The sequence below is a fragment of the Dermacentor albipictus genome, chromosome 1 (assembly GCF_038994185.2).
Source record: "Dermacentor albipictus isolate Rhodes 1998 colony chromosome 1, USDA_Dalb.pri_finalv2, whole genome shotgun sequence".
In the NCBI taxonomy this organism is placed as follows: domain Eukaryota; kingdom Metazoa; phylum Arthropoda; class Arachnida; order Ixodida; family Ixodidae; genus Dermacentor; species Dermacentor albipictus.
Window position 1 is genome coordinate 55,241,296 of NC_091821.1, and position 288,358 is coordinate 55,529,653.

Consider the following 288,358-nt stretch of genomic DNA (forward strand, 5'->3'; position numbering starts at 1 on the left):
CATCGGTGGACGGGACACCCTTAATCTTGATGGTATTCGTTCGGGAATACTGTTTGAGATGCGCGACTATCTTTTCAAGCTCGTTATTGCGTGCTATCAGAGCTTTGTTCGCTGCAAGCAGCTCGCCCTTTTTCGTCATCAATTCATCGAAGACGCCGCTCAGGCTCTCGACACTCGCACTGAGGGTAATATGCTGGTTCAAGCCCTCGCCGGACAGTTGATCCTCGATTTTCGACGCTAGGTCACTTACCAAGGTCTCCATCTCTGCATTGAACAAGGATTCAAGCATATCAACTTTTTTCTCTATAGTTCCACGTTTGACGGCATCCTTCAGCACAAGATAGTAGAATTGGACAACAAGAAAGTATAACTGGGCAGCAGCTGCGGCTAGAATAAAACGTTACAAAGTCGTGTACAAAGATCGTATAACCGACCTGGGAACAGCTAGATTGCAGGAGAATTAGACGCTGTTCAGACCGCCGCAACTGCCACTGCCAAATGAAGACTGGTGCCTTGCAGGGGTTCCTATAGCTTGTCCAGGGAGCAGACCACGCAGACGCAGCCGGTCGTGACGAGCCCCACACTAGGTGGCGCTGCACAGTTGATATGGCCCCACGTGAAGATAGCCGCGGAAGCACGCAGAAATCAGCCTGGGAACAGATTGCAGGAGAATTAGACGTTGTTCAGACCGCCGCAACTGCCACTGCCAAATGAAGACTGGTGCCTTGCAGTGGCTCCTATAGCTTGTCCAGGGAGCAGACCACGCAGACGCAGCCGGTCGTGACGAGCCCCACACTAGGTGGCGCTGCACAGTTGATATGGCCCCACGTGAAGATAGCCGCGGAAGCACGCAGAAATCAGCCTGGGAACAGATTGCAGGAGAATTAGACGTTGTTCAGACCGCCGCAACTGCCACTGCCAAATGAAGACTGGTGCCTTGCAGTGGCTCCTATAGCTTGTCCAGGGAGCAGACCACGCAGACGCAGCCGGTCGTGACGAGCCCCACACTAGGTGGCGCTGCACAGTTGATATGGCCCCACGTGAAGATAGCCGCGGAAGCACGCAGAAATCAGCCTGGGAACAGATTGCAGGAGAATTAGACGCTGTTCATACCGCCGCAACTGCCACTGCCAAATGAAGACTGGTGCCTTGCAGTGGCTCCTATAGCTTGTCCAGGGAGCAGACCACGCAGACGCAGCCGGTCGTGACGAGCCCCACACTAGGTGGCGCTGCACGGTTGATATGGCCCCACGTGAAGATAGCCGCGGAAGCACGCAGAAATCAGCCTGGGAACAGATTGCAGGAGAATTAGACGCTGTTCAGACCGCCGCAACTGCCACTGCCAAATGAAGACTGGTGCCTTGCAGGGGTTCCTATAGCTTGTCCAGGGAGCAGACCACGCAGACGCAGCCGGTCGTGACGAGCCCCACACTAGGTGGCGCTGCACAGTTGATATGGCCCCACGTGAAGATAGCCGCGGAAGCACGCAGAAATCAGCCTGGGAACAGATTGCAGGAGAATTAGACGCTGTTCAGACCGCCGCAACTGCCACTGCCAAATGAAGACTGGTGCCTTGCAGGGGTTCCTATAGCTTGTCCAGGGAGCAGACCACGCAGACGCAGCCGGTCGTGACGAGCCCCACACTAGGTGGCGCTGCACAGTTGATATGGCCCCACGTGAAGATAGCCGCGGAAGCACGCAGAAATCAGCCTGGGAACAGATTGCAGGAGAATTAGACGCTGTTCAGACCGCCGCAACTGCCACTGCCAAATGAAGGCTGGTGCCTTGCAGGGGTTCCTATAGCTTGTCCAGGGAGCAGACCACGCAGACGCAGCCGGTCGTGACGAGCCCCACACTAGGTGGCGCTGCACAGTTGATATGGCCCCACGTGAAGTTAGCCGCGGAAGCACGCAGAAATCAGCCTGGGAACAGATTGCAGGAGAATTAGACGCTGTTCATACCGCCGCAACTGCCACTGCCAAATGAAGGCTGGTGCCTTGCAGGGGTTCCTATAACTTGTCCAGGGAGCAGACCACGCAGACGCAGCCGGTCGTGACGAGCCCCACACTAGGTGGCGCTGCACAGTTGATATGGCCCCACGTGAAGATAGCCGCGGAAGCACGCAGAAATCAGCCTGGGAACAGATTGCAGGAGAATTAGACGCTGTTCATACCGCCGCAACTGCCACTGCCAAATGAAGACTGGTGCCTTGCAGCGGCTCCTATAGCTTGTCCAGGGAGCAGACCACGCAGACGCAGCCGGTCGTGACGAGCCCCACACTAGGTGGCGCTGCACGGTTGATATGGCCCCACGTGAAGATAGCTGCGGAAGCACGCAGAAATCAGCCTGGGAACAGATTGCAGGAGAATTAGACGCTGTTCAGACCGCCGCAACTGCCACTGCCAAATGAAGACTGGTGCCTTGCAGGGGTTCCTATAGCTTGTCCAGGGAGCAGACCACGCAGACGCAGCCGGTCGTGACGAGCCCCACACTAGGTGGCGCTGCACAGTTGATATGGCCCCACGTGAAGATAGCCGCGGAAGCACGCAGAAATCAGCCTGGGAACAGATTGCAGGAGAATTAGACGCTGTTCAGACCGCCGCAACTGCCACTGCCAAATGAAGACTGGTGCCTTGCAGTGGCTCCTATAGCTTGTCCAGGGAGCAGACCACGCAGACGCAGCCGGTCGTGACGAGCCCCACACTAGGTGGCGCTGCACAGTTGATATGGCCCCACGTGAAGATAGCCGCGGAAGCACGCAGAAATCAGCCTGGGAACAGATTGCAGGAGAATTAGACGCTGTTCATACCGCCGCAACTGCCACTGCCAAATGAAGGCTGGTGCCTTGCAGGGGTTCCTATAGCTTGTCCAGGGAGCAGACCACGCAGACGCAGCCGGTCGTGACGAGCCCCACACTAGGTGGCGCTGCACAGTTGATATGGCCCCACGTGAAGATAGCCGCGGAAGCACGCAGAAATCAGCCTGGGAACAGATTGCAGGAGAATTAGACGCTGTTCAGACCGCCGCAACTGCCACTGCCAAATGAAGACTGGTGCCTTGCAGTGGCTCCTATAGCTTGTCCAGGGAGCAGACCACGCAGACGCAGCCGGTCGTGACGAGCCCCACACTAGGTGGCGCTGCACAGTTGATATGGCCCCACGTGAAGATAGCCGCGGAAGCACGCAGAAATCAGCCTGGGAACAGATTGCAGGAGAATTAGACGCTGTTCATACCGCCGCAACTGCCACTGCCAAATGAAGGCTGGTGCCTTGCAGGGGTTCCTATAGCTTGTCCAGGGAGCAGACCACGCAGACGCAGCCGGTCGTGACGAGCCCCACACTAGGTGGCGCTGCACAGTTGATATGGCCGCACGTGAAGATAGCCGCGGAAGCACGCAGAAATCAGCCTGGGAACAGATTGCAGGAGAATTAGACGCTGTTCAGACCGCCGCAACTGCCACTGCCAAATGAAGACTGGTGCCTTGCAGTGGCTCCTATAGCTTGTCCAGGGAGCAGACCACCCAGACGCAGCCGGTCGTGACGAGCCCCACACTAGGTGGCGCTGCACAGTTGATATGGCCCCACGTGAAGATAGCCGCGGAAGCACGCAGAAATCAGCCTGGGAACAGATTGCAGGAGAATTAGACGCTGTTCATACCGCCGCAACTGCCACTGCCAAATGAAGGCTGGTGCCTTGCAGGGGTTCCTATAGCTTGTCCAGGGAGTAGACCACGCAGACGCAGTCGGTCGTGACGAGCCCCACACTAGGTGGCGCTGCACAGTTGATATGGCCCCACGTGAAGATAGCCGCGGAAGCACGCAGAAATCAGCCTGGGAACAGATTGCAGGAGAATTAGACGCTGTTCAGACCGCCGCAACTGCCACTGCCAAATGAAGACTGGTGCCTTGCAGTGGCTCCTATAGCTTGTCCAGGGAGCAGACCACGCAGACGCAGCCGGTCGTGACGAGCCCCACACTAGGTGGCGCTGCACAGTTGATATGGCCCCACGTGAAGATAGCCGCGGAAGCACGCAGAAATCAGCCTGGGAACAGATTGCAGGAGAATTAGACGCTGTTCATACCGCCGCAACTGCCACTGCCAAATGAAGACTGGTGCCTTGCAGTGGCTCCTATAGCTTGTCCAGGGAGCAGACCACGCAGACGCAGCCGGTCGTGACGAGCCCCACACTAGGTGGCGCTGCACAGTTGATATGGCCCCACGTGAAGATAGCCGCGGAAGCACGCAGAAATCAGCCTGGGAACAGATTGCAGGAGAATTAGACGCTGTTCATACCGCCGCAACTGCCACTGCCAAATGAAGGCTGGTGCCTTGCAGGGGTTCCTATAGCTTGTCCAGGGAGCAGACCACGCAGACGCAGCCGGTCGTGACGAGCCCCACACTAGGTGGCGCTGCACAGTTGATATGGCCGCACGTGAAGATAGCCGCGGAAGCACGCAGAAATCAGCCTGGGAACAGATTGCAGGAGAATTAGACGCTGTTCATACCGCCGCAACTGCCACTGCCAAATGAAGGCTGGTGCCTTGCAGGGGTTCCTATAGCTTGTCCAGGGAGCAGACCACGCAGACGCAGCCGGTCGTGACGAGCCCCACACTAGGTGGCGCTGCACGGTTGATATGGCCCCACGTGAAGATAGCCGCGGAAGCACGCAGAAATCAGCCTGGGAACAGATTGCAGGAGAATTAGACGCTGTTCAGACCGCCGCAACTGCCACTGCCAAATGAAGGCTGGTGCCTTGCAGGGGTTCCTATAGCTTGTCCAGGGAGCAGACCACGCAGACGCAGCCGGTCGTGACGAGCCCCACACTAGGTGGCGCTGCACAGTTGATATGGCCCCACGTGAAGATAGCCGCGGAAGCACGCAGAAATCAGCCTGGGAACAGATTGCAGGAGAATTAGACGCTGTTCATACCGCCGCAACTGCCACTGCCAAATGAAGGCTGGTGCCTTGCAGGGGTTCCTATAGCTTGTCCAGGGAGCAGACCACGCAGACGCAGCCGGTCGTGACGAGCCCCACACTAGGTGGCGCTGCACAGTTGATATGGCCGCACGTGAAGATAGCCGCGGAAGCACGCAGAAATCAGCCTGGGAACAGATTGCAGGAGAATTAGACGCTGTTCATACCGCCGCAACTGCCACTGCCAAATGAAGGCTGGTGCCTTGCAGGGGTTCCTATAGCTTGTCCAGGGAGCAGACCACGCAGACGCAGCCGGTCGTGACGAGCCCCACACTAGGTGGCGCTGCACGGTTGATATGGCCCCACGTGAAGATAGCCGCGGAAGCACGCAGAAATCAGCCTGGGAACAGATTGCAGGAGAATTAGACGCTGTTCAGACCGCCGCAACTGCCACTGCCAAATGAAGGCTGGTGCCTTGCAGGGGTTCCTATAGCTTGTCCAGGGAACAGACCACGCAAACGCAGCCGGTCGTGACGAGCCCCACACTAGGTGGCGCTGCACAGTTGATATGGCCCCACGTGAAGATAGCCGCGGAAGCACGCAGAAATCAGCCTGGGAACAGATTGCAGGAGAATTAGACGCTGTTCATACCGCCGCAACTGCCACTGCCAAATGAAGGCTGGTGCCTTGCAGGGGTTCCTATAGCTTGTCCAGGGAGCAGACCACGCAGACGCAGCCGGTCGTGACGAGCCCCACACTAGGTGGCGCTGCACAGTTGATATGGCCCCACGTGAAGATAGCCGCGGAAGCACGCAGAAATCAGCCTGGGAACAGATTGCACGGGAATTAGACGCTGTTCATACCGCCGCAACTGCCACTGCCAAATGAAGGCTGGTGCCTTGCAGGGGTTCCTATAGCTTGTCCAGGGAGCAGACCACGCAGACGCAGCCGGTCGTGACGAGCCCCACACTAGGTGGCGCTGCACAGTTGATATGGCCCCACGTGAAGATAGCCGCGGAAGCACGCAGAAATCAGCCTGGGAACAGATTGCAGGAGAATTAGACGCTGTTCAGACCGCCGCAACTGCCACTGCCAAATGAAGACTGGTGCCTTGCAGTGGCTCCTATAGCTTGTCCAGGGAGCAGACCACGCAGACGCAGCCGGTCGTGACGAGCCCCACACTAGGTGGCGCTGCACAGTTGATATGGCCCCACGTGAAGATAGCCGCGGAAGCACGCAGAAATCAGCCTGGGAACAGATTGCAGGAGAATTAGACGCTGTTCATACCGCCGCAACTGCCACTGCCAAATGAAGGCTGGTGCCTTGCAGGGGTTCCTATAGCTTGTCCAGGGAGCAGACCACGCAGACGCAGCCGGTCGTGACGAGCCCCACACTAGGTGGCGCTGCACAGTTGATATGGCCCCACGTGAAGATAGCCGCGGAAGCACGCAGAAATCAGCCTGGGAACAGATTGCAGGAGAATTAGACGCTGTTCATACCGCCGCAACTGCCACTGCCAAATGAAGACTGGTGCCTTGCAGCGGCTCCTATAGCTTGTCCAGGGAGCAGACCACGCAGACGCAGCCGGTCGTGACGAGCCCCACACTAGGTGGCGCTGCACGGTTGATATGGCCCCACGTGAAGATAGCCGCGGAAGCACGCAGAAATCAGCCTGGGAACAGATTGCAGGAGAATTAGACGCTGTTCATACCGCCGCAACTGCCACTGCCAAATGAAGGCTGGTGCCTTGCAGGGGTTCCTATAGCTTGTCCAGGGAGCAGACCACGCAGACGCAGCCGGTCGTGACGAGCCCCACACTAGGTGGCGCTGCACAGTTGATATGGCCCCACGTGAAGATAGCCGCGGAAGCACGCAGAAATCAGCCTGGGAGCAGATTGCAGGAGAATTAGACGCTGTTCATACCGCCGCAACTGCCACTGCCAAATGAAGACTGGTGCCTTGCAGTGGCTCCTATAGCTTGTCCAGGGAGCAGACCACGCAGACGCAGCCGGTCGTGACGAGCCCCACACTAGGTGGCGCTGCACAGTTGATATGGCCCCACGTGAAGATAGCCGCGGAAGCACGCAGAAATCAGCCTGGGAACAGATTGCAGGAGAATTAGACGCTGTTCATACCGCCGCAACTGCCACTGCCAAATGAAGGCTGGTGCCTTGCAGGGGTTCCTATAGCTTGTCCAGGGAGTAGACCACGCAGACGCAGCCGGTCGTGACGAGCCCCACACTAGGTGGCGCTGCACAGTTGATATGGCCCCACGTGAAGATAGCCGCGGAAGCACGCAGAAATCAGCCTGGGAACAGATTGCAGGAGAATTAGACGCTGTTCAGACCGCCGCAACTGCCACTGCCAAATGAAGACTGGTGCCTTGCAGTGGCTCCTATAGCTTGTCCAGGGAGCAGACCACGCAGACGCAGCCGGTCGTGACGAGCCCCACACTAGGTGGCGCTGCACAGTTGATATGGCCCCACGTGAAGATAGCCGCGGAAGCACGCAGAAATCAGCCTGGGAACAGATTGCAGGAGAATTAGACGCTGTTCATACCGCCGCAACTGCCACTGCCAAATGAAGGCTGGTGCCTTGCAGGGGTTCCTATAGCTTGTCCAGGGAGCAGACCACGCAGACGCAGCCGGTCGTGACGAGCCCCACACTAGGTGGCGCTGCACAGTTGATATGGCCCCACGTGAAGATAGCCGCGGAAGCACGCAGAAATCAGCCTGGGAACAGATTGCAGGAGAATTAGACGCTGTTCATACCGCCGCAACTGCCACTGCCAAATGAAGGCTGGTGCCTTGCAGGGGTTCCTATAGCTTGTCCAGGGAGCAGACCACGCAGACGCAGCCGGTCGTGACGAGCCCCACACTAGGTGGCGCTGCACAGTTGATATGGCCCCACGTGAAGATAGCCGCGGAAGCACGCAGAAATCAGCCTGGGAACAGATTGCAGGAGAATTAGACGCTGTTCATACCGCCGCAACTGCCACTGCCAAATGAAGGCTGGTGCCTTGCAGGGGTTCCTATAGCTTGTCCAGGGAGCAGACCACGCAGACGCAGCCGGTCGTGACGAGCCCCACACTAGGTGGCGCTGCACAGTTGATATGGCCGCACGTGAAGATAGCCGCGGAAGCACGCAGAAATCAGCCTGGGAACAGATTGCAGGAGAATTAGACGCTGTTCATACCGCCGCAACTGCCACTGCCAAATGAAGGCTGGTGCCTTGCAGGGGTTCCTATAGCTTGTCCAGGGAGCAGACCACGCAGACGCAGCCGGTCGTGACGAGCCCCACACTAGGTGGCGCTGCACAGTTGATATGGCCCCACGTGAAGATAGCCGCGGAAGCACGCAGAAATCAGCCTGGGAACAGATTGCACGGGAATTAGACGCTGTTCATACCGCCGCAACTGCCACTGCCAAATGAAGGCTGGTGCCTTGCAGGGGTTCCTATAGCTTGTCCAGGGAGCAGACCACGCAGACGCAGCCGGTCGTGACGAGCCCCACACTAGGTGGCGCTGCACAGTTGATATGGCCCCACGTGAAGATAGCCGCGGAAGCACGCAGAAATCAGCCTGGGAACAGATTGCAGGAGAATTAGACGCTGTTCAGACCGCCGCAACTGCCACTGCCAAATGAAGACTGGTGCCTTGCAGTGGCTCCTATAGCTTGTCCAGGGAGCAGACCACGCAGACGCAGCCGGTCGTGACGAGCCCCACACTAGGTGGCGCTGCACAGTTGATATGGCCCCACGTGAAGATAGCCGCGGAAGCACGCAGAAATCAGCCTGGGAACAGATTGCAGGAGAATTAGACGCTGTTCATACCGCCGCAACTGCCACTGCCAAATGAAGGCTGGTGCCTTGCAGGGGTTCCTATAGCTTGTCCAGGGAGCAGACCACGCAGACGCAGCCGGTCGTGACGAGCCCCACACTAGGTGGCGCTGCACCGTTGATATGGCCGCACGTGAAGATAGCCGCGGAAGCACGCAGAAATCAGCCTGGGAACAGATTGCAGGAGAATTAGACGCTGTTCAGACCGCCGCAGCTGCCACTGCCAAATGAAGACTGGTGCCTTGCAGTGGCTCCTATAGCTTGTCCAGGGAGCAGACCACGCAGACGCAGCCGGTCGTGACGAGCCCCACACTAGGTGGCGCTGCACAGTTGATATGGCCCCACGTGAAGATAGCCGCGGAAGCACGCAGAAATCAGCCTGGGAACAGATTGCAGGAGAATTAGACGCTGTTCATACCGCCGCAACTGCCACTGCCAAATGAAGGCTGGTGCCTTGCAGGGGTTCCTATAGCTTGTCCAGGGAGCAGACCACGCAGACGCAGCCGGTCGTGACGAGCCCCACACTAGGTGGCGCTGCACAGTTGATATGGCCCCACGTGAAGATAGCCGCGGAAGCACGCAGAAATCAGCCTGGGAACAGATTGCACGGGAATTAGACGCTGTTCATACCGCCGCAACTGCCACTGCCAAATGAAGGCTGGTGCCTTGCAGGGGTTCCTATAGCTTGTCCAGGGAGCAGACCACGCAGACGCAGCCGGTCGTGACGAGCCCCACACTAGGTGGCGCTGCACAGTTGATATGGCCCCACGTGAAGATAGCCGCGGAAGCACGCAGAAATCAGCCTGGGAACAGATTGCAGGAGAATTAGACGCTGTTCAGACCGCCGCAACTGCCACTGCCAAATGAAGACTGGTGCCTTGCAGTGGCTCCTATAGCTTGTCCAGGGAGCAGACCACGCAGACGCAGCCGGTCGTGACGAGCCCCACACTAGGTGGCGCTGCACAGTTGATATGGCCCCACGTGAAGATAGCCGCGGAAGCACGCAGAAATCAGCCTGGGAACAGATTGCAGGAGAATTAGACGCTGTTCATACCGCCGCAACTGCCACTGCCAAATGAAGGCTGGTGCCTTGCAGGGGTTCCTATAGCTTGTCCAGGGAGCAGACCACGCAGACGCAGCCGGTCGTGACGAGCCCCACACTAGGTGGCGCTGCACAGTTGATATGGCCCCACGTGAAGATAGCCGCGGAAGCACGCAGAAATCAGCCTGGGAACAGATTGCAGGAGAATTAGACGCTGTTCATACCGCCGCAACTGCCACTGCCAAATGAAGACTGGTGCCTTGCAGCGGCTCCTATAGCTTGTCCAGGGAGCAGACCACGCAGACGCAGCCGGTCGTGACGAGCCCCACACTAGGTGGCGCTGCACGGTTGATATGGCCCCACGTGAAGATAGCCGCGGAAGCACGCAGAAATCAGCCTGGGAACAGATTGCAGGAGGAATTAGACGCTGTTCATACCGCCGCAACTGCCACTGCCAAATGAAGGCTGGTGCCTTGCAGGGGTTCCTATAGCTTGTCCAGGGAGCAGACCACGCAGACGCAGCCGGTCGTGACGAGCCCCACACTAGGTGGCGCTGCACAGTTGATATGGCCCCACGTGAAGATAGCCGCGGAAGCACGCAGAAATCAGCCTGGAGCAGATTGCAGGAGAATTAGACGCTGTTCATACCGCCGCAACTGCCACTGCCAAATGAAGACTGGTGCCTTGCAGTGGCTCCTATAGCTTGTCCAGGGAGCAGACCACGCAGACGCAGCCGGTCGTGACGAGCCCCACACTAGGTGGCGCTGCACAGTTGATATGGCCCCACGTGAAGATAGCCGCGGAAGCACGCAGAAATCAGCCTGGGAACAGATTGCAGGAGAATTAGACGCTGTTCATACCGCCGCAACTGCCACTGCCAAATGAAGGCTGGTGCCTTGCAGGGGTTCCTATAGCTTGTCCAGGGAGTAGACCACGCAGACGCAGCCGGTCGTGACGAGCCCCACACTAGGTGGCGCTGCACAGTTGATATGGCCCCACGTGAAGATAGCCGCGGAAGCACGCAGAAATCAGCCTGGGAACAGATTGCAGGAGAATTAGACGCTGTTCAGACCGCCGCAACTGCCACTGCCAAATAAAGACTGGTGCCTTGCAGTGGCTCCTATAGCTTGTCCAGGGAGCAGACCACGCAGACGCAGCCGGTCGTGACGAGCCCCACACTAGGTGGCGCTGCACAGTTGATATGGCCCCACGTGAAGATAGCCGCGGAAGCACGCAGAAATCAGCCTGGGAACAGATTGCAGGAGAATTAGACGCTGTTCATACCGCCGCAACTGCCACTGCCAAATGAAGGCTGGTGCCTTGCAGGGGTTCCTATAGCTTGTCCAGGGAGCAGACCACGCAGACGCAGCCGGTCGTGACGAGCCCCACACTAGGTGGCGCTGCACAGTTGATATGGCCCCACGTGAAGATAGCCGCGGAAGCACGCAGAAATCAGCCTGGGAACAGATTGCAGGAGAATTAGACGCTGTTCATACCGCCGCAACTGCCACTGCCAAATGAAGGCTGGTGCCTTGCAGGGGTTCCTATAGCTTGTCCAGGGAGCAGACCACGCAGACGCAGCCGGTCGTGACGAGCCCCACACTAGGTGGCGCTGCACAGTTGATATGGCCCCACGTGAAGATAGCCGCGGAAGCACGCAGAAATCAGCCTGGGAACAGATTGCAGGAGAATTAGACGCTGTTCAGACCGCCGCAGCTGCCACTGCCTGCCAAATGAAGACTGGTGCCTTGCAGTGGCTCCTATAGCTTGTCCAGGAGCAGACCACGCAGACGCAGCGGTCGTGACGAGCCCACACTAGGTGGCGCTGCACAGTTGATATGGCCCCACGTGAAGATAGCCGCGGAAGCACGCAGAAATCAGCCTGGAACAGATTGCAGGAGAATTAGACGCTGTTCATACCGCCGCAACTGCCACTGCCAAATGAAGGCTGGTGCCTTGCAGGGGTTCCTATAGCTTGTCCAGGGAGCAGACCACGCAGACGCAGCCGGTCGTGACGAGCCCCACACTAGGTGGCGCTGCACAGTTGATATGGCCCCACGTGAAGATAGCCGCGGAAGCACGCAGAAATCAGCCTGGGAACAGATTGCACGGGAATTAGACGCTGTTCATACCGCCGCAACTGCCACTGCCAAATGAAGGCTGGTGCCTTGCAGGGGTTCCTATAGCTTGTCCAGGGAGCAGACCACGCAGACGCAGCCGGTCGTGACGAGCCCCACACTAGGTGGCGCTGCACAGTTGATATGGCCCCACGTGAAGATAGCCGCGGAAGCACGCAGAAATCAGCCTGGGAACAGATTGCAGGAGAATTAGACGCTGTTCAGACCGCCGCAACTGCCACTGCCAAATGAAGACTGGTGCCTTGCAGTGGCTCCTATAGCTTGTCCAGGGAGCAGACCACGCAGACGCAGCCGGTCGTGACGAGCCCCACACTAGGTGGCGCTGCACAGTTGATATGGCCCCACGTGAAGATAGCCGCGGAAGCACGCAGAAATCAGCCTGGGAACAGATTGCAGGAGAATTAGACGCTGTTCATACCGCCGCAACTGCCACTGCCAAATGAAGGCTGGTGCCTTGCAGGGGTTCCTATAGCTTGTCCAGGGAGCAGACCACGCAGACGCAGCCGGTCGTGACGAGCCCCACACTAGGTGGCGCTGCACAGTTGATATGGCCCCACGTGAAGATAGCCGCGGAAGCACGCAGAAATCAGCCTGGGAACAGATTGCAGGAGAATTAGACGCTGTTCATACCGCCGCAACTGCCACTGCCAAATGAAGACTGGTGCCTTGCAGCGGCTCCTATAGCTTGTCCAGGGAGCAGACCACGCAGACGCAGCCGGTCGTGACGAGCCCCACACTAGGTGGCGCTGCACGGTTGATATGGCCCCACGTGAAGATAGCCGCGGAAGCACGCAGAAATCAGCCTGGGAACAGATTGCAGGAGAATTAGACGCTGTTCATACCGCCGCAACTGCCACTGCCAAATGAAGGCTGGTGCCTTGCAGGGGTTCCTATAGCTTGTCCAGGGAGCAGACCACGCAGACGCAGCCGGTCGTGACGAGCCCCACACTAGGTGGCGCTGCACAGTTGATATGGCCCCACGTGAAGATAGCCGCGGAAGCACGCAGAAATCAGCCTGGGAGCAGATTGCAGGAGAATTAGACGCTGTTCATACCGCCGCAACTGCCACTGCCAAATGAAGACTGGTGCCTTGCAGTGGCTCCTATAGCTTGTCCAGGGAGCAGACCACGCAGACGCAGCCGGTCGTGACGAGCCCCACACTAGGTGGCGCTGCACAGTTGATATGGCCCCACGTGAAGATAGCCGCGGAAGCACGCAGAAATCAGCCTGGGAACAGATTGCAGGAGAATTAGACGCTGTTCATACCGCCGCAACTGCCACTGCCAAATGAAGGCTGGTGCCTTGCAGGGGTTCCTATAGCTTGTCCAGGGAGTAGACCACGCAGACGCAGCCGGTCGTGACGAGCCCCACACTAGGTGGCGCTGCACAGTTGATATGGCCCCACGTGAAGATAGCCGCGGAAGCACGCAGAAATCAGCCTGGGAACAGATTGCAGGAGAATTAGACGCTGTTCAGACCGCCGCAACTGCCACTGCCAAATAAAGACTGGTGCCTTGCAGTGGCTCCTATAGCTTGTCCAGGGAGCAGACCACGCAGACGCAGCCGGTCGTGACGAGCCCCACACTAGGTGGCGCTGCACAGTTGATATGGCCCCACGTGAAGATAGCCGCGGAAGCACGCAGAAATCAGCCTGGGAACAGATTGCAGGAGAATTAGACGCTGTTCATACCGCCGCAACTGCCACTGCCAAATGAAGGCTGGTGCCTTGCAGGGGTTCCTATAGCTTGTCCAGGGAGCAGACCACGCAGACGCAGCCGGTCGTGACGAGCCCCACACTAGGTGGCGCTGCACAGTTGATATGGCCCCACGTGAAGATAGCCGCGGAAGCACGCAGAAATCAGCCTGGGAACAGATTGCAGGAGAATTAGACGCTGTTCATACCGCCGCAACTGCCACTGCCAAATGAAGGCTGGTGCCTTGCAGGGGTTCCTATAGCTTGTCCAGGGAGCAGACCACGCAGACGCAGCCGGTCGTGACGAGCCCCACACTAGGTGGCGCTGCACAGTTGATATGGCCCCACGTGAAGATAGCCGCGGAAGCACGCAGAAATCAGCCTGGGAACAGATTGCAGGAGAATTAGACGCTGTTCATACCGCCGCAACTGCCACTGCCAAATGAAGGCTGGTGCCTTGCAGGGGTTCCTATAGCTTGTCCAGGGAGCAGACCACGCAGACGCAGCCGGTCGTGACGAGCCCCACACTAGGTGGCGCTGCACAGTTGATATGGCCGCACGTGAAGATAGCCGCGGAAGCACGCAGAAATCAGCCTGGGAACAGATTGCAGGAGAATTAGACGCTGTTCATACCGCCGCAACTGCCACTGCCAAATGAAGGCTGGTGCCTTGCAGGGGTTCCTATAGCTTGTCCAGGGAGCAGACCACGCAGACGCAGCCGGTCGTGACGAGCCCCACACTAGGTGGCGCTGCACAGTTGATATGGCCCCACGTGAAGATAGCCGCGGAAGCACGCAGAAATCAGCCTGGGAACAGATTGCACGGGAATTAGACGCTGTTCATACCGCCGCAACTGCCACTGCCAAATGAAGGCTGGTGCCTTGCAGGGGTTCCTATAGCTTGTCCAGGGAGCAGACCACGCAGACGCAGCCGGTCGTGACGAGCCCCACACTAGGTGGCGCTGCACAGTTGATATGGCCCCACGTGAAGATAGCCGCGGAAGCACGCAGAAATCAGCCTGGGAACAGATTGCAGGAGAATTAGACGCTGTTCAGACCGCCGCAACTGCCACTGCCAAATGAAGACTGGTGCCTTGCAGTGGCTCCTATAGCTTGTCCAGGGAGCAGACCACGCAGACGCAGCCGGTCGTGACGAGCCCCACACTAGGTGGCGCTGCACAGTTGATATGGCCCCACGTGAAGATAGCCGCGGAAGCACGCAGAAATCAGCCTGGGAACAGATTGCAGGAGAATTAGACGCTGTTCATACCGCCGCAACTGCCACTGCCAAATGAAGGCTGGTGCCTTGCAGGGGTTCCTATAGCTTGTCCAGGGAGCAGACCACGCAGACGCAGCCGGTCGTGACGAGCCCCACACTAGGTGGCGCTGCACCGTTGATATGGCCGCACGTGAAGATAGCCGCGGAAGCACGCAGAAATCAGCCTGGGAACAGATTGCAGGAGAATTAGACGCTGTTCAGACCGCCGCAGCTGCCACTGCCAAATGAAGACTGGTGCCTTGCAGTGGCTCCTATAGCTTGTCCAGGGAGCAGACCACGCAGACGCAGCCGGTCGTGACGAGCCCCACACTAGGTGGCGCTGCACAGTTGATATGGCCCCACGTGAAGATAGCCGCGGAAGCACGCAGAAATCAGCCTGGGAACAGATTGCAGGAGAATTAGACGCTGTTCATACCGCCGCAACTGCCACTGCCAAATGAAGGCTGGTGCCTTGCAGGGGTTCCTATAGCTTGTCCAGGGAGCAGACCACGCAGACGCAGCCGGTCGTGACGAGCCCCACACTAGGTGGCGCTGCACAGTTGATATGGCCCCACGTGAAGATAGCCGCGGAAGCACGCAGAAATCAGCCTGGGAACAGATTGCACGGGAATTAGACGCTGTTCATACCGCCGCAACTGCCACTGCCAAATGAAGGCTGGTGCCTTGCAGGGGTTCCTATAGCTTGTCCAGGGAGCAGACCACGCAGACGCAGCCGGTCGTGACGAGCCCCACACTAGGTGGCGCTGCACAGTTGATATGGCCCCACGTGAAGATAGCCGCGGAAGCACGCAGAAATCAGCCTGGGAACAGATTGCAGGAGAATTAGACGCTGTTCAGACCGCCGCAACTGCCACTGCCAAATGAAGACTGGTGCCTTGCAGTGGCTCCTATAGCTTGTCCAGGGAGCAGACCACGCAGACGCAGCCGGTCGTGACGAGCCCCACACTAGGTGGCGCTGCACAGTTGATATGGCCCCACGTGAAGATAGCCGCGGAAGCACGCAGAAATCAGCCTGGGAACAGATTGCAGGAGAATTAGACGCTGTTCATACCGCCGCAACTGCCACTGCCAAATGAAGGCTGGTGCCTTGCAGGGGTTCCTATAGCTTGTCCAGGGAGCAGACCACGCAGACGCAGCCGGTCGTGACGAGCCCCACACTAGGTGGCGCTGCACCGTTGATATGGCCGCACGTGAAGATAGCCGCGGAAGCACGCAGAAATCAGCCTGGGAACAGATTGCAGGAGAATTAGACGCTGTTCAGACCGCCGCAGCTGCCACTGCCAAATGAAGACTGGTGCCTTGCAGTGGCTCCTATAGCTTGTCCAGGGAGCAGACCACGCAGACGCAGCCGGTCGTGACGAGCCCCACACTAGGTGGCGCTGCACAGTTGATATGGCCCCACGTGAAGATAGCCGCGGAAGCACGCAGAAATCAGCCTGGGAACAGATTGCAGGAGAATTAGACGCTGTTCATACCGCCGCAACTGCCACTGCCAAATGAAGGCTGGTGCCTTGCAGGGGTTCCTATAGCTTGTCCAGGGAGCAGACCACGCAGACGCAGCCGGTCGTGACGAGCCCCACACTAGGTGGCGCTGCACAGTTGATATGGCCCCACGTGAAGATAGCCGCGGGAGCACGCAGAAATCAGCCTGGGAACAGATTGCAGGAGAATTAGACGCTGTTCAGACCGCCGCAACTGCCACTGCCAAATGAAGACTGGTGCCTTGCAGTGGCTCCTATAGCTTGTCCAGGGAGCAGACCACGCAGACGCAGCCGGTCGTGACGAGCCCCACACTAGGTGGCGCTGCACAGTTGATATGGCCCCACGTGAAGATAGCCGCGGAAGCACGCAGAAATCAGCCTGGGAACAGATTGCAGGAGAATTAGACGCTGTTCATACCGCCGCAACTGCCACTGCCAAATGAAGGCTGGTGCCTTGCAGGGGTTCCTATAGCTTGTCCAGGGAGCAGACCACGCAGACGCAGCCGGTCGTGACGAGCCCCACACTAGGTGGCGCTGCACAGTTGATATGGCCCCACGTGAAGATAGCCGCGGAAGCACGCAGAAATCAGCCTGGGAACAGATTGCAGGAGAATTAGACGCTGTTCATACCGCCGCAACTGCCACTGCCAAATGAAGGCTGGTGCCTTGCAGGGGTTCCTATAGCTTGTCCAGGGAGCAGACCACGCAGACGCAGCCGGTCGTGACGAGCCCCACACTAGGTGGCGCTGCACAGTTGATATGGCCCCACGTGAAGATAGCCGCGGAAGCACGCAGAAATCAGCCTGGGAACAGATTGCAGGAGAATTAGACGCTGTTCATACCGCCGCAACTGCCACTGCCAAATGAAGACTGGTGCCTTGCAGGGGTTCCTATACACCAGAACACCGTGAATTCAAAGGGCGCCGCCAGATTGATGAGCGCCGGTCGCGCCATCTATCCCAAGCGCCGCGAAGTAGCAGGCCTGGGCTGCCACGCCGGGAGATGCGACCCGGCGCGAAAGCGAAACTTGGGCTTTTTAGCTGGGCGGAAGGCGTGTTTCACGTTTTTTCTAACCTGTCATTTTCGCTGTCTGGATTCAATCAAACTTCAAGACCTCGTGCAAGTCCACAATGGACACACTGAGTGCTGTGCAGACTGCAGAAGCGGATACATCGGGTAGGTACGCTATTACGTTTGTACAAACCGCGCGCTATATGCTAGAACACCTGTGAGCTTTTTGGCACGTAACCTGTGAAGGAATTTACAGCACTGTGTTGGTGCCATATATTATTAAAGCACGCAGAACACTGTCATCTGCACTTTCAGTTTGGTCTTGTTTTTAATGGTCTCTACTGTGTTGGCCGCGCTTGGCAACCAACTGGCGAGGTCGTTTGACTGCCTGGTTAGCAGACGCCTGCCCTTCACTACCTGCCCACTGAAAACAAAATAGATGTTATAGTAAGAAGGGCTGTAGTTCTTTCCCATGCCATCACTTTTGCGAAGATATTAAGTCCTCTCAAAATGAAACAGAAAATACACCAGGCCAATTGTATCGTGCAACCACTTAAGAGTACAACATTCAAAACAAAAGCCTACAGCACTCGAACAAGCAGCATATGATGCTAAACCTGCACTCATTGGAAAATGAGGTACTACAGTAGTTATAATGTTCAACTACATGTGCAGTCAAAGCCCGTATAACAGGGCGAGCATGACAGATGCAGGTGTTGTACAGTTGCACAAACCATGACAGGGCACGTAAAATTACCATCCCTACTTAAAGCTGCATCATCAGGACCCCTTTGGTACAAGACAACAACCGCACCTGCATTCCAAGAAATTAGCCCCACCAACTGCAGGTACCTGGTACCAGACCTGTTTCGCTTGTGCGAGGCCATCGGATTGTTGGCGCTCCCTTAGAAAAGAAAACAGTAAAAAAAAACTAGTGAGAACGATCAAAATTTTGTTACAAAATACAAGAATAATTAAGCACCTTATTTTCCTCGCCATATGAACGGAAATATTTTGCGCTTTGCGCCTCATAACAGCCCGCACGCAGTTTAGAGCTCAGGAGGCTCAAATGAATTCGTTACGAATGACACCTGCAACACCAGCTCGTAAAGGTAGGTGCGCTGCAAGAACACCTTCGGCGACGAGTAGTCGTCGTTTACGTTTTTGTGGACGCATGCTACGTGACGAGCAGACTTCGGTTTACTTTCATTAGCAATAACGCTCACCAGCAAGGCCTACAACTTGTCGTTCACGCTTAATGGTCATTCCGTGCACCAGCTGCAAGTATCGCTAACCGCAAACTCAACTGTTCCGCTTAACCGTCGGGAGCTCTGCCTGAATGAAAACACGAAAAGGCTTGCCTTTTTGTTATAGCCAAGGCGAAGCACCGGCGCGGGATTCTGCTCTGTAGGCTTGTTGCCCAGAAAGTGCTCGGAGCAAACCTGCGTATTACATTTGTAGGGCGCAAAGTTGAACGTGGCACCAAAATATACACAGATCGAATACTCACTCGTGCATTTTCACTGGGTTGGTAGTTCTTCCTATTCACTGCAGCTATCCACCGGTGGCGCAGCTTGGCATTCTTCGTTGCGGATGGAAATCGGCGCAGGCTGAAAACACCGCACCGGCACGATTCCCTACGTGTGTTGTGCTCTTCGCAAACAGCGCTAAGCAACCTGCTCCTTTTCCGCTGGTTGTTTTGGCATCCAAACACGACGCAATGATACCCAGATTACTTCTTCTACTTTGGATCCGTGTGAACGGGCACATTTCCGCACTTTGGAGCCGTAGAGCTGGCGCTTGCCATGTATACTGGTCGCCGGCGAACACACTTTGGCAGCCCAGTACAAAATAGCGCCGGTCGACCGGGCAACCCGGGTGCGAGAGTATGCGTTCGGTTAGTCTGGGTGCGAGACTAGCGTGTTCTGGTCTATAGCTTGTCCAGGGAGCAGACCACGCAGACGCAGCCGGTCGTGACGAGCCCCACACTAGGTGGCGCTGCACAGTTGATATGGCTAGAGTTACTGTATATGCTACCGTAGGTAGCAGAGTTGCGCGTAGGTCCGCCATCTTGCCCGAGAAGCAACCAAGTCTATGCGGCGAAGCCGCACTCCGTTTTTGCAGGCGACATGCGTAGCGTATCGTCGATCGACCGTGGGCGCTTTTGAATCGCTTGAGCACCGCTTTTCCGCCTAATCGCAAACAAAGCGCATCGAAACAGCTGACTGGATTAGATTGTAAAGAAAAAGACGCTGCCCTTTTTTAGCGCGCGGCATAAGATGCAGCGCGTAAATTAGGTTTTTTTTTTGGATTTGCATTCACCTGCGCACTTCCTCCGCCCTAATAACGTTTGGGCACTTGCGTATCTAGAATAGACTGAGTATTCTATATACGCCGATCAGATGCAGCATTCGTGAACCGTGACGGTAACGATTAGATCGCACCGAATAAACTTAGAGAATATGATGTTATTTTATAGATTCCGGAAATCCTACAAAAAGTTTCGTGCGAAAAAGCTACTTCACAAGGTAGTATAAGGTTAGAAATAACATAGCGTATTAAAAACTGGACAAACTTTAGTAATTGAGGTAAACAATCAGATACTTTAATAACTTTCCTTCGCTTGAATACTGCTTGGCACTCAGGTTTTGTTTCAACAGTGATAAATACGCTACTAAGAGCAGTGCAGTGCTCTTTTAGCATGTAAACAGTAACAAAAAGCACCGAGCCACAACTTCCTCTTTTTTTGGCAATAAAATCACAATGCGAACTTCAGAGAAAAAAAAACACTAATATATGCGCGTGCAAATATTTTGATATAGTGAGCTTTATCAAGTGGTGCTCTTTTACAAAGGGAACTGTACTAAATATCATGAGGCCCATACTTGCTTATGTGCCATAGCTCTCAACATGTAGCCAGTCTAAAATATTACTGGTGAGTCAATGACCAACCATTGATATTTCGACTCTGGTACCCCATTAGATCTTGTGTAGGAACATATCCATCTACCAGCAAGCAATGGATATCAGCTACACCTGCAAGTGTGATTTCATTATGTGCCTTTTCACTGCAGAGATTCCAAAAGTAGCCTTCTGTGGGAGTGTAGCGAAAGTTTTTCTCACAGGATTGACCTAGCTACATCATAGAGAATAATTCAAAACACAGTTAGGCCCTTGCCGTATGTTAAATGACGACATTCATTCCTCTTGCATCCTGCTTCACATAAGCTGTAGTAGATTAAATATCTTTACTTAGTAGTAACCTATTTCATATTCAGAAACAACCCAAGTTGTGCATAATCATGAAAATGTGAGCTGGCTTTTTTACGACACTTCTGTGAAAGCAGCGTGCTGCATCACATGCAGAAAACTGGTAATTCCAGCTAAATCTTCAGTATAACTCTACGTGCTTCCATTATTTAAAAAAAATCCAGACTTGCAGTAGCTTTTAATATCCCAGCTGCGAATTTTTTAGCACAGCCCAAAAAGCACGTAGCTGTTAGTCAAGCGATTTCATCTCATACACACTTGACGCAATAGGCAGTTGACTGAAAATTTGTTTGTTCAGGTGACTTCACCTGAACACCCTTCACTAGTTTTACAAAGGAAGAAAAACAATTACTGCAGTTAGGTGTCACGAGGCAGGTAAGGTGTCACGAGGCAGGCCGACGAAACAAACGTGATATGCGCTGCGCACGTTGCGTTGTTGCTACGCAGCTAGCACGCACATGGACAGCGAACGGCAAGATCGGCCGGATTGGATTTGAATTTGACTGGCGATAACTTGTGTCAATCCAGTTCGCTGCAGCGGCGGCGTCGGGAAATACAAAAATTGGCCCGAACATCTGCTTCTCCGCAATGCACGGTTGCTTGGCTACCACGTGATGACGTTCTGCCAATAGAGGCGCTAGCGGCGTGATAAAACAGACGCGCAACTCTGCTACCTGCGGTAGCACATACAGTAACTCTAGATATGGCCGCACGTGAAGACAGCCGCGGAAGCATGCAGAAATCAGCCTGGGAACAGATTGCAGGAGAATTAGATGCTGTTCAGACCACCGCAACTTCCAAAATTTAATTCAATTAAAATCAGTTCAGGTTTATTCAACATCTGCCAGATGTTTCGAGCACAGACAAAAAGCCTGAAAAGGCTTGACTGGGTCAGTGCACCATAGCATGGCATACAGTGGCATCAATTCCATGCAAAAAGTACAGGAGAAAATCAATTTGCAGGAAATGCAAAAAACTACAGAAAATACAAAAAATGCAAAAAGGCAAATATGTGCGTAAAGAAAATCCATGAATATACAAAAACATCGTGTGAAATTCACTGGATCAGAAACAAAAAAAAAGTTCAGGAAATACAAGTAGTGTTTCAACAAAAAATAGAACAATGCAGAGTTATACATATATGTTGCGTAGTTGATTAAAAGAGATCAATTCTATATCCGTGCCATTTTTGGCCAACTCATTTAGCGAGGTGGGTAATGTGTACTTTAACATTTGCTTACCGTAGGTCGTGCGGCACCTATCGTCTATCCATGTATCGGGATAGTGTGCGTTGTATGCAGGGGAATTTTTTTGCAACCTCGCCAGTTATTTCAGAAGGTAATTTTTCTTGTTTGTTTACAGTTTATGTTGTCGAAGTAGTCTGAAATTGTACAGAGATTGTACGTTTACAAGCTTACGCTTTTTATACATGTCCTGTGTGTTGCTAAGGTAAGGAGCTTTAAAAACAAAGAATATTGCACGCTTCTGAAGTGAAAGAAGTTTCTTCATATTTTCTTAAGTTATTGTTCCCCAAACTAGCGCACCATAGTTCAGAGTAGAAGAAAATAGAGCATTGTACAAAATATTGTTCATAGAACGTAAAGCAATGTCTACGCATGAGACCAATTACTTTGGACAGTTTTTTCGTTAGGTAATTGATGTGAGCATCCCAGGACAAATTATTGGAGAAAATCTCGCCAAGCGTTTTAAAGCTTTTTGCAACTTCTATTTGAAAATCGTTTAGCAGTAGTCGTGGGATTTCGTGGGAATTTGTTTCGTGGATGAAACAAAACTGTTTTGACTTTACTAATGTTTAGCTTTAATTCATTATTTGTAGCCCACAAGTGAATGCGATGAGGTGTTTCATTTGTGCGAAAAGATAGGCATGCGACATCCGAGTCGGAAAAAGATAGTCTAGTATCGTCAGCGTATAATATATACTTGGCAGTATGATCAATGTTAACAATATCGTTAATGTAAAGAACAAAGAGAAAAGGACCCAAAATGCTTCCCTGTGGAACACCTAAATTGACTGGTTTGACTAAAGAAGAGTGACCACTAATCATGACAAACTGCGACCGATTCTGTAGGTACGATGAAATGAGTAGCAGAGCTTTCCCTCGAATGCCGTAGTGCTCCAATTTTTTCTCAAGTATGTTGTGATTAATATGATCGAATGAAGTGCCAGAACCGACTCGTGTTGTTGTTTGGGAAGTTGCGTAACCATGCGTGGCTGCCAGTCCTGTACGTCCGCGTAGAGCGCAGGATGCTGTGGTTCTAGGCGTACTGCACCCACTGCGGAAGGTTAGAAAAACACCCACATTAGCACATCATAGTGGCTATGTCAGGCGGCTCGACCGATAACTGTACAAGCGTCATTAAAAACACACGGAATTATTCTCCACTTCCGGCCGCGTTTTGTCTACTTCCTTTTTAAATAAAAAGATCTTGATCCATAAATATTTTAACAAACAACGGTTAAATTTGCTTATTTTCGATTTTCCTTCCTGTTTGGCTGTTGCCTTGGCTCTTTCCCTTAGTTGATCGCTTAATTTCTCAACTCCTTGCGACTCTTGTTTGCAGTTGCCAATTTTGTGCACGGAAAGTGCTGAACAATTAGGGAAAGCCGACGCGGTAACGGGTGACAGTCATATTGGTTACAGGTTTAACGGTTATTGCAGGGTTTGATGGGGGACGCTGTTTCGCATTATTTTATTTTCCACCTTATCTAACCCATATTGCGGGTATATGGCTCCGAGGACCTGCCAGCGTCGCGGCGAGCCGTCACTCGAGAAAATATTGAAACAAAAAGAAAAGTTAAACGCAACTGGCGTTTTCTCCGACCGCAAATCGTTCCACGAGCATACAGACCAGCTGACTACGAACCGAATCCCTTTCCTTGTCCCTGGATCAGTCTAATCAAAGAAGGTTGAACTAACGAAGCAACAGCGATACGCGTGATCGTTGAATAGATGGTGACAACTGAACTCATCTCGAGTTGATCGCGCGGGCAACAAATCGATGAGAAAACTGGCCTTCACACTCCAGAAGATGCCTATAACTGCCGACATTCAAAAAGAGTGAAAAAAATTGACAACCATTCCACTCTGCGATGAAGGACTGGCAGCGAGAGCTGACGACAGTCAAAGCTCTCAAACGAAAAGCAAAGTGCTTCACCTTTGCCGCGGGTCGGCTCGAAGGTAGTGCAGTGCCGGGCCGACCCACGACAAAGGTAAAGCAGGCGGTAAAAGCACTCCCCATACGTGGGCCGATCCCTAAGGTAGTGCAATGCCGGGCAGACTCGCGGCGCTGAAGCAGGTGTTAAGCGCTCCCCATACGTTACAGGGCACGTTACAGGTTCCCGAGCCCACAGGAGTACGTGACATTGAGCTTGCACCCTTTCTGCACTATCACCAGGATCGGCCCACACGATGATTTTTTCTGTTGACGTGCGCCGAAAAAACTACGGAAGGTTAGTCATATATAGCTTTCACTGTAAAAGTCAGCAAAATGTTTATTTGTCGGCGCTTTAGGATCATGTGTGTGAGGAGTGGTGGCGTGGGCGTGGGTGGGGGGGATATGTCGCTTAATTTCGGTGGGGGGGCGGCCCCCCCCGGGGCCCCCCCTTGGGTACGTGCCTGTAGTGCAGGCACTTTCAAGAAGCGCAGTTCGTCTTTTGTGGCCTTGTGCATCGAATAATGCTTAGACCAAGTTCCCAGAATATTTTTCTTCGAGAGTGGTCTGCCGTCGAAGCGGCTCATAGTAGCTCACGGGGCAGAGCGCTGAGTGTGGAAATGGCAGAGAAGGTGCTCTATACTGTCTCGTCACCCACCGAAAATTGCACGCCGCGCTGCTGGCTATTCCCTGGAAAATTGTACATGTGACGCCCAGTCATTTGCAACACAGCAACATTGTTTTGCGATAGGAGAGTCCAGGTGAGAGAAGGTGGTTGTATGAAGACACGCTATTTTCTGCCGCAATTTATGAATGAATGAATGAATTCATTCATTTGTTCAGAAAAAGGAGGAGCAAACATAGGTGGAAGCACGTCTCAGCACACTGGGAAAGGAGCAGGAGACAAAAAGAGGAAAAGCGAGACAAAAAGCGGGAGCGAGACTTGGTGAAATCGGTTGAATTCCAGTGCAGACGTGTGATGTGGCGAGTAAATGAGTGGAGTCCCCGCGCAGCGTGCGTTCTTCGCAGTGGAATAGGCGCCCGCCGTTCTTGGTAATAAACGTTTCCTAAGTACCAATATTGGCAATTACTTATTCATCGGCCATACCTCGTCGCGTATTCCTTAGTGACATGCTCTGTGGATTCCAACTGCGCTGTCGCGACAACTTACGACCATACCGTCACTCTTGCAGTTATAGTGGTCATACTCGTGACTCTTGCGATTGCGGGAATACCATAAACATGGGGTTACTGCCCAAGTTAGAGAACAGACAGTTTAGAATAGAGTTTCTCGCCTTACCTAAGCTCAGCGCAAGCACCTTCGCAGCATGTTACGGTGCTCGTTCCTTCAAGACAGTTTAATGTACGTGGACATAAACATAGAAACGCGTTAGAAGACAGGGTATCGTCTTCGGCCTCGTGCCAAACATATCCAAGTTAACACCATCTCTTAGCAACCTTGCTTTCGTTTCCCTGCAAGGACGTTATATACCTATAGTCGGGTACAACTTTAGAAAAAAAGGGAGACCCCGCCCAGATGTCCGAAGCGGGAAAGCCGATTCCACAGAAGATACTACAGAAAAAAAAATCCAGAAAAGAGCAAATCCTAGAGATACACTCATTTTGAGGGCATGTTTGGCATGTAACTGTAGCTATTCATGTTCAGTGTCCGCAGCAGTCAGCATTTATGCATTGTGTGTAATGGATAAAATGCGTTACAACTACAGTACATGATACCTTTAGAACTATATGCGGCATAATATTGCCACATCTTGTGACAACATGAACATCTGTGTGCTTACTTGTCAGCACCGTCGTTTTCTGTGTAGCTGTTTTGTCTCCAATTAGTCTTTTTATGTGCAGCACACACAAGCAGCCTACTGAGCAATTATCTTTAGGCAAGCCCCTGCTGGCCTAACTTAGCTGTTTAGCTCCATAATTAGAGGGGCCATCTAATGCGTTATGTTTTTCATTCTTCTAGGTACTGTGAAATGCTGCATCATCACGCCCTTTCCAGACCGAACAGATGAAGAGGCTCTTAAAGACATGACAAACGCCTGCAACACTTGAGCCACTGTACATGAGGTGAAGGGGCCATCCCCACTAAATAATTTGCCAGGCTTTATCCCTATTTAGTCCTGCTGCCCATACTATATGCACAGTGTCTTGCTGGGTGTTGCGTGTCATATAACAGACCTATGTTTTACAGCAACCGGCACTGACTATACTGTGGCGAAGCATCCAAAATGGCAATCATAAATAAGAGAATTCTTTCTTTAAAGTTGCCTGAGTGTATTAACCGGAGGCCAAGAGCGCTGCTGGCTCAGAAGTATTGGAAAGCTTCTGAGTGGCAGTGTTGGCTCCTGTATTACAGCATGTCATGCCTAGCATATGTGCTTGAAGGCAGATATCTACACCATTGGAGCCTCTTGGTAGCAGGTGTCTTACTCCTACTGAAATACTCTGTTACAAGGGCAGATGTTGACCACAGCACTTGTCTGCTCACAGAATTTGTTGTGAATGTGCAAATTCTGTATGGTAAAACCTCAATGACTTACAATGTTCATCAACTTCTGCCCATACCAAAATCTGTACTTCTGTTCGGGCCTCTGTGAACACAATCATGTTTTCTTTTGGAGAATAGCACCGGCAAGCTGTTAAGGGTGATCACATCATCAAATGGTGTGAACATTCATATTGCCACACGACTACTCTTGCACAGTAGTCTAATTTGTTTCAAGTGTTCCTGAAGCAAGTGATGAAAGCATTGTTTCCTTGGAGAAACCGGAGATTATTGATCAGTCTTTTTCTTCGAAATAGTACTTCCAGGGTAGCGAGACTGCAGTAGAGTACAAAAGACTGAAGGTCTGGGGGGCTGCAATTGCCTCAGAAAAATATACTAGGCATAACAAAATTGATTGTACTGCAGTAGCGCTTCCAGATCGCACCTACATGAAAACAAAAAGAATAATTTTGTGTAAAGGGCTAGCTGGAGAGGAGGAATGTTTCCTCTTATCACATGTATATGTTACTAGCAGCACAGTGAGAAGTGCACATATAAAGAGGGCAAGGCAACAAGAGCAGGAGAGGCTGCGGAAGATTGATGTACAGGCTCATCCTTGCATATATTTCTCATTGGATGGGCAGGAATTTTTCGCGACTTTGTAAAGAGTTATGCATGGTCATAAAATGGAGGGACATGCATATTCTGCTGGAATGCTATGACGGAGTATTAGAGAGCTAATGTTTTTGACATGCTAAGCAGCTGTGAGGTTGATATCTGGTTATCTGTGACACGTCATGCTGAGAAAGATATTTTCTAGGGTTTGTCATAACTCTGTATCAATTGTTTTTTTTTTCAATTGAGCTTATCAGCTTAAAAGTTTACTGCATGGTGAATCATGTATGACGCACATAGAACAACTTCTTGCATAAAAAGAATGAAAATCCTACACATTCACCTTAAGTCTGTATCCTCTCTAGCAGTGAAATACTAAGTAGCTTTAGCATTGCAAATTATCTTTGACAATATATGGCATCAAGCTCATCATGTGTACCATGTGCAAAAAGTTAATAAACTGCTTACTTCCACAATTTATACCCTTTAAATGAGCCCACGAAAAAGTGTGAAAGTGCTTATTAGCCAACTGAGATGTTTTTGGTTGAAATGTAATTTGGTTCTGCGAGGCATAAATTGCTGTATCATATGTGATGCAGCATGAAGTTATTGCTTTGTTGTAAAGTGTAGAGCTTTGTTTTCACACAAAATAGCAAATTTTGTGACGAAAAATAATGTTTGGACAAGCTATAGTCTTTCTTAGCACCATTATTCAAGCAGAAGAGGTAGAAAAATAAAAAAAAATACCAGCAGTGTTTACAATGAACTGCAGAAAAATTGAAAAGTGGGCGAGTTGGAACCTATCCATTCTTGGGCAGTGCACATATAAAACGAGACACAAGAAAATTTGTTTGTTTTGAATTCTGTCTTTAAAGTTGTCCTTTTTCTTTCTCCAGTTTAGATTTGTTTATGCGTGCTGCCCAAGAATGGCCTTTACAATGACAATAGTGTGGAGCTTGCCACATTCCAAGAGCAGCAACATACTAGCAGACTTTTTTTTGCGTCAAATTCCCGAAGAACAATTTTAAACTAAGATCTATAAATGATCCTGCGTATAGGTCTTGAAGCCTTTGATAAGTCAATAAAGGATGTCAAGTTTGAATGAAACCTGGGACGCTATAACGTAAAACTATTCCAAACTTTTCTATTCCAATTCTGCAATCCGCGATTGGTCAAAAACTTTCTTGGACCACTCCCACTTCACCTGTCTGTCACGCGACGCCACGAAAACCGCGATAGCTCCCCATTTGAAATGACGTGTACTCACTGATTATGCATGATTTGACCAAACAAAAGAAAAATAGTTATTTCTGATTCGACGCCTTTTTCGCCATAAGCCCTCGGCTATTGGTCAAAAGTTTTCGAGCTGCACCCACTTCACCTGCCTCTCACGTGACGTCACAAAACAACAAAAATTTACCGCGTCGAAGTGACGTGTACGCGTTAAAGGTGCATTAATATGCCGAACAAAACTGAATTTTCTTCTGAATAGCCGCAGGCTGCCCCGTGCCGAAAGGAATAAAAGAAAGCTGCCGTCGATAGTTCAGGCACTGGCTACTCACACCTGCCGGAGAGCATGGGTTTATTTGCGTATAATAAAACTTTTTGCGTGGCCGTGTAACGTTTTCGAGCACCTTCGTCCCTTTTACGACCTCGTTCTGTCAACTCTTTTTTGCTGAGGATCAGTTTTAGCGCCATTCCTAAGCTTCCGTTGCATGCCACCGCGATTGTCTACGAGCCACCGCAAGCTAAGTAAAGGAAAGCGGACCGTTCGCAGACTCCGGCACCACCCTCTTCATCGGGTTATCGATTTTCAGTGCAGTGGCTTCGGCTCCATCGAATCCCTCTCCACTTGAGCGTGCTCCTCGCCACTTGTGAGCAAATTAAATATGACACACCGCTCAGTGCAGACAATGTTATTAGTTCTTCAAGCAAACGAAAGTGACCTCCTGTGAACGAGGAGAGTGTTTGATTGGTCGGTTCAGACAGGTGACCGCCCGATGCTTGCGTTGGTGGTTACGCTAATTTGACGCCAGGACATTGGAATAAAAAGATATTGGAATAGTTTTACGTGATAGGGCCCATGCACGAGATTGAGTTGTTAAAAAAGAAATGCACCGCATTTCTAAAAGCGATGCGTCAAGTTGTTTCCAATGGTATTGATATTTTTAGAGCTTTCTGCAATTTAAATGTTTTTTCATGGTTACAAAATGGGCCTGTAGCTGGATAGTGTATCATATATGTGAGAATTCCGGCTCGTAAATCTCCAAACAATCCTATTGTGGGGTGAGGTTGGTTTAGACACCTTGCCTAAACAAAGGTTATTTGAATTTTTACAAGCGAACTTAAATTCATGCTGTAAAGAGTGAGAAACAGCAAAAAATGCAGTCATGGCAAATTATTACTATTATACGTTATAAAATTATTCAATTCTATTCATACATTATATAAATAAAGGAGTGCATATAGAGATGCCACTGAAAAGAGTCCACAAGCATGTTTGTTTCTTGCCTTAGTGTTGCATGACATTGCCTTGCAGTTGGTTAACTTGCCACTTTGTTTCTTTTTTTTATTGTTACCAGATATGTTGCTGTGCATTTTGTCTTTCTGCCAACTTCTGCAGTTCCGTACCTTTTATATCCCACCTTGCTAAAGTCACCAACCGTTTCTGCCAAAAATGTAGTCATTAGTCTCTTCTGTGCAGTCATAATGTACTACAGTTCATTGTGTTGCTCTGTGGAAACTACATTATGTATGTGGCATACATGTTCTACACATTTTATACCACCCTGCACAAGCAGTGTACCAAATAGCAACTACCTTGCTATTTAAAACAACATCATTTTTCCTATATCACTACGAGCATGAGTTGTGTTTTCAGCAGTCACACTTTATGCATTTATGATTTTACTCACTAGGCTGAAATTGTACTGATCTGTGCTTCTATATTTTGATCATCCCATGGTAAGGCTAGCATTCAATGTGACGGAACATTTCCAGGTGCTGTATCAGTTATTGTAAATGGAAACAACTTCTCTCAATTGGCTTTCATATGCTACCCTTTAGTTTGGAAGGTTTCCTGCAGTCATGCCTGCCATTTTCAGCTTGGAATGTCTGGTCACATAGCTGGAGTAGGTTTTCTTTCCAGATGGAAAATGATTTCCGGCCAGTCATGGGAATCCCCAGTAAAGAAAGTGCTATTGCCACCCAGAAACACAATATGAAAATTTAGTTTTCGGTAGGAGTAAAATCAGTTTCTAGCTGCCCGTGGAAAGGTTCCAGCTGGGAATGCTATTTACAGCTGCAAAGCTGGCTGGAAAACTTATTTCCTGGCCAAATATGTTTTTGTTTCCAGCTGGAAGTGCAGCTTACCAGGTGAAAATGGAATTCTTGCTGGAAATGTGGCTGGAAAACTTGGTTTCCGGCCGGAAATCCCCTACCTATCTTCATCTGAGTTGGTTCATTGATTGATTTGCACAAGCTCTTCACGCATTTCTAACAAGATTTTATATATCGAATTCTGCCTATAATAAACTATGTCGCGATCATCGAGCTGTTTGATATATCGAGGTTCGACTGTAGTCGATGTTGACGATGTCCCTCTTGTGGAGAACTTGGCTGAGTCTGCTCAAGACCGTCCTGCCGTCCCTGTAGAAGCAGTCCACAGTGACCATCACCTCCTGGATAGTATGCCCCTCTCCGGCTTCCACCGTGGCGGAAGAGTCAAAGACTTGCATCACTGTGCCCTTCCTGCTGCCCGAGAGGACTGTAGGCTCCATGGGGGACCCAGCTGCAGTGGATTTTCCGTTCATGGTAGCTTTCAAAACATGTTTGCATTTTGGCGTACATGGAGCAGGAACTGTGAAACAATATTAACCATGAAGAAAAACAATCAGTTCTAAATTACATGTTTCTTTGCCTCTTTTTTTTCCACACTGCAGGTCCTTTCTTGCCAAGTAGACAACTTGGGTCACTCGATATGTGTCATGACGCACGGGGTGTAAAAGCCTTAAATGTGTTTACATATCTGTCATATTCCTCCAAGCATATAACCCTCATCAACACATACTTTGACACAAAGAGCTAACAGCTACATGCATTGAGGCTGTGCGTATGTCCTTCACTACCGCTACTTGGCAAACTCAAACAAGCTTTACGACATTTAGATTCAAACACTGGATTGCATCTGCTAATGTTCTTTGAAGCCAGACATGTATGTTCACCTTTTCTCTGTAACGCTCCTTTATGTGGTCCCACCAGTTCACCTCACCTCTGCTATGCTGGCATGCTGTGCTACTGAGGTTCACTGTTCTGCCGAACCACTGGCGTAGCAGGATGTAACATTTGTGACTACGTACTCCATATCGGCCTGCACTAGGTACCAGTCATGACTTGGTAATGACCAATGAGAGTTTAAACTTCAAACACGCTTTAAGCACCCTTCCTCCCCTCCCAAAAATAGTCGTAGCACCATCCACACATGGTTCTCACTGTTACAACACGAAATACGCGAAATGGTATGAAAATATAACAGGACAGGTAATATTGCTCCTATCAATATTGCTGATAAGAATATTGTCTCATCGTTTAGCATATATTACACCATAGCAAAGTACGAGCACAGTGGCAAGTAGTCATACATGGCTATCAGCCTCCCCCTGCAGGAAGCAAATGGAAAGGCAACATGTGTCTACCATGTATGGCCTATACCATAGCTTCCTAACACAATTTGAAGATGCAAATTTTTCTTCGTGGTTGCAGTAACCGTACATAAGACTTGGCATGAACGAGATTGGATAAAGAATAGGAGTAAGATTCCGAAACAAGGTTGAAGAAAGTCTGTTACTAACAATGACTTCTCTCGTGTTCCAAAGTGAACATACATGATTACAAATCGGCTACAGCTCTATGCAGTTGCAGTTATGCATAACACACGTCGTGATCAGGGTTTACCCATTTCCATTCCAATTTGTGCTGATAGCAACAAAATGAAATTCTACTTTCTTTTTCGTTAATTGTGAAATTGTGAAAGAATTAAAAGCCCCATCATAAAAGCCTAGCAGTAAAATCGATCGGTAATAATTACTCTTAAGCATTTGATTCTTTTTAGTGACAAAACAAACATTTTAAACATACACTGTTGTCCTACACCATGTTAACTTTCAGCAGTACTTGAAACTAGGCTAGTTGGTGAGGCTCCATGATTCTTACGCAAGCGTAAGAACAGCAACACAAACACGAAGAAACAAGATTGAACACTTATTTTTGTTCCTCCTTAATTTAAATTTTTTTTTGCATCAGTATGCACTACGAGATAAACTAAATTCGTGTTTTTTTCGTGTCCATGTCCTGGTTCTCACACCCTAGTGCAGGAATCATGCATGCTAGTTTTCAAATTTATTATCCATATTTTGTATGCTGTCAATGTCGCTTCCTAGCATCGCATTATCCAACATATCAAAATTCCAGTGTACGATCTTATTCCATTTTGGCGTACGGACTGCCTCCTCCCTTGCCTGTTTTACAGACCATCTGTATGTTGTAAAATAAACTATTGTGCCCAGAGGCCCCCGTGACACACACACACACACACACACACACACACACACACACACACACACACATATATATATATATATATATATATATATATATATATATATATATATGTATGTATAATCACGCAAAGCACGCCAAGACATGGCGTTCCCCGGACAAGAATGCTTTAACAAGGATGCACGTTCTGCAGCCACCTCGCATCAAATTGCGCTATCATACTTACGCTATTTTTAAAAATTATGTTAAAAAAACTACAATTTCGTTTACGAATTGATGCACTTATATAATGTGTGTCGATCACCTAGCTGGTACATGACTTGGAAGAAGGAACAGCGCTAAAAATGGGGCCATAAAAAAAAAGACAGTGCACTACCGTGTGCCTCCTCGTTTGACGGCCATACTCGTTTCAGCCAGTGAACATGACCGTTATTTTCCAGCTAGACCTTTTAGTGAGTGGTACGGTCACGGCTACGCACGGGAGAGGGCAGTCACTATTTTGCAAGTTTCCTATCACTCAATCGCGCTTTTGGCGTTCATGCTTTATTCTTTTAGACTACAAAATAAAGGAACCTAGCTTTGTACTAGAACTTCGATAGTCAAATAAGATGCAGGTTTCACTTACTTTTGGTGACCTGCTGTACGACTTGTTTGAAGAGATGTTTGGGATTAATTTGCAATGATGGTATTGTAGTCATCGCACGATGCATATTATTTGATTACACTCGGGAACTGGTGAGGCAGAACGTCCGAAGCAGGGTTGCTTCCTGTTTAGAAACCTTTGTGAAGATTACGGCATCCGTTGTTCGCAGTAAAATAAGGGCCAGTACGCCCAAGAGATTTGAAACTGTCGTGTCTACTGACACGTACCCGTCTAATCTGAAAATTGATGAAGCATTTAGTTAGGATGGGCTCACTGCAGCAAGCAGCATGCACGCGCAACGTCGTGGCAGCTGACCCTCAGCTAGGCGACTGGCCACGGCTGTCTGGTTTTGAGCGATCGGGTAGTGACGAGACGCTCTTCCTATGTCCACAATTATCCGCCAACTTCGTCCTTGACGCCTTTTATGAGCGTGCCTCCCTTCCTCGTATCCATCACTCCGCTCCCCTTCTTCAACTCTTCAAAATTCAGCGGTTTGTCAAATGGCGCGGCGGCCACTGACGTTATTAAATCTCTGTTTCTATGTGAACTTCCAAGGCCATTCTCCCACTTGCCGTCCCACCAGTTTGCTGTGGCGGTTTCATAGCTTCCCTGGCCCAGCACCCCAGTCCTTGATATATTTTGCCGTGCGCACATCAGCGTTCTTTTAAACAGAACCTTTTTTTTTTTAAATTTCTCCACATCGGGCGTGGTTCAGAGCCTGTATACATGGAAGGAGCATAGCAGAGAAGTAAGACGACGCTAGGAACTCGTTTTTACCTTTGCACTGGTCGAATGTGCACAATGCCTTCTGGAGCTCCCTGGGCGTCAATCGCCACTTTAGCCTCTTGACAGCTATAATCATCCGTGACCTCCCGTAAAACCACTACAGAAATTGCAGCGCTTATCTTTCTACTATACCCACGTCCAGGGGGAGGCTAGAGTGGGAGGCTAGAATGGTAGAGAGGAGGGGGATAGGAGGCAGAGAGTGGGTAGAACCGACGCATTCGCGAAACAAGTGAATATCATCCTTGCCACTCTTCGCTCGTAGTTCTCATACAAAGAGGGAAGGGAGGGGTGGGGATATGGAAGAGGTCACGTGAGAAGGCAAGGAAACGTTACTACTCGAGATACGATAGCGATTGGGGGGAAACTAGATAAACTTAAGTTCTAGTATTAAAGTGGAAAGTTGGGCGAGTTGGTATACATTCATAATGGGAACAGCGCGAACAAGACGACGAAGGAGTGAAAGGACACCGGAGGAGCGCTGGGTAGAGCCGACGCAGTCGTGACAGGACTCAGGACAACGCTCGTCCTGCGTTCTTTTACTCCGTCGTCGGCTTGTTCGCGCTGTTCCCATTTTGAATTAAGTTCTAGGTACGGTGACATGACAACCCCATCCACCCCCTTCGGACCGCCACTAGCCCTCGCATTGCTTTCACATTCCAGCTTTCCCTTTCGTCCATGTCATTCTTTCACAGCCCACCGCCTGAATCTTTCTGTTCCGTGGGAAAGAGGAGGGGTTCGTCAGAAACTTTCGGGGGGGTTTGACCCCTCAACTCCTCTCCCGCCGACTCCCAGGTTACGCCAATTACCTAGCTTATTCGGTCATTCCAGCGACGCAGGCTGGATGGATGGACGGATGTATGTATGGATGTTATGAGCGTCCCCTTTGGAACGGGGCGGTGTGTTGCGCCATTAAGCTCTTGCTATTATACTGCCTAATGTCCTACCTAGATTAAACAATAAAAAAGAAGAAAGAAACACTATGAACTACCACACCCAAATTTTCTGATCCCCTATTGCGAACTGTGCTTTTGTACGTCTCCGTTTTTTGTCGTTTCCCTACTTTTCTTCCACCAATCCTCCAATCGCCTCTTACTAATGCCTATTGCGTACATGTTTACTTTTCCACTGCTCTCGCTGAACCCAAGGGCTTCAAGGAGGCCAGTGGTGCCTAAATCGACCGCTGGGTAGACGTCTTCACATTCTAATAATTCAGGCATTCGGTCATTCCAGCGACGCAGGCGGCGCCACGCGGCCCTCCTCCGAAGCAATCACCCGGGGATAGAAATCTGGGACGCACTTCGGCGGGAATAGCAATCACAGTGGCTTCACTCGGTCTTTCTGCTCTGATTCTGAGCAAGCATCATCTTTCTTCACAGGAACTGACGCGTCACATACCAGGCAAGAGCCCGGCGCATCCCGTGACCTAGAAGACTGCCATTGGCTCCAAGAAAGAACCAGCTCCTTACGTCAGCTCAAGCTTCCACAAAAGGACGCTGACATCCTGCAGGCACCCGCACACACTCGGCAGCAGTGGCTTCACTCGGTCTTGCTGCTTTGATTCTGAGCAAGCATCATCTTTCTTCACAGGTTGGTTGTTTTTCAACTTGTACGGTCTAGTGCTACCACTGCTCCCGAGTGATCGTGTTTTTCGACGTGACAACTAAATCGTGTCGGACTGTCTTGTTTGCCACAAACCGCTTCACGACGATGAGCCATACTTATCATGCTGTGAATGTGATTTTAGTTATCATGCGGGCACTTGCTCGGGAGTAACATTAAGCACGTACCGAAAAAAATCCGAAACCGCCTTGAAATCTTGAAAGTGCATGCAAAGCATGCAAAACAGGCAGGACCAGAAGCAGTCCGAGCACAGCAAATGACGACGAAGGACCAGAATTGAACCTAAAAAACGAAATATCAGAAATAAATCGCAAGCTTGCTGTGCTGCTTGAAATGAAAGTCAAGATAGACGTTCTGGAAGAAATAAAAGAAACGGTGACGAGCGTTGAACAGGCAATACAGGAAATGGCTACAAAATATGATGAGGTCATCCTTGAGATGAAGCAGCAAAGTTCAGCCATTGCAGGCCTTCGAAAGCGTGTGGAAAAACTTGAGATCAAGGTAGAACAGCAAGAAATCGACAAACTTAGGAAAGACTTGAATGACATCGATCAGTACTGCAGACGCCTGAATTTGGAAGTGCATGGTCTGCCGCATCATGTCAATGAAAACTTGCTAGAAAAGTTGAACTGCTTAGCGGATGATCTCGAGCTTCCAAAACTTTCGAAACAGGACATTGAAGCCGTCCACTGCGTTCCGTTGAAAGTCAGGGCTGACTCAGTTGACGATGAAAATGAAACAATCGGTATAGAAAAATCAGAAAAAGTCCCATCTATCCTGGTTCGCTTCACTTATCGCGCGACCAGAGATGCTTGGCTCGGGAAAAAAACACAACTGAGAAAATCAAAAGCAAAAATTTACCTGAATGAAAATCTCACAGCACAGAACAAAAAGCTTTTCTGGCATATGAAGACGCGGGCGGCTGAAAAAGAGTACAAGTTCGCCTGGCACAAGAATGGAAAATTCTTCGTGCGTCGTGGTCCTCGTGATCGAGTCATTAGGGTTATCACAATGGATGACCTTGACAAAATAACATAATCTAGAAGTACAGCTTTTTATGCGCATTCTTCAAGATGGCAATCCCTTTTCTGGGAAGCATGTACTACGACAAGCTTTCCTTCAGACAGAGCGGAGAGTTACGTGATAGAAATCAGATGTCTTTGTTTCATTCGAACGCACAAAGTTTAAAAAGCAAACACGAATCTGTCTGCATGCTTCTACATGAATTACAGCATGAATTTGATATTTTAGCGTTCTCTGAGACTTGGTCCCGCGACGAGTACGATGCTGTACACTTCTCAGGCTATAAGTGTTCTTCACTGTCCCGAAAACATAAGAAAGGGGGTGGTGTCGCTATTATGCGAAGCATATTACGAGAGCTCAACCCAGCTCCTCAGGCGCGGCGGTGTCGCCTTCAATGACCTTTGACCCCATGCCATACCACGTGACACCGTGACGTCACGACAGAGGGGAAAGGGGGCTCCAACTCGCGCCGTCGCTCGCGGCGTCGTGGCGGTATATAAGCAGCTGCGCTTGTTTCTAGGTGGCTTTGGCTCAACTCTTGCAAGATGGGCTGGGTGGGAATCGAACCAGGGTCTCCGGAGTGTGAGACGGAGACGCTACCACTGAACCACGAGTACGATGCTTCAAAGCGGTACAAAAGCGCCTCTAGTGAATGCGGTGTTGCCTTAGAAACGAGCTGTTTCTAAGGTTCAGGCGTGCGTCGCTTGCTCAGGCGCACATTTCGTTGCCGCGACGAACGCTGCGTTGCTCGATGCTCACCGCGTCCAATGTGGGGCGCGTAGTCGCTGCGCCGTAGCCCATTGTCTTACACCCCTTGGCGGGTCGACGGGAACGCTGTCGCGTTCCACTCTTGAAGGCGAAGCAGAGTAACGCATGAGTTGTTTCTTCGTCCAGCCGAACCAAATATAGCCAAGCAACAGCAGTTCACCAGGCTAAACAGTGGTTCAACAACTAAAATAAAGGCTAGTATGCTTCGCATCCTGGGCTTAACCTTAGCTAAGCCACAGCCATTTTTTTATGTAGAACACGATCTATGCTTTGACGTAATTTCTGAGTTTTCTGTAATACACGAGCACTATGAATCGCTCATGATCAAGTGTGCGAACACTATATTTGTGGTTATTTACAGGCCTCCATCCGATGTTGTATCCATGTTATTAGATTTCATTGAATGTATGTTGGATTTTTGTACACAGCTTGGCACTCCCCTCATTGTAGCGGGTGATTTTAATATTAACCTGCTTTCAATGGACCGATCCAAACAAACGTTTGTGGATGTTTTCTTTTCGTTTGGCTACGAAAATGTTATTAATGTTCCAACCAGGGTGATGAACAATTCCGAAAGCCTACTTGACTTGTGTTTTACTACGCGATTAATTGGATTAGTGTCGAGTGTCCTCATCCCTGATGTAAGTGATCACATGCCATTTTCCTGTTTTTTACACGTGAGACGAAAGTGTACTGACAGCGCAAAAATGACACACGCTCACAGTACAGATTGATAACAAAGAACACGATTGCTGATTTTGAAGCGTCAGTCAGCAAAGTGGAATGGTCCGAAATATACGCATTGACGGATCCTGTCAAAGCATTCACTCGCTTTCTCGGCGTAATCAAAGACCTTTATCACAAAGCTTTCCCTCTAAGAGAAGCTAGAAGAAGCAAGAAATGCAGGAAACCGTGGGTTGACACCGCACTTCTAAAACGCATAAAGGAACGTGATAGACTATTCGCTACTTTTATAAAGACAAGGCAACCAGAGTACTTAATGAAATAAAAAAGGTCAGGAATAAATTGGGCCGTGATATAAAGCTGGCAAGGGAGAGGTACTATGAGAATAAGTTCACTCATATTCTTAATGATCCAAAAAAAGTTTGGAAAACATTGATCTGCTTCCGAACAGTGACCGTAATCTTGTTGTTGAAGTTATGGATAAAGGCGTATCTTTCACAGGGACTGCACTGGCCGATAAGTTTAATCAGCATTTCTTACAATGTGGCGCGTCTGATGCCTTTGATGCTGATAGTCCAAGTTACAGGTCTTATATTCCATGTAGTATGAGCAGATCGCTATTTCTTGCACCAACAGTTGAGGCTGAAATAAGTAGCTTATTTCTAAAGTTAAAGAAATCCACAGCATGTGGTGTGGATGACATAAAGGCAGAACCAATAAAAGCTGTGGCGCTGCATATTTGTAAAGTGATGTCACACCTATGCAATTTAATTTTGTGCACTGTCGCATTCCCCGATGAATTAAAGATTGCACGGGTATCGGTAGCTTTTAAAGGCGGAGACAGGAATGACGCGAACAACTACAGACCGATTTCAGTTCTCCCAATCTTTTCCAAAATAGTAGAGAAGGTCATTAACGAAAGAATTTTAAATTTCTGTACTCAAAATAATATTATAACAGAAAAGCAATACGGTTTCCGAAAACACCAATGTACTGAAATGGCGCTGCTAAAATCAAAGAAAAAATAATAAGTAACTTTGAGGACAAGCTGTACACAGTAAGAATATTTCTTGACTTTAAAAAGGCATTCGATTCCATTAAACACGATATCTTGTTAAGTGAGTACGGTTAAGTGAGTAGGGCATTAGGGGAACTGCTCTTAACCTAATTAAAAATTATTTAACCAACCGACTACAGTACACATACATTTGTCATTCCAAATCAGCAATGGGTGCAATCAAATACGGTGTTCCGCAGGGGTCCATCCTAGGGCCACTTCTTTTTTTATTATACATTAATGACATCAAAAACGTGCCTCTAACACCTGACATAATCATGGATGCTGATTACCCTAATATCTTCTTTACTGGTGGAAACTTGCTTACTCTCGAGCAAGAAGCAAATATTTGGCTCAGTAATCTTTCAGACTGGCTTAGAGCAAATAAATTGGAATTAAACACTAAAAAGACAAAATACATTATTTTTCGGCATCGTAACAAAGGTATTGATGATAGCCTAGTATTACAATTCCGTGATGAAGTCATTATACGTTGTACGTGCCAGAGGTTCCTTGGTGTTACGTTTGAAGAAAACTTAAACTGGTCCAGTCATGTCGGCAACATTAAAACCAGCATTGCAAGATCCATTGGTGTTATTAATAAATTAAAACGTCTATTACCTTCTAGATTAAAAAAACAATTATACTATAGCCTAGTGCATTCGCGCCTCCAATATTGTTTATCTGTCTGGTGTACCACGACGAAAACCAACATCAATAGTTTACTAACCTTACAGAAACGCATGATTCGGGTAGTTGAGAATGCGCCCTATAGAAGCCACTCCGCTCTGCTTTTCAAGAAGAATTGTATTTTAACATTAGAAAACCTTATTAACAAAAAAACAGCCATTGCAATATTTAAAGAGGTAAGACTCAATGAAAGCGCTTTTTTTAAAGCATGCTTCTCGAATGAACATAAATACATCACAAGGCAATTAACTTACAACAAGGGCAAGATCCGTACCAATTACGGCATGCAAAAGCAGACATTCATAGTTGCAGATTCTTTTAATCATCACCCTGGCTTACCCACTATAATAAATGAATCACCGTCCCTAAACACTTAATAAAAAGTGAACATGTATGTGCTGTCACTTCAGGTATGACGGTTCATTCTTTTGTACACAAATCAAATTCAGTATTTCTGTTACGTATTTCATGTACTTTTCATTTTTTGTGTATGTATCCACTTTGTGTACCATGCTTGCCCTGTGTGCTTGACTGTTTTGTGCACTGGGAATGGGTCGGGGAAGGGGACTGACACTTAGGCATTCGTGCCTTTTTGTCAGCCTCTTTGACAGAGATTCTTTGGATTTTATTTCTGTTAAAATAAACATTCATTCATTCATTCATTCATTCATTCATTCATTCATTCATTCATTCATTCATTCATTCATTCATTCACATGTGCAACGTGCCGCAATGCTCAAGCCGTGCCTTAGCGAGTGTTCACTGCTAAGGTATCTTCATAATGTGCTTCAAGACAGGCGTAACGACCTGAGGCACTGGAACCAGTTACGAAGCTCATACTACATTTGCATGACATTGAATCGCGCACAGAGGTGATCCTTGTCTACAGCGATCGAGCCGAGCTCTGCGCAAGGAAGAAACAAATTTTAAGGGAGGTACCGAGTTACGAAGAAACAACTTGAAACACAAGTGGAAAAACTTGAAACCCGCTCAGGCACAAGTACTTTGCCCTTAGTCAAACAGCTACGCTAAAGTTCAGTTCATTTGCGCCGCCGTACGCTGCTCGAGGCTCTAGACGAGCGTGATCACCCTTGTACGCTACGAGTTTCGTAAATTATTGTATTTTGCAGCCATGTATTTTTAATTTACATTTCCGAATGTACTGAAGTTTCTTTCTTAATGCACAGGTTAATTTGTTGAAAACAGGAGCGCTTGAAAATCAACTCACGTCTGTTACCAGTATGCGCTTGCGTTTACTAAGTGTGTACGAAAACACAAATATATGGCTTCATGCCCGTGAGCATTTTCAAGGCTAGTAACGACATACTGACCTTTACAGAGCCTGTACCTTCACATACTGCGGCGTTAACCGCAGTGCGGCGGGCCCTTGATTGCACTCGTCTATAGGCAGAGCGATTCGACGCTGACCTCGGAGTCTCTAATGGAATAGTAAGCTGTTGGGCTAGTTGGTTTGGCATGATTTTTGCAAAGGGCAGCGCAGAAGCTTTGTGGGAAAAGGAGACGTGGACAGGAAAGATGCTCACTTGCAACTAAGTATATTTTTAGAGACGAAACGATTTCACTCAACCTAAAAAGTATCGGGAAGAAACACGGCGTTTACCTCGTCTTCACAGCTCTTCTCAAGCTTTCTCGGTTGTGCGCCCTTGCAAAACGGCCATAAGAAGAACAAGAGCTGTGGAAAGAAATACACGAAACTGCTCGCCTCCTGCGCTACCGAAGTGGTATCTAAGAAACCATTCGACAGTGGGATAGTTTACACTGGGCAGACGGGGCGCTGCCCAGTGTGTGACAGGTGAAGGGAACATTCTTCATTTTTAAAGGCCTTGAGCAACTTCGCGCACTTTCCTGCGCACTGCAGGGATTGTTGCTGTAAACCCCTATTCGATGAAACCGAGATTATAAGCAGATATAAAGGCAGACTCGAAAGGGAAATCCTCGAGGCTGTTCAGATTCATGCTCATGTTAACTTTTGTATTGGTGCCCCGTCAGTGCACCTTATGGATAAGGAATTTACGTTCCTCACCCTTGGCTGAAGTTTCTACACCACCTCCTCTGCCACTCTCCTCCCGAAGTTTTTTTTTAATTACTTCTGTCAGGCCACTTGCACGTGCCGTTGTTCCTATAATCTACACTATAGCTGTCATTATTGATGTAGTGATGCATGCCCCGTTGTTAGGCGAATTTTATATATATAAAAAAATTTAAACAATTTTTACAATTCTCGATGACAGCACGTGCGAAATAACGTTCCTGGTGGTTTGTCTCTGAATATATACTTACCCCCGTATTCAGAAATGCAACTTAAGTTGAAGCCCATGCTAGACTTGATCTAAGTGACGCCTATGGTGAACGCGCCGAAGGAAACGTAGTGAGCGTCTTTGGGCACGTTAACGCCAAGCGTCATCTAAATCAAGTCAAACATAGGCTTCGACTTAAGTTGCATATCGGAATACGGGGGTAAGTCGCAAGTGAGCGTCTTTCCTGTCCACGTCTCCTTTTTCTGCAACGCTTCTGCGCTCCCCATTGCAAAAATCACCACGAATGGACTTGATGCCGCAGGATATGATGTGACCGGCGTTGCACGTAGCTTCGCCTTCATTTAGATACCTTTGCGTCTCTAAAGCGAGAGAGAAAGTATGGCTTGCAGCGAAACTAAAGGGCCTGGCGTGCTCTGCTGCTCGAGATGCACACGCTTGCGAGATCGCCTTATCACCGTCTCAGCAACCATTTTGACAGCCGTCGCGCTGCCTATAGTCGCTGGAATGACGTCGCATTTCCGGTGGCAGGACCTGAGGGTAGTGATGAGCCGGTTACTGAAACACACCATACAAAAATATTAGCAACTGCATGAGGACAGGCAAACAGGTACGCTTCTTTGCGTGGGCACCATATCCTCCTCAGACCAAAGCACAACTGAGCTGCTTAAATGCTTTACAAGTTCGCTTCTTATTACTTGACTGCTATGTTACCAACGTGAAAAACACATATTTTAGTTGCTTCACTCAAACAAGTTCACTCAATTTGTTTCACAAATTGTTTCACTCAAATAAGTTCTGTCTCTCAGATTCACAGCTGACCTCCAGATCAAACACACAGATTTCGGTCAAAGATGTTTAAATACAAGAAAAAAAGACTACAAAACGTTAGGCCTGTATTACAGCACCCACACCAGAGGAGCTGCCCCACAGGCGCCACATACAACACAGCTAAAGCTGTCTGATGCCTGCAGTTCATAGACACGTCACCTGTGTGTACATGGTGTGAAGGACAAAGGTACAACCTGTGGAGGCAAGTCTAGGCACTTTCATGCCAGATGCTAACGACAGAAACGAAATGCGTTTGTTCGCTATGCTGCGTTCACACTTAGCAGGCAACACTGGGGCTGCCATGCAAGTAGTGCTGCTATAGTAATTTCACTCAGTCTGTTTTGCTCGTTACATTCTCTTTTGTGACGCATTCTATGGAATAACCTACTTCACATCACAACTGCAAGATGTAGCCATAAGGTTATCAGTGCACCCTTGTGCTTCGAACCTCTCTCATACTATGTTTGGTTGCAAGCGTAAGCACAAACTGTGGGATGTGGCAACTGGTCGCAAAGACGTGCCACTCCGTATGTCTGGTGCTAAAGAGGTTCCGATCTTTGATGCCGCCCATGTCACATAGTGACATCATATTTTGCAACGTAAAAGTATGACGCCTAATGTTACATTGAATTAAGAGATACCGTACATTCTCTTTCGTATGTGATGCAGTATATTTTAGTCCCAAATAGAGCAGTTAAGTCATGTCATGTCTGCTCCAGGCGCGGGAATTATCTCTGTTCAAGATAAGAAGGATGGACTCATATAAAACTGAAAGGAACATTTATTCCACACTGTGTCGAGCGTCGCGCTTCCTGTGGCCCACAGAGTTTCTCACTATAACACCTAGAGGGTAATCTGGCGCCACCGTCAATGGGAGTTTCTTAAGGGGGCACCGTGCCGTCATGGGAATGACGGTATATGTGTCTGCGAGGCTCGTGTTGGCTGGTGTTGTAAGAGGCTTCGTCTAAAACGTGGATATGGCTACGCAAATAACGCGTTCTCAAAGTAAAATCTTCATAAAATGTTTCCATTCACGCATATTACATCTTTACTCACCCACGATGCATGACCAAGCGAAGAAAAGCAAGAACAGACGACCAACTGTTTCAAAGCGAGCGCGAACCTTGTCGTCTGTCCTCCAACTTTAGCGGCCCGCTGATACTTTTTACGTAACATGTAGTCGTACACACAATAACAACTTCTCATAGTTAAACAAAACATGTTTTCGCGTAATAATAAAGCTAAAACAGCTTTTCACGTGCTGTTCTAGTAGAAAATGAATCATTGTAACAGACGGAGCGGTGCTTGCCAAGCGCGTCTTCAAGGTGTCCTGTCTCTACGAGAACGATGCCAATCCGAATCCACAATATACCAGCATTCCCATGCATACACGGAGGAAGGTAAGGAGAGGCCCTACCCCCTCCGCGCGCTAGGAGAAAAGTGTGGCGGAAATGACGTAGTAGGTTCTCATTTTTTGCTTTTTTTATTTTATTTTTTGCTGTATGGTCACGCTTTTTGGGCCAAAATGGCGGCGTTGTTTGAGCGCTCACACGTGTTGCTCTGGTAGGTTTCGTGCCGTGGCAAAGGCGCTGTGTGGGCGGGTTTGCGTTTGTCACCGTGTCTTGTTGCGCTGTGTTACCTGCACCGTGCTCTGCCGGATGTTGCGCGAGCGCGAGCGCTCCGCGTGCGAAATCACGCGCAGCGCGGCGTGGTTTCGCGAAAGATGTAAACAAGAGAGGAGGGTGGCACAAAAGGCGGAGCATCGCCATGAGCAACGCCAACTTCCGGCTTCACTTTTGCTTCACAAAGAGTGACGTCAGGGCCTCCTTAGTTTCCTTCCTCCGTGCATGCATACCACAGCGCAGCAGCGCCAGATTTCCCTCTAGGTAATCTAGTGAGAAACTCTATGCTGTGGCCCTCTCCGTCTCAGCCCAGTTGTCACCCCAGGATTCTTCCGTAATGCGCGTAGAGGGCGCTGCTTGTAGGTTGGCTTTTCTTGGCGATGCTACATCCCCCCAGACTTTTATTCAGTCTGCACTTGGCGGGCGATGAAATCTGAAAAAACCTTCGGCTCGGTCTTGCGGGCCTGACGGTCTGGGTTTCGCCGGGCATTCCGTTGATATGGTTCGTTGTTTCCAAGTGAAGATGATCTAGACCCTGTGTTGTCACCCTGGGTTATATCTGTCGGAGTGATGCAGTCGTCCCAGTCTTCGAGTGCTGGAGTATGCTGCTGACCTACTTTGATACGTTTGAAGAACGAGGCATTTCTTAAAACCCTCCTGCCGTCTCGCTCGGCAGTCACGGCTGTCCCTTGAATTCTCGTCACCCTGTAGGGGACAGGCTTGTAGGCCGTCTCATGGGAGAAAGGCGAGTATCGCTTAAGGAGTACTGCATCTCCCATTTGAATTGTGTGCGGTACAGTGGCGTAGCTAGGTCGTCTGGCACCCGGGGCCCATAGGTCTTCTGTCACTCCTCCCCCCCCCCCGGGTGTAGCCGGCAGAGAGGGGTGTCTTCAGACGTGTATGACACCCCCCCCCCAGGTGTAGCCTGCAGAGAGGGGTGTCTTCAGACGTGTATGACACCCCCCCCCCCCACTGGCCCCTTGCACCCGGGGCCCACGGCCCCCCGGCCCCTCCTGTTGCTACGCCACTGGTGCGGTACAACGTGTTTTCTGTCATCAGCGTAGTCCTTCATTTGTTGCTTCTTCTTTAGGTCTGTTTCTGCCAGCTTTGCAAGCATGCGCTTCTCAGGAACTGCAGGAAGGTTTGTTTTGATCTTTCGTCCAAACAGCAGTTCAGCAGGCGTGAAACCTGTTGTTGAGTGAGGTGTCGCCCTGTAGTTTAGAAGGAATTCGTTTAGCTCCGCTTACCAGTCTCTCTGCTCAGCACCAGCACTCTTCACCAGCTTTTTAACATTTCTCATGAATCTTTCGACCCCTCCATTGGCTTGAGGCCACAGAGGAGTGACGCGATGATGGTGAATTCCACAAGATTTTGATCGGTGGAAGTCCAGCCGCTTGATACCACTCCTGAAGCCTGGAAAGTCGCCACTTGAACTAGCGTCCTACCGACCCATTGCACTATCCAGCTGTGTTGGGAAGGTCATGGAAAGAATTATTCTCACCCGCCTAGAATGGTATCTTGAGCGCCACAACGTATACCCCGATGCCATGGCTGGTTTTAGAAGAGGCCGTTCCTCTATTGACAACGTCATCGACCTAGTCATGTCTGTACAACATGAAAAACACCACAAGCGTATATCGGTTGCACTATTCCTCGACGTGAAAAGCGCTTATGATAATGTAATGCATGAAGCCATCCTTGATGCTCTGGAAAATAATGGAATTGGTGGACGCATGTTTCGGTGGATTCGGAGCTATCTATTCAAAAGATCCTTCTTTGTGCACAGTGCAGATGGCCGAACTTCTGACCATTACACTTACCATGGCATCCCTCAGGGTGGAGTTCTTAGCCCCACTTTGTTCAACCTTGCAATCCTTGGCCTTGCCGACGTTCTACCACATACAGTAAACATTTCCATATATGCTGACGACATATGCATATGGGCCTCGGCAGTTACACGTCTCCAGGTGCGTGCACGGCTCCAAAAAGCGGTGACCCTAACATCATCGTACCTGCGTGCGCAAGGCCTCAGCATTTCGACCAAGAAGTGCGCCTTAGTCGCCTTTACCCACAAGCCCATGACCTGGTACCCCATTTCTATTGACCACCAACCAATTTCCTACGCAAAAACTCACCGATTCCTAGGCGTTATTATAGACAAAGACCTTTCATGAAGCCCCCACATCACATACTTGAAGAAGAGGCTTACTTCTATCTCCCATATACTAAGATTTCTTGCCGGTAAAACGTGGGGCACATCCGTGGCATCTATGCTTCAACTATACAGGACGCTCTTCCTAGGATACTTGCGATACAGCACACCAGTGCTGTCCAATGCTAACAAAACTAACATCCATGTCCTACAGAGCATTCAAGGCCAAGCCCTCCGAACATGTCTGGGGCTACCTCGAAATGCTTCAACCGTGGCAACAATTGCCACCTCGAGAGACCACCCAATAAGGACCTATATAGATATTGACGCACTCCGGGTGCATGTTCGCCATATATCCAGAGTCCCTGACCACCATCTCGCTCGCTTGCCTGAGCAAAGATCCAAGGCAGCGTTCTCCAGATCAATTGCGGCTAACCGGCACTCTTTGCCTTTGAGGCACTCACCCGCAACAAGAACGCCATCCCCTATGTGGTGCTTGAAGAAGCCTCCTGTGAACCTTGCTGTTCCAGGAATAGTGAAGAAAGCTAGCCTGACCACCGCGGCTCTCAAGCAGATCACATTGGAACTTCTGCATTGTTCATACGCTAACCGAATTCATGTTTACACGGATGGTTCCGTCTCGGAAAATTCTACGGGCGCCGTTGTTCTACCATCTCAATCGGTCGCATCAAGTTTAAGACTTCACACGTAACGACATCTACAGGTTCTGAACTGGCCGCTCTTCGCGCTGCTGTCGAATACATTGAAAAAGAACCGCCCAACAAATGGGCAATATTTTGTGACTCGAAAGCAGCCATCCAGAGCTTGCGAAGTTTACGACATGGCAATTATGAACAGCTGGTGTCACAAATCAACGAAACCTGCCATTGCGCTTCTGAAAGAGGACATGATATCATATTTCAGTGGCTGCCGGGACATTGTGGCATCATTGGTAATCACCTTGCCGATGACGCTGCCCGACGTGCCCAGGCTGGCTCTCCGACACTCCTTACACCTTTATCCAGAGTCGACGCTGCAAGAGAGCTTTGCAGTCTCGCTCGTACAATCACGTTAGGTTGCTGGCATACACCACAGAACTCTAAGTGTCGTTTACACAGCCTCGACCCATCACTCAAACTTACATTACCAGCGAACCTTCCACGATGTGACGCAACATTGCTGTGTCGGCTGTGGGTAGGAGTAGCATTCACCAACTCCTACAGCTATCGTATTGGAATGGCGGATTCACCAATGTGCGCTAAGTGCAAGTGTGAAGAGACCATCAGTCACCTTCTGTGCCACTGTTCTCGCTTCGATAATCCACGTGAGACTCTCCAGTGTGCCTTAAATAGACTGGATGACAGGCCATTTATGGAAGCGAAGATCTTGGGAGCCTGGCCTCACAGTTCATTGGCCCAGAAAGCAGTTCGAGCGTTTTTTCGCTACGTACCTGAGGGCAACAGACTTGAGTGCCCGACTATAGACATCCTACACCTAAGTTCTCTCTCTCTCTCCCTCTTTCACTCCCCATTCCCCTCCCCAAGTGTAGGGTAGCAAACTGGACTCAGTCTGGTTAACCTCCCTGCCTTTCCGTCTTCCCTTCTCTCTCTCTCTCTCTCTCTCCACAAGATTTCATGAACTCTGCAAACTCCTTCCCAAAGAAGGGAGGTACATTGGGCGCGTTAAGTTAAGGCGCTCGAGCGCGCTCGAGCCAGCAGAATGCGCTCTTTTAAGCTTAACGGCTAAAAAGCGACTTCCGGTGCGTGATTGCGGAGCGCGCTCTAGGCGCCCCATCTGCTGGAAACGGTGCGCGAGAGCGCGCACCTGCTACGGCTTCCGGAAAAATGACGTGTTTCCTACTCTTTCCACTGATGCAAGTCCGTTCTCCTTGCCCATTCGTGCCTCCGGCAGCCGGGCCTTTATTCTATGGCCGGGCGTCTGAAGCTGCTCTCAGGCGAGATCGGGAACGTGTTGGCGCGCTTTGAGCTTGGCGCGAATACTTGGCATACGTACGCCGCTGCTGCTGCCTCCGTCGTCACGCGTCAAGGTCTTCTAGCTCTTCATCGTCTAACAAGAACGTACGGTCGGCGGGGCCATTTTCGAAAAGCGCACGAAGTGCGATAGCGGATGCGGAAGCAACATAACATTTGCCAGACGGGCGCGTTCGTACACAGTCTCGACCCTCTTAGCACAATGTCATTTTCGGCAACTGTGAGCTCGTCCTTGATTTGAGCAAATGGTTTCAGCCTGCCACTTTTCTACGTGTCGTCATAAGTCTTTAGGCTGTTCGTTCGCAGAGCCTTGGTCAAAATATGCATCTGAGCATCATCTGCGTACGTCTTCTCGATTTCTTGCAAAGCCAGTGCTTTTGGAACAGCTGATTCCACGATGAACGAGACATACTCTTCTATCGCACTTGGTTCTTCAATGGGGAGCGCGGGAGTTATCTCTGTTCAAGATAAGAAGACTGGACTATGATAAAACTGAAAGGAACGTTTATTCCACTTTGTGTCGAGCGCCGCGCTTCCCGTGGCACCCTCCGTCTCAGCCCAGTTGCCGCACCACGATTCTTCCGTAATGCACGTATGGGGCGCTGCTTGTAGGTTGGCTTTTCTTAGCGATGCGATGCTACAAGTCACTTTAGCCTTCATAGCGTTCGCCTGCTACGTGTGAAATGTGCTCTGTTGTGCTTGGCATTCAGTTGTGGTTTGTGCAACTTGACTAGATTCACTTTGGACAACTCAAAATGGCGACAGAAATGCAGTTTCAATAAACCATGCATTAAACCGTTCCACAACTTACGCTAGTGCGCTGAAATTTCCTGGCGCTGCAAAGATGTCTTGCTGCGCCGTACTGGCCGTCAGCAGCAGGCCAAACTCTGAGGGACTTGTTTGGTGCACGGTTGAAGCCCTTTCTTGCTGCCACATGAGGCGGCAGCACGCCTCCTCCCCACGCCAATCGTCCCGACCATGTAGTGAATACGAATGATTTCGTTTTCTCGGAGGATATTCTTTAAATGACCTACGTGGGGGCACGTTGCTTCTGCAGAATGTGAAAACTGCACGTTCCTACATTTCACGTTCCTGCACGTTCCTCCGGCTCCTGAATTTCGCACAGTGTGCTGTTGTCTTTCATGGCCTTGAGTATTATCTTGCTCTGCAGGTAAACCATCACCGAATGGTCAACGTCAGTTGCGGAGCAGAACTTGGTAGACGTGTTGAAGGTGCCGAGGTCTCCCGCTTCTAGGTCATGAGTGCCGGTGGTCATTTAGCTCATGGGGAGAGCGAGGGGGTTGTGAAACGCGCTTTCGCTTTGCTCGACTGGTGAGTGCTCGGGTTGTTCAGTAGTCCACGTGAGCGTCGCCACCCACATGTCGCGTTCCACTTCGACGGCGTCTAGAAGCAAATCTAAATCTTCTAGGACAGCACTGTCCTTCAACAGCTCGCTGAATGACCTGATCTTCCTTCCGTTGCAGAACGCCACTGTGTCTGGCACTAGGACCATGACGCTGGGTTTAACAGCGGATACCAGACCAATAATCTTGGAGTTTGGGAAGAACGCGTCTTTGATGCCAGACAGCTTCCTCAGCGCAGAGAACTCCTTTAGGTCAAGCAGAAGCTCGGCGATATTGTTGTCGAATAGAAAGGCCTCGTTTCCGCTGTCGTTGGCATGGGCAAGTTCGGCACTTGACGATGGTGGCCCAGCACTTGGCATAGCTGGTAGGCTTTGGATTTGGCTGGGCATCAAAGTGAACCTTGTCCCCAATGCTAAACAGGTCATTCAGGCGCTTTTTCAGCCGAAGCAGTCAGATGTCAACGTTATCAATAGACAAGTAGGCACACTCTTTATTGTCTTCAGCAAATATCATAAATGTGCGGCTTGGATTGTGCCAGTAAGTCGATTTCTGATGCCGTCGCTATCTTGTTGGTACGCTGCCTGCATCGGTGCGGGGTTGCTCGTATGAGCCATTTTTCTTAGTAGTTCTATATGAGCGACCTGATACTTGGCTCTGGGGCCAGGCGGACTTTTTACTGCATATAATATGACTACGTCTCCTAGCTTGAGCCCCAATTTCGATAGGTCATGGTGCCAATTTTTTCGAGGAACCTCTTGTCAAAAAAAAAGGACACTAGCTCGAAGTGGGTGTACCAAATCAACAAAACCATAAAGCATTACCAATTTTGAGACGGTGCCCGTGACATCACGGAGCTCAATGGGTGCATCTGTCGTCTTGAGGTGTTTCTTGTCAGCCGGATTGTGGCTCTTTGCTGCACTGTGTTTGGTAGATGCCCGAGGTTGTGCGGACATGTAAACTCTGTTGTCCGAGCCTACAACTATCGTGCAGCAAAACGTCTTGCGACCAACCGTATCGTTTCAGTTATTGCACCGAACCGGCTCCAGACTGATGCTGGAAGCTGTGAAAGGATGCCTTGGAGCCATGGGGAGAGGCACACCTTTGTCGGCTCTCACGACTTTGAGGTGCTCCATGATAGTGCCCGGCAGTATCATCATCTTGCGTGGACAAAGCAGCTGGCAGTAGCAAAACGAGAACAATGTAAAAGCGGGAGCCAACGTTTCGACAAGTGGCCTTGTCTCGTTGAAAAGTTGGCTCCCGCTTTTACGTTGTTCTCGTCGTCTTGCTCTTCCATCTCATGCCTTCGCCGTTTCTTCCGCAGCTGGCAGTAGGTTTCAGGTGTGCACTGCAGCAGGAAGAACTTTTTACATTCATGTAACCAATGCCAACAATAAATGTTATGCATCCAGATGATCCAATAGGTAGTACATTCTTTAAATGTTTCATATCCTTCAACTGCGGTCATCAGTCAGAAGAATTTTGAGTGGTTGGTGAGCCTTAAAGGGGTACTGCAAGAACTTGTCTCGTATTTCTTTATATTTACTTATTTATTTATTATTTGCTTTATTAGTAGTTAGTGTCCACAATCGCAGTATATGAGGCAAATTTCTCGGATTCAAAAGGAATCAGAAATTATACGAAGTTTTAAGGCAATTAATATATATATATATATATATATATATATATATATATATATATATATATATATATATATTCGATAGAAGCCCTTCATAATAGATATAGCACAAAAAAATAAGTCAATAGCAGTATGTCGGCAATTAGTACAGTATACATGAACAGGCGAACATAAGCGAAGAAAAAAGATACATAAATGAAATATTCTGCACATACTCCGATCAATAATTCAAGACTATAGATGCAGTATTAGCAAATGAGGTCATACACGCCCCCCCCCCCCCCTATAGAAATGAAAAAGTGGTGAGCGCGTATACGTGCGTGCATCTTCAATGCGGCTTTAAATTTTTCTCAAATTGTTCTGCAGTGATGCTTTCTCGCAATAACACCGGTAATTCACTCCACTCTTTAATGGTTCTTGAGAAGAAGGAAAATGCGTAAGCGTTAATGTGCATCTGAGGTATTTGAAAAGAATTCTAATGGGTTTTCCGTAGCATTCTACCTTGTCGTGCTATCAAATACTGTTCACTATTGATGTTGAATGTGTTTTTAGTGAGAAGAAAAAAAAACTTTAACCTAGCTATGGGCCTGCATTCAGCGTGCGTAGACAAGTTCAGCAAACCGAGCATTTCAGAGACAGAATATGTGCGAGAGTAACGCGATAAAATAAACCTTGCTGCTCGACATTGAACTCTTTCCAGTCTCTCAATTAAGCCTGACTGATAAGAGTCCCAGATTATGCTGGCATATTCTATCGTGGGTCGAACGTACGTTAAATAAGCTGTTAGTATTGCTGACTGTGAGGCTAACTGTAATTTCTGTCGCAAGAACCAAAGCTTCTTTTCCGCAGTTTCCCTTATCTTTATAACATGGTTCAACCAGCCTAATTTCGCGGATATATGTATGCCGAAGTACTTCAGCACGTCAGCCGTGGAAAGCACCGAAGAATTCACTGTGTAATTACGTAATTAAAATCGAAAATATGATACATTTTATTCGTTATACGTAATACAACAGTTGTACAGTCATTTATTTTCCTTTTCCACTTGTCACACCATTTTTCTATAGCCCTAAGAGCGTCACTGAGTAATTGCTGATCTTCCCTGCTATTAATTTCTTTGTCGGCGAAAGTCATCGGCAAAAGTCGCACCGTATTACCTTCGATTCCACAGGAAATGTCATTAATATATACTAAAAATATTACAGGACCTAACACAGACCCCTTGCGACACCAGGAGTCTGTGTTCACTGTGTAACTAAAATCGAAAATATGATTTATTTTATTCGTTATGCACAATACAACAGATAACAGGGCGGCTAAAAGAGGAGCTAATAGAGGAGTGAAGGTATGTTTTGAGACAAGCAAGAGCAGAGGAACGGACCAAAAGCTCCCAGTGTCAAATGTGGAGAAGCGCAGAGTAAAAGCAGAAAGAATGACACATATTGCGCTGCTCATCCAGCTTTCCGGGACACGGTCACTGTGTGACTCGCAACCAGGCTAAATGAAAAATGGGCCAGCGCTTTGTGATCCCCTTCTTCCCTTACTTTCGTGACCATGTAAAGGAACCTTCGTATGCCAGGAAGTCAAGCTACATTTGGTGACAGCTAGGATGGATAGTTGGACAGGATGGATGATGACAATCTCGTGTCAAATAAACTTCATGGACTGATTGATCTTTTTCATGTCTCATTGTTCCTACACTCTAGCTTTTTTTATTTCTGCTGCACTTGGCGCATGTTTTCATTTCATTTATTTTCACCTTAACTGGCCCGGCCGTATTGCGTAAGGGAGGGCTCTATTCCTTGTGGCAATGTATGAACTGGTTGCATCAGAAAAGTACATGGTAAATAATGATTTCTTGCATGTTGAAGGAAATCTAGCACCATAGTTGTGCTACGTGGCCAACAATCATCGAATAAAGCAAAAAAAATAGCAATACTATTGAATTTAGAAAGGGAAACTATAGTGCTTCAAACAGCTTTTTCATTCATTTATTTTTGTCATTGCAAGTTTGAAAACCATTGAATGCAAAATGCAGACCCCAGTGCAGTGGCGTAGGTAGGTCGTCTGGCACCCGGGGCCCATAGGTCTCCTGTCACCCCCCCCCCCTTCCGGGTGTGGCCCGGAAAGAGGGGTGTCTACAGACGTATATGAAACCCCCCCCCCCACAACTGGTCCCTTGCACCCGGGGCCAAAAGCTGCCCGGCCCCCCTTGTTGCTACGCCACTGCCCCAGTGATCTACATAAGGAACTTTCGAGCGCGTTCGAATTTCTCGATAGCAATGGCTCGCGTTTGCGCAAAGGACCCAATGGAGACCGAGATATATTAAATACTGATTGCGCTCGATCGGGAGCATCAAGAAAATACAAGGAAAATACGCTAGTACTCCATATTTGTTTTCTCGCATCCGCACAAAGGTCGGCCAAATACGAGAAAGAAGCTTTCCACATCATGCTCAAAAGCGCGCACGCCATCTTTACGAACGCGTTCTAGTGCCGCGCTATCCAAGTAATATTGGGGTATTTTTTTTCCCCCAACGCGGTGACGGTTTAGCGCCAGCGGCAAGGCGTCTTGGAATGTCTTCCAAAACCGTTAGGCGCATTCATGCCACGTGCAAGAGCGACTTAAACGTTTCGCAGAAATTTTACGCCGTGACACCACGAAACCGCACATACGCCAGATTATATATATTTAAACGAGGGGACTGTGCGTCCAACCGATTGCTGCGACTGCAATTTTTCTCGCAAACGACGGAAATCGCACTTCCGGTGGGACGAAAATCGCATCAAAAGGCGATCACCTGGACCGTACTTCAGCGTGGCACCAGCGATCGATCACGGAAGGAACACAATCAAAACTGTCACTGCTTCTAGTTTGCGGTAATAGCAGAACTTCCTAGATGAATTTTTAACGCTGAGAGCTGCACCACTCCAAGTACGATAGTCGTACGTGTGAAATAAGATCAGCTTACCGAGAAATGACAGCTCATCGGCGGCGCACACAGCTCTGAAATACTGTTAGAACGCTAGGGCAATTACAGCACAGAATGCGTGGGCCCAGGGTTGGACCGGAGCGCGTGCGTCTGTGCGCGTATATGCATGTGCCAAAGCGACGATGCTGATTGGTTCTTTGCTGCTCGTACAGGTTGCGGTTTCAAAACCTAAGCCTTTTTGTTTTCCCAAGAGGCGTAAGTTTTCCAACTGGTGACGGTCTCCTCAGGCGGAGACTGCAGACAAATACGTAGACACTTACAGGTGCCTACACTCTTAAAAAAGTTTGTCCCACAGCGATAATTCACATCTGTTTTGCTTGCGTTTATTTGCTTTCTTGCAAATACTGCGCTCGCTACTTTCCTGCCAAAAATGCTATGTCACGATGCTAACGACGCGCTAAACTGCAACAAACACGAACAAAGTACAAATTGCAAAGGCACTGCGGAGAGCCATGTATCTGGAATGAACTTCAATTTGGATTCTTTCTGGCCATGGGATCCTAGGACGATGGGAGCTCTGGCGGCTTCCATGGCCCGCTGGCCAGCCCAGGGTTGGTCTTTGAGGGCAGTACTGAGCAAAGTAGTCTAGCTTCCAGCGCGTTCGGTTCGAAGCTGCATATCCGTCTGGTACCCCCCATAGTTCGCACTCCCATAACATGTGTTTCGGGGTTGCTTCAAAAAACTTACATTGCATGGTTTGAAGAATAAAGCTCTGGGTAATGATCTTGAACCTCTTTTGCAAGAAGCTCAAAATTATGTATTTGCTGCCCTAATCCTCTTGAACCTGTTCAGCAGTCACCAGTTCCTTTGAGCCGCAGTGGAATGAAAAACACTCCGTCCCCTTCAGCTGAAATTTGTCGTGCTCAACTTTGTTGTCTGCTTATCGTATAGTTATCGTATAGTTATAGTTATCTGCTTTTCGTATTATTTGACCTGTCAGACCCAATTTCATCCTTTTGAACGTTTGCATGAGCCCAATATATAAGCTATAGCATTTGCACAACATTCTGCATGGTTACCCATTTTCGAAGGTAAAAGAAGAGGCTGCTGTTCGTGACTTGACTGTGTCTGTCATGGGGAGCACGTGACAGGTGGCTACTATACATGCTATGGCTGTTTCAGCACATCAGTAAAATGTGCTGCTGCCACCTGCTCAAGGGATTCCAAGAAATTTAAACATTTAAATGTCAATTGACACAAATGCAACAACAATCCTTCTTCTCACCCAGTCTATCTGTGGCTACACTTGGGTAAAAGCTTAGTGCATGCACTCCCACATTAAAGCGCCCCAATGCACAGTCATGTCAGACACAATTAGGCTTCATTCCGTTGCCACAAGCTGCACACTTGTGCCTTGAGATAAGTGCTAAATGTTACCCTGCCACGAAACCATACCACTAGCAGGTTATTCCTGTGCATTACGGTGATCAGTGTATTTTCACCTCCATATGTACCACCTTAGTAAATGATAAACATACTTCTGATATAGATATTACTGTTAAGCACACCAAGCTTTGTCAATAATCCTGTATATGCAGTCCACCATTTTTTTTCCACCCGAATTTCATGGTCCCCTGTAACCATTCGGCCAAGAGATATAAACATAATCATGCGCAGTGTCACAAAGATGATTGCTAATGATATACAAACTTGTTTTTCCTTGCCCAGGCTAGTGAACAGTATTTCAGCTTTGTGAATATTGATTCTAAAACCTGCCCTTAAACTCTCCTGGTTGAAATTTCAATAATTTGTTGTAGATTATCTTTAGTGTTAGTGAACAGGACATCATTTGTAAGCTGCAGGTTTAAACTTATAGGGCTGATTGCTCCTTACCTATTCCTCCAAACCTACCATCATGAATACTCCTGCAAGCAGCCAGCTAGTGTAACAAATAAGAGAGAGATTCCCTTAAACCCTTATTAAACCCATGTTTTCTGTATTTCTTGGGAAGACTTCTGGTCGCTGTGGAATCTGCAGATATTACTTTAGATACTGAATGGTCATAGGCACGCTGGCATAACCCTATGCCTTCCTATAAAGAGGTTCTCTCTCACACCTAATTTACTCAAGCGTCCTTCTACTTCTTGACCCAATGCCTTGATGGCTGCAGTTTTCTCTAGCGAACCAAAATGATTTTTCACAATCTCAAGTCATACAGTGTATCTCGTTATATTCTTCGGAGTTCTGAAACGCCTTATTTCTTTATCTTTAACTATATCATATATAGATCCATTGCCTCCTTTACTATATATGCCTGCGACATGAGCAGAAGACCAGCTGCCAACACCTTTCCCTTTTCTCCTCTACACTATAGTCGCTCGCGAGTGCCACATGCAGCCGGAAAAACCACTGGGTATTGCCTCGCGTGGCTTCCGAAATCTACATTAGGCATTTGTGCACCAATATTGAAGGTCATTAACCATAATCATGGCTCAGCATACGTTTGCAGGCATTAAAAGCGACAGCTATTCTAGAGCCAGACAACCAGCCTTTAAAAAGCACACCCAAAGGATTGTGCCGACTGTGGTTTCGAGAAGACTAAAAACGTTTCAAGAAAGCACAAAAAAAAAAACCAGAAGCTATGCTTCTGTTTTTCTTCTTTAGTGCTTTCTTAATTTGTAAAACATTATATAAACTTAATTGTATGTGACTAATTCTTTTCCATTTTACTAGTTTTGACACTTCAGTCAGTTTAGTGTGATTACTGGCGTTCCAGATTTGTACTGTCATTTCTGAGGTCCTCTAGCTGTTGCTTGGAAGAAGTTGCCGGTTCCTTGACTTGGTGCTTTACCCCTTAACTTCAACAGCAGCCTCTGAAATATTTGTTTAATGGGCACTAGCCAGAATTTTCTTGTTTTCTTAGCTCCTACCGCGTTGGCCTGTTTTAATATTTTTCCCTTCTTTCTACAAATCGGGGACAACCGTATACCTACTCACGATCACTGCCCTTTACACAATGCCACACCTCTGCATCCTGCGCAACGTTGGGTTTACTAATAAAGATGCAGTATATTCGAGGTTGTTTTCTCATTGTGACCGTTTCTTCACGTGAATGCACTTCCTTCTTGAACGCATGTTCTGGCTTCAATCTAGTGCAAATCAATACACAGCCAAACTTATGCACTTTGTGAAAAGCTACCGTGCTTGACCTTGTTTTAACACCCCGCTCTGGATCTAGTTATACTGCTAAACTTGCTTCCATGTCTAAAAATGAGCTGGCATCATAAATTTTACTCTTACAAGAAGCACTTCTCGCTGAACCCCTCAGCAGAATTTAATTATTAGAGACTACAGAAAGGCAGCACTTGCCTCCGTCGATTGCGAACTCGACTTGCTTCTGTTAAAACTACATGCCAACTTTTTTCTTAGACTCTATGTAGGCTAGTTGGGCTCTCTTCAAAGACGAAGTTACTAATCTTATTAACAAATAGTACATACCAATTTGTCGCCCACACTGATTAACTTGGTTTAAAACAATGTTAAACCATCTTTTCCGTAAATAGAAGCATTTGTTCTCTAGAGTCAAGGCTGGCAACAACTTGATTGTTGGGTCAGCCTAGTGGCATGCTGCCTTTCTGCTTGGAAGTGCAACAAAGGAAGCAAGGCACGTCTTTCTTCATATATATAGCAAACACCCCTCCTACTCGTAACTGACCATAAAATACTTTGGAGTGTCCTTGGCGGTCACAAAGCAATGTCCATATCATGTTCTGAACTATGACAACAAGCACACCTTTCCCAGCTAATAATGTTGTACGCATTTAATGACCTATTTTCCAAGTTCCTTGTGCAGACTGCTTCTACATCAATATCCCATGGATCTCCATGGATCCTGTATTAATTGATCCCCTTGGCATGATGGATCTTATTAGGAACGTGAAGATATCTTCATCGTGAAGCGCTTAATTAATTAATTATGGTAAAATTGGAAATTTATTCAGCACTTTCCCAACTGAACTTATTTCTGAATCACCTGCTTCTGGCTGCATACCACCAGGTTGGAAGCTGGGAAAGGAAGGTGGTATGTGCTATTGTTTAAAACCAAAATCCACAGTCCCACACAATTACATGCCCATATCGCTGACCAACATCCCTTGAAAATTGTTTGAATATGTTTAATCTACTCACAATTGGCTAAATTTTTGGAAAGCAATGTTTTTTTTTCATATTTCATCAGCGTGGTTACTGCAATATATTCTCATGTGGCACACAACTTAAGTACCTATTGATTTAACTCGCAATCTCTTTTCTCTTGTTAACAATGGACTTTACACCGATAACACATTTCTAGAACTCTGTAAAGCATTTTATTTCGTTGTGCACCCACATCTTTGCTTGGAATTACAAAAATTATACATAAACACTAACATAGTATTGCCTCGACAGATAACATTTTGTCTAACACAAGCATGCTCATTACATTTGTATCTGGTGTCCCGCAATGGCCTGTAGTCGGTCCTCGACTATTTCATATCTATATACAAATTACTTGCCTCACGTCATCCCATCATCTATTAGACTGTTTGCTGATGACTATGTAACTTGCAGTGCGGTTTCTTCTAGTGCTGACAAAAAACAGCTTCTAAATGAACTTGTTACGGTAATGAGCCGGTACAACATACAGCAAATGAAACTGTGTACTAAAGAATGTAAATTAACAAATGTGGGTATCGAAAAATGCTAAGCAAACTAATGACTGTCCCTACTGTAATGAAAGCCGTCTTCTATAACAAGTTGAACCATATAAATGTTTTTCAGTCCACATAACTAGTAACCACTCCTGGCAGATGCATGTTAATAACACCGTCACTAATGCTTACTGTATGCTTAAACATTTAGGGCGAAATTTGTCAAGGGCATCTTCGTCTTAAATTACCCCTTTCCAGAACCTTTTTTTGTTTGTAGTTGGAAGGTACTTCTTTGGTACGACACTCCAGTCATGATTTTCTCATTACCTCTTGTAGCCTGTTGTCACAATTTGGTGACACACCCAGCCTGAGCTCATAATTCCAAATGTGATAGCATAAATTGAAGCCCGGCTGTTTTACAGACCACCATAATATGCGTGACCGTTCACTTCAATTAGGCTTGAATTTATTCAGTGCGACATGTGAGTATAAACTAACTGATTTGTGCTAGATACCCTTTTCACTTTCCTTGATAATCACTTTCATATATTTCTCTTTTTTGCTATAACTGAAGAATACCTTGACTGCCTTTGCACTAAATTTATCGCTTAAACAATTAGTTAAAAAGAATGCCTATTTTCTGATCCAGTATACACATCATCTTGTATACATAACCATGTACAAAGAAGATATTTTCCTTGGTCACTGCAATTTTTTCTCAAATATCTGATACCGGAAGCTAGCAGCAAATTGAACAGGCCTGCTCACCTCTGTCAACACAATCATGGACAACTATAGAATAATCTTTTAATCAGGCGATATGTACACAGGGCCATTCTCTGTGATGTTGCTCACTTTCCGAGTGTTGTCGAAATTGCATCAACCTTTTAGTAGAAAACTCGTACTGTTTTGTTAATACACTTTCTCTTAAAAGTACACGCCATATTGTTATCTTTATATTGTCTGTGCTTTGTGATACCATCGTTCAAATGTATTCACTATGGTTGTTATTGTATGTAGGCCTGCTTATTTTGTTATTTTTTATTTTATTTCATCAAAATTATAGTTTTTTGCTTTTGAATATCTAGTTTTCTAATATCTTGCCATTTCTTCCTGTAACGTCCTTGGGGACCTCGAGTTATTCAATCTATGCTTATGGAAGAAAGTATTCATAATTCATGATCTATACCTCCCAATTACATATTTCTACTGTTCCTTATGCCAGTGTCATAGTTCCTAACCTATACAGCCTATCTTTACCCTGATTTTGTATTATGGTCGTCCACTTCAATACACTGATGAGCTTTCTGCTTTATCATCAAGAATGGACATTGGCTTTATTGTGACCTTTATTGCAATTACTGCTACCTTTTTGTTAATGCTATAGAACTTATCCGTGTTATCTACTATGTCCTTGTGTAATAAAATCTGCCCTATAATCTCGTTTTGAGGGTAGGTGTAACAGAAGATGCACCCGTTGGTGAGCACTATCACATCCCAGGTAGTGCCTCACAATTCCTCAGGGACCTTGTTAAGCCAGCTGCACTCAATAGAATTTGTGTGTAGGATGTCTCCAGCTTCAGTTTCCAATGGCGCCCTGTCCAGAGCCACAGATTCTATCACCTGTTTAGGCACATAAGGTCAGACTGCCATCTTAGTTAGGTGCTCCACAACCACTGGGGACTGAGAGCCAATGTTTAACTGTAATTCATATGGAAAGCAAGGGTTAAATTCTTCTAAACAGCGCGTCTTTGTGGCTCAGTAGAATTTTCAGTACATTTTGTCATCAGCTCCATTCGGTGGAGTGATGAGTTCTCCGAGTTCAACATAAAGTAACTCCGAGTTAAACATAAAGGTCGGCGAGTTAACTTTGTACTACGATATACTCCGTGGGAGCTGTAACTTTGTACTACAATATACACGTGGGAGCTGCGGGCCGCTCCCACGTGGGGACGGGTAGGCCGAGCCTAACCGCCGCATCGTGGGCTCTCTGGATAGCCCAGGTTTGACGTGAAAGGTCTGAGCTCTGGATGGCTGAGCTCCATTCGTCTTCTGTGATGCGATTGGGTCCCTGTAACGAGGGGCATCGCCAGAGCATGTGTGCGAGATTGCTAACAGCCCCACAGTCGGGGCAAGTAGAGCTAAAAGCCTCTGGAGTGATCGTGTGGAAAAGGGCCAGGTAGCAGTTTTCTGACCACAATTGCGTGCAAATCTTTACTATAGAGTCTCAGTATTGAAAGAATCAATTTTTAATCCTTAGAAACAAACACGCTGCTGTATACGACTGCTAATGCATTGTATTAGAGCGTAGCATCCACAGCGTTGACTTCCGCTTCACTCTTCAACACAGTCCTCATGCCACCTAGTTTTGTTTACAATAAGCACAGAATAACGAATGAGCTCAAATCATCTGAAAAGATGCCGGAAAAAAACTGACAGTCACTTCAGTATACGCCTAAGAGGGAGAAGGCGAAAGCCTGCTTGCTCAGGAGACATCATTAAGTTACTCAACAGTCTCATTTGAATGCAATGTCACGTCTTATTTATTTTCTGTCACCAAAGATCGTGGGTTGAGTGCCTTAACTGACGCTACCTTAATTAGCTGTCCCTTGACTAACCTTGCCATAATTAACACTAGAGGTTGTGGGTTGGACTTCCACCAAAAATCGTGGGTTCAAGTGCCTTAAAAAACATATAATAGTCAACATATGTTAATTAACTTCATCTTAAATCTAAAGGTCATGGGCTCGACTTCAACACAAGCTCAAGAGTTGAAGTCTCACTTAAAGTCGTGGGTTCGAGTGCCTGAATTACTCTATCTTAATTAATTCTGCCTATCTTTTTTTTTTAATGAGCGGCGGCATCGGATCCAACTGTGGAAGACAACAACGAATGTGAAAGCAGTGACACAAATGCGAGGGACAGCATGGAAACACTGGCATCATGAGCGGCATGGGAGCCAGCTGCGCGAGCCGTGCCATGAGTGCGTGTCTCTGCGAGGCAAGCTCACATGATTTTCTGTACTGCTCGCTGCGTTTTCCAAACCATCGGGGGAATGAACCACCTTAAGGCTCTTGCCTAAAACTAAAACACCACTAAACAAGTCCGGCTCGTCGTTTTATTTTTTTAAGCAGGTACACAGCTCACATCTGATTGCCAATGCATTGGGTGGCACTAAATCCTTAGACTCCACGTGCACTTAATTTCTACCATTCAATGTTCTTTAAAATATAGAAAGAGTAATGGTTTACTATATAAAAACTCGTGGGAAACCCTTACACATTTGCATTAGGCCAAAGGACCAAAAGAAACTCGTCTGGTAGCGGCCTCTGATCAACGTTTGCGATGGAAGAGACCAGTTTCTGTTGTTCTTGCGCATACACGGGACAAATGCAAAGTATCAGATGAAGTGTTTCCGGCACCTGGCAGCATTCACAATTCGGGTTAATGTCACAGCAACCTATGAGGTGTCTATAACGCCTGGTGAATGCAACACCAAGGCGAATCCGATGAACCATGCTTGTCTGACCTTATTTTTGAGCTTGTGAAGTATAAAAAAAGAAATTGATTTATGTGTACCCTAAAGAACCTGTGGTGGTCTAAACTTCCGGAGTCCTCCAATACGGCGTTCCTCATAATCAGAAACTGGTTTTGGCACGAAAAACCCCATAATTTTGTTTATCATTCAAAAATTAATTTCTGCGTACTCGTCGGTGTTGTTGATCTGGTTAGTTTAGTGCTCCAACGTAAAGTTGCGTATTATGCAACGAAGCAGCGCATTTCTGTCTGTTCATGAGAATGCAACGCATACTTGAGAAGCAATATGTAACCTTTTCAAGGTCGATGTTTTTCAGCACGTGACCGCCCAGGGCAGATTTTTTTTATTGCAGATTTAAATTGATCAGCCGGACCTGTTTCGAAAAAAAATTTACCGTGATTTTACTGCTGTGACCGTAAAGTAAGAAAAAAATATTTTGTGTTGGTATTTATGTAGTTTATTCATGAACAACAACTCACACGACTAGTGAGTATTGCTCGGTAATATTAGAATTACTTTTTTCTCGGTCACTTCACAACAGCACATTGCCTTTCGATTGGAAAACGGCTAAGATCATTCCAATTCATAAATCTGGCGATATGCATAACCTTTCTAATTATAGGCCCATTAGTTTGACTTCAGTGCGCTGCAAGATAATGGAGCACCTAATTTATTCTCAGGTACAATCACCTTGAAAGTTAAAACTTTACATCTAGCCAACATGGTTTTTGTAACACATTCTCCTGTAATACCCATCTTCTTTGCGTTACTAACGACTTGCATTCCAACTTGGACACAGGATTTCTTACGGACTGTATTTTTCTTGATTTCGCTAAAGCTTTTGACAAAGTACACCACACATTACTGCTGTCTAAACTCAGCGCACTAAACATTGATACTAATGTAATTAATTGGATAAAAGCATTTCTAACGAACCGCATGCAATTTTTAAGCGCTAATGAAGTTGATTCTACTCTAACACGCGTGAAATCTGGCGTTCCACAACAGTCTGTGCTTGGGCTACTTTTGTTTCTGATCTACGTTAACGATCTACCTGATAACATTTAGTGTAAAATTTGTCTTTTTGCAGATGACTGCGTAATATATCATAAAATATTAATGACACTAATATTTCATCTCTTCAGGACGATTTTAATCACACTGCATAACTGTACTATAACATGGCTCATGCAGCTTAACGTCAAGAAATGTAAATCAATGCAGATATCCCGTACTAATGAAGCTTGTCCTGCCTATTTACTTGACAACATCCCTTTAGAGAGCGTAAGAAATTACCAATATTATTAAATTACCAAATTATTATTCTTCGTATAAGTAATCCTGTTAAATTTAGAAATGCTTTAGTTAACCACATGTAAATCATGAAACTTGCTTTCAATATATCATGTGACTTAATTGTTATTGTACAAGTACTATTTTTCCAAATTAACTATGTATGTATTGACGTATCATTCCCAACTTGTATATTGATGTGTATCATGAGATTTCTATGGTGAACTACCACTATTATTTGTTGCGTAAATTAGTGAGCTAGCATAACTTTTTATTGTTATGCGAGGAGTGCGAGGAGCTGGCCGCTGTTTGTTGGCCTTGGATGACCATTTTGTCCCTTGCTCTACGCTAACCATCTATCACCTTGTAAATAAACTCACCCCATCCATTACAATATGTAGGACGACAGAGGGTGCAATGGAGGCATATGGTTTGACGGACCCATCATTATACACGTGCACCATCAGGGTAAGTTCCTTGAGGCCAATGGAAGGAATCGATGACTTTACAATTCTAGGGATCTGCAATGTAAAGAAAGGTTTATGCAGGACCCGCGGAGGTATTCTCGGTGTGCAGGCGGGAGAGAATCTTGACGGTAGAATAATGTGATGGCATGATATAGTTCCCATGCTAAAGCTAACATTCAATGTGATGGGACATTTCCAAGCTGCTGTATCAGTTCTTGTTCATGGAAAATACTTCCTTCTTTCAATTGACTTTCATATGTTCCCCATTTAGCTCAGAAGGCCTTCACTTCACTTCACTTTATTTCCTTAAAGACCCCACAAGGGGGTGTTACACAAGGGGTGGGTTGTACAGAGATGTTACTAATGCCACAGGTTGTTAACAAGACAGGTACATGGATACACTTTGAATAAATCGTGATGGACAGGTGATTGAAACAATGTCGTGGGGAAAGCCATTCCATTCTGTAGCTGCACGGCAAAAAAATGATGCAGAAAAAGTTGTGGTGCCAGAACGGGGTTGGGTGACTTGAAGTGGATGGCTCGTCTGGGGGGAAGTGCGCGTGGCTGGAGCGATGTAAGGTGGATGGCCGAAAGAACTGTGATAAAACTTGTGGTAAAGTGATAGTGTGGCGATCCTGCGGCGAGACCAAAGAGTGGGCAGACCAGATACATTTTTAAGGGATGACACGCTGATATCGTATGGATAAGAAGAATTAATGAAGCGAGCAGCACGATTTTGCACTCCTTGGATAGCGTTGATCAAATAAATTTGGTGAGAGCTCCAGATTGGTGATGCACACTCAAGTTTCGGCCGGATTAGCGATTGGTAAGCCAAAAGTCTGACGTGGTAGGGTGAGTGACGCTGATGACGTTTTAGAAATCCTAGTGATCGGTTAGCCGATGAAATGATATTCGTGACATGGGTGTGCCAGGAAAGATCAGGGGTTAGTGTTACACCAAGGTATGTATAGGATTCACTTGTTTCAACTGGTATGTTAGCGATTTCATAAGGAAATCGGAGCGGGTTTTCGCGGCAGTGGAAGGAAACTAATTTACATTTGTTAAGATTAAGGGTCATTAGCCAGCGTTTACACCAGTCGAACGCATTATTAAGATCATTCTGTAGGGCTATTCGGTCAGATGTGTTAGTTAACTTGCAGTCGTCAGCGAACATGTGGATGTTACATAATAAATTGTTAGGCAAGTCGTTGATATATATTAGAAATAAAAGCGGGCCAAGGACAGATCCCTGCGGCACGCCGGACATTACCAGGAGCGAGTTAGACTTGACATTGTTAAGGGAAGCAAACTGAGAGTGGTTAGTCAGAAATTGGGCAATCCAGTTTAGAATGTCCAGTGGCAGATTTAGTTGGGAGAGCTTCATTAGTAGACGCTTGTGTGGTACTTAGTCGAAAGCCTTGGCGAAGTCAAGAAAAATAGCATCTGTTTGTAGGTTAGTGTCAGGGTTAGCATGCAAGTCGTGAAGAAAAAAGGCTAGTTGAGATTCGCATGAGAGGCCTTCTCGAAATCCATGCTGAGAGGGATTAAAAAAGCCGTTAGAATCAAGGAACTGCATGATCTGCGAGTATCTGATATGCTTCACGAGTTTGCAGCACACTCTGGTTACAGATATGGGGCGGTAATTTAGCGCACAGTCTCTGTTGCCTGCTTTGTGAACTGGAATGACCTTCTTACACTTCCAGTCGTAACGGAGAATTCCCGAGGAGAATGACTGGAAAAACAGCAATAGTAAAAATGTGCCTAGTGTTTTTTAAGAGCCTGGAATTTATTTCGTTCATACCAGTAGAAGATGACAACTTTATTTTTTCAATTAAGGACAGGATACCTGAGAAACTAATGCTTATTGGTGGCATTTCAGGTAAACCAACAGAAAACAGCCTGTTTCACTACGGTTAGGTTCATTCGTAAAGACAGCCGAAAAGGTTATATCAAATACATTAAATATGCCAGCCATTCCTGGCAATTTCACCTTGGAATGTCTGGTCACATAGCTGCAGCAGGTTCTGTTTCCAGCTGGAAAATTATTTCCGGCCAGTTATGGGGAGCCCCAGTAAAGAAAGTGCGATTACCACCCAGAAACATCATTTGAAAATCTTGTTTCGGGCAGGAGTAAGGTCAATTTCCAGCTGGAAAATCTGATGTCTAACTGTCCATGGAAAGCTTCCGACTGGAAATGCTATTTGCAGCCGAAAATCCCCTACTTCTATTCAAGTAAGTTAGCTCATTGATTGATTTGTAAAATTTCTTTACGCATTTTTGACATGATATTATATATCGGATTCTGCCTATAATAAACTATTTCGCGATCATCGAGCTGTTTCATGTATCGAGGTTCGACTGTAGTCGATGTTGACGATGTCCCTCTTCTGAAAAACTCGGCTGAGTCTGCTCAAGACTGTCCTGCCGTCCCTGTAGAAGCAGTCCACAGTGACCGTCACTTCCCGGATATTCTGCCCCTCTCTGGCTTCCACCGTGGCGGAAGAGACAAAGACTTGCATCACTGTGTCCTTCCTGCCCGAGAAGAGATAGACTGTAGGCTCCAGGGTGGGCCCAGCTGCCGTGGATTTCCCATTCATGGTAGCCTGCAAAACATGTGTTTGCATTTTGGGCTACATGGAGCAGGAACTGCAAAACAATATTTACCATGAAGAAAAACAATCAGTTTTAAATGACAGCTTTCTTTGCCTCTTTCTTCCACGCTGCCGATGCTTGCTTGCCAAGTAGAGAACATGGGTCACTAGATATATGCTATGGGGTATGCAGCCTATTCTTTGCCAATCCCCAAATATGGACATGCGCTACTGAGACGCAAGGGGCGCAGAAGCCTTAAATGTATTTACATATCAACCATATTCCTTCGTGCATAATATCCTCACCGACACCCACTTTGACATAAAGAGCTATCAGCTATAGGCATTAAGGCTGTGCGCGTATTCTTCGCTACAGCTACTTCGCCAACTCCAACAACCTTTGCAACATTTACATTCAAACATTGGATTAGATATGCAAATATTCTATGAAGCCGGACATGTATGTTCACCTTTTCTCTGTAACGCTCCTTTATGTGGTCCCACCAGTCCGCCTAGCCTCTGCAATGCTGGCATGCTGTGCTACCGAGGTCCACTGTTCTGCCGAACCATTGACATAGCAGGATGAGACACGGCACCACTAACATTCTTATATTTCTGTTTCTGTGTGAACTTCAAGGCCATCCTCCTACTTGCCATCCCCATCAGTTTTTTGTGGCGGTTTCATAGCTTCCCTGGCAGCCCCCCGGCCTTGATATACATTGCCGTGTGCAAATCAGAGTTCTTTTAATGTGAAGCTTTCTTTTTTTAAAGTTTCCCCTCATGGCGCGTGGTTCAGAGCTTGCGTACATGGAAGGAGCATGGCAGAGAGGTAAGAAGATGCTAGAAACTCGTTTGGACCCTTGCTCTGGTCGAACGTGCACAATGGCTTCTGGAGCTCACTGGGCTTCAATCGCCACATTAGCCTCTCCACAGCTGTAATTATCCGTGACTGCCCATAAAACCACTGCAGAAATTGCTGTGCTTACCTTTCTACTTCACCCACATCCAGAGGGAAGCTAGAGAGAATGGTAGAGAGGAGGGGGAAAGAAGGCAGAGAATGGGTAGAACCGATGCAGTCGCGAAACGAGTGAACATCGGCCTTGCCACTCTTCGCTCGTAGTTCTCATACAAAGAGGAAGGGAGGGGATATGGAAAAGGTGACGTGAGAAGGCAAGGAAACGTTGCTACTTGAGACACGATAGCGGTTGGGAGGAAACTAGATAAACTTAAGTTCTAGGTAGGGTGACATGACAACCCCCTCCAGACCGCCACTAGCCCTCCCCATGCTTTCAAATTCAGGCTTTCCTTTTTGTCCATGTCCTTCTTTCTGTTCTGTGGGAAAGGAGCGGGGTTCGTCGGAAATATTCGGGGCGGGGGGGGGGGGGGGTTGACTCCCTAAACCGTTTCCTGCCCACTCCCAGGTTACGCCAACTACCTGTCCTATGTCACTTACATTGCCGGTGGCAGGACCTGAGGGTAGTGATGGGCCAGTCACTAAAATACAACATAAAAAAATATTAGCAACTGCATGAGGAAAGGCAAATAGGTACGCTTCTTTGCGTGGACACCATATCCTCCTCAGACCAAAAGGCACCTGAGCTGTTTAACTGCTTTACAAGTTCAGTTCTTATTACCGACTGCTATGTTACCAACGTGAAAAACCCCTATTTAAGTTTGACTACCCCAGTTAGATGCTGATGGCAGAATCTCCATGAACACGGAGAAAGTAACTGTCAATTCATGTTGTCGGATAAAGCAGCTTTTCTCTCTTAAAGGGACACTGAAGTGAAAAATGATTTCTTCTGCATCAGTAAACTACCGTTCTACAACACCAAAAACACCACTCTTACAACGATAAGACCTTTGGTAAGCCAGAAAAAGCTCAAGAACGAAATACAGGTGGTGCCGCCTACTAAGGTTCCCGCATCTGGGGGCTGTGACGTCTTGGATATTGATGGCAACTTCTAGGGCCTACTAATTATATATAGCGGAGCAGATTGACTACGTTGTGTTCTAAAGGAACCCAATATTAAATATGGTAAGTTTCGGGAACCTTTATTCAGCCAACGCGGCCGAAATGTGAAAACATACTATGGAATCCCTGACGTCACATTGAAGTGCCGGCGCTGGGGTTACGGCACGAAATTCAAGTACTGATACTTGGACCTTCATTTCCTCATCTAATAATGAAACTATTTTTTTTAAATGACTGCCTCCAGGGTTCTCACGCAATGCTTCATTAGTCTAAACTGATTTATTGTTTCGCTTTAGTGCCCTTTAAAGAATGATGAACACTTAACATCATGGCTTTGTCTCTTGGCAACTCGCGGTACTCAAAACATTCTGCAAGGGTGCTTTTTGTCATCTGCACCTACGCAATGGTCTAGATCAAGTTAATGCCAATCTTTAGGAAAGCTGACAGCAGAAACTAGCTTAAACCACTTCCATATAGTTCCTCAAGCACCAGACATTATATCCTGGAAGAATATTCTACATAGTCCCTTCCAAGAATTTTGAGAAGTATTAGAGACAATGTGCATTTGAAACTACAAGGGCTCTCACGAGGATATCCAAAATCGCGTCATTAGTATTATTCACAATCAATCCTACACTGTCTGTATGTTACTATTCTATAACCTTGCAACTTTATAACAAATTTACTAAGGATTCTGATACTGAAAAGAATGTGGCCCAGTCACTGAACTCCGGAGGTTACCACTCTTTAGGCCTTGTCATATCTTGTCCTAATCAAAAAAACGCCAACTACCTTGCTTAGCTTTTTTTTTAAATGTTGTGTGGCTTTACTTGTTAGCACCTGCTAACAAGCGGTAGCATGCTTGAAAGGATAGTGAGCACAGAGTGTGACAAGAGGAATTGCAAGTACGATGGATGAGGATTATTGCTTGAGGACAAGATAAGTACCAGAGGATAGTGAACGGAATGATTTGTATTGATTCAGTTATTAAAGCGTAATATACGAAGATGAAGAGGAGACATGAAGAAACTGGACTGTGTACTGAATATCAAGGGATATTTCTTTATTGGAACAAGCATTTTATATTGATGCATGTGTGTTTTGTAGGATGGTGGCGTGATGGCGTGTCATTATGGTGAGCATGTGTGAGAAGAAGCTTGGTATCTCAATAAAATGCTTGTTCCAATACAGTATCAGTCGATAGCCAGCGTATAGTCCCTGTATCATCACATCTCTTCATCTTCATATTTTGCACTGCAATAATTATAAAGCACCAGAGAGCATACATTTTTTTCATGCGCTGCTACAATATGTCACATGTCAAAATATATGCCAAGTTCACCATCTTCCTTGTCTGCCAGTTCCCTTTCCAAGCTAATTTGCCAAGGGCTATTTGGAGCAACTAGGTCCTGGAGGGGGACTGCTACTTCTAGATTTCTGGACGTCGTCAAGGTTGCAGTTTGGATCACTGCTTGGCCCTTCTTGTCCATTGCTGCGAGACTGTGGTTCACCATGCACAGCCATGCCGCGAATAAAAAAATATGCGTTGCAGCTAACTGTTTTTGGTTGTGTACAGTCAGCTATATGTAAAGATGCAACTTTATTCATTCCATTAACCCTTTTAGGGTCGATTTTTTTCGCCATATGGGACCGCCCAGGGTCGATTTTTTTTATTGCACATTTAAATTCTTCAGAGGGACCTATTTCGAAAAAAATTTACCGTAATTTTTCTAGGGTGACCGTAAAGTGAGAAAAAATGTTTTCCATTGGCATAAAAGTATTGTTTATTCATGAAAAACAACAAAAAATAGCAGATAAAGTTATAAGAAGTAAAAAAAAAATTGGCGCATTGTTATATACAAAGTCCACACGAGAAAAATACGCAAGAAGAATGCGCACACGAAAATTTTTCGCAAGTCTCAAATGTTCCTCTTGCACTACTATTTATTCAGCGTGTGGTAGTCCTTGAAGCATGGCTCCACACAGAGCGGTTTGTTGCACACAGCGCACATGTACCTTGTGTCCTTGCGATATTTTTGCTGCCGAGTGGTGTAGGCGCATACGTGGCACCTCCTATGGGTACTGCTTCCCTGAGCAGCCGTGGGAGGAAAGCTCTGAATAAAGGGCCAAAAAAGGAAACGCATGCACGGCGGCATCCTTCGTATGCGGACCCCTGTGAGTAACAAACGAGCGAGTAACAGGCGGTCAGCCTTTGAGTGATAAGAACGAGATAGCCATCAGTTTTGCGAGAGAAAGAAGCCGAAGCCGCATGCGGAACAAAACCGAAACTAACCGCCGCGCGCCTGCGAAGGCGCCAATGTGCGAGTGGTAGCAGACGCTCCGGAGCAAAAAAAGAACTATACAACGAAAACCGAAAGAGAGAGACGCGAGAAAAAAATTCCATGTATTCCCACATAGTGGCAGCACATGCCAGGCAAGAAAAAGTTAGGAAATTAGCGCGCGTTTTAAACGTACAGACGGCGCCGTAAATATACGGCATCGACCATTTTCGGACCTGTTCGCGGCGCCGTATATTTACGGCGTCGACCCTCAAAGGGTTAAATTCATTCTATGCCTGTGCGTATGCTGTGCTGATCAATTGGACACTTTAATGCAAAATGGGAAAGGGGATCTGCAAGAAGGTGACAGCACACAAAAAAAGCCCCTATCCATGTTTCCAAAATCAGAGTTATGATATTTCGAGGTCGATTCCGTTTCCGAGAAAGAAGCTGAATTGTTATTGCAACATAATGACTATCATTTTCAAACTGGAATGAAGATATTTCACTCTTCCCGATTGTTTCACTCAAATAAGTTCCGTCTCTCAGATTCACAGCTGACCTCCAGATTAAACACACAGATTTCGGTCAAAGATGTTTACGTATATGAGAAAAAACAACAAAACATTAGGCCTGTATTACAGCACCCAAACCAGAGGAGCTGACCCACACGCCACATAACACAGCTAAAGCTGTCTGATGACTGCAGTTCATACAGACACCTCACTTGTGTGTACATGGTGTGAAGGACAAAGGTACAACCTGTGGAGGCAAGTCTAGGCATTTTCATGTCAGATGCTAACGACAGAAACGAAATGTGTTTGTTCGCTATGCTGCTTTCACACTTAGCAGGCAACAATGTGGCTGCCATGCAAGTAACGCTGCTATAGTAATTTCACTCAGTGTGTTTTGTTAGTTACATTTTCATTTGTGACGCCTTCTATGGAATAACCTACTTCACATAACAACTGCAAGATGTGGCCATAAGGTTATCAGTGCACCCTTGTGCTTCGAACATGTCTCATACTTTGTTTGGTTGCAAGCGTAAGCACAAACTGTGGGATGTGGCCACTGGTTGCAGAAACGCGCCACTTCGTATGTCCGGTGCTAAAGACTTTCCGATCTTTGATGCCTCCCATGTCACATAGTGACATCATATTTTGCAACATAAAAGTATGACGCCTAATGTTACATTCAATTAAGAGATACTGTACATTCTCTTTCGTATGTGATGCACTATTTATTAGTCCCAAACCGTGCGGTAAAGTTATTCTAGCCTTCCTAACGTTCACCTGCTACGTGTGAAATGTGCTGCGTTGTGCTTGGCATTCAGTCGTGGTTCGTGCAACTTGACTAGATTCACACTGGACAACTCAAAATGGCGACAGAAATGCAGTTTCATTAAACCACTAAACCGTTCCACAACTTACGCTAGTTCGCTGAGTTTGCCAGGCGCTGCAGGGATGTCTTGCTGTGCCGTACTGGCCTTCAGCAGCAGGCCAAACTCCGAGAGACTTGTTTGGTGCACGTTTGACGCCCTTTCTTGCTGCCACATGAGGCGGTAGCACACCTCCTCCCGCCGCACACCGTACGGAACATGTACTCATTACGAATCATATCGTTTTCTTGGAGGATATTCGTTGAATGACCTACGTGGGGCACATTCTTTCTGCAGAATGTGAACAACTGCACGTTCCTGCGTCCCTCCGGCTCCTGCATTTCGTACAGAGTGCTGTTGTCGTTCACGGCCTTGAGTATTATCTTGCTCTGCAGGTAAACCACGACTGAATGGTCAACGTCAGCTGCGGAGCAGAACTTGTTAGATAAGTTGAAGATGCCGAGGTCTCCCGCTTCGAGGTCACGAGTGCCAGTGGTCATTTAGCTCATGGGGAGAGCGAGGGCATTGTGAAATGCACTTTCGCTCTGCTCGACTGGTGAGTGCTCGGGTTGTTCAGTAATCCACATGAGCGTCGCCACCCACATGTCGTGTTCCACTTCGACGGCGACTACAAACAAATCTAAATCTTCTAGGACAGCACTCTCCTTCAACAGCTTGCTGAATGACCTTATCTTTCTTCCGTTGCAGTATGCCACTGTGTCTGGCACTAGGACCAGGACGCTGGGGGTTTAACAGCGGATACCAGACCCATAATCTTGGAGTTAGGGAAGAACTCCTTTGGGTCTAGCAGAAACGCGGCGATATCTTTAGGTGCCCCAAGACGGTGCTCGGCACAGCGTCATCATCTTGCGTGAACATAGCAGCTGGCCGAAGCAAAACGAGAACAATGTAAAAGCTGGAGCCAACGTTTCGACAAGTGGACTGTCCACATGTATCGTTGAAACATTGCCTCCCGCTTTTACCGCAGCTGGCAGGAGGTTCCAGGTGTGCACTGCAGCAGGAAGAATTTTTAACAATCATTCAACCAATGCCAACAATAAAGGTTATGCATCCAGATCCAATAGGTAGTACATTCTTTAAAAGTTTCATATCCTGTAGCTGTAGCTATGACGGTCAGAAGAATTTATTGAGTGGTTGGTGAGCCTTAAAGGGGCATTGCAAAAACTTGTCTCGCATTTCTTTTTATTTACTTATTTATTCATTATTTACCTTATTAGTAGTTAGTGTCCACAATCGTAGTATATGAGGCCCAAATTTCTCAGATTCACCAGGAATCATATTATACAGTTTTAATGCAATTAATTTAAAGTGCAAGCCAAACAGAACACTGCTTCCCAGCGTAGAGTGTGGTTACAAGGGCACCTTGCCATAGAAAATTGAGGGGGTATGGTCAGGTGATCTCACGGGTTCACAGGTGGGTGTGGAGACCAAAGCAGCAATTGATCATCTCATTAAAAGCTTCATGTGATAACAGAGGGGCTAAAAGAGGAGCTAATAGAGGAGTGAAGGTCGCGGTATGTATTGAGAAAAGCAACAGCAGAGGACCGGACCAAGCTCCCAGTGTCAAATGTGGAGAAGCGCAGAGTAAAAGCAGAAACAATGACACATACGCTGCTCATCCAGCTTTCGGGGACACGATCACTGTGTGACTCGCAACAATTGTATACCAGGCTAACTGAAAAATGGGTCAGCAGTTTGTGACCCCCTTTCTCCCTTATTTTCGTGGCGATGTAAAGGAACCCACGTATGCCAGGAAGTCAAGCTACATTTTGTGACACCTAGGATGGATGGACACGATGGATGATGAAAGTTTCGTGTCAAATAAACTAGATAGACTGATTGATTGATCTTCTTCATGTCTCATTGTTCCTACACTCTAGTTTTCTTTTTTTTTGTGCTGCATTTGGCGCATGTTTTCATTTTCATTTATTTTCACCTTAAAGGCCCTGCCGCATTACGTAAGGGAGGCCTTTAATCCTTGCGGCAATGTATGAACTGGTTGCATCAGAACAGTACATGGTAAATAAAGATTTTCTGGCATGTCGAAAGAAATCTAGCACCATACTGTTGCAAGATGCCAGCAATAATTGAATAAAGTAATAAAATAGCAATGCTAATAAATTTAGAAAGGGAAACTTTAGTGCTTCAAACAGCTTTTTCATTCCTTTTTTTTGTTGTTGTTGTTGCAAGTTCGAAAACAATTGAAAGCAAAATGCAGACTGTAGTAGTCCCAATTTATTGTATTGATAGAGGAGGACCATAGGAGAAATGGAAATGCCGCAGACTGCCACTTCCTCACTTTTCTGTGGACGCCTCAAGCGTCTAGGGACCGGGAAAAAAAAACAGAAAAGAAAAAGGGAAACCCTGCAACTAGAAGAAATATAGAGGAAAGCAAGCTAAGATAGTAGCAATATTGTAAAAAAGAAAGGGAGGGGAGAAATAACTACTGAGACGGTACAAAAAGTAATCAAGTCATAAGAAATGAAAATGCCAGAAAAGTATGACTTATTGCCTGGTGGAAATGAAGAAGGCAGAAAAAAGTTATACATATGGTACTTTTCGCTGTGGCAACAGCACCTGTGGCAATAGCATAATTCCAGTCACTGAGCTGGATTACTAGAGGTGTACATTACTTGCACGAAACATTCAGATGCATAAGTGACCAGTTAAAAACCATTTTTAATTGAAGTTTTCAACTAATTATATTACGGTAAATTGCAATGGACGAATCGTAGCCAGCTCGCAAGGCATATCCGCTAGATAGTTATTCTGAGGATGGCACTGGTTTATGTGCCATCACACTTGCAGTAAAAAGGCACTGTTGTCACACTTACCTTTCAAAGAAAATGCCATTTATGCACTGAAGCACAAAAATAAATGGGGCGCCCATATGTTTCATTCCAGGTGAATATACACTTTTCAAACTCTAGCTGCAATTCGTAAATTGAAATATGGGTGTCTTGAAGTAATTAGATAAAAACCTAATTAGTGAGATTTTCTTTACTGATTATAGATTTTGATTACTCGTGCAAGTAATTTCTCTGAGCAGTCCAGCTCAAGGACTAGAAATTATGTCATCTACCACAGTTGAATAGTAAAAATTTTCTAGAGCATAAAAAAGCACGTACCCGGAAGTCTGTATCGGGAAGTCAATGTACAGCATAAAACGTTTACAAGCAATCTATCTGCATAAATTACTCTATTTGTTCCAGCACACTTTACTCAGAAAAATGCATCCATTTAACCCACAGCCATATTACACATATAGGGGAGTCGCGGAGAGGAGACATATGAAATGATCATGCAGGGAAAAACTCGATGGCAAATTAGATGAGATGACACTCATAACCTTCTGCTAAAATTTGGGGTACGTCTCAAGAAAGAGTACCAAAGGCCGATTGCAGGGAGTTATAAGGTTTCACACAGGGAAACTATATCTACATAACTTCACAAACAAATACATTTGAACGAGGCACTTGCTATGATCCTAAAAGAATCCATTGGGTATTAGGTAAGATAATTTAATAGAAGAAATTTAAGTTCCAATTAGAGTTACCCTACGATATAATGCATGCATACATGCGTGTTTTTTTTTTTCTTTTTCTTTCCAATTCGAAAGCAGAAATGACCCACATACTGAAGAACCCCTTCGTCTGTCATGTGGGCAAGCGGAGGGCACTTAAGCTTCGCTTTAAGGGTGGAATGCGATAGCATTCAGAGATCCTTAACTGCTTGTCACACTTCCCTGCAACCACAGCTTTCTTGTGGATGCATCGAGGTGAGTGCCAGCTGGATGTTGTTGCAAGGAACCAAGCAGGCCGCACCATGCTATGAATGGTAGAAACACTGGAATAGGGGTTCGTGGTTGAGTTACCGTGCAACATAAATATATTTTCTGGTATATTCAAATTACAATCCAACGCTATCATGTCTCCACGTAGTTGTGTTTAGGTCGTACTTTACGATTTTTCTGACGCATCTTACTTTGGGGAATGATTTTTTGCGAAACAACGTCCGACGCCGACACCGGAATTTTTGCAACAAGGGGCGATGTTGTGTTCAAACAGTACCTAAATTCCCATTGGCCAAGACACCACATCACGAAGGAACGCTCAGCAGCGTTCAATTGGACATTAATGCTTTCGCATTCACATCTCTGTCATAAGTGCTTAGGTCTCCTCGATTAATTCTTTTAAGGTATGTTGCGAATTACACGTACCCCAGTGATCGACATAAGGCACTTTCGAGCGCGTTCGATAGCAATGGCTCGCGTTTGCGCAAAGGACCCAAAGGAGCCCGAGATATATTGAATACTGATTGTGCTCGATCGCGAGCATCAATACAGGGAAAATAAGCTGAGACTCCATATTTGTTTTCTCGCATGCGCACACAGGTCGGGCAAATACGAGAAAGAAGTTCTCCAGATCGTGCCAACATCGTGCTCAAAAGCGCGCACGCCATCTTTACGAACGCGTTCCAAGTGCCGCGCTATCCAAGAAATATTGGGGTATTTTTTTTTCCCCCGACGCGGTGACGATTTAGCGCCAGCGGCAAGGCGTCTTAGAATGTCTTCCAAAACCGTTAGGGGCATTCATGCCACGTGCAAGAGCGACTTAAACGTTTCGCAGAAATTTTACGCCGCGACACCACGAAACCGCACATACGCCAGATTATATATATTTGAACGGGGGGACTGTGCGTCCAACCGATTGCTGCGACTGCGATTTTCGTCGCAAATGACGGAAATCGCACTTCCGGTGCGACAAAAATCGCATCAAAAGGCGATCACCTGTACCGTACTTCAGCGTGGCACCAGCGATCGATCACGGAAGGAACACAATCAAAACTGTCACTGCTTTTAGTTTTTCGGTAATAGCAGAACTTCCTAGATGAATTTTTAACGCTGAGAGCTGCACCACTCCAAGTACGAGAGTCGTACTTGTGAAATAAAAGATCAGCTTACCGAGAAATGACAGCTCATCGACGGCGCACACAGCTCTGAAATACTGTTAGAACGCTAGGGCGATTACAGCACAGAACGCGTGGGGCCAAGGTTGGAACGGAGCGCGTGCGTCTGTGCGCGTGCATGTGCCAAAGCGACGATGCTGATTGGTTCTTTGCTGCTCGTACAGGTTGCGGTTTCAAAACCTAAGCCTTTTTGTTTTCCCAAGAGGCGTAAGTTTTCCAAGAGGTGACGGACTCCTCAGGCGGAGACTATAACAGACAAATACGTAGACACTTACACGTGCCTACACTCTTAAAAAAATTACCGACGATTACGTTACTTCCTAATGCGAAATTTGAGCGCAGCAAATAAGCTGTTTCACCTTTTCGATAGATTGAGGCAAAGAAATCGAGCAACACATGTATGCGCTATCACAGAATTTTTTTTTTTATTTTTCACACGTATTCCTTTAACAAAGACTCCACTAACAGTTCTTGACAGTCATGAAGGAAGCTTTGTGGTCGGAGAAATAGACTGATATATGTTCGACTCGGTACACCAATGCTTGATTCTCAAAGACGAGATCTATACAAGTGCCTCGCGAGGTTGTCACAGCCGTGGGACGAGTTACGAGCGAGAGGAACGGGATGTTCTCCCGCATAAGTGTTAGGAAATTGCTGTTTGTCTTTATGTCAACATTAAAGTCCCCCACTACTAACATCGGTGTGGATCGATGGACGGTTAATGCGAGTTGCAGGAAGTGCACGACGTCTTTCGTGAGTGCGGTAGCGGACTCACGAAAGCGGTATCAGTCGGTCGCTGCTAGCGCTGGGGGGATGAAAGGGGGGCGGAGCTGGTTACGAGGCCGACGATAACGCCGACGACGACGCGAAACCCAGGAACGGACGCCAAAGAGCCATTTGTGTAGCCAGCCCTCCTCCACAGTCTCTCCTCCTCCCTTCCATCATCCTCCCTCGCCCGGAGAGCCGACAGCACGCATGCGCGGCGGCGGAGCAGATTCGTCGGCGAGCTGGTTACGAGGCCGACGACAACGCCGACGACGACGCCGACGACGACGCGAAACCCAGGAACGAACGCCAAAGAGCGTTTCTCACTACATTACCTAGAGGGAAATCTGGCGCTGCTGCGCTGTGGTATGCATGGGAATGCCGGTATATTGTGACTTCGGATTGGCATCGTTCTCGTAGAGACAGGACACCTTGAAGACGCGCTTGGCAAGTACCGTTCCGTTTGTCACACTGATTAATTTTCTACTAAAGCAGCACGTAAAAAGCTGTTTTAGCTTTATTATTACGCGAAAACATGTTTTGTTTAACTATGAGAACTTGTTATTGTGTGTACGACTACATGTTACGTAAAAAGTATCAGCGGGCCGCTAAAGTTGGAGGACAGACGACAAAGTTCGCGCTCGCTTTGAAACAGTTGGTCGTCTGTTCTTGCTTTTCTTCGCTTGGTCATGCGTTGTGGGTGAGTAAAGATGTAATATGAGTGAATGGAAACATTTTATGAAGATTTTACTTTGAAAACGCGTTATTTGCGTAGCCATATCCACGTTTTAGACGAAGCCCCTTACAACACCAGCCAATACAAGCCTTGCAGCCACATATACCGTCATTCCCATGACGGCACGGTGCCCCCTTAAGAAACTCCCATAGACGGTGGCGCCAGATTACCCTCTAGGTGTTATAGTGAGAAACTCTATGGATCCATTTGTGTAGCCAGCCCTCCTCCACAGTCTCTCCTCCTCCCTTCCATCATCCTCCCTCGCCCGGAGAGCCGACAGCGCGCATGCGCGGCGGCGGAGCAGATTCGTCGGCGAGCTGGTTACGAGGCCGACGACAACGCCGACGACGACGCCGACGACGACGCGAAACCCAGGAACGGACGCCAAAGAGCCATTTGTGTAGCCAGCCCTCCTCCACAGTCTCTCCTCCTCCCTTCCATCATCCTCCCTCGCCCGGAGAGCCGACAGCGCGCATGCGCGGCGGCGGAGCATCAGATTCGTCGGCGAGCTGGTTACGAGGCCGACAACGCCGACGACGACGACGACGCGAAACCCAGGAACGGACGCCAAAGAGCTGCGCTCTAAAACGTTTGTCCCACAGCGATAATTCACATCTGTTCTGCTTGCGTTTATTTGCTTTCTTGCAAATACTGCGCTCGCTACTTTCCTGCCGAAAATGCTATGTCACGACGATAACGACGCGTTAAACTGCAACAAACACGAACAAAGTACAAATTGCAAAGGCACTGCGGAGAGCCATGTATCTGGAAAGAGCTTCAACTTGGATTCTCTCTGGCCATGGGATTCTAGGACAATGGGAGCTCTGGCAGCTTCCATGGCCCGCTGGCCGGCCCAGGGTTGGTCTTTGAGGGTAGTACTGAGCAACGTAGTCTAGCTTCCAGCGCGTTCGGTTCGAGGCTGCATATCCGTCTGGTACCCCCCCCCCCCCCCATAGTTCGCACTCCCATATAACATGTGTTTCGGGATAGCTTATCAAAAAAAACTTACATATTGTATGGTTTGACGAATAAAGCTCTGGGTAATGATCTTGAACCTCTTTTGCAAGAAGCCCAAGATCATGTATTTGCTGCCCTAATCCTCTTGAACCTGTTCAGCAGTCACCAGTTCCTTTGAGCCGCAGTGGAATGAAAAACACTCCGTCCCCTTCAGCTGAAATCTGTCGTGCTCAACTTTGTTAACCTTTTTCCAATGGTAATCAATCTGTTATTCTAGCAGAGTGTCAGTTATCTGCTTTTCGTATTATTTGACCTGTCAGACACAATTTCATCCTTTTGAACGTTTGCATGAGCCCGATATATAAGCTATAGCATTTGCACAACATTCTGCACGGTTACCCATTTTCGAAGGTAAAAGAAGAGGCTGCTGTTCGTGACTTGACTGTGTCTGTCATGGGGAGCACGTGACAGGTGGCTACTATACATGCTATGGCTGTTTCAGCACATCAGTAAAATGTGCTGCTGCCACCTGCTCAAGGGATTCTAAGAAATTTAAACATTTAAATGACAATTGACATAAATGCAACAACAATCCTTCTTCTCACCCAGTCTATCTGTGGCTACACTTGGGTAAAAGCTTAGTGCATGCACTCCCACATTAAAACGCCCCAATGCACAGTCATGTCGGACACAATTCGGCTTCAGTCCTTTGGCACAAGCTGCACACTTGTGCCTTGGGATAAGTGCTAAATGTTACCCTGCCACGAAACCATACCACTAGCAGCTTATTACTGTGCATTAAGGTGATCAGTGTATTTTCACCTCCATATGTACCACCTTAGTAAATGATAAACATACTGCTGATATAGATATTACTGTTAAGCACGCCAAGCTTTGTCAATAATCCTTTATATGCAGTCCACCCACTTTTTTTTTTCCATCCGAATTTCATGGTCCCCTGTAACCATTCGGCCAAGAGATATAAACATACTCATGCGCAGTGTCAAAAAGATTATTGTTAATGATAGACAAACTTGTTTTTCCTTGCCCAGACTAGTGAACAGTATTTCAGCCTTGCAAATATTGATTCTAAAACCTGCCCTTAAACTTTCCTGGTTGAAATTTCAATAATTTGTTGTAGATTATCTCCAGTGTTAGTAAACAGGACATCATTTGTAAGCTGCAGGTTTAAACTTATAGGGCTGATTTCTCCTTCCAAAACTACCATCATGAATACTCCTGCAACCATCCAGTGACAGTAACAAATAAGAGAGAGATTCCCTTACACCCTTATTAAATCCATGTTTTCTGTTTTTCTTGGGAAGACTTCTGGTGGCTGTGGAATGTGCAGATATTACTTTAGATACTGAATGGTCATAGGCACGCTGGCATAAACCTATGCCTTCCAATAAAGAGGTTCTCTCTCTCACCTAATTTACTCAAGCATCCTTCTACTTCTTGACCCACTGCCTTGATGGCTGCAGTTTTCTCTAGCGAACCAAAATGCTTTTTCACAATCTCAAGTCATACAGTGTTTTTCGTTATATTCTTCGGAGTTCTGAAATGCCTTATTTCTTTATCTTTAACTATATCATATATATATTCATTGCCTCCTTTACTATATATGCCTGCCGCATGAGAAGAAAACCAGCTGCCAAACCCTTTCCCTTTTCTCCTCTTCACTAGTGTCACTCGCGAACGCCACGTGCGGCTGGCAAAACCACTGGGCATTGGCTCGCGTGGCTTCCGAAATCGACATCACGCATTTGCGCAGTAATCTTGAAGGTCATTAACCATAATCATGGCTCAGAATACGTTCGCAGGCATTACAGCTAGTGACAGCTATTCAAGAGCCAGACAACCAGCCTTTAAAAAGCGCACCCAAAGGATTGTGCCGACTGTGGTTTTGTGAAGCAATAAAAAGGTTTCGAGAAAGCACTAGAAAAAAAAAACAGAAGCTATGCTTCTGTTTTTTTTTAGCGCTTTCTCAATTTGTAAAATATTATAAACCTAATTGTATGTGACTAATTCTTTTCCATTTTACTAGTTCCGACACTTCAGTCAGTTTATTGTGATTACTGGTATTCGAGATTCGTACTGTCATTTCTGAGGTCCTCTAGCTGTTCCTTGGGAGAACTTGCCCGTTCCTTGACTTGGTGCCTTACCCCTTAACTTCAACAGCAGCCTGAGAATTTATTTTCTTTAAGCCTCATATTTGCTTCACAGGCACTGGCCAGAATTTTCTTGTTTCTTTAGCTCCTACCATGTTGGCCTGTTTTCATATTTTTCCCTTTTTTCTACGAATCGGGGACAACCGTATACCTATTTACGATCACTGCCCTTTACACAATGCCCCACCTCTGCATCCTGCGCAATGTTGGGTTTAGTAATAAAGATGCAGTATATTCCAGGTTGTTTTCTCATTCTGGCCGTTTCTTCATGTGGATGCACTTCCTTCTTGAACGCATGTTCTGGCTTCAATCTAGTGCAAATCAATACACAGCCAAACTGATGCACTTTGTAAAAAGCTACCGTGCTTGACCTTGTTTTGACCCCCTGCTCTGGATCTAGTTATACTGCTAAACTTGCTTCCACGTCTAAAAATGAGCTAGCATCATAAATTTTACTCTTACAGGAAGCACTTCTCGCTGAACCCCTCAGCAGAAATTAATTATTAGGGACTATAGAAAGGCAGCATTTGCCTCTATCGATTGCGAACTCCAACTACATTCGAACTACATTCCATAGAACTACATTCCATCTTTTTACATACACTCTACGTTGGCTGGTTGGGCTCTCTTCAAGGACGAAGTTACTAATATAATTAACAAATAGTATATCCCAATTTCTTGCCCACACTGATTAACTTGGTTTAAAACAATGTTAAACCATCTTTTCAGTAAACAAGCATTTGTTCTTTAGAGTCAAGGCTGGCAACAACTTCAACGTTGACGAGGGTTGCAATGTGGGCTTGTTCGTAATGCATCTTCAAGGGGAGTATGGTAGCACGACATCCAGCCTTGGGTTGTCAAGCTGTGTGTGTTGCTTTGTGTCTTCTCTTGTCCCATCTTTGAATCGCGCTACCATACTCCCTTTCAATGTTGAGTCAGCCTAGTGACATGCTCCCTTTCTGCTTGGAAGTGCAACAAAGGCAGCAAAGCACGTCTTTCTTCATATATATATAGCAAACACCCCTCCTACTCGTAACTGACCATAAAATACTTTGGAGTGTCCTTGGCGGTGACAAAGCAATATCCATATCATGTACTAAACTATGACAACAAGGACACCTTTCCCAGCTAATAATGTTGTGGGCATTTAATAACGTATTTTCCAAGTCCATTGCGCAGACTGCTTCTACATCAATATTTCGTGGATCTCTATGGATCCTGTAATAATTATCCCCTTGGCATGATGGATCTTATTAGGAACGTGAAGCCATCTTCATCGTGAAGCGCTTAACTATGGTAAAATTCGAAATGTATTCAGCACTTTCCCAACTGAACTTCTTTCTCAATCACCTGCTTCTGGCTGCATACCAGTAGATTGGAAGCTGGGCAAGGTGGTATATGCCATTGTTTAAGTCCAAAATCCACAGTCCCACACAATTACATGCCCATATCACTGACCAACATCCCTTGAAAATTGTTTGAATATGTTTAATCTACTCACAATTGGCTAAATTTTTGTTTTTTCATGCTTCATCAGCGTGGTTACTGCAACATATTCTCATGTGGCACACAACTTAAGTACCTATTTCTTTAACTTGCAATCTCTTTTCTCTTGTTAACAATGGACCTTACACCCCACATTTCTCAAACTCCGTAAGGCATTTTATTTCATTGTGGACCCACATCTTTGCTTGGAATAATAAAAATTATACATAAACACCAACATATAGCAATGCCCTGACAGATAACATTTTGTCTAACACAAGACACTATGCATCAACCAATAACTCATTCTCTGCTCATTACATTTGTATCTGATGTCCCCCAATGGCCTGTACTCGGTCCTCGACTATTTCATATTTATATACAAATTACTTGCCTCACGTCATCACATCATCTATTAGACTGTTTGCTGATGACTGTGTAACGTGCAGTGCGGTTTCTCCTAGTGCTGACAAAAAACAGCTTCTAAAAAAATTTGCTACGGTAATGAGCCGGTAAAACATACAGCAAATGAAACTGTGTACTAAAGAATGTAAATTAACAAATGTGGGTATCGAGAAATGCTAGGCAAACTAATGTCTGTCATTACTGTAATGAAATCTGTTTTCAATAACAACTTGAAACATATAAATGTTTTTCAGTCCACATAACTAGTAACCCCTTCTGGGAGATGCATGTTGATAACATTGTCACTAATGCCAAGTGTATGCTTAAAGATTTATGGCGACATTTGTCAAAGGCATCTTAGTCTTAAATTACGCCGATACAGACCCCTTGTTTGTTTATAGTTGGAATGTACCTGTTTGGTAGGGGACCCCTGCCATGATTTTCTCATTACCTCTTCTACCCAGTTGTCACAATTTCACGACATACCCAGCCTGAGCTCATAAATCCAAATGTGATAGCATAAATTAAAGTCACCATTTCTGCAAAACCGACTGTTTTACAGACCACCATAAGATGCGAGACCATTCAGTTTAATTAAGCCTTATTATTCAATTAAAATTTGTTCAGTGTAAGACATGTCACTATAAAAGAACTGTTTTGTGGTATATACCCGTTTCGGTTTTTTTGGTGATCACTTCCAAATATTTCCCTTTTTTGCTATAGCTGAAAGATATCTTGACTGTCTTTGCACTAAATTTATTATTCAAACAATTAGATAAAAAGATTACCTAATTTCTGATCCAGTATACACATCGTCTTCCCTAGATAACCATGCCCAAAGTAGACATTTTTCTTGGTCACTCCAATTTGTTCTCAAATATAATATCCTGAAAGCTAGCAGCAAATACAACAGCCCTGCCAGTCTCTGTCACTGGAATCATGGACAAATAATTTTTTAAGCAGGCGGTATGTACACAGGGCCATTCTCTGCAATACGTTGCTCACTTTTTGACTGTTGTCGACTTTGGATCAACTCTTATAGGTTATATAGGTATACACTTTCACTTAAAAGTTCAGGTCATTTTGTTATGTTTATATTTTCTGTGCCTTGTTATACCATTGCTGAAATGTATTCACAATGGTTGTTAATGTATGTTGGCCTGATTATTTTATGTTATTTTGTATTTCATTCCATCAAAATGATTGTTTTTTGCTTTTGTATATTTAGTCTTCTAATATCTTGCCATTTCTTTCTGAAAATTCCTTAGGGACCTTGAGGTATTCAATCTCCATTTATGGAAGTACGTATTCATAATTCATGATCTATACCTCCTGACAACTCTACATAATTCTACTGTTCCTTGTGTCAGTGTCAAAGTTCCTAACCTATACAGCCTATCTTTACCCTGATTTTGTATTATGGTCGTCCACTTCAATAGAGTGATGAGCTTTCTGCTTTATCATCAAGAATGGACATTGGCTTTATTGTGACCTTTATTGCAATTACTGCTACCTTTTTGTTAATACTATAGAAGTTATCTTTGTTATCTACTATGTCCTTGTGTATTAAAATCTGCCCTATAATCTCTTTTTGAGAGGAGGTGTAACAGAAGATGCACCCACTAGTCAGCACTATATCACACCTCAGGCAATGCCTCACAATTCCTCAGGGACTTTGGTAAGCTAGCTGCATTCAATAGAATTTGTGTGTAGGATGTCTCCAGCTTCAGTTTCCAATGGCAACCTGTTGAGAGCCGCAGATTCTATAACTTGTTTAGGCACATCAGATCTGACTGCCCTCTTAGTTAGGCGCTCCGCAACTACTGGGGACTAGAGCGAATGTTCGTGATTCACATGGAAAACAATGGTTAAATTCTTTTAACAGTGTTTTTGGGGCTCAGTAGACATTCCTATACTCTTTCTCATTCACTCCATGCAGTGGAATGGATGACAAATCCTTAGAAACAACCACACTGTTGTATACACCTGCTAATGCATTGTATTAGACCATTTTTATTATGTTTTTTTTTTTTTGCAACATGTCGCGAGAAGCCTCACGTCCATGCTTGCACGAGCGAATGCTGTTGGCACACAGCGAAGCATGGATGGAATGCGCGGAGTGATAAGTTTTCTTGAGCGAACTTCTTTTGTAGCTTCCACAAATGTTATTCTACACGAATAATTGATTTTTGTCATCTCAAAAGCTATTTTTTCACCGTTCCAGGTTACAACATTTCTGCTCTTGCTCTATGCATTTTTTTTCCACAGCGTTGACTGCTATATGTATATGGAACGGAGTATAGTCCTTCAACGATGCTTATATTCAGTCAGCGTTGTACGGAGGATGATCAGAGGCAGACAACAGAGGAAGGAAATAGGGGTTCTTACATGCCAGAGAAATGATCTGATTATGACGCACGCTGCAGTGGAGGCTCCCGATTAGCACCACCTGTGGTTCTTTAATGTGCACCTAAATCTAAACGCACGGGTGTTTTTGCATTTTGCACCCATCGAAATGCGGCCCCTGTGGCCGGGATTTGATTCAGTGCCCTCGGGCTTAGCAGCGCAACACCGAAGCCACTAAGCAACCACGGCGGGAAGACTGGTTGATCAATTGTCTCTGGTTGGCTGATGCAAACTATAAGTTTCACTGCACTGCACAGAGTTGCGGAGGTGGAGTATAATGTGACTGCACACGGGCCAGTATAAGCACTGGGCACTTCACCAGTCGGCGTCACCGTTGGGGTGAGTTCAGCAGTGCCACTGGTTTCGTCTGCGTTACTGGGAGCAATGCTGTCAGTCACCAAGCACCCACTCCACATAGTTTCTTGCGACTCTTTGCACAAATGTGCTCCATTAATTCATGAAAAATATTAGGAGTGCGCAAACATTCGGAACTTTCAAATAACAAATTGAATACTGTCCAATACAGTTCAAATGTGGCATCAGATTTTACAAGTAGATCTTTTCTATGAATATCAACTAACATATTCCCTTAAATGTGAGATGGTTAAAGTAATACTTGCACCAGAATCCCACTTTAGCCTGAATCGATACAACGAACACTGGGGAGTTCTGCACTCGTCTACAAATTGCTGCCTTCAAGCACTAGCTCTCCTACTGCCTTCCCTCAGTACTCACTAAACTAACTTACAATTAAGCCTAAGGCATATATCTAAAAACACATTACTACAAATGTTATTCTGCATGAATACTTGTTTTTTTGTCACCTGAAAAGGTATTTTTTCATTGTTCCAAATTGCAACAATTCTGCTCTTGCTCTATGCATTTTTTTTTTCAAGAGCTACTATTAGCACATCCTACAAAATATTAAACAGATGAAAGAACACAAAATGCGAATGAATGCCTTAAAATATGTGTGACAGAGAGTAAAAGGTGATGTTACCAATAGCAACAACAGCACTGCAGCAGTATACATTGGCCTACTAAAGTTTATAGGGCATGGAATTTGCACAAAAAATTGAACTGCCGCAATGCCTGTCCACATAGCCTGCCACATAATTTGTGGCAGCTTTTGTGCCCTAGAGAGTGATCCATTAAACTAGAGTTGCAATGCCTTAACAGAGCAGAAATTCACATTTGTTGTGTGAAACTTGGGTCCTGTAAATTTTTGTAGTCAATTGTACCTGCGTCCAGGGCCACTGTCAATTGGAGAAGTCATATTTTCAAGGTAGTGCTGCAAACTCAGATATTATAGCCGCTTGCTCAGTTGTGTTCCCAGGCCAATTTCCTGTTTGAAATTACCAGTATGCAAATGTGCAGTTGACACTGCCGGCAGCATTCACACTTGCACATTGAAAACAATTCCAGTGGGGCTGACTACTGAAGGTCAAATAATGGCATGCCATATGCTTTAATAGTGAACCATAGGGTTTCACACCTATGAAACAAAGAGAAATCAGGCAATAGTGTGTGCATGGTTCCAGAATGAGAACGATGGTACAACATTCCAGTGTACTATAACGATGGGAAGCACATTTATTTGTCCGAAGCTGTTAAACAAGCTGCCCATTCCATTATTCAAGTTTCAACCTGTTAAGGATTGTAAGAAACTAGCAAGAAAGAAATACACTTTTTCGCATGCAAACAATTCTGTTGATCATATAAAGCAAGGCCAAGAAAAAGATTTGTCAGAAAAGAGAAGTTCGTTAGCACAATTAAAAATTGCGTTACAGTGTAACGAAGGTGGCCTTCCCTGCACAAGGTCAATTTCACGGCACGTTTTGGATTTTCTTCGTTACATGTCTTAACACAATGCACAGTACTGCAAAATCACTCTTGCTTGAAGAAGCTGGATTCTCCAAGTCACCATGCTTTTTCTTGTCAACATATGACTTGAAGCATTCCTCGATACATGGAGGACCTCAGCTTGAAGTAGAGAGCTGGCAACACAACAAGAAAACGAAAAGTAGTCTATGTTTACAGCTTCACTTTTCAACAGGGTCCTTCTGCCATCTGCATTCTTCTTTAAAATAAGCACAGAGTAACAAGTGAGCTCAAATCATCTCAAAGGCTGCACAAAGAAATTGAGTCACTTTAGCATACGCCAAGGAGGGTGAAGGCGAAAGCCTGCTCGCTCAAGTGACATTCATTAAATTACTTGACATTCTCTTTCGAATGCAATGTTACTTCTTATTATTTGTTGTCTCTCAGCAAAGGCCATGGATTTGAGTGCCTTAATTGACACTACCTTAAGGTGCCTTAAATGTAAAACCCCATAATTTTTTTAGCATTCAAAAATTAATTTCTGGGTACTCGTCGGTGTTGTTGATCTGGCTGGCTTAGTGCTCCAATGTAGAGTTGCGTATTACGGAACAAAGCAGCGCATTTCTGTCTGTCCACGAGAATGCAACGCGTTCTTGAGAATCATTATTTAACCCTTTGAGTGTCGATTTTTTTTTCAGAGCATGCGACCGGCCAGGGCAGATTTCTTTTACTGCAGATTTAAATTTATCAGCGGGACCTGTTCCGAAAAAAATTTGCCGTAATTTTTTTCCCGTGACCGTAAAGTAAGAAACAAATCTTTTGTGTTGGTATATATGTAGTTTATTCATGAACAACAAAAAAAGAAAATAAACTTATAAGAATGAAAAATTTGATGCATGAAGTCTCAAATGCTCCTGCTAATATGGGCCCTGTCTGAGGATGCAGCCAATGGTTTGAAGAGCTGGCTTAGACTAGCAGAACATCGTCCATGCATTAGGAGGCCCATAGAGAAAAATTGAAGTTCCACCTGGACTGCAGCAAGTTCTCTGGTAACTGATGTTCACCTATGGTCTAGCTGAAAATGCCGAGCAATGATCATATTGTCACGCCGCACGGCAAAGCCAAAGGAAGAGAAAGTAGAGAGGCGCGCGAGGAGCTGGCCGCTGCCTGTTGGACTTTGACGACCATTTTGTCCCTTGCTCTACACTAACCATCTATGACCTTGTAAATAAACTCATGCCATCCGTTACAATATGTAGGATAATGGAGGGTGCAATGGAGCATATGCTTTGACAGACCCATCATAAGTTCCTTGACACCAATGGAAGGAACAGATTACTTTATAATTCTAGGGATCTGCAATGTAAAGAAAGGTTTATGCAGGACCTGCGGAGGTGTTCTCAGTGTGCAGGCAGGAGAGAATCTTGACGGTAGAATAATCTGATGGCGCGATATAGTTCCTGTGCTAAAGCTACCATTCAATGTGATGGGACATTTCCAAGCTGCTGTATCAGTTCTTGTAAATGGAAACAACTTCTCTCAATTGACTTTCATATGTTCCCCATTTAGCTCAGAAGGCCTCCATCCATACCTGGAATTTTCACTTTGGAATGTCTGGTCACATAACTGCAGTAGACTCTGTTTCCAGCTGGAAAACTATTTCTGGCCAGTCATGGGGAGCCCCAGTAGAGAATGTGCTATTACCACCCAGAAACACCATATGAAAGTAAAGTTTCAGGCAGGAGTAAAGTCAGTTTCCAGCTGGAAAATGTGATTTCTAACTGTCCATGGAAAGTTACCGACTGGAAATGCTATTTCCAGCCGAAAATCCACTACCTCTATTCATGTAAGATGGTTCATTGATTGATTTGTACAAGTTCTTTACACATGTTTGACATGATTTTATATATCCAATTCTGCCTATAATAAACTATTTCGCGATCATCGAGATGTTTCATATATCGGGGTTCGACTGTAGTCGATGTTGACGATGTCCCTTTTGTGGAGAACTTGGTTGAGCTTGCTCAAGACCGTCCTGCTGTCCCTGTAGAAGCAGTCCACAGTGACCGTCACCTCCTGGATAGTCTGCCCCTCTCTGGCTTCCATAGTGGCTGAAGAGTGAAAGACTTGCATCACTGTGTCCTTCCTGCCCGAGAGGAGATAGACTGTAGGCTCCAGGGTGGGCCCAGCTGCCGTGGATTTCCCGTTCATGGCAGCCTGCAAAACATGTGTTTGCATTTTGGGCTACATGGAGCAGGAACTGTAAAACAATATTAACCATGAAGAAAAACAATCAGTTTTATATGACAGCTTTCTTTGCTCCTTTCTTCCACACTGCAGATGCTTTCTTGCAAAGTAAAAAACTTGGGTCATATGCCATGGGGTATGTTTCACCATTCTTTGCAAATCCCCCAGAATGGACATGCACCACTGAGATGCAAGGCGGGCAGAAGCCTTAAATGTATTAACATATCTATCATATTCCTCCGTGCATAAAACTCTAATCAACACAAACTTTGACACATAGAGCCATCAGCTACAGGCATTGAGGCTGTGTGTGTGTCCTTCCCTATAGCTACTATGCACACTCAAACAAGCTTTGCGACATTTAGATTCAAACATTCTATTCGATCTGCAAATATTCTTTGAAGCCAGACATGTATGTTCACCTTTTCTGTGTAATGCTCCTTTATGTGGTCCCAACAGTCCACCTTGTTTTTGCTATGCTGGCATGCTGTGCTACCGAAGTTCACTGTTCTGTAAAACCACTGGTAAAGCAGGACGTGTCGCGGCAGCCACTGACATTCCTACATTTCACTTTCCGTGTGAACATCAAGGCCATCCTCCTACTAGCCATCCCATTAGTTTATTGTGGCGGTTTCATAGCTTCCCTGGCAGCGCCCCCCCCCCCCCGGCCTTGATATATATATTGCCGTGCGCAAATCAGAGTTCTTTTAATGTGAACCTTTGTTTTTTAATGTTTCCTCTCATGGTCCGTGGGTCAGAGCGTGTGTACATGGAAGGAGCGTGGCAGAGAGGTAAGAAGATGCTAGAAACTTGTTTGGACCTCTGCACCGGTCGAACGTGCACAATGGCTTCTGGAGCTCACTGTGCTTCAATCGCCACATTAGCCTCTCCACAGTTGTAATTATCCGTGACTGCCCATAAAACCACTGCAGAAATTGCTGTGCTTACCTTTCTACTACACCCACATCCAGAGTGAAGCTAGAGAGAATGGTAGAGAGGATGGGGAAAGAAGGCAGAGAATGGGCAGAACCGATGCAGTCGCGAAACAAGTGAACATCAGCCTTGCCACTCTTCGCTCGTAGTTCTCATACAAAGAGGAAGGGAGGGGGAGGGGGTATGGAAAAGGTGACGTGAGAAGGCAAGGAAATGTTGCTACTCGAGACATGATAGCTGTTGAGAGGAAACTTAAGTTCTAGGTACGGTGACACGACAACCCCCTCCAGACCGCCACTAGCCCTCCCCTTGTTTTCACATTCAGGCTTTCCTTTTTGTCCATGTCCTTCTTTTGGAGTCTACCTCCTGAATCTTTCTGTTCCGTGGGAAAGGAGCGGGGTTCATCGGAAGTATTCGGGGCACGGGGGGGGGTGTTGACTTTCTAAACCCTTTCCTGCCCACTCCCAGGTTACGCCAATTACCTCTCCTATATCACTTACATTGCAGATGGCAGGACCTGAGGGTGGCGATGGGCGAGTTACTGAAATACAACACAAAAAAATATTAGCAACTGCATGAGGACAGGCTAAGAGGTACGCTTCTTTGCGTGGACACCATATCTTCCTCAGACCAAAAGGCACCTGAGCTGTTTAACTGCTTTACAAGTTCAGTTCTTATTACCGACTGATATGTTACCAACGTGAAAAAACTATATTTAAGTTTGACTACCCCAGTTAGATGCTGATGGCAGAATCTCCATTGAACACGGAGAAAGTAACTGTCAATTCATGTTAATTCTTGTTATATAAAGCAGCTATTCTCTCTTAAAGAATGATGAACACTTAACATCATGGCTTCTTCTCTTGTCAACTCGCGGTATTCAAAACATTCTGCAAGGGTGCTTTTTGTCATCTGTGCCTATGCAATGGTCTAGATCAATTTAGTGCCAATCTTTTGGAAAGCTGACAGCAGAAATAAGCTTAAATCACTTCCATATAGTTCCACAAGCACCAGACATTATATCCTGGAAGAACATTCTACATAATCCCTTCCACCAATTTTGAGAAGTATTAGAGACAATGTGCATTTCAAGTTATGAGGGCTCTCACGAGGATATCCAAAATCGTGTCATTCGTATTATTCACAATCAATCCTAAACTGTCTGTATGTTACTATACTATAACCTTGTATCTTTATAACGAATTTGTCAAGCATTCTGATTCTGAAAAGAATGTGGAACAGTGGCTGCACTCTAGAAGTTAGCACTCTTTCGAGCTTATGTAGTCCCACACCAATAAACGCCATCTACCTTGCTAGACTTTTTGTATAATGTTGTGTGCCTTTTACTTTCAGGTCACCAACGTAAAGCCTACTCACAAGTGGTAGCATGCTTGAAAGGATAGTGAGCACAGTGCTTGATAAGAGGAAATGCATGTAAGATGGATGAGGATTATTGCTTGGGGACAAGATAAGTACCAGAGGATAGTGAATCGAATGATTTGTATTGATTCTTAGTTATTAAAGCGTAATATACGAAGATGAAGAGGAGACATGAAGAAACAGGACTGTGTACTGAATATCATGGACATTTCTTTATTGGAACAAGCATTTTATATTGATGCAGGTGTGTTTTGTAGGATGGTGGTGTGATGGCGTGTCATTATGGTCAGCATGTGTGAGAAGAAGCTGGTATCTCAATAAAATGCTTGTTCCAACACAGCATCAGTCGACAGCCAGCGTATAGTCCCCGTATCATCACATCTTCTCTTCGTCTTCATATTTTGCACTACAACAATTATAAAGCCCCAGAGAGCATGTAGTTTTTTTATGCGCTGATACAATATGTCACATCTCAAAATATATGCCAAGTTCACCATCTTCCTTGTCAGCCAGTTCCCCTTCCAAGCTAATTTGCCAAGGGCTATTTGGAGCAACTAGGTCCTGGAGGCAGACTGTTACTTCCCGATTTCTGGACCTCGTAAAGGTTGCAGTTTGGAACGCTCCTTGGCCCTTCTTGTCCATTGCCTCGAGACTGGTTCACAGTGCGCAGCCATGCCCAGAATAAAAAAATATGCGTTGCAACTAGCTGTTTTTTGTTGTGTGCAGTGAGCTATATGTAAAGATGCAACTTTATTTATTCCATATAATTCATTCTTTGCCTGTGGGCATGCTGTGCTGATCAATTGGACACTTTAATACAAAAAAGGGAAAGGCAGTCTGCAAAAAGGTTACAGCACACAAGAAAAGCCCCTATCCGTGTCTCAAAATCAGAGTTAAGATATCTCGAGGTCGATTTGGTTTCCGAAAGAGAAGCTGAATTGTCATCGCAACTTAATGACTCTCATTTTCAAACTGGGATGGAGATACTTCACTCTTCCCGATTGTTTAACTCAAATAAGTTCCGTCTCTCAGATTCACAGCTGACCTCCTCATTAAACACACAGATTTCGGTCAAAGATGTTTACGTATATGAGAAAAGACGACAAAACATTAGGCCTGTATTACAGCCCCCTCACCAGAAGAGCTGCCCCACAGGCCACATACAACACAGCTAAAGCTGTATGATGACTCCATTTCATACAGACACGTCACCTGTGTGTACATGGTGTGAAGGACAAAGGTACCACCTGTGGAGGCAAGTCTAGGCATTTTCATGTCAGATGCTAACGACAGAAACGAAATGTGTTTGTTCGCTATGCTGCATTCACACTTAGCTGGCAACACTGTGGCTGCCATGCAAGTAGTGCTGCTATAGTAATTTCACTCAGTCTGTTTTGCTCGTTACATTTTCATTTGTGACGCCTTCCATGGAATAACCTACTTCACATCACAACTGCAAGATGTGGCCACAAGGTTACCAGTGCACCTTTGTGCTTCCAGCACGCCTCATACTATGTTTGGTTGCAAGCGTAAGCACAAACTGTGGGATGTGGCCACTGCTTGCACAAATGTGCCACTTCGTATGTCCGGTGCTAAAGAAATTCCCATCTTTGATGCCTCCCATGTCGCATAGTGACATCATATTTTGCAACATAAAAGTATGAGGTCTAATGTTACATTGAATTAAGAGATACTGTACATTCTCTTTCGTATGTGAAGCACTATTTCTGAGTCCCAAATACAGCAGTAAAGTCACTATAGCCTTCCTAGCGTTCACCTGCTAAGTGTGAAATGTGCTGTGTTGTGCTTGGCATTCAGTTGTGGTTCGTGCAACTTGACTAGATTCACACTGGACAACTCAAAATGGCGACAGAAATGCAGTTTGAATAAACCACTAAACCGTTCCAGAACTTACGCTAATTCGCTGAGTTTGCCTGGCGCTGCAGGGATGTCTTGCTGCGCTGTACTGGCCTTCAGCAGCAGGCCAAACTCTGAGAGACTTGTTTGGTGCACGTTTGACGTCCTTTCTTCCTGCCACATGAGGGGGTAGCACACCTCCTCCCGCCGCCGACCATACCGAACATGTAGTCAATACTAATATATAGTTTTCTCGGAGGATATTCTTTGAGTGACCTACATGGGGCATGATGAGCAAAACGTGAACAAGGTGAATGCAGGAGCCAACGTTTCGACAAGTGGGCTTGTCTTTTTCAAGGCAACGTACGCTTTACTCGCCACGTTGTTCCTCGCACGTTGTTTCTGCAGAATCGCAAATGCAGGCTCCTGCATTTCTTACAGTGTGCTGTTGTTGTTCACGGCCTTGAGTATTATCTTGCTCTGCAGGCAAACCATGACCGAATGGTCAACGTCAGCTGCAGAGCAGAACTTGTTAGACATGTTGAAGATGCCAAGGTCTCCCACTTCTAGGTCACGAGTGCCCGTGGTCATTTAGCTCATGGGGATATCGAGGGCGTTGTGAAACGCGCTTTCGCTCTGCTCGACTGGTGGGTGCTTGGGTTGTTCAGTAGTCCACTTGAGCGTTGCTACCCACATGTCGTGTTCCACTTGGACGGCATCTACAAACAAATCTAAATCTTCTAGGACAGCACTGTCCTTCAACAGCTCGCTGAATGACTTGATCTTCCTTCCATTGCAGTATGCCACTGTGTCTGGCACTAGGACTGAGACGTTGGGTTCAACAGTGGATACCAGACCCAAACCTGTGGGTCAAGCAGAAGCACGGCGATATTGTTGTTGAATAGAAAAGCCTCGTCTCCGCTGTCATTGGCATGGGCAAGTTCAGCACTTTGCACTTTGTTCACATTGGTGACCCACCACTTGGCGTAGCTGGTCGGCTTTGGATATCGCTGGGCATCAAAGTGAACCTTGTCGCCAAAGCTAAACAGGTCATTCAGGCTCTTTTTCGGCTCAAGCAGGCAGATCTCAACGTTGCCAATAGAAAAGTAGGCACACTCTTTAATGTCTTCACCAAATATTAGATATGTACGGCTTGGATTGCGACAAGTAGATTTCCGATGCTGTCGCTACCTTGTTGGTACTATGCCTGCTTCGGTGCAGGGTTGCTCGTATGAGCCATTTTTCTTAGTAGTTCTACATGAGTGACCCGATACTTGGCTCTGTGGCCTGGTGGACTTTTTACGAAATCTAAGACTACATCGCCTAGCTTGAGCCCCAATTTTGATAGGTCATGGTGCCAATGTTTTCAAAGAACCTCTTGTCAAAAAAAAATAAAGACACTAGCTCAAAGTGGGTGTACCAATTCAACAAAACCATAAAGCATTCACAATTTCGAGATGGTGCCCGTGACATCGCAGAGCTCAATGGGTGCGTCAGTCGTCTTGAGGTGTTTCTTGTCAGCCGGATTGTGGCTCTTTGCTGCACTGTTTTTGGTAGATGCCCGAGGTAGTGTGTACGTGTAAACTCTGTTGTCCGAGCCTACAATTATGGTGCAGGAAAAAGTCTTGCGAGGTGCTTCTTGCCATCCGGATTGCAGCTCTTTGCTGCACTGTTTTTGGTAGATGCCCGAGGTTGTGTGGACGTGTAAACTCTGTTGTCCGAGCCTACAATTATCGTGCAGCAAAAAGTCTTGCGACCAACCGTATAGTTTCAGTTATTGCACCAAACCGGCTCCGGACTGATGCTGGAAGCTGTGAAAGGATGCCTTGGAGCCCTGGGAAGAGGCACACCTTTGTTGGCTCTCACGATGTTGGTCGGCTCTCATGATGTTGAGCAAGATAGTGCTCAGCACAGCGCCATGATCTTGTGTGGACACAGCAGCTGGCAGAAGCAAACCGAGAACAATGTAAAAGCTGGAGCCAACGTTTCGACGAGTGGACTTGTCCACATGTATCGTTGAAACATTGGCTCCCGCTTTTACCTTGTTCTCGCCGTCTTGCTCTTCCATCTCTTGCCTTCGCCGTTTCTTCCGCCGCTGGCAGGAGGTTCCAGGTGTGCACTGCAGCAGGAAGAATTTTTACAATCATGCAACCAATGCCAACTATAAAGGTTATGCATCCAGATGATCCAATAGGAAGTACATTCTTTAAAAGTTTCATATCCTTTGGCTATAGTTATGACAGTCAGAAAAATTTATTGAGCAGTTGGTGAGCCTTAAAGGGGCACTGCAAGAACTTGTCTGGCATTTCTTTTATTTATTTATTTATTATTTACTTTATCAGTAGTTAGTGTCCACAATCGCAGTATATGAGGCCCAAATTTCTCGGATTCACAAGGAATCATAAATCATACGAAGATTTATGGCAATTAAACTGCAAGCAAAACTGAACACTGCTTCTCGGCGTAGACTGTGGTTAAAAGGGTTCCTTCCCATACAAAATTGAGGGAGTATGGTCAGGTGATCTCACTGGTTCACAGGTGGGTGTGGAGACCAAAGCAGCAATTGATCATCTCATCAAAAGCTTCATATGATAACAGGGGCTGAAAGAGGAGCTAATAGAGGAGTTAACGTCGCAGTATGTTTTGAGACGAGAAACAGCAGAAGACCGGACCAAGCTCCCAGTGTCAAATGCGGAGAAGCGCAGAGTTTTTTAAAAGCAGAAAGAATGACACATATGTGCTGCTCATCCAGCTTTGGGACACGGTCACTGTTTGGCTCGCAACAATTGTATACCAGGCTAAGTCAAAGATGGGTCAGCAATTTGTGACCCCCTTCCTCCCTCATTTTCGTGACCATGTAAAGGAACGCTCGTATGCCAGGAAGTCAAGCTACATTTCGTGACGGCTAGGATGGATAGTTGGACAGGATGGATGATGACAATCTCGTTTCAAATAAACTTGATGGACTGATGTATTAATCTTTTTCATGTCTCATTGTTCCTACGCTCTAGTTTTTTTGGTTTTTTTTTTCTGCTGCACTTGGCGCATGTTTGCATTTCATTTATTTTCACTTTAAAGGCCCGGCCGCATTACGTAAAGGAGGGCTTTAATACTTGCGTCAATGTATGAACTGGTTGCATCAGAAAAGTACATGGTAAATAATGATTTTGGCGCATGTTAAAGGAAATCTAGCACCATACTGTTGCTAGATGCCTGCAATAATCGAATAAAGTAATAAAATAGCAATGCTATTAAATTTAGAAAAGGAAACTATAAGGCTTGAAACAACTTTTTCATTCTTTTTTTTGTCTTTGCAAGTTTGAAAACAATTGAAAGCAAAATGCAGACCCCAGTGCAGTGGCGTAGCTAGGTCGTCTGGCACCCGGGGCCCATAGGTCTTCTGTTACCCCGCCCCCCCCTCCCGGGTGTAGCCCGGAAAGAGGGGTGTCTACAGACGTATGTACATGAACCTCCCCCCCCCTCCCTCCACAAGTGGTCCCTTGCACCCGGGGCCAAAAGCTGCCCGGCCCCCCTTGTTGCCACGCCACTGCCCCAGTGATCTACATAAGGCACTTTCGAGCGCGTTCGAATTGCTCGATAGCAATGGCTCGCGTTTGCGCAAAGGACCCAATGGAGACCGAGATATATTAAATACTGATTGCGCTCTTTCGGGAGCATCAAGAAAATACAAGGAAAATACGCTGAGACTCCATATTTGTTTTCTCGCATCCGCACATAGGTCGGCCAAATACGAGAAAGAAGCTTTCCACATCGTGCTCAAAAGCGCACGCCATCTTTAGAACGCGTTATATATAGTGCCGCGCTATCCAAGTAATAATGGGGTATTTTTTTTTCCCCCGACGCGGTGACGATTTAGCGCCAGCGGCAAGGCGTCTTAGAATGTCTTCCAAAACCGTTAGGGGCATTCATGCCACGTGCAAGAGCGACTTAAACGTTTCGCAGAAATTTTACGCCGCGACACCACGAAACCGCACATACGCCAGATTATATATATTTAAACAAGGGGACTGTGCGTCCAACCGATTGCTGCGACTGCGATTTTCGTCGCAAATGACGGAAATCGCACTTCCGGTGCGACGAAATTGGCTTCAAAAGGCGATCACCTGGACCGTACTTCAGCGTGGCACCAGCGATCGATCACGGAAGGAACACAATCAAAACTGTCACTGCTTTTAGTTTTGCGGTAATAGCAGAACTTCCTAGATGAATTTTTAACGCTGAGAGCTGCACCACTCCAAGTACGAGAGTCGATCGTACTTGTGAAATAAAAGATCAGCTTACCGAGAAATGACAGCTCATCGACGGCGCACACAGCCCTGAGAACGCTAGGGCGATTACAGCACAGAACGCGTGGGGCCAAGGTTGGAACGGAGCGCGTGCGTCTGTGCGCGTGCATGTGCCAATTAAAGCGACGATGCTGATTGGTTCTTTGCTGTTCGTACAGGTTGCGGTTTCAAAACCTAAGCCTTTTTGTTTTCCTAAGAGGCGTAAGTTTTCCAAAAGGTGACGGTCTCCTCAGGCGGAGACTACAGACAAATACGTAGACACTTACACGTGCCTACACTCTTAAAAAAGTTTGTCCCACAGCGATAATTCACATCTGTTCTGCTTGCGTTTATTTGCTTTCTTGCAAATACTGCACTCGCTACTTTCCTGCCGAAAATGCTATGTCACGACGATATATAACGACGCGCTAAACTGCAACAAACACGAACAAAGTACAAATTGCAAAGGCACTGCGGAGAGCCATGTATCTGCATGGAATGAACTTCAATTTGGATTCTTTCTGGCTATGGGATCCTATAGGACGATGGGAGCTCTGGCGGCTTCCATGGCCCGCTGGCCGGCCCAGGGTTGGTCTTTGAGGGCAGTACTGAGCAACGTAGTCTAGCTTCCAGCGCGTTCGGTTCGAAGCTGCATATCCGTCTGGTACCCCCCATAGTTCGCATTCCCATAACATGTGTTTCGGGGTTGCTTCAAAAAACTTACATTGCATGGTTTGAAGAATAAAGCTCTGGGTAATGATCTTGAACCTCTTTTGCAAGAAGCCCAAAATTATGTATTTGCTGCCCTAATCCTCTTGAACCTGTTCAGCAGTCACCAGTTCCTTTGAGCCACAGTGGAATGAAAAATACTCCGTCCCCTTCAGCTGAAATCAGTCGTGCTCAACCTTGTTATCCTTTCTCCATTTGTAATCAATCTGTTATTCTAGCAAACCGTCAGTTATCTGCTTTTCATATTATTTGACCTGTCAGACACAATTTCATCCTTTTGAACGTTTGCATGAGCCCGATGTATAAGCTATAGCATTTGCACAACATTCTGGTTACCCATTTTCAAAGGTAAAAGAAGAGGCTGCAGTTCATCGTGACTTGACGGTGCCTGTCACGGGGAGCACGTGAGAGGTGGCTACTATAGATGCTATGGCTGTTTCAGCACATCAGTAAAATGTGCTGCTGCCATGGCACCTGCTCAAGGGATTCCAAGAAATTTAAACATTTAAATGTCAATTGACACAAATGCAACAACAATCCTTCTTCTCACCCAGTCTATATGTGGCTATACACTTGGGTAAAAGCTTAGTGCATGCACTCCCACATTAAAGCGCCCCAATGCACAGTCATGTCAGACACAATTTGGCTTCAGTCCTTTGCCACAAGCTGCACACTTGTGCCTTGAGATAAGTGCTAAATGTTACCCTGCCCCGAAACCATACCACTAGCAGCTTATTCCTGTGCATTACGGTGATCAGTGTATTTTCACCTCCATATGTACCATCTTAGTAAATGATAAACATACTTCTGATATAGATATTACTGTTAAGCACGCCAAGCTTTGTCAATAATCCTGTATATGCAGTCCACCATTTTTTTTTCCATCCGAATTTCATGGTACGCTGTAACCATTCGGCCAAGAGATATAAACATACTCATGCGTAGTCTCACAAAGATGATTGCTAATGATAGACAAACTTGTTTTTCCTTGCCCAGGCTAGTGAACAGTATTTCAGCCTTGCGAATATTGATTCTAAAACCTGCCCTTAAACTTTCCTGGTTGAAATTTGAATAATTTGTTGTAGATTATCTCCAGTGTTAGTGAACAGGACATCATTTGTAAGCTGCAGGCTTAAACTTATAGGGCTGATTGCTGCTTACCTATTCCTCCAAACCTACCATCATGAATACTCCTGCAAGCATCCAGCTACAGTAACAAATAAGAGAGAGATTCCCTTACACCCTTATTAAACCCATGTTTTCTGTATTTCTTGGGAAGACTTCTGGTGGCTGTGGAATGTGCAGATATTACTTTAGATACCGAATGGTCATAGGCACGCTGGCATAACCCTATGCCTTCCAATAAAGAGGTTCTCTCTCACACCTAATTTACTCAAGCGGCCTTCTACTTCTTGACCCAATGCCTTGATGGCTGCAGTTTTCTCTAGCGAACCAAAATGATTTTTCACAATCTCAAGTCATACAGTGTATTTCGTTATATTCTTCGGAGTTCTGAAACGCCTTATTTCTTTATCTTTAACTATATCATATATAGATCCATTGCCTCCTTTACTATATATGCCTGCCACATGAGCAAAAGACCAGCTGCCAACACCTTTCCCTTTTCTCCTCTTCACTATAGTCGCTCGCGAGTGCCACATGCAGCCAGAAAAACCACTGGGTATTGCCTCGCGTGGCTTCCGAACTCTACATTAGGCATTTGTGCACCAATTTTGAAGGTCATTAACCATAATCATGGCTCAGCATACGTTTGCAGGCATTACAAGCGACAGCTATTCTAGAGCCAGACAACCAACCTTTAAAAAGCGCACCCAAAGGATTGTGCCGACTGTGGTTTCGAGAAGACTAAAAACGTTTCAAGAAAGCACAAAAAAAAAACCAGAAGCTATGCTTCTGTTTTTCTTCTTTAGTGCTTTCTTAATTTGTAAAACATTATATAAACTTAATTGTATGTGACTAATTCTTTTCCATTTTACTAGTTTTGACACTTCAGTCAGTTTAGTGTGATTACTGGTGTTCGAGATTCACGTACTGTCATTTCTGAGGTCCTCTAACTGTTGCTTGGAAGAAGTTGCCGGTTCCTTGACTTGGTGCCTTACCCCTTAACTTCAACAGCAGCCTCTGAAATATTTGTTTAATGGGCACTGGCCAGAATTTTCTTGTTTTCTTAGCTCCTACCACGTTGGCCTGTTTTAATATTTTTCCCTTCTTTCTACAAATCGGGGACAACCGTATACCTACTCACGATCACTGCCCTTTACACAATGCCACACCTCTGCATCCTGCGCAATGTTGGGTTTAGTAATAAATATGCAGTATATTCGAGGTTGTTTTCTCATTGTGGCCGTTTCTTCACGTGAATGCACTTCCTTCTTGAACGTATATTCTGGCTTCAATCTAGTGCAAATGAATACACAGCCAAACTTATGCACTTTGTGAAAAGCTACCGTGCTTGACCTTGTTTTGACATCCTGCTCTGGATCTAGTTATACTGCTAAACTTGCTTCCATGTCTAAAAATGAGCTAGCATCATAAATTTTACTCTTACAAGAAGCACTTCTCGCTGAAGCCCTCAGCAGAATTTAATTATTAGAGACTACACAAAGGCAGCATTTGCCTCCGTCGATTGCAACCTCGACTTGCTTCTGTTAAAACTACATGCCAACTTTTTTCTTACACTCTATGTAGGCTAGTTGGGCTCTCTTCAAAGACGAAGTTACTAATCTCATTAACAAATAGTACGTACCAATTTGTCGCCCACACTGATTAACTTGGTTTAAAAGAATGTTAAACCATCTTTTCCGATAATAGAAGCATTTGTTCTCTAGAGTCAAGGCTGGCAACAACTTGATTGTTGGGTCAGCCTAGTGGCATGCTGCCTTTCTGCTTGGAAGTGCTACAAAGGAAGCAAGGCACGTCTTTCTTCATATATATAGCAAACACCCCTCCTACTCGTAACTGACCATAAAATACTTTGGAGTGTCCTTGGCGGTCACAAAGCAATGTCCATATCATGTACTGAACTATGACAACAAGCACACCTTTCCAAGCTAATAATGTTGTACGCATTTAATGACCTATTTTCGAAGTTCCTTGTGCAGACTGCTTCTACATCAATATCCCATGGATCTCCATGGATCCTGTATTAATCGATCCCCTTGGCATGATGGATCTTATTAGGAACGTGAAGATATCTTCATCGTGAAGCCCTTAATTAATTAATTATGGTAAAATTGGAAATGTGTTCAGCACTTTTCCAACTGAACTTATTTCTGAATCACCTGCTTCTGGCTGCATACCACCAGGTTGGAAGCTGGGCAAGGTGATATGTGCTATTGTTTAAAACCAAAATCCACAGTCCCACACAATTACATGCCCATATCGCTGACCAGCATCCTTTGAAAATTGTTTGAATATGTTTAATCTACTCACAATTGGCTAAATTTTTGGAAAGCAATGTTTTTTTTTTCATGCTTCATCAGCGTGGTTACTGCAACATATTCTCATGTGGCACACAACTTAAGTACCTATTGCTTTAACTTGCAATCTCTTTTCTCTTGTTAACAATGGACTTTACACCGATTCCACATTTCTAGAACTCTGTAAAGCATTTTATTTCATTGTGCACCCACATCTTTGCTTGGAATTACAAAAATTATACATAAACACTAACATAGTATTGCCTCGACAGATAACATTTTGTCTAACACAAGCATGCTCATTACATTTGTATCTGGTGTCCCGCAATGGCCTGTAGTCGGGCCTCGACTATTTCATATCTATATACAAATTACTTGCCTCACATCATCCCATCATCTATTAGACTGTTTGCTGATGACTATGTAACTTGCAGTGCGGTTTCTTCTAGTGCTGACAAAAAACAGCTTCTAAATGAACTTGTTACGGTAATGAGCCGGTACAACATACAGCAAATGAAACTGTGTACTAAAGAATGTAAATTAACAAATGTGGGTTACGAGAAATGCTAATCAAACTAATGACTGTCCCTACTGTAATGAAAGCCGTCTTCTATAACAAGTTGAACCATATAAATGTTTTTCAGTCCACATAACTAGTAACCACTCCTGGCAGATGCATGTTAATAACACCGTCACTAATGCTTACTGTATGCTTAAACATTTAGGGCGAAATTTGTCAAGGGCATCTTCGTCTTAAATTACCCCTTTCCAGAACCTTTTTTTGTTTGTAGTTGGAAGGTACTTCATTGGTACGACACTCCAGTCATGATTTTCTCATTACCTCTTGTAGCCTGTTGTCACAATTTGGTGACACACCCAGCCTGAGCTCATAATTCCAAACGTGATAGCATAAATTGGACTCCGACTGTTTTACAGACCACCATAATATGCGCGACCGTTCACTTCAATTAGGCTTGAATTTATTCAGTGCGACATGCGAGTATAAACTGATTTGTGCTAGATACCCTTTTCACTTTTCTTGATAATCACTTTCACATATTTCTCTTTTTTGCTATAACTGAAGAATACCTTGACTGCCTTTGCACTAAATTTATCGCTTAAACAATTAGTTAAAAAGAATGCCTATTTTCTGATCCAGTATACACATCATCTTGTATACATAACCATGTACAAAGAAGATATTTTCCTTGGTCACTGCAATTTTTTCTCAAATATTTGATACCGGAATTGAACAGGCCTGCTCACCTCTGTCAACACAATCATGGACAACTATAGAATAATCTTTTAATCAGGCGATATGTACACAGGGCCATTCTCTGTGATGTTGCTCACTTTCCGAGTGTTGTCGAATTTGCATCAACCTTTTACTAGAAAACTCGTACTGTTTTGTTAATACACTTTCTCTTAAAAGTACACGCCATATTGTTATCTTTATATTGTCTGTGCCTTGTTATACCATCGTTCAAATGTATTCACTATGATTGTTAATGTATGTAGGCCTGCTTATTTTGTTATTTTTTATTTTATTTCATCAAAATTATAGTTTTTTGCTTTTGAATATTTAGATTTCTAATATCTTGCCATTTCTTCCTGTAACATCCTTAGGAACCTCGAGTTATTCAATCTACGCTTATGGAAGAAAGTATTCATAATTCATGATCTATACCTCCCAATTACATATTTCTACTGTTCCTTATGCCAGTGTCATAGTTCCAAACCTACACAGCCTATCTTTACCCTGATTTTGTATTATGGTCGTCCACTTCAATACACTGATGAGCTTTCTGCTTTATCATCAAGAATGGACATTGGCTTTATTGTGACCTTTATTGCAATTACTGCTACCTTTTTGTTAATGCTATAGAACTTATCCGTGTTATCTACTATGTCCTTGCGTAATAAAATCTGCCCTATAATCTCGTTTTGAGGGTAGGTGTAACAGAAGATGCACCCGTTGGTGAGCACTATCACATCCCAGGTAATGCCTCACAATTCCTCAGGGACCTTGTTAAGCCAGCTGCACTCAATAGAATTTGTGTGTAGGATGTCTCCAGCTTCAGTTTCCAATGGCAACCTGTCCAGAGCCACAGATTCTATCACCTGTTTAGGCACATAAGGTCAGACTGCCATCTTAGTTAGGTGCTTCACAACCACTGGGGACTGAGAGCCAATGTTTAACTGTGATTCATATGGAAAGCAAGGATTAAATTCTTTTAAACAGCGTGTCTTTGTGGCTCAGTAGAATTTCCAGTACATTTTCTCATCAACTCCATTCGGTGGAGATAAGCCTAGGGCTTGTGTCAGCCAATGAGAGCCGGCTCCGAGTTCCACATAAAGGTCGGCGAGTCAACTTTGTACTACGATATACTCCGTTCCATACACAGCAGTTTTCTTACCACAATTGTGTGCAAATCTTTATTATAGAGGCTCAGTATTGAAAGAATCAATTTTTAATCCTTAGAAACAAACACGCTGCTGTATATGACTGCTAATGCATTGTATTAGATCATTTTAATTTTGGTTGTTATTTTCAGGTTTTTTATTTGCAAGCCCGTCGCAATGAGCCTCACAGCTATGCTCACGCAAGCGAACGCTGTTGGCGCGCAGCAAAGCATGGGGGGAAAGTGCGGAGTGATACATTTTGTTGACCGAACTTCGTGCGTAGCTTCCACAGCGTTGACTTCCGCTTCACTTTTCAACACAGTCCTCATGCCACCTAGTCTTGTTTACAATAAGCACAGAATAACGAATGAGCTCAACTCATCTAGGAAAAGATGCCGGAAAAAAACTGACAGTCACTTCAGTACACGCCTAAGAGGGTGAAGGCGAAAGCCTGCTTGCTCAGGAGACATCATTTAATTACTCAACAGTCTCATTTGAATGCAATGTCACGTCTTATTTATTTTCTCTCACCAAAGATCGTGAGTTGAGTGCCTTAATTGACGCTACCTTAATTAGCTGTCCCTTGACTAACTTTGCCATAATTAACACCAGAGGTTGTGAGTTGGACTTCCACCAAAAATTCTGGGTTCAAGTGCCTTAAAAAACATATAATAGTCAACCTATGTTAATTAACTTCATCTTAAATCTAAAGGTCATGGGTTCGACTTCAACACAAGCTCAAGAGTTGAAGTCTCACTTAAAGTCGTGGGTTCGAGTGCCTGAATTACTCTGTCTTAATTATTTCTGCCTATCTTTTTTTTTTGGAATGAGCGGTGGCATCGGAGCCAACTGTGGAAGACAACAACGAATGTGAAAGCAGTGACACAATTGCGAGGGACAGCATGGAAACACTGGCATCATGAGCGGCATCGGAGCCAGCTGCGCGAGCCGTGCCATGAGTGCGTGTCTCTGCGAGGCAAGCTCACATAATTTTCTGTACTGCTCGCTGCGTTTTCCAGACCATCGGGGGAATGAACCACCTTAAGGCTCTTGCCTAAAACTAAAACACCACTAAACAAGTCCGGCTCGTCGGTTTATTTTTTCAAGCAAGTACACACTTGGCCAGCTCAGCTCGTCTTCCGTACGAAAAGCATGAAAGCTCACGTCTGATTGCCAATGCATTGGGTGGCACTAAATCCTTAGACTCCATGTGCACTTAATTTCTACCATTCAATGTTCTTTAAAATATAGAAAGAGTAATGGTTTACTATATAAAAACTCGTGGGAAACCCTTACACATTTGCATTCGGCCAAAGGACCAAAAGAAACTCGTCTGGTAGCGGCCTCTGATCAACGTTTGCGATGGAAGTGACCAGTTTCTGTTGTTCTTGCGCATACACGGGACAAATGCAAAGTATCAGATGAAGTGTTTCCGGCACCTGGCAGCATTCACAATTTGGGCTAATGTCACAGCAACCTATGAGGTGTCTATAACCCCTGGTGAATGCAACACCAAGGCGAATCCGATGAACCATGCTTGTCCGACTTTATTTTTGAGCTTGTGAAGTATAAAAAAAAAATTGATTTAGGTGTACCTTAAAGAACCTGTGGTGGTCTAAACTTCCGGAGTCCTCCAATACGGCGTTCCTCATAATCAGAAAGTGGTTTTGGCACGAAAAACCCCATAATTTTGTTCATCATTCAAAAATGAATTTCTGCGTACTCGTCGGTGTTGTTGATCTGGTTAGTTTAGTGCTCCAAGGTAAAGTTGCGTATTATGCAACGAAGCAGCACATTTCTGTCTGTTCATGAGAATGCAACGCATACTTGAGAAGCATTATTTAACCTTTTCAGGGTCGATGTTTTTCAGCACGTGACCGCCCAGGGCAGATTGTTTTTAGTGCGGATTTAAATTTATCAGCAGGACCTGTTTTGAAAAAAAAAATTTACCGTGATTTTACTGCCGTGACCGTAAAGTAAGAAAAAAATATTTTGTGTTGGTATTTAGGTAGTTTATTCATGAACAACAACTCACAGGACTAGTGAGTATTGCTCGGTAATATTAGAATTACTTTTTTCTCGGTCACTTCACAACAGCACATTGCCTTTCGATTGGAAAACAGCTAAGATCATTCCAATTCATAAATCTGGCGATATGCATATCCTTTCCAATTATAGGCCCATTAGTTTGACTTCAGTGCGCTGTAAGATAATGGAGCATGTAATTAATTCTCAGGTACAATCACCTTGAATCTTAAAACTTTACATCTAGCCAACATGGTTTTTGCAACACATTCTCCTGTAACACCCATCTTCTTTGCGTTACTAACGACTTGCATTCCAACGTGGACACAGGATTTCTTATGGACTGTATTTTTCTTGATTTCGCTAAAGCTTTTAACAAAGTACACCACACATTACTGCTGTCTAAACTCAGCGCAATAAACATTGATACTAATGTAATAATTTGGATAAAAGCATTTCTAACGAACCGCATGCAATTTTAAGTGCTAACGAAGTTGATTCTACTCTTAACACCCGTGAAATCTGGCGTTCCACAACATTCTATGCTTCGGCTACTGTTGTTTCTGATCTACGTTAACGATCTACCTGATAACATTTAGTGTAAAATTTGTCTTTTTGCAGATGACTGCGTAATATATCATAAAATATTAATGACACTAATATTTCATCTCTTCAGGACGATTTTAATCACACTGCATAACTGTACTATAATATGGCTCATGCAGCTTAACGTCAAGAAATGTAAATCAATGCAGATATCCCGTACTAATGAAGCTTGTCCTGCCTATTTACTTGACAACATCCCTTTAGAGAGCGTAAGAAATTGCCAATATTATTAAATTACCAAATTATTATTCTTCGTATAAGTAATCCTGTTAAATTTAGAAATGCTTTGGTTAACCACATGTAAATCATGAATCTTGCTTTCAATATATCATGTGACTTAATTGTTATTGTATAAGTACTATTTTTCCAAATTAACTATGTATGTATTGACGTATCATTCCCAACTTGTATATTGATGTGTATCATGAGATTTCTATGGTGAACTACCACTATTATTTGTTGCGTAAATTAGTGAGCTAGCATAACTTTTTATTGTTATGCGAGGAGTGCGAGGAGCTGGCCGCTGTTTGTTGGCCTTGGATGACCATTTTGTCCCTTGCTCTACGCTAACCATCTATCACCTTGTAAATAAACTCACCCCATCCGTTACAATATGTAGGATGACAGAGGGTGCAATGGAGGCATATGGTTTGACGGACCCATCATTATACACGTGCACCATCAGGGTAAGTTCCTTGAGGCCAATGGAAGGAACAGATGACTTTATAATTCTAGGGATCTGCAATGTAAAGAAAGGTTTATGCAGGACCCGCGGAGGTATTCTCGGTGTGCAGGCGGGAGAGAATCTTGACGGTAGAATAATGTGATGGCATGATATAGTTCCCATGCTAAAGCTAACATTCAATGTGATGGGACATTTCCAAGCTGCTGTATCAGTTCTTGCTAATGGAAACAACTTCCTTCTTTCAATTGACTTTCATATGTTCCCCATTTAGCTCAGAAGGCCTTCACTTCACTTCACTTTATTTCCTTAAAGACCCCACAAGGGGTGGGTTGTACAGAGATGTTACACAAGGGGTGGGTTGTACAGAGATGTTACTAATGCCACAGGTTGTTAACAAGACAGGTACATGGATACACTTTGAATAAATCGTGATGGACAGGTGATTGAAACAATGTCGTGGGGAAAGCCATTCCATTCTGTAGCTGCACGGCAAAAAAATGATGCAGAAAAAGTTGTGGTGCCAGAACGGGGTCGGGTGACTTGAAGTGGATGGCTCGTCTGGGGGGAAGTGCGCGTGGCTGGAGCGATGTAAGGTGGATGGCTGAAAGAACTGTGATAAAACTTGTGGTAAAGTGATAGTGTGGCGATCCTGCGGCGAGACCAAAGAGTGGGCAGACCAGATACATTTTTAAGGGATGACACGCTGATATCGTATGGATAAGAAGAATTAATGAAGCGAGCAGCATGATTTTGCACTCCTTGGATAGCGTTGATCAAATAAATTTGGTGAGGGTTCCAGATTGGTGATGCACACTCAAGTTTCGGCCGGATTAGCGATTGGTAAGCCAAAAGTCTGACGTGGTAGGGTGAGTGACGCTGATGACGTTTTAGAAATCCTAGTGATCGGTTAGCCGATGAAATGATATTCGTGACATGGGTGTGCCAGGAAAGATCAGGGGGTAGAGTTACACCAAGGTATGTATAGGATTCACTTGTTTCAACTGGTATGTTAGCGATTTCATAAGGAAATCGGAGCGGGTTTTTGCGGCAGTGGAAGGAAACTAATTTAAATTTGTTAAGATTAAGGGTCATTAGCCAGCGTTTACACCAGTCGAACGCATTATTAAGATCATTCTGTAGGGCTATTCGGTCAGATGTGTTAGTTAACTTGCAGTCGTCAGCAAACATGTGGATGTTACATAATAAATTGTTAGGCAAGTCGTTGATATATATTGGAAATAAAAGCGGGCCGAGGACAGATCCCTGCGGCACGCCGGACATTACCGGGAGCGAGTTAGACTTGACATTGTTAAGGGAAACAAACTGAGAGTGGTTAGTCAGAAATTGGGCAATCCAGTTTAGAACGTCCAGTGGCAGATTTAGTTGGGAGAGCTTCATTAGTAGACGCTTGTGTGGTACTTAGTCAAAAGCCTTGGCGAAGTCAAGAAAAATAGCATCTGTTTGTAGGTTAGTGTCGAGGTTAGCATGCAAGTCGTGAAGAAAAAGGGCTAGTTGAGATTCGCATGAGAGGCCTTCTCGAAATCCATGCTGAGAGGGATTAAAAAAGCCGTTAGAATCAAGGAACTGCATGATCTGCGAGTATATGATATGCTTCACGAGTTTGCAGCACACTCTGGTTACAGATATGGGGCGGTAATTTAGCGCACAGTCTCTGTTGCCTGCTTTGTGAACTGGAATGACCTTCTTACACTTCCAGTTGTAAGGGAGAATTCTCGAGGAGAATGACTGGGAAAACAGCAATAGTAAAAATTCGGCGGATATGTGCCTAGTGTTTTTTAAGAGCTTGGAATTTATTTCGTCCATACCAGTAGAAGATGACAACTTTATTTTTTCAATTAAGGACAGGATACCTGAGAAACTAATGCTTATGGGTGGCATTTCAGGTAAACCAACAGAAAACAGCCTGTTTCACTACGGTTAGGTTCATTCGTAAAGACAGCCGAAAAGGTTATATCAAATACATTAAATATGCCAGCCATTCCTGGCAATTTCACCTTGGAATGTCTGGTCACATAGCTGCAGCAGGTTTAGTTTCCAGCTGGAAAATTATTTCCGGCCAGTTATGGGGAGCCCCAGTAAAGAAAGTGCGATTACCACCCAGAAACATCATTTGAAAATCTTGTTTCGGGCAGGAGTAAGGTCAATTTCCAGCTGGAAAATCTGATTTCTAACTGTCCATGGAAAGTTACCGACTGGAAATGCTATTTCCAGCCGAAAATCCACTACCTCTATTCATGTAAGATGGTTCATTGATTGATTTGTACAAGTTCTTTACACATGTTTGACATGATTTTATATATCCAATTCTGCCTATAATAAACCATTTCGCGATCATCGAGATGTTTCATATATCGGGGTTCGACTGTAGTCGATGTTGACGATGTCCCTTTTGTGGAGAACTTGGTTGAGCTTGCTCAAGACCGTCCTGCTGTCCCTGTAGAAGCAGTCCACAGTGACCGTCACCTCCTGGATAGTCTGCCCCTCTCTGCCTTCCACAGTGGCTGAAGAGTGAAAGACTTGCATCACTGTGTCCTTCCTGCCCGAGAGGAGATAGACTGTAGGCTCCAGGGTGGGCCCAGCTGCCGTGGATTTCCCGTTCATGGCAGCCTGCAAAACATGTGTTTGCATTTTGGGCTACATGGAGCAGGAACTGTAAAACAATATTAACCATGAAGAAAAACAATCAGTTTTATATGACAGCTTTCTTTGCCTCTTTCTTCCACGCTGCCAATGCTTGCTTGCCAAGTAGAGAACATGGGTCACTAGATATATGCCATGGGGTATGCAGCCTATTCTTTGCCAATCCCCCAAAATGGACATGCGCTACTGAGACGCAAGGGGCGCAGAAGCCTTAAATGTATTTACAATTCTACCATATTCCTTCGTGCATAATATCCTCACCGACACCCACTTGGACATAAAGAGCTATCAGCTACAGGCATTGAGGCTGTGCGCGTGTTCTTCGCTACAGCTACTTCGCCAACTCCAACAAGCTTTGCGACATTTACATTCAAACATTGGATTAGATCTGCAAATATTCTATGAAGCCGGACATGTATGTTCACCTTTTCTCTGTAACGCTCCTTTATGTGGTCCCACCAGTCCGCCTAGCCTCTGCAATGCTGGCATGCTGTGCTACCGAGGTTCACTGTTCTGCCGAACCACTGGCATAGCAGGATGTGACACGGCACCACTAACATTCCTATATTTCTGTTTCTGTGTGAACTTCAAGGCCATCCTCCTACTTGCCATCCCCATCAGTATTTTGTGGCGGTTTCATAGCTTCCCTGGCAGCCCCCCGGCCTTGATAAACGTTGCCGTGCGCAAATCAGAGTTCTTTTAATGTGAAGCTTTCTTTTTTTAACGTTTCCCCTCATGGTGCGTGGTTCAGAGCGTGCGTACATGGAAGGAGCATGGCAGAGAGGTAAGAAGATGCTAGAAACTCGTTTGGACCTTTGCTCCGGTCGAACGTGCACAATGCCGTCTGGAGCTCACTGGGCGTCAATCACCACATTAGCCTCTCCACAGCTGTAATTATCTGTGACTGCCCATAAAACCACTGCACATATTGCAGCTCTTACTTTTCTACTTCACGCACATCCAGAGGGAAGCTAGAGAGAATGGTAGAGAGGAGGGGGAAAGAAGGCAGAGAATGGGTAGAACCGATGCAGTCGCGAAAAGAGTGAACATTGGCCTTGCCACTCTTCGCTCGTAGTTCTCATACAAAGAGGAAGGGAGGGGATATGGAAAAGGTCACCTGAGAAGGCAAGGAAACGTTGCTACTTGAGACACGATAGCGGTTGCGAGGAAACTAGATAAACTTAAGTTCTAGGTACGGTGACATGACAACCCCCTCCAGACCGCTACTAGCCCTCCCCTTGCTTTCAAATTCAGGCTTTCCTTTTTGTCCATGTCCTTCTTTTGGAGTCCGCCTCCTCAATCTTTCTGTTCTGTGGGGAAGGAGCGGGGTTCGTCGGAAATATTCAGGGCGGGGGGGGGGTTGACTCTCTAAACCGTTTCCTGCCCACTCCCAGGTTACGCCAAGTACCTGTCCTATATCACTTACATTGCCGGTGGCAGGACCTGAGGGTGGTGATGGGCCAGTCACTGAAATACAACGTAAAAAAATATTAGCAACTGCATGAGGACAGGCAAATAGGTACGCTTCTTTGCGTGGACACCATATCTTCCTCAGACCAAAAGGCACCTGAGCTGTTTAACTGCTTTACAAGTTCAGTTCTTATTACCGACTGCTATGTTACCAACGTGAAAAACCCTTATTTCAGTTTGACTACCCCAGTTAGATGCTGATGGCAGAATCTCCACGAACACGGAGAAAGTAACTGTCAATTCATGTTGTTGTCGGATAAAGCAGCTTTTCTCTCTTAAAGGGACACTGAAGTGAAAAATGATTTCTTCTGCATCAGTAAATTACCGTTCTACAACACCAAAAACACCACTCTTACAACAATAAGACCTTTGGTAAGCCAGAAAAAGCGCAAGAACGAAATACAGGTGGTGACGCCTACTAAAGTTCCCGCATCTGGGGGCTGTGACGTCTTGGATATTGACGGAAACTTCTAGGGCCTACTAATTATATATAGCGGAGCAGATTGACTACGTTGTGTTCTAAAGGAACCCAATATTAAACATGGTAAGTTTCGGGAACCTTTATTCAGCCAACGCGGCCGAAATGTGAAAACATACTTTGGAATCCCTGAAGTCACACTGAAGTACCGGCCCGGCGCTGGGGTTACGGCACGAAATTCAAATACTGATACTTGGACTTTCATTTCCTCATCTAATAATGAAACTATTTTTTTTAAATGACTGCCTCCTGGGTTCTCACGCAATGCTTCATTAGTCTAAACTGATTTATTGTTTCGCTTTAGTGCCCTTTAAAGAATGATGAACACTTAACATCATGGCTTTGTCTCTTGGCAACTCGCGGTACTCAAAACATTCTGCAAGGGTGCTTTTTGTCATCTGCGCCTACGCAATGGTCTAGATCAAGTCAGTGCCAATCTTTAGGAAAGCTGACAGCAGAAATTAGCTTAAACCACTTCCATATAGTTCCTCAAGCACCATACATTATATCCTGGAAGAATATTCTACATAGTCCCTTCCAAGAATTTTGAGAAGTATTAGAGACAATGTGCATTTGAAACTACAAGGGCTCTCACGAGGATATCCAAAATCGCGTCATTAGTATTATTCACAATCAATCCTACACTGTCTGTATGTTACTATACTATAACCTTGTAACTTTATAACAAATTTACTAAGGATTCTGATACTGAAAAGAATGTGGCCCAGTCACTGAACTCCGGAGGTTACCACTCTTTAGGCCTTGTCATATCTTGTCCTAATCAAATAACCGCCAACTACCTTGCTTAGCTTTTTTTTTTTTAAATGTTGTGTGGCTTTACTTTCAGGTCACGAATATCAAGCACCTGCTAACAAGCACCTGCTAACACGCGGTAGCATGCTTGAAAGGATAGTGAGCACAGTGTGTGACAAGAGGAATTGCAAGTAAGATGGATGAGGATTATTGCTTGAGGACAAGATAAGTACTAGAGGATAGTGAACGGAATGATTTGTATTGATTCAGTTATTAAAGCGTAATATACGAAGATGAAGAGGAGACATGAAGAAACTGGACTGTGTACTGAATATCAAGGGATATTTCTTTATTGGAACAAGCATTTTATATTGATGCATGTGTGTTTTGTAGGATGGTGGCGTGATGGCGTGTCATTATGGTGAGCATGTGTGAGAAGAAGCTTGGTATCTCAATAAAATGCTTGTTCCAATACAGTATCAGTCGATAGCCAGCGTATAGTCCCTGTATCATCACATCTCTTCATCTTCATATTTTGCACTGCAATAATTATAATGCCCCAGAGAGCATAAATTTTTTTCATGCGCTGCTACAATATGTCACATGTCAAAATATAAGCCAAGTTCACCATCTTCCTTGTCAGCCAGTTCCCTTTCCAAGCTAATTTGCCAAGGGCTATTTGGAGCAACTAGGTCCTGGAGGAAGACTGCTACTTCCAGATTTCTGGACGTCGTCAAGGTTGCAGTTTGGATCACTGCTTGGCCCTTCTTGTCCATTGCTGCGAGACTGTGGTTCACCATGCACAGCCATGCCGCGAATAAAAAAATATGCGTTGCAGCTAGCTGTTTTTGGTTGTGTGCAGTCAGCTATATGTAAAGATGAAACTTTATTCATTCCATTTAATTCATTCTATGCCTGTGCGTATGCTGTGCTGATATATTGGACACTTCAATGCAAAATGGGAAAGGGGGTCTGCAAGAAGGTGACAGCACACAAAAAAAGCCCCTATCCATGTTTCCAAAATCGGAGTTATGATATCTCGAGGTCGATTCCGTTTCCGAGAAAGAAGCTGAATTGTTATTGCAACATAATGACTATCATTTTCAAACTGGAATGAAGATATTTCACTCTTCCCGATTGCTTCACTCATATAAGTTCTGTCTATCAGATTCACAGCTGACCTCCAGAGTAAACGCACACCAAACGTATTCACAGAAAGATTCTGATTTCACAGACAGATTTCGGTCAAAGATGTTTACATGTATGAGAAAAGACAACAAAACATTACGCCTGAATTACCGCACCCACGCCAGAGGAGCTGCCCCACACGCCACATAACACAGCTAAAGCTGTCTGATGACTGCAGTTCATACAGACACCTCACCTGTGTGTACATGGTGTGAAGGACAAAGGTACAACCTGTCGAGGCAAGTCTTGGCATTTTCATGTCAGATGCTAACGACAGAAACGAAATGTGTTTGTTCGCTATGCTGCTTTCACACTTAGCAGGCAACAATGTGGCTGCCATGCAAGTCACGCTGCTATAGTAATTTCACTCAGTGTGTTTTGTTAGTTACATTTTCATTTGTGACGCCTTCTATGGAATAACCTACTTCACATCACAACTGCAAGATGTGGCCATAAGGTTATCAGTGCACCCTTGTGCTTCGAACACGTCTCATACTTTGTTTGGTTGCAAGCGTAAGCACAAACTGTGGGATGTGGCCACTGGTTGCAGAAACGTGCCACTTCGTATGTCCGGTGCTAAAGACTTTCCGATCTTTGATGCCTCCCATGTCACATAGTAACATCATATTTTGCAACATAAAAGTATGACGCCTAATGTTACATTCAATTAAGAGATACTGTACATTCTCTTTCGTATGTGATGCACTATTTATTAGTCCCAAACAGTGCGGTAAAATTATTCTAGCCTTCCTAACGTTCACCTGCTACGTGTGAAATGTGCTGCGTTGTGCTTGGCATTCAGTCGTGGTTCGTGCAACTTGACTAGATTCACACTGGACAACTCAAAATGGCGACAGAAATGCAGTTTCAATAAACCACTAAACCGTTCCACAACTTACGCTAGTTCGCTGAGTTTGCCCGGCGCTGCAGGGATGTCTTGCTGCGCCGTACTGGCCTTCAGCAGCAGGCCAAACTCTGAGAGACTTGTTTGGTGCACGTTTGACGCCCTTTCTTGCTGCCACATGAGGCGGTAGCACACCTCCTCTCGCCGCGAACTGTACGGAACATGTACTCAATACGAATCATATCGTTTTCTTGGAGGATATTCGTTGAATGACCTACGTGGGGCACATTGTTTCTGCAGAATGTGAACAACTGCACGTTCCTGCGTCCCTCCGGCTCCTGCATTTCGTACAGAGTGCTGTTGTCGTTCACGGCCTTGAGTATTATCTTGCTCTGCAGGTAAACCACGACTGAATGGTCAACGTCAGCTGCGGAGCAGAACTTGTTAGATTAGTTGAAGATGCCGAGGTCTCCCGCTTCGAGGTCACGAGTGCCAGTGGTCATTTAGCTCATGGGGAGAGCGAGGGCATTGTGAAATGCACTTTCGCTCTGCTCGACTGGTGAGTGCTCGGGTTGTTCAGTAATCCACATGAGCGTCGCCACCCACGTGTCGTGTTCCACTTCGACGGCGACTACAAACAAATCTAAATCTTCTAGGACAGCACTCTCCTTCAACAGCTTGCTGAATGACCTTATCTTTCTTCCTTGCAGTATGCAACTGTGTCTGGCACTAGGACCAGGACGCTGGGTTTAACAGCGGATACCAGACCCATAATCTTGGAGTTAGGGAAGAACTCCTTTGGGTCTAGCAGAAACTCGGCGATATATTTAGGTGCCCCAAGACCGTGCTCGGCACAGCATCATCATCTTGCGTGGACATAGCAGCTGGCCGAAGCAAAACGAGAACAATGTAAAAGCTGGAGCCAACGTTTCGACAAGTGGACTGTCCACTTGTATCGTTGAAACATTGGCTCCTGCTTTTACCTTGTTCTCGCCGTCTTGCTCTTCCATCTCTTGCCTTCGCCGTTTCTTCCGCAGCTGGCAGGAGGTTCCAGGTGTGCACTGCAGCAGGAAGAATTTTTTACAATCATGCAACCAATGCCAACTATAAAGGTTATGCATCCAGATGATCCAATAGGAAGCACATTCTTTAAAAGTTTCATATCCTTTCGCTATAGTTATGACAGTCAGAAAAATTTATTGAGCGGTTGGTGAGCCTTAAAGGGGCACTGCAAGAACTTGTCCGGCATTTCCTTTTATTTATTTATTTATTATTTACCTTATCAGTAGTTAGTGTCCACAATCGCACTATATGAGGCCCAAATTTCTCAGATTCACCAGGAATCATATTATACAGTTTTAATGCAATTAATTTAAAGTGCAAGCCAAACAGAACACTGCTTCCCAGCGTAGAGTGTGGTTACAAGGGCTCCTTGCCATAGAAAATTGAGGGGCTATGGTCAGGTGATCTCACTGGTTCACAGGTGGGTGTGGAGACCAAAGCAGCAATTGATCATCTCATTAAAAGCTTCATGTGATAACAGAGGGGCTAAAAGAGGAGCTAATAGAGGAGTGAAGGTCGCGGTATGTATTGAGAAAAGCAACAGCACAGGACCGGACCAAGCTCCCAGTGTCAAATGTGGAGAAGCGCAGAGTAAAAGCAGAAACAATGACACATACGCTGCTCATCCAGCTTTCGGGGACACGATCACTGTGTGACTCGCAACAATTGTATACCAGCCTAACTGAAAAATGGGTCAGCAGTTTGTGACCCCCTTTCTCCCTTATTTTCGTGGCGATGTAAAGGAACCCACGTATGCCAGGAAGTCAAGCTACATTTTGTGACACCTAGGATGGATAGTTGGACACGATGGATGATGAAAGTTTCGTGTCAAATAAACTAGAAGAAGAAGAAGAAGAAGAAGAAGAAGTTTATTTTTACCACATAAGTACACTGATATATACAACGTGGTAGGGATGGCAGGATAAAAGCTGCATAACGGCAGCTTGACTAGTCCTACCTCCCCATGAACAACAGGCAGCAACATGGCAAGATATTCATAGTACATTCTTGTGGCAAGGTCAATATATAGATATTCACAGAACGCATATATATACACACATTTATACATATATATAATACATACACACATGCATATACGCATACATGTATGCATGAAAAACAGAAATGACAACTTCGAAATAGCAAGGAAATACTTTTCAACCGACAAACCAAAAAGTTAATTATTCACAGAAATTTTTGCAGTAATGTGCTCTTGGATGTATGGCGTATGTTTACATCATTTAGACTATATTTGTTAAGTGTAGAGGGAAGACAGTAGGAGAGTGCTTGAAGGCCATAGTTAGTCCGAGGGCGCGGGACTTCCCAGTGTTCCGTATATCGATTTAGGCGAAAAGAAGGATTACGCTGCAAGTTCGCGATGTTTATGATATGATTGGTACCCTTGATTATGTCACGTTTAAAAGAACACATAAGTTGATACTCATAAAGGCGGTCTACACGTAAAATCTTGAACTTCCGGAATATGTCACGCGTATGTCCATTGTAAGGTAAGTCTGAAATAGCACGTAAGGCATTCTTTTGAACTGAAACTAAATTTCCTAATGATTTCTTAGTACTATTTGACCAGACCAGGTTACAATAGCGCAGGTGAGAAGCAAATAGTGCGTTATAAACCATAAGTTTCTGTGGTATTGGTAGTAGCCTCTGACATCTGCGCAACATACCTAACGCCTTACTAAGTTTATTTCGTAAGTAATCGGTGTGGTGGTCCCATAGCATCAATTCATGGAAGATAACACCCAATGTTTTTGCTGTAGCGGAAAGTTCTATTTTTGTGTCATTGAGTGTGAGGCATTGGGTGAGATCACAAGGCGTAGACTTCGCTCTAAAGAGGACCGCTTTTGTCTTGGAGCAGTTTAACTGGAGAGAATTTTAACTGGAGAGAATCAGTCTATCTGAGAATCAATCAATCAGATAGACTGATTGATTGATCTTCATGTCTCATTGTTCCTACACTCTAGTTTTCTTTTTTTTTTTGTGCTGCATTTGGCGCATGTTTTCATTTTCATTTATTTTCACCTTAAAGGCCCTGCCGCATTACGTAAGGGAGGCTTTAATCCTTGCGGCAATGTATGAACTGGTTGCATCAGAACAGTACATGGTAAATAAAGATTTTCTGGCATGTCGAAAGAAATATAGCACCATACTGTTGCAAGATGCCAGCAATAATTGAATAAAGTAATAAAATAGCAATGCTTTTAAATTTAGAAAGGGAAACTTTAGTGCTTCAAACAGCTTTTTCATTCCTTTTTTTTGTTGTTGTTGCAAGTTCGAAAACAATTGAAAGCAAAATGCAGACTGCAGTAGTCCCAATTTATTGTATTGATAGAGGAGGACCATAGGGAAAATGGAAATGCCGCAGACTGCCACTTCCTCACTTTTCTGTGGACGCCTCAAGCGTCTAGGGACCGGGGGAAAAAAAAACAGAAAAGAAAAAGGGAAACCCTGCAACTAGAAGAAATATAGAGGAAAGCAAGCTAAGATAGTAGCAATATTGTAAAAAAGAAAGGGAGGGGAGAAATAACTACTGAGACGGTACAAAAAGTAATCAAGTCATAAGAAATGAAAATGCCAGAAAAGTATGACTTATTGCCTGGTTGAAATGAAGAAGGCAGAAAAAAGTTATACATATGGTACTTTTCGCTGTGGCAATAGCATAATTCCAGTCACTGAGCTGGATTACTAGAGGTGTACATTATTTGCACAAAACATTCAGATGCATAAGTGACCAGTTAAAAACCATTTTTAATTGAAGTTTTCAACTAATTATATTACGGTAAATTGCAATGAACGAATCGTAGCCAGCTTGCAAGGCATATCCGCTAGACAGTTATTCCAAGGATGGCACTGGTTTATGTGCCATCACACTTGCAGTAAAAAGGCACTGTTGTCCCACTTACCTTTCAAAGAAAATGCCATTTATGCACTGAAGCACAAAAATAAATGGGACGCCCATATGTTTCATTCCAGGTGAATACACTTTTCAAACTCTAGCTGCAATTCGTAAATTGAAATATGGGTGTCTTGAAGTAATTAGATAAAAACCTAATTAGTGAGATTTTCTTTACTGATTATAGATTTTGATTACTCGTGCAAGTAATTTCTCTGAGCAGTCCAGCTCAAGGACTAGAAATTATGTCATCTACCACAGTTGAATAGTAAAAATTCTCTAGAGCATAAAAAAGCACGTACCCGGAAGTCTGTATCGGGAAGTCAATGTACAGCATAAAACGTTTACAAGCAATCTATCTGCATAAATTACCCTATTTGTTCCAGCACACTTTACTCAGAAAAATGCATCCATTTAACACACAGCCATATTACACACATAGGGGAGTCGCGGAGAGGAGACATATGAAATGATCATGCAGGGAAAAACTCGATGGCAAATTAGATGAGATGACACTCATAACCTTCTGCTAAAATTTGGGGTACGTCTCAAGAAAGAGTACCAAAGGCCGATTGCAGGGAGTTATAAGGTTTCACACAGGGAAACTATATCTACATAACTTCACAAACAAATACATTTGAACGAGGCACTTGCTATGATCCTAAAAGAATCCATTGGGTATTATGTAAGATAATTTATTAGAAGTAATTCAAGTTCCAATTAGAGTTACCCTACGATATAATGCATGCATACATGCGTGTTTTTTTTTGCTTTTTCTTTCCCATTGGAAAGCAGAAATGACCCACATACTGAAGAACCCCTTCGTCTGTCATGTGGGCAAGCGGAGGGCACTTAAGCTTCGCCTTTAAGGGTGGAATGCGATAGCATTCAGAGATCCTTAACTGCTTGTCACACTTCCCTGCAACCACAGCTTTCTTGTGGATGCATCGAGGTGAGTGCCCGCTGGATGTTGTTGCAAGGAACCAAGCAGGCCACACCACGCTATGAATGGTAGAAACACTGGAATAGGAGTTCGTGGTTGAGTTACCGTGCAACATAAATATATTTTCTGGTATATTCAAACTACAATCCAACGCTATCATGTCTCCACGTAGTTGTGTTTAGGTCGTACTTTACGATTTTTCTGACGCATCTTACTTTGAGGTATGATTTTTTGCGAAACAACGTCCGACGCCGACACCGGAATTTTTGCAACAAGGGGCGATGTTGTGTTCAAACAGGGCCAAGACACCACATCACGAAGGAACGCTCAGCAGCGTTCAATTGGACATTAATGCTTTCGCATTCACATCTCTGTCATAAGTGCTTAGGTCTCCTCGATTAATTCTTTTAAGGTATGTTGCGAATTACACGTACCCCAGTGATCGACATAAGGCACTTTCGAGCGCGTTCGATAGCAATGGCTCGCGTTTGCGCAAAGGACCCAAAGGAGCCCGAGATATATTGAATACTGATTGTGCTCGATCGCGAGCATCAATACAGGGAAAATAAGCTGAGACTCCATATTTGTTTTCTCGCATGCGCACACAGGTCGGGCAAATACGAGAAAGAAGTTCTCCAGATCGTGCTCAAAAGCGCGCACGCCATCTTTACGAACGCGTTCCAAGTGCCGCGCTATCCAAGAAATATTGGGGTATTTTTTTTCCCCCGACGCGGTGACGATTTAGCGCCAGCGGCAAGGCGTCTTAGAATGTCTTCCAAAACCGTTAGGGGCATTCATGCCACGTGCAAGAGCGACTTAAACGTTTAGCAGAAATTTTACGCCGTGACACCACGAAACTGCACATACGCCAGATTATATATATTTAAACGGGGGGACTGTGCGTCCAACCGATTGCTGCGACTGCGATTTTCGTCGCAAATGACGGAAATCGCACTTCCGGTGCGACAAAAATCGCATCAAAAGGCGATCACCTGGACCGTACTTCAGCGTGGCACCAGCGATCGATCACGGAAGGAACACAATCAAAACTGTCACTGCTTTTAGTTATGCGGTAATAGCAGAACTTCCTAGATAAATTTTTAACGCTGAAAGCTGCACCACTCCAAGTACGAGAGTCGTACTTGTGAAATAAAAGATCAGCTTACCGAGAAATGAGAGCTCATCGGCGGCGCACACAGCTCTGAAATACTGTTAGAACGCTAGGGCGATGACAGCACACGATGCGTGGGCCCAGGGTTGGAACGGAGCGCGTGCGTCTGTGCGCGTGCATGTGCCAAAGCGACGATGCTGATTGGTTCTTTGCTGCTCGTGCAGGTTGCGGTTTCAAAACCTAAGCCTTTTTGTTTTACCAAGAGGCGTCGGTTTTCCAAGAGTGACGGTCTCCTCAGGCGGAGACTACAGACAAATACGTAGACACTTACACGTGCCTACACACTTAAAAAAGTTTGTCCCACAGCGATAATTCACATCTGTTTTGCGTGCGTTTATTTGCTTTCTTGCGAATACTGCACTCGCTACTTTCCTGCCGAAAATGCTATGTCACGATGATAACGACGCGCTAAACTGCAACAAACACGAACAAAGTACAAATTGCAAAGGCACTGCGGAGAGCCATGTATCTGGAAAGAGCTTCAACTTGGATTCTCTCTGGCCATGGGATTCTAGGACAATGGGAGCTCTGGCAGCTTCCATGGCCCGCTGGCCGGCCCAGGGTTGGTCTTTGAGGGCAGTACTGAGCAACGTAGTCTAGCTTCCAGCGCGTTCGGTTCGAGGCTGCATACTGTTACCCCCCCCATAGTTCGCACTCCCATAGCATGTGTTTTGGGGTAGCTTATAAAAAAAAACTTACATTGCATGGTTTGACGAATAAAGCTCTGGGTAATGATCTTGAACCTCTTTTGCAAGAAGCCCAAAATTATGTATTTGCTGCCCTAATCCTCTTGAACCTGTTCAGCAGTCACCAGTTGCTTTGAGCCACACTGGAATGAAAAACACTCCGTCCCCTTCAGCTGAAATCTGTCGTACTCATCTTTGTTATCCTTTCTCCATTGGTAATCAATCTATTATTCTAGCAGACCGTCAGTTATCTGCTTTTCGTATTATTTGACCTGTCAGACACAATTTCATCCTTTTGAACGTTTGCATGAGCCCAATATATAAGCTATAGCATTTGCACAACATTCTGCATGGTTACCCATTTTCAAAGGTAAAAGAAGAGGCTGCTGTTCATCGTGACTTGACGGTGTCTGTCATGGGGAGCACGTGAGAGGTGGCTACTATAGATGCTATGGCTGCTTCAGCACATCAGTAAAATGTGCTGCTGCCACCTGCTTAAGGGATTCCAAGAAATTTAAACATTTAAATGACTATTGACACAAATGCAACAACAATCCCTCTTCTCACCCAGTCTATATGTGGCTACACTTGGGTAAAAGCTTAGTGCATGCACTCCCACATTAAAGTGCCCCAAAGCACAGTCATGTCGGACACAATTAGGCTTCAGTCCTTTGGCACAAGCTGCACACTTGTGCCTTGGGATAAGTGCTAAATGTTACCCTGCCATGAAAGCATACCACTAGAAGCTTATTCCTATGCATTACGGTGATCAGTGTATTTTCACCTCCATATGTACCACCTTAGTAAATGATAAACATACTTCTGATATAGATATTACTGTTAAGCACGCAAAGATTTATCAATAATCCTGTATATGCAGTCCACCATTCTTTTTTTTCCATCCGAATTTCATGGTCCCCTGTAACCATTTGGCCAAGAGATATAAACATACTCATGCGCAGTGTCACAAAGATGATTGCTAATGATAGACAAACTTGTTTTTCCTAGTCCAGGCTAGTGAACAGTATTTCAGCCTTGCGAATATTGATTCTAAAACCTGCCCTTAAACTTTCCTGGTTGAAATTTCAATAATTTGTTGTAGATTATCTCCAGTGTTAGTGAACAGCACATCATTTGTACGCTGCAGGTTATAGGTGCAACTTATAGGGCTGATTGCTCCTTACCTATTCCTCCAAACCTACCATCATGAACACTCCTGCAAGCATCCAGTGACAGTGACAAATAACAGAGAGATTCCCTTACACCCTTATTAAATCCATGTTTTCTGTATTTCTTGGGAAGATTTCAGGTTGCTGTGGAATGTGCAGATATAACTTTAGATACTGAATGGTTATATGCACACTGGCATAAACCTATGCCTTCCAATAAAGAGGTTCTCTCTCTCACCTAATTTACTGAAGCGTCCTTCTACTTCTTGACCCACTGCCTTGGTGGCTGCAGTTTTCTCTAGCGAACCAAAATGCTTTTTCACAATCGCAAGTCATACAGTGTATTTCGTTATATTCTTCGTAGTTCTGAAACGCTTTATTTCTTTATCTTTAACTATATCATATATAGATCCATTGCCTCCTTTACTATATATGCCTGCCGCATGAGCAGAAAACCAGCTGCCAAACCCTTTCCCTTTTCTCCTCTTCAGTAGTGTCGCTCGCGAGCGCCACGTGCGGCTGGCAAAACCAGTGGGCATTGCCTTGTGTGGCTTCCAAAATCTACATCATCTACATCTTTAAGGTCATTAACCATAATCATGGCTCAGTATACGTTTGCAGGCATTACAGGTGACAGCTATTCTAGAGCCAGACAACCAGCCTTTAAAGAGCGCACCCAAAGGATTGTGCCGACTGTGCTTTTGTGAAGCAATAAAAAGGTTTCGAGAAAGCACTATATAGAAAAGAACAGAAGCTATGCTTCTGTTTTTTTTTTCTTACGGAAGAGGTTTTCTTGAATAAGGTTATGGCCAACGCTGCATACACTCCACACATACTTGAGAAATGGCACCAACCCAGACAAGCTACGATTGCGAAGACTTACACCCGATGTACACATTGCCAGGAGTCATGCAGAGCAGACTTGCAACACCTCATTTGGAGCTGCGCAGCTTTTTCACAAGGGAGATCCAACATTCAGCATATACTACACGGAGACATTAGAACACTAGGAATTGCAATACAAACTAACCCTGAAACACAGAAAGCCATTCCGACATATGGCAGACAATGTGGCCTGTTTCGAGTAGTGTAGACGGGGTCGATCAGCCCATGTGAGAGCGGCGGAACTGAACATGCAACTGAGCCTGCATAAAGCGGAAGATCCCAGACTGAGATGAAGAAGTGTTTCAGCCAACAGTCTGGGTACCCACATTCCCTTCCCTCCTAATCCCCATCAGCGGCCTAGAGCCGTCCCCTTCCTTAAAATAAAGGCTTTATTCATTCATTCATTCATTCTAGTGCTTTCTCGAAACCTTTTGATTGATTCTCGAAACCTATGCTTCTGGTTTTTTTTTGCGCTTTCTCAATTTGTAAAATATTATAAACTTAATTGTATGCGACTAATTATTTTCCATTTTACTAGTTCTGACACTTCAATCAGTTTAGTGTGATTACTGGTGTTCGAGATTTGTACTGTCATTTCTGAAGTCCTCTAGCTGTTGCTTGGGAGAAGTTGCCCGTCCCTTGACTTGGTGCCTTACCCCTTAACTTCAACAGCAGCTTGAGAATTTATTTTCTTTAAGCCTCATATTTGTTTCACAGGCACTGGCCAGAATTTTCTTGTTTTTTTAGCTCCTACCACGTTGGCCTGTTTTCATACTTTTCCCTTCTTTCTACAAATCGGGGACAACCGTATACCTATTTACGATCACTGCCCTTTACACAATGCCACACCTCTGCATCCTGCGCAACGTTGGGTTTACTAATAAAGATGCAGTATATTCCAGGTTGTTTTCTCATTCTGGCCATTTCTTCATGTGAATGCACTTGCTTCTTGAACGCATGTTCTGGCTTCAATCTAGTGCAAATCAATACACAGCCAAACTGATGCACTTTGTGAAAAGCTACCGTGCTTGACCTTGTTTTGACCCCCTGCTCTGGATCATGTTATACTGCTAAACTTGCTTCCACGTCTAAAAATGAGCTAGCATCATAAATTTTACTCTTACAGAAAGCACTTCTCGCTGAACCCCTCAGCAGAAATTAATTATTAGAGACTACAGAAAGGCAGCATTTGCCTCCATCGATTGCGAACTCGACTTGCTTCTGTTAAAACTACATGCCGACTTTTTTTCTTACACTCTATGTTGGCTAGTTGGGCTCTCTTCAAAGACGAAGTTACTAATCTCATTAACAAATAGTATATCCCAATTTGTTGCCCACACTGATTAACTTGGTTTAAAACAATGTTAAACCATCTTTTCAGTAAACAGAAACATTTGTTCTCTAGAGTCAAGGCTGGCAACAAATTTAATGTTCAGTCAGCCTAGTGACATGCTGCCTTTCTGCTTGGAAGTGCAACAAAGGAAGCAAAGCACGACTTTCTTCACATATATAGCAAACACCCCTCCTACTCGTAACTGACCATAAGATACTTTGGAGTGTCCTTGGCGGTGACAAAGCAATGTCCATATCATGTACTGAACTATGACAACAAGGACACCTTTACCAGCTAATAATGTTGTATGCATTTAATAACGTATTTTCCAAGTCCATTGTGCAGACTGCTTTTCCATCAATATTTCATGGATCTCTATGGATCCTGTATTAATTGATCCCCCTGGCATGATGCATCTTATTAGGAACGTGAAGATATCTTCATCGTGAAGCGCTTAATTATGGTAAAATTGGAAATGTATTCAGCACTTTCCCAACTGAACTTCTTTCTCAATCACCTGCTTCTGGCTGCATTCCAGTAGATTGGAAGCTGGGCAAGGTGGTACATGCCAATGTTTAAGTCCAAAATCCACAGTCTCACACAATTACATGCCCATATCCCTGACCAAGATCCCTTGAAAATTGTTTAAATATGTTTAATCTACTCACAATTGGCTAAATTTTTTGAAAGCAATGTTTTTTTTCATGCTTCATCAGCGTGGTTACTGCAACATATTCTCATGTGACACACAACTTAAGTACCTATTGCTTTAACTTGCAATCTCTTTTCTATTGTTAACATTGGACCTTACACCCCACATTTCTCAAACTCCGTAAGGCATTTTATTTCATTGTGGACCCACATCTTTCCTTGGAATTACAAAAATTAGACAAACACTAACGTATAGCAATGCCTGGACAGATAACATTCTGTCTAACACAAGACACTATGCATCAACCAATAACTGTCATTCTCTGCTCATTACATTTGTATCTCATGTCCCCCAATGGCCTGTACTCGGTCCTCGACTATTTCATATTTATACACAAATTACTTGCCTCATGTCATCCCATCATTTATTAGACTGTTTGCTGATGACTGTGTAACGTGCAGTGCGGTTTTTTCTAGTGCTGACAAAAACAGCTTCTAAAAGAATTTGCTAGAGTAATGAGCTGGTAAGACATACAGCAAATGAAACTGTGTACTAAAGAATGTAAATTAACAAATGTGGGTATCGAGAAATGCTAGGCAAACTAATGACTGTCATTACTGTAATGAAAGCTGTTTTTAATAACAAGTTGAAACATATAAATGTTTTTCAGTCCACATAACTAGTAACCTCTCCTGGCAGATGCATGTTGATAACATTGTCACTAATGCTAAGTGTACGCTTAAATGGCGACATTTGTCAGAGGCATCTTGGTCTTAAATTACGCCGTTACAGAACCCTTGTTTGTTTATAGTTGGAATGTAGCTGTTTGGTAGGGGACCCCAGCCATGATTTTCTCATTACCTCTTCTAGCCTGTTGTCACAATTTCACGATATACCCAGCCTGAGCTCATAAATCCAAATGTGATAGCATAAATTAAAGTCACAATTTCTGCAAAACAGGCTGTTTTACAGACCACCATAAGATGCGAGGCCATTCAGTTTAATTAAGCCTTATTATTCAATTAAAATTTGTTCAGTGTAAAACATGTCACTATAAAAGAACTGTTTGTGGTATGTACCCGTTTCGGTTTTTTTGGTGATCACTACCAAATATTTCGCACTTTTGCTATAGCCGAAAGATATCCTGACTGTCTTTGCACTAAATTTATTATTCAAACAATTAGATCAAGAGATTACCTATTTTCTGATCCAGTATACACATCGTCTTCCCCAGATAACCATGCACAAAGTAGACATTTTTCTTGGGCACTCCAATTTGTTCTCAAATATAATATCCTGAAAGCTAGCAGCAAATAGAACAGCCCTGCCAGCCTCTGTCACTGCAATCATGGACAACTAATCTTTTAAGCAGGCGGTATGTACACAGGGCAATTCTCTGCGACACGTTGCTCACTTTTTGACTGTGGTCGACTTTGGATAAACTCTTATAGGTTATATAGGTATACACTTTCACTTAAAAGTTCAGGCCATTTTGTTATTTTTATATTTTCTGTGCCTTGTTATACCATTGCTGAAATGTATTCACAATGGTTGTTAATGTATGTTGGCCTGATTATTTTATGTTATTTTGTATTTCATTCCATCAAAATGATTGTTTTTTGCTTTTGTATATTTAGTCTTCTAATATCTTGCCATTTCTTTCTGAAAATTCCTTAGGGACCTTGAGGTATTCAATCTACGTTTATGGAAGCACGTATTCATAATTCATGATCTATACCCCCTGACAACTCTACATAATTCTACTGTTCCTTGTGTCAGTGTCAAAGTTCCTAACCTATACAGCCTATCTTTACCCTGATTTTGTATTATGGTCGTCCACTTCAATAGAGTGATGAGCTTTCTGCTTTATCATCAAGAATGGACATTGGCTTTATTGTGACCTTTATTGCAATTACTGCTACCTTTTTGTTAATACTATAGAAGTTATCTTTGTTATCTACTATGTCCTTGTGTATTAAAATCTGCCCTATAATCTCTTTTTGAGAGGAGGTGTAACAGAAGATGCACCCATTAGTCAGCACTATATCACACCTCAGGCAATGCCTCACAATTCCTCAGGGACTTTGGTAAGCTAGCTGCATTCAATAGAATTTGTGTGTAGGATGTCTCCAGCTTCAGTTTCCAATGGCAACCTGTCGAGAGCCGCAGATTCTATCACCTGTTTAGGCACATCAGATCTGACTGCCCTTTTAGTTAGGCGCTCCGCAACTACTGGGGACTAGAGCCAATGTTTAATTGTGATTCCCATGGAAAACAATGGTTAAATTCTTTTAACAGTGTTTTTGGGGCTCAGTAGACTTTCCTATACTCTTTCTCATTCACTCCATGCAGTGGAGTGGATGACAAATCCTTAGAAACCACACTGTTGTATACACCTGCTAATGCATTGTATTAGGCCATTTTTATTATTGTTTTTAAATTTTTTTATGTGCAACCTGTCGTGAGAAGCCTCACGTCCATGCTTGCGCGAGCGAATGCTGTTGGCACACAGCGAAGCATGGATGGAATGCGCGGAGTGATAAGTTTTCTTGAGCGAACTTCTTTTGGAGCTTCCACAAATATTATTCTACACGAATACTTGGTTTTTGTCATCTCAAAAGCTATTTTTTCACCGTTCCAGGTTACAACATTTCTGCTCTTGCTCTATGCATTTTTTTTCCACAGCGTTGACTGCTATATGTATATGGAACGGACCTATATATGTATATGGTCCTTCAACGATGCTTATATTCAGTCAGCGTTGTACGGAGGATGATCAGAGGCAGACAACAGAGGAAGGAAATAGGGGTTCTTACATGCCAAAGAAATGATCTGATTATGACGCACGCTGCAGTGGAGGCTCCCGATTAGCAACACCTGTGGTTCTTTAATGTGCACCTAAATCTAAACGCACGGGTGTTTTTGCATTTTGCACCCATCGAAATGCGGCCCCTGTGGCCGGGATTTGATTCAGTGCCCTCGGGCTTAGCAGCGCAACACCGAAGCCACTAAGCAACCACGGCGGGAAGACTGGTTGATCAATTGTCTCTGGTTGGCTGATGCAAACTATATGTTTCACTGCACTGCACAGAGTTGCGGAGGTGGAGTATAATGTGACTGCACACGGGCCAGTATAAGCTCTGGGCACTTCACCAGTCGGCGTCACCGTTGGGGTGAGTTCAGCAGTGCCACTGGTTGCGTCTGCGTTACTGGGTGCAATGCTGTCAGTCACCAAGCACCCACTCCACATAGTTTCTTGCGACTCTTTGCACAAACGTGCTCCATTAATTCATGAAAAATATTAGGAGTGCGCAAACATTCGGAACTTTCAAATAACAAATTGAATACTGTCCTATACAGTTCAAATGTGGAATCAGATTTTACAAGTAGATCTTTCCTATGAATATCAACTAATATATTCTCTTAAATGTGAGATGGTTAAAGTAATACTTGCACCAGAATCCCACTTTCGCCTGAATCGATACAACGAACACTGGGGAGTTCTGCACTCGTCTACAAATTGCTGCCTTCAAGCACTCTCCTACTGCCTTACCTCAGTACTCACTAAACTAACTTACAATTAAGCCTAAGGCATATATCTAAAAACACATTACTACAAATGTTATTCTGCATGAATACTTGTTTTTTTGTCACCTGAAAAGGTATTTTTTCATCTTTCCAAATTGCAACAATTCTGCTCTTGCTCTATGCATTTTTTTTTCTTCAAGAGCGACTATTAGCACATCCTACAAAATATTAAATAGATGAAAGAACACAAAATGTGAATGAATGCCTTAAAATATGTGTGACAGGGAGTAAAAGGTGATGTTACCATTAGCAACAACAGCACTGCAGCAGTATACATTGGCCTACTAATGTTTATAGGGCATGCAATTTGCAGAAAAAATTGAACTGCTGCAATGCCTGTCCACATTGCCTGCCACACAATCTGTGGCAGCTTTTGTGACCTAGAGAGTGATCAATTAAACTAAAGTTGCAATGGCTTAACAGAGCAGAAATTTACATTTGTTGTGTGAAACTTGGGTGCTGTAAATTTTTGTAGGCAGGTGTACCTGCGTCAAGGGCCACTGTCAATTGGAGAAGTCATATTTTCAAGGTAGTACTGTAAACTCAGATATTATTATAGCCACTTTCTCACAGTTGTGTTCCCAGACCAATTTCCTGTTTGAAATTGCCAGTATGCAAATGTGCAGTTGACACTGCAGGCAGCATTCACACTTGCACATTGTAAACAATTCCCGTGGGGCTGACTATTGAAAGTGAAATAACGGCATGCCATATGCTTTAATAGTGAACCATGCTAAACTTTATAGGGTTTCACACCTACGAAACAAAAGGGAATCAGGGAATAGTGTATGCATGGTGCCAGAATGAGAATGATGGTACAACATTCTTGTATACTATAATGATGGGAAGCACATTTATTTGTCTGAAGCTGGTCTTAAGCTGTGCATTTTATTATTGAAGTTTTTAACCCGTTAAGGATTGTAAGAAACAGAAAAGAAACTAGCAAGAAAGAAATATTCTTTCACATGCAAACAATTCTGTTGATCATATAAAGAAAGGCCAAGCAAAAGGTTTGTCAGAAAGGTGAAGTTTGTTGGAACAAAAATTGTCTTACAGTGTAACGAAGGTGGGCTTCCCTGCACAAGGTCAATTTCACGGCACGTTTTGATTTTCTTATTTACATGTATTAACAGAATGCACAGTATTGGAAAATCGCTCTCACTTGAAGAAGTTGAGCTCTCCAAGTCACCAGGCTTTTTTTTCTTTTCAACATATGACTTGAAGCATTCCTCGATACATGGAGGATCTCATCTTGAAGTAGAGAGCTGACAACACAACAAGAAATGAAAAAAAGCTATGTTTACAGCTTCACCTTTCATCGGGGTCCTTGTGCCATCTGCAGTCTTCTTTACAATAAGCACCGAGTAACGAGTGAGCTCAAATCATCTCAAAGGCTGCAGGAAGAAATTGAGTCACTTTAGCATACACCAAGGAGGGTGAAGGCGAAAGCTTGCTCGCTCAAGAGACGTTCATTAAATTACTTGACATTCTCATTTGAACGCAATGTTACTTATTATTTGTTTTCTCTCACCAAAGGCCGTGAGTTTGAGTGCCTTAATTGAGACTACCTTAAGGTGCCTTAATTAACTGTGCCCTGATTAGCACTATACATTGCGAGTTTGACTTCCCCCAAAGGTTGTGGGTTCGAGTGCCTTAATTAGCCTATAGTAATTGTAATTGTATACTATAGTAATAGTAAGAGTTGGACTGAGAACTCCCCCTTATGGAAAACCGCGGTGAATTTTGTAATGGCCAGTGTCACCATCAGTTCTCGACATGTACATGGTGCAGTCACTATGATTACTAACAATCTATGCATCTATGCCTGTAGGAGGAAAGCTTGCTAGGGCACTTTCCTGGTCTAAGCAACGCTACAATGCGACTGCATTTACAGCTATTTGGAACACTTACTGACTCCCACGTTGTATTACAGAATGATAAAATGATACGTCATGCTTCTGTGCCAAGATGGCAGAGTGCAGTGTATGTAATTCCCTCAGGTCCTGGTGCCAAGGAGCTTCGGGAAAGAGAAATTGCAGTGCCAAGTTCTTGCATCATAAAAGGTACTCTGAATTGCTGATCAGACATGGCTGCGAGGTTGACAAGAGATGGAGTCACTGCATTAGATGCGTCTCCAAAAAGCTTACAGTAGACCTCTGCTACCTCTAATTCAGTCCAGCCTTGATGTAGAGCCATGGCAAAAAATGGGTGTCTCTGTTGTGGGGTTAGATCTTAGATAGAATTTGTCTTGGGTCTAGACAGCCACAGAGCGTCCTCCAACACTCAAGCTTGTCAAAATGTCGAAGAACATTTCACTGAGCTCAACAACTGTTTGAAAGATCTGACGGTGACTGCTCTTCTATATCGCCTTTCCACGCAGCAATGCATTGTATGAAGGGCCCCATATTGCATGTTGTCTTATACCTGTGCCTCTGTATGTTAACATGTACGATTTTGTCATGCAGGATAGAAGAAATGATGTCCTCTATTTAGGATGGAGAGGTCATGCACTGACAGCTGGTATTGACAGACGCTTTAAATAAAATCCAGTATGTTTGACAGATGCAAGGCGAGGCTGAGTGGTGGAACCAGTTGAATTGAACATAAGTTGGGAGGTGGTCGCTACCATGAGTCTCTACATCCATCTGCTAGCATGCTGAAGACAGAAGGCTCCTTGAAGCAAACAAGACAACTGCTGTAGGACGTGTCAAGAATAAATGTAGGAGACCTGTCATTGAACACATTTAGTCCCTGGCTACACATAAAGAAAGCCAAATCTTTGATATGACATTTCATCACAGTGCAACTCCACAGGGGATGGTGTGCATTAAAGTCACCAATCACAATATGCGGACATTGTGAAGCTTGCAGCGCAGACGTCAGGTGCAAGCAATCAATCCTTGCTCTTGGATGAATGTATCCTCCAATCTTTGAGAATGTGCACCATTTGTGTTTTATGGTCAGGCATACACAATCATTATTAGTAAGTGAAGGGGCATCATGTCTGAAGTAGGCCACATCGTGACTTACACAAACTTACTCAATCCCCATGTAGGGGTCTTGTAAGGTATTTTACAAATAAAAATAATACTTTGCTTGAGGTTTGTTAGTTATGTCACCATATTTGGACAATACCAGAAATACAGAAAGAAGACTCCGCATTAGGCTCACTGATAACGATTACGGGAAACTGGTACTTAACCCTTTATTGACGAGTGTTGGCTGCACTCAACATACAAAATTTACTTTTTCTTGCCAAGTTTCGGTATTGAGTACGAAGATAATGGCTGAATTTATTCAGCCAGCATTGAATGACAGGCAGCAAGCGTCATTTGTTGGTTTAGAGAAGGAACACAGGACGAGAAAGAAGTTTGGCACATGACTCACTGTCTTTTGAAAGCAAAGTCAGAGGAGGCAGGCCCCATGCAAGATATCAGGCTGCAGTGGTGTCAGACGTGTGATGTAAAGCTAACAAAATGTACACCTATGGTTCACATATGATGAGAGTTGTCTATACAAATTGAAAACAAAGCATAAGGTGCCTTGGGGTGAAGCCCACTTCCAGTTTCCTGCTTGGGGTTTCCCGCCTGTTGCCAAAAAAATTTCCGCAAAATATTTTTTCTTTTCGTTGATTAATCATGCTTATTCTTGATGTGTTTTGCGCATTTATATATAAAAAAAAAAACATTCTTTCTGGGTATTGATATGTCTTGTCCTTAAAAGGTTAAATACCCACTGTCAGAGGCATGCCATATAGTGGGCTACTCAAGATTAATTTGACCACCTGGGGTTCTTTAACGTGCCCCTAAATGAGTACACAAGCATTTTTCTATTTTATACCATTGAAATGCGGCAAAATGCAGCCGCCGCAGCTGGGATCGAAGCTGCAACCTCAAGCTTAGCAGCACAACACCATAGCCCCTAAGCTACTGCGGCAGGTGGAATAGCTTTGTTTCCAGACGGAAAGATAGAGCTGCATTTGTCGCTTCCTGACGACTTAAATTCGTCAATATGAGCAACTGCAACTGAAAGGTGAAATGAGGATGTATTCAATTACATTCCAAATTTCATCAGTTCATCAGAAACCCAAGTGTTCAGTGATAATTTTGAAGACAATAGTGAGAATAGAGAATAACCTCACTGCTAAATGAAAACAATTTAAACTTTAGTGGATAGAGGAAGGGAATAACAAGAAAAAGATAGAAGGGTGAGCAGTACAGTGTAAATGAGTGTCCAAGACTGCTTTGTTAGTTGGAGTGGATGTGGCGGAGTTAAGTTCTTGAATGACTGAGGTGTTAGGTTAGCTGCATGGGAGAGCCTCCAAAGAAGTTGTCGTTTGCTTTGAAAGCGAGGACAGACCTAACTGATGTGTTCAGTAGTATTTGATATTTGACAATTGGAACATTTGCCCTGATCTGGTAGATTATGAAAAAGGGTGTGTCGTTTGGCAGGAGAAAGGTTAAAAAGAGTCGCAAGTTGCCTCAGACTGATGTGTTGGGAGCGAGAATAAGATTTCGGCAGGGGAGTGTGATGTACAAGATAAGTTAAATGCACTTTGCATTGCTTCTTGATAGCTTCCTGGTACCAGAAGGGGTCCAGCTGGCTTGAGGTACAGTGGCAGATAGATCACATGTTGCCAGATGGGCATCTTCATTTCCTGGGATTCCAGAATGGCTGCAGGTATCAATGAGATGGTTACATCAATGTTGTAATAGTGAAGCAGAGTGGTCTTGAGCTTAAGAATTTTCTGGATTCTCAAGCTGTGATGGGACATCGGCCCTCCAGGAAGGCATTTTGACTCCCGATATGAATGCATGTGGCTTGTAACAGGAGAAAGCTGATATTGTTGGGACATGAGTGGGCAACAGAATGATCTGTTTGAGTTCTGGCCCTTTGAGGTTGACGTCTGATGGCAATAGGCATATCCGTCAAAAATCGAGTGAAGATATTTGCCATGTCACTGTTGTGTCAGTTTTGTAAACACCTGCCTATGTATAGTGTCTGGACACTGTTTGTAGCCCATTGTGGTAGTTATGAAAATATTTCGCATAGCTATGATGCATTATGACTGCTTGCTTGAAGGACCTGTCATCGGTAGGGAATGGTTGAAAGTCAAACATGTGAACTGAGACGCATGTCTTGCTCTTTCTATGTATGTTGCCATATTACTCCTGAAGTAGAGGTACTGAATTTTTGTGTGCATGGGTAAACTAGTAATTAGATGGAGACTCTCTCATTTCAGGATTTCGAGTGCACACTTGCTTTCAGGCAAGATTGAGATATGAATGTGTGTACGTACAAAACAGCAGTTTATAGCAAAGTTGCCCAAGGTCGTCCTCCTAGAGACTAGATTGACAAGTCGTAAAGTGCTTGACATTATCAAGTACTTGTTTCTCACTTCTAATTATGTTATTGACCCATGTATTAAGCAAGATTTTGGTTTAAGCTAGTTGGTATTTATTCATGATTAAGGCACAACATATAAACTTTGCTATCTTAGTCAATATTTAAGCCTAGTACTCTTTAGAGGGGTTATGAGGTATATACTGGTGTTTAAGTGCAAGTGAGAATAAGTGGTGTATTGGTTCAGTTCCTGGATCTGTTCAGTGTAGCAACATATTCCAACTTCTTGGGTGAAGCATGCATACCAACACCACAGAGAAAGTGTACGACAGCATTAATGCCTTGTTGAAGCATGTGTTCTTTTATCATATCAAGCCTGTGTTGCACTACAGCATTACATCACCTGCGTATACACCCCAGAAGTCGCCGAGATATGCAGGGAAATGAGCCATTACTAAATGAAAAAGTGTGGGGGACAGGATGGAGTTTTGCGAATAGCCAATATGATTTGGTTGTGGTCGAGATAATGTATTACCGACTGCAGTTTTGTAGGAGTGGTCAAATAAAATACTTTATGAAATTCAGGTATTGGCAAATTTCTTTCTGAAGTTTTTGGCGCATTAAATTGCCAAATGTAGTAGGACTGTGCTGTAAGCGTCTTTTGACGTCAATTTCAACTACTGTTTGGGTTGCTAGTAGGAATAATATGCTCCCATAGAAACAGTACGACATCTTGTACACTTCAGACTATGATTGAAAGCTTACTTGGAAGGGCGTAAATGTCTCTGTGTAATGCTGCAAGTGATACAGAACATACCATCCATTCTGCTAATTTGCAAATTGTGAGCATGAGTGATATACTAGTGCACCAATTAGTTTGGGGTAGATAATGTGAACTACTAATTGCATAACTCTTTCAACTGCTTAGTGTATAGTTCTTTTGCATACGTTGTGGCTAGTTGTATGGCAGGATTAGGTGTTCTTCGAAGACGCGAGAGGATGCCTTCCCTTTTATATTTGTTTGAGCAGCAAAAGACAATTGCCAAGAATATGACCCAGATTACAATTTCTAGGTCGAACACAAATTTTAGATTCTTTCAGTACGTTTTGAATTGTTGCAACACGGTGCGAGATATCACACAATTTTAAAGCACTGCTGGCAAGTCTACCGTGGCATCTCTCTGACACGCATACTATGTGTATCTGCAATGTGCCATTTGGAATGGAGTAATAGTTATTGAGAGACGATCACTTCCCGATGTGTTTGCTGGGATACTGGTGATGCAAGTCCAGCTATGCTCGAGTTTGTGACTTACCCAAGTCAAGTCCAGTGAGGTATCTTGACAACTCTATTCAGCTATTCCGGTTGGCAAATCACATTGTTAAAATCAAATTTAGCAGCCATCACGAGAGTAACTGTAGAAGTCTTCCTCAATGATTACAGAATCCAATAGGTGAAGGTTCCAAAAGTACATAATCTACGAGAAATCATTTCTAGGTCGAAGTACGTAAACATTTTGAACATAGATGTGCCAATACGATAATGGATCGTACGGTGAACTGCAATTCTTTCTTGTGATGAGTTGCAATACTTTGGAGAGTCCAGTTGTGCATGTGGTATGTTCTTTTCCAAATAAGGAGCAACTTAACCTGGTATGGAGATCGTTCTCTGCCTTCGGTCTCGAGGTTGTGATAACCAACATAGTCCGGCAGTGGTGCTGGAGTGATTGATTTCTTAAAGGGCAACGTTATGGGTTCACTGGAGGTGCAGCAAAAGCTTCGCTTTCTTAGGGCACAAACAGCGACAGTACCACAGCAGAATCTATCTTGTCTTGAGAGGGCACAAAGTTCATGGCTGTGATTTGGTAAATGGTGCATTAAGCTGATGACTTTGAAGAGTAGCACTAAGGATGTTATGCAACATTGCCATTGGTAATGCAGTTACACACCTCCGTGGAGATGTGCTGCAGAAGTACTTGTTTCACGAGTTAGCTACTAAGCTAGTTGGCACATAATACTACATACTACACCACATATTTCAATCTACAAATTATAGCCAATGAGTTCGCACGGTGTATCCCCTTTGGAATGAATTCTCTGGAAAGCACCAGTTGCGAAATATTAATTTTCAAAGTGCCCATGGAAATTCATTGGCGTTACAGTTAATCGTGTGCTTCAATGCATAAAACAGGGTTTTTTTTAGAAGTAACTCGGGAACGCCAAGGCATTCCTTCCAACACTTAAAATTAATCTCTCGGGACCGGTTGCTGTCCAGAGAATACCATGCGAACTCGGTGGCTATAAGTTGTAGATTAAAATATGTGATGTAATCAACTAAGTTAATTAGTGCAATTACATTATTTATGCAATTAACATTTTGATTTCATGTAGAAGTAATGGCTGCCTCATCAAGTAATTTAGCTGAAGGGTTAGAATTGTGCTATCTGCCTCAGGTAATCCCTAAATTTGGTGTAGTTATTAAAAACAAACAAACATATACACCTGAAGTACAAAGGCTTCACCGTTCGCGCCGCCGATTACTGGTTTTAAAATTTCTTTGCGAATTTAAAATTATAATTCCTTAGATCGCGAGTAGCATGGTCAATCCTATCACTATAAATCAGCACTTTTCACGTCTCAACACATTCTGGCCAATCGTCAGTCCCTTTAGATTATGCATGGCTTGAGGCTAGTTGAGTGTTCAAAACTGATTGAAATGAGCAATACCAGATAGCTACGACACTAATAAGCAGTGTGGCCAGTTTCATTTCTCTACAGCCAAGCATTAACAGACATTAAATGGCAATAGTATAAGTCATACTTCCGGAAGTTCACAATTATTTGAAATTCAAAATGCACACTTTTGTTTACTTTAGCCTGTTTATTAAACCACAGCAATAAACATACATTAACAGTAGGAAGCACACCAATCCAGACACCGTTCTTCATGTCAGCTATTAACGAATAGCAGGCCATATGGGAATCTGCTATACGAGGAAATATGGCAGTTTCAAAAAGAAAAAGGTGACTGCACTCTGCTTGAGAGCTCCATGCATAATTGCAAAATTTGGCCGAGATGTTCGCAGCAGCATATGCCATTTGTGGACAGTTTCTTCACCAAGCCCAAGTGGTGGTTTAGGATGCTTTTTAAACGTGTTTTGAATTGGAGGATTTCAGTAAACTTCCCACGATACACTTTTTGACGGAGTTGAATTTCTTGCAGGTCAAGCTACAAGGTTAGCAAAGCATAATGACAAGTATTTTTTACACGATGTCAAGATTCAAAATTGACATAACGGGAAATTATATCCTCGTCTGGGTACGCTACCTGGCCAAGACAATTTCACTATAACTCCCTCTCATGTAGTACCTCTTGAAAGTGTTCTTCCCGTGCACAATAGTGGACCGGGACCAGCTATAAGATCATGTTGCTGCACCAACATTAACTCCCAAGTTGAGCGGCTCTTTGAGTAATGCTTGCATTAATACTCGTTCCGCGCGCCGCGTATTGGGAGAGCAGACGATGAATGGTGGATTTTACTGCCTGCCTGCCTCTTCGCTCGTTAGTGTTTTACTTCTTTGGCGTAACCTTGTGTGGGCCCAACATGTACACCGTGTATTTATTCAAATAGCTTTTACTAAATAAACCAGTGCATTTTCTGCACATACTATTGTATTAATCGTTTGAGGGTCAATTTTTTTATTGCAGATTCCAATTCTTCTTGGAGACTTACTCCGAAAAAAATTTACTGTAGCTTTTCTAGGGTGACCCAAAGAAAAAAAATATTTTGCATTGGTATATATGTACTCTTCATTCATAAATAACAACAATGAAGAAGGAAATAAACTTGAAAGAATATAAAATTTGATGCATTGTTATAGATAGTCAAGGTTTTGAAAATGCGCACATGAGAATATTTCACAAGACTCAAATGTTCGTGATCTTGTGTACATCCATAGCGTAATCGAACTGTGTAGGTGCACTCACTCCAGAAAACTGTGGTTGTGTGCCCGTCAAAAAAAAAAAAAAAGCAAAACGTGCCACAAACTGCCGCTAATCTTCATCTTATCGCCAACCAGAGGAAAATAGTTTTCGCGAGTAAAAAAGAAAGAAAGAAAGAAGAAGAGGCAACGGAAAGCATGCACAGTGGCATCCTTCCTATGCACACCTCTGTGAGCACTAAACGAGCGAGAAACAAGTGGTCACCCTTTGAGCTACTAGTAACGAGATAGCCATCAGTTTTCCAAGCGCAAGCTGAAACCGCCCACAGAACAAAACCCAAACCTCCAGCAGCCCGCGCGGTAGCATATAGACATGCAGGAGCAAACTAGCTCTAAAACAAACCGTGCAACGAAAGCTCGGGGGGAGGCGCGCGAAAAAAATTCCCTGTATCCCCACAGTGACAGCACATGACAGAAAAGAAAAGTTAGGAAATTCGCGCGCCTTTTAAACGTAGACGGCGCTGTAAATATATGGCATTTACCATTTTGAACTTGTTCGCGCCGCCGTATACATAAGTCATTGACCCTGAAAGGGTTAAGCTCGAACCACCCAGATTCACCGCTTGGCGATTGCAGTATTCATAAAATAGAAAGATTACCTGCCAAATTTTAAGATAATGCGCGTCTGTGCTAAAAGCACACGGGCGAGAAAATTCCTACAGTGGTATTTCTTGCTGCTTATAAGTTTATGTAGTTTTTGAGATGTCTTTGGGCTAATGAAGAGGTTACACGAAGTTTGACCAACTTTAAACAGCAGGATCACTACTCCAACACCCATGCATGGGGGAACTAAAGGAATGTGTGTGGGAAACTTGCCATAAAGATTCACATTTCGAGAGCTTTGTCAAGCGGTCGCCTTTTCTCTCTCACCCCCAGATTGTACTGCAAACTGAAATAAAGCTTCGATTATTTATAGCCATTGCAAAAAACACAATGGTGGCAGCAAAAGGCTAAGTGCAAGTGTGGTGGAAATGGATTTTTATTGACACATTTACCAAGTGTGTGCAACACACAAGTACAACCACATTAGAGAAGACATACCAATAGTGGTGCAATTTAGGGCAAGGCAGATAAGAACCAATGGCCTATTTGACGTAGAGAGGCAAAGGAAAAGTGGCTGCAGTGTTGCAAAGGAGGAGCATGAAAGAAGTGAATGCTGCTCATCTAATACATGGTCGCTTAGCACAGCTGACCACAGCTCTGAATAACCAGCTTCTTGCTAGTCTTGCCATTCTGGGTACCTAAGTTCTCCATCTTCTTGACGACCTCCATGCCTTCAACGACGGAGCCGAAGACCACGTGCTTTCCATCAAGCCTGGTACAGAGAGATACGAGCAGAAAATTTAGGCACAAGGCAACATATCACTACTTCCTCGGCACAAAGATGGGCAGAGATAACATTTGCTAATGTGCAGGCTTTAAGGGCAGCTGGGAATTTTTAGTACAGAACTGTGCAAATATGACCGAGACATGCTCACCCAATGCATGCCCAGAAACAAATTTAGCCACACACTGCTTACTGTTTGTGAAAGGAGCAACAGTGCTGCCTCTTATGAAGCCAGGTTAGGAAGGGGGCACAGGTATCAAGGGCCCAACCATTAAATAAAAAGCTTTTATCAGCGACATGCAAGCAAAGGCCAAACTTGATGCATTGCAGTAGACAGTTATGTTTCCAGTCAGTGACTAAGTGTTCACGACAGACACTAAAGAAACTATGGCTTGAGTGGCCGAAAAGAGCATGTCACACTGTTGCCACAGCAATGTGAAGGTCACAAAGCAGCATCCATTCTGGGGTTCCGTTTCAGATGCGCATGGCAGACAATGGTCACGAACCGTGTATAGTCGCATCCTTCCACAATGAAATTGGCAAGGCTCCCGATTTTCCCGCCAAGAACTTCATAGATGTGCAAGTTCCAACATCAAATGCAACTTTGGCATGCTTGCACTTGCTGGTAAGCAATGAGGCAACCAGCCAGAGGCAACACCATAATGTCAAAAGGGGAATAGTGCACTTTTTATAAAGTCTCTCTTGAGCATGACGTTTTGTGGGACACACACAAGCAACAAAGTTTTTAGGTCACAGCAACTCTGCTGTTGCCAATTTCACCTGTTTCAGGGACTTTCACGGAACAAGCTTGCTCAAGGCAGGGCAGAATACATCCAAGGATATGGTGTGGGCCCAATGAGCGAAGCTTTCGTGAACAGACCACACTTTTCTGCGAAATTTGGGAGAATTGGCTGGCACGAGAGTATGCCGAGCATTTACGAGCGTCAAACAGCAGTAATTTAGACGTACAAACTTGCAAATGAAACCAGTGAAGCTTTGCGGTTGATGTTCCCAATGACAGTATACGTGTTTCCAACCTGGGCTCTTTTATGCAATTGGGGAAATGATGAGCAAGTGCCGTATTTTGAAGGCAAGGGAAGTAATGATGCAGCGAATTGGAGACCCATTTATGTTATTCATTTTCTTTATTAAATTTACTTTGATGCTATGAACATATTGAGAGAACACCACTTAGACATAGAAAGTGTTGTATTAAAATCTGCTACATTACCTATGAAGGAAGCAATAACTGTTTTGAAAACGATCTCTTTGGGCCTGTTGAAGTGCAAGCAAAAATTACGGCATTAAAAATATGATGGTCCTTATTGTACATCTAGAAAGCCTTGTGTCCCATGTACCATGTGCCAAAACTAAAATTATGCAGATGCCACGTGGCTGAACAGAACCAAGGTAATGTGCGCCATTGCTTGGAGCAAATTCGACCATTTTATTTTTAAAAAATTGTAATTACACCATTAATCTGAAAAAAAAAAAAAAGCCACACAACTAGTTGCACGGTCTGTTCAATTTGGGAGCGCTCTGTCAGGCTTGGGAATTTTGCAGATGTTCTACAATTTGACAGTTTTGCTCTGAATATTTGAGAAGTTGATTAATAAATCATAACTATAGTAAGGCGAAATACAAAAAAACAGACTTGCTCAAAGTGATGGCAGAGAACATTTCCGCGGGTTTTTCCAGCTACGTGGGACAAATGGTATAATATGGGGGTAGTAAATTCACAACCATGCATGTCGACTAGAAATTTCAGCCGATAGTCCAACTTCGTCGCAACTACTCGATGCTATAGGTACATTTTAGAGCAAACATTTGTTGAGAAAAGCTTGCAAGAGCGACAAGCCAAAGTTTTAGAAAAGTGGCTATGAAAGATTTAGAATGTTTCTTCCGCATGAGAGAGCTCAGAACGCAATATGCTAGGCAAAGTCCCACACTGGCACACCTGACCAAACTATTGTAGTCTGCCACAACGGTCACTAAATGTGTCTATAGCACTGAAAATACTGCGAATGCTTTCATGTAGGAACAAATCATCTTCGGAGCTTGACGACTCAAATGAGAGCCGTGCTTTTGAGACGGGTGCAGCAAGTTATCAAGCAGCCACGAAGTTTAAATTGGCAAACTGTGTAGGCTGGGTGACCATAGCACTACATGCTGAAGAGAGCCACCCACTTTTCTTTTAACATAGTTTGCATGTATTTTCTTTGAAATAATGTCGTAGTTATTACTGATCACCAGGCATCTTTTTTTCTAATACAGATTCACTTGGGGAGAAATAACTAGTGTCGAGCAGTTTCATTTCATTACCTTAAAGACCCATTTCGGGGTATTGGCCCCTTTTTTTGCAGCGCACCACACGTGGACTCAGTGACAGCGCACAAAGACGAAACCATTAGCGTTTCTAACTTGCTTCTGTATGTGCAGCTGTCAGAAATGCAACAGTTTGCTAACGCACTGTGCTCCAATCATGATGGATTGATTCATGTGGATTGAATACCTGTGCAGTAGTTGGCTGCAAAAATAGTGACTGGCAGACTAAGGAATGGAATGAATCTGTTTGGCCAAGTTCATGGACCGCAGCTGCAACTGTCCGTACGTGTTATCGGCACTTTGAGATGTACGGCTTTCTTAAAGGATACAGAAATTGGCTCATCTGCCAGTGTTGTATCGCTAACCTTTAAAGAAAGTGCCTCAGCCCCGGAACATTCGCAAGAGTACCACTCGTTAAATAATGACAAAGGGAGCAGTGCTGCTTCTTGTCAGTTTTGCATACAGTCTATACACATCTACCCCAACTGGCACGTAAACTTACGCTCACTTGAATATATGCGCACTATACAGGGTGTTGCAGCTAACTTTAGTCGGCGTTTAGAAATATGCGAATGCCACGTAGCTGGACAGAACAAAGGTAATGTTTGCCACTGCTTGGAGATACTTGGATTATTTGTTGTGTTGTGCTTGATTTCATAATTAATGACTTTAAATATTATAATTAGATGAAAAGTGCCAATGAGAAAAATTGTAGAGCAACTTGAAAAACTCGCTATAGAGCTTTCTGTTGCTGAATATGTGCTACATAAAAGTGCTTTTCCGAGCGTGTAAGAAGCCCGCAAAATTGCCACGCAAATGGCCGCTCGAGGCACTTTGAGTGTATTAGGGAGCTTCTTTCACGCTTGGTCAAACGCTTTTATGTTGCACATACCGAGGAACAGAAAGCTGTATCGGGAGTTTTTCATGTTGCTCTACAATTCTCATTGACACTTTTCATCTAATTATAGTATTTAAGTTGATTGATGTAATAAGGTAGATCGAAAAAATATGAGTATCTTCAAGTGACAGCAAACATTTCCTTGGTTCTGTCCATCCTCGTGGCATTCACGTATTCTTGAAACTCTGGCTTAAGCAAGCTGGGACACCCTGTATATGCACAATAAATGATTGACTACACCTATAGCGCACAAATGGCCGAAGCTGAATAGTTTCACGACGGTCTTCAAAAGTATGAGAGTTACTAGGGACAATACATCTTTGCTACAAGGTATTACAATGTACAGAATGGCTACGTTTCCAGCCTTGCGCACAGCAAAGATAAATATACTGGGACCGAACACACCTGCAAACGACTAGGCAGAAAATAATCAGATAGTGAACGGACCGAGGAAACTTGCCAAGTCATAAACGTGGCAAGCTGCAGCTTCAAAATATTTGCCAAATAAAGAACGGAGAGCAAAACACGCTATTCCCGATTTAATTCACAAGTGGACAGTTTGGATAGCTTGGAACACATTTAGCCACACGCATATAGAACCTGGGGGTGGGGGTACCAGGCCCTTCCCAATCTAGCGAGTCATGAGCTCCCCATACCTAACCATGTGGTCACCTCTCAACCCCCTAGTGGGGACAGCTGTTTAAATCTTCATGCTTTGACGCGGGCACCCAGATGATTTGGACTGCCCGCTAGTCTTCCAACATCTTGTTCTGACAGACGTGGCGCTGCTTGGCTTTTTAATTTGGAAACAAGTGGGGCCACAGACACAATAAGCGGGGCACTGAATATGCAGGCACATGTGCTTGCTTACGTTATTGAGATAAGAGTGTCGGAATGTCAGCAACATTATTTAAGCACATGACTGCTCCGACTTCGACCTGCCAAGGAGGGAGGCAGAGCAATACATTCACAGAAGTTGCATAGCGTTCTACCACGGTACTACTGGCCCATTGCACCCGCAGCCATCCCCGTTTGCTAACAGTGGATAGGAAAATAGCAATTGCTCTGCGCACGCCAACATGAGACAATAGTTGCACACTATTTCTAGAACAAATTGCAGAAACAAAGCATCATAATCAAATGAAGCTAGTGTGCATTTTGTGTGCACTGGACTTTTCAGAGGCAATTCTGAACAGACAATAGATTGGCCCTTGAAATACGACTTCAGCTTTCTTCAGGTCGCTGCATGCTAAAATCAGCACAGCAAACTTTGCAGAAACACGTGGAACTGCAATCAAGCTGCTAAGTGACTGCAGTCATTCTGCCAAGGGCCGCAATTTTGTAGCGATGCCTTTTTTCGATGCTAATGCCTTTTGCACTCTATTCTGGGCGAAGAGTCAAATGCGGCTACTCGCGAACAGCGCTGAAAGGCACTAGCATCGGGCAAAGGCATTGCTACAGAATTGCAGCCGACGTCTTCGCTGCCACCCACTCGCACTCTTAGCAAAGCAGCACCATAGCAGGAAGAATATGCAACATGGCCTCCACGTAAGGGAAATCTGCGCTCTGTACTCTTCTAGCCACTATTCCTTCACGAATACAGCAGAAGTATAAGGAAGGTGCCGCTGCGGCTCGGCCAGTTCGACGCATATTCCTTCACGAGACTGCACTTTGTGCTGGCCACGGCCTTTAATAGGCCTAAATCCCGCAAAAATTATTTCAGACATCCCAGAGGATCGTGCCTACATCTTCACAAATACCAACTACGGATCGCAGATAGATGTGCGGCTTTCGGAGACATGTACATTTAGTTTAAATTATGTCTTTCCACCTTCCCAGTGTCTTGGACGGAGCAGTGCGGCACCACTTCTGCTCAGCGGTGCCGTCTGTTCACTGGACGGAGCCTATAGCAAACAGGCTATTGAGGCCGTCATTTTTGAGAATAAAGAATTTATGTACCAAGTTTGCAACTTGTACCATTCTGCAAAACGCACCTAATAAATCATCTAAAGTGGGCAAAATTGTATTATACACCGCTCTGAAAGATACGACTAACTTCCGAGATCTTTTGCGAAACCCCCAGATGTTGGAACATATTCAAGCTAGCTGCAAAGCAACATATCAAATTTGTATGCTTGTACTGAGTAACCTACAAACACAAAATAAGGAGCGACATTAAAGGAAAAAAGGTCATTGTATTTGGGTCTTCGCAAAGCTGTAGAATCTAGAAAATTTACATCAGAAATGCAGGTTAAGATAGCATTGTTCATGCTATTGGATTCAATTATGCTAAATGAACACTACTTGACCCAAAATTGTACTGAATGGGCAAATGGACCATTGCAAAAGTGATGCTTTGAAACCAAATGAGGAACATGTGGACAAAGGTGCATAAGGGAAAAAAAAAGAAAAGAAATTGCAAGATGAAACACTAGATTTGGAAATGAAATGGTACAAGAAACTAGTCTGATGAACTTGTGGCCATTGCAAGATGTTCAAGGTTTCGGCGCAGCTGTAATTTGGCACCAGATGTCGAAGCTACAAGATATCATTGTAGCTTCGGCAACAGGAAGTATGGTACTGGGGCACAGAAGCTGCGCTGGGCGAGGTAATCATTGTTTATGCGCATTTGAACAAAAAGAACCTTGCCATTTCTAAGAACGCTGCATACTTGCAGGGAGAGAAAAGGCACTCAAATAGCTAATAATGGTACGTGCTCGCATTTCCAATTGCGACGAAGAGCAAACCTAAACAAACTTACCAAGGGGTCCTCACAGTGGTAAGGAAGAACTGCGATCCATTAGTGTTGGGGCCAGCATTGGCCATGGACAAAATACCTGTGTTGGGAAAATAAAAGAAAAAAAAGTAAAAAACAGTTCAGACACTTGCATGGGGCGGATACGCTTGACAGTCGTTATCAGCCTTGCCGACTGCCAATTGAGGGCGCCGAACAAAGTAAATCGCGCTAAAGAGCAAGATAAGACAAGAATCCTACCCGGTCCAGAGTGCTTCAGGACAAAGTTTTCATCCTCGAACTTCTCGCCATAGATGGACTTGCCACCGGTGCCGTTGTGATTCGTGAAGTCCCCTCCTTGGCACATGAAGTTGGGGATGACGCGGTGAAAGGTGCTGCCGCTGTAGCCAAAGCCCTTTTCTCCAGTGCAAAGAGCCCGGAAGTTTTCTGCAGAAACATGATCGCGGAAAACGCACGCTATGAGTCATGCTGCGACTACTGACGCTCATCTCAGCTTGCAGCCACGACACAACGTGTCCTTAATTGGAAGACGCACACCAATGAGTTAGGGTTAACTTACCGGCGGTCTTCGGGGCCACATCCGATCGCAGCTAAAGAAAGAAAGCAACCACATTACAATGTAGAAGTGCACCACCTAACGCGCTTAAGGCAAGAATAAAAATTTACACCAGCTTTACAGGGAAAAGTAGTAAGCAATATTGCCGCAATGTCGCAACCACCGACTGCAGTCGATCATTTTGGCGGCAAGAGTTCGTACATATTTTCAGCTGCCATAGCGAGCGGCCACATTTTGCATAACAACAAATAAGCACTTAAGTGTTTATGAAAACTCGGGGTAGGGCACTTCTCGCCGATGGGTAACACTTCACTAACTTAAAACAATGACAATCAACGTAAGCCTAAACATGCCTTCCACGCAAGTTCTCAAGATTATTATGACGAAAGAAAACTTACTACAACACAAGCAATTAAACACAATATTTAAAAGTAGATAAGTAAAAGTAGAAACGCTGGTGCTAAATCAAGTGAACCGGTAACTTGAAATACAATAGTAAGTGGCGAGAACGCCATATCTTCAATCGAGTATTGACGGCATGCTTCCATGTTAAAAACCACCTTGCGTTATCCTGAAATCGTGTAAAAGTAACTTACCTCAATTACTATCCGTCCCAGAGGCTCGCCGTTGGCAGTGACTTCGAAAAACACCTTAGGAAGGCCCATTTTTCCGGCGGCTGTCGCAAAGCTGCAACTCAACGGAATAAGGGGTAACTTCAAAATGCCGGCTTTCGGGGAGAAAAAACGGCTTATGGCTACACGCACGTGGGCCATTATATACGCGTCGCTGCGAACCGGTCTTACGAGGCTTTTAACAACTTTACTTCTCAGATGAGAATTATCACTTCCAAATGTAACCAAATTTTATCTTTAGCTGCAGTTATTATTATTGTCAAGAGTGCACTTTCAGCAAGACATCCGAAAATATAACGGACTATATCTTCGCGCGCGCGTGTCCCCAGCGCATACGCTGTGCGGCCGTGCGGCTGTTTTATTTTAGTGTTCATGTGCCGGAAAGAGCCAAATGGGTGGGTACTTTTCCGCTTAAGCTTTGCGTACTACCTGGCAGATGACGCGGTAATCGCCAGCGATTCCTTTGATGGAAAATAGAGTTTCGGTTTTCATTTTGGTTGAGAATATTTTTGTTGATATGCAAACCCATGGCATGTAGAATCAGAGCAATGTAAATAAAACAAATGCAGGCGCAGGTGCGGCTTGGCGCGCTCGCCGTTGAGATATGACAAGCGAAAGCGGAACGACAGAAAGCATCCCGAAAGCACAGGCAGGCAAAGAAGGCGCAGTTGCCGCAGGATGAAGTGGCCAGTAAATGGGAAATATACCGGGGGAAAAAGTGTATGGTTCAAATACTGGTGCAAGCAAAGATGAAAGGTGAAAGTGAACGTTAGTTGTCAGAAATACGTGAGAAAAAGAAGGCCGCACCTAGAGTATTTTGGAACCACATAAAATTATTAGGCAGGTAGTCAACAATAATATAACAACATATCACAGACGAAGATGGAAACAAGCTGGAAGGGGAAGCGGTATTAAATTACATCTGTAAAATAACAGCCGAATTTTTCCAATGCAATGAGGAGGTTGCATTTGAAGAAAAAAAAGTATGAAAGAGACCCTGATGGAAAAGGAGCTGGTACTGACAAATTTCAACTAGAAGAAAGCCGAAGAGAAAATTCTTAAGCGCACAGCCACAAGGCTGGACGAGGTTCCCGTTAGGCTGACTAATGAACTAGGACCAAAAAGTAAGGAAGCTGTGGTGAAAGCAGTGGAAAAAACTTTAAAAGATAGACAAATACCAGACAGTTGGCGACAAAGTAGAATAAATTTAATTTATAAAGGTAACGGGGGGAAAGAATTCACTCGTATAGGCTTCAAAATAGGTAAGTGTTTGGATGATAACTTATTTGTTCTTACTCAGTGTATTTAAATATCAAGAGTAGAAAGCAGACCGTTATATGTGGCCTTTTTAGACATTACAGGAGCGTATGACAACGTAGACCACACAATTTTGTGGGATATTCTGGAAGGGGAACGCTTAGGCGATGATTGTCTACGGCTTATGAGAGAGATTTGCCTAGAAAATATTGTTTGCGTTCAACGGAAAGGGATGAGGAGCGAGGAGAAGGTTGAAATCAATCAACAAGGCACTGAGGCAGGGGTGCCCTTTATCCCCATTGCTGTTTATAATGTACATGGAGGGAATGGAGAAGGCGCTAGCAGGAAGTAATATCGGGTTTAATCTCTCATACAAACAGGCGGGTAGAGTAGTAGGACAGCAGCTTCCAGGTTTATTTTACGCGGACTACATTGTGTTGCAAGCTAACAAGCAAAGTGATTTGCAACGTCTGGCTAATATCTGTGGACACGAAGGCGAGAATTTAGGTTTGAAATTTAGAGTTAGAAAATTAGGTGTTATGGTATTCAATGAAAACAGTGAACAGACAGTGGCAATACAGGGCCCAGGAGCAGGAAATACCTCGGGTAAAAGTATATAAATATCTTGGTATATAGATAAACGAAGGCAATAGATATATGGAAACACAGGAAAAAACAATAACAGTAAAGGGGAAGCGAAATGCAGCCATAATAAAGCACAGAGCGCTATGGGGATACAAGGTACGAGGTGCTCCGGGGTATGTGCAAAAGTTTAATGGTTCCAGGACTTACTTTTGGAAATGCGGCTGTTTGCTTGAAATTAGGGGTACAATCGGCACTCGCCCTCACGGATTCGACGCGCACCACGGTTCTCTGCGACTTGCGACAAGCGGTCAGAAACTTCGCCAAAGAATGGATCTCAGGGAGAGCGGCCCGAGTCCTGAGCAATCGACAAGTCCAGCAGGAGGTAGATTTTCAAACCAGAATCCAGTGGTTCCCGGCGCACATGGGAGAAGTATCGAAGACATATCGCAACCGAAAAAAATAAATAAATTATGGGGTTTTACCTGCCAAAACCACTTTCTGATTATGAGGCACGCCGTAGTGGAGGACTTCGGAAATTTCGACCACGTGGGGTTCTTGAACGTGCACCTAAATCTGAGTACCACGGGTGTTTTCGCATTTCGCCCCCATCGAAATGGTGCCGCCGTTATCGCAACCGAAACAAGACGGCACACGCCAAGGCGCACGAGCTCACGAACCGCGCCGGCGACCGTCGTCCATGGGACAGCACCAAAGACTGCTTGACTAGCTACAACGAAATTACCGAGGCCCTCTGCCTGGCCCGCCGAACCTTCCCTCCGCCCAGCGACAAACTGGACAGGGCGTAGGCGGTGGCCCTCAGACAACTGCAGACGCTCACGTACTCTAACCCGGCACAATACCACAGGCTGTACCCCGGCACATGCCCGACAAATATATGCAAGGTCTGCCACACTGATATAGCCACTTCTACTAACATGCTCTGGGACTGTAAAAAAAAAAACTCACACGGTGCTAACTCCGGAAACTTTCCGCCGCGGTGGGCCGCTGCCTTGCGCAGCTCCAGCCTCGGTGACCAACTCCGGGCCGTCCAGCAGGCCCGCGAGGCGGCGGCGAGGCAACACCTCGACGTACCCACGTGGGAGACCTAAGGCCCCGTCGGCGAAATCTCTGCAGGACTATAAATAAAGTTGTTACCAAATCAGGACTCGATGGCAACCAAAGGTCAATGGAACGCCTCGCATTGGGCGCCCGCGGGAAGACTACAAATGAAGCTGTGCGGGATGATATGGGCTGGACAAGTTTTGAAGTGAGGGAAGCTCACAGTAAAATTGATTATGAAGAACGACTAAGGAATATGGAAGAAAGTAAATGCGCTGGGAGAACGTTGAGGTATTTGTACAGGACAAACATTAATTCACAGTGGAGGAAAAGAACTAGGAAGCATACCAGCAAGTATGCGGCCTCTAGGGTAAACAACACAGCGACAAAGAACATCAAGCGGAAAGTCAGGTTGAAATAATCTCATGGGTGGCGGCAATGTAAACGAAACGTGCCATGGGTAACTACTTAAAAAAAATGTTTGTAAACAGGGATAATATGCCTAAGAAAGGCTTTTTGGTCTTTTGTGTTACTCGCGCACTGACCGCCTGACCGGCTCTTCTAATGGCACAAAAACATGCCGCCAACGACACCCCTGAGTGCTCCCTAACCTCTCGCTTCCCCAACGCCCCAACCCCCCCCCCCCCCAATGCCCCCTTTTTTTTCTTGTTCTTTCTCCCTTTTTTTCCTCTTCGTGCCCCCCCCCCGTTTTTATCTCCCTTTCTTTCTTTTCTTTTATTCCCGCCTTATCACTCTCCCGTTCTTGTCCCCTCGTCTTGGGAACGACGCTCATAGACGTCAGGCGACAGCGCTCATTACCTATGAAGTATCTCCCTTTATAACCAACCGCCACCGACAACACCCGCACGTGATGTCACTGCACTAACCCTTTAAAACGAACATGCTGAGGATGACGAGGCCGCCTTTGACGAAGATAGGTCCTCCTATCGAAACGTTTAAGGCCAGCCTTTCTGAGGCACCTTATCCCTGTTTACAAACTTTATACCACAGTGTGCTATTCCATCTATCAGCCCCTTTCTTGATATTGGACTAAAAAAAAAACGAAATCAGGAAAGAAACAATTTACGATAACTCAAAGGGAAGCTCATTACTTTTCGAAGCGAGATCAGGATGCCTTAGAACACACACTTATGCAGAGCTATGTGTTTTTAATAGCACACGTTTTACTTTTTTTTTTTTTGCAATGGTGTTGGGCTGCTGAGCACGAGGTCGCGGGATCGAATCCCGGCCATGGCGGCCGCATTTCGATGGGGGCGAAATGCGAAAACACCCGTGTGCTTAGATTTAGGTGCACGTTAAAGAACCCCAGGTGGTCAAAATTTCCGGAGTCCTCCACTACGGTGTGCCTCATAATCAGAAAGTGGTTTTGGCACGTAAAACCCCAAATATTATTATTATTATTATTTACTTTTTTACATGCTCTTTATGTTTATATTAAACTGCGCGCTCCCTTTGCGGTGCAAGTCTCAACATGCTTTAATGTGGCGCAGGCACGTACGCAGGATTTTTTTTTCGGGGGGGGGGGGCCCAACCCAAGGTAACCTCTATGCAGATGAGGGGGGGGGGGGGGTGTTACTTTACTAGTAAAAATGTGAATAACGTCCACCATTCGCCATAACAACTCCTAAACCCACAAAAGAGAAATGAAATAAGGTGTATTTTACAGCTACGTCCTGTGCTATACACCTCTCCTTTACTTGGCAAGCAAGAAACTACGTCAAATGGACTTGCGCAAGAAAGAAGCGCCGGAAGAACACTGCCAAGGAGAAGTAAAGAAGCCAAAGTGTAAAATAAAGATTACTTTAGTAGAATACAACTTAAAAAAAAAACAGCAGTTGGCAACCAAAGCACACAAACCCGCGCGGTTGTGTTACTTCGCCAGCCAATCACAGAAGCAAATAAAATCGTCGTCATGCGGCCTTTTCAAAATGCAGTCGTACTTGACACCTCCGAAGCGTCTGCTGTTCTTGAAGAGTCTTTTCATCGGCGAAAGCAATGAGGTGTGCTACAGACATGGACAAAGTGTATGGAGTCTGAGCATTTCATTCTTCAAAAGTCTGCGGTGCCGTTCATTTCACTGCTGAACCCGTTTTATTCATAAAACTTCACTGCCAACTAAAGCGAAAGTTGACAATAAATAGTGGCAGCAAAGCAAGCATGGTATTTCAGTTCAATAAAGAATTAGGGTTTGACTATTCCACTCTAATAGGCGAGGCAAAATGTATAAAATTACGCGCTAATAATTTCATTTTTGTGGTTACCGCCTTATTTGGGTAACAAAAAAAGTTTGAAGTACGAATTATTTGCAGCCTCCCGGAGGAACAATGGCTGGCGGTTATGAGGGCGTGGGCGGGGCTTCACTACAGACTTAATTTGTATCCGACTATAGCAGCATTTTTTGAATTAGCTCTGGAAGAACTATAGAGAAATATATATTTGAGGGACCGTCACAGTTCTTTTGGATCCCTCGTTTATGCTCTACCAAGTGCCGCAAACGACTCGTATTGTTATTTGGGAAGTTACGTAACGATGCGTGGCTGCCAGTCCAGTACAACCTCGTAGGGTGCAGGGCGCTGCGATTCTAGACGTACTACCCCACCGCGGAAGCTTAGCAAGACACTTATATAAGCATAGCATAGAAGTAGCTACGTCAGGCGGTTCGACTGATAACTGTAGAAGCGTCATTCAAAGCACACGGAATTGTTTTCCACTTCCGGCGGCATTTTTTCTACTTCCTCTTTAAATAAAAAGATGTTGATGTATAAATATTTTCATAAACAACGGTTAAATTTGCTAACTCTCGCTTTTCCTTCCTGTTTGGTTGTTGCGCTTCGGTTGCCGAAAATGGATTCCTTAAGAGATCGCTTAATTTCTCAACGCCTTGCGACTCTCGTTTCCAGTTGGCAATTTTGCACGAAAAGTGTTCTACAATTAGGCAAAAACCAGACGAGGTAACGGATGACATTCATGTTGCTTATGGATTTAACGGTTATTGCAGGGTTTCATGATGAGCGCTGCTTCGGATTATTTTACTTTTCACCTTATCTAACCCATATCGCGGTTATATGGTTCCGAGAACCTTTCAGCGTCGCGGCGAGCCGTTACTCGAGGAAATAATGAAGCAAAAGAAAAAATTAAACGCAGTTGGTGTTTTCTCTGGCCGCAACTCGTTCCACGTGCATACAGACCAGCTGACCACGAACCTAATTCCTTTCTTGGTCCCTGGATCAGTCTAAACGACAAAGGCTGCACTAACGAAGCAACAGCGAAGCGCGTGACCGTCAAAAAGATGGTGACAACTGAATGCATCTCGAGTTAATCGCGTGGGCACCGAATCGATGAGGAAACTGGCCTTCACACCCCAAAAGATGCCGATAACTACCGCCATCCAAAAGGAGTGAAAAAGGCAACTAAATGTTGACCGCGGAATAGCTGCCAAGTTTCAACATTGATTTGAGGGCGCTATAGGAATGTGTGTGAGAAGTGGTGGCGTGGGCGGGAAGGGGGGGGGGGGGGTATGCGTCTTAATTTCGGGGGGGGGCCCCCCCTTGGGTACGTGCTTGATGTGGCGCCTGATTTGAACCGGCAAACCTGCGCGCTTCAATACGTGCGTAAGATCTACGAAGAATTTGCTTCCGCGCGTCGCATTTGTGGTGCTGATTACGCTACAAAGGGTTTCATACGCCTTTTCAACGCAACTATCCCCTAACCTTTTCCGAAGCGTGCCGGCAACATCTGCGCTTACAAAATTGACAGTATGCACCCACTTCCCTCATTCAAACATCGAAAATTCCACACTTTTTCTAATTCTCTTCACAATCGATAGAACCGTATACGGCTTCACTCTAAAAACAGCTGCACCCTTTGGGCTGTATATTTGCTACACAGCAATAATCGTGGGCATCATTAAGGAGCATGCAATAGAAGTCGGTGGTAACTCCGTTAGACAGGATACCAGTAAGCTATCTCAGGAGACGAAAGATCTGATCAAGAAACGCCAATGTATGAAAGCCTCTAACCCTACAGCTAGAATAGAACTGGCAGAACTTTCGAAGTTAATCAACAAGCGTAAGACAGCTGACATAAGGAAGTATAATATGGATAGAATTGAACATGCTCTCAGGAACGGAGGAAGCCTAAAAGCAGTGAAGAAGAAACTAGGAATTGGCAAGAATCAGATGTATGCTTTAAGAGACAAAGCCGGCAATATCATCAGTTTTTTTGCTTTCAATTTCACGTTTGCAAGGGAAACACTGTCATCACGTTTAAAAACTGAATCAATGGCAACGGTAGCCTTCGCATTGAAGTCACCCAACGGCAGGACAGCAAAACCACCTTCTTTGTCAGAGGGTAAAAGTGATAACGAGTTCGCTTTCAGAAACGATGTAACATAACCGATCGGGAGAACCTTTGTGGAAGGTTTGCAATGCGTTAAAACATCAACACCTTCCGCAACACACCTTTCAGATTTGGTGTCCGGGGCACGTCCAGCAACTTGCCTAACAAGGGTGAGAAGTTCGTGCGGCGATTTTCGAGGTTCCACGGCAAACTTCGGCCCAAGGGCTAACACATGCTGCACCTTTTCTGGAAGCGTCACATCTCCGATACGGTGCACATTGTTCCTCGGCAGGGGTTTCTTCTTTGGAGTAATGGCACGTAGTTGTAGAAGCGCATGTTGCCAGAGATATTCAGCAGTTCTGTCGACGATAGCAGACAACTCACGCCACTTTTTCTTTGCCGTAGACGGTCTGTCAGAACTGTGAAGTTGAAGAAACAAGACGTCACGGTAGAAGCGGGCCTGGCGTTGCCATTCGATCGACGATTAAACGATCGACTAAGAGAGCATTGTAACAACGTCCGCAGCACTGTACAAGGCCACTTGGGCATCCATTGCCGGGACTGCGGCTGCGTGCCATTCTTTGAAGATACGCAAGTTTTAGCGAGACACTGCTCACAGCTCACCCGGGAAATTGTGGAAGCTGATTTCATCAGAAAACTTGGCAGTAATTGCGTTAGTGCGCCCTCAATCGCGCTGACCCCTGGTGAAGTCGCGTTTCTAAGCAGATAGAAATCGTAATGCTCAATTTTTCAGGTGACCATGTTCTTAGTCCAATGACTTGCAGTTAAAAAACACCCCATGTGACTGTCGTACATTTTCTGCGCATGCCTCTTCTTGTATATAAGACACGATGTGGCAAGGCAATAAAATATTGTTGGAAGTCAGCGCTGTGTATGTCGTCTATATCGCTGTCCTTGTCCTTTGCGCTGTACGTTATTTTTGATGGTCGAACCCACGGACATTGGTGAGACCAAAAGTCAAGGGCATCTATATTGATGGCGCCGCCCTTGACGGTTGAACCCACGACCATAGTGGGAGTCTAACCCACGACCTTTGGTGTTAAGGCGAAGTTAATTAAGATACAGTTAATTATAAGACACTCAAACCCACGACCGTTGGTGGGAGTTGAACCAACTACCTTTGGTGGGGCCAAAATTCAATGGCACCTAAATTGATGGTGCCACCATTGATGGTCGAGCATACGACCATTTGTGGGAGTCGAACCCATGACCTTTGGTGTTAATTAGGGCGAAGTTAATTGAGGCACTTGAACCCACCACCTTTGGTGGGAGTCGAACCCACGACCTTTGGTTGTAATTAGGGCAAAAGTAATTAAGGCACCTGAACCCACGGAGTCGAACTCTCGACCTTTGGTGGGACCAAAATTGAATGGAACTAAAATTGATGGTGCCACCATTGATGGCGAAACTCACGACCATTGGTGGGAGTCGAATCCATGACCTTTGGTGTTAATTAAGGCGGAGTTAATTAAGATAGTGTTAATTAAGGCATTCGAACCCGCAACCTTTGGCGGGATGAAATTTCAATGGCACCAAAATTGATGGTGCCATCATTGATGGTCGAACTCACGACCATTGGTGGGAGTCGAATGATTTTGATGTTAATTAAGGCGGAATTAATTAAGATATAGTTAATTAAGCCACTCTAAACCACGACTTTTGGTGGAAGTCGAAGCCACGTCCTTTGTTTGTTAATTGAGTTAATTAAGGCACTCGCTTAAACCCACGACCTTCGGTGGAAGTCGAACCCTCGACCTTCAGTGGGACCAAAATGAGATGACACCTAAATTGATGGTGCCACAATTAATGGTCGAACCCACGACCTTTAATGTTAATTAAGGTGAAGTTAATTAAGGCACTTGAGCCCAGGACCTTTGGTGGGAGTCGAACTCTCGACCTTTGGTGGGACCAAAATTGAATTGCACCAATATTGATGGTGCCACCATTGATGGTCGAACTCACAACCACTGGTGGGAGTCGAACCCACGACCTTTGGCGTTAATTAGGGCGACGTTAGTTAAGGTACAGTTAATTATTTGAAATTGTATTCTGGAGTTTTACGTGCCAGAGTCACGATTTGATCATGAGGCACGCCGTAGTGGAGGACTCCGGATTAAATTTTCCCACCGGGAGATCTTTAACATGCCCCCAACGCAATGGACTTTTTGCATTTCGCTCCATCGAAATGTGGCCGCCGCGGCCGGGATTTGATCCCGTGATCTTGTGCTTAGCCGCGCAACACCAAGGCACAGTTAATTGAGACATAGTTAATTAAGGCCCACGAACCCACGACCTTTGGTGGGAGAAGAAAAGTAACAGGAAGATATAACGCATTCGGATGAGAATGTCAAGTAATTTAATTAACGTCTCGTGAGCGCGCAGGCTTTCGCTCTCATCCTCTTTAGTGTATGCTGAAGTGATTGTCAAGTTTTATTTTATTTTTTTGGTTCAAGTTCGGTTCAGATTCACGCACGTTCCAAAAATATCGGTTCGGGTACGATTTTTGGTTCGGGTTCGGTTCTACACCCTGATTGCAACGACGAAACACACGCATCGGCTTTCAAAAAAGGACCACTAAAGCTTCTACGGGTTTGATTAAAGTCAGAAGTGGAACATTTCGCTTCTGAAATAAATCAGCCTTATAGTGTCCTTTGATCTTTATTTTCCGTATGCCAATCACTTTGAAACAGCGGCTTATGTTTCTGACTTAGTAAGGTTCTTCGGTGCAGTAGCTACCTGATTCTTTATTTTCTGCCTAATCGCTCAGGGGTGTAATCAGTTGCAGTAGATTTCTTCTTCCCGGCTTGGAAGGTAGATTTTCTGTACTTCGTGATGGTTTAATGTACAGACGTATTAACGCTAGTCACTCGCTTACTCTGTGTACCGTCACGAAACGCTCAGCTTCGAACATTTATGTGCAGTCGGTGTAGTCACCCACGCTTCAGCCCATTGATTCCATTCACTTATTCTTGATACGTGAGCGATGGAGCGGGCATAAGCTTGAGTGTATGTTGGGGTGGATGTGTGTAGATAACGTGTGAGAAACTTGCTATGCCAGGAAACGGCACTACTCCTTCGTCACTGTGTAACGAGCAGTACGCGCACTCTTGCCGAAGTTACGGAATTGAAGTCATATCTCTGGGGTTAGCGATACAACGCTAGCGGATGAATAAATTTTTTTTTATTCTCTAGAACAGCCGCGCATCGCGAAGGGCTGGCAACACAGGCAGTCCTTGTGTAGCAGCGGTCCGTGGACTTGGTCACACAGATGAATTGCATTCGTCTATATGCCAGTCACTATTCTTGCAACCAACTACTGCACAGGTCTTCACTATTCCGTTCCACATTTTGCAGCACGAATGAAGCACAGGACGTGAGCGATCACCCAGTAGCATGTCCGATAGCTGATCGTACAGTAGCAGGGTAGAAGCGGTGATGGTTTCACATTCGTGCACTTTTGCAGGCTTTCGCCTGAGCAACGCGCGGGGCGCCGCCGGTAGCGCCATCTCGTTCGTCTAGAGCAAACTACTCCGCGAAAGGGGTCATGAAGTCCAATGCCTAGTGCACTGCAACCACACGGTGTATGCTGTAGGCGCGAGGAATTGGGGGTGAGCTCCACCACTGGAAAAGCTGGTGCCACCATCGTCCTGACGTGGCATGAGGGATCACGTGGACACAGAGGGCTCCATCCGATCAGGAATGGTCGCGTTTGAGAGAGCTCACCATACCGAGCTACACCTCTCTGAACGCCCAGCGCGAGGTTACATTTAGATCCGATTGCGTCATGAGTGAGGCGCAGCATGCATGATCGACTAATGGCACCTTTCCTCAACGATGCCAAAGTAAGGTGCGTGGGTAGCACGGTTGCAAAGATATGAGCGATAGTGCTATAACATGTTTTGGTGTTCGGCTGCTAAGCAAATAGGTCGCGGGATCAAATCCCGGCCACGGCGGCCGCATTTCGATGGGGGTGAAATGCGAAAACACCCGTGTACATAGATTTAGGTGCACGTTAAAGAACCCCAGGTGGTCCAAATTTCCGGAGTCCCCCGCTACGGCGTGCCTCATAATAGTGGTTTTGGCACGTAAAATCCCATAATTTAATTTTTTTTTGCTATAACATGTTTTCCTTAGATGCGGATTTAGCAAGCGCGCCCTTCTGACCGATCTTAAAGAGTTTTCACGTCTAAGAATAATCTTGTATATCGCAAATAATTCGAGATATTCATCATGGAATTTCAATGCTCAATGCAGGCAATATCGAAACCACCCACACCGGGATCGCAGGGAGCACATCAATATGGTGACTGCCTCGAAATTTGCCATATAAACCACTCCGAAGGCTGCAATAAATAAACGTCAATTAGCAAACTTTTTTATTAGTCTTCTGAAACTCACATTAGAGGCAACATATGTTCGCCTAGCCCAGAAACTCTTCTGCAGGAACGCCAGGTACGCCACGTTCATAGTCCTTTTAGAGAGGCGCCCGTTCCTGCGGCGAGTGTCCGTGTTCCCGGCGTATACACGAGTGAACGAGCACAGCGAAACATGAGAGCGAACGCGGCGTGCTGCAGGGGATGGAAAAAAAGGTGACCTGGGAGAAGAGGCGCGAGGAGTAAAGCGGAAAGGAGGGTGCAGCGGAACCATAGGGCGGAAAGTCGAGGAGGGTATGGCGAAAGCGTGAGTGCGGTGGCAACGAGATGGCGCCAGAGTAGCGCGCGTCGTCTGGGCAGTTTGTCGGCGGCGGCTCCTGTGAATCGTGCTCACCCCACACGTTGGTTCTCGCTATCTCCAGATTAGCGAGGCAAGGGCGCCACATTTCGCTCCGTTTGCAACGTGCCGCACGAGACCAATGGTCCACGCCAGCCAATATATCGCGAAATGAAAACAAATAAATCTGCGCTCAAATTTCGCATTAGGGAGTATCGTAACTGACGGTGAATTTTTAATAAAAATTTTGTGTGCTCTAAAAAAAAACCAGCCTCTATATACAGGGTGTTTCAGCGAACATTTCCAGAATTGTAAAAAAAAATAACCTGTGGCAGATAGCACGATTCTAGTCCACGAACTTGTCTACTCGAAGAGGCGGACATTACTTGCACAAGAAATTGAAATGTATAAACGACTAATTAACAGGAGTTCACAAATTACGTTTTCAACTAATTACATTATCGCACATATTGCAATCTACACATTCTAGCGGGTGAGACTGCAAGGCATATCCACTTGAAAATAATTGTGCGGATGAGACCGTTTACGAGATATGCGCCGTCAAACTTGCCGTAAAAATGCACTGTCTTTACCCTTACTTTCTTAAAACGTTTTCGTATACATTGAAGCTCAGAAGTAGCTGGATGGCCAATGCATTTCTCCGCAAAGTGAGGGAATAAATATGGTGTCATCCTGAACTGGTGTCATCCTGAGACTTAGTTCCAAGTGGATTCGCCTTGAGAACTCCCTGGCTAGAATTTCTAAGTTGCAATATGTGCCATAAGGTAATTAGCTGAAAACTTAATTAGTGATTTTTTGTTTATTAGGCCATAATGCATTTCATTTTTTTTTGCAATTAATGTCCAACTCTTCGAGTAGACCAGCTCGTGGACTAGAATTGTACTATCTGCCACAAGCAATCTTCAAACAATTTTGAAAGCGTTCGCTGAAACACCCTGTATATAACCAGAGCATCCTTGAAAACTACATATAAACGATTATTAAAAATTACAAGAAAAAAATTACCGACGATTACGTTACTTCCTAATGCGAAATTTGAGCGCAGCAAATAAGCTGTTTCACCTTTTCGATAGATTGAGGCAAAGAAATCGAGCAACACATGTATGCGCTATCACAGAATTTTTTGTTTAATTTTTCACACCTTTAGCAGCAGCAGCAGCAGCAGCAGCAGCAGCAGACGGAGGACTTCCATCGGTCGTCTCGCTCATGGCTCAGAAAGAACTGGCAGATAATTTCGCAGTGGCGAACGGCAGCGGCAATTTCGGCTCGGGCGGTGCACATATACAGATCCGCCGCCACCGATCTGGCTCTCTGATTGCCACCGCACAGGGCGAACGGCAGCGGCAATTTCGGCTCGGGCGGTGCACATATACAGATCCGCCGCCACCGATCTGGCTCTCTGATTGCCACCGCACAGGGGTTGCATTGGAGGAGGAGCGAAGAAAGGAATTAAGTTCGAGCCGGCGCTTTGACAACCGGAGACTCGCAGGAAGAGGGGGGAGGGGGGCGGCGTGTACACCCAGCGGCAAACGATGGGGGCAGAAGCGCGCGCAGCAAGCGGACAACACGATAAAGGGAGGAGGGAAGAGATAGCAGCGACTGACTGATGCCGCTGACACCGATAGTGAGTCAACCCCAGCTGCGGAGTTGGTTTCAGGGACAACGCCGCCGATGCCGACACAAACAATATGATACCCTCGCTTCCGCAGCGCTAAGAACCAGGTCTAGCCGTGGGAAGGTGGTCACGTATTCGTCGACGTGCCGGGGCCTACGTGAAATAACCGGCGCGTCGGCAACTGAAGAGCACCCTATCCGCCACACAAGAACAGGGGGGGGGACCCTTTCCTCCTCTTTCTGCATGGCGGCGACGGTGTTCTATGCAGTCACGTTATCTTGACTCTCTAGCGGCGTCAGCGGCATCCAGCGGTATCAGTCGGTCGCTGCTAGCGCTGGGGGGATGAAAGGGGGGCGGAGCTGGTTACGAGGCCGACGACAACGCCGACGATAACGCCGACGACAACGCCGACGACGACGCGAAACCCAGGAACGGACGCCAAAGAGCTGCGCTCTAAAATGATGAGGTGGCACGCAGTCACCGTGACATTCGTTATTTAGCGGAGCGTATTTTTTTGTGCTCCGATTTCTGCCCTGGAAATTAAACCAGCCTTTGGAATACGTAAATGCAAATTACATATAGGCGGCCCCTGGCGAGGTGTTAGGTGTGTGTGTGTATATATATATCACTAGCAATTCCACAGACCGTATACAGTATAATTTCCAAGGATGTGTACTTTCATGTAGAAAACGTAAGGCTGTCAATATAACAGACGATTCAGAAGAATCGCGCGTGCCACAGTCGTATGCGGTCAACAGAGAGCATGTTTTTACTTTGATAACAAGAATCGCAATGGTGTCGGAGTTGAGGACGATCCCACCGCTGTCAACCATTTGTAGGATCTCTTTGGAGGACAATCCCAATTGCTGTCCCCCGGATTTTTGGACCTTTACGTTGGGTGCGGGAGTTGGGCGAGGTTGAGGAGGACTTTGAGATGAAAACTGGAGGTTTATTTACATTATTTAGAGTGAGAGTAGAAATAAATTAACAGTCATAAAGCCATTACGGGCCGGCAGCAACTCGGACGCTGCGGCCCGTGGCAAGAAGTTCGAAAGAGATGAATGAAGGAATGCTCTCTTGCTACTCCCGGTTTCTGGCTTTTAAGCCCTTCGGTGTCTCGAAGTCACGTCACGTTCGGCCAATCGGCGAGCCCGCTCAGGTGACGCCATTTTCGGCCAATCGGCGAGCCCGTTCAGGTGTCGTCATTTTCGGCCAATGGTAGGCGCCCGTGCGATTGTGTCACACCCGGCGCAGAGGGCCGCTCCTTGGGCTCCAATTATCCGAGGGCTTACTTCTCTCTGCGGTATTGCCTAGCTGGCTTGCAAGCGCCGTCACAATAGGTGGAAGGGGGTGACGTTTCAGTGGTGCAAAGCAGCTTTGCTCGGGACCTGCGTTACCCAGAACCGTGCCAGGCTCCCGCTTCACTTTCGGGAAGAGTCAAGCAGTGAATAGCTCCACCTGCGGCGCACGAGGTGGGGTACGCCCACTCGTTTGCACATGCCGCGCTTCGGGAACGGGGTAGATGTGCTTCTGCGCTCCTTAATTAGCTGTGGCGCGATTCGATGTGGTCTGGTGAACTTGAAGGAGGCTCAGGAAAAGGTCCTGTATCTAACACTGGTACTACAGACAGGAATGTGTTTACGTGGGCAGGTTGGTAAGACAGTGAAAAGACGGGACACAGAGTGAAGGCATGACAGCGCTTCGTTATGCAGTTGCTTAGTAAGTCATACAGACATACAGAAGTATTCGAGCTTTCACAAACGTGCCAGTTTGCTATCATGAGCGGAAAGGAAACGTTCGTATCAGTGCCAAAGACGGCGGCGTGCCCATGGGTCACCCTGTATATCAAAATGATCACCCCCTATACTGCAGGCCATTATATACTTACATCTGGTCGGTGAACTCGCCGTAGCCGTGATCACGTCACCCCTTGTGAAACGCCACGCGCATAGGAGAACATGTTTTGTCCCACCTATTTGTCCTTCCGATTTTTCGCGCCTCGTTTACGCCGAATATTCCCCCACTAAGTTAAACAGTCGACCATATTGCACGAATATTTCGCTAACGGCCATAATTTCGAGTGTGGCGCAGCAGGACATAATTACTTTGTACAAACAGCTGAAGACGGTGGCATGCAAATGCTTACTAGAAGTTATCGGGCCTTTGACAACGAGTGTGCGGCAGGAAAGCGCCAACGTTCAAAAGTGCGATCGCTTTCCAGAAGAGCGCATCACACGTAATGCCTTTTTTATTATAGTAACAACATCACGAAGCCAAAAGACAACAAAGTCAAAGAAAGAACATGGAAACTGCCTGTGTTTTGATACTGAAATATACAGTTAACAAGGAAGAGGGAAATGAAAGAAAGGCGAACTTGCCGCCGATGTGAGCTGTTGTGCCATTACCACAAGCCCGGATTCCGAATCTGCAAGATGCAGAATTTATCCTGCGAGCGCCCAAATTCTCCCTTGAAAAGGCAAGATGCTGAGCCGTCAGGCAGCGCTGTCCTGCGGGAGAAGCCTCGGCGAGCAGCGTGTTTGGACGTGTCAGCGTGTGCCAGACAGCCCGGCGCCGCACCTCCCTTTGCCTGGAGGTCACCGCGCGCGCGAACTTTGAACCGGGTGGCCAGCGCGGTCGCTGGTTGGACCCCTCGGACGACCGTCGTGTGCTGACTTTGTATTGGGCCGTTTGAGTGACAATGGTTCTCGGGGATTATAAAGCGGCGAGGAGGCCGCCTCGAAAACAGGATCCGCCGACCCACCGGGAGACAGTGTCGCTCCCGACTGGGGTGAGATGTGTCACGCGTTTTCGCCGGACGCCGTCATGCGGGAACAGTCGCGTTTGTTGTGAGCACTCGGCCCCAGTGCCGACCCGTTCATGTCCTGTACGATAACCTGTATATAATGTATAAAGTCCCTTTTGTTATTCTCATCGACGCCAGGCTCGGAGTCTTCGCTACCAACGCTCTGTCACGAAACGGGTGACGAGCGCTACGGGACCACAAAGCCGTAATCGTGGTGCAGCGGTACAAGTTCGTAACACTGGTGGCAGCGGTGGGATGTCCGTAACACTGGATGGCAGCTACGGGATTGACCGGCATCAGCTACCTCGGCGCGGTGAGTGCCTGAAGTTTACCTCAAACACCAGACTTTCTCTGACACAGGTTATAGTAGCTTAGGGAAGGATTTGGTGTTGCATTGTGATAACCTTGTGTGTTTCAAGCCTAGTAAGAGTGTTTTGAAAACCAGGGGATGCTGAGGGGGTAAACAGGGCAGTGTGTGATATACTTGCATATGTCTTACTAGTAGTGTTATAGTAGCGTACGGCAGGTATATTCAAAAAGGGTAAACAGCAGGAGGACAGTGTGAACGATGGAGAAGTACAAGGTGAAGGAACTTCTCGAAATTTGTGAGGAGTTGGGCATTGAGTTGGGCTCAACCAAAAGAAAGAATGCGATCCTTGAGGTCATGAGGACTGGGGACGTAACGGCTGAGGAAGCCGCAGAGGCCTGGGCGGATATCAATGAACGTCGGGAAAGGGAGGAGAAGGAACGTTGCGAGCGGGAAAGGAGAGAACAGGAACGTCGCGAAGAGGAAAAGGAGGAAAGGAGAGAAAAGGAACGTCGCGAGGAGGAAAAGAGGGAGAAGGAACGTTGCGTGGAGGAAAGGAGAGAGATTCGTGAGCACGAGCTTAAAATGAAAGAGTTGGAGACCCGAAATAACTCGCCAGCGCCTAGTCTCACTTCTAACGGTCCAAGAATACGCGATCAACTTCCACCCTTTGTCGTCGGAGAGGATATGGCCAAATACCTCGTGAAATTTGAGCACGTGTGCGAACGGAATAGCATTGAGCGATCCCTCTGGGCACAGAATCTGTTAGCGTTGCTTCCTGGGGAGGCATCAGACGTAATAACTTGCTTATCGAAAGAGGCGTTTGAGAGCTACAGTGATGTGAAGGAAGCGCTACTGCGGAAGTACAAATTGTCGCCCGAAGCTTTCCGGCAGAGGTTCCGGTATGCAAAAAAGGGTAAGGAGTCGAATGTTGACTTCGCGTTTCGTCTAAAAGCCGACCTGGTGGAATGGCTGAAGGGCGAAGAGGTTTACGACGACCGCGACAAAATTGTCGAATGCATCGCGTTGGAGCAGTTCTACCGTTGCATTGATGAGGATGTCCGGCTCTGGCTGCAAGATAGGCTAAAGGAGGTTAAGCTAAACAAGGCAGCAGAGTTAGCGGAAGAGTATTACACCCGCCGCAGCTTGCACAGCAAGGCAGTGCGCATAGAAAAAGCAGATAGAAGAGATGGGTTTTACGGGAAGCCCGACGAACGGAAGGAAATCACGCGTCGCGAGTTTCGGGAAGACGAGTCCCTTCCCAAAGAAACTGTAAGGGAAGGACAGAATGCATCTCAGAATGATGACGATGGTCCGAAACAGCGAAACGAAATGACGCGTTCTTTTGAAAAACGGAAACCGTTAACCTGCTACAATTGCAAAAAGCAAGGGCACATCGCTGCAAGCTGCCCAGAGAGAATTGCTTTTGCAACGATACAGGAAACTCACAAAAACATACGTCTATTGGAGCCCTATGTGCAGGAAATTAAGGTAAACGGCAAGAAGTGCCGAGCACTGCGGGACTCTGCAGCAACTATGGACGTTGTTCACCCGTCTTTCGTCTCCTCGAGTGATTTTACGGGAGAGTGCGTTAGGATACGGCAAGTGGCCGAGAAGGAGAGTGTCTGTTTACCGATCGCAACGGTTATCATTGAAGGAGAATTTGGGAAACTTAACACCGAAGCCGCTGTGTCAGCCGCCCTCCCGGAGCAATTTTCCTACCTCTTCTCAAATAGCTCGGAGCAGCTGCTGAGGGATCAGGGCAAATCATTCTTTGCCGACGTGGCATACATGGCCCCCACGCGATCCAAAGCGCGCCCGCTGTCGAGGGAACTTGACTTAGCGTCGGTGAGCGAAAGGCGGTGCGGCACACGGACTGATCAAGGTAACTTGAGTGGCGAGCAGTCACGGGAGAGGCAGAGCTCGGAGGCTGGCCTAGACGAGCGGGTCCTGGAGGTGAGTGGGAGTGACGCGTGCAGTGCTAGCCGCGATATAGACGCGACGCCGCAATTAGGCGACGCGGGCTCCACACTCGCTCCGGTTTCCGCCAGCTGGCAGGAGCAGGCTGCAGTTGAAAGGGAAACTCGGATTCGCGAGCAACAGGAAGATTGTTCACTAGCCGATCTGAGGAAGAGCGTCAAACGGGGAGTGAAAAAAAGGAGGGTTTCATTTGGCAAGGAATCTGGCTTATTGTACCGCCGCTACACGGATAAGCAGGGTCGCAAATATAAGCAGCTTCGGATTCCGCGAAAATATCGCCGGGAAAAATGAATGACCTCATTTGCTTCCTCAGAAGTATGTTTTCGGTCCAAAGCGATTTCAAGGGGACCATTCTATTTGTCATTATTATTGCTGATTATTAATTGTTTCTATTTTGGTGTGTTGTTAATTTGAAAACTGATTGTTTGAGCCTTGTGTGCTAGATCGTACACCTGCCTCTTGTTGCAGCGGGAGCAAAAGGGGATAGCGATTTAGTTAGGTTGATTTGGATTATGACCTTGTCTGGTGTTTGACGGGAGACAGAGGGCACTTGTTCGTGTTGGGTGTTGCCTTTTGCCGGTCGGTTTTGCAAGCTGCAGAACGACCAAGCGGGACCAGTGGCGAGAAGCAAGGTCTTAGGAACGACCCGAGCGGAGCTGGTCAAGGTGCCTTGGCGACGACGCGGTGAGCAGAGCTCCTGTCCTGGCGAGTCGGACCTGGGCACGTGAAGTTACCTGGCGTCCCGACACTGGACGTGAACTTGGACGAGCCTGACGAACGTGCGCGCCCGGCATCCGAGCCACGTGGAGGCAGCTCGTCTTCCCGGCGCCTTATCTGAGGGCGGGGATGCTGTTGTGCCATTACCACAAGCCCGGATTCCGAATCTGCAAGATGCAGAATTTATCCTGCGAGCGCCCAAATTCTCCCTTGAAAAGGCAAGATGCTGAGCCGTCAGGCAGCGCTGTCCTGCGGGAGAAGCCTCGGCGAGCAGCGTGTTTGGACGTGTCAGCGTGTGCCAGACAGCCCGGCGCCGCACCTCCCTTTGCCTGGAGGTCACCGCGCGCGCGAACTTTGAACCGGGTGGCCAGCGCGGTCGCTGGTTGGACCCCTCGGACGACCGTCGTGTGCTGACTTTGTATTGGGCCGTTTGAGTGACAATGGTTCTCGGGGATTATAAAGCGGCGAGGAGGCCGCCTCGAAAACAGGATCCGCCGACCCACCGGGAGACAGTGTCGCTCCCGACTGGGGTGAGATGTGTCACGCGTTTTCGCCGGACGCCGTCGTGCGGGAACAGTCGCGTTTGTTGTGAGCACTCGGCCCCAGTGCCGACCCGTTCATGTCCTGTACGATAACCTGTATATAATGTATAAAGTCCCTTTTGTTATTCTCATCGACGCCAGGCTCGGAGTCTTCGCTACCAACGCTCTGTCACGAAACGGGTGACGAGCGCTACGGGACCACAAAGCCGTAATCGTGGTGCAGCGGTACAAGTTCGTAACACTGGTGGCAGCGGTGGGGTGTCATAACAGAGCCGAGCCCTTTTGAAAACTCTCCATGATGCGTGCGATACTCCACCGATCGAGCAACGGCGGCGGCGAAATTTGAGCGAGAACGAAGCAGTGGTAAGGGGGGCGCCTAATGTAAATTAAAGGTTCTTCGAATAAAAACGCGCGTCGCTGTATCAACCAACCGTGCGTCACGCCACTGCGGTATACAGTTTCTCTACCCTCATGGATCGTTAACAATAAGAAATCCATCACCACTTACGTGCTATGCACTGACACCGATTGCTTGACACCCATTGTCTGTGATTGCTCACAGGAGAGGTCGCGCTCGGCTAGGATTTCCATCGCTCGTAACAGGCAGCGCTAGCACGAGTATAGAGTCTAGAAGGCTAGCCTCTATAGAACGAGTCAGGCTCAAGTAACGGCCGCGGCGATGCTGGCCTCATTCAATACGAAGCGGTAACCGCAATCGTTATAAACACTTCTACGGTATTATATACTATGACCGAAACCAGCCTTTACGTAATGCGTTTATCCAACTCGATTAGAAGATTTCTAAACTCGAACACAGCGCACACTAACGAATTAAGTAAAAGCTCAACTGAACACGAGCATTACGATGTGGTCTCGTGAGGCAATGCGAGAAACGGAACGTGGAGTTAGAACGCTCATTCCGAAAAGTTTGAGCGCTGCAGCAGGTGCCTTTACTAGAGCACGCCGGAAAGTCCCCGACAATAATTTAATTTTAAAAAGCAGGAACTGTATAGGGAAAGCTGCGCGCAGGCGACAATAGACGACACGTTAGTGAAAGTTGGTGAAATTCTAAGGATGGTGAAAACAAAGCTACAAGATTAGCTGCTTTCTCAGTTATTGGTCAGGAGCTTATGGTGAATATGCCAGTCGGTAAATCAAATCAGTTACACTTTTCGGTGAGGATATGCTTGCCAATCGGATATCCTTTTCTGTACGTATAGACTATACAGGGTATACCTGCTCACTTTAGAGTTCCAAAATATGCCAAAGCACTCTAAGAAGACGCGACTAATGCATGTTGTGTGCAATATTGCATTGAACAAGTCGCACTGTTTTCTGTATACTGCTTAACTGCGTAATTAGTCGAAATTGATTAACCAGCTTTGCAAGTATTCACTTAATAGAAAACTACCAATCAGACAGTTCTAGAGTGCTCCAGCAAACATCGAATTCAGCAGCTTCAAACTTCCTACTTGTCACGTAATATTTTTTTGTGTCCTAAAGAAAGCCCATGAATATGAAAAAAAAAGAAGCACGTGTCATGTCCCCTTGCGCACCGCGATTGCAATACTCTCAAACATGCCGCGTATACGAACGAACAGCGCATTCATCCTGCCAACTGCCGCTCGAAAAGTGACAAGGCAGCGACGTGGGACCTTGGCATGTGGTTTGCGACAGTGATGTGCTTGCCAGTGCTGCCGACCTCCAAAGTCAGTTTTCCCTTAACACCGATGAAAAATTTCCCCCGGCTTTTTTTCTTTTTTTTGCAATACGTGGCTGTGAAGTTTGCCAATATGATTTCTGTAACGATAAATGTTTGTGTATGTTATGTAATTAGAGTGCAAATGATACGGTTTAAATTTCTTTTTAAGCTCGTTTTAAAATATTCAAATAATGAAGTCGCGGGCTCAAGCGATGTCACACTGCAAGTTATGCTAAATGCACTATAGAGTTTTTCACTCAATACTTAACAGAGGGAACTCTGGCGCTAGTGCCTACGGGAGCTGCAAACGGGGCCGTTCAGCCAGCTTGGAATGACTGGTGGTAGTAGAAGGATTTGCTTAATATTCGTCCTTCTGGCTTCAAATGACTTCATTATTCTCGTCGTTTTAAACAAGGGACTGTGTAATAAAGAAGTCGCAGTTTCGTCCGAAAGGCGAAGCGTCGATTGCGATAGCAAATTAGTGGACAGCTATACGAAGTAAGGATAGCAATAGTTTTATCGGCCGTATAAGCTTGTAAACATACGCACACTAATAGATTAACAAGCTTGGCGTGACGCGCGCACAAGCAAAGATGAACACATCTGACTCGATGACCGCGGAAACTCGCTGTCAAAACACTGGCACGAGGAAACGCCGCAGCAGCAGCGAGCGGCCGCATAAGCTTGTAAACATACGCACACTAATAGATTAACAAGCTTGGCGTGACGCGCGCACAAGCAAAGATGAACACATCTGACTCGATGACCGCGGAAACTCGCTGTCAAAACACTGGCACGAGGAAACGCCGCAGCAGCAGCGAGCGGCCGCATAAGCTTGTAAACATACGCACACTCATAGATTAACAAGCTTGGCGTGACGCGCGCACAAGCAAAGATGAACACATCTGACTCGATGACCGCGGAAACTCGCTGTCAAAACACTGGCGCGAGGAAACGCCGCAGCAGCAGCGAGCGAACTGACACTTGTGCTGCCTATCGCTTCAACGAAAAGTGAGAGCTGCCGACGCACATGTACTCTGCCTCCAACACAGATCGCTCTCGATACGGCCGGGCGACCACGCGCAGCTGCCACATGCGCAGTTGCAGCCGGATGACTTTACACAGAACCTCACGGCGACGCCGACGAGAGAAATGCTCTTCGAGTGTCCATACAATTGCTATCGCAATAAAATCAATGAACAATAATAATATTGTCCGACGGCACGATTGGAACACAGGACCTCTAGCACGGAAGCCCTTTGTTGAAACGATTACGACACGGACGCATGCATCGCCAAGGGGGCGTAGAACATCCTCATGAATTTGTCGTGGCCAAGCCAGCGCTTTCGGTCACCTATTCGGTCACCTATTCGGTCACCTTGCCAGGCTGAACCGCTGCAATTACTAGCGATTGTGCGTGTTCGGCGAGTTTTCTGCACTTTGAAAAGTGTAGCTGATATTCCCATGGTGGCGGAACGGTTGCAGCGCCAGAGTTCCTCTGGTAATTATTGTAGGACACTATGAAACGAACAGCCTGCCGCTTGAATCCACACACACAGTTTTTATTGACGTCATTGTGACTGCCATCTTGGGGTATTGACATGTGCAGAAGCAGCATAAACAAGAAATGTAACTGCACGATAACGGAACAGGCGCCTCTTGCGCCGGGTTACGATAGCCATATTCACAGAAGACGTCAGCAGCTATGCATATACTTTGCTGCTGTCCAAAGCTGTTTTGCACGTAGACCAAGGTGTCAAAATTGCACAGAACCTTTCTTTACGAATCGTAAGAAAGATGAGCGACGAACCTCTTTCACAGAGTGTAGCAGTGTCGAAACATTGCGCCACTTCACGACAGCAATGTACAAGATGGGAATAATTCTTTTTGAATGCTATGTATTGAGGTAGCAATACAATAGCAACGCACTTACGCGTCATTTGTAGCGAAGCATGACGATACGCGGCTAATTGTGATATTTCCTCCAAAGCAAAACTCACCGAAACATATGACTATGTACGTATGACCACTGTGATTCAATACAAGGTTGCTCTGCCTATGGGCGGTTCCCGGTAAATTTCAGTATACGTGCGCGTGGTAGGCAGTTTAGCACTAGGACCGCATCATCGTGTTCTGCGCTTGGCGTATGTGTCCGCTTACGCCCAGATTTGCCCGTGATGCTTTGGTTGGTGTTCCAGTGTACGTTTGTTTCACCAGTTGCAGATAAGTGTTTCATTCAGAGTGCACAAACATCGACAGCCCAGCTAGTGGTACGGACGGCAAAATCGCACAAGCAATAATTCCGTAAAAGGGCCCAGCGCATCCGCACCCACTCGTTTATTTTGCGAGATGCGCTCACCGCGATGCTGCATGGTCCAAGTTCAGCTTGCTTTAAAGCGAAGGTAATTTTTGGTGTCATGAAATAAAACACACCACGTCAGCAGTTCCACCGCTTCAACGTCTTAGCGCGAAATTTCCCTAATATTTGACAAATTCTTTCTTTCCTTAAACAAGACTTAAATACCCTAAATATTGAGAAATTTCCCCAGAGTTGGGATCACAGGTGCTCGATACCGATAAGTAGACCGGAGCACACCAGACAAAATGTGCTGATCATTAATATGCGGCACGTTTAAGAAAACTGCAATCGCGGCGCGCAAGAAGGCACGCCACTTGCTCTTTTTAATATATCGCGGGCTTTTTATAACACACCGAAAAAAAATAGTTCACTGACAAGTTGGAAGTTAGAACTCTAGGAGTTAGAAGCTGCTGAATTCAATGTTTGCGAGAGCACTCCACAACTTTCTAATCGGAAGTATTTCCCGAAAGTGCATATACTTGTGAAGATGAATAAATATTCTTGACTGATTATGCAATTAGGCAGAATGCAAAAATGGTGCGACAAGTTCCATACAATAGCCAACAACAAGCATTTGGTCGCGTCCTCTTAGAGTGCTTCGGCATAGTTTTAAACCTTGGCTTAAGTAAGCTGGGAGACCCTGTATAGTGTGAACTGGCGCGTCCGGAACGCACCAGCCGATAGTATCGCCTTTAATAATGAGATGGCGCGACGATCTAACGTTTCGGGATTTACGCGCACGTGCTCCTGCCAGCGACGGTTGCCTTAGCGTAAAGAAAACCAACGAGAAATACCAATGAGAACTACCATGGAAAGTTGGAAAAGAATAATGTAGGAACTGCTATGCGTTGGCGTGACGGCTTGCTCACCGCAATTAAAGCAAATCAAACTGCGCGACGTGGGCATATTATACCGCGTGTTTCTGCGACGTTTGTCCCAGATTATTTATAGAATTCGAGATAAAACGATAATTTTTGCTGACCCAAGCTTCATAGCCGCGACGGGCATCACAGTTTCCGCGATAGCCAGCAATACATTCATTAACATATTTCGCTAACAATGGCTGCTGACTCGGCGCATTGTTGTTTTCGCAAAGTGAGTATTAGCAGCAGACCTGCCGGCGCCATTCCGACGGTCGCTTCCCCGACGATCGCCAGCTCCCGCCGGTCAAACGTAACAGCGCGAACCGGCTGCATGCAGCGTAGGCGACTCGGGCATCGTGTCGGTTTGTCGTTTACATGATTTCATAACGCGCTCTTGTTCACGCTTCTACTATATGGAATGTTTTACGTCAAGCCATCACTCACGCATATTGATTTTGGCGTCATAGTTGACGTGCGTAAAAAAGAAAATACACCATGTTTTACCTTGATACTGAGCAGCCACTAAGTGGATTGTGTGTGTTGAGCAATCAGTGTCGGTACGTCTCATTTCGTGGCGCTCGATCGGGCCGCCATGAACGCTGCGCTGTATGTGTAGTGAAAATCTCGTGACCCGCTTTACACATATAGCTCGAAATTGTGTTAGCGTAAGGAATCTTCAGAGACGTATGGTTGAATAAATGCTAGCGTACTTGGATGAAAGGCCGTGTTTGCGGGGCATGCATCAGCAGTGCGTGCGCTGCCGTTTTCGTATAGGGCAAAAGTAGCAGTATACTTAAGGCTTTGGGCAAGCACTCTAAATAATTTTGGGAAGCTATATACCGCAAGCAAAACACAAGACTTGAAGAAAGGGCCAGCACGAAGCGGATAGATTCATGGATATATTCATGCATATATTTACATTCACCCAATCTAAATATATGCAACCACAAAAGCTTTCGGAGCATGAAACCTGCGATAACCTCAGTCACTCGCAGATTCGCAACATAGCTGAAAAAAATTAGAGAAAAATAAATTAGTCGCTCAGGAAGCACCTTTACATGTTTCGAACTGAAGGCATTGGGTTTGACGATAGTTGGAAGATTTTTTTTTGTTTAGGGGGGGGGGGGTCTCTTTTATGAACAGTTTAGCAGCGGAAGTTATTTTCCGGGCTATTTGAAAAGTGTTAAGGGCCTTTCGATGCTTCGGCGTTATGCAGTTTACGTGCTGTTAATCACTAGGCAGCTGCTGGCGCAGATTCGCATTTTTCCAATTGTGCATGGTATGAAGCCCTTGTCGTGCGTATTAAGTGTTCCGGTTTTCATTACTGTTGCATTTAGTGCCATCGCCTTGAATAGACTCTATACTACATGCGCTGTGCAAAAGAAAAAAGAGCCAGATTATCCATTTGCTAATCTTTTTTTCGTAGATAGCGCACAGATTATTCAAATAATTTAGTGGACGTTGCGCTTGTTCTACCCTGATCAACACAGCTAAGAGATGGTAACATGTTTTAGCTGATAAGTAACCTTATCAATACAGCCCCTTCATGTGCATTATACCGAAAGTGTGGCAAATGTATTCATCTCGGAGTATGAGAAAAGAGACATTGCAGACTATTCTAAGCGGAAGTAAATTGCAGTTCTTAACATGATTGTTCAAAACTGCAGTCACTATTCTGAGCATGTTCGTTCGGCACGGGCATATTGCATTAACACCCGAAAAATGTGCACAGCCCAGCCGGGTATCTTTGTTTCAGCAATTATTATAAGAATCGATTGGGATTCTCGCATTTGTTTCTTATTTTGGTAAGTACACTATCTGTCATATTAACCTGTCTCGAAACGAAACGTACCATTGCTGGCACTAGCGACCATTACGGTTGTCTAACTGCTCATCATACTGTAATATAATGAAACATTATAATGGTACAGATACATATTGACATGTAGACCTTAGCCAGAGGTAAGCCAAGTTAACCAGAGACATAAGTGATGAGGGCAAAATATATTTAAAGCTACTAATGAACCGTAAAAATGACTCACTGAATAGTTTTCCTCACATTGTTGCATCTGCTTTACGTGCGTGTCTTTCTGGGTCCTTGTCTTCCGTTCTTTAAAACTGATGGTAGCGCTAAAAGAGACGAACACACGGTGAAAAGATGAGGCGACGACGAGGGAACGCTATTGACAACTGGTTTATTTTTGAAAAGGGTTCAGTTTTTAAGAGAATCACAAGACATGCGCACAACCGAACTGCGCCAGCCTTCTTTATCGCAATATCGCAAACAGTCATGGGAAGTGAAATGATAAAGCACCCAAGCAGCAAGAAGTGAACACATGACCAATTGACTAAAAGCCATATGATACGGCTTTTCAAATCTCTCCAGAAGTGTGCGCTCAGCCGAGTACAAATTTATTTAAACATCGCTGATGCGCAGACCCGCCTTATTTTGTATGTGGAATGCTTCCAGCAAAACTCTAGCTTTAGCGCTTGCACTTCTGCCCAGAACCTTTGCTTCTTTGAACCGTGGCACGCACTCGCAAACCATCACATGCGAAACTAAATTCGCAAGTTTGTCTTGTTTTGTTAAGTTTTGAGAGTGTTTGCTTAAGCGGTCATTGAGGCCCGATATAGCACTTGCCGCAGGTCAGGGGAATAAAGTATACCACTCCTAGGGCACACCTGAAGAAGACATCTTCATGCTGCTTTTTGCAACCGTGCTGACCTTCACCGCAGATGCGGGGGCACAGCTTCGCCAACTTGTTTGGCGCAGAAAAAACCAGCGACACGTTGTGCCTGCTGACCACTTCTTTTAGGTTGTGTGAAACCTTATGAATGTAAGGCATCACCTCAGGTTTGGTCTTCACGCGTTCAGGCGCAGCCTTCATTCGTCGGGGACCAAATTTCTTGAGGAGGGTTTAAGCGACTGCTACAAGGACCGAGCAAGGGAAGCCTGCGAACCCGATTGTCAAAGCTAAAAGCATTCCGTGCGGGCACGACTTCTGAAGAGCCAATTCCATGCAGAGCGATGCAATTGCTCTTTTCACGGTCTTTGGATGAGATAATTCATAGGGCAAAAGCTCTGTCTTTGCACGTGGGAAACACGCCCAACAGGTGTGTCCCTTAGTTATATATCCTCAGCCTGAGGCCTAAAAAACGTATCTCGCCATTTTGCGGAAGTTCATGGGTAAAAGCCAGGCCTTTAGTATGGTCATTAAGAGAGAGAGAGAGACACAGGAAAGGGGAAAGGCAGGGAGGTTAACCAGAGGGGAAGATCCGGTTTGCTACCCTACGCTGGGGAAAGAGGGAAGGGGAGGTAAAGTGATAACAAAGTAGAGATAAAGAAAGAAAGGAGCATGGACATACAAGCATAGTCGGTTACTGTCACCACGTACTGTCACCGCACAGCACAGTAGCACTTGCAGTACTATAAACATCTGTTCAGGCTACAGCCGCTTGTCCAATTCTGCTGCCCTTAAAAACTGCAACAGTGCCCTCGTCGCCCTCTGCTGCGTTGGCTTGTGATGGCGGTATTTTAAAATAAGTTCCTCTGTTAGAGGTCTTCGGTCAAAGCGCGCTATCGCGATTGCGAGTGATCGTCTCTGTAAATTATAGCGAGGACAGTCACAGAGAAGGTGTTGAAGAGTCTCCTCGTTACCACAGTCATCACACAAGGCGTTGTCGGCCCATCCGATTCGGAAAGCAAAAGACTTGGTGAATGCCACCCCTAGCCATATTCGACAAAGCAGGATAGCTTCGCGACGGCAGAGTCGAATTGGAATGCAAAGGCGTAGAGAAGAGTCTAGGTTGTGCAGCCGGTTATTTTGAAAACTTTCTTCGTTCCACAAGGAGAACGTGGTATCACGGCTGAGCATTCGAAGTTTTCTAGCGGCATCTGTCCTTGATAATGGTATCGGCTCCTCTTCGTCGCCTTGAAGAGTCGACCTAGCAGCCTTATCGGCGTGTTCGTTCCCTATGACGCCGCAGTGACTTGGAAGCCACTGAAATGTCACGTGGTGTCCTTTCTCAGTCAAGGTATGGATTAGTTCTCTAATCTCGAATACGAGTTGTTCGTGTGGTCCACGCAGCAGGGCTGATAGCAAAGACTGCAGTGCTGCCTTCGAGTCACTGAATATTGACCATCTTCGAGGTTGTTCTTGGCTGACGAGACGAAGTGCAGCGCGAAGAGCTGCAAGTTCTGCAAGTTCTGCAGCCATCGGTGTACCTGAAATATTTACTGTGATAGCATTCATTCGAACTATAGCTTCAGTTTTGTTTCCCAGGAGATGCATATCTGTCGTGCCATGACACAAAAAGTGCTCGCGTAGTATTTCGGGTGCTCATGTGGTATACCTAACTTGAAACCGTGTCAGCATGCCGAAGAGGCCTCGTTATCTGTAAGAAACTAAGAAGTGACCATGCCAATACAATTAATCCATCTGCCTTCTGTTGAAGTTATGGCCAATGATATTCGTCTGAGCATATCACTCTGCGCTGGCACATTTAATCGTCATACAAAAAATGCCCAGACAGTCCAACTGGGTCACCTTGTTTCAGCAATTGATGTGGAGATCATTTGGGATAATTACAATAATGTGTCCTATATATGAACTTGTCTTAAAAGCAACATACGGTTGCTGCAGCTCCAGCAGCAGTTGGGATTGTTTACCTGTTAATCAAGCCATCAAATGAAACAACGCATTATAGTACTGATTTGTATTCACAAGCAGCCATTAGTCATACTTAAACCGCATTGAGTGACTTAAGTGGTTTGAGTAAATATATTCAACTGCTTAATGAACTTACAAAGAATACACAATTGTTATTTTTGCCTCACATTGTTCCATCTACTTGTTTGCAGCATACACTTGCAGTATCTTTGGAACATAGGACATGAAGGTCAAGGCCGGCCTGGCGATCTTGCTTGCCATGGGGAAGTAGTCTGTAAATCTGTAAATAGTCTCTTCATTGCGTAAGACCTGCATTTTAAGAAAACTAATATATCGCGCAATAAGAAGAGTTAATTCAATATCAATGCACTTGTTTTCTTTTTTGCGCTGCATGATTCAGGACTAGTGGAATTGCTTCCATTTTCTTTCTGTTTATGCAACATATGACAGTGCAGCTGGTTCAGGAGAATTATTAAGCTATTGACATTAATGCATAAGTACAGATGAGAAGCAACATGTGAGCATACATAATATACATTCGAAATTTGTTTGCCGCCATATGTAAACCAAAAATGTTAACTAACTTGTAGATAGCAGATACCTAGCAGCATTAGTTCAAGCGGATGCATTGCATGCAACTGTAACATTTATTAAATGCGCTCGTGCAGATATGCTCATGCAGCCTTGCATAAAGATGCACGGTTTCATGCATTTGAAATTTTTCGACTGCTTCCATCCCCATGCATGATTTTCTATGTACAGTTCTCTGGGTATGTTCCCATATGCATGCTGGATGCAGTAGATATTTACAGACATTCCCAATGGACTGCTTATTCACACCACAGCAGCTAGTGCTTATATGTAATCAAAACATAGTCGGCAAAATGTGGCTTATATGGCCAGTATATAGCCTGTCGATCCCCGCTATTTTAGTCAGTCTGGGCAATGAAAATAAAAGATTTAAAAAGAACACGGTGCAAGATATACTATTATAAAAAGACCTACAGGTCAGATCTCTGACGGCTGAACAGCATAAGTCTTAAATTCGGATCTTACTGCACCGTCTTTTTTTACATTATTCTTCGCTGAACAGTGTCACTGAATATACGCTAGCTCGGACACCCTGCATCGACAATAATGGACAAATAGTGTAAGGCTAAAGTCATGCATTAGCTATTAGACTGACCTGCAGGAATTGTCTACACACAGTCTATGGACTTATGGCCTTACACTCTTTGTAGACTAGTATATAAAATGTCGTAAGTCTATAAACACTCTATAGACTGTCTATAGATTAATGCAAATTCATGTTTGTAGACAAATACTTCAGTTTACAAAAGAAGAACTGTATATTCCTATACACTTTTCTCTATAGACATTCTGCAGACATAGAGTGTCTATAGACTCAGACATCTTATAGACCAGTCTATAAAAAGTGTAAGGCCACAAGTCTATAGACTCTCTATAGACTAGTCTAAAATGCCTATAGACAGTCTATAGACATTCGTCTATAGACGTACTTATAGACTTCAGTCTACAATCGTAGGACTGTATAAGCCTATACACCTTTGTCTATAGACATTCTGCAGACATATTGTTGCGACTTTAAGGTGGTCCCGTAGCGCTCGTCACCCGTTTCGTGAGAGAGCGTTGCCAGCTCTCTAGTCGGTAGCGAAGACTGCGAGTCAGGCGTCGCTGAGTAACAAAAGGGACTTTATACACTACATACAGGTCACGATACAGGACAAGATCGGACCAGCACGGGGGACGAGAGCTAACAGCAAACGCGACTGTTCCCGCACGGCGACGTCCGGCGAGACTCCAACGCGTAACACATCTCACTCCACTCGAGAGCAGCACTCGGCTCACGGTGGTTCGGTGGATCCGGTTCTCGAGGCGGCGGCGTTGGGGCTTATAAAGCCCCGAGAAACGATTGTCACTCAAACGGCCCAATACAAAGCCAGCACTCGACGGTCGTCCGAGAGGTCCAACCAGCGACCGCCCTGGCCACCCGCTTCAAGTTTGCCGCGCCCGGTGACCTCCAGGGGAAAGGAAATACGGCGCCGGGCTGTCTAGCACTTTGTTGCACGTTTGGACATGTCGCTCGCCGATGCTCCTCTACAGGACGCCGCTGCCTGGCGGCGCAGCATCTTGAATTGTCAAGGGAGCGTTAGGGCGCTGTGCCTTTCGGCTCAGCCCCGGGTTTGTCCAAAGGGCGTTCGCAGGATAAATTCTGGATCTTGTAGATTCAGAATCCTGGCTGGTTGTGCGGGCACAACAATATGTCTGCAAACGTGAATTTTCATTAATCTATAGACCGTCTATAGACAGTATATAGACCCAGACTTTTTATAGACTAGTCTATAAAAATGTAGGGCCGTAAGTATATAGGCTGCCTATAGACTAGTCTAAAGAAATGTCTACAGACTGTCTATAGACTTTCCATAAAATGTTTTGTAAGTGTAAACACGGATTTAGGCGTTCTGTCGTGAATAAAATAAAAAAGAAAATATGTCTCAGTGTTCAAGGTGCGTTTACGTCACTGATATAAAGGTTTTCTTCGTATCGACGGCATGTCAATGTATTTCTCTTTGTTATGCTCGGCGTCGCAGCCAATTAACTGAGCTAGAAACGCGCGTAAACCCGCGAGTTCAGCGTGCAGTTGTTTCAAAGACACTCTGATAGTGCCTTCTCTAGCCAAAGCCATGAATATTTACGCGTATCAATAGCCGATGCCCAGCATAGGACTAGACCTTAGCTTAGCTCCACAATTAATCTTGGTTAAGAAAGCGAACGAGAGTATACTCATTTCAAATTTGTGCCCATGACAGGTCCTTTCCGAATCTAGAATTGTATTCAGTAGCCTGTAGCAGTTGATTTGCGCCACCCAAGCGCACACCATGACACAGAGCAAATAAGTTTATTTCTTGGCAAGCAGAGCGTCGTTATTGGAGTGCGGCGACTTCAGTGCGCTTGCTATAGATATGCAGCGTTTGTAGGTGGCAGCCATCTTCGCGGAAGAAGCGGCCTCGACTGCGCTCAGCCTGTTCAGCGCGTGCTTGCCACATATGGCCGTGGCGTTGTCGCTAGCTGCCCCGTAATCAAACCCGCAGTCCCAGGGGACCGTGAACCGCGCCGACAGATGGGTGACTGGGAGCGAGATTAAGCGCGCTTGCTCTAAACGCTGCTGCGATAGTTAAAAGAGAGAATCTGGGCCCATATTCACAAAACGCTCTTATGCTAGACTTGTCCGTAAGAGCAAATTACAGCCAATCCTCAAGTTGGAAATATTGTGACGATGCGTCGCGCTTATTTACAGAATGACAGATGGATAGATCAAGGTAGGTTATCTACCAGTTTGAATATTACGAGCGAACGCGGCCAACCAGTATATGGCAAGGAGCCCTTACGAAAGAAAACCTTTGTGAATACTGGGTCACTATAACGTAAATCTATTCCAAACTTTTCTATTCCATTTCCGCAATCAGCCATGCCCGATTGGTCAAAAATTTTTTCGGGGCACTCCCAGTTCGGGCGTCTATCAAGGGACGTCACGAAAACCGCGAGAACAACCCAACTGATATGACGTGTACACGTCGATTATGCATGATTAAGCCGAACAAAAGAAAAATTATTATTTGCAATTCTACACCTTTTCTGCCATTAGCCCTCTGCTATTGGTGAAAACCTTTCGGGCTGCACCCATTTAGCCTGTTTGTCACGCGACCTCACGAAACTGCGAAAACTCGCCGCATCAATGCGACGTGTATGCGTTAAAGATGCATTAATATGCCGAAGAAAACTGAAAAGTTTCGGGATATCCAGAGAATGCCCCTTCCCGAAACAAATAGATGTCTGCCTACCGATCATTCGGACACTGGCTACGCGGAGCTGCCAGAGACCACGAATTTATTTGCGTATAAGAAACATTTTCTCTTGGAAGTATAACGTTGTGAAGCACTTTCGGCACGTTTACTACATTACCCTGCCAGCTCTTCTTCGCCAAGAATCTGTTTTAGTGACATTTTTAACTTTTCGTTGCACGCCGCCGCGATTTTCGATCAGCCACCGCAAGCTAAGCGAGGGGAAGCCGGCCAATAGCAGGCGCCGGCAACACCCTCCTCTTCCGGTTCACTCCTCTAGCTCGGCCCTACCGAAACTCGCCACTGCTGTGTGCTCTTCGCCTCTCGTGAGCCAATTATGTAAGAAAAACCTGTGAGGGAAGGTAATGCTACTCGTTTCGAAAGCAAACGAAAGTGACCTCCGATAAACGAGGATAACGTTTGAGCGGTTGTTTCAAACGACGCTACAGGGCACCGCCAGATGCTTGCTTCGGCGGTTACCTGAATTTGACATCAGAATTATGGAATAAAAACATACTGGAATAGTGTTACGTTATAGGGCCCTTGGCCCTATTATAGAGGTTCTAAGAACAAGTCTATGATTTCTTCCTAAGGAATGATTATATTGTTTCTCCATATAATTTTTTTTCTAAATAATTATGATTACTAAAATTTCAGGTTTGATTACACGTACGCGTTACGATGGCAGTATGTGATCGCGGCTGGGACCGGGGGATAAGCAGCCGCTGAAATCGCGACGCAGCAGTTTGTCTCTTCTGAAGGAATAAATGGATTCGGCAATCCGGGCTTGTATTCGCGAAGCAGTTTCTGCGCAAGGTTGTCAGAGAAAGAACCGGCCAATAATGATATACCAGCATATTGTCTCGCACCGTATCGACACAATCGCTTTCATACCACCGATATACGCAGAGCGAGAAACCGGCCTCAGGCTATAGCGTCGTGGTCTACCTATATACATTTCTTCGTCTTTTTGAAGCTCACCTGGATGCCAAGCGGCGTTATCTCCCCCTCCAGATAGCATCTCCTCAATGCTCGAGAAAATGTACTAAGGTATATGCACAGGCATACGGAAAGCAGAAAATAAAATAATAAGAAATAAAAAAAGACAGGCATACACGAGCACATAGAAAAACCAGTACACGAGAAATACATAGGGCGGCCGCAAAAGAAAGAAATAATGAAAAAAAAACACGGCTGAGCAGGGCGTTACGTAACAGCGTGAAGTATGGCTTCAGGCGCAGCACACAGACGGTCCAAGAACGTAGTTGTCGATGCCTAGGCGGCACGTCTCCACTTTGAAGGACTTCGTAGCTCACGTCGCTAGGACATCTTAAGGTTCTAAAAAGTCCAAAGGACTCGCTCAGGAGCTTCTTCCTGAGTTTCTGCCGGTGACCCGGAGTCCATACTGAAGCTTGTTCACCAGGGACCGAATTCTCAACAAGGTTTTTCGTTTGCAAGTGCTTTGTGCCCTTGGCCGGACGTCCTTGCTAATATGTCCGGCATTAGGATGGGCTTACATGAACTCTTACGAACAATTCTAACGTAAGAGCTTTTTGTGAATACGGATCCTGAATGGTACCGAACTTGTCGATGGTGAAGGTTGCTATACCGTTGCGCATTTGCACACTGCTGCTCCGTGATGTGCACGCGGGTTAGTTGACGCGCCTCCTCGGCATGCTGAACAAACTCCTCGGCGTCAGGCGTTACATGCGTGGCCGGCGTTTTCACACGGCATCAAGGCATCTTTTGCGCATTTAGACCATAAATAATAAGAAACGGCGTGCAGTTGCTGGTTTCCTGCATGTGTGGCAGTATTTCGCAAACGTTTCGTGGGGCAGTATTTCGTCCTATGTTTTGTGGTGCACGTCGACTACATCCACGGAGATCACGTCAACCAGCGTTTCGTTCAGACATTCTGGCAGCACAATAGTCTTAGGGTAGTATGCAGTATCAGTTCGGTGTTTTGTGTGACTTAGCGCGAAAATGTCCACTGTGAGCTCAGCGTTAAAGTAGTCCTTCGGTCAGTGATGACGAATGACGGGGTTCCGTGCCGAAGCACAATGTGCTGCATAAGAACTTTGCAACCTCGGGAACTGTGCCACATGGCGGCGTCTTCGTCGCTGCATATCCTAGTCAAATAATAAGTGGTGACACTCATCCACTCATTACCTAAGGAAGAAAATGAAAACCGTCCAAGAAGGTCCCTTCTCACTTGGTCAAAGGGCGTAGATGTGATCAATCGGCTGGAATAGGACTGCTGACTTTGAAGTTGCAGTGATTTTCGGTGCTGACATTCATGGCAGCCAAGCTTTCACGTAACGTTTCGAGCAGGCAGCAGATATGGCCCAGTAGTATAGTTCGCGCACTCTGGCTATATAGTATCCTTGAGGCGCCCCAGTGCCCGGATGTAGGATCGTCGTGACAGGCTTAAAAAAAACGTCATCTCGAAGATATTCAGACATGATTAGAAGATAGGATGTGTTGCTGGTTCGTGTGTTTCTTTGGTATAAGATGCCCTCTCGTAGGCAAGAGGATGGCAAGCCTCAAGAGATAGAACGAAGAATGTGCGCGGTTCCTACCCTCTAGGTGATCAATGATGAGCCCTATTTCTGAATTTGTTTGTCGTTCGGCATCTTCAGCGCGCCTGGATTGTTAGGTTCGACAGGCGTGCTGCAGGGTATTAGCATCTTTATGTTTTCGGCCTGACTTGCACAAGATCATGACGTCGAAGTCCTGAAGGCGCAGGCCTCGTCGTACAAGTTGCCCAGGAGGATCTCGGAGACTGGCCAACCAGCAGGCGAAGAATGATGGTCGGTCACCACCTGGAGTGGTCTGCCGTAGAGACACGGCTGAAATTTCGTAGTCAACCAAAAAAACCGCGAGGCATTTTCTTTCCGAAGTGGAATAGAAGAGCGAATGTGGACAACCAATTACAAACAACACGTACGAAAGAAGACCGTTGTAAATTCAGCCGCCAATCGGTGAAAAATTATTCAATGTCTTTGGCGTTTTATATAACAAACATTTGCCATCTTCCATGATACCGGTTACTAAGGGATCTAAGAGTGCTAATTTCGACAAATGTTAAGGCTGCATATTGGAGTATATCTCAGCTGGTGAACATCTACAGACGTTGACAAGTATTGACAAAACTGTTCTTACGTATAAGAGAGCTTTTCGCTGACGTTCCGGAAACCTACCGCTCAAGGCACGAGAAGACCGCCGCGACAACGGCCATTCGCATATGGCAGTTACGTAATAAACGTTTTGTGTATACAGGTCATTTATTTGTTGTTGTTCGCGTGAAGAGGGCTTTGCGCCTACAGCTCCAAAAAACTTCCCTGTCGCAAGCCCCTGGCTCTCGACTATGACCTGAAAGAGATTAGTTTTCTTTTTATAATGCGTTAGCATTAAAAAATTATGGGGTTTTACGTGCCAAAACCACTTTCTGATTATGAGGCACGCCGTAGTGGATGACTCCGGAAATTTCGACCACCTGGGGTTCTTTAACGTGCACCTAAATCTAAGTACACGGGTGTTTTCGCATTTCGTCCCCATCGAAATGCGGCCGCCGTGGCCGGGATTCGATCCCGCGACCTCGTGCTCAGCAGCCTAACACCATAGCCACTGAGCAACCACGGCGGGTACGTTAGCATTAGGAGTGCCGAAGTAGAAAAAAAAGTATCTTTGTGAAGTGTGAGAAGCCGGTGCCGTGGTATCGGTAGAGAGATGATGGGAGAGCTTAGAAGAGGGAGTATGTGTGTATGTGTATATGTCTTTATATTCCGTACCACCGTCAGTTGCACTTTGCTCCTCGAGTGAGCTCCTGAACAATACTTTGCAATGTGGTGAACGCGGTTTAAATAATGGATCCGGGACCTCAAGGAAGTGCGACGTAAGGCCGGAACATTTCCCTTGAATTTATCGTTAGATCGCCCCAGAATTTTTTTTTGTTCCGCTGAGCTATATATAATGCGTTTGTTGACTTGTTCCGATATAAAGAGGCACGTATCACACTTGTTGCTCCGTGTGCGCATCACTTATGATATATTTTACGGCAAAAACTGTTTTCCAAAGCCCAATTAGTCGCAGCGCGCCGGTGGGGGCAAGCGAGAACTCCTGCATTCATCGCCCTATCGCGGCAGCCTGTCACTTTATTCCCCAAGCGCTAGACTTGGCCGATAATTTAGCCAGAGACGTCAGAACTAAGTCGGGGCCCTTGTTTATTCACATCGAAAGGATCCGCAGCCTCTTCTCTTCGTTGTGGTACCGTTTCGCGCATAAGCAAGCACGTGCAGAAATGTCAAGGTAGTGCTCGTGTGTGTGTGCCCTTTGTACCGAAACAATAACCTTTAGCAAACTCGACCAACTCGCCCAAGAAGTCCTTTCGAAAGAAGTTATCAGTGTGATGGCGCGCCTCGACTGGTTTTGAATTATTGTTTGCAGGGTTTGTATACGTAACCCATTTGGGAGTGACCAATCAGAGTCGCATTCAACTGACTCCGTTCTAGTCAGCCGAGGTTTCGCTTAGCATAGTCGGTAAGATAAAGAAAAAAAAGTTCTCGACGTCTGATAGTTTGCGGTCAGGTGAAGGTAGCTTACGTATCCCCAATTACACCCCGAAATTTATTATTCACGACTATACATGTTGCCGATAAGAACATAAGTCTGCCTCGAAATACTCGCTTCTTCTTCGACGGAGCACTTACTTTTCCGGTTTGGGTCGTGACTGCTGTTGCTACAGATTCCGTTTACAAGCTCCTCGGATGCTGCACGAGGCGCACTTGCTTTGGTTCCGATTTCTCTTTGTTCTTTGCTGAAGCTACAGCCATAAGCGACCAGCAAGACGAACAAGTTGGTTGCAGCACGGTGTGCGTCTCCTGCGCTAGAACCACATGGCTGTGCCGTTTCGCACCGAGAACGGAAGGAAGCGTGACGCCAGTTTCCTCATTCAGACGGGCATTCCAGTAAAGTACTTGGACGTACTTGGGCGGGAAGCGCTTTTATGTGCGCTTATCTCGTGCTTGCAGAGAGTCAAACGCCTCGCACGCACCTGGTTGCATAGACGAAAAAGTTAAATCATTATTACGCAAGACAAAAAAATTCCCAACATTGGTATTCGCGTAGTGCGCGCCGATGGACGCGCCACTAGTGGCGGCCTTGTGCTGAACACTCGGGAAAGGAGCCAGCCGCGCGTCGTAGTTTGCTGCGTCGTTGATCGTACTTCTCTGTTTTATTCACGTTTTCACAGCAAAATAAGCAACACCCTTCGCATGCGTGGAGTAGCCAAAGCTTCAAGTAATGTCGAAGAATTGTTCCACGGTGGGGCGCTCAAATACCGGCGAAAACGGGCCGGCGATACGGTTCTAATCATTCCCCGCAAAGCCTCATCAGCGGGAGCAACAGTAACAATGGATCGCCGCCGTTCGGCGGGAAGTTTCTTGTTCCTATCCTTTCCTTTGTTGTGTCGGTGTTCTATCCATTCGATCATATGTAGACGAGCAAGCGACGAAGTTCGTCTGCAGGGCAGCATGCGGTTTAAAGGCATTTCAGTAAAGTTCTGAATGCCGTTTGCCGCTTAACTGTTTGCCGCTTCTTTACCGCGTTGCGCTAGCTAGGCAGCACGACTGCAGGATCACATTGTGTTGTATGTAAAAGCTACTGAAGCTTGCAAGAACTGAAGTTGTTGGTTTTATGCGGCCCGTTAAATGCTCGCACCAGCGGTAGCGCACTTCATGTTCTTGCACCTGTTTTATGGGTGGCTTCGCGCACGTTTAACTGTTGCTGGTTGCTTCATGCATAACTGTTGTTGATTTTTTTGAGTTGCGAGGTTTTCACTCTGCCTAGTTTGTAAATGGTCTAAATCACGCTATGTCTTAGTAGAATGATACCAAGCAAGTACGTCTTCAAACGGCAACTCTGGCTATTTTTCGATGTCTACTGATCTTAATAAAATTTCGAATATACGTTTTCTTTTGCACTGTGATTATTTGGGCCAAGCAATATGGCTGCAAGTCATTTAGCTTTCCTGAAAATGAATTTAAAAAATTGGTTGCGTTCCTGTCTCATGACTTTTTACTGGCCACCCTGTGTTTGTGACGTCAGAGTCTACATTGCCACCGTCGCTGAAATCGCCGCTTTGTAGTTCGGAAAATCTGTAAAAGCTCCCTGTGTAGTCAGGAGACATCATCAGCTTCGCTTGTTTGGCGTTAGCGCCATGTGTACTGCGTGTTTACATTATGGTAGTGTAGGACATGACGTCATCGAGTCATCGTGACGTCACACGAAGCAGCTACCCGTTTCGGTTTCGGCAGCTCCTTTATCGGTTATTTAATATGATTGATGAATTTCTAAGCAAATTGAACCCCCCTACCGGTGACAGGACTGTCAATGCCATTTGAAAATGACAGTATCTTAATACGGTTAAAAAATTCCGGAGTTGCACTTTAACAGCTTTATTCTTTTCGCCCGAGGGCATCTTAGATATTGTGGTTTTCTGGGAATGTGTTTAGAAAATAGGTAGTTCAGGGCGAGAATTGCTAATATTTGGTGCATATGGTATTTTTGTTCCATTTTCGTTGGAAAGTTCGCGTCACGCTTGGGAAGTCATCACACCTCGATGCTGTATAAGCAGACCTAACACGCCGAGTGATTAGTTTGTTTCACAACGGGTAGTCCCCTGTTGCATGTGAATTTTGTGCTCAACTGAATTCTTTCTTATTATGCTTGCGCCGCAGAGGACTAAACCCGGTCTTGCCGCCAGCGCTCATCTACTTTGACTGGGGCTGCTCTGCCTTTAAATATATCATGTGGCATCTCTCTTTAGTAATATTAAAAAAAAAGTACTGAAAAGTAGGTCAGACTTTAGCTTTGTAAGTTTCCAAGCAGCTCCCTTGGGGAATTTAAAATGGCAAAAACTGCAGCGGGTTCATCGTATGTTGCAGAATTGCGTCGGCGGTACAGCGCTAATACGCGCTCTTATTAACACGTGCGTTTGGTGAGTTCGTTGACTAGTGTACGCGTTTCCATCAATAAATTCGCAATTACACTTCTTGAGGCGACTTTGACTGCACTTATTCGGCAATGTCACATGTGTTCATCGTCAGAAAGATCACAACGGCATGTGCAAACATCGCACCGTGCAGATTGGTTTGAGATATAAGTTTGCATTAACGACGTGTGCTTATTATTGAGGTGCAGAAGCAGCATTACGGCAAGGGTAGAAATAAAAAAAAGGAACGATAGAGACATCGAACTACTCAACAAAATTTAGTGGCTGGTTAACATGATCTCCACTTCATGTAAATGGGGTTCATGGCGTTTGTCTGCGGGACGCACCTGGCACGCATGTGGACCGGGTTGTCCCAAACACCGGTAACATCGTGTTCATACCCGTTCCCACAGAGTCCAGGGCCTTCCCTGCAGCTGTCAACACAGGAGAAGCGATCTGGCACACGAAAAAAGGAGAAATCGCAGCCGCGTACTTCCGCCATGCTTGCGGCAAAGGGTTGTCGTCTGCTACTGCTCCCGAGCGTACTGTTGGAAACGCCCGCTACGTGGCTATCAGTGCCACCTTTATAGGCGGTGCACTAGGCGTATAGGCTAGACCAGCGCCTCGCTAGACATGACGTTCCTTTTATTATGCATGGTCCTGTCATTCTGTTGTGCATAAACTCAATTCTTACGGTGATAATGCGTGCAATTTGCCCTGCAGTTTCGTGAGACTGCCACTGACCTGTGGTATGATAGCTTGATAGGCACAGTATCGTAACCGCGCCTGCAACGAGGCAAGATGTATGAACCAGGAGATAATTTCATATGTTAATACAGTAAAGACAACTTACAAAATAATAAAATAGACCACATTCATCTTAAAGAGCAATAAAAGAAAGATCGCAGTTTCACCCGAAAGGCGAAGCACTGATTGCGATAGCAAAATAGCAGATAGTTATACGAAGTAAGAAAAGTAGTTTATCGACCATATAAACTTGTAAAGATTCGCTTACTAAGTTATCAATGATATGATATGTAAGCTCGACTGAACTAGGACGTAGAAAGAATCAGACATGCAGAGACAGCGCTGTCTCTGTTTCATTCTATGTCCTCGTTCAGTCGAGCTTACACATTCTATGATGTATTCAAACCAACTAGCCCGCTAATCTGTTTTAACTAAATTAACAAGCACGGTGTCACGCGTGCACAGGTATACATGAACACATCTCACTCGATGGCCGCGTAAACTTGCTGTCAAAATACCGGAGTGAGGAATCGCGGCAGCAGCAGCGAGCGAATTCACCTTCGTACATCTCTTACTTCAATGCGAACGAAACGTCGAAAGCACAGCGCATACGAAGCTACCGGCACTACGCGCTCTCTGCAAATATCGCAGATCGCTTTGAGGATGACGCCCGCTCGAGCGCTCGCTTTGGCCACATCGCATATCGCTCTCAGGATACGGCACCTGCGCGGCCGCGCCGTGAGCAACAGCCGCCGCAGAAGAACGCTTCACATTTCAAATGTGAACGAATCTTCACATTTCTAATGTACGAAGGCGAGTCAAATTATAGTGAACCAACAAACCATGCGCAATAATGGTTCTATTCATTATCTGCGAGGGATGCACGCGGCACAGAGGCATCTTTTATATGAAAAAGTGACACGCAGATGTGAGGATCAAGGTTATTTAATGCTCTCATACACTGGGGTGAACATGGTTGTATGACGTAATGGACACTCCAAAAGTTGAACAACGTGTTGTCGTGAGGTTTTTGACAGATGAAGATGTTTCCCAAAAAGAAATAAGTCGCCGTATGGCTGCCGTGTACGGTGAACATTGCATTTCATTGGCCAGTGTGAAGTATTGGAGCGAACGACTCAAAGAAGAACGTGAAAGCTACAAAGACGATCCAAGACCAGGCCAAAGCCACCGTGCAATCACCCCCAACACAATTCCAAAGGCTGGTTAGACAAGAACGGATGATAAGCATCGATGAATTGGCAGGGCCTGTGAACATCAGTCATGGTTCGAGTCACACCATAATTCATGAGCATCTCGGTTATTGGCCCTTGTGTGAGCAATTGATGCCCAAGATTTTGAACCGCTGCCAGAAGACGGAGAGTTTTGGCACTGCCTTGACTCATCTAATCCAGTATCACAATGAGGGTGACGGGTACGAATCATGGTGCCACTACTACGAGCCTGAAACACGACGGCAAAGCTTACAGTGGAAGAACTTGAATTCACCACCCCCGAGAAAAGCAATGGCCGTCAGTTCGGCCGGAAAGGTGTTCAATTTTTTTTTTCGATCGTCAGGTGCCACTATTGATCGCACTATCAATCGTTTCCGATAGTGTGAAACGTCGGATCGGCTGCGTGTCGTAGTCAAGAACAAACGACGTGAAAAATTTAGGAATGAAGTCGTCTTGCTGCACGACCATGACCGTCCCCACGTCGCTGATGTGGTTAATACAAAACTGGCAAAGTTCAAGCGGGAAACGCTGCAACATCCTCCATACTGCCCAGACCTGTCGCCTTGCGACTTCCACATTTTTCAGCATTTGAAGAAACACCTCAAGGGAATCAGATTCGTGTCAGACGATGACGTGATTGACTCAGTTACAGACTTGTTGAAGCAGCAACCCAAGGAGATTTATGAGACGGGAATCACGCGACTCGTTAGTAAGTGGGACAAATGTATTTGCTCATGGAGACTACTTTTAAATAAAGTACCCCATTTGTCACATAGTCGCATTGGCTCACTTTATTTGACTCGCCCTTGTATATTTTGCCGAACTCCTGCTTTTTATATGTGCTTTGTATTGCGACTATAATTTCGGAGCAATTGCTCACAATACACGACCGGTGACAGCTGCCCCTGGGCGATACATACTAAAAGGACAGCGTCATTGAGATTTTTGTATGGTCGTTGCATATGTACAAAAATGCATAAAAGGTTCTTCAATGACAGAGAGAGAGAGAGAGAGAGAGAGAGAGAGAGAGAGAGAGAGAGAGAGAGAGAGAGAGAGAGAGAGAGATGACAGAAAGGCAGGGAGACTAACAAAGTTTCACTAAAACATTTGCCCTGAACTTGTTAATTTCATGCCCTTCACATTTTTCATATCAGCGGCATGCACTTCTTTGCTGATTTCAAACTGATATAGTTCTAAAGTTTATGTGACAATTCCTTTACTTGTTAAATATACAGAAAACATGGAAGCATTGATATCAGTTATTTCGGGCACAATTTTTGAGACATACGAGTGTATTCTTTTATTTAAAAATATATATTTTGCTCGTCTTGGCAGTGCGTCGCGTTCAAGAATTATTTTGCAGCATCTTTGGCAATGGCAACGCAGTTACGGAAAATTCTATAAGAAGAAGGGCGAGCTACAAAGTGACCCCCCCCCCCCTCCGAACGAAATTTCTGGCTACGCCACTGATATATATATATATATATATATATACACACTCACACACGAGCACGGACATACACGTACACACACATACATGCACACCACTCGCACCCACAATAAAGTTTGCCCTGTATACGGTGGAACAGATGATTTACATTTCAAAATTAATAATAATAATTGGTTCTTGTCGCCCTCTTTCTTATAGCGGAGTTTGCTTTATCTTACTGTCGCTGGCAAGTTCTTTTGAATCGCTTTTCGACCCTAACCCTGGCGAGCCAAGGTGAATTCCCTTGTCAGGAACGCGTCAGGGCTGACGTAGTAGGTATTTTGAGCACACTTGCATAGGACATGACATTTTACTGATGATTCACTGCAAAGTGCACGCACCTAACATGCGAAACGTCGCCTGTCTCGGCGGCTCGCACAAACTGAGGGATCCATCCCGTCTGTCACTTGGCTGATTCGCGCAAGCACGGTACGGGGCGAGCGGCGAATGCACGCGGTCGTGTGGTCAGCTCTACAGCTATGTACTGCTGTCGCATTCAAATACGAGGGAAGGAGGTTTTCACATTATGTGGCAGATGGGGACATCCGTGGCCACTCTTGCGGCATTCAATATGCCCCAAAGCGTGTCGAAAGTGCGCGGAATAAGAGGAAATAGCGCAAGGCTGGGGGTCTCTTCTCTAACGGGCTCGCAGTCTCTACCAGGCTGCGAAAGTATAGCTAGGGAAACAAAGAAGAGATTGCTTCCGCCCCCATGCTTTCTGAAGCGGCGCTAGCATTCCACTCTGATCAAACAGCGCACAGTGGCAGTGCTCCCGTGGCCGCCTATAGTTCCCTCGTCCCTAGTTTCGGCAGCAAGCAGCAGAAAAGCAGCAGCCTGACGCTAGCTCGGTGTCACGATTCGCAACGGCTCTGTTTACTTGCGGATCGATGCGACGCCTTGTCAGTTCGGCCGCGCTCTGCCTGTAGGCCCGGTGACTGCCGGAAGCGTGACCGCTAGAATGGCAGCAAACGGCAAATTCCATTCCCGTCGAACACCGCGAGGAGCGACGGAGTTGGCGTAAAATCCGTCCTGGGCTCCCACAAAACCGTTCAGTGTTCCGCAAGCTGCAGCTGGGCAGGGATATAATACAAAGACCTCATTTCTGACCCTTTCTAAACCATTGTTTTCTCGTCTTTCATGACCGGTTCGGACAATGCCGCTCAAACCGCGCTATTTTAATTGACAGAATCCATCACCTAGCGGGTCCGACGGTAAGAATTGAGCATAGTGTAGCAAAACGAATTGCTTCCCAAAAGCTACGTCACCCCGGGGTCAGGTCATTACAGGCTGAATTTTCAGGGCTGGTCCCAACTGGAAAATGGTTTGTGATGGGCAGGCGCCTGGACTATTGCAACCGATAGCAGTCGTGGCAGCTTATCGCATAAAGGGCGCATAGTCGCCTTTACGTGCGAGGTGTAGGCCTTTTTATTAGCTGCATAGTCAGCCGCAACCTCCGCAGTGCTGCACTGATTTTCTGAGACGGGCCTTTCTCTAACTTCGCGCCACCTTTCTTCATAATACTTTTCTCGTTGCTGCGCGCGTAGGCTATGAATCGGCCGCCGGTCTCGCATGGCCGGAGCGAAGTTGACTTAACGGACGTGTCCATTTGCTTGGCTGGTTTGTTTAACTGCTGTGGGACGGAGGATGGGTGTAGCCTTGCGTAATTGCTGACACTGCCTCCGCTTGCCCACCACCTCCTGTACACGCTCGCTGTCGTTGCGTTGACCTTACCGTCAGTCTTCGCGTTTTTCTTCTGAACAGATCCGGAGCTTACTCAAGACTCGCCCGGCTGTGTGCTTTTGGTGGCCTCAAGTGAAACTCGTCTCTCGCCCGGTTGCACGTGTGAAAGATTTGCTCTCGCATCGGCAGATTCGACCGTCGGGTCGTCCTCCCTGGAAGGTATTAGATGGGAGTCCCGTCCGAAATACGAAGAAATAATCAAGTAGAGGTGACGTGGTAGCGATTGTGATTACTTGCACTGCTTTCCTAACTCAATTTGCTTGAACGCTCTGTTACGCTAACCGAACCGCTCACGTTCGGCTTTTGCGTCTGGAACTACCAGGCCTCTGTGAATTCCTGCACTTCTCGGCGCAAACTTGCGGTGTTTCTGTTATGTTGACCACACTTGCGCTATTGGCCTGCAGGTGGTGTTGGAAGTTTGTGGAAAGGTGCAAATTAATGGCGAAGCAGTTGACATTCAGAAACGCTTGTGCCAGGGTTGCCTGTTATTAACTCCCGGTGCTTCTTATGGTGTACATGACACGTATGAAAAGGAGACTAGAATCAAATAAGTTAGGATATGATCCATGGTATATAGGAGACATTGGTAGGTGGAGCAAGGTATTGCAGGCTTGATGTACGCAGATGACTAGACGCAGCTTTTCCAGGCATTAAGGCTTATGCAAAAGGCGCAGCGCGACTGAGACGGACACAAAGAAACAGAAAACCACATCAAGCCAGGGCAGGCTTGAGATGTTCGTCTCAGACTGCCCGTCTCAGTCGCGCTGCACCCTTTGAATAGCTATGAACCAACTCGGAAGTTTTACTGCAACATTAAGGTATAGTTTGCGATCTTGCAACAATGTTTCCACATAGCCATTATATCTTTAAATCTCGTGCAATGTCGTCTGTCACAAAAGAAGAAAAAGATTCAGCAGAGACACTTATGACAGCTTACATCTGGGAATGCGAAATCAATCTTTTGGGTGAAATGTTCTCGATCGATGTTTTCGACATGCATTAAAGTCCTTTCTGCTGAATCGGTGTGTATTTGTGCATACGTTGGCTACAGGTTGGAAACATTCGGGCCATTTTACTGCAGAAAGATGAATTTTATTTTATGCCTCTTAGTAGGTCTGTCGTGACTGTCTTTTGTGTTCCCTTGCTTCGTCTTCCGAGGCGGGCTACCGTTGGCGACCACGTTTCACAGCTGCCGCAGAGGTAGACGCTTCGGAGTGCATCGCAGTACACACAGCACCGATGAAATCCGAAGAGGAAGTGACGCACGGGAGGCAGCCATAGAGAAAGAAATTCAGCAAGAGCGGACACTTCCATAGAGCCCAGCGGCCCAATTGACTGTAGCGCACCAAGCGAATGGGATTAACACCTTCCGGTTTCAATTTATGTCGGGCGCGTTTTAAAAGCGAGCTGGTACACGCCACACTGGCTCCGCTGATCGGCGCGGCATTTTTTTTTTCGCTTCTACTGCGGAACCACGCGCGGCCTTGGCGCGGTATCCTTTTATTTAGTAGAAATGATTTCGAACGATCTTTACAAGCCTCCACCGAATCTGTGCCACCTGCAATTTCATAAAGCAAACTCAAGACGTCTTCTGAAATTATGAAATGTTTATTTTGCTCTATATAAATGCTCGTTCCGAGCTTTTTGTGCTTTCATCCAAAGTTGTGGCACCAGGTAAGCAGCAGTCGTTGCCGTACGAAGCTCCACCGGACGCCATCAGCTGAAAAGTAAATTACAAGCATGTATTACTTTCGTATATTGACCTAACAGGAATACTACGTGTAGAGGCAAAACGTGCGTAAGTGGTGAATGGGCGGCATTACAGAACATTCACTTTTACGTACATTTCGTAGGGATTAGACGCCTCCCAAAACAATGCCATAAAATACGAAGAAAACGTCTAATTTTAAAGCGTTCGTCCCATCCCAAGGATTATTTCCTGCAGTTTAAGAGCACAAATACACGGGTGACTGCACGTTTCTAAAACAACTTAGCCTCAGTGGACGCGATGGTACGCCAAGTACACACAGGTGGCCACAACACAGGCTCTCAGCCAGACTACGCTAAACGCTCGCAAAAGGCCTTCTAGTCGCATTCAAGACAAATTCGTGGGTGCAAAGCCTGTTTTCAGTCGCTCAGAAGACAGAATTGTCAGGTTCTTGGTGTTTGAGCTCCTCGGCGTTACCTTTTACGCGTCCTGCCGGCGCAAGCAACACACTCCCATGTTATCACTCTTGGCAATCGCTCGTTGCGTTTTCGACAAGCGTGAGTATCAAAAAAAGGTGTACATATGTTGTTACAGGGCCATAAAAAGCGTCACAAACTTGCCCCACTAAAATTCAGTACACGCCAAACTGAACATGGCCGGCTTGCTTTTTTGCTCACTGCTTCACAACCCCAGGCGCGGCGAGCAAGCCTCAGAAGTATCACAAAAAGTTACGAAATTAAATACAATAATTTGGGGGTCGGAGAACGCGTCACGAACTTGTCCCAGTAAGGTTCAGCACGTGAAACTACGGCACGCAGCCGAGCTGCTTTTCGCTAACTGCAGCACAACCCCAGGCGAGGCGCGCGTACCTCAGAAGTATCCCAAAAAGTATCGAAATGCAGTAATGTTGGGGGTCAAGGAAAACGTCACGAACTTGACCCATTAAGATTCAGTACACGCGAAACCGTCTCCACGGTCGAGCTACATTTCACTAACCGTGTCACATAGCTGGGTGCGGCAAGCGTGCCCAAGAACTACCGAAATAAGTTACAGTAATGTTGGGGCTCACAGAAAGCATCGGAAACATTTCCCAGCACGAGTCATTACCTCAGGTGAACTGCGCCAGAACGGCCGGGCTGTTTTTCGCTAACTGCGTCACTAGTCTCGGTTTTGTGCTCTAAGCCTAAATGTGTTTTAAGTGCGTCGCAGACTGTGAAACAAGATTGCTCACCTTGCCGTGGTCCAATATTGCAGTGGTGCCGTGTCGAAATGCAGAAGGAACGCAAGAAAAAACCGGGAGCCCAACAAATGGGCTACGTCCAAAAGAGACGGGTCGCCGAACAGACGAACTTCACATGCGCAGCCGGCCTCGCTCGCTTCTGTGGCGCGGCATGCCACGTCTGGCGCATGACGCATCGTATGGCGCGTCTGGTGTGTCGCTAGCTTGTTGCTAGGTGACGGAAGAAAAATAGGTCGCGAAGTATAAGTTCATTTATACGCAAAACTTTTTAGTTTTAGCGGGAAAGAATAAAAAAATAAAACGTTGTCTGTAAGTTAGGATGGATAGTTGGGCGTGTTGGTTAAGCATGATTTCTGAAGTGAAGGCGCTAAAATAACGGAGGACGAAGAAGAAACACACACACACACAGGGCGCCACTTCCAACAATGTTTAATCAGGAAAAAACGCCACCGATCTATACTAGGAGCGCAATCACAGTTTCTCAGGGCGCATTCGCGTTCAAGTAAAGCAGTTCTTTGCGTGACAGTGATATGGATGCAACACTTACGCAGTCATCAGCTGCTTCAATGATCCTTTTGGCCTCAATTATTAATCTAACCCATTTGTCGCGGCTTCTGGCAACCACAGCGCAGGCGTGGAAGTCTGGCGTACATCTGCAATTTCTACAATGAATTGCCAGGTGGCCCTCCCTCCCATTGTTCACTTTGTTATTGTGTTGCCTCAGCCTGTCATTCAGGCACTGCTCTCTTTGGCCCGCGTACTTTTTACCACAATCTAAAGGAATCTCATAAACAACTCCTGCCTGACAATCTACGTATTTGTTTTCGTGCTTTGTAGCACAGGCCGGTGCCTTGCGGGAATAAGGGTTGGTCATTCGACATAGCTTAGAGAGCTTGCACGGGGCAGAAAACACGACATTTACGTTAGCTCGCTTTGCAATCTTTTTCAAATTATGTGACATGCGGTGTATGTAGGGTATGACAGCAACTTTTTCTTTTTTGCGGGGTGACTCCTGGTCCGGTTGGCGGATTCGCGACTTCTTCAGGATTGCTTCCGCTACGGAGACTAAAACAGGTTGCGGGTAGCCTGCCTCTTCCAGGCGGTCAATCTGCTTAAGAAAACTCGCCTCAGCTCGATGTGGACAGGACTTCTTAAAAACATTCAGCAGGCACATGTTGGCAATACTGCGTCTAACTAGCTTAGAATGAGAGGAACTAAAAGGCAGCAGAGGTTTAGTAGCGCGAGGTTCATACTGCCAACAGACGTGGTTACTTGCTAAAAACAATCTAAGATCTAAAAACCTGATGGAGGAATCTACCGAAAGTAAAGTTCGTGGGTCACTTCAATGGGGGATAAAGTCTGCCTGAAGGTTGTCAATGTTTGACTAACGACCAAGTCGGCGTCACTGCAATTTTTATCTACCAAAATTAGGAAGTCGTCAACAAATCTAAAAACTTTGACTACGCTACTACCCTCGAGACTGCTAGAAATGGTTCTGCCAGCACGAGCTAAAAATAAGTCACTCAGGATCCCTGTGTGTGTGTGTGTGTTTCGTCTTCGTCCTCCGTCATTTTAGCGCCTTCACTTCAGAAATCATGTCTGTAAGTTCATTTCACATTCTTTTTTTCCCGATGTTCGCGTCAACTAACGGATGGGATTAACGCTAGGCGTGACGTGTTTCCTGTTGCCAGTCTTCGCCGAGTGTCCCCTATTGAACTCGTTAAAGCTCGTTAAACAGTGATGAATGTGATCCAACGTTTTCCTTAAGAGCAGTCTCTGTGCCGCTGTTTAGTCTCTTGTTATTTCAGCACGTTTTAAACACCTACGCGCCCCTCTTAGCTTGACCCATCGTTGTAAACGTGTTAGCTGCTATTCCAGAGCATGACTGCCCGAGGTGATGCGAAAATTCGCATTCAGCACATATAACCGTTTTTAGATCGGTAGCCAGCGCCTTATGACAAGAAATGCAGCTATCATCTTTTTCCATTGTGCGCAGCAAACTCATAGAAAAAAAAAAAGACAGCCAGCCCAGAGACTAGCCTACAAATCTGGCGGCAGTACGGGCAAACTTCGTCGAAAGAATTCCTGTCGAGACAAACACGACGAGTATCACTCACCAGGAGAAGTGCAGAAGTCTCTCGAGGCTCGCCGTAACTGTCACTGAAACTGCCAGCATGTGTTGTCACCTCGCAGGCAGCAGCCAGGAACGACCACTACAAGCGAGCAGGGCGTGGAGGCAGACTCTTCTGCGTTGATCGAGCGGCAGCCCGCAGAAACGCGCGTGCACTAGCGTTGACCGAGGGTAGCGGCATGCTGGGGAAGTCTTGCCGAAATAACACGGTAAGAGTGCTCACTGGTCGGCAAGCCGAAGTCGTCCAAGTCCAGAAACAACCGCCGTCGCAACTGCCAGCATGTTGTCGCTTCGCAGAGAGCAGCCAGAAGTGACTAAATCAATCAATCAATCAATCAATCAATCAATCAATCAATCAATCAATCAATCAATCAATCAATCAATCAATCAATCAATCAATCAATCAATCAATCAATCAATCAATCAATCAATCAATCAATCAATCAATCAATCAATCAATCAATCAATCAATCAACGAAATATGTTCAATAAAGTGCCCAAGAACAAGTTGAAAGGTCTTAATAATAATAATAATAATAATAATAATAATAATAATAATAATAATAATAATAATAATAATAATAATTGTTGCAATCTTACAATCTTCGTACATCAGAAGCTAGGCGCGTCAAAGCCAAGGAAGTGGCTTGCGTGTCTTGGGCCGGCACGTCGGCTAACAAAAACAAAATGGGAACACGTGCAGCAATGAAAAAAAAAATCTTTATTACAAATAAGCAATTTGTACAGATATCCTTGCTCGGTTTGCTGAAGCCTTCCGTGGGCTTGTATGGCAGAAACCTGGCAGTCAGGGCAATGACTTCTGTAATCTTATTACAAGGTAAACGTACTGAAACTAAAAAAAAAACAAGAAAAAGGCGTCGCAGGTTTATCAGGTAAACATGCCAAGTAAACAACACTTAAATGTTCAGATGAAAACGCGTAGCCCGCAACAATAATTTAAATATATATGCTTATTGATTAGGAATCGTACTCCGTATTGCTTCTTATCTGGCCGACATTTATAGCAGACGACATGGCGGTTATTCAGCAATCTATAAGCCTCACCGGTTCTTCTAATCTCACTAAGGCCGATGATATCCCGAACAATGTCTGATAGTTCCTGAAAGAGTCCTGCTAAGCTAGCCTCACTCGACAGAGTTCGACAATTAAAGTTTACAGGGTCAGTTTCCATTGGCGGCCTGTCCGTACCCAGAGATTCTAAGCACCCTTTGCTGCGTTACAGGTCTGGCCGCCGCCTTAGTCAGGTAATAATAATAATAATACCTGTTTTTGCAGTCGCAAGCATCTAGGACAAAAAATTTTAAATAGCGCAGTCATGGTCAAAGTGCAAATATTATAGAATTAATGGCAAGAAAGTGATCTGAAACAGACATTTTTAATACTGGCAGGGACAAACGCATCATAGCCTCAGTTGCCTTTTGCGCCATGACACCCTACATAACTAACAAACTTTTTTCACTATAAAATCTCATTATGACGGAGCAGTCTGGGTCTAAGTACCCAGGCAAGCTTAGTTGAATATCCATAACGGAATCTAAATTGTTTGTATTAAAAACGTTAAAAATATCCAGCTATAGTTATACAGACGAACGTGGATTGGTTCTTGAATTACTTCATCAAAAAGGGAAGGATAGAAATCCGTCTGTAATTAGAAATTAAACACTTCTCACCTTTCGCAAGCCCTGATCCGTTCTTAGCGCGCTGGGAAATACACCAGTTTCAAAAACTAGGTTAATTAAAAAATCGATTTAATGTCGCATTCACAATAAAATAGAGTTCCGTAAAAAGCGGCACATGACGTCTGCGCCACCACTTACTGCTGCTGTACAAGTACCTCGCTTATTTGAAGATTATATATTTATCGCATTTTAGCAACCGTGAATACCGAGCATTACAAGCGTTACGCCATACTCATCGAGACATCTCAACGAGGAAATTACTAGGAGTTTTTTTACAACTCCGATGCATTGCTATGCAAGCAAGGGTGCCAGCGCCAGCTGTGCTATCCCCCCTCCCCCGCAATTTTTTTTTTCTGCGAGAGACGCCATTGTCGCCATGAGCCACCGCGTGTGGTGGGGGGGGGATGCTAAATCGCGACGTCGTAAGTTTCCATCCACTGTTTATCCGCGAGCGGGTTGCCCGCCGTTTTGCGGCACCGAACTGGGTCAACAACAGAGGCCCAACATGAGCGCTAATGAGGGCTCGAGTGGCTGCTGTGACGTCTAGGTGCCATGTTCGATTATCGGCTGAGTGCGTCTGAGCTCGCAAGTCACGCGCACGTGTAACGCACACTCGCTTCCGGACGTGTAACGCATAATCGCTTCTGGAGCGCGCTGCGCAGACGGAGCCTCCTTATACAGCTTTCGCGCCTGCGTCTTCTTGCGGCGTCATTTCATGGCGTGACATAATGAAAAGGAAATGAACGCCGGCCAGGAATTTCCATATCCCGCGCCTTTTTCTCGTCTGCATGAAAAGGCAAACTCTTTCAGAGCGCGAACGACTAGTTTTCTTTTCTAACCTGCGGTTACAGGACATGGGGACATTGATGGGATACAGCGTATCCGTCGATTCGCGGCTCGGGAGGTGCCGCTGTTCTGCTTAGCTTAGTAGAAACCTTCCTTTTTGTGTGTAGTATGCGAACGGAGCTCAGAGCACCGTGCGGTTTTCTTTCTGAACGCAAATGGCGCATCTTAACATTCTATGTAGTCCTTTTCGTCGGGTCTGGCAACCAGCGCGCTGCGAGCCTTTCCTTCTTTCTGACGCTTGTACGAGCTCGGCATGTGTGCGAGCCGCCGCAGTGCCGCTAAATATATGTTGCCATCGCGCGGTGTGCAGCAATTTGGAGGTGTTTTATTTCATGTAGTGAAATAATTACACGTGATGCGAGCTCATACGAGGTCGTCGGGGAACCACTGCGTGGTCTTTCGCTTCGTCAATAATCAAAGAACGAGAAAATTGATGGCTGCGCGAACATGTGATGAGCGTCACCAGCCGCGGGGTGTGCGTGGTTATTAACTGCACCCACTGCACCGGTTCCCACTCGAAGAGCAGCGGCGTCTGTGGATTGCTGGCATAAATAGCCAAGACACCGCACTGTGGCCGCTTGCCTCGTGAATTGAAACAAAACAGTGCATACGTGTGAATGAAGTGCACGCCTGGACAGCCGCGAAACATGAAAGCGCTAATCGTGAACACAGTTTCGACAACTTCCGGTAATATTCTCAAGTATTTCAAATCCGCAGTGCTAGGTGGAAGTGGGCCTTCTGCATGAGGCCGATGGCACGGCTAAACTCGGCGATCAAGATGGTTAGTAAACCAATAGTATGCATAAAACTTGTGTTTAACACCGGATCGTTGCCAATTAATGCCATAATATACAATATGCTCTGCAAAAGAAGATGCCACGACTTTTTGCCATGACACGATTTCTGCTTAGATCGTTACACGTGCGCCGGATAGGCCGGGCGATTCGAATACTTAAGAGGAAGCTTTATAGCTCGGATGCTCCTATCTAAATATATGTGAAAGGAGAATTCATTTTTCTGGGCAACCGCTGCACCAAATTTTCCGAGGTTTGTTGCATTTAAAAGAAAAGCGTAAAAATCTAGTGACTGTCGGTTTCCAATTTTTGACTTAGATCGTCAATTTTTTATTAAAAATTGGCAAAAGGTCGAAAATTTTCAGAAAACGAAACTATTAAGTTTACAACTCTCTAACTCACCAAGAAAAATGATATCACGATTCTGTGAATTGCATCCGATAGTAAATATAAAGCGGACAAAATTAATGTGTTACGCATGAATATTAAAAAATTTGTAATATGGAAATACAGCTTTTGCAGAACCCTTGTACACAACGTAACAAATTCATGTAAGATATAAATTGACATATCGAATTTGTCCGCTTTGAATTATCTAATGGATGCCGTTTACAGAACCGTGATATGCGTTCTTGATGCAGAGCTGTTAATTTGTAAACCTCGTGCTTCTATTTTTTTGAACTTTCGAATTTTTGAAAGTTCTTTTAATAAAATTCAGGCCCTAAATCAAAATTCCGCTTTCAACAGTCACTAGAAATTAACTTTATCTCTCAAATGCAACACATATAATTAAAATAGATCCAGGGGTTGTTTCAGAAAAATGGTCTTGCGTTTTACATGTATTTGAATAGGCGCGTCGGAGTTAGGCTCGAGTTAAAGCTTGCTCTTAAACAGAAAAATCTGTTCTCATTGCCCTGAAGAGTGTGCGGCAATGCTGTTATCAATAATTAAAACTGTTCTATTCTTGGGCAAAAGCCGCGTCTAACAAACTAGTCACGCAATGCACCAACGAATAACGTATGCATTTTGAACGGTTTGCAAAGTAAACAGTAGAATGGCGCCCACATTGTCACGATCGCCTCGTATGCTTCTTGAACTACTCACTGCGGCTAAACTGCAGCGTAGGCGAACTACAGGAAAACTGTTGCAACAAGTGCCCATTCAGTACACATATTTATAGAAACACACAAATCATCTTCGGAATCTCCGGCAGCAGAATCTCCGCCCATGTCTACTTAAATCGCTTCAGCACGTGTCAGAGAATCATTTACAACTTCAAGGACGTCACGTAATACAAAGTATACTGTGCCAGTTGGAAAGCAACCACCAGGAACTGCAGCCGCACGTATACCCGTTATATAATACAGAGCATTGTCCGATGCGAACCAGCATGGTGGCGAAATCCAGCCCGCTCATAGACGCCGTTGCGTGTGTAACATAGAAGCCACTTGATAAAACGGTTTGGATACCCTTAATTCTTTCAAATCTACGAGTGCATCACTTATGACTGGCGCTCCACATCTCGACACTGCTGGAATGCGCAAATTGCCTCGCCACTGCCAAGAGTGGGGGAGCAAAGTATGCATTTGCTGATGCCTAAAGCCGTGGCCGCTCACTTTGCCACGGTCCGCGCGTACGGCTCTTTTGCACGAAGCGCGGTTCAGAGCGCCGCAATGCAGTAGCGCATGAACGCAGTCACGTGGTTTTATTTTATATTTCGCGGGCTTTCTTTAAACGCCGGAAAAAAATCAACACGCAGCATGTACGTTGCCACAAGAAATCGGATCAGTCGTTTTGAAATGCTCTCTACAACGTAACCGCACTTGGCCCTAAAGGGAATGATAAAAAAATGCATAATTGATCTTAGTTAACTAATTAAGCGCAATATAAAAAAAATATCCGAAGGAACTCCACATGACGGTAAACCATATGTCATTGGTTTCATTCAATTGCGGTTAACCACTTTCTTTTAAAAATCCTTGGCTCAAATTACGTTAAACACCCCGTTCGACAAGGTTGCCCCCCGTTTCGCACTTGCGCGCCGTTGGGCACATGTACCAGCACTGCAGACAGAGTCCCGATCAGCTCTGTCGTACACTGTGCACGAGGTGAGCCTCGCGGAATATTTGCACTTCTCGCGTAATCTCGCCAAGCACGTACACTCGGGTTTGTGTTCATCGCGGGGTTTTCCGACTATCCACGATGACTACGTGGCTGAGAGATTCCGCTACGAGGTAACCCACGTTGCGATTCCCGGCCGCTCAGAGAACTCGTGTTTCGACATGTTCGTTGAGGCTTAACCTCGAAACCTCTTTATTTTCCCAAGACGAGCAACAAAATGACTAGCGCCGTTTGTTTTCCCTTACAAAAATTTTTATAGAAAGTCCATAGACAGTCTATAGACATTTATTTAGACGAGTCTAGTCTATAGACTTATAACCAAGTACTGGCTAATGGCTTGCCAGGTACTGCCAAGTACTTGGCAAGCCACGTACTGCTTAGCTAAGTACTGCTTATTACTTAGCCAAGTACTGGCTAAGTAATGGCTTGCCAAGTACTGCCAGTACATAATATTTAGATAAAACGAATAACACGTCAGTCACTTGACATGCAGTATTAGATTCAACTGACTTGAATCCCTTGTTTAATAAAGCTGACAAGGGCTTCGGCAAGTTCGTAATTGATGGCCACACGAGTACAGCACGGAAGACACAGAGACACACGTAAAGCGAATGCAACAATGTGAGGGAAAACTATACAATGAGTTATTTTTACGGTTCAATAGTAGTTTACTATATAATTTGCTGTCATCATTTATGCCTCTAGTTAACTTTGTTTACCTCTGACTAAATACTACAGGACAATATCAATCAGTACCATTATGATGTTTCGTTAAATTACAATATGATAAGCAGTTAGACAACCGTAATGGTCGCCGGTGCCAGCAACGGTACGTTTTGTTTCAAGACAGGTTCATGTGACACACAGTGTACTTATAAAAATAAAAGAAATGCGAGAATCCCAAACGATTCCTATAACAATAATTGTTGAAACAAAGATACCCGGCTGGACTGTGCACATTTTCAGGTGTTAATGCAATATGCCCGCGCCTAACGAACATGCTCAGCATACTGGCTGCAGTTTTGAACAATCGCGTTAAGATTTGCACTTTATTTCCGCTTAGAACAGCCTGCAATGTCTATTTCCTCATACTTCGAGATGAATACATTTGCCACACTTTCAGTAGAACGCACATGAATGGGGGCGTACTGATCAGGTTACTTATCAACTAAAACATGTTACGATCTCTTAGGTGCGTTAATAAGGGTAGAACAAATGCAATGTCCACTGAATTATTTGAATAATCTGTGCGTTATCTACTAAGAAAAGACCACCAAATTGATAATCTGGCTCTTTTTTCTTTTGTACAGCGCATATAGTATGCAGTCTGTCCAAGACGACGGCACTACATGCAACAGTAATGAAAACCGGAACACTTATTGCGCACGACAAGGGCTTCATACCGTGCATGACTGGCACAATGCGAATCTGCGCCAGCAGCTGCCTAGAGATTAAGAGCACGTAAACTGCATAACCTCGAAGCATCGAAAGGCGCTTAACGCTTTTCATATAGCTCGAAAGATAACTTCTGCTGCTAAACTGTTTAAAAAAAGAGACAAAAAACAAATCTTCCAACTACCGTCAAACGCAATGCCTTCAGTTTGAAACGTGTAAAGGTGCTTCCCGGAGCGACTAATTTATTGTTCTCTAATTTTTTCGGCTAAGTTGCGAAGCTGCGAGTGACTGAGCTTATCGCAGGTTTCATGCTCCAAAAGCGTTTGTGGTTGCATATAAATAGATTGGGTGAATCAAGAGATTTCTGCTAGATATTTCTTCAAGTCTCGTGTTTTGCTTGCGGTAACTTCCCAAAATAATTTAGATTAGTTGCCAGGAGCCTTAAAAATACTGCTACTTTTAAACTATGCGAAGACGGCAGCGCACACACTGCTGATGCATGCCTCGCAAACACGGCCTTTCATACGAGTACGCTAGCAGTTATCCAACTATACGTGTCTGTTTGAAAATACTTGATGCTAACACAATTTCGAGATATATACGTAAAGCGTGTGACGAGAATTTCACTACACATGCGGCGAAGCATTCATCGCGGCCGGATCAAGCGCCACGAAATGAGATCTACCACACTGGCTGCCCAACAGACACAATCCGCTTTGTGGTAGCTCAGTATCAAGTGAAAATGTGGTGTGCTTCCTTTTTTACGCACCTAAACTATAATGGTAAAATGAACAAGCCCGAGCGATCACTCGCCGTAAAACATTCCGTATAGTAGAAGCGAGAACAACAGCGCGTTATGAAACCATATCAACGACAAACCGACACTATACCCGAGTCGCCTGCGCTACATGCAGCCGGTTCGCGCTACGAAATGCGCTCACATAATCATGAGCTATTGACGCAAAACATTTTTGCTAAAGCTTACCGTTCAGTGTATAGTTGACGTGTGATGCCACAAAGAAGACACGCATACACAGGCACTAACGTTCAGGCAGACACCGCACACCGGTACAACCGTTTACGTGCCTGGCGCACTCGTTGAGAATCGGACAGACGGCGCACCGCCGCGCATGCGCAAGAGCTCCGAGCACGCGCAGGAGCTCCGTGCGCGAGGGCGTGCGCGCTCGGAGGAGTGTGAGCGCCTTTTCCTCCTTTTTTTTGTCTCTTTCTCTCTCTCTCTGCGTGCCATGCGCGCCGGAACGGGTGGCTTTTCTTTTCCATTATTCATCTTTTTTCATGGACGAAAGAAATGCGCTGGCAGGTTGTATGACAAACGCTGTGGGCTATCGTATGAGACTGGAACGCTAACATGAATGCGCTGTTTGTAAAAGCCGTTACAGGGTGCTTCAGACGTTTCAGACGCATTATTGCCAGCGTCGATGAGTAATACAGCGTATTTGTAGCATATCTTCTAGCGTACCGCCAAATGTGATGCCCGCACGTATGTTAGTGCTAACTTTTGTTCCAATGATAGATCAAAGCAATTAGTACAGCAGTGAAGTACTCATATGCGTGGCAGCGCAGGAATACCGCCGGCGAAATACTGGGTGGACTCAGAGAACTTGGCACATATTTTAAGTGAATGAGAAACTTTGATGAGTTTATAGTGCAGGATATCAGTCAAGAAAAAACCGCCCGATGTTAGTGACGCAGCCGAGATATGAAGACAATGTGAAAAGTATCCGAGAATCGGACGACACACAACGCGAACACCACATGCGCAACATCAGTTCATCGCACATTCCCAAAGTCCGCGTTGTCAGCTACAAACATTACGAGTGTCTTTGCTGTTAGCTTGATGCCCGTTTGGAATCCACTTGTAGCTGAAGCTGGCGTTCATAACATCTATTATAACAATTGGATCGGCGTTTTGCTTTCTTTATTCTACTGCCGCAAGAGTGATGCGACAACTGTGAAGACGGTCTTGGGACGCCCGTGATAGGGCTATAGCCCTTACAAAAATGACTTTAGACTGTCTATAGAAAGTCTATAGACTTCTTATAGACGACCTTTCCTTTCTATAGATTTGGACTTTTGTTGATACAAAGTCTGTAGACTGTCTATAGACGAAAGTCGATAAAGTTTCGATTTCTTTTTGTCTATACGCAGTCTATAGACGGTCTATAGAAAAAAGTCGATAAGGTGTTTGCTCTTTTTTGCCTACTTCCCCTCTATGGACTACCTATAGACGAAAGTCGATACAGCTTCTATCTATTTTTGTCCATACTTTGTCTATAGACTTTCTATAGACGAAAGTCGATAAGGTTTCTATTTCTTTTTGTCTACTCGCAGTCTATAGACAGTCTATAGAAAAAAGTCGATAAGGTGTTTTTTTTGTATCCTTCCCCTCTATGGACTACCTATAGACGAAAGTGGGTACGGCCTCTATCTATTTTTGTCCATACTTTGTCTTCAGACTTTCTAAAAACGAAAGTCGATAAGGTTTCTATTTGTTTTCGTCTACTCGTAGATTATGGACGGTCTATAGAAAAAAGTCGATAAGGTGTTTGTTTCTTTTCTGTCTACTTCCCCTCTATGGACTACCTATAGACGAAAGTGGGTACATGTCTCTGTCTATTTTTGTCCATATACTCTGTCTATAGACTTTCTATAGACGAAAGTCAATAAGGTTTTTATTTCTTTTTGTCTACGCGCAGTCTATAGACGGTCTATAGAAAAAATTCCGTAAAGTGTTTGTTTCTTTTTTGTCTGCTTCCCCTCTATATGGACTACCTATAGACGAAAGCCGATACAGTCTATTTATTTTTGTCCATACTCTGTCTATAGACTCTCTATATTAGACAGTTAATAATAATAGTCGGCTAAGGTTTCTATTTCTTTTTCTCTCCTGGTGTATTGAATGTCTATATAAGAAAGTCGATAATATGTAATGCCGAGTTCCCATACTCCCCGCCCAGTGGCGTAGCCAGAAATTTTGTTCGGGGGGGGGCTCCGCCACTGGCCCCATATATATATATATATATATATATATATACATATATATATATATATATATATATATATATATATATATATATATATATATATATATATATATATATATATATATATATGGGGCCAGTGGCGTAGCCAGCAATTTTGTTCGAGGAAGCTTTAGCTCGGGTGCTCCTATTTAAATACATGTAGAAGGGGAATTCGTTTTTCCCTGCAACCACTTCACCAAATTTGAGGAGGTTTGTTGCATTTAAAAGAAAAAGTTTAATTCTAGTGACTACTGGTTTCGAATTTTTCATTTAGGTGGTCAATTATTTATTCAAAATTGGCCAAATCAAAAATTTTCAGAAAACGAAACTATCAAGTTTAAACCTCCGTGACTCAACAATGAAGAATGATATCACAATTCTGTGAATTGCATCTAATAGTACATCTACAGCGGACAAAGTGGATATGTTACACATGAATCTAAAAAAAAATTAGTATTGTGGAAATACGGCTTGTGCAGAACCCTTGTACACAACGTAACCAATTCACGTAAGATACAAATGGACATAGCAAACTTGTCCGCTTTGACTGTTATAATAGATGCCGTTTACAGAAACACAATGTCTGTTCTTCATGCATAGCTATTAGTTTGTAAACGTCGTGCTTCTATTTTTTCAAACTTTCGAATTTTTCAAAATATTTTAAACAAAATTCAGGCCCTAAATCGAAGTTGTGTTCCCAACAGAACTAGGATTTACCTTTCTCTCTCAAATGCAACAAATTTCAACAAAAGCGATTAGCAGGATTATCTAAGAAAAGCGTTTCTGCGTTTTACAAGTATTTGAATAGGCCGCGTCGGATTGGGCCCGAGCTACAGCTTCCTCTTAACAATTTGTCAAGGGATCAAATCCATGAATAATAACTGCATTGTCATTGCCAAAGATGCTGGAAACGAATTCTTGAACGCTACGCACAGTCAAAACAATACAATATGTATTTTTTCATAAAAGAATATACTCGTATGTGCCAAAAATTTTCCCCAAAATAACTGGTATCAATGCTTTCATATTTTTGTCTATTTAATTAAATAAAATATCACACGAACTTTAGAACTATATCAGTTCGAAACCAGGAAAGCAGTGCATGCCACTGATATGAAAAATTAAAAGGCAATGAACTGAACCAGTTGAGGACAAATATGTCAACGAAACTTTGTCATTCAAGAACCGTGCTTACATTCTTGTATATATGCAATGACCAGTGAAAAATCTCAATGATGCCGTAATTTGTTTTAATGTATTACGCAGGAGCAGCTGTCACCGGTCGTGTATCGTGAGTAATTGCACCGAAATCATAGTCGCAACAGAGGGCACGTATAAAAAGCAGGAATTCTGCAAGATATACGAGGGCAAGTCAAATGAATGTGAGCCAACAACGGGGTACTTTATTTAAAAGTAGTCTTCATGAGAATTTAGACATTTGTCCCATTGACTAACGAGTCGTGTGATTCCCGTCTTATAAAACTCCTTGGGTTGCTGCTTCAAAAAGTCTGTATCTGGTTCCCTCGAGCTGTTTTTTCGGCTGCCCCAAAATGTAGAAGTCGCAAGGTCACAGGTCTGAGCTGTATGGCGGATGCTGCAGCGTTTCCCACTTGAATTTTGCCAGCTTTGTATCAACCACATAAGCGACGTGGGAACAGGCATTGTCGTGGAACAAGATGACCCCATTCGTCAATTTTCCACGTTGATTGCGACACACTGCCGTTCTGGCGTTTCACAATATCGGAAACAATTGATAGCCTCTCAAGATTTAGCAAATTCCATCAGTAATGGACCCTGACGACCGAAAAAAAAGTTAACAACACCTTTCCAGTGGAAATGGTGGCCTTTGCGTTCTTTGGGCGTGGTAAATTCGAATGTTTCCACTGTAAGTTTGCCGTCATGTTTCAGGCTCGTAGTAGTGGCATCAAGGTTCGTCCCCAATCACAAATGCAAACAAGAAGTCGTCATCCTCATTGTGATACCCAATCAGATGAGTCAAGGCAGCGCGAAACTTCTCCGTCTTCTCGCGATGGATCAAAATCTTGGGGATCCATTGCGCACCAAAGAGCCGATAACCGAGAAGCTCATGAATTATGGCGTGAACCGAACCGTGACTGATGTTCAGACCGTCTGCCAGTTCATCGATGCTTATGCTCCGTTCTTGTTTCATCAGCTCATGAAACTTTGAAATTGTGTGGGGGGTGATTGCACGATGGTTTTGGCCCAGTCTTGGAATGTCTTTACAACGTCCTTTAAACCATTTGTTCCAACGCTTCACAGTGGTCAATGAAATGCCGTGTTCAACGTAAACGGCAGCCATACGGCGATTAATTTCTGTTTTGGAAACACCTTTAGCTGTCAAAAACTTCGCGACACCGAGCTGTTCAACTTTTGAAGTGTCCATCATGCGACGCAACCATATTCAAACCAGTGTAGGAGAGCATTAAAGAACAGTTATCTTCACACCTGCGTGTCACTTTTGTAAATGAGACATGCCGTTCTCCTACGCGCATGCCTCGCAGATAATGAACCGAACCATTATTGCGCGGTTAGGGTAGGCGCACTTTCATTTGACTCGCCCTCGTACATTAGAAATGCAAAGATACAATGGGTATACAAATGCGAAAATACGGCTTGATAAAGAATAAAAAAGTGTCACTGTAAACAAAGTTCACTGCATGTATACACAAAACCTCGCAACAAGATATTTAGGTATACGTATAAGTCTCCAATGAGTCTATGTATGTAAGAAAAAGTAACTGTATGTAATGCGTCAAACAAGGCAAATAAACATGTTGCATAATCATAGATTCACAGAATCCTAGATTCCGCCCCCATTCCATCCACTCCCCCCGATGTATTGCGCGCGTTGGAAGGCGGCGCGCACGCTCCCCGCTTTTCTCCTTTGCGCATACAAGACTGAGCCACCATCGTCGGCTCACCCATTCCACCTCCCCTTCTACGCTTTCACTCGCACATACAATATGCAGCGCGTGGTCACGATTTTATCACCCTTGGACTTTATAGGCGACGGCGATGGCAGGAATGCGCCTGGAGTGTCCATATAATTGCTTTCGCAATAATATAATAAACGTATCCGGAAACTGAAGCGTCCCATCGCCCGTTACTTTCCGCAAAAGTATCAAAATCGAACTTTCACCATGCGACAATTCGCTGCGCCGCAAGAATGTATTTTTTTTTTCTGTGGGGCGCAGGCACCGAAATGAAAAAAAGAAGGCATAGAAAAGTATGTTGGCCAGAATCGAATGCCTACATCGGGCACCTAATGGGGCTACGGAATTAATACCGAAGAAAACATGAGACAATTGGCCCACTGAGAACCATACGCATACTGCTCAGTATCCTACACCGGCGAAACAAGACTTTCCGGAGAGGTTCCGCTCAAGGAACGCGGTGCAATCCTTCGAGTCCCCACAGTGATGGCGACGAGCGACCATTGTTTTTTTTTCTCGTCTGCTAGCCAGAAAGCTTCCAAAACTCTGTCAGGTGAAAATCCACTCGGCCAGAGCAAACCGAACGCCCACCGAAGTGTACCGCGTGGTGGTCGGTGCCATACGAGAAAAACATATGCGCTCTGGCTCGCCCTGGCAGCCCGCGGGTAGGGTAGCGAGAACAAAAAAAAAAAAAAAAAAAATATTGAAGAGGCTCAATGTGTCCTCGGCGAATAAAAGTCAAAGTAGAAAAAATAAATAAGAACGTAGCTACTTTGCCTGGCTTTAGTGTCTTGAAATGGATGTTCTGGCGTAGGTTAAAAAAAATGTTGATATTTTTTTATGTGCCATGACGGCACAAATGAACCACTCCAACGCATCGTCTCATTGGACCTCGCTGCGTGCTTTGTCAACTCGTCTGCTAGTGTGTTGATTTGGCTTGTCTCGTTGTATGTTCCGATGTAAGACTTTAGAAAAGTCAATGGACCTTTGGCGTCAAATGTTTATAAAAACATTAAACCCACGAAGTTCCGCAATTGAAAATTTAAAGCACAACTTTGGAAATGTCAATGCACGTTTCACATCAAGAGCTTATGAGATTTATACCCATAATGTTTCGCAATTGATATCCATGCGCTCCATAGATTCCGTGGCCTCAGTGAGATGCCGCGGCGAGCCCGCTCACCATCAAAGCGCCCTTGAAACTTTGTGCTCGGATGGGACTGCTTGGCGTTATATGACTGCCGGTGTATGGGCGTTGCCACGAAATCCAGCCCGAGTTCGCAATCTTCGCGGTTAAATGTCTTGTCAAACGTCAAAAAGACATTCTAGACAAAATCCGGAGTGATTTCCGGCGCCGGGGGTCGCTTTGGTCGGCGGTGCATGGACAGCACGAAAACATTTCGGGGGGGGCTGAAGCCCCATAAGCCCCCCCCCCTGGCTACGCCCCTGTCCCCGCCCTCTGCGAAGGCGATGATATGGCACTGGTAAATGCGCGACCGGCACCGCGTGCAACCCCGGCGCGGCGGGTAAACCGTGCAGACTGCTAGTCGTCATTCGGTGCAGCTGCACCGAACGAGGATCGCGGCGGAACAGGCAACGTCCGAGTCACAAAGGTCTTCCAGGCACCCGAAGGCCCTAAACCTGGCTGCTTCCCGGACGTACACTTCGCGAGACCAGCTGGTGAAGGTCAGATGGTGATGATGTGGCAAAGCTGGTGAATAAGTCGCGAAAGCCGGCAGACCAGGTTGTGAATTCACCACCTGGTCTGCCTCTGAGTTGTCGTGGTATTGCATGTCTATAGATTAACAATAGACAAACATCGTTAATCTGGGCCCAACCCGTGTACGCTGTAACCAAGCGCAGGTACCGGTGGATAATACGTAGCTGCGTTTGATATAAGCCACTGAAGTTGTATACTGCTGAGATTGCTGTAAAGCCTATTTGTAGACATTAGTATACACATAGTGTATACCTCCGCATTTGTTGACCACATGATATGATCTACGTAGTCGGTCTCGGCAATCCCAAGACAGTCTTCACAGTTGTCGCATCACTTTTGCGGCAGTAGAATAAAGAAAGCAAAACGCCGATCCAATTGTTATAATAGATGTTATGAACGCCAGCTTCAGCTACAAGTGGATTCCAAACAGGCATCGAGCTAACAGCAAGGACACTCGTAATGTTTGTAGCTGACAACGCGGACTTTGTGAATGTGCGATGAACCGATGTCGCGCATGTGGTGTTCGCGTTGTGTGTCGTCCGATTCTCGGATACTTTTCACATTTTCTTCATACCTCGGCTGCGTCACTAACATAGGGCGGTTTTTTGTTGACTGATATCCTGCACTATAAACCCATCAAAGTTTCTCATTCACTTAAAATAGGTGCCAAATCATCAGAGCCCACCCAGTATTTCGCCGGCGGTATGCCTGGGCAGCCTCGCATATGAGTACCCCAATGCTGTACTGATTGCTTTGACCTATCACCGGAACAGAAAATTAGCACTAACATACGTGCGGGCATCACATTTGGTGGTACGCTGGAAGATATGCTACAAGTACGCTGTATTGCTAATCGACGCTGGCAATAATGCGTCTGAAACGTTTGAAGGGCCCTGTAATGGCTTTTACAAACAGCGCATTCAAGTTAGCGTTCCAGTCTCATACGATAGCCCACAGCGTTTGTCATACAACCTGCCAGCGCATTTCCTTCGTCCACGAAAAAAGATGAATAATGGTGATAAAGATGAATAAGCCACCCGTTCCGGCACGCATGGCGCGCAGAGAGAGCGAGCGAAAAAAAAATGAAGGAGGAAAAGGCGCTCACACTCCTTCGCGAGCGCGCGCGCCCTCGCGCGCGGAGCTCCTGCGCATGCTCGGAGATCTTGCGCATGCGCGGCGGTGCGCCATCTCAACGAGTGCGCCGGGAACGTAAACGGTTGTACCGGTGTGCGGTGTCCGCCTGAACGTTGGTGTCTGTGTATGCGTGTCATCTTTGTGGCATCACACGTCAACTACACTGAACGGTAAGCTTTAGCAAAGATGTTTTGCGTCAATAGCTCATGATTATGTGAGCGCATTTCGTAGCGCGAAGCGGCTGCTTGTAGCGCAGGCGACTCGGGTATTGGCGGCGAGGAGTTACGGAGTCGCCATCTAGCGGAAGCGCCTGGCTGGCGTAGTATGAGGGATCACGTGGCGCGCTCCTCATAGGTTTTGCTATCAGCGCTCACTGAAAACACCACGCGCGAGCTCTCCCGGACATTTCTGTAAGTACTTTTGAAACGAGAGAAGTTTCTTACTGTCTGAATAATAATCTAGGGCAAACTGAAAGCACACAATCGTTTACAGACGCTATCTCTTTACCGAATACGTACAGTGAACGTCACTGCGCGCGGTCGCCGCGATGGAGTCTCCCGAACCGGCTTCTTGCGTGAAAGGTAGGTAAACGCTGAGAGCAAACTATCTAAAATATGTTCTTATAGTGTTTGTATAACTAAATGGAGTGTAACAGAACGAAGCCTCAATGCAGCGATCGCGGATTCGCAGCGACCGACTGCGCGTCTGCATTCTTGTCCGCGCACTGTTTCGCTTTCTCTGCGCGCGCGTTTTCGCACCGTGCCATGAGATTTAGGCCGCAGAATATTTGCATTTGACAGTATACAAGCAACCATTGTTGCATGGGCGCTATCAGAGCTGTTCAAAAATAATTTCATCGTAGAGACTTCGACGCCTACGGGGATTGTGATGTGCCGTCGCGACGATTCAATCTTTTTTTTCTTCTAAATTCTTTGAGCTTTCAATACTATTTCTCGAGTTGCGTCGCACTGTATGCTTATCGGTGTTCTCAGCGTGCAATTACCCGCTGCTCCTTTTTTGTAATCGAGTGCATTAATTCATAACACAAACATGACCATATGCCATGTTTTTTTTTAAAATGTGCTTCTTACCGCTGCCTTTCCACTCCACTGAACTTGCCAGTATCTATAGCATCGACAAGTTCATAGACCAAACCGTCATGACATTAGTCGGGCAGCGGACTCGAACGAGCATCTCAGTGCGCGATTCAGAACATCGCAGACCGGACGCCGTAGCAGAAATCTTCCTCGCGTTTGTGCTTGCTGCATACCCGAGTTGTAGCCGATGACTGTTTGCCGGTTTTATGTTTCGCGAGCCAAGCTTCACACAGCTTCTTGTCCTGCGGCTACGTGTGAATAAGGCTGACACCGTGCTCCGCTGCGTGCGTTCGGCATTGCGGCACCGAGCAGTAGCCTACCATGTTGCGCGCCTTCAAAGGCAGCCACTACCTATTGTGGCGCTCTCAAAAGTTGTATAGGAGACACTCGATGCGGGAAAATCTCGTCACTAAATGAGGACCGCAGCGTACGAGGGAATTTAAACTCGTTTTCAGCTCGCTTCGGCGCTCATGAAGCAGCCGACGCGGCCGCTATGTCCACGTGATTCCTCCTAGCACGTCACGCCGACGGTGGCGCCAGCTTTTCCAGTGGTGGAGCTCGAGGCCAATAGTGTCGGTTTGTCGTTGACATGGTTTCATAACGCGCTCTTGTTCTCGCTTCTACTATACGGAATGTTTTACGGCGAGCGATCGCTCGGGCTTGTTGATTTTCGCATAATAGTTTAGGTGCGTAAAGAAGGAAGCTACACCATGTTTTAATTTGATATTGAGCTACCACTAAGCGGATTGTGTATTTTGGGCAGCCAGTGTGGTAGATCTCATTTCGTGGCGCTTGATCCGGCCGCGATGAATGCTGCGCCGCATGTGTAGTGAAATTCTCGTGACACGCTTTACGTATATATCTCGAAATTGTGTTAGCATCAAGAATGTTCTGACAGACACGTATAGTGAAATAACTGCTAACGTACTCGGATGAAAGGCCGTGTTTGCGGGGCATGCATCAGCAGTGTGTGCACTGCCGTTTTCGCATTGTTTAAAGGTAGCAGTATTTTTAAGGTTTCTGGCAACCAATCTAAATAATTTTGGGAAGTTACCGCAAGCAAAACACGAGACTTGAAGAAATGTCAAGCGAAAATCTCTAGATTCACCCAATCTATTTATATGCAACCACAAACGCTTTTGGAGCATGAAACCTGCGATAAGCTCAGTCACTCGCAGCTTCGCAACTTAGCCGAAAAAATTGGAGCACAATAAATTAGTCGCTCCGGGAAGCACCTTTACACGTTTCAGACTGAAGGCATTGCGTTTGACGGTAGTTGGAAGATTTGTTTTTTGTCTCCTTTTTAAAACAGTTTAGCAGCAGAAGTTATCTTTCGAGCTATATGAAAAACGTTAAGCGCCTTTCGATGCTTCGAGGTTATGCAGTTTACGTGCTCTTAATCTCTAGGCAGCTGCTGGCGCAGATTCGCATTGTGCCAGTCGTGCACGGTATGAAGCCCTTGTCGTGTTCACACATTCACACAACTGTTCCGGTTTTCATTATTGTTGCATGTAGTGCCGTCGTCTTGGACAGACTGCATACTATATGCGCTGTACAAAAGAAAAAAGAGCCAGATTATCAATTTGGTGGTCTTTTCTTAGTAGATAACGCACAGATTATTCAAATAATTCAGTGGACATTGCATTTGTTCTACCCTTATTAACACACCTAAGAGATCGTAACATGTTTTAGTTGATAAGTAACCTGATCAGTACGCCCCCATTCATGTGCATTCTACTGAAAGTGTGGCAAATGTATTCATCTCGAAGTATGAGAAAAGAGACAATGCAGACTGTTCTAAGCGGAAATAAATTGCAAATGTTAACGTGATTGTTCAAAACTGCAGTCAGTATGCTGAGCATGTTCGATCGGCACGGGCACATTGCATTAACACCTGAAAAATGTGCACAGTCCAGCAGGGTATCTTTGTTTCAACAATTATTATTATAGGAATCGTTTGGGATTCTCACATTTCTTTTATTTTTATGAGTACACTGTGTGTCACATGAACCTGTCTTGAAACGAAACGTACCGTTGCTAACACCGGCGACCATTATGGTTGTCTAACTGCTTATCATACTGTAATATAACGAAACATCATAATGGTACTGATTAATATTGCCATGTAGTCTTTAGTCATAGGTAAACAAAGTTAACTAGAGGCATAAGTGGTGAGAGCAAATTATATAGAAAACTACTATTGAACCGTAAAAATAACTCATTGTATAGTTTTCCCTCACATTGTTGCATTTGTTTTACGCGTGTCTCTGTCTTCCGTGCTGTACTCGTGTGGCCATCAATTACGAACTTGCCGAAGCCCTTGTCAGCTTTATTAAACAAGGGATTCAAGTCAGTTGCATCTAATACTACATGTTAAGTGACTGACGTGTTATTCGTTTTATCTAAATATTATGGACTGGCACTACTTGGCAAGCATTAAACCATAGTATTTTTTATTGCACTTAAGCTGCAGGCGTCATAGATTGCCAGAAAATTTTCATGAAAACAGCCAGGAAAGGCTTGGAAAAAGATCGGGAAACCTTAAATTGGCCACATAGGTATGCTGTCTTGTTACATGTCAAAGTTTCCAGAGAGTCTCTGTGTTAAATATATTTTTAAAACGTTTCACTTCATAAAAATTGAGGGAAATTGGTTCTATTTATTGAAAAAGAAAGAAAGTCAAGCAGACTGACAAGGCATTTCTTACTCAATATGTTTTTTTTGCGTTAACTAAACGTCCTGAACCTCGATAGCCTAGAAAAAATTTTCATCTTTCAAAGCACCTTAAATAATTTACTGTGATAGAATTCATTCGAACTGTACTATCAGTTCTGTTTCCTAGGAGGTGCATATCTGTCGTGCCATGACACAAAGTGTTCGTGTGGTATTTCGGGTGCTCATGTGGTATACCTAACTTGGAAACCTGTTAGCATGCCCAAGAGGCCTCATTACCTGCAAGAAATTAAGGTACCATATCAATACAATCAACCCATCTGCCATCTGTTGAAGTTATGGCCAATGACCCATTCATTTAAAAGTATGAGAAATACATTTCAATGTGTACTAAGCAAAATAAATTACAATCTTAGGCATGATACTGGGAATATTCCAGTCACGTCTTCTGAAAACATCCCTCTGCACGGGCATACTTAACTACCAGCCAAAAAAACTGTACAGACAGCCCAACTGGGTAACGTTTCAGCAATAAATATAGGGATCATTTGGGATAAGTACATTAATGCATCATATATGAACTTGTCATAAAAGGGAACATACTGTTGCTGACACGAGCAGCAGTTGTGACTGTTTAATTGTTCACCATACCATGCAATAGAACATTGCATAAAAGTACTGATTTGTATTGACAAGCAGCCATTAGTCATAGTTAAACCGCATTAAGTATTGACTTAGATGGTTTGAGTAAATATATTCAGCTGCTTAATGAACATACAAAGAATACACATCTATTATTTTTGCCTCATATTGCTGCATGTACTTATTTGCAGCATACACCTGCAGCACCTTTGGGACTAATGACACAAAGGTCAAGGCCAGCCTGGCGACCATGCTTGCCAAGGAGTAGTGTAAATATTTAATCTGTTTCCATAACAGCATAAGACAAGAATTTAAGGAATTCATGTATTATATCGAGCAATAAAAACGGTTAATGCATTGCCGGTGCATTTGTTTTATTTTTTGCACTGCTTGATTCAGCACTATATAAATTCTTTCTGTTTATGCAACATATATGAAAGTACAGCTGGTTCAGGAGCTTTATTAATCTACTAACGGTAATGCATAAGTGCAGATGAAAAGGAACAGGTGCACATGCATAATATCTGCATTCCATGCATTTCATATCTATAGAATGAAATGAAATACATTCAAAACGTTTTGCTACCGCATGTAATGAAAAATGTAAACTAACTTGTAGATAGCCGCTATGGAGTTATGGCCTTATACACTCTTTGTAGACTTGTCTATATAAAATGTCTGTGTCTATAGAGTGTCTATAAATTAATGAAAATGCATGTTTGTTGGCAAGTGTATGCAGAATGTCATAGAAAAAAGTGTATTGGATTATAAAGTTCTGTTTTTGTAGACTGAAGTCTATAGAATGTCTATAGTATATATACATTTGTCTGTAGACATTCCATAGACTTCAGTCTACAAAAGTAGAACTGTAAGCCTATACACTTGCCCATAGACATTATGCAGACAACTGTCTACAAAAATGAATTTTAATTAATCCATAGACACTCTAGACTCAAACTTTTTATAGACTAGTCCATAAAAAGTGTATGACCATAAGTCTATAGACGGTCTATAGACAGTCTATAGACTCAGACTTCTTATAGACTAGTCTATAAAAAGTGTATGGCCATAAGTCTATCGAAAGTCTATAGACAATCTATAGACTCAGACTTTTTATAGACTAGTCTATAAAAAGTGTATGGCCATAAGTCTACAGACAGTCTATAGACAGTGTATAGACAGTCTATAGACTCAGACTTTTTATAGACTAGTCTATAAAAATTGTGCGGCCATAAGTCTATAGACTGTCTATAGACTAGTCTAAAGAAATGTCTATAGACAGTCTATAAACTCAGACTTTTTATAGACCAGTCTATAAACAGTGTATGGCCATAAATCTATAGACTGTCTATAGACCAGTCTAAAGAAATGTCTATAGACAGTCTATAGACTTCATAGACAAATGTCTATGGACTGTCTATGGACTTTCTATAAAACTTTTTGTAAGGGTAGGAGGCTTGACCTCCCGGTCCCAACATGGAACTAGCCAGGCAGGTGGCAACAGCTTGTAATGGACCAGAATAAAGTTTTTCCTCCTCCTCCTCCTCCTTGGGATTGCCGAGGGTGACTACGTAGATCATATCATGTGGTTAACAAATGCGGAGGTATACACTATGCGTATACTAAAGTCTACAAATGAGTTCTACAGCAAACTTAGCAGTATGCAACTTCAGTGGCTTATATCAAACGCAGCTACGTATTATTCACGGGTACCTGCGCTTGGTTACAGCGTACACGGGTTGGGCCCAGATTAACGATGTTTCTCTATTGTTAATCTATAGACATGCAAGACCACGACAACTCAGAGGCAGACCAGGTGGTGAATTCACCACCTCGTCTGCCGGCTTTCGCCACTCATTTACCACCTTTACCACATCTTCACCATCTGATCTTCATCACCTGGTCTTCGCGAAGTGTATGTCCGGGAAGCAGCCAGGTTTAGGGCCTTCCAGTGCCTGGAAGACCTTGGTGACTCGGACGTTGCCTGCTCCGCCGCGATCCTCGTTTGCCCGCCGCGCCGGGGTTGCGGTGCCGTCGTGCATGAACCAGTGCCATATCATCGCGTTCGCAGAGGGCGGGGGGTATGGGAACTCGGAATTACATATTATCGACTTTCTTCTATAGACATTCAATACACCGGGAGTAGAGAAAAAAAACACACAGAAACCTTGTCGACTATTGTCCATAATATAGAGAGTCTATAGACAAAGTATGGACAAAAATAAATAGAAACTGTATCGGCTTTCATCTACAGGTAGTCCATATAGAGGGGAAGTAGACAAAGAAGAAACAAACAACTTATCGACTTTTTTCTATAGACCGTCTATAGACAGCGAGTAGACAAAAAAAATAGAGACCTTATCGACTTTCGTCTATAGAAAGTGTATAGACAAAGTATGGACAAAAATAGATAGAGACTGTATGCACTTTCGTCTATAGGTAGTCCATAGAGGGAAAGTAGACAAAAAAGAAACAAACACCTTATCGACTTTTTCTATAGACCGTCTATAGACTGCGAGTAGACAAAAAGAAATAGAAACCCTATCGACTTTCGTCTATAGAAAGTCTATAGACAAAATATGGACAAAAATAGATAGAGGCTGCGTCGACTTTCATCTATAGGTAGTCCATAGAGGGAAAGTAGACAAAAAAGAAACAAACACGTTATCGACTTTTTTCTATAGACCGTCTATAGAATGCGAATAGACAAAAAGAAATAGAAACTGTATCAACTTTCGTCTATAGACAGTCTATAGACTTTGTATCAACAAAAGTCCAAATCTATAGAAAGGACAGGTCGTCTATGAAAAGTCTATAAGCTTTCTATAGACAGTCTAAAGTCATTTTTGTAAGGTTCTTGCCTCCGATATGGGCTGCCTTCCAAAACAAGGAAACCATTATAAGGAAATCATATAACGTCACAAACTATGCAGATGACGGCAAGGATTAGAAGAACGTCTCAAAATGTGATACCGTATAGGCTTCTGAGACGCATGCTCAAAATCACCACATTCGACATTCTCGTTTCCCGTGTTACAATGTATACTCCATCATGACAGGTGCATCCGCGAGTACACCCAGTGATGCACATGCGCAAAGCTTCGCTTATCAAGGAGAAAATACGGCGCAGTCTTCAGTGATGCATGGCCATCCGTCTGTACAATCGGTGCTTCATAGAGGGATTGCGCCATCGTTCGACGAAGACATTCTATTGTTTCGCTGCATGTGCTGCAGCAAAACTGTACGAGTGAGGGAAATCTTAGCGAAACTACACAACCGACACAATTAAAGTACAACGGAAGACACCGCGTACAACTGAAGCAGCATTATACAACTTTTTCTACCGCGAAATCAGGGAACCATATAAGTCGTGCCGTGTGCGCAAAATATGCATTGCGTAGTGTTAGCGGCGAGCGAGTGAGACAGAAACAAAATAAAACGAAGAAATCTACGGATGTTATGGGAGACCAGCGCTGGCGAGGAGGCGCTATATACGGCGGCTTGAGTGTGCAACTAAAATACGATGACGCCGTCCGGTCGGGAGGCCACGAAGATTGCGCGGCATATAGTTAACGACAACAGACGCGCGCCTGTACCAACATTAGGCCGATACGCCCAGCCAAGCTTCGTACACGGCCATGCAGGTTGCGAGGAACTCATGCGCGCTGCTACGTTCTATAGCACGTCAGGGACCAGACAGGTCAGAAGATCCACACATGTGCTTCAAGAAGAGCGGTGAACTCGCTGATGCAAACTCGTAGCACGTGTTACTGTAAACTGTGCGCACCACTCGCTAGGCTTTGTGTAACGCGCAGATAACGCGCAGAAGCATGAGTGCAGAATTAAGCAGCGGAGAAGGAAAAAATTTCAGCTCAGATTTCAGTTATCTCGGCGACGTACCTTACTTGAACTCTCACAGGAAAACTGTTGATTCCCTTATCATCGAAGCGTTCAATGCACGCCGCTACAGAGTGTCGCGGTGGGACGTAACATGTGCAAAAAGATGCTTCGCGAAGCGCTCGGGTTGAAGCTGGGCAAGCCTGCTCGGCAGTGATGCCGTCCCGTTTAATATCGGAATTTAAGCAGATGATTCAAGACACGCGCGAAACGCGATTAATTGCTACGTTGTTCTTGCACTGCCCTCTGCGACACGAGAGAATAAGATCAAGTAACCATATACCGCGTAACATAAGCGTGTTAGTGTGGCAACATCTTGTGGCACGCGCCCAGTAAAGCGAGAAAGTTCCAGCTAATTTTTTTTTTCGTTCCCTTCTCGAATTAAAAGTACGGCAGTCTTGAAGCTTAATGCGTCGTTCAACTTGGTTCTCTCTGCTATGCAGTGCATGCGCTTGTGGGCGCACGAGTGCGCGCGCGCGCAAAATTGCGCCAATGTGTGCCGGCGTTCCATCTGTGGCTTCAAATTGCGTTGAAGCTTAAAGTGCCAGCAGTGGTTATCGTGCGCCTCTCCTCTGGCTCTCGTTTTTTCACGTCGCAGTTTCCGGTGGGACATCACTGAAAGTTGCTAATTGCGCAATAAGCAACAAGTTGCACTTATGTTCGTTACGTAACGCAAAGAATTGGCAAAACGCCAGTCAGCTGCACATATGCCTTGCGATTGAAAGACACATAGCGATCTTGCAGTAATGTTCTGCGAATCAACGATATGACAGCTGAAAAAATAACAATAAAAAAATTATCGCGCGCGGCGCAGTGACACTGCGCGCGTACAAAGCGCGGTACAATGCGTCGAAGCTTTAGCAACAGCCTATTTTTTGGTGATTCGCTGGTTTGAACGCCAATGTAAGGGCAGCTCTATTGCTAGCCGCTCGATAACCTCCTACTTCTGACGGCGCGCGAACTGGAGAACGTAAAAAATTCCCAAGAAAACAAAAACAAAGACTGAAAAAACGAAAGAAAAAGAGTATGTATAAAGCAGTCACACTTGACACGTGCAAATGTCTAGCGCTGCGAAAAGAGCGGCTAAAAATACATAGGCCTATAAATAGATAATCAAAGCAAAAAAGTATTTTTTTGCCCCAGGCGCCTTGCTCGCGACGGCAGAGATCGACGAAAAGGTTTTTCCTTTAATCCGAACTTCTGCCCCACTTCTCAGCGTGTCATTTATAGGGATAAGCTACAGTGCCGGCTACTCGCGAAAGATTTATTACTGCCGCAGCCATTTCGCACACGGTTTCAGTCAGTGACACCATAGAGTGACTCAGAAAGAAAGAAAGAAAACACCGGGAGCACTACGATGAAAAAAAAAAAAATGCACGGAACTTTTACTGAGGCCTAGCTGTCCATTTTCTTTCGTCTTTAATTTATTTCGGGTGCCTCGCAACATGCTTCCAATGCATTTACCGCAGGAGAAAACGGACCGCGCAACATGGAACCAGCTTGTACAAGTAGACGCACACATCCTCGAGTGGCCAGAAAACGACAGACATAGCACGTGTGCGCCGACAGAAAGTACGTTATTAGCACATTTCGCCACTTTCGCAAAGAGAGCGCGGCCTCGGACAGAACGAGACCGCTGGCAGTTTTTTACTTTCTTGGTTGACGCGTGGCGTGGAACCTCATTCGCGCGGATGCTGCAGCTTGTTGTAAAGACCATTTCACGTGGTCGCGAGCAAAAAGAAATTAAAACGAGGCGCCCATGGCACACGTCGCATTGCGATTTTCGACGAGCGCTTGTCACATGTACGCGACTGCGCCGATGCGACGCCCACGGCTGCTTGTTGCGAGGGCAATGGTGATCTGTTCCACATGTCGAATAACTTTTCAAACGCAACGCAAAAAAATGTCATGCTAATTTTCTCCCTTGTTTAACAGACGTAAATAATATGCATGCTTCGTATAACTTAACGTAGAAAGTTTCATGCCACACGATTGCCGCAGTTGGCCAAATTCTGCACTAGTTGGCTCGGCGTTTGTTAAGAGATGTTCGTATGCAAATAGCAAACGGGCTCCAGCGGGACTGCGTAGTGCTAGTGGGGGGGGGGAGGGAGGGGAGGGACACCTCGCGTAATCGGAAACACCTAGCGCGTGTCAATCAGCAAAGGTACAAGTAGGTACTCACGTTCCATCAACCCCGGTTGGAAATCGAACCGGGAAATCCAAGTTAATCGAGTATGCGACGCCGCGGTGCTGATAGCCGGTAATTAAGGGGGACGCGAGGCCATGGAAGCTCAACTACAGAGTTTTTGTTGACCCTAATTTGTTCGCATGTTTAGTCGATGAGGATGATACAAACAAGATCGCTCAATTCCTCGTGTCACGGCGTGTCTTAGCCTCCTCGCGCCGTCACATATGCCTAGCGTCTTTCCTAGCGAAGCACTCCGCAGACCTAAAGCTGTTCGCAAAATTCTCAAAAGCCCGTTCAAGCGCCGGTCTATTCAACGACAGACGACGTTTTCCACAACTATACCGACATCAAAGCAAACCGCGAAATGGATCGCGGCGCAATTCCGACGGCACTCGCTCCGATACCCCTCGCTTCATTTTTTTTCTTCGGTGCTCTTATGACTCGTTATTTATTCAGTTATTTCAAAATACCTTACAGACCCAGAAGGGCATCGCGTAAGGGGGATTATACAGAAACTGTGACCGTAGGGATGCACGAAATAGAACATGCGGCTTGCCGCATATCCAGCATCCTATTGGTCGGCAGTGTGTCCGACAATCGGATCTGGGTCAATGGTACTACGGCTGCGCAGCCGACTTGGAGCAATTAAGTCACAGGGTGCCTTCGTAAGGCCGACCCACGTGAAGCGATTTTCCGGCGATATAGCGGTGGCAGGGTGCCCGTCGGCGTCCGCCCAGAGGCCGGCCGCTAGAACGCGGCTGTTCGCCGCCGACCCATGGCCGGGCTTGATATTGCCAGCCGCCCGCCGGAAGCGGCGAACGCAGGCGGGCAGCGCGGACCAATCAGGGCTCGACTGCATGGGACTGCCGGCCGCCGAAATTTGACGTGGCTAGCCATAAAACGAGCAGAAAGCAATTGAGTCGCACGAAAATTTGACACCGAAGTTTTTAAACGCGAAGTCCGTATTTTATCGCACAGAAGCCGATCACGATTATAACTGCACTGTGTAAGCAACTCGAGCGATTTCTCTGCCTTCTGACGTCTAGATTCTCTCTCACGAAAAAAACAGTTAAAATTACCAAATAACAATGAAAGCTAAATAATAAGTCGTTCGCTATGTGGTCACTAAATAAGAAATGACTTGCATGTAATGACAAACAGGTTTTCGTTTTACTGTGTAATAAAACCACGCAATTCTAAAAACACTGAAATCACGCTGGCGGCGACCGGTTTTTCGTTTCATGTGCGTGCAGTGCGACGAAGGCACGCCGCCGTGTCGTCGCGCCGGCGCTCGACGCCGAAAGTTCGTTGGGAAAGCTCGCTCCGTGTGGGTCGAAAAAGCCTCGAAGGACAACTGCAACAAAATTTCACTTTGACTAAAGTAGTTATAGATGAGTAGTATGTACTACAAAAGCAAGCTTGAAAATGCTGCAGGACTGTTAATAGTATAATTTCCTTATCAGCATACTTTAAACAGCACCTAAATTGTGGGGTTTTACGTGCAAAAACCACGATCTTATTATGAGCACACGGGTGTTTTCGCATTTCGCCCCCACCTAAATGCGACCGCCGCGGCCGGGATTCGATCCCGCGACCTCGTGCTCAGCAGCCCAACACCATAGCCACTGAGCAACCATGGTGGGTGCGGTGGCTATGGTGTTGGGCTGCTAAGCACGAGGTCGCGGGATTGAATCCCGGCCACGGCGGTCGCTTTTAGGTGGGGGCGAAATGTGAAAACACCCGTGTACTTCGATTTAGGTGCACGTTAAAGTATCCCCGGGTGGTATAAATCTCCGGAACCCCCCACTTCAGTGTGCCTCATTATAAGATCGCGGTTTTGGTACGTAAAACCCCATAATTTAAATTTTAAACATGTGCGCCTGGTGGTTAGCGAATACGACAAAAAAAAAAGCAAGCACGTCACCTCCGAAATTTTTTCATGGCGTCGCGGGCGCAGCCTATGCGAAGTCTCGGAGATTGTGCAGGGGAGGCAAGCGTTCTCAGTCATGCGTCACTTCCGTTGAGTGGTAATGACGGCGTTTTAATTGTTTTTCCTCTTTCGGTACCAAATACATCTATCCTTGCAAGCTTTTTGTGAGATATCCAATTGCATTTTAGGTGTAAACTTCCACATGGAGGTTACTGTATATCCACAATGTCTGAAACTTCGCATTTTACGCAGCCCAAAGTTTCGTTGCAGTGGGCCTTTGAGGCGATTCAAGGCTCTCGCAACGACTCGTCGCACACACCATGCTGACAGAAGCGCTAACTAAACCACCAGGTTGGTCTCATGGTCAGATGTGAGGACTACGAACGCTCGCCACCAATCTATCTTGCTAGACTTTGCATATGCGTCGTGCTTCTTGAAACATTCTCAATAGCAGAGATACCCAGGTTGAGCACGCATAGTCACTGTGCGGCGTACCCTCCCTATTACGGGTGAGGCGCTGCTTGAAAACGTAGACAGTACGGAGCTGGCTCTGCGAAGTGCGCGTCGCTTGTACCGCGTACTGCAATGGTACCGTCTTCGAGCTCCCAACTCGTTATGCCTCTCTAGGTCACCGTTGAGCAAGTGGGTACACAGGCGCGTTTTTCGTTTTGTTTTTATGTACAGTGCCGACTCTGAGTGAACGCTTATGCAAGCATATCCATGGATACAAAGCCGCAGACGGAGCGGCAAATTCTGAAGCACCAAGTTCGGCTTTACACAACCAGAAACATCGATGAGGTGGCGTCGTGCTTTAATACAAGCAAATGTCTTTCTTGGGACGTTTACTATAGTCAGATGACTGCAGAGAGACAAACAGGAAGAGACATAGAGAAAAAAATAACGGTAATCGAGATGCACCTGGTTTTGTACACTATACTTGGGGATGGGGAAACGGAAAGAAAAGGAAAACGGAAAGAGATTAACAATGATGCAGGCACACGCGCAAGAGCGTTCCCCGCGTGATAAATAGCTGTCGCAGAGCCTAGTCATTTTAAATAGAAGAAAGCAAAAAAAGAAAACGAAAAAAAAGCAGCGCTTTGATGGATTTCCTTGCGGATGACGGCCGAATCCAAGGTCCCAATATCTTTTCTTCTGTGAATGCTCTGTCATCCAGTTGGCTTAAAGCAGCTCACAAAGTCTGTCCTTCATTTTAAAAAGACGGACAGCAAATGAGTGCAAGTGCTATATGGTCCCGTCGCAATCACAAGCGTCGTACGAAGCACTGTCCGTCATGCCGATACAAAAATGATAAGAAGCGAACAAGAAACTTGCACTATAGAGAACGGAGGCTTGCACGAAGAGCCTTGAATTTGTTCAATTTGCGGCGCATTTCCCGGGATCCAAGAGAAAAAAAAATATGGCGTTTGCATTGCGTCACTGAGGAGGGCTAACAGCGATGTCCATCTGGCGGAAAATTGGGGCAATAGTATGAGAGCATTGAGGCAAGACATGTCTGGCCGCGGGTTCCGATGGATCAACGGAGTATATTATATACGGTATACCCGGCTTTAGAGACGCTGTAACGCTTTGGGCTCGTATATGCGCACCACCTCCTTCTATCACCATCATAATTATTTTTCCGCCCCGTCGCTTTTCTGAAGTGTAGAGTAGCAGGCCAGAGCAAGCTATAGCTCCTGCCGACCTTTCAGCCTTTCTGTAAATACAATTCTCCCTTGCTTCTTTGAGTTAAAAAGAATAATAAACAAAATCGTCTGTAGCTTGTAGAAGAGCTCTGCTCTTTGAGATTTTTTATTGCATGAGGCGGATGATTATTTGGATGAGAAGTCAAAACGCATATTGAGTAACCACCACAATTTCGCCAATTAAGGTTTAGTCAAACTGCTTTACGGCGGATACAGCAACTTGCACATTGTATAACGAGTGCAAATCCGACGCAAGGCGTATCCGCTTTGAACGAACCAGTTTCCGGATTTGTGTTCTTCAGATGTGAAACGAAATGTGAAATGTGTTCTAGAGGATGAGCAAAACAAGAACAATGTGAAAGCAGGAGCCAACGTTTCCACAAGTAGACTTGTGTTTTTCAAGGCGACATAATTGGTTTTCCAGTTATTTTGGGGATTCAATGCATAAAAAGGCACGAAGTAGTTGCATATATAGTTAACGACGGTAACAGGCGCAAGGCCGCAGCAGCCATATAAACATGCCACTGTAAAGACTAGAGTATAAAGAGTAAAATGCTAAATCAAACATCAGGTTGCTACATTAGTCGCCTTCAGCCAGTAAGCTTGCATACTATTAAGACTGTGTGCAGACAAAACGGATAAATAGAAGGTGTACTTGTAGTGCCTCTGCAGCTTTGACCAGAGTCTTGTGTCATCTGTCCACTCACTGCTCACCGTGGTGGACGAAATAGTGGTTGTCTGAGCCGTGCCTGTGGATCCATGGCCATTGCAAACGAGCGAGCAAGCGCCAATAAGAATGGCGGGCGCTGTCACGTGAGCAAATATGGCGGCGCCTATGCGTATGATGTGGTAAGACGTCTGTATAAGGGAGCCCCACAGTGGATGACACAAACAAAATGACCTTACGTATCCGTTAATGTTGTTACATAGGAAGACGCCGACGAAAAGCTATATACAAGTATATTTACAAGGCAATACGCCGCACTTGGCCAAGAGGCAACAGCCCGCGCTAGCCTCTCACCGTCGTCGTCGTCTTCACCCTGCTCGCCTCTTCGTCATCGCAAATATTGTTCCGTAGCAATATATATATATATATATATATATATATATATATATATATATATATATATATATATATATATATATATATATATATATATATATATATATATATATATATACAGGGTGTCCCAACTATCATGCACCACCATTTAAAAATATGCTAACGCTATGTAGGTGGACAGAACCAAGGTAATGTTGTTTGCCGTCGCTTGGAGGTACTCAGACAATTTTTTGCATTCTGCCTAATTACATAATTAGTCTTAATTGAAGAGCTTCTCAAATATTATAATTACATTAAAAGTGTCAATGAGAAAATTGTAGGGCAACCTGAAAAACTCCCGATACAGCTGTCTGTTGCTCGATACCGGCGACACAAAAGTGTTTTTCAGACGTGAAAGAAGTCCACGAATGCACGGAAAGTGCCTTAGCGGCCAGTCGCGCGGCCAGCCGGTGGCTAACGAGGCCGTTTCTTCACATGCACTCACCGTCACGCCGGATATACCTATGGCGCCTGGCAGCCTCCGGGGTGCTGTTTACGCGGCACAGCAGCACAGGCCTCGCGTTCTTGCTATCACTGTCATAGTTTCGCCCCAACTTGAGCGGAACTGTGTAAAGAGGGATGAAACAATCCATTTTTACAATTCTTTTTTTACCTTCATTAATTAATTTTATTATTCGTTATCTCTACTCTCGCATCCTGACTTTACTAACCACTCTACCAGCCATGTACTGCGAAGCTAGCATCACGGTGCTTTCGTAAGTATGCCTGACGGAACTTGTCCTTCACCAATGCTAAAATTTTGGCTGTCTCTATTCAATGGGCACAGTGCTCAGCAGTGCACTCTTGAAATGCATCTCCGGAACTGCTCCTCAGCTTTTCGCTCGTCCCCAGCGCAGGCTACACGGGACTCCAACTGCAAATCCGTCACAGATGAGAACGACAAGGAGATAATCGGACTTGTTTCTCTTTCAAAAGTGGCACATGCCCACCGTGTGGGTTGGCTTAGTTTGGGTTGGTTTTCCTTTTATGATAGCGCATACCCACTGCGGAGGATTAGCCAATATTTGGGTGGGATTAGGAAATTGCTGTTGCTACTAAAATTGGTAAAATTGTCAGGAAGAAACTAATAAAAAATAACGTATGAAGAACTTAAAAAAATCTCCCTGAAACAACTATAAATATATCGACGGCTGAGCAAACTTCGATGTGGTAGTTTCCTGGAGAGGAGGCTGCTAAAGGAAGCATACTCAGTAAGGGAAAATTTAAACCAAGTTGTCTAAACATTGATTTTATAATAGTCACTCAACTTTTATTTCTTCCCCTCTGCAGCTGAACCCATCCAATCGGCGCACGGAACTATAACGGCCCTCATGGCAGCGGAGACAGAAAATACAAATGGAAATTATACATGCGTAAATATGTTCATCTAGTATTGAATTCGTGCATTTTTTCTTGCACTACAATTAAGATGCATGGGGATCGCGTATATTCAGCAGTTATCAACGGTCAGCGCAGCTTTTCTTTCACTTCGTCTTCCTCCTACTTGAGCACTCGCTGCCGCCATCTTCCAGACCTTTGCTGACAGCCTGCGCTCTGGAAGAGTCGTCCTGTTCCCGCGTGCTCTGCCGTTGCAGAAGTCGTGAGCTCTCCGGGTTGCCTTGAATAATGAATGACGAAGAGCGCGACATGGACGCTGAGAGCGATGAGGACAGGAGGGCGCGCCACAACGCAATGGAACGAAGACGAAGGGATCACATCAAGTACAGCTTCATCAGCCTACGGGACGCCCTACCTGATATGCAAGGGGTGAAGGCGTCTCGGGTCCAGATCCTGAGGAAGGCGGCCGACTATATCCAGACGATGCGCCAAAAGAATGCTGCCCACCGGATGGATATCGAGGAGCTGAAGGAGCAGAACAAATGCCTCGCCACACAAATCAAGACGAAGGCCAGAGCAGTGAAGAAATCCAAGAAAAACAACGGTGGTGACTCCTGCGTTGGCGGCTCCGCATCTGATGGGGATTTTGGCACCACCTCGAACAGTGACGCAAGCGGGGTCAGCGGCCCCAGCAGCTGCCAGCACCCCGCACCACGGTAGTCGGCACAGACGGCCTGCCTAATCTGCAGCGTGGACGACGTGCTGCTGTTGCGCTGCTTTCGGGAACAACAGGAAGGGTTTTATGCGGGTCAAGGAAACTCAAGAGCGCGAACCGAACGTCATCTTGAAGTCGGTGGCTGTTCAACCGGACAAGAAGCACCTTTAGCTCGAACGTGGACACCACCACAAGTAAGCTACGGTAGGCACCTAAGCTCATCTCGATGCCGGCTTTGCAGACTCGGTGTCAAAACGCTTTGCCCACACGTCGAGCAATGTAGGTACTTGTCGGTGTACTGCCGCGTTCCCTACAAGTTGATTGACGAATGCCTTCGGCGGTTGGGGTGTAGATGATCTACGTCGCAACCAACCGTGTGCTTGCGCATGAGACGATCGGCTGACAGCACTGCGTCATTGATTGTTGCTGCTCTCGTGCAAGAATCGGGTCTCGCGTGGACCCAAATGACCCTAGCATATAGGCGGTGATCCTGTGTTTGAACCTTTGTGCCTCTCCTTTGGTTCCTTGTGCATCAAAACTCTCGACTACTGCTTTTTGTCAAAACCAATAAAACTTGCTTCATGGCGGAGTATCTTTGCTGTACAGACAAACCTGTTGAGATTTACTGCTCTAGTGAGTGTGCAGGAAAGGCGAAGTTTTTCACTCCCTCCAGATACACGCATGGATTTGTGGCATATGTGCCGCCTCATAACGTACTAAATTGCGGCTCGCTGTCGAGGCCACATGTACAGTTCACTTCGAACGCGAGATGGGTTCCGAACCATAGGAGGACAAAATGAGTAAGCACTCACTCGCACTAATCAACATTTTTCCCAGCTGTGCACTTACTCGATTCACTCACACTCACTGGGGCCCACTCACACTAACCTGCCATCAGAACGTCATACTGCTATCCACTTACAGTCACCGGTACTCATTCTTGTTCATACGTTCGCCGGCACTCACCCTCGTTCGCACAGTAACGCCAAAGATTTGGCTAGTTGATACTGCATGATTAAAGACATGACAGAGTGACAAAACGAACGAGGACAAGAAACCAAGGAACACAGACAAGCCGACAAGGACAAGCGTCAGCTTTCAACTAAGAATCTTAATTGCACACGAAATATAGGAGGGATCATTTTTAAGTTCCACGGAATATTTAAACATCGCCTGTTGCAGATAAGACAATTCTAGCCCTTGAGCTGGATTATTCATAGAGGCGAACAATACATGTATGAGAAATCCAAACACATGTTCAACTAATGAAATATTTGTAAGTTTTAGAAATCCTGTAAGACTTAAAAATGATTAGCCCGTATATACATGTTGTAAACGGGAAACAAACAAGAAACGAATAAGCGAGAAGAGCCGCATAATTTAATGTAACAGCGAAAAAGTATGACTTTCTACCCCTTATTCCGTGTGAATGGGCTTCCCCAAGAATGACAGTTCTTTCCGTCACAAATTGACGGAAAGAACTGTCATGCGCCTTCATGCCTTCATGCGCAATTCATGCGCAATTGAAGAACCTTCATGCGCAATTCGAGCAGCTTCAATACGTTCGGGCGTACGTCGATCCTAATGCCTGCCAATGAACTTGGTTTGCTCAAACAAGGGAGTGCAACCACAGGTCTGAGAGTTAATGCCTAAATAAATTACGGCGAAGCTCATCTCAGGATGACTGTTGATCAAAATGCGAATAGCAATCGAGCAATGTAGAGACAGACCATATTTTTGAAGTCACATTTATTTAGCATGTGTAGTGGCAATTATGAGACTTTCATTGCCTAGGCTCATACTCGTCGCATACTCCAATATCACCCCAATTTGCTATGGCACTCGCTTGCCAAGGTCGCGCATGAGCATGCAGGCATGACGACGACTGTATGATACCGACGCAGTGACGAAGGAATGACGAAGCGAAGGATACTGTGCGAACGACAAAGGCGTTTAACGACGACTGTTTGAGGACATGGAGACATCGATTATGACGGTGGTTTAACGACGACGCGACGACGACGACATGAGGATGATGAGATGACGACGACTGTATGAAGACGATAGCGTGACGACGACTATATGACGAGAACCAGACGAAGAAGCGGTAATGACGACAATGACACAACCAAGATGGCATGACGAGTACGGTATGACAACGGATGCAGGATGGCGTCTGTGTAACGACGTCACAAAGCCGACACAATCGCCATTGAATTACTACAGCTCGATTACGACAGAATGAATAACAAGGAACAACGTCGATTCATCAGTGAAGGTTATGTGACGACGACGTCATGACGACAATGGGATGATGATACTGAAGTGATGACGATGGTGAAGCGAAAGCACGACGACGATGGCATGACGACAACGGTATGACGATGACGTCATCACAAGAGTCAGATGCTGAAGTTACAGTGATGGCGACAGAATGACTGCAACGGCATCCCGATGACGGTATGACAACGAATGCATGACGACCACTATATGCAGCGATTCACTGACGACTAAACAGTGACATGAGGACAATGGGACGACGACGAGTATATGATGACAATGGCGTGACGATGACTGTATCGCGGAACCTGTACAACGACGATGGCATGACGGCAAATGCATGACGAGAGTCGGATGATGAAGCTGCAGGGACGATGATGGCATGTCTACGACGGTATTACGACAACGGTCTGATGGAGGGGTGATAGTGACTGTTTGAGAATCACGGCGTGACAAGGGTGGCTTAATCACGACTGACTGACGACAGTATGATTACAACACAATAGCGCAGAAAGGGTGACGTCGATGGAACGATGAAAGCGGTATGACGCCAGTGGCGTGACAGCAATGAGATAACGTTACTGAAGTGATAATAAAACGACAGTGGGACGACGACGGCATGACGAGAATCAGATGACAAAGTTGGAGTGACGACGGCGCAATGGCTACGACATCATCGCGGCCCTGAACACACACTAATGGCCCAAGCTATTAGACAATTTGTACCACTGGGCCGGAATAAAAGTCGGGACGACGACAGCCTGACAAGAATTCGATCACGTAGCTGGAATGATGAAGATTAGAAACCATGGCGGCAACACCATGGTGGTTTGCCAACGAATTCATGATGACTGTATGGCGACGATGGCATGACGAGTGTGGGAGGACAAAGCTGAAATGACGGCGATGCAACGACCACGACGGCATCACGACCACGAGCCCATACCTAGTGGCCGAAGCTATCAGACAACTTGGACCACAGGGTCGAAGTGGAAAGTGAGACCACTACAGCATGACGATAATGAAATCACGAAGCTGTATAGGCAAGGATTAGAAACCATGACTGCACCGCTATGACGGTTTGCCAATGAATGCGTGACGACGGCTACATGAAGAGTGTCGGAGGCAAAAGCTGAAATGACGGCGATGCAACGACCACGACGGCATCACGACCACGAGCCCATACCTAAGGGCCGACGCTAGCTATCAGGCAACTTGGGCCCGTGGTCGAAGTGGAAAGCAAGACGACGACAACATGACGATCGTTTAGCCCTTTCAGTGACACTTACACTGAAAGGGTTACCTGCAAAAAGTCACGACGCCAAGACCAAGACCACGCTAAAGATCAAGGTCAACAGACCTTGATCAGACACGGCTTGGGGCTACCAGACAACAGACACGGCTTGGGGCTACCAGCAAGACACGCAGAAGGGGAAGTCGCTTCTAGACGCGATTGACAAAACGGGCCCCGAATCGATAACCAACCTCCTCCAATCAATCCGAGTTTTCAACAGTGGTATTCGAAACAGAATATTCGTGGACGCACGTGGGCGGAAACACTGCAGCGATCACTACATCCTCAGCTTCTCGCTATCCACCCCGAAACTCAAGAGAACAATTGTCGAAATTAGGCTCACGGACTGGGAGGCGTATAGGCAATACCCCCCGCCCGAGAGCGGTTTAACGGACATAGCGGAAGGGATGTAGCAGCTCCAGGACGCCCACATCCAAACCACCAATACAACCCAGCGCACGGTCGAGACGCCCGGAGCTGACCACCGGCTCTCACACTAGTGGGAAGCCAGTGAGGGTCTCCTCAAACGCTGGAAGAGACAGCGGTTAAACCGGAAACTTCGTCTCTGAATCTAGCAGATAAGAGAAGAAGCCAGAGCTGCCGGCCGAGCTGCCGGCCGAACTGACGGCCGAGCTACCGGCCGAGCTGACGCAACAAAATTGGGTACAGTTTTGAACCTCGCTCAAGGACACCCTGAGTACGGCGCCGACGTGGGCCAGTCTGCGTTGCCCGAACGAGCCCGACAAGGCCGAACCGGCAACCAGTCGGGCGCTTCAAGAAATCGCTCACAAATTCCCCGGGAATAACGAGGACCTGATTGACGCCCTAAAAACCAGTTACCTGCTTACAGACCCCGTGTGACCTTGCCTCCTAATATGCGAAGGGGAACCCAGAGCAGAACTGGACGCTCCGTTCACGGAGGAAGAAGTGTGCGCCACGGCGCGAGGCTCACAGCGAAACAGCGCTCCTAGGGCCGACAAAATTACCAACGCCATGATTAGGAACCTGAAGCCGATGCACAGCTATGACTTGACCGAATATTTAAAAAAAAGCTCTGGAGCAAGGGCCACGTACCGAACAAGTGTAAACACGCGGAAATCGTGACCATTCTCAAGCCCGAGAAGAAGCCCGCCATCGACGCCCTGCCTCCAATCTCGCTGGCTTCGTGCTTTGTCAAACTATACGAGAGGGTCATCGAAGCCCGCCTACAACACTACATTAATAACTGCGACCTCTTCCCTCGCTCCCGCTGGGCTTCAGGCCGGGACTCTCTGCTTTCCTAATCCTAAGGGAAGTCCTCAAGGGCATCGCGAAGGCAGGAGAGCACCTCCGGCTCGCACTCGATCTGAAAGGCGCCTTCGACAACATCTCTCACGAGGGACTGAACGACATCAGCTCCTGGGAGCGCACCTTTAATTACGTCAAATCGTTCCTGATGGGCCAGATGGCGACCATCGGAATAGGTCAGACTTGAAAGCATAAGATCGACGTGCCGAACAAAAGAACTCCGCAAGGGACGATAGTCTCCCCGATTCTCTTCAACATCGCGATGCTAGCGCAGACCGAAGAGCTGTGGAAAATCCCGGACTTGCGTTACGTCGTGTACGCAGATGAAATCATGCTCTGGGCCACCAAGGGCTCCCTCGCGCAAAAAGAGGTGACCCTTCAGGAGGCCGCGACGGCCTTGGAGATATTTGCAGCAGCGAGCGGGATGCGTAAGGCACCCGAGAAGTCCGAGATGATCCGGTTGTACGGAGGAGGAATCTACAAGTTCCCCGACCGCATCGACCTCTACCTAGAAGGCTAGAAGATCAGGGAAAGAAATAGTATCAGGATTCTGGGTTTCTGGATCCAGAGCAACCTGAAACCTCCCACGTCATCCAAACCCTAAGGTCTGCCACGAATCAGATCTGGCGGATTATCAAAAGAATGAGAAGCCTCAAAGACGTGCGAGAAGAGGACAGGCGCCGCCTCGTCCAGACCCTGATGATCAGAAAAGTGACGTATAGCATATCGTATTTAACCGCTCGCTCAACAAACGAGACGACCAAGAACAAGTCGATGCCATCATGAGAGGCGCGTACAAAATGGCCCTGGGTCTTCCCGTCACCAGCTCAAACGAGAAGTTAGCGGCTCTCGGGATCCACATACCTTTGCCGAGCTGTCTGAGGTGGTTAAGGCATCGCAAAAAGCGAGAAAATAGAACACGGCAGCGGGCAGAGCCATCCTCCATCGGACCGGAACGGCAGCGAAGCTCCACGCCCTCGATGGGCAACGATCACTCCCGCCCTAGGTCAAAAACAGGATGAAGGCAAGCCCCTTCCCGAAGCACATTACTCATGAACTCCACGAATTTCGACGCAAGGCTCGCATCGACAGATAGCGCTGACAATTCAAGGGTGACCCGTACGTAAAGTACGTGGATGTGGCGGCGTACCCCGTACTTTCGCGGCAGCCGCCGTGAACGGGAGAAACACCTTTTTGACCCTCACGGCCTCCGTCAGGGCAGAGACCCCAGCTGTGGTTGAGACAACAGTCTCGACGCTAGTAACAAAGCAACAAGACAGGGTGGGCAGGGAAGCTCACGTCGTTACTGACTCGCAACTGGCTTGTCGTAACTTTATCAACCGACGAACACCACTGCTTGAGGCTCACATCCTAGTCCCGAGGCTGGAAGAATCCCATCAAACCACATGGACGCCGAAGCACGCGAGGCTGGAGGGGAAGGAAAGGGCGAACGCCTTAGCTCGAGCGTTAACCAACCAAGCGGGGCAAAACCAATCCTATGAATCCGTACGCTTTACATTCGTTCCTCTGCCATCCAAATGCGGCGAATGCCTCGAGATCCAGCAGCTCAACCGCAGGATTTATACTTTCCCTCACAAAAAGCTCAGCACTGAAGAGGCAGTAGCTCTCAGGCTTATCCAAACAAACACATCCCCAAACCTACACAGACAGAGCAAAATGTACCCACTAACATATCGCGGCATCTGCCCCTTGTGCGTCGACACACGCCTTACACTTTTCCACATATCGTAGCGTTGCAGGGTACAAACCTCAACATTTAAAGACGCCTATCACCTTATTTGGCTGGTGCGAAGTGCAGCTGACCAGAGATACACTGACGGGCTGAGAAGCGCTCATCCAGCAAGTTCGTCAAGCAGTCATCGCCACTAGAGTTATGGAATGAGGACACCACCCACTTGACCTCAAGAGCCACGACTACGATGGCTTAAATAAATGTTTTTTCTCTCTCTCTTTCTCCGTTTAAATAGTCGCCTCGTAGCGCAAGGCTACCTCACAATGATAATCGCGATGATGATGATGATGATGATGATGATGATGATTTGTTGGCATTCTTTTCAAACGGGACGAGGACAAATAGTCTAAAACTCTTCTGAAGCTGTTACAGCGCAACATAGAAAGGAAGAAAAAAGCCGAGCCGGCCAGATAAAGGAACAGAGCGCTGACTTCTTTCACAGATAGTCGCTGCTTGAGCTGATCAAGTATTCTATAGATATTTATCAGCCTAGCATTTTGTCTGTCTCCTTAATCTCTTCTCTCTTAAAATCCCTGTAGATACCTATGCCTCTAACGGATCAGGCCCTATCGATTTCTTCCCTGCTTTTGTGCTGAGTTATCTCTGGATTTCTGCTGCAGGAGACACGGGACTCGTCCTTTTGCGAATATTTGCTCTGGTATCTTTTTATACTTACGGAACCAGCTCGGGCTTCAAATAGCAAGGCTCTGCCCTTTGTGTTATCGTATAGGTTTTGCGTTCAAATTCTTTATTGCCATTCTCGTAAATATCCACGCTTCTTTGTTTCCATCCTTGGAATCCAATTTACAGTCTCTACTTCCTTCACTTTCTTTTTCATCACTCTAGGCTGTCTGTTTACACTTTCACTTACTCTATACTCAGTTGCCAACTTTTCTTGACCTCTTCCTCCATTCCGTGTCCACGCTTTTGAGGTACAGATATTTGTGCACTTCTGCCTCCCATTTCCTTCAATTCAGTTTTCTGTGTCTTTCAACAAAACCAACTCTGCTCGACGCTTCTCAGACTTCAAAAGAAGTGGAGCCCATCACCTTTCACTGCCTAATTTGTGGTTTTACCGTACACCTCAAATGGCCAAGTAGGGCGCCTCGATAGCAGCTTCTGGCTTGGTATCGAGGCGCCCTGTTGCCAAGCTCCGTGAAGCACCAGTGCAGCCAGCGGGGCAGCGCATCGAGCCAAGCCTGCGCGTGAGCAGTGATGCTTGATGGCGTGGCCTCGTCTGGTCTGCTACAGTTCTTGGGCTCGCCAAGCCTGTTGGATTCAAGAGAATTCCGCTTCATGCAATTATACATCGCAATCGTGGGGAAGCCAGCTTTGTGTTGTGTACATCATGCAAAAGGCCAGAGGTTTCACCAAATCGAGCTTAATGAGCTACATGGAGGTCAGAAGGACTAAAGGTTGGGGTAGATGGTCTTGCATGGCTGTTGAAGGGAATTAGCGCAAGCAAAGACACATACAATAGAAGGCGAGACGGAGACAAATACTCGTCTTCGACTTCCTTTCCACTGTGTGTTGTCTTTTGCAGCGCTAATTTCCCTCATCAGCTATACATAGATGCTCGTTAACTTCTCCGTCGCAGAAAAGCAACTTGGCCCCTTTCGTTACACCCACTGTTCACGAAAGGAACCATTTCGTTTTCGCTCAAGAGAGCCATTTTCTAGAGCCATTTACCCCTAGGTGGGACATCCGCCAGTCGTACTGCGTATTCCTGCTATCTGTCGTACTTGGTTTATAGCGCGACCCATACTTTTGCACCACGTTTATAAAATATTTTTAGAGCGCAGCTCTTTGGCGTCCGTTCCTGGGTTTCGCGTCGGCGTCGTCGTCGACGGCGTCGGCGTCGTCGTCGACGGCGTCGGCCTCGTAACCAGCTCGCCTCCGCCGCCGCGCTCCGCCGCCGCGCATGCGCCGCTGCTCCGCCGCCGCGCATGCGCGCTGTCGGCTCTCCGGGCGAGGGAGGATGATGGAAGGGAGGAGGAGAGACTGTGGAGGAGGGCTGGCTACACAAATGGCTCTTTGGCGTCCGTTCCTGGGTTTCGCGTTGTCGTCGGCCTCATAACCAGCTCCGCCCCCCTTTCATCCCCCCAGCGCTAGCAGCGACCGACTGATACCGCTTTCGTGAGTCCGCTACCGCACTCACGAAAGACGTCGTGCACTTCCTGCAACTCGCATTAACCGTCCATCGATCCACACCGATGTTAGTAGTGGGGGACTTTAATGTTGACATAAAGACAAACAGCAATTTCCTAACACTTATGCGGGAGAACATCCCGTTCCTCTCGCTCGTAACGCGTCCCACGGCTGTGACAACCTCGCGAGGCACTTGTATAGATCTCGTCTTTGAGAATCAAGCATTGGTGTACCAAGTCGAACATATATCAGTCTATTTCTCCGACCACAAAGCTTCCTTCATGACTGTCAAGAACTGTTAATGGAGTCTTTGTTAAAGGAATACGTGTGAAAAATAAAAAATAAAAAATTCTGTGATAGCGCATACATGTGTTGCTCGATTTCTTTGCCTCAATCTATCGAAAAGGTGAAACAGCTTATTTGCTGCGCTCAAATTTCGCATTAGGAAGTAACGTAATCGTCGGTAATTTTTTAATTATTTTTTTAGTCTCTCACGCTGTCTTTGTTACGGCGCACCTCCTTTCCAGCCACGAGGCACCTCCTTTTATCGGCGTGCTTCCTTCAGGATGGCTCTGCCATCTGTCCTGTCTATTTCACATGTTTCTCTCTGTTTCATCTGTTGGTATGTTTTTTGAACTGTTGCTCTCCTTGCTTTGTCATGTCGAGTACGAATAAATGAAGGCGCTTTTTTCTTGAAAGTGGACACGTGATCGATTTGAGATGTCTGCTCGCGCGTGACCTTCGACAGTTGACTGAAGCGGCGGTTCTTCCGACTCCAAATACAAGCTAAGCTCTGACTCGTAAAATGCCAGCTTGTCGAGCGGAAACACTGCGCACCGCACTTTATCGCGTCACTCCTCGAGTGAGGGGAGTAGGAGGAGCGTCGGACTCAAATTTTTTTTACTGTACCAATTTCAGGATCGGCCCACATTTTGACGTATCATGACGGGGTAATGAATTTTAAATAATTTCCGCTATTTGACATGTCAAAACTACGGTCCGACTATGAGGCACGCCGTTATGGGAGAAAAGCGCTCGTGGCATAATGGTTACAACGTACTATAAGCTTTTGTGCTAGAGGTCCTCTGTTCGAATGCGGCCGTCGGACAATTTTACTGCTTCATTCATTTGAAAAAAATCACAATTTTCCAGAAGGGCGAAACAATGCATTTGAAAAAAATCACAATTTCCCACAAGGGCGAAACAATGAATGCGATAGGAACATGTTAAAATAGTATACGAAATAAGGCTCGTACCTTAGAGGCAGTATTAATTGCAGCAAACATAAGCTGGCTGCGTAAACATGCGTGGCGTGACGCACGCAGACACAGAGGGGCAGAATGAACTCCATGACCACAAGCAGCAGAGGCTAGAACTGCATGGGTCTTGTCGGCGTTGTCGTCTTTCCTCTGTTCACGGCTGCCACGAAGTCTGCCCGCTTCGCGATTTTGAACTGCAGGGTTTTGTCGGCGTTGTCGCTTAGCCTCGGCCTCCTGTTTCCGTAGCGTCGCGTCTGGGCGCCTCCAGCGTTGAGTTGCAGCGTGCGCCGAACACGCAGCAGCACGTCTTTCCTGCGTCTGCATAGAGCACTGGGTCGTCTTGACGCGCTTGCGGGCCCTCCTTGCTTCAGAACGATTAGATTCTCGTCTGGCGTTCTGACAACTAACCTGTATGCTTGTTTGCGCGATGTGGAGGACGCGGTGCTTCGCTGCAGAAACCAGGCACCGACAGGTACTACCATGGCTACTACGAGAAGGAAGGGGGTTAACCGAGGGGCCCGATTTTTATTAATCATATCATGAGACGCCAACAAAACAAAGACGCCAAGGATAACATAGCGGAAATTACGTGTACTTACTAATTGAAATAAAGAGATGATAAATTAATGGCAATGAGAGTGGATGAAGGAACAACTTGCAGCAGGTGGGGAACGATCCCATGCCTTCGCATCACGCGTGCGATGCTCTAACCAACTGAGCTACCGCGGCACCGTTTCCAAATCTACTTTCTTGGGTATTTATGTTTCACTACTTCAACTAACCTTGGGAGTGTTAGCCAGCGCAACCACTCACAAACCTTGGCGGCGGATGTGGAACATCCTTTCTGCTGCAGGTGTCACGAGTATGTGATCTTTTTTGGGTGAAGGCAGCTGGTCAATAAACCCACGCTTGCTGCCTGAATACATCAATGTTGCCGGATTCGAGACGATCGTTATTTAATGAACGAGGGTCTCGAGCATCGCACGCGTAATGCGAAGACGTGGGATCGTTCCCCACAGGCGGCAAGTAGTTTTTTTCATCCTCTTTCATTGCCATTAATTTAGCATTTCTTCAATTCACTTAGTAAATACAAGTAATTTCCCTTATGTTGTCCTTGGCGTCTTTGTTGGCGTCTCATGATATGGCTACTACGTGTTACACAAGCTGACAGGGTCTGCATAGCTGTGTTAAAATTCGTTCCAGCAAGCCAAGCTGTCTAACCTGAGGTCTTAGAATACAGCTGCTTCTGTGCACCGCAGTCTGTGAGATTGGAACACGAACACGCACGAACATCTTTCGCCACCTGGAGTTGCAATTCTGACCCAAAAGGAAACCGTACAGGTAATGTGAGTGATGTTCCTCCCATTTAGGCTAAAAAATAAGTATATTTATTTCTAATTATCGACAACGACGAAATATCGCATGAAGTGATATTTCAATAAAAGTTGACAGTCAGTTTCGCATACGCTGAGGAGGATGAAGGCGAATGCCTGCGCGCTCACGGGACATTCATTAAAATACTCTGACATTGTCATTCGAATGCTTTGTTACTTCCTGTTACTTGTTTTCTCTTTACCTGTTCGTCGCTTCATTTGTTCTCTTTTTCCGTCGCATTGACGTCGCCACTGGTTCTGCGTGGATAATACCACGTTAGAACGGTCATGGCAAGTCTATGAAGACCATTAGGACACATACGCAGGTTGACTGAATGATTCTTTAAAGACTTTAATCGACGAGCGCAGCTACATGGGCTTGCATATATGGTGCCTTTTACTTTCTTGTAGCGTAAGCAGAATGAGAGGGAGCCGGAAAGGCAAATTAGACAAACACACAGCGCTAACTTTAAACGACACGTTTATTTCCAGTTCTCGCAGGCGTAATTATACTCCTCAAAACGTCATAAGACACGTGTACATTGATCGGCAAATGTGAATAAAACCAGAAGTACACGCACACACGTTTGCCGTCACACTGATTATTCGGAAGAGTGTCTGTTCAACGCAAGCAGATATAATCGAGCCATTTCATTGATAAAGAAATTCATGGGTTATTGGCGTATGTGCTTGAATTTTGGTGCCATAACGCCGGACGGCCGTCGGATTTTTCAGCCTATGAGCCATCTGAGGCTTTCACCTTAAAAAACGCGCCACGTGTCTCAGTGTGCTGGCTTGCATGCGGGAAATGCTTGAGGGTGTTCTATTCCGCCAGGCGGGGCTGCTGCACACCTCCACCCTGCCATTTAAAACGTGGCTTCAGGAAAAAGGACTGTATGTACCCTGGAATACAAATTGTAGACTCTGCAATCTACCGAGACAATAGAACGTTACTTTATGCTTTGTCGTGACGGATTTCATTTTTGGGACATTTTACAAAGAACTACCAAAAAAGACTTTACTCTCACATTGAATGGTATCCGGTTCGTTCCTTTCAAAAAGACAGCCAGTAATACACCATATGATTTGTTCATGTTATTAGGACTTTATTCATTATGGAGAAGTTGAATGATCGACAGACATGCCGAGCCACCTCGCTGGACAAGGCCTATCTTCCGAGAAGAGACTGCTCCCGTGCGTAGTGTGGTTGCTACCTTTGAGCCCGTACCTGAATGGATTTCGCGTCTGGACGCTTGTGTTTGTTGGCCAGAATATCGAACTTTCATTGTACTGCATACCGTGTGTACATTTTCTTCTCGTGTATGTTGAAATGTAATGTAACAATATTGGTTTGGCAATACTCATAATTCCATGCAATAAAGAAAAAAAGAAAAGGGGCTCGTGGTCTAATGATTAGCATTGGGATGCTGTAGTAGGGGGTCCTCTGTTTGAATCCTGCCGTCGGATAACCTTACTTATTTTTATTTAATACATAGTACACAATCAGCATGCTACCAATGGTACAGTGACCCGTGGCGCCAGCTGCACACAGTTGCGCTCTTCTGTTTTGCACACACCTAGTAACACATATCGGTCCAAATTTTTAGGCTGCACTATCTCGGTGATCGACCTTGGGTAAGAGGCTAGAAACATACCGGATACAAAAAAAAGTGGTGATAACTCTCTAAGGAAGACTTTATCTTTAGAAACCGTGGCAGGGAAATGGAAAACAAAAATTGGAGGACGCTTAAGCTTCGCCTTCAAGAGTGGGACGCGACAGCGTTCCCGTCGACCCGCCAAGGGGTATAGGACAATGCGCTACGGCACAGCGATCACTTACGATGCGTCCCGCATCGGACTTAGCGCCCACCTATCACGCGGTGAGCGTCGAGCAACGCAGCGTTCGGCGCGGCAACGAAACGTGCGCCTGAGCGAACGGAACGAACCAAAGAACTCGGTGTCTCGGAGGGGAAACGATCTACGCCAGCCAAACGTCGTGATCGGCACGGGCAGAGAGATAGATAGTAATCTAAAGAAAGGAACGGCGCTTGATTCTGCAACCGGGAGCACGGCGAAGCGTCGTCAGGGGAGAGGGAGTCCCGCGACGTGCCTGGCAGCGGTCCCAATGCGCGCGCGGCGCGCCTCCTGTCGGGGCAGCGCCGTACATTGAGAGGAGGGGGTCTTCTGTGTTTGCCGCAAGATGGCTCTGCGTGTGCGGAAAGCGCAGAAGAAATGCAGCGGAAACGCACTTCGCAACTCGTGTAATTGTGACTTCTGTACGTTACATGTTCATAATTACCGATATACACCGCAGTATAACTTTCCACGGCTCGTTTCGAAGGCAACACCGCATTCACTAGAGGCGCGTTTGCACCGCTTGGAAGCATCGAACTCGTGGCTGAGTGGTAGCGTCTCCGTCTCACACTCTGGGGACCCTGGTTCGATTCCCACCGGGCCAATCTTGGAAGTTGCTTTTTAGAGCACAGCTCTTTGGCGTCCGTTCCTGGGTTTCGCGTCGTCGTCGGCGTTGTCGTCGGCCTCGTAACCAGCTCCGCCCCCCTTTCATCCCCCCAGCGCTAGCAGCGACCGACTGATACCGCTGGATGCCGCTGACGCCGCTAGAGAGTCAAGATAACGTGACTGCATAGAACAGCGTCGCCGCCATGCAGAAAGAGGAGGAAAGGGTCCCCCCCCCCCCTGTTCTTGTGTGGCGGATAGGGTGCTCTTCAGTTGCCGACGCGCCGGTTATTTCACGTAGGACCCGGCACGTCGACGAATACGTGACCACCTTCCCACGGCTAGACCTGGTTCTTAGCGCTGCGGAAGCGAGGGTATCATATTGTTTGTGTCGGCATCGGCGGCGTTGTCCCTGAAACCAACTCCGCAGCTGGGGTTGACTCACTATCGGCGTCAGCGGCATCAGTCAGTCGCTGCTATCTCTTCCCTCCTCCCTTTATCGTGTTGTCCGCTTGCTGCGCGCGCTTCTGCCCCCATCGTTTGCCGCTGGGTGTACACGCCGCCCCCCTCCCCCCTCTTCCTGCGAGTCTCCGGTTGTCAAAGCGCCGGCTCGAACTTAATTCCTTTCTTCGCTCCTCCTCCAATGAAACCCCTGTGCGGTGGCAATCAGAGAGCCAGATCGGTGGCGGCGGATCTGTATATGTGCACCGCCCGAGCCGAAATTGCCGCTGCCGTTCGCCACTGCGAAATTATCTGCCAGTTCTTTCTGAGCCATGAGCGAGACGACCGATGGAAGTCCTCCGTCTGCTGCTGCTGCTGCTAAACGAGCTGCCAGATCAGAGGCCCAGTGCCGTCGCCGTCAGAATCCAGAGGTGCGTGCCGCCGAAGCAGAAGCTTACCGTCGCCGCCGTCGAGATGATCCAGGAGTACGCGTCGCCGAAGCAGAGGCTAAGCGCCACCGCCGAGAAGACCCTGCCGTTCGCGCCGCCGAAGCGGAGGCTCATCGCCGCCGTCGAGAGCAACCAGCAGTAAGCGAGGCTGAAGCAGAAGCTCATCGCCGCCGCCGAGAAGACCCTGCAGTTCGCGCCGCCGAAGCGGAGGCTCATCGCCGCCGTCGAGAGCAACCAGCAGTAAGCGAGGCTGAAGCAGAAGCTCATCGCCGCCGCCGAGAAGACCCTGCCGTTCGCACCGCCGAAGCGGAGGCTCATCGCCGCCGTCGAGAGCAACCAGCAGTAAGCGAGGCTGAAGCAGAAGCTCATCGCCGTCGCAGAGAAGACTCTACCGTTCGCGCGGCCGAGGCCGAGGCCAAACGTAAACAAAGGCTCGCATTTGCTGCGCTCAAATTTCGCATTAGGAAGTAACGTAATCGTCGGTAATTTTTTATTTATGAAGCGCCTGCCGTGATTTATCGCTCACGGTCAACGCCGCAAACGCCGACGCCAACACCGACGCCGACGACACCGGCTTTTCTGCGACACGAGCTCCTTAACGCTATCGCGTTAAAAATAAAGTGGAAAGGGAAGCGCGTCAGGGAGACAGGGTTTCCGTCATTTCCTGCATGCATCGGATTTCTCATCGATTAAACGAGATAGGGTAACATCTAGGTGTGCAAGCAGTTTTTTTTTTCGCGCCACTTAAACTGTGATATCTTCCCCGAGAAACCTGTCCTTTTAGAAAACAAAGGAAAATGCACCGTCAGGCATTGGACTCGTTACGTAGATTGCGCAAGCCAATTAGCGTACAGGATTCCCCTTTCGTGCAGCAGCTGCAACGTAGGGCAGACGGGAAAGAGCTTAACGGCTGTATGAGCGAGCACAATAAAAATGTGCGAAATGGCGGAGAAGGTTTTTTCAGCCATTCACTGTCAGACCTGCGGTGACACTCCCTTGTTTCACGAGACCAAGGTCATCGGCAGACACCAGAAGTAGCGTACACGCGAAATTATTAAAGGGACACTAAAAGAAAATGTCAAGTTAAGTTAATTCGATGGCTTATCTGTCTACAAGTCTACCATCGTTTTCTGGGCGTCAGTATACCACTTTGTTGCTTAGAAAAACGTCCTGCTGCCGCTCTTCAATCCGAATCGCTCGCCCCGCAACTGAGGCCATGACGCACCATGACGTAATCTTGATGTCAGCACTGCTGCCATTACCCGCGGTTCAGCCATTCCTCTCTCAACTCGTGTTGGTGGCATTTCTCGAACCACCCACCTCGCCTCCATCTCATGGCTAGCGGGCGGTGCGTTGACGTCCCCCATCGCGTCACGCGAGATAGGTACCTTATTCCACGACAAGTGGCGCCACTTTGATTTTCCATTTTCGTCACTTTTCTTTCTCTTGCAAACGCTCTGTTCTAGACGCTGAGAATGACGAAGTCGTTATTACAGAAGATTAATCTTTCAATCTAGCTCAACTTAATATTTTCCTCTAGTGCCCCTTTAAAAATGCTGAGATGGTGCGTGAGGTCACACGATGTGTTAGTGCTCCATCAGTCAATTTTTCACAGAAAGAACTGCCATTCTTGGGAGAGCACGTGCAAACGGAATAATCGATAGCAAGCCATGTTCTTATTCAGTGTTATTTTAACCTGTGTGGCTCTTTGATTCTTTTGTTGTTTCGTGTGCACTTAATATTCATCTTTGAAACACAAAGCTTGTTCTCGTCTGTGCTCTTAGTTTTTTGCTCCTCGTTAGAGAAGTCACGCTGGTATACCTTTAATCTCGTTCCCATTCACGTCTGCTCATACTCACTGGCACTCGGTCGCAGTTGAAGTCGGGTCAACTCACAGTCCCCTGCTCTAGCTCGCGTTCGCGCTCATACTGGTCGGCATTCACTCACATCCACACTCACATCAACTCACACTCATTCATTAGTCCGCGAATGCGCTCGGTCGACTCACTCAGAGTAGCACTGAACGTGGGACTGTAACTTTGTGTATGTCGACTGCAGTTCAAGTCTCAATAACACCCAGTGCATCGGAGCTCCTCAGACGCTGCGTTAGTTCTAGCGAGTCTGAATTGCGTGCGGCTGCATCATCTTTTTTTTTTTTGAGACCACTATACTACATGTGGAGCTTAATCCAAGTGATCCCTGGTGAATCTGTGCATCTACGAATGGTGGCCGTGAAACTCAGAAAGGCTGAGTGACGTAATGTGCTATGTACTACGTTGCCTAGCCGTGTTTCTCGAAATGCACATTCCAGCAAAGGGCTTTTATAGACATGTCGGCGGTTAGCTCAGTCCCTATGCCTGGGAAATAAAGCTTTTCTGTGCCGTACTTTTCTAGTGCATACATTTGCGCTAATATCTATACAGCGGTTGCACCAACGAATATTTGCCTGCACAAAGAAAGTAATGTTTTGCCATTCAATGAATATACGCAGGCACAAAATTCTGCAGCGTCGCATAATCATTCCTGCACAATACACAGTTCGCAATGAGTGCGATTCAGTGTAACGACTCGTGGCTTACGTGAGACGGAACCACGGCCGTAAAAGGCCCCGAGAAAACCCGAACTCTGCCTATGCGCCCCGCCACCTTCTTTATTCCGGTGGAAGTAACATGCCCCAGAAGCGGCTGTCGCACCTCTAGAGAAAAGCGGAAATTCGGTCTACTGGTGCGCGCGTGCGAGTTGCGCCGACCATGTTCTTGCGCCTTAGAAGCCGCACAAACTTTTTAAACGGCGTCTAAAAGCTGGTGTGTTTTATAATAATTACATTACATAGTCAGTGACCACCGCTATAACCTCGTGCATTTCAAGTGCGTATTAATATGATTGCGCTGTAGTAATGACATTGTTGAATAATAAAAAAAAAATATAACAGTCATTCTGTTCAATGGAAGACATTAAGAACAAGCCAAAAGACAACATGGCACCGGCCAGTCTGATCTCTGACGGACAAGCACGTATGACCGAGTAAACTTCGCTGGCTCGCAAGGTCAATCACATCGCGCCGTTCAGCGTAAAGTGGCGCGGCGCACACGCCCTTTCCCTCACTTTGCCGGCTTCGCTTTCCTGCGCGTACACGCAGCAAGAGAGGAGTCGCACCAAGTGCACGCAGGCCCGCAGCCAGGCGCCGAGCGCCAAGTGCAGCCCAAGATAGATGGGAGCTATATAGAACTGTGCTTTCTCCGCGAGCTTTCTCGTGCGACTGCTATCACGTCGCTTTATCTTCTCCTCTCGTTTTCCTTTATGTTTGTGCCGCTTCTCTGCTGATTCTCGACGTTGATATCCCGAGACTGTGAATTCCTTCTTTAAAAGGGGGGGGGGGCAGCGCCCTTTCTACCTTTGGCACTTAACCGACACAAGCTTGCATCGAGCGTTTTTATTTTGCCTTGCGTGCTCATTTCTTTTGCGCATGTAGCCTTACCACGTTGTGCCGTGCCACTGCTCGAACCAATGTCGCCAATATTCTTGGGCTCAGGTGTTATAACACACCTGGAAACTTTAATTATCCCCGTCAAGACAACAAAAGCTGACAGTACCCTTAACATACGCGAAAGATGATGAAGGCGAAAGCCTGCGCGCTCACGAGACATTGATTAAGTCACTTGACATTCTAATTCGGATGCGTTGTTACTTCCTAATACTTTTCTTCGACCAAAGGTCGTGGGTTAGAGTGCCCTAATTAATCACATCTCAATTAATTTTGCCCTAATTAACTTCGCCTTAATTAACACCATAGGTCTTGGATTCGACCCCCACCAAATGTCGTGGGTTCGAGTTCGTTAACGCTGCCTTAATTAAATGTGCCTTAATTAACACCAATTTCCGCGCGACTGGCCGCTCGAGGCACCTTGCGCGTAGTCGCGGGCTTCTATCGCGCTCAGAAAAACACTTTTATGTAGCACCTATTGAGCAACAGAAAGCGATATCGGGAGAGTTTCATGTCCCTCTACAGTTGTCTCATTAACACTTTTCATCTAGTTATAATGTTTGAGAAGTTTTTTAAACATATAACACTAATTATCTAATTAGGATGAATTAAAAAAAATAATTTGAGTATCTCGAAGCGACGGCAAATAACATTACCTTGGTTCTGTCCGGCTACGTGGTATTCACATTTTTTAAAACTGGCTAAAGTTAGCTGGGACACCCTGTATGTAGAGACCATGTTCGATGAGGTCTTGCGCTAATAGAAGCTAACATTCCTCAACACGCTATTGCTTGTAATCTTGGCATCGCTTGTAACTTGCTTTTCGCGAGGAGACCGTTCTAGTGCTATCGCGTTTATCAAAAAGTGCGGCCACTGCTTTCTGTACATGTTACGGCATCATGAAAAAGGTACTTAGGCTTGGTTGAACCTACATGTTTTCGACTAATGTATTTGTCGGACATCCAATAGAAATTAATTGTCGAACTGTATGGCATTCATTTTGCGTCCTGGTTGACAGCAATTTAGCCTAGCACAACGATATTGAAATAGAAGCCCAATTTTGCTGCGCTACGCATTTATGAGCTAACACTCGGGGACATCTCGCGGCAACGCAAAGAGAAAAAATTCATCAGCCCTTCCATTCTGTGAAGGAGCAGCGAAGCTGTGGTGTGTTTTACCTCAATCGACGCATCTATGTACATATAGGTACTACTACTACTACTACTACTACTACTACTACTACTACTACTACTACTACTACTACTACTACTACTACTAGTAGTAGTAGTAGTAGTAGTAACTATTACCAGGAGTAACCATACTCCTGGTGATAGTCTAATGTTATTATTATTAGTAGTAGTATTAATATTATTGAAGGACGCCAACAACGAATACATCTTTTGACTGTAGAGTGATTTATTTTTATTCTCTTATGAAGTAGTGACGTGTGCAAGTACCGCCGCATGTAGGTGAAAAAGTGGGTGAAATTTGGCATAATGTTAGAGTCATCTTAGCGGCTAATTGTCATATAATTTGTTTCGGGATCATCATCATCATCAGCCTGGTTACGCCCACTGCAGGGCAAAGGCCTCTCCCATATTTCTCCAACAACCCCGGTCATGTACTAATTGTGGCCATGCCGTCCCTGCAAACTTCTTAATCTCATCCGCCCACCTAACTTTCTGCCGTCCCCTGCTACGCTTCCCTTCCCTTGGAATCCAGTCCGTAACCCTTAATGACCATCGGTTATCTTCCCTCCTCATTACATGTCCTGCCCATGCCCATTTCTTTTTCTTGATTTCAACTAAGATGTCATTAACTCGCGTTTGTTCCCTCACCCAATCTGCTCTTTTCTTATCCCTTAACGTTACACCTATCATTCTTCTTTCCATAGCTCGTTGCGTCGTCCTCAATTTAAGTAGAACCCTTTTCGTAAGCCTCCAGGTTTCTGCCCCGTACGTGAGTACTGGTAAGACACAGCTGTTATAAACTTTCCTCTTGAGGGATAATGGCAATCTGCTGTTCATGATCTGAGAATGTCTGCCAAACGCACCCCAGCCCATTCTTATTCTTCTGATTATTTCAGTCTCATGATCCGGATCCGCAGTCACTATCTGCCCTAAGTAGATGTATTCCCTTACCAATTCCAGTGCCTCACTACCTATCGTAAACTGCTGTTCTCTTCCCAGACTGTTAAACATTACTTTAGTTTTCTGCAGATTAATTTTTAGACCCACTCTTCTGCTTTGCCTCTCCAGGTCAGTGAGCATGCATTGCAGTTGGTCCCCTGAGTTACTAAGCAAGGCAATATCATCAGCGAATCGCAAGTTACTAAGGTATTCTCCATTTACTCTTATCCCCATTTCTTCCCAATCCAGGTCTCTGAATACCTCCTGTAAACACGCTGTGAATAGCATTGGAGAGATCGTATCGCCCTGCCTGACGCCTTTCTTTATTGGGATTTTGTTGCTTTCTTTATGGAGGACTACGGTGGCTGTGGAGCCGCTATAGATATCTTTCAGTATTTTTACATACGGCTCGTCTACACCCTGATTCCGTAATGCCTCCATGACTGCTGAGGTTTCGACAGAATCAAATGCTTTCTCGTAATCAATGAAAGCTATATATAAGGGTTGATTATATTCCGCACATTTCTCTATCACCTGATTGATAGTGTGAATATGATCTATTGTTGAGTAGCCTTTACGGAATCCTGCCTGGTCCTTTGCTTGACAGAAGTCTAAGGTGTTCCTGATTCTGTTTGCGATTACCTTAGTAAATAGTTTGTAGGCAACGGACAGTAAGCTGATCGGTCTATAATTTTTCAGGTCTTTGGCGTCCCCTTTCTTATGGATTAGGATTATGTTAGCGTTTTTCCAAGATTCCGGTACGCTCGACGTTATGAGGCATTGCGTATACAGGGTGGCCAGTTTCTCTAGAACAATCTGCCCACCATCCTTCAACAAATCTGCTGTTACCTGATCCTCCCCAGCTGCCTTCCCCCTTTGCATATCTCCCAAGGCTTTCTTTACTTCTTCCGGCGTTACCTTTGGGATTTCGAATTCCTCTAGACTATTTTCCCTTCCATTATCGTCGTGGGTGCCACTCGTACTGTATAAATCTCTATAGAACTCCTCAGCCACTTGAACTATCTCGTCCATATTAGTAATGATATTGCCGGCTTTGTCTCTTAACGCATACATCTGATTCTTGCCAATTCCTAGTTTCTTCTTCACTGTTTTTAGGCTTCCTCCATTCCTGAGAGCATGTTCAATTCTATCCATATTATACTTCCTTATGTCAGCTGTCTTACGCTTGTTGATTAACTTCGAAAGTTCTGCCAGTTCTATTCTAGCTGTAGGGTTAGAGGCTTTCATACCCTGTCGTTTCTTGATCAGATCTTTCGTCTCCTGCGATAGTTTACTGGTATCCTGCCTAACAGAGTTACCACCGACTTCCATTGCACACTCCTTAATGATGCCGACAAGGTTGTCGTTCATTGCTTCAACACTAAGGTCCTCTTCCTGAGTTAAAGCTGAATACCTGTTCTGTAGCTTGATCTGGAATTCCTCAATTCCTCTATTTTCCCTCTTACCGCTAACTCATTGATCGGCTTCTTATGTACCAGTTTCTTCCGTTCCCTTCTCAGGTCTAGGCTGATTCGAGTTCTTACCATCCTGTGGTCACTGCAGCGCACCTTGCCGAGCACGTCCACATCCTGTATGATGCCAGGGTTAGCGCAGAGTATGAAGTCTATTTCATTTCTAGTCTCGCCGTTCTGGCTCCTCCACGTCCACTTTCGGCTATCCCGCTTGCGGAAGAAAGTGTTCATTATCCTCATATTATTCTGTTCCGCAAACTCTACTAATAACTCCCCCCTGGTATTTCTAGTGCCTATGCCATATTCCCCCACTGCCTTGTCTCCAGCCTGCTTCTTGCCTACCTTGGCATTGAAGTCGCCCATTAGTATAGTGTATTTAGTTTTCACTCTACCCATCGCCGATTCCACGTCTTCATAGAAACTTTCGACTTCCTGGTCATCATGACTGGATGTAGGGGCGTAGACCTGTACAATCTTCATTTTGTACCTCTTATTAAGTTTCACAACAAGACCTGCCACCCTCTCGTTAATGCTATAGAATTCCTTTATGTTACCAGCTATATTCTTATTAATCAGGAATCCGACGCCTAGTTCTCTTCTCTCCGCTAAGCCCCGGTAGCACAGGACGTGCCCGCTTTTTAGCACTGTATATGCTTCTTTTGGCCTCCTAACTTCACTGAGCCCTATTATGTCCCATTTACTGCCCTCTAATTCCTCCAATAGTACTGCTAGACTCGCCTCACTAGATAACGTTCTAGCATTAAACGTAGCCAGGTTCATATTCCAATGGCGGCCTGTCCGGAGCCAGTGATTCTTAGCACCCTCTGCTGCGTCGCAGGTCTGACCGCCGCCGTGGTCAGTTGCTTCACAGCTGCTGGGGACTGAGGGCCGGGGTTTGATTGTGTTGTTCATATAGGAGGTTGTGGCCAAGTACTGCACCAGGGTGGCCAATCCTGCTCTGGTGAGGGAGTGCGTTACCGGTTCTGGTCACCGGGATCAGGCCACACTCCAGGCCTGTTTATGCAATTTTAACAACACGCGGATTTTTTTTTTTTTTTTTTTTAATCCGGTGGAAAATTGCCGGCACCGGGATTCGAACCACGGACCTCTTGCACGCGAGGCGGGTGTTCTACCTCTACGCCACCGCTGCCTCTTTTGTTTCGGGATAGTTCTGATAAAAACAAGAGCTACAGCCGTTTTCTGTAACCATACTCCTTCCGTAGGTGGCCATGTATTGCAAGCAGACGGGAATTCTGTAATGTCTACAACTTTACTGTGAACTAACTAACTAATTATGACAGGTAAATCAAACTCGGCGTAATGATAGAGCCGTAGCGGCCAATTTCAGTATAGTATTTTCCATGATAACTACATTAAAATGAGAGCTACCTGAACATTCGCGAGAAACTGGAGACGAAATTTTTTTCGTGTCAACGTAACGGCGTAAACGGGCGGAACATCGATCACCGCCGTAGGATAGCTACAGACAGCTTCGCTGTAAAAGTCGGCATTATTTGGCTTCGAACCATGAACCTCACAGTTGCGAAACGTACGTTGTTTCGCTCCTCTACGATCGCATTGCACCTTGCATCTAAAGAACAGCCGTTATGACCTTGCTTTACTAATTCACGAAATAACGAGTCACAATAAAGGTAGCCTAATGAAATATGAAATCAATTCTTTTATGATTGAAATTAAATCTGAAAGGTTCTTTTAAATGACCCATAGCGCAGAGGAGCATTAGCTAATTCTATGGCCTCCGCGATTTGCGAGGCTGCTCTCTATAGGGTGCCCCAATGCGTGTGCCCGCTGCGAGTCACAATTAAAGATACCATAAGAAAATGTGGAGTTCCTTATTCTGTGACTTAAGTGGAACCGGTAAATTCCGTCAGAACTAATCAACGATGACTATCTAAAATGCAAACAGCCAAAACGCGTCTTGTATGAGGCGCGTACTACAGCCGGGATCCTTTCTCGCACTTCCCTCTGGACACCCTGGGCCATCAAGCGGCACTGCCGCGAAGTCAGCGCATACCCGCTGGTACGTACCCAGTGACCCATGTTGGCGTCGAAGAGGTTCAGGGAAGAGTGGCACATGGCCACTGGCGCATACCCACGGGAATGGACCACCTTTTTACACTGCACTGCCTTCGGGATGAACACACATTTTAGTACGATTAGCATTCTTAGGATACTTCAGGAACATTCGGGAATCTATCTATCTATCTATCTATCTATCTATCTATCTATCTATCTATCTATCTATCTATCTATCTATCTATCTATCTATCTATCTATCTATCTATCTATCTATCTATCTATCTATCTATCTATCTATCTATCTATCTATCTATCTATCTATCTATCTATCTATCTATCTATCTATCTATCTATCTATCTATCTATCTATCTATCTATCTGTCTGTCTGTCTGTCTGTCTGTCTGTCTGTCTGTCTGTCTGTCTGTCTGTCTGTCTGTCTGTCTGTCTGTCTGTCTGTCTGTCTGTCTGTCTGTCTGTCTGTCTGTCTGTCTGTCTGTCCGTCCGTCCGTCCGTCCGTCCGTCAGTCCGTCCGTCCGTCCGTCCGTCCGTCCGTCCGTCCGTTTTCCTGCGTACATGGGTCACTGAATAGGGATAGTCAGTGGTCGAACGGGTAGCGCATTCGGCTGCTGTGTTGAGTTAACCGGGTTAGAAACGAACCATCGGACCAACTTGGGTCACTGATTATAAGATTGACAATTTGCACATACGTGCCGCTCTTCAACGAACGTATTCCTTGCCAACAGGGTCACTGTAAATGCGGGACTGGGTAGGTAGTGCTGTTCGAAATGGCTGACGCCGACTTGGAGCACTGGGCATGCGCCACTCGGTTTGTGGTGGTCTTCAGTGAACCTTTTTGAAGCCAGCTTGGGTCGATGGGTACGTGCCAGGAGGTGTGTGCCGCTCTTAAATGAGCGTCTTTGACGCCAACTTGGTAACTAGATAGGTGCCACTGGAAATGTGCCACCATACAATGACGAACAATATGCCTTAATTTTCGGCGCTGAGCCTCTGCCCGAGCAGAGGCTCAGCGCCGTCGCCGAGAGCACCTTGACCTTCAATATAAAATTCTTTGCCATAACATATCGCGATTTCAAAACGCCTGAAGAGCTGCGCTCGAAATTCGCATTAGGGAGTATCGTAATCGTCGGTGAAACTTTTTTATGACGAAGATGACGCAGAAGGTGGTGGCTCGACGACGACGGCGTTACGGAAGCGACGGACGGACACAGCAAAAGAGGTTTCCATCTTTTAACTAATGTCGCAATAAAAATATGGATCCATAAGAGTGGCTTCTTGAGCTAGTTGGTATATGCTTATGCTATGAGAATGCGAGCAAAATTGAAAAAGGAAAAAAAAATCGTGAGGCAAACATAGACAAAGCGACAGGCCTGTCGACAGGCCTGTCGACAGGCCACCAGGAAGGTGGCCACCTTCCTGTCGCTTTGTCTCTGTCTGCGTTTCGATTTGTTCACTTTTTCAAGTTCGCTGGCATTCTCCTAGCATAACAACATGGATCGACTGATATAAAATCTGATTCAGGATTATGCAACTATACATGGTGTCCCAACAATAAAGCACCAAGATTTATAAATACGCAAATGCCACGTAGCCGGACGGAACAAAGGTTATGTAGTTTCGGTCGCTTGAAGATATTCAGATTATTTTTTGCATTCTGCGTAATTATATAATTAGTCTTCATTAATGATCAGCTTCTCAAGTGTCATAACTAGATGAAAAGTGTCAATGAGAAAATTGCAGAGCAACATGAGACACTGCCGATATAGCTTCCTGTCGTTGAATACATGCTACATAAACGTGCTTTTCATAGCATGAAAGAAGCCCGCGAATACACACAAAGTGCCTCGAGTAGCCAGCGGCGTGGAAATTTTGCGTGTATCTTGCCCGGCAACTTTGCGCGGCAATTTTACGTGCCGGTGCCATCAACGCCCTCCGCAGATGGCACTGAACTGCGATCTGCACTAGCGCTAACGGCAGTGTTAGCGAACGTGCCGATGTCTGCGAGTGTTACAGTCCCGCTGCATTATTCTATGAAGTGCTCAGCTCGTACGTTGCTTGTAACACAGAAGCTGACGAATACGTCGCAGTTGATGACGGTGTGATGAGGCAATCGCAAATGACGACCGACAACGTCTTGATGTCATCCAGGGTGGAAACGACGCCAACGTCAACAAAGTCAACAATGATAAAAAGCCTGTCAACAATCGAACTACGAATTTTCATGGCAAGGAACGCGGTAGCGGAATTCGACTATATGCAACGTAGTTGCGTCACCCCCTCGTTTCGCTGTTGAGCATGCCGTGTACAACGTACAGTAGGTTCGGTTGTAGTCGTGCTTTCCCTAAAATAATGTTCGCACAAGGAAAGATGACAAAAAACTACTTATTTCGCTAAGTCTCTCGTCAATTCACCTGAAATAAAGGCTTTCTCTAGATGAATGTACTTAGCCTGCTCTAATTTGAGCGGTAAGGTGCGCGATGTTTACAACGAAGTGACCTGTATAACGAAGAATTTTGCAGGTCCCAAGCAGGACATACATACATAAAACCCGAAAACGAAGTGCCCACATTTTTTTTCTATGTATCATTATTCCTTTGTGTTCCCCACAGGTTTCACTGCGCTGGCGAAAATCAGGACTGTCGTTCAAGTTGTAAGAGTGACGACTCACTTTCATTAAACGTCTCTGAAAGAGTCAAAGCACCCAGATTTATTTCCTCCCCCCACCCCTTTTTTTCCTACCGGGAATGTTACTTTCCGACCCCGTCAAACACATTTATTTATTAACGCCAGGTGCCGGCGTGCAGTAATATAGCCTGTATCTGTATCTGCTCTAACGAATGCGGGCACAAATTCGATGTGTTTGAGGCATGCTCGGAATCTAAAACGAATAATTTTCAATATTTCCAGAAATTGATGCAATGCAGATGCAGTTCATACAGATAGATGCATCTAATAAAAAAAGACCCTGCTATATAACATCGTGAGCAAAATTTTGCGAACCAAGGGAAATTGCGAAAATATTTCACTTCATTCTGCCATCAAGCAGATTTACGGTGCCAAGGTAGTGTGCACAACGTAATATAGGAGCTTTCTCGACGATATATGCTGAACATATCTACACTTAGCCATCGAGACTGCAAACTGCTTCTGGTCGATTGGTTAGCCAGAAACACACACACACACACACACACACACACACACACACACACACACACACACACACACACACACACACACTGACACGCACACACACGCACACTGACACGCACACACACGCACACTCACACTCACACGCACACTCACACTCACACTCACACTCACACTCACACTCACACTCACACACACACACACACACACACACACACACACACACACACACACACACAAAACTACAGAGATATGGAAAATTTGCGTGCCATCATTTCTTACATGAATCGCGGTGGTTATAGCTGCAAGCTGCCACGCTCGGCTATTTGTTCAGATGAGAATTCGAATGAGCAACTTCCACGTTCGCTCCATGCGGTCGTGGAGGCACCTCCTTAACGACGCACCTCGGGGCCAGCGCGTACCGGCGCGCAAAGGGTTAGCCTGCTTGGCCATGACACGAGCGCTTGAGCAATCAGTCAACATCGCTGTCGGCAGTCAGTCAGCCGTGCGCGACGATTCGCCCATGCAACGGCGCCCGCTTAGTGTCTGCGCATTGTTCGGAAGAGAAGACCCGTGCTTGCAGGGCCCAAGTCAAACGAGTCAGACAGACCACCAAAGGGTTGCGGTCTTTTTTTTTCTGTGTTTCTTTTTTCTTGCTCTAACCCTACCTTTTAACAATTGCAGTCTTAATTTCTTTTCGCGTGCGTGAACGCGTTTTCTTTCGTTTCGTTCAGCTCAGAAGTGTTCGGCACCGTCTGTCATCGCCGCGCGAATAACGCCGGAAGAAACTGCCTTCAAACGCTACGTGAGTTTGCGGTGGGTCCGAGAATCGAGATGTAAAATACGATAAGCATGCAAAACACCGGGCCAACAAAGCGCAGCGTTCGTGAGCTGGGGCGTCAGCCGAGTCGAGGCGGAATATTGTGTGTAAATACGCAGCACGAGCTCAGGACGGGTCACGGACACGGCGACACGGAGGTGCCACTCGTTCCGTGTGGTTTGTTGGCGGAGAGAAGGAAAGGGAGCCAGGTATAGCATTGCGCCAGGGTGGCTAGCCGGATGCAATATATTCAACGCATGTGTTGTTTTCTATGTGGAGTGATGCTTTAGGGAAGCGGTCAACTAATTGCTATCCAACTAATGCGATGTGTACAATTGTGCTTAGTTTCCTCATACGCAAGTTGCAGTTTCATGTAGCATTTGTTTATTCACTATACGGAATACGTAAGCTATTGGCGAAATTCCAGAAAAAAAGCATCTTCGTCACGAGTACGAAGATGATACATACATACATACATACATACATACATACATACATACATACATACATACATACATACATACATACATACATACATACATACATACATACATACATACATACATACATACATACACACACATACATACATACATTCGTACATACATACATGATGCTTGTCGAGGGAATAATGGTGATGAGAGGTGTGTGTATGCACAAAGTACGGCGCCTTGACTCACAAGGGGCACGTATCCATCGTGGAGTATTTGTCAAGACTGGTCCTAATTCTAAGTGGCGCATACTCAAACGCACAAGAAAGGGGTAGCCCAAATATAAGAAATAAAAAAAAAACACAATTGAATATCATGCGGTATGGTCTGCGTGATTTAGAGATATATATGAACTGATATTATATGCGCAGCTTTTATTCGTGATTATTTGTTTTACTACGCCGAGCAGTGGCGCTCACACTAGCACTACTTTGTTGGTCAAAATGCCGTGCTGTAAGCAGGAGCATGCGGTGGCACATACACAGCTGCCCAAAAATGTCTTTAGTTAAATAGGAAAAACACGGGCAATGCGGGAGGTGGAAATTCAAGAGCAAAACGAGAAAAGATAAAAGCGGGAGCCAACGTTTCGACAAGTGGACTTTTCTTTTTATGCCGGCATATGTACCTTAGTAACTTGCGCTTCGCTGATGATATTGCCTTGCTTAGTAACGCAGGAGACCAATTGCAATGCATGCTCGCTGACCTGGAGAGGCAAAGCAGAAGGGTGGATCTTAAAATTAATCTGCAGAAAACTAACGTAATGTTTAAGAGTCTCGGAAGAGAACAGCAATTTACAATAGGCAGTGAGGCACTGGGAGTGGTAAGGGAATACATCTACTTGAGGCAGGTAGTGACCGCGGATCCGGATCATGAGACTGAAATAATCAGAAGCATAAGAATGGGCTGGGGTGCGTTTGGCAGGCATTTTCAGATCATGAACAGCAGGTTGCCACTATCCTTCAAGAGAAAAGTGTATAACAGCTGTGTCTTACCAGTACTCACGTATGGGGCAGAAACCTAGAGGCTTACAAAAAGGGTTCTGCTTAAATTGAGGACGACGCAACGAGCTACGGATAGAAGAATCATGGGTATAACGTTAAGGGATAGGAAAAGAGCAGATTGGGTGTGGGAATAAACGCGAGTTAATGACATCTTAGCTGAAATCAAGAAAAATAAATGGGCATGGGCAGGACATGTAATGAGGAGGGAAGATAACCGATGGTCATTAAGGGTTACGGACTGGATTCCAAGGGAAGGGAAGCGTAGCAGGGGGCGGCAGAAAGTTAGGTGGGCGGATGAGATTAAGAAGTTTGCAGGGACATGGCCACAATTAGTACGTGACCGGGGTAGTTGGAGAAGTCTATCTATCTATCTATCTATCTATCTATCTATCTATCTATCTATCTATCTATCTATCTATCTATCTATCTATCTATCTATCTATCTATCTATCTATCTATCTATCTATCTATCTATCTATCTATCTATCTATCTATCTATCTATCTATCTATCTATCTATCTATCTATCTATCTATCTATCTATCTATCTATCTATCTATCTATCTATCTATCTATCTATCTATCTATCTATCTATCTATCTATCTATCTATCTATCTATCTATCTATCTATCTATCTATCTATCTATCTATCTATCTATCTATCTATCTATCTATCTATCTATCTATCTATCTATCTATCTATCTATCTATCTATCTATCTATCTATCTATCTATCTATCTATCTATCTATCTATCTATCTATCTATCTATCTATCTATCTATCTATCTATCTATCTATCTATCTATCTATCTATCTATCTATCTATCTATCTATCTATCTATCTATCTATCTATCTATCTATCTATCTATCTATCTATCTATCTATCAGGGTCCGAAACCAACCGTCGGACGAACTTCGGTCACTAAATATGTGCTAATCTGTACATAAGTACCGCTCTTGAACGAACCTATTTTACGCTAAGATGGGTCCCTGTAGACGCCGGACTGGTGAATAAACACACATAAACCAATAAACACACATAAACCACATCACTAACAATGCTAACCGTACGCTTGGTTACCTCCGTCGCAATTTCTCTATGGCACCCGCTAACTTAAAGCTACTTCTATACAAAACACTAATACGTCCTAAGCTTGAATATGCCTCTTCTGTATGGGACCCTGGCTTGGATTACTTAACAAATGCCATAGAATCTATACAAAATCGTAGCGCGCGGTTCATTCTTACTAACTATTCTCGGACATCAAGCGTAACATCTATGAAGGCTGCTTTAAACCTCCCTCTCCTCTCATCGCGTAGGAAGTTAGCACGCTTATAACTGCTGCACAAAATTTATTATTACAATCCGGAATTAAAATGTGAACTTTAGTCCGAAACTGCATATATATCATCTCGTACTGACCATCGGCATAAATTGAGCGTTCCACACTGTCGCACGAACCTATTTTTTATTCATTTATTCCTAAAACTACCAATGAATGGAATAATCTGCCGGCCTCAATTGTTAACACAACCGATACATCTGCTTTTAGAACTACTATTGAAGAATACTTTTGTTAATCCACACTTTCTAATTTTTTTGTTATTATTATACCCTGTTATCTGCAGGTGCTGTATATTTAGTTCCACTCCCTTCTGTAACGCCTTCGGGCATTGAAGGTACAATAAATGAAATGAAATGAAACAGGTATCGTTGTTCCAAAAAAAAAAAAGAAAACGCTTTGATGCCAACTTGAAAAGCGCTGCGGCGATATTTGAAATCTACCGGATTGAGTAACCATCTGTGATCCGGACTGAGTGACCGAACGATATCCCCAGTGGACTTTCTCTTCTTCTTTCCCTACCGTTTTTCCTTTCCCCAGTGTAGGGTAGCCAACCGGACTCAGTCCTAGTTACCCGCCCTGCCTTTCATTTATCATTTGCTCTCTCTCTCTCTTTGGTGCTAACTTGGGTCACTAAGTATGTGGGAGTGGATGCGTGCCGCTCTTGAATCAACGTCTTTGACGCCAACTTGGGTAACTAGGTAGGTTCCACCTGGGAATGTGCCGCTCTGCAATGATGAAAAAGATCCTTAAAATTTCTCCGATGGGCAGTGGAATCGAGCGCGCGTCATAATGGGAGCTCTAGTTGTACTGACCACAGTATTTATTCGATGGCGTTTTACATTCTTTAAAAATCGAAAGCATCGAAACGAGCGAGAGAGCTCGTTCAGTGGAAAAAAAAAAAAATCCCTGCGCGTACACTGGCCATACGGCCCAATCTCTCTTCTTCACCTCTCTCGGTTTAGTTAGAAGAACTGATGCAAGAGTGTTTCTTCCGTGTAGAATTAGTTCCTAGTTCTCATAATTAGTGAGCTTCTATTAAACGTGTTTGTCGTTCTGAAGCCCTTTAAGAGCTCTAAACTTTTGTTTCTCGAGCCTGAAAAGAAGCAGCGGACGGGAATATAAGTACGTGCTTTCGCACATGGCGTAACTAATCTGCACGCATAAATTTGTAGTTCTCATCGATGTAGCCACACAGACAGTCTTGAATTTGAATCCAGTGATAAGTACGCCGCCGTCCCACTGCAAAACGGCGTAAACAGTAGACGCGCGCCACTTGCGAGAGGCCTCTGACCGCAACGCCACTTTCGACGCCGTGAAAGGCAGAAGCGCTGAACTACACTTTTTTTTATTTTATTTATTTACTCTCATACCCACAGCGCCATTTAGGCATTACAGTGGGGGGGTTACATACATACATACTTGACGGTTACATACATACTTGACGCCAAAAAGACGGCACGCCTGTCCATCTCGCCACCGTGACGTGGCTGCGAGAGTAAAAAAAAAACAACAAAAGAAAAACGAACACCATTTGATTCATAGGCTCGGTTCGCTGTGCGATTCTGTGATTCCAGTCTTGCGCAATGCAGGTGCTGCTGGTTCATGTGCCATGACATCATGGCGCAGAGGGCGCCACCCTTACGTTTTTTTTTGCGTACCAAATGTTTTATGTTCGTCGGGGCTTGGTGACATCTTTGGCATTAGCGCAACTCTCATATACAGCTGGGGAAAGCTGCAGGCTACACCATTCAGAAAAATGCTACCACCGAGGGTGGCATCTCATTTCTGCGCGTGTGCTAGCCCTGCTGTCATTAGGAAATCTAAGTAGCGTGCTGCAAGTAACGACAGATCTCTGAGACTTGTAGTTTGTAGGTGAGGAATCTGGATGGTTAGTCCCGTGGTGACGTTTCGACGGCGCAGCTTTTTCTAAGTAGAGCGAAAAACCCAACCATCTCGACAGTTTTCCTCTGTAGAGTTATCCAGACGAGCCAAGCAACAATGGCCGGCTAGGGATCAGACCAGGGCTAATGGCGAAAAGAACGGAAAACGCAACTACTCAGTGATGAAACGCAGTGCGTATATATACTTGCTGAACAGACTGTCGGTAGGCATCCTGCGTGCGGACACAGATGGGCGACGAGGCCTGCAGATAGCTCAACGGCCTCCACGGTGCTCGGCGGGCAGGGTTCTTCTACTGCCTAGCACGGCATATCCGGTTTATCCGAGGAGCTGCGTCGTTGTTGCGCACGTGTGGGCAGCGGCCCTTGATTGCTGGCCGTCCGCCGAGAATAAAGAGCTGCCAAGCTTGCCCCCCGTGTAGCAAAAAAGGAGCGGCTCCTGTCACTTTGCCACCCTTTTGCCATCGACGCTTCCGGTCTCAACGGGCTTCCGCTATATCCCACAAAAAATTCCGCAGGCCGTTAATCCTAGAGCATAGACTCAGAGAGGGCGCCACTCCATTTACTGATGCTCACTGTTATTTCCTTCCTCTCTTGCTCTCCTTTGTAGGATGAGATGCGCTTTGGCCTACTTTTCTTTCGTCACATTCCTTCCATGTTGGCAGGAGAGAAACCAGCACGTGATTTCCAGAGAAAAAGAAAAGAAAATTGATTATAAACACCCACTCCAAACCGTGTATACCGGGAGGAGACCTTCGTATGTGGGGTACAATATACGGCCCGCCAAGAAGTTCATTGTGCCTAAGATTTTGCTTGAGAATTCTTTTGCGCGTCGAACTCTGAGGAAAGGGAGCTTGGTATGAACAACGTCTCAGGCATGCGAATATAGCGTTGTGGCGCAGCATGGCTGGAGCGAATTATGTTGAATTGGTATTTTGGTTGAACTTTGTGCGCAGATAAGCTCAAATGAAAAATCAGCGCAATGTGAACCAGTTCAGCGAGGCAATGGCTAGCGTGAAACAAAAAACTATTGGCATAATACGACACGTATAGTAATGTTTTGCTTAAGGGTCTGTGCGTAATAAAAGCCAGACAGATTGCTTGCCTCTTGAATCATAGGTCAACATTTTCTTCTGGAAATATTGCCGAAAGTTTTCTAAGATAGCGCATGCGCATGGACATGTAATTGAAATCAAAGACGCTAGTCTCATAATCGGTTACAACGATAGGCTTCGTCTACTCGTGACCGTGCGTCTACTAGGATGACGGAGTCACCTTAGACAGTCCCACAAGGCTCTGTCCTCGGGCCTCTTCTTTTTCTAATCTACATCAACGACTTGCCTTCTTCTGTTTCCTCTCATATCCATTTATTTGCGGATGACTGCGTAATCTTCAGAGAAATAACAAGCAGTGACGATGTAACCGCTCTTCAGACTGACCTGAACGCTATTTCATTGTGGTGTAAAACATGGCTAATGGAACTTAACATCACAAAATGTAAATCTCTTCGTGTATCAAGAACTTGCAACAGTATCCCCACTTATTCCTTGGATCATGTCCTCTTAGAATCGGTAAGCTCATACAAGTACCTTGGTGTACACATCACTTCCACTCTCACTTGGTCTGCACATATCACATTCATAATTAACAATGCTAATCGTATGCTCGGTTACATCCGCCGCAACTTTTCTAAAGCGCCATCATCCCTCAAACTACTGTTGTACAAAACATTAATACGTCCGAAACTAGAGTACGCCGCATCCATCTGGGACCCTCATCATGAAAACCTAATACATTCACTAGAAATGGTCCAAAATAACTCGGTTCGCTTCATTCTTTCCAACTATAACAGGACCGCTAGCATATCTTCAATGAAATCAAGCCTTAATCTACCATCCCTAGCCTCACGTCGCAAAGCGTTTCGTATCTGTCTGTTCCATAAGATGTTTCATCATCCACACCTGCGTAGCGAATTAATCCCTCCCCCACGTCACCTATCATCTCGATTAGATCATGCCTACAAGGTCGGTGTTCCATTTTGTAGAACTAACGCTTTCTTCCAGTCATTTATACCTCGTACAGCAGCAGAGTGGAATCACCTTCCCGCACTGACAGCCACCATCAAAGATTACCAGCTTTTCAAGAACGCCTTAGCTAATATTGTATGAGTAGACACACTTGTTAACTTTTATTGCAATACTCCTATTCCTTGTATCACATTTCCTATTTTTCTTGTTTTGTATGCCTGTAACCACTCCCCTCTCCAATGCCAATGGCCCTGAGGGTACATGAAATAAAAAAATAAAATAGAGTGAGCTCTGAAATTAAGGTATGTCTTCTTGAAATTTACTTATGTGTTCGGGGTGGTCCTATGCAGAAGCAGCACTAGTTCTGAATATTTAATGTCTAAAGGCACCTGTGTACCCGTAACCATGTACCCGTAACCGGGCACCCGTAACCGTGTTTCATAATGACAATACACCTATTTCAACTTTCAGCGGTTTCGTGCTCGTTGCTGTGCGGAGAAAAATTGCGTCACATGTGAAAAATTGACTATATGACCACCGTCATATAGAATATAAGTGAACGTTATAATCAGTTAACGCGAGAGGAAACAGTCGGACCGCTCAGACAAAGTCGCATTAAAGACGAATATTAGGTTAAGCCGTACTACCAAATTATAGTTCTGCAATGGGCACTGGGGGGCCATTATATGCCTCTAACAGCGCCGTTACGAACAGCGTCGCTGATGGCGGAGTAATCAACAGCTGCCAATCCTGGAATGCCACGTCATGACCTCTATTGTGCTCACTTCAGCGTTTCGCGATGCGCAAATTGAAATGCGAACTTCCAGAAGAGCTCTCATATATATATATGGGGATGTTTTCTCTATGATGATGGAGCGTTCAGCCTCGTATTCGGGAGGTACTGGTTTCTAATACTGGGGTTACCGTAAACCTACCGGCTTTTTCTAATATGTATAGATGTACCATAAACTGGCACTTGGTTGTTTATATGGGTTCTCATCTTGAAAGGGAGCCATATAGAGATTTGCGAGGGGCGCACCTTGTCCCCACCCCTGCTTTGGTGAAATAGTCGAACATCCACCGCAGTCTTGGGAGGCAGACGAGCGCTGCCACCGGATACCTACTGGTACGGTTGCAGTGGAGCGGGTACGGCGGACCAGACTGCGGTATATTATCACGATATTCCCTTTTATATTTCGAGCAGGCTCTTATGCTCGGTCTCGCTGGAAGGCTTGATCAAGAATCTTGCTTCGTCACTAACATGTTTCTCTGTGCTGACACGTGTGCTACCACATCACAGCTAGTTCACGGTGCAACTCCTTTCTTCGTTGATGTGGGACGACAACGCCATCTACTGCGACTGCGTCATCGGACCTGCCTATAAAGGATCGTCCACAGAACTGCACCTCCAGTGGGCACGGCGGTCCAGTCTGCGCTATGTTGTCACGAAATCCTCTTTTCTACTTCGTCATGTTAGTCCTAGCTAGCTCTCGTAGTGATTATTGTGGCCTTCTGGTCCTGCCATGCCTACAAATGTGTATTACGATTGCATGTGATGTATTCTCTGTATGTGCGCTACTTCTTTGCGGTGATGTGGAGACTAATTCAGGCCCTTCTACATCAGAAATGCTGAAGGAATTGTTGGCAGGGCAAAATAAATTAGCTGAAGATATGGCTGCCCTAAGGAAACAGCAAAAAGGCATGGAGAAAGAAATCTGTGATCTTACTGTGCGCTTTCTTGAAATAGAAAAACGAACTGCCCGAGTCAAATCACTCCGAAAATCAATTAAGGTCTTGAAATCTAAATTAGCCGATCTTGAAGACCGCAGTAGACATTCAAATTTAGTTATTTTTGGAATGCAGGAAGATCCTAATGAGAAAGATTCGCATTTAAAGCAAAAAGTTTGAAACGGCTTCTTTGCATAAAAAGTACAGCTATCATGCGTATCTATCGGCAGAATTCCCCGCTTAGGCAGACGTGGAAATCCTAGACCAATCATAGTTCTTTTTCAGGACTATAATGAGAAGCAAGCAGTGTTTAAGAACGTACACACGTTTAAAGGAGCAAAAATATCCATCCAGAATGATTACTCGCATGAGACATTGCAGAAAAGAAAGCTATTATGGGCAAGTACTAAGGCTGAAAAACAACACGGAAAGAATGTTTCACTCATTAACGACAAGCTGCGAGTAAATGGGGAGCTCTTCATGTGGGACGAATACACTCAAACCAGAATAAAGGTTCCTCTCTTTCATGCTAATTCTAAAATGGTCTGACCTTTATGATCTTCCAATTTTCAACTTAAAATTATTAGCATAAATGCGCGTAGCGTCGTTAACAAATCAATACAACTAGAAGCCATCTTGTTAGATTACAATCACCATGTTGATGTTATCACGGAGACACGGCTTCACGACGACATTCATGACGTTGATGTTCTTCTACCCTCATATCAGGTTTTTCGGCGTAACCGTTCTACTAGAGGCGGCGGCGTTGCTGTCTTGATAAAATATGGCATTCCAACATCATTGCTACGTCAGATAGATAATCACCAAAGTGTTACTTTGAAATTGTTCTGTCCAGGGCGTGCGTTATAGTGGTCCGCGGTTTATATAGCACTGTATGTTCCACCGCGATTTCTGAAAGATCTACGCGATCATATAGGGTCATTTTCTTGCAAAAAAGTCATCATTGTTGGCGATTTTAATTTACCTTCTCTTGATTGGAATTATGCATTTTCAAATACAGATCAGTGTTCAGATGTTGGATCCTTGCTTGATATTATGCTTAACCTGGATGTGCAACAAGTAGTAACCGAGCCTACGTGAGTTTGTGGTGGATCTTCTTGAATCCTATATTTTGTTTTTGTTCCTAGGACAATTGAAGAATATGCAGTATCTGTGCATCCTGGTATTTCTGATCATGCAATGGTGTTATTATCGTGTAACCTTGAAAAGCCTTGTATTGCTCCCTCTGAAATAGTTTCTGTGAAGCATTTTTCTCGTGCCAGGGATAAGGGTGTCCTGGATTACCTTGAACTCAAATTCAGCAGTTCTCAAGGCTCAGATGGTAATAAGCTTTGGAATCAATTTAAACAGATATGCACTTACTGTCTCAATAATTTCGTACTAAACAAAACTAAAAAAAATCAAATCCCTGGATAACGAGAGACGTCTTACATCTAAAAAGAAAACTTAAGTGCCTTAAAGAAAGAGGATCAGCTACAATGATTGTTAAAGCCGCTCAAACTGCGTTTAAAAAGGCGTTGAAACGTTCCAAATGGCATTGTTTTCAACATACCCTACCCCATTTTTCAAAAGAATCACCTCAGAAGTTGTGGGACTTCTTGAATAAGAAGAAAAAGTCTGTAGACGAGATACAACTCGGTGGTGTTCGAATTGTTGACCAGGAGATCATTGCGGAACACTTGAACTTAAATTTTCACATCATGTTTTCCGTCCCTTCTGAATTAGTCAGCCAAACCCTTGAATCGCGCTCTGATCTTGGAGATATTGCATCACTACAAGGTGTTGTGGCTATGCTTCTTAACGTAAAAACTAAATTGACGGAAAATAAGCGCACGTGAAGACACACACAACAGCCGATATTTTCCGTCGATCTGCAATGCACCATCTAGCCCGCATGCTGGTGTTGTTAAAGTAAAAACTAAAACATAACCTCGCCCTGATGGTCTTCCAAATGCGTTCCTTCGTCGCTACGCGGAAATGCTAACCCCATTCGTTGCATACACTTTTCGCACATCCATATCATCTGCGAATCTACCGGCTGATTGGCGAGGGGCGCGTGTGGTACCCCTACACAAGAAAGGTGACACATCGCTGATTTCAAATTATTGTGCTACATCTCTGACTTCTTCGAGCTGTAAGATGGTTGAACATATTGTCGGTAATGACATAATAAAGATTTTAACAGGTAACAGCATTATCTCCTCTTTTCAACATGATTTTAGGAAGGACTTTTCTACGGTCACACAACTAAAGAAAAATTAAGTTATGGGGTTTCGCGTGCCAAAACCACTTTCTGATTATGAGGCACGCCGTAGTGGAGGACTCCGGAAACATTGACCACCTGGCGTTCTTTAACATGCACCTAAGTCTAAGTACACGGGTGTTTTCGCATTTCGCCCCCATCGAAATGCGGCCGCCGTGGCCGAGATTCGATCCCGCGACCTCGTGCTCAGCAGCCTAACACCATAGCCACTGAGCAACCACGGCGGGTGGTCACAATACTAACCACAGTAATTCACAATTTTGCAAGCATTATCGACAAGTCTGGTCAAATTAATGTCATCTTTTTCGACTTTCAAAAAGCATTCGACCTTGTTTGAACAGCGCTGACTCAATTGATCTGATTAATTTTTGATCTATTAATTTCGAGACAGTGATGTCAGCGTTTTGTTTGTTTTCTTCGCAATGCATGTATGATTATTTTTGTAATTTTACCAGTCCTGCTTGGGCCCACATGGGTCTGCAGAATATTGTAAATAAATACATAAATAAATAAATAAATAAATAAATAAATAAATAATCAAATAAATAAGTATAACGTACGTATCAGCTCGTTGCCAGTCTGGTGTTCGGCAACTAAGGGAGTTTCATACGCTGGAAGGACACTCATCTATGGGAAGTTGGCGTCATGGGACCACCACACTCCTTTTTTGAGGGCGTATGACAGCAAGAACAAAGATGTAACATTTTTTGCAATTTATTTCACAAAAGAAGGCCTCCAATCCGACTTAAATGCTGCTGAGTGATACGCGAGTAAAATATGTACTCTTGGCCGTTTATTTGTGCATCCTGATGCGATGTGCCTGTAGGTGAAAAATAAATGGTGTTCCTGCAATGACACCAGGTCTTGGCGTCGGTGCGACCTCGACCGAATGAGGTGGGTCTTCACCGCAAGTATCAGGAGGCGGCGAATAGGACGGGTATCGTAATGATGAAAAAATAGAAAGCATGTATTCATTTGAATGGTACATAGTTGTGACTCTATCCGAGTCTCGAGTGGTTTTGATTTACAAGAGGGCCAGTACGGCCTTGGCCCTTGCGTACAGCCCCTCGCCTACGGCCATTACAATGGCTGGAGAGGCCCCCACCGAAAGGGTCACTCACTCATTATGGTCTTGTGGTAGTTGATGTCGGCTTGGGAAACTTGTGGAACTTGTGGAAGCCTGAATACCTTTTCCAGGTTGTGAAGTCGACGACCCTATGTGTATGCTCAGGGCATGGTGAGAGCCAGAGGGGTGACGCTTTCGCGGGGATGAGGGCAATAGCTCGACACGGCAAAGCGAGCTGGAATGTTTCTCGCACTTGAGCTGTCGAATTCCAGGCCGATCATAACAGCCTCACGGGGATGAGAGCAATTACTTTGACACGGGAAAGCACGCTAGAATGTTTCCCACACTTGAGAGGTCGTATTCCAAGCCGATCATAACAACCTTTCCGGGATGAGGGCAATTACCTCGACACGGGAAAGCGTGCTGGAATGTTTCCTACACTTGAGAGGCTGAATTTCACGCCGATTATTGCAGCCTCTCGGGGATGAAGGCAATTACTTCGACACGGGAAAGTGTGCTGGAATGTTTCCTACACTTGAGAGGTTGGATTCCAGGCCAATCAATACAGCGTCTGGGGGATGAGAGCAATTACTTCGACATGGCAAAGCATGCTGGAATGTTTCCTACACCTGAGGGGCTGAATTCCAGGCCGATCATAACAGCCTCTCGGGGATGAGGGCCATTCGATATGAGAAAGCGCGCTGGAATGTTTCCCACACTTGAAAAGTCGAGTTCCAGGTTGATCACGACAGCCTCTCGCGGATGAGGGCAGTTACGTTGCACGGGAAGTGCGCTGGAATGTTTCCCGCACTTGTGAGGTCGACTTCGAGGCCGATCATAACAGCCTTTCGGGGATGAGAGAAATTAGACACGGGAAAGTGCACTGGAATGTTTCCCACACTTGAGAATTCGGATTCCAGGCCAATCATAACAGCCTGCCTGGGATGCGACAAATTACTTCGATACGGTAAAGCGTGATGGAATGGTTCCCGCACTTGAGAGGTCGAATTCGATGCCGATCATAACAGCCTCTCGGGGATGAAAGCAATTCGACACGGGAACGTGCGCTGGCATGTTTCCCGCATTCGAGAGGTTGAATTTCAAGCCGATCTTAACAGCCTCTCGGGATGAGGGCAACTATTTGGACACGGCAAAGTGGGCTGCAAGGTATCCCACACTTGAGAGGTCGAATTCCAGGCTGATCATAACAGCCTCTCGGGGATCAGATCAATTGGACACGGGACAGTGCACTGCAATGTTTCCCACACTTGAGAAGTTGGATTCCAGGCCAGTGAAAGCAGCCTCTCGGGCATGCGACAAATTACTTCGATATGAGAAAGTGCGCTGAAATGTTTCCCAGATTTGAGAGGTTGGATTTCAGGCCGGTCATAGCAGCCTCTCGGGGATGCGACAGATTTGACACGGGAATGTGCGCTGGAATGTTTCCCGCACTTGAGAGGTCGAATTCGAGGCCGATCATAACAGCCTCTCGGGGATGAGAGAAATTAAACGTGGGAAAGTGCACTGGAATGTTTCTCACACTTGAGAGATTGGATTCCAGGCCGATCAAAACAACCTCTAGGGGATGAGAGCAATTATTTCGACACGGCAAAGCGCGCTGGAATGTTTCCCACACTTGAGAAGTCGAATTCCAGGCCGATCATAACAGCCAGTCTGGGATGCGATAAATTACTTCGATACGGGAAAGCGTGCTGGAATGTTTCCTACACTAGATAAGTCGATTTCTAGGCCGATCATAACAGCCTCTCGGGGATGAGGGCAATTACGTTGCACGGGAAGTGCGCTGGAATCTTTCCCGCACTTGGGAGGTTGAATTTCAAGCCGATCATAACAGCCTCTCGGGACGAGGGCAACTATTTCGACACGGCAAAGGGCGCTGGAACGTATCCCACACTTGAGAGGTCGAATTCCAGGCCGATCATAACAGCCTCTCGGGGATCAGATCAATTCGACAGCGCAAAGCATGCTGCAATGTTTCCCACATTTGAGAGGTTGAATTCCAGGCCGATTATAACAGCCTCTCGGGGATGAGAGCAATTCGGTACCGGAAAGCATTCTGCAATGTTTTCCATACTTGAGGAGTTGAATTGCGCGCCGATCATAACAGCCTCTCAGTGATGCGACACATTACTTCGATACAGGAAAGCGTGCTGGAATGTTTCCCACACTTGAGAGGTCGAATTCCAGGCCGATCATAACAGCCTCTCGGGGATCAGATCAATTCGACAGCGCAAAGCATGCTGGAATGTTTCCCACATTTGAGAGGTTGAATTCCAGGCCGATTATAACAGCCTCTCGGGGATGAGAGCAATTCGGTACCGGAAAGCATTCTGCAATGTTTTCCATACTTGAGGAGTTGAATTGCGCGCCGATCATAACAGCCTCTCAGTGATGCGACACATTACTTCGATACAGGAAAGCGTGCTGGAATGTTTCCCACACTTGAGAGGTTGGATTCCAGACCGATCAAAACTGCCTCTGGGGGATGAGAGAAGTTACCACGACACGGGAAAGTGTGTTGGTATGTTTCCCACACTTGAGAAGTCGAATTACAGGCCGATCATAACAGCCTCTCGGGGATGAGGGCAATTACTTTGACACGGGAAATGCGCTGGAAGGTTTCCCGCACTTGAGAGGTTGAATTAGAAGCCGATCATAACAGCCTCTCGGGGACGAGGGCAACTACTTCGACACGGGAAAGCGCGCTGGAATATTTTCCACATTTGAGAGGTCGAATTTCAGGCCGATCATAACAGCGTGTTGCCAGAACGTGGCCACTGTCTCTGCCTTTCTTTCGAGAAAGCATGTCCAGCTTGATTCTTGCGATCGTTCCTTGTGGCGCGTCTTTAGAGAGCTAAAGAAAGTAATTTAGTTAGGCAACAAATATTTGGGTTTTAAATCATGGTAAGCACAGTAGTACTTTCTGCTTTCGAAGAAAATGAGAATTCTCGTTCAAATGTAGCGCTATTGCCCCTGATGATAATAGCGAAAAGGGGAGGATAATTTGTAATAAAAAGTGCGTTTGAACAATAAAAAACTAGCGCTATTCACAAAGAATCTGCCCTTTGACTGCAGAGGTAGCTAAACTGCGGTTCTAGATTACTGTCATGTTCAGAGATGCGCTACCTTGAGTACTGACATCTTAAATAATATTTTATTTGCCTCTGAGTTAGTCGGCAGAAAAAAGAATAACTTGAAATTGTACATTTTTTTTTCTGCAGCTAGTGTGCAACGGAACGTGATTTCGTGTCGAGTGCAGAGCGTTTACTAAGGTTTGAATAGCGTGCTTTTGGAAAACGGCGAACGTGTTCCTTGTGAAAGTGGCGAGTATATTAGAACTGTGTAAAGGTGCCACCGCACTCACCGACGATGTCAGCTAACGTCGTTGTCATCATCATCATTATCAGTCTATTTTTATCTCTCCTGCAGGACGGTCTCTCCCTGCGATCTACATAACCCCTTTCTAGCGCTAGCTGATTCCAACTTGCGATTCCAATTTCCTAATTTCATCAGCCCACCTTGTTTACTGCCGTCCAGGACTGCGCTTTGCTTCGCTTGGCACCCATTATGCAACTTTAATGGTCCACCGGTTATCTACCTTACGCATTGCATGGCCTTCTCAGCCTTTTCTCTTAATGTTAAATAGACTATCGGCTATCACCGTTTGCTCTCTAATCCACACTGCTCTCTTCCTGTCTCTTAATGTTACGCCGAACATTTTTCGTTCCATCGCGTTTTGCACTGATCTTAAGTTCCTCTCAAGCTTCTTTGGTATAAAGGTTATAAACAAGGATAAGGTGCCTCAGAAAGGCTGGCCAACGTTTCGACAGGAAGACCTATCTTCCTCAAAGGCGGCTTCGTCATCCTCGGCATGTTAGTTTTAAAGGGTTAGTGTAGTGACGTCACGTGCAGTTGTTGCCAGTGGCGGCTGGTTGTAAAGGGAGAAACTTCAAAGAGAATGAGCGCTGCCGCCTGATGTATTTGAGCATGAGCGCTCATTCTCTTTGAAGTCTCTCCCTTTACAACCAGCCGCCATCGACAACAACCGCACCTGACGTCACTACACTAACCCTTTAAAACTAATATGCCGAGGATGACGAGGCCGCCTTTGACGAAGATAGGTCCTCCCATCGAAACGTTGGCCAGCCTTTCTGAGGCACCTTATCCCTATTTATAACCTTTATACCACAGTGTGCTATTCCATCTGCCAGCCCCTTTCTTGATTTTGGATCTCAAGCTTCTTTGTTATTCTACAAGTTTCTGTACCTTAGCACCAGTGGAATGCAAATGATTGTACACTTTCCTTTTCAAAGACAGTGGTATAATCTCCCTATGAATTTGGTAATGCCTGCCGTATGCGCTCCAACAGATTTTAATTCTTCTGTAAATTTCCTTCTCATGATCAGGGTCCCCTGTGAGTAATTGACATAGGTAAACGTACTCCTTCACAGACTCCAGAGGCCTACTGGCGATCTTGAACTCTTGTTCCCTTGCCCGGCTATTGATCATTATCTTTGTCTTCTGCATATTAATCTTCAACCCCACTCTTATACTCTCTCTGGGTCCACAATCATTTGTTGTAACTCGTCCCCAGTGTTGCTGAACAGGACAATATCATCTGTAAATCGAAGGTTGCTGAGATATTCGTGTCGATCCTTACTCTTAAGCCTTCTCAGTTTAATAGCTTGGATACTTCTTCCAAGCACGCAGTGAATAGCATTGGAGAGATTGGGTCTCCTTGTCTGACCCCTTTCTTTATAGGTATTTTCCCACTTTTCTTGTGCAGAATTAAGGGAGCTGCGAAACCTCTGTATATATTTTCCAAGGTACTTACGTAAGCGTTCTGTACTCCTTGAATATGGAATGCTTCTATGACTGCTGGTATCTCGACTGAATCAAATGCATTTTCTTAGTCTATAAAAGCCATATAGAGAGGCTGATTGCACTCTGCGGATTTCACGATTACCTGATTGATGACATGGATGTGATCCATTGTAGAGTATCCCTTCCTGAAACCTGCCTGTTCCCTTGCTTGACTAAAGTCCAATGTTTCTATTTTTCTATTGGAGATTATCGTTGGTAAATATTTTATATAATTTTGGAAGTAAGGTAATTTTTCAACTCTTTAACGGCTCCCTTTTTGCGGATTAGTATAATGTTGGCCTTCTTTCAGTTTTCTGGGACCCTTGAAGTCGATAGACAGTTAGTGTAAAGAGTCCCGAGTTTTCCTAGCATTATGTCTCCCCCATCTTTGAATAAATCGGCTGTTATTCCATCTTCTCCTGCCGCTCTTCCTCGTTTCATGTCTTGCAAGGCCCTTTTGACCTCATCACTAGTTATAGGAAGAGTTTCTGTATCTTGTTCATTACTTTTTCTAATGGAGGTATCCTGAGTCCTCTGGGTACTTTACAGGTAAGTATAGATTTCTTCCGCTGCTTTTACTATACCGTCAAGTTGCTGATGTTATTACCCTGCTCATCTTTGAGTGCATACGTCTTGTTGGTTTGTCGTATGCCAAGTTTCCTTCTTACAGATTTTATGGTGCGTTCATTTTTTTGCTTCTTCCGTCTTTCTCACGTTATAATTTCTAATATCCCTTATTTTCTCCTTGTTGATCAGTTTTGACAGTTCTGCGAATTCTATCTGACCTCTTGAGTTGGACACTTTCATTGTTTGTCGTTTCTTTATTAGGTCCTTCGATATTTGGGAGAGCTTACCTACAGGTTGCCTTGGTGCCTTACCTCCCATTTCCATTGCTGTTTCTGAAGCCAGCCTAGTTACGGAAGCATTCATTGCTTCTATGTCATCTTCATCTCTCTGTTCTAAGGCTGCATATTTGTTTGCAAGTGTCAAACTGAATTGGTCTGCTTTTACCCTTATTGAGCCTAGGTTGGTCTCTTTCTCCTTGACAAGTTTTGCTCTTTCTTTCTTCAAATTGAGGTGAATCCAAGCCCTCACGCACCTGTGATCACTGCACTTTACGCTACCTAACACTTCTACATCCTGCACTATACTGGCATCGGCAGAAAGTATCAAATAAATTTGATTTCTTGTTTCACCATTAGGGCTTTTCCAGGTCTATATTTTGTTCCAACGCTTCCGGAAGAAGGTGTTCATTATTCGTAGCACGGCATATTCGTCTAATCTTCGTGCCTGTGTTGCTTCAAACGTTCTTGTGGCGTTATTTATTATGGTTTTTCTTTCTGAATATGCAAGCCCTTGTAGTTTGCTAAACAAAGCAAGGCAGTCTCTGCGCACATGCGGGTTCATTCTAAATGGTGACATTTATAAAGCAATATGTTGTTGAAAGTGATCGATTTGCAAAGTCTCGAAGGTGTTTGAAGCCAGAAGGACGAAGTATATGCAAGCCAGACATACTGCTCATTATGCCCACGCTTCCTGAACTGCCACACTTGCAGCTCTTGTTGACGTATAGCCCCACAGTTGCATTTTCCCATATTTAAGTAAACACTATAGCAATCAGTACTTAAACAGGCAGTTTACCGTCGTCGACATTACCGCACGGAAAACTGCCTGGCAAAACGGTAGATCTATCCGTCCGAAAAATCAGATGATGAGCACAAAAGGGCATCGCGGGATCGCGGTTTTACCGTGCACCTGATATGGAAACATGGCATGTCTAAAGCGCTCATCTAACAGACATGTAGTGCACTGGCTGCTGTGTCAATATAAGCAATGCGGAATGAAGTACGTCGCATAAATACCCGGCTTTGTTCGTGTCCAAGGCGTATAGAAGGGACAACTTTATCACAGCTCTTTTGTCTTTGAGGTCATCTGATACCGCATTGTAGTAGTGCTTTGCATGAACGAAAGAAATAATAGATAAAAAAAAGTGAAAGGAATACATTTGGCAAAAAATGATTGCTGGTTTGCTGGGCTTCACTGATAGTGCGGGCGTGCATGCGTACGCCGTTTTTTTTTAATTATGCGGTTTTAGGTGCCAAAACCACGATCTGATTATGAAGCACGTCGTAGTAGGGGGCCCAGCGTTAATTTTAACCAACTGGGGCTATTTAACGTGCACCTAAATCTAAGTAAACGGGTGTTTTTGCATCTCACCCATGTGTGTGTGTGCGTGTGCACCGAAAGCGCTTGCAAAGTTATTTATTTGATGATGCAAGGGTTTAGTTGCTTTAGGCCGGTAAAAATGCTAGAACGCACTAAACATATAGAGCCTCGTTTTCCTACGGATGCTTGCGCGGAGAATGAATGTAATTAGGCAAAAATGGCAGCACCATGTCATACAGTGACTCGCGACTCTCTCACATGGTATAATCGTCATTGCAAAACAGATTGAGCATTCTTACCAACAGCTCCTATAAATCCTTGAACATTCGCCAGCGACATCACTTTCGAGTTCCTGCCTTCCAATGTCGACACGAACATCTTTTTTTTTCTCTCTCTTTTTTTTCTTTACGAGAAGTGACGAGCGTTCAATTTTTTGCTATCTCAAACGACGTTCTGGAATAGGAGTAGCATCGGCCCTGCCCTCACCTTTTTAGAACGCTGCGCGTCATCGTACTGATGCTTATATTTGTTTTCGTCTCCGTTTCGGGTAATGTTGCGTCGAAGACGACAGCACTCTGTGTTGAACAAACAATGCTGGCGTTAACACCGACGCTTTATTTGCTCGTGACTGTAGCTCTGGCGCGGAGAGGGCTCAGCACTGTCGTAAACTTAGTCGGCCAGCATGTTCAATAAGGCTGCCGGAAGCAACACGAACAGAAACAGAATAAAACGCTGCCGTAACTGCAGTTACGTTCTTATTATTACCACACATTTTTCTTCAGTACATCAGCAACTTACAACTTTTCATACATGCCACTGTGGGTGCGTTTCTCGCAATGAGGAGAGCAAGTGCCGCTGTGGGGCTTGGTAGTAAATCATCGTGCGGCGGGCGGGGGAGTATTTTTCTGGTCAGTTTGCAAACTCCCGTTTCTCCTTATCGCAGGAAAACCAGCACTGCAGTGCTGCCCTTTGTTCGTTGGACATGCCAGGTTAACTCTAGCTGTCTGTAAACTCAAGATAGAAAGTGAGAGCGGCGGTTAAGTTTCATATATGTTCGCAAGCAATAATCAGTGAAAGTGGCGAGGGCGCTTGGGGACCAGACAGGAATTGCGCACACAGAGAATAACGCGCCCACAGCTAGCCTCGTCACTACGTCTCCGTGAAATTGTGCAACGCTCGGGGCGCTGGTGCCCGCTGATGGGGACGTGAGCTCACACGGTAAAGAAGCGGCTGACGGCACGAAACAAGACCCGTTTCAAATAAAGTTTCATTCATTCATTCATTCATTCATTCATTCATTCATTCATTCATTCATTCATTCATTCATTCATTCGCAAAGCTGGTAGCACATTGGGAAACTCTACAGAGTGAGTTACAGAGCGATTGACCGACATCTGCGTTCTGGCCAAACAGAGCACACGCGCGCCGATGGGATCGTGTGAAGCCTGCTGACAGACGCCGTAGCGGTAGCTAATGCAGCAAACTGGGTTATAGTTGAAAACTTGATATCATTGAACATTTCCAGCACTATTAACATAAGGGAAGGGAAAACGACAAAAGCGACGCTGGAAGGAATCTATATATAGAGCCGGTATAATGTAAGGATTCTTCTCGCTCGATTCTGGTCCTTATTCGCCGAATATCCATTCCGCGTGAAAACTTGACCTTTGCTGCCATTAGCATCGTTCCATGACAGAGTTTGCTGAGCTAGCTTGTGAAGCATATCATGTTTCTTTCTACTACAAAAGCAGTATTGGGGCCGGATTGGATGGACAATGTCCGATCTAACTGCTGTCGAAAATGTATTTGTGGAACCATCCAAGCTGTAACGCGCATAAATTTGTAGAAAAGATTGGGAATGTCAAATGGGGATTGTTTGTGTGGGTAAAATTAAAAGCATCTGGGACAGTTAATTAGGCGCGTTGCTAGAAGTTATCAAACATGTTTATTGCGCCTTGGAGCTTAAGTATCCAACAGTACGTCGTCTCAGAACTATCGTGCATGTGTCTCAGGAGGAACACGCTAAAAAGAGGTTGAAGTGGGGGGTATTGTGGGGGCGCCTTAAAAAATGGTAAATTTTGCGATAATCTGTAAACGACTGGGCATATTAACATGACACTCGGTAGGAATAAAGTGTGTACTACCGATTACAGACTGGACGAATTTCGAAGTTGTAGATGCACAACGAGGGCGCCATTAAGAATGTCAAAATGGCTCTTCAATGCCCTGAAAACTGTTGCGGTGTGCTAACGCTGGCGACGGTGACAACGACGAAGATCGCAGTACTGGTAGCGCGTAGGATATATACAAGAATCAGTTGGGACTGGGCCTTACTCTTCCGGTGGTCTTTTTCCTTGGGGTGACAGCAATGGTTTTCAGGCACAGGAGCGTATATAATGCCCTATTAATTTTTTATGTGAAGAAGAAAAAGGTGGGGATGATGAACCTGTCATGGCTCGCACCCATTAAGGGGGATAGGCCAAGAATCGGGCGGCATGAGCTAGCTAAGGAAATTCTTCTTTGAAGACGATAAACACAAAGTAAAATAAATAAAAAAAAGGAGCTAATGCAATAACTGTACTAGCATGTGAGAGAGTAGTCAGACTAACTTAAAGGTGACTGTTAAAAGAGGGTACAATCAAGGATAAGTTAATGTTAATAAAGAATTTAGAGACAACGAGACCCTGTAATACTTTCTTTATTTTCTTCAGTATTTAGAACAATAATTAGCAGGTTGTTTTTTTCGCCGAAATTCACAATGTAATAGTTCAGTACATCATTACTCCTTTTATGTTTTTCTTATTGAATAATACACTGATTACATTTCTCAAAAATTAAGAGAACACATTTTTGTGCCGTGTCGTTGAGCGGAAATACGGGCGGGAAGAAACGGAGAGTATAGGACAGACGCTCGCTTACAGCTGAAGTTTAATGAAAGGTTTTCCAGGGAGTGGAGGGCCGCACATGCGCAGTCAGAAGGCTGATACAAAGCTAATCACATGCAAAAATTGTAAAAAATGCTAACGCCCAATTAGATAACTGATTTCTTTATCCGTCAGCGCGACCGACAGGACAGTAACACACTTGGCAGGTTGTGGGTAAATCTGGCCAGCCGGAATAATTTCTCTCGCCAGTCTGTCATTAGACTTGCTTAAAATGGTTGCATTTCTAAATAGCGGAGTGCAACCGCAATCTTTGATGTGTGCATGTAGGTGCATATCACCTGCAACAGCCTTTGAAGACGCTGAGTGATCCCTGAGTCGGTCGTTTATAGATCGATCCGTTTGGGCAATGTAAACTTTACCGCAGCGGAGCGGAATCCGGTAAACGACCTCAGTAGCGCAAGTCCCACGGGGGTTTTACATGTCTCTTCTCCCATGCATTTTTTGCCCTTTGCTTTTCGTTCCAATCACGTATAGAGAGCACAACCTAGCGAGCTTACAAGGGGCTCTGAAAACTACGTCTACCTCATGGTTGCGTCGTACCTTCTTCAGGTTGTGCGAATCTGCATGTATGTATGACATCATCACAAAATTTGTTGATTTCTGCTTTTCCTGTGTGGTTGCAGGTAGTGCCATTTCGAGCTTCTTTAAAGCGAACTTCCCTTGGCCCCCAACAGACTAGAGGGGAAACCCGAGCTTTCGAGACGTGACACCTGCAAATTGAAGCTGTGCTCCACCTTGTGCATACAAGACTCTCAACGCCGAATTCAGACACGACAAAGCAATTGCTCGTTTGGCGAGCTCTGTGTGGGAGGAGTCTTAAAGTAGAAGGCTTATCTTGGAGCGTCGTAAATCTTCCCAAGAAACATGGTCGTCCCATGTAAAATACAAAGCGAGGTCTAGAGGTCTTCCGGTTATCTGCCTTTCAGTTAGTGTCCCTTTCTCCACAGTGCCGATCCCAAATGGAGCACACTAACACACTCTCTGGATAGACTATGTTTTCCGCACCGCAGCAGCTACTGTTGCATGCCTGCACTCGGCGACTGTCACAGTCCTGGGATCAGCATCCTGAGATGTGGTTTCCGGAAGATGAGGCAAGTTTCTTGATCAAAATCATGACGATGCAACAAGCCTGCTTCATCTTAGTGGCGCTGCTTTGCGAAAATGAACTAGAGGTCCACCATGTTCTGGCGAAAGCGCAGCTCACCGCCCCTTACAATGGACTTAAGAACGTTATTCTGCAGTGGGTTGCTCATAACTGACGAGAATGTCTGCGATCATCGCCATATGCAAATGTCCCGTCCCGTGCAGAATCTGCTCAGAGAAAGGTCCGCGAGCTTTGATGAGTATATTTTGCTTCGTATGCCGGCTTCCTTCGTTGGCGCAACTGCTCCTCGTAAACACCTCTTGCCTCGCGCTGTTAGCCCTCTCGGAGCGCGCTCACGCAATCATGGAGATTGTCAACAAGTGTCCTACCGCACGTACCGTTCCATCCACTCATTCCTTCGACCATGCTTTTGGTTCAAGGACCTTAACCACAACTTCTCTAATTATTATTTGCTAATTATAATTAAACGTACTAGCCGAACCAAGACCTGCAATCTTCGTGATGTGACCTAATCGCCTCTGTGATACGCTGTCCTCCACACCAAAGCACAATTTATTAAGAGCACTGCCCTCCTGCCCGACTGAGGCCCCGCTCTCTGGACCCTGTTTTCACTCGCCACCTGCTCGCTATCAGCAGAGCACTGTCACGTACTGCTAGTATCATTGCCATTCCGGCGCTTCTGTCACACGCTGCACGCAGCCTTTTTGTTGGGCGGGAAACGAAACGAGAAATAACTAATGACGACGAGTGTTTCCGCGCGTAACAAAAGACGCTTCCTGTACATTATGGCTCCAACGACTCGCCCCGGTTTGCTCGTCGACACGGGAGCTGAGGCTGTCATACCACCCAACCCCCGGCCCCACCATCACGTCTGTGTGCTCCACCAGATGGCCAATGGCTCCATTATTCTCGTGTGCAGGAAAGGGGAACTAGGGACTTGAGTAGGTATTTCGCACATTTTTCTCCGTAGGGAAGGTCTGACATGCCACGCAGATTTTCGGCAGCAGACTTTCAAAGTCTGCAAACAACCTATATTCGGCCCCTTGAGCTCCACCAGAGGTACTGGGTCAGGTTCCACCGACTCAACTAAAAGCCCAACGCCTCTGCCCATGTCTGCTGGTTAGCTCACATAAGTCTAGCACCCTGTCTGAAGCAAGAAATTGTCATTGTCACTCCGTGGTGAAGGTGCGGTGCTCCAACAAATCGAGAATCTCCGCCGACCTCCCGACTAACCATCCCTTCTGGCCAGGCTGTCCACCAGGCAGTACTTCTAAATGGGGATAATTCTGCAACTTTTTTTGCCAGGTGTTCCCGAATCTTGACGTAGGTCTATCCTTGGAGTTGCCACCGCTCGGATGTGTTCCTTCGAAGTGTTCCTTCGAAGTTCGAAGGCGATACCACAAAAAGACAGTGCGCCTTTGCCGGGATGCTGGTGGGCTGCCTGGAGGTTTGCGTAGTAGGCAGAGTCCTCGTTTTCATGGATGAGTCGTTTCTGTCTGCTACTGTATAGGCTGGACCGGTATGCGCTGAGCACCACCAGGCCCGGCTGCATTTCCAGGCAACATCCATAGCTATAAAACTGGTGACAATTTTTCTAATTGACCATCTTCTCTGGCCGAGCAGGGGTGCTTTTGTCTTATATTTCTTTTTATTCATCTGCAACAGACAATATGTCCCTCTCCTCCAAAAAACACCCAGGTAATCTGAGCTGACATGTTGAGCGAAACTAAGGCAGCCCTGCTGCACATCCAGGCAATATGACCACCGGAATGTCTTGTGTTTTGCCCGTGCCGGCTACACGCACTGGCACGAACGTGCTTTGACGGGCTGCTCCTGTGCGTGCCTGCACGTACCGTATATCTTATCTACGGACGAACCACAATGTGTTAACATCGATACCGTCGCCATTCGTCGAAGCCCGACTCGTCATATGCTGCGCACTCAGACCCCACTGGTTGCCGGGATCGCCAGCAGCCTTCCCTCACAACCATTGACGGACGGAGTTTCCTCTCGCAAAGACCGCGCGCTGCTTCGTAAGCTGACGATCGGATGCGCGTATGCCGCCGAGAGATTCTTTTGTACAGAGCAGAACCAATGTTTCATTTCTCGACGTATTTTTTAAATCATTGTTCTATGTAATTTCTTTCTTTATTGTTACCGTTGCTCCCGTTATCTCTATTTATTGTATTATATACCTATGGCTGTTCTTTTTCATCCTCCCTCTGTCCCTTACGTAACGACCTTAGAGCCCCTAGAGTACTCAAATAACTAAAATATATAAGAGTGATCCCGACTCTAACGAATTTTTGATTCGGTAAACTCCATTACTGCGTACACTAGCTTGAGCTCCCGACCCTTTTATAAGTTTAGAGGCTGAAACGTGATCTTGGGAGGAGGCCCCCGGTGATAATGGAAAACTTTGCCATAACTCCAATGGAGCCTAAAAGGCACATAGAAACTCTTATACAACACTAAGGAGCTAATTTAATTTTGAGAGCATGCTGACTCGAATGCGCTACGCGAATAACAGAGACAGAAACCCAAGTACAGGCCAAAGCACGACTGGCAAATGTTTATTTTTTTTCAAACGTTTTTATATTTGCACATCTGTGAAAAGCGAGGAAGGAAAGAAAGAACCAGCTAAAACAACACCTTTCCCTTCACCACATAAGTTTTGCGCACTCGTGACTAATGGTGTACTCACAAGTTTTTCCTGCACTTAGTGAAACCATGACGACCACTTCGAAAAGCACTATATTTTTGTTTTTTATTCGCCCTATAATTTTTGCGTTCGAAAATTACGGAACGCATGAGCAGCGGTTATAGTGTGTAGCTAGATTTGTGGAATGGTTACATGGTGACAATTGTTTCTGCGCTCCCTAAGTCTTGCCTAGCCACATTTTGATGTTTGCCCAATTTAGTGCCAGCCAGATGTTAGTGTTATACCGGGCACAACTTTTACTTCACACCCACTAAACATGTTCGACCGTGCACCTATGACCTTCTCGGGTATTCACCTTGTTACATAAACCTATCAGTTAGCGGGGTCCTGACAAAGCGATGGGCACATCATGTTCGTTAGCTACCTTCTTTAATCTATGTGCTGCGTTTTCTCTTTTCTTCCCCGAAATAGGACGTGGCATAATGGTTGAAGTGTTGTGTTTCAGAAAGCAAAATATATTGCTATCACCCATAGTGTAAATGTGGGGATTATAATATATAAAAATGGCTGTGGCTTAGCTAAGGTTAAGCCCAGGATGCGAAGCATACTAGCCTTTATTTTAGTTGTTGAACCACTGTTTAGCCTGGTGAACTGCTGTTGCTTGGCTATATTTGGTTCGGCTAGACGAAGAAACAACTCATGCGTTACTCTGCTTCGCCTTCAAGAGTGGAACGCGACAGCGTTCCCGTCGACCCGCCAGCGACTACGCGCCCCGCATTGGACGCGGTGAGCGTCGAGCAACGCAGCGTTCGGCGCGGCAACGAAATGTGCGCCTGAGCAAGCGACGCACGCCTGAGCCTTAGAAACAGCTCGTTTCTAAGGCAACACCGCATTCACTAGAGGCGCTTTTGTACCGCTTTGAAGCATCGTACTTGTGGCTCAGTGGTAGCGTCTCCGTCTCACACTCCGGAGACCTTGGTTCGATTCCCACCCAGCCCATCTTGCGAGAGTTGAGCGACGCCGCGAGCGACGGCGCGATTTGGAGTCCCGTTTCTCCTCTGTCGTGACGTCACGGTGTCACGTGGTATGGCATGGGGTCAAAGGTCATTGAAGGCGACACCGCCGCGCCTGAGGAGCTGGGTTGAGCTCTCGTAATATGCTTCGCATAATATATATATATATATATACACGACCGAGAAGAAAGGAAACCGTGGGGCGCTCGATTTCTTTTTTTCGTATCATAAGAAGCCAACAAAGCCACCAAGGACATCATAGGAGAAATATTACTTGTACTTAATAATTGAATTAGTGATATGCTAAATTAATGGAAATGAAAGTGGGTGAAAAAACAACTAGCCGCAGGTGGGACCCGAACCCACGCCTTGGCACTACGCGTACGATGCTCTTATCAGTTGAGCTACCGCGGCGCTGTTTTGCCATCCACTTTCTCGGGTATGTATGTTTATATACTAGAACTGACCCTGTGAATGTTAGCCAGCGCCCCCACTCACAAGCCTTGGCGGCGGATGTGGCACATCCTTTCTACCGCAGGCGTCACGTGCACGTGAACTTTTTTGGTGAATGCAACTGCTCAATAAACCCACACATGCTACCTGAAGGCAATAATTCTGCCGGATATATATATATATATATATATATATATATATATATATATATATATATATATATATATATATATATATATATATATATATATATATATATATAGAGTTGAAGTTCGAGTTGAAGGAGCGAAGGGGCACACCAACGAAAATTGCATGCTTAATGGTTTAATGTTTCGGCGACGGCACGGCCTTCGTCAGAATAGACCTGACGGAGGCCGTGCCACGGCCGAAAGAGTAAACCATTAAACATGCAATTTTCGTAAATCTGCCCCTTCATTTGTTCAACTATATATACATATGTATGAAGGAGAAGAAAGCCGGTTAACTGAGGGGCCCGCTTTTTATTAGTCATAAGAAGCCGACAAACCCTGACACCAAGGACAACATAGGGAAAATTACTTGTGCTTAATAAATAAATAAGGAAGCGATAAATTGATGGAAATGAAAGTGGATGAAAAGACAACTTGCCGCAGGTGGGGAACGATCCCACAACCTTCGCATTTCGCGTGCGATGCTCTACCAATTGAACTACCGCGGCGCCGTTTCCTCATGTAGTCCTAGTCCTAGTCCTCATGTTCCTAGTGTAGTCGAGGAAGGCGAGAATATCGACAATTTTCGGGTGTCTTCCGACGTATATAACACATCCACAGGAAACATTTGTGTCCGTATGGCGTCTTTTACTGCCTGTGGTGCCGCCGCCTTCAACCGCTTTTCGTCTTGCAACACTGCAGCGCGCTCAGCGTCTGTCGCTATTTTTTATTCTTGTCGCGTCGAAGTGGTAGGCTGCAAATGTGCGGCCTTAGATAGGTGGCGGCGG

The 288,358-nt window shown here is 45.6% G+C and overlaps 3 protein-coding genes and 1 long non-coding RNA gene across 15 annotated transcripts; all 4 read right to left on the bottom strand.

The window, feature by feature from the left end:
• Positions 1-66,447: 66,447 nt before the first annotated feature.
• On the bottom strand, positions 66,448-73,795 carry LOC135899289 (uncharacterized). Its single transcript, XR_011511621.1, has 2 exons — positions 72,850-73,795; positions 66,448-67,177 (listed from the first exon to the last, which is right to left on the bottom strand). It is a non-coding gene; the product is annotated as an uncharacterized lncRNA (long non-coding RNA).
• Positions 73,796-88,273: 14,478 nt separating this feature from the next.
• On the bottom strand, positions 88,274-99,595 carry LOC135899352 (uncharacterized). 2 transcript variants are annotated; one of them, XM_065428598.1, is made up of 4 exons: positions 99,252-99,595; positions 95,008-97,068; positions 92,213-92,253; positions 88,274-90,749 (listed from the first exon to the last, which is right to left on the bottom strand). In XM_065428598.1, the coding sequence occupies exons 2-4, from the start codon at positions 95,130-95,132 to the stop codon at positions 90,487-90,489; spliced, it is 429 nt and encodes a 142-aa protein (XP_065284670.1). In that variant the 5' UTR covers positions 95,133-97,068; positions 99,252-99,595; the 3' UTR covers positions 88,274-90,486. The 2 variants fall into 2 exon arrangements, with proteins under 2 accessions (XP_065284670.1, XP_065284672.1); XM_065428600.1 differs by lacking the exon at positions 99,252-99,595 and adding an exon at positions 99,074-99,180.
• An 11,426-nt stretch (positions 99,596-111,021) lies between these two features.
• Positions 111,022-207,440, bottom strand: LOC135899351 (uncharacterized). Of its 11 annotated transcripts, XM_065428597.1 has the most exons (8): positions 207,308-207,440; positions 199,453-199,780; positions 156,138-156,434; positions 151,564-151,733; positions 116,796-117,578; positions 116,573-116,728; positions 113,211-113,251; positions 111,022-111,751 (listed from the first exon to the last, which is right to left on the bottom strand). In XM_065428597.1, exons 5-8 carry the CDS (start codon positions 116,804-116,806, stop codon positions 111,489-111,491), a joined length of 471 nt encoding a protein of 156 aa, XP_065284669.1. In that variant the 5' UTR covers positions 116,807-117,578; positions 151,564-151,733; positions 156,138-156,434; positions 199,453-199,780; positions 207,308-207,440; the 3' UTR covers positions 111,022-111,488. The 11 variants fall into 11 exon arrangements, 1 of the variants encoding a protein (XP_065284669.1); XR_010563592.1 differs by lacking the exon at positions 156,138-156,434 and having other exon boundaries at positions 116,573-117,578; XR_010563594.1 differs by lacking the exon at positions 151,564-151,733 and having other exon boundaries at positions 116,573-117,578.
• On the bottom strand, positions 141,224-149,070 carry LOC135899350 (peptidyl-prolyl cis-trans isomerase-like). The gene is made up of 5 exons (XM_065428596.1): positions 148,720-149,070; positions 148,127-148,157; positions 147,808-147,993; positions 147,574-147,649; positions 141,224-141,577 (listed from the first exon to the last, which is right to left on the bottom strand). Exons 1-5 carry the CDS (start codon positions 148,894-148,896, stop codon positions 141,442-141,444), a joined length of 606 nt encoding a protein of 201 aa, XP_065284668.1. The 5' UTR covers positions 148,897-149,070; the 3' UTR covers positions 141,224-141,441.
• Positions 207,441-288,358: the final 80,918 nt, after the last annotated feature.

Excerpts from the sequence above, each read along its gene's own strand:
- LOC135899351 (XM_065428597.1), bottom strand. Across the intron at positions 113,252-116,572 it reads GGCAAACTCAGCGAACTAGC|TGACTGGCCCATCACCACCC; the intron begins GTAAGTTGTGGA and ends GTTGTATTTCAG. Across the intron at positions 111,752-113,210 it reads CAGGTCCTGCCACCGGCAAT|GCTGCCATGAACGGGAAATC; the intron begins GTAAGTGATATA and ends CATGTTTTGCAG.
- LOC135899350 (XM_065428596.1), bottom strand. The coding sequence starts at position 148,896 with ATGGCCCACGTGCGTGTAGCCATAAGCCGTTTTTTCTCCCCGAAAGCC. Across the intron at positions 148,158-148,719 it reads TGGGACGGATAGTAATTGAG|CTGCGATCGGATGTGGCCCC; the intron begins GTAAGTTACTTT and ends TTCTTTCTTTAG. Across the intron at positions 147,994-148,126 it reads TGTGGCCCCGAAGACCGCCG|AAAACTTCCGGGCTCTTTGC; the intron begins GTAAGTTAACCC and ends ATGTTTCTGCAG.
- LOC135899352 (XM_065428598.1), bottom strand. The coding sequence starts at position 95,132 with ATGTGGCAGGAAGAAAGGACGTCAAACGTGCACCAAACAAGTCTCTCA. Across the intron at positions 92,254-95,007 it reads GGCAAACTCAGCGAATTAGC|TAACTCGCCCATCGCCACCC; the intron begins GTAAGTTCTGGA and ends GTTGTATTTCAG. Across the intron at positions 90,750-92,212 it reads CAGGTCCTGCCATCTGCAAT|GCTGCCATGAACGGGAAATC; the intron begins GTAAGTGATATA and ends CATGTTTTGCAG.